The 288,035-nt window shown below is 42.6% G+C and overlaps 1 protein-coding gene across 3 annotated transcripts; it reads left to right on the top strand.

Annotated features, from left to right (window-relative positions):
- Positions 1–44,457: 44,457 nt before the first annotated feature.
- Positions 44,458–174,034, top strand: MID1 (midline 1; the record flags this gene model as incomplete). 3 transcript variants are annotated; one of them, XM_079727031.1, is made up of 9 exons in its annotated part: positions 44,458–45,003; positions 86,270–86,365; positions 116,390–116,497; positions 124,871–125,019; positions 133,351–133,478; positions 140,934–141,077; positions 161,263–161,424; positions 165,149–165,356; positions 172,756–174,034. In XM_079727031.1, 9 exons carry the CDS (start codon positions 44,458–44,460, stop codon positions 173,102–173,104), a joined length of 1,890 nt encoding a protein of 629 aa, XP_079583157.1. In that variant the 3' UTR covers positions 173,105–174,034. The 3 variants fall into 3 exon arrangements, with proteins under 3 accessions (XP_079583157.1, XP_079583155.1, XP_079583156.1); XM_079727029.1 differs by having other exon boundaries at positions 44,458–45,117; XM_079727030.1 differs by lacking the exon at positions 116,390–116,497 and having other exon boundaries at positions 44,458–45,117.
- Positions 174,035–288,035: the final 114,001 nt, after the last annotated feature.

The raw sequence follows: 288,035 nt of genomic DNA, 5'->3' as shown, positions 1-288,035 counted from the left end.
ACTGGGATGTCTCTCCCAGGCCTATCCTAATACACAGTGAATTGAGTTCCCATAATTTCCCATCTTCCCACCCTCCCCCCTCCCACCTTCAAACCACACTCCTGTTTCTTCTAGACAATAGTCTCAACCCGATGTTGGGAGAGAAGCAATTATGAATGCGCTAAAACTCATGACTCAGCCCTTTAACCCTCAGGACGAACCTTTAATTGGGGAAATAGCAGCCACTAGAGCCTGGAGCTGCAGGAATCACGAATGCCCTTTCAGGGACAATATTTGTGGGCAGGGTTGTGCCTTTGGCAGACAGGACTTGCTGGTGTGTCTGCCAGTGGGTTGAACCTCTTCGCTTGTTCTTTTCTCAGCATCCTGACCGAACTTCTGGACTCCCTGGGGTCTTTGTGAGTGACAGCCAGGGAACCACAGGGGACCAAGTGAGGGGAGTTGGTGGCATTTGTGGGTTTGGGTTGCTTGTAAGTACAGTCTTTGTACGCTGAGCACTGTCTGTTTGGATCACAATAAATGGAAAGGATGTAGCTGGAACTTCCTCTTATCCACAGAAGTATCCTAAATGGTGGATATATTTCCCGTTACGCGTTTGTCTGCCTGTCTCCGGACTCAGTTACTCAAGAACAAGAGTTACGTCTTAATTACCTTGAAAACCTCAAGTCCAAGCACAGTGCCTTGACACCCAATAATAATCAATCAATATTTTTTGCCATTTGCAGCAACATGGATGGACGTAGAGATTATCATACTAAGTGAAGTCAGCCAGACAAAGACAAATAGCATATACCACTTATATGTGGAATCTAAGAAAAATGATACAGATGAAATTATATACAAAACAGACCCACAGACATAGAAAACAAACTTATAGTTATCAAAGGGGAAGCGGGGGAGAGGAATAAATTAGGAGTTTGGGATTAACATAAACACACTAGTATATATAAAATAGATAACCAACAAGATCCTACTGTATAGCACAGGAAACTATACTCGATATTTTGTAATAACCTATAAGGGAAAAGAATCTGAAAAAAATAGAGATGTGTATATGTATAACAATCACTTTGTTGTACAGCTGAAACTAACACAACATTGTAAATCAACGATCCTGCAATGAAAAATAAATAAAAAATTAAAGAAGAATCAAATATTTTTCAGGTGGTTGCTGGTTGAATTTTGGCAGGAAAGAGAATGGAAAATGCGCTTTAAGCTCAGAGGAGTATGAGGAAGAAAGGGCATTAGAAAGGTTGGGGAAAGAGCAAGGACTGAATAGATTGACATTAGAGAAAAATTAGATGGCGGTTGCTTAGCCATCTCGTCCTCTCAGTTGTGTTCTGGGTGAGGCCACAACCCAGAGCTCGGTAGGCAGCTTGTCTTATACACTCCTTGATGGGAGTACAGAAATGGTTAAGAAATGGGACATGTTGTCCAACAGCTCAAAGCCTAAAAACAAAGATGAATCTGCTGCTTGTTCTCACTGAGCCCAACCTGATGTTTTAGCCTTTGGTCCATGTGCAGTGGGTTTATTTTGCCAGATGAGTGGCGTGCCCAAGGTCACTCAGCAACTGAGAGTCTGTTTCTGGAAGGACACTGAAGTCTTACGCTCTGCCCCGTGCAGATGGTGGCCACATTTTCTGCAGTGAAAATCAAGTCATGTGCCGGACAAAGCATTTTCACTGCTTCTGGGTGTGACAGACCATCTGAGAGTTACGGTGAAAATGATGAAATAGAAATTTCTGAGACATTGAGTGGTTTATGGAGACACCAGGACTAATACATTTTCAAAGCGTCCATGAGGTAGACTATCTTATTTGTTATATGTCCAGTTGTGAAGTGTGGCTTCAGTTGCATGTATTTTGAAGTGATCTTCCCTAAGCAATTAAGAGCAAAGGGGCTGTTTGTGGGCACCTGGAATTCGTTGAGTGCCCTGCTGAGTTACCAGTAACTAGATGGATGGCCAGATAACGCGAAATATAAATGGAAGGCATCACCAAATATTAGAAATCTACACAGGATCAAGTCTCCTATAGGAGCTGTGTTAGGAATTCAGACAAAAAGTTCTGGTTAAAAGTTGAGCGTTTGTGGGTTGAAAATGTTAGCACAGGGGAATGCTTTACCTTCCGTCAGGGAGCAGTTTACATTTAGAACCTGGGTCGTCTTCTAGATTCCTGATCTTATTCTCTTTTGACTGTACTGCATGCCTTCTAGTAAGGTGTAATTTGGATGTTTTGGGGTCACGTACTAATTTAATGTGCTAATAAATCCCAGCACAATTTTCAAATAGGTTGATGGTTTAGAATGAATCAAGAATCAGGAAAGACTGTATCACTTAGGAGAAAATACTATCCAAAAAAACCAAATAGTCTTAGACTTGATTCTGTGCTACTTTGTCGAGTAAAAACTAGGAGGATTATGTTTACACAGAAGAAAGCTTAAGGAGTGAGATGAGTCCTTTTTTCTACGAATTCCTCAGCTGGGCTTGGTGGAGACAGGGCAGAAAAGTGAAATGGAACAAATAGAAGGGAGAAGGAAGTGTGAGTTATTTCAGTCAACCTATGGGGAAAGCAGAGTAGAAAAATTGGCTATCCAGTGAGTGACACGGTTTTTTTCCTTGGTCAGTGTTTAAAGTGGATTTCTAAGGAGATATTGATGCGGCTGCCCTTTTCATATGGCTGTGAGTGAAAGAAGAAAACAAAGTCCTAATAATTGATCGAGAGAGGTATGACTTTCTGCGTAGAGAAAAACACGATAGGAGACTATTAAATAATGAATATTTATTGCTTAATGCTTCTTAGCCTGGAGGAGACACTTTCTGAATATTTTTAACATTTCCCCTTTGTAACATTTCAGCTGTCAGAATTGAATAGTTCACATGTAAACTACATTGTTTTGGTTTAGCTAACGAAGAGTGATAAGATATGAATAGTTTGTGACAGCCCCCGAACATTGATAACAGAAGACATTAATGCCTGCAGACACAACCTACATGGTAAAATTCTGGGAGCAAAAATGCTTATTATGTTAGGCCAACGTGCTTTGACCTAGTTTTGCTTTTCTGCTTGGAAATTATGTCAGGATTCGTTACATCATTCCTGTGGATGAACAATTTCACATTCTTGTTTATTTCAGCATCATTTTACTCATTTTGTGTATTTAGTTCTGACCTCCAGGAAGCCAAACTAATCCTCATGGACTTGCCTTTTCCTTTTGAAATGAGTCTTCTGCATGCTAAAGAGAGAGGATTTTATGTATTAACAAAACAATCTAAGATGCAGTCTTCAAAGACATTCATTTCTCCTTGATCCGGAGCCACTGCCCTCTTAAAGGCTCCAAGAGGCTGGCCAGTTTTCTGCTGATCTGAAGTAGTGTTCCTTTCTTTGTCTTACGGGGATGGAACAGATTACTGTGGCATAGTTGAATAACAAAAAAATTAAATAAGACGGGGAGGTTGATGGGATACTTCTTAGCCCGTCATCCTTAAGTTTGTCCATTGCATATTTCTGGTTTATTCATCCAGTCAAAACTGGCCCAACATATTTTTCCTATTTAACATTTTTATTGAATAATTTTCAAAATGAATTATTTCCTCAGTTGATTTCAAGCACATTTTTTCCCTGCCGTTTAATACTTTCTATCACTAGAGGAAAAAAACGTTTAATTCTTTCATACGTTTATGAATTCAAATCTTCAAAGAGTGTGAGTTCTTCCTGTGATCATCTGACATCAAATTTACAAGTATAATTTGCTGCCAAAAGACCTTGAACGGTTTTTGGTGCACACGTTTTGGCCTTATTAACAAATGTAATCAGGCAAGAGCCCACAAGAATCTGTATTCGTGGTTCCTCTTCAGAAATCCACCGTTTGCTCTTGTTTTCTGATTAAATCCCTTTGTTGTTAGCTCCTTTGCAAATCCTCTGTCCGCAGGCAGAAAACCTAAGAAGGGAGCGTCCCCTTCAAAGCACTCCCAAACTGAATTTTAACCAGGTAAATTGCTGATTAGCTGTGGATCATTTAAAGAAACAGTATGAAAGTAATTGGGATAGACACAAGCCCTAACTGTGATCCCGGGGGGCTTCAAAAGTTGATTGAAACAGTCAACTCAGAGGATTGTTTTCCATGTCTGATCCTTACGCTAATTTGAATGCTAGCATCTTGAAGAAAAACTTCTTCAGAAGATTTCTGGAATCCCTAATTGGTATACAAACACTGTCACTTCTAAGCTACCCGAAGTGGTGAAATATACTCTGTGGCTCCTATGATGATATTTCTTTCTAGGTGTTGATGGCAGACTCCCAGCAATTTTTTCTGATTGTCATAGGCAGATAACAAATATAGTTCCCTCATCTTACATAAATAGTGGCATTCGGTATACCCTATTTTTTTTCACATTACAATTTTTCCTGGAGATCTTTTCATAATAGTGCACGAAGAGCTTCCCTCCGTCCTTTTTTTTTTTTTTTTTTAACAACTGCATAGCATTCCATAGTGACAATATAACCATAATTTACTTGATCCTTTCCCTACTGGTCGCATTGGTTGTGTCCAATCTTTTGCCATTAAAACAATGTACATAGAAGAGCCTTGTGCATTCGCCAGTTTGTGTGGAGGATGTGTGTCTGAATTGTAAATCCCCAGGAGTGAGATTGCTGGGTCAAAGGGTGTATTGCAGTTTCTAATTTTGATGAATAACTAAATTTGCCTACCCAGGGTGTGTGAGCACTTCCCCAGAGCCTCCCCAAGACAGGGCATTGTCCACCGTGTACATCTTTGTCTACCTGATACATGAAAAGAGGTATCGCTGTGTACATTTCTCTTGTGAGTGATGTTGAGCAACTTTGAGTATATTAAGGGCCATTTGCTTTTCTTGTGCAATGTCTGTTTACATCTTCCATTTCACATTGTTCTTGACATTCATTTTTCAGTCTACCTACCTTTCTAATCATTCACCGAAGAGATACAGCTTGTTGCCTTTCCCCAAGTATGTTCGAAATAGTGCAAAAGGGGCTCCTGTAGTAATGTAGCTAATTGTAAAGATTTTATGTGAATGGAAGTGGGGCTGCTTCACAGCATACATTCCTGTGAGAGTCTGGATTTCTAGGCCTGTTTATCACTTTCTCTTCTACTCTCTAGCCAGTGAATGTCAAGAGGCTGAGCTTTATAAAGTAAAGATAACCTCCAAAGTGTTGAAAGCCTGCTATCGAGGGTCTAATTTGGGGAGGATGCTTATGTTGTTAGTACTCAGTATGTTGTAATTGTGACCATTTTCCAAGGAAGTAAGAGCTTCCACTTGAAATACTCAAGATCCTGGAAAGTCTTTAAGGAAATAGTTTCCACTTTTCCTCCCAGATTGCAAAATGTCAAGATGCATCATTGATAAAATGATTTAATATTTCTGCACGGTGTAGTGGTTCTCTATCACCCTTATTGAAGACTGGAGCTTTATGTTCAAGACCAACAGGAGGAGAACGGTTGCATGGATCTGAGGTTTCAGTGTATGTTTTTTCATGTAATAAGGAAGATCATTGAGTGCTTATAAATATGCACAGCAAGTCCTTATCATTTTATGGAAATGATCCAACTACTCAATCGTGTGTGATTACAGTTACCTCCCCTGTAAAATGGAAATAAAATGCAAATAATAATCATAGTACCCATACTGTAAGGTTGTTATAAAGATTAAGTGAGTTACTGTTCGTCTACCACTTAGAACAGCACGTGATACAGAGTAAGCACTATATAAGTGTGTGTTGACTAAGTTATAAAATGGTGGTTGTCAAGAACGGTGAAGTGTCTGAGACTTTATCCCAGTTGCACACCAGCAACTTAGCCTGCCACTGTTTCTTGGATGCTGGCAGTAGACATGAGACTCCTGGGTCCGAGACAAAGGGCTGTATTACTCATGGCACTGCAAGTGGCATGAGCTTCATGTTCACATTTGTTCCCCTTGCCTCCCAGGTTCCCCCAGGACAACACAGAGGACCCCAGGTAGATGTTGTGCGGGCGGGAGAATTGCCTCCCAGGTGTGGATCCTGAGCTGAGAGACTCTGCATCTCTTGTCATTGATAGTAAGCACACACCTGCCCATTGCTCTGGAGGGAGACATTATCTCTACCTCCCAAGGTGGTTCTCTAGATAAAAGGCCTTGAAAAGATCATCAGGAACAAGGGCCACCAGTGCCTGTGCTCCTAAGATGTGCACAATGCAAGGCATCCATGGAGAATTTTCTCCCAGGGGTAGCCCAGTGAAGTATCTTGACCTTTGCTTCTCAGAGCCCTAAGACTTCTGCAGAGCTGCCCAGGGCAGGAGGAGAACGATGTTGCCCAGACATAGGAAGAGGGAAGACGTGCAAGAGTAAGAACCATCCTCTAGTTCCCTGCCTTTCCAGCAAGAAGAGCTTGGATGTGTTCTGCTTTTCTCCTCTTCCAAAATGTTGGGCTTCTGGTTAAAATTTCTTGGGAACAAAGGGATCTTTCTTTAAAAGAAAAGAAAAAAAGAAAATGCCAGGTCTAGGACAGTGGTGTTTGACATTTTGACAGCGATAAAATTGTTGAGAGTATCACTCCAGGCAGTAGATTTGGAAGCACAGTATCAGAGATCCTCCAGTGAGGCCCCTAATGTGCCACTTCCTAGCGCTGTGACCTTGGGTTGATTCCTTAAGCCTCCCAAGTTTCCTTACCTATAAAATGGAAATGCTATTACCAACTCGTAGGGTTTATGTAATAACTAAATGAAGAATGATATATTAAAAATGAAGTATAAAGCACTTAGAGTATTGGTTACATATCAGGCATTTCAGAAATGTTAGATTACCTTCTCTTTTGGTGGAAACAAACTAAAGGTTTCAGAGAAGTCTTGGTTTTATGTATATTTCCATCTGTTAGCCTTGGAATGAATACATACCTACCCACCCAGAGGCATGCATGTGTGGACACATGTACACACAGTGGAGTAACGTATTATATGGATGTAATGCTCTAAGGGCATCTATCTCTTCAGGCAGATATCTGTGTGTGTGCATGTATATATAAAAATATCCCTGTAATGTGTGAGGAAACTAATTTGTTGCTGAAAAATATACCTTTGTAGGACAAATTCTCCTAATATGCTAAAATAGTACCAAATCTCATTGATGAGCATGATCAATCATCATTAGTTTTCATATGTTAAAATTATTCTTTTTTCTTTAAAATATTTTTACGTACTCTCTTTCATTGTTTTTTTTTTTTTAATTTCTTTAATTTCTTTTATTTTTGGCCGTGTTGGGTCTTTGTTGCTGTGTGCGGGCTTTCTCTAGTTGCGGCGAGCGGGGGCTACTGTTGGTTGCGGTGCGCGGGCTTCTCATTGCGGTGGCTTCTCTTGTTGCGGAGCACGGGCTCTAGGCGCGTGGGTTTCAGCAGCTGTGGCACATGGGCTCAGTCGTTGTGGCTTGTGGGGTCTAGAGTGCAGGCCCAGTAGTTGTGGCGCACGGGCTTAGTTTCTCCCCCGCATGTGGGATCTTCCTGGACCAGGGCTCGAACCCGTGTCCCCTGCATTGGCAGGCAGATTCTTAACCACTGCATCACCAGGGAAGCCCAAGAAAATTATTCTGACACTTGTTAGAACAGTAAGGAAGACTTTATTCAGGACTATTGCAGTAGCCGTAGGGGAGGGAGGTTGGACTCAACTCTGAATACAACAGAGACAGCTGGGAATTTATAGCCAAGGAGCAGCGCAAGGGGATCAGTGGATGGAAAATAACTAAGAGGAGACATCAAGGGTAGGGGGATTCTTGCTAAACCAACCTAACAGGATTCTTACTGAAGACAGGCTGCAGTGATCAGATATCAAGGGTGGAGGATTACCTCTACACTGACTTAGCACAGGATTCTTGCTAACATTGGGCTGTGCAGGCACAGCCAGGACAGAGGCCAAGGTTGAGGCCTAGTCAAGAGGAGAGCTCAGAGGAGCCTGACTAAAGTTTGGTCAAGGAAAGTCTTTGTCACATAGCATCATCCAAGAAAGCTTTTCCTCTTCATCTATTTTATTCTTTAGAATGATTAAAATCTTGTACATATTACATACCTTATATTTAAAACTATCTCAGAAATGAAATTACATTTATACTCATGTTTATGTATTTAGGTCCTTAAAGCAAAAATGAAATACTAAGCAGAACAGTAAATACTACAAAAGGTAGAAATGGAAAAGAATGTGTTTTACAGGGCATGGTGCCTAGAATTGCCACGACTGAGAGCTGAGACCATAAAACTGACCAACCCTACAACTGTGAACGTGGCTATTTGGATGCTCTTGTTTCCCAGGGCTCTGCTGATATAGGAATATGGTTTAAAATTTTTTTTTCTATTTTAGAATAATTCTAGAGCCATAGGAAATTGCAAAACAATGTACAAGGAGGTGCTATGCACTCTTCACCCACCCCATCCCTCATCTTTAACCCCTGGCAACCAATAATCTGATCTCCATCTCTATAATTTTGACCCTTCAAGAATATTATATAAATGTAATCATATATAAGATTGGGGTTTTTTTTCCCACTCAGCATATTTCTCTGGAGGTTCATCCAAGTTGTTGTATCTATCAGTAGTTTGATCCTTTTCATTACTGAGTAGTATTCCATGGTATGGATGTACCACAGTTGAACCATTCACCCTGTTGAAGGATATTTGGGTTGTTTCTAGTTTGGGGCTATTACAAATAAAACTGCTATGAGCATTTGTGTACAGAATTTTGTGTTACCATAAATTTCCATTTCTTTGGAATAAGTGACCATGGAGTGTAATTGCTGGGTCACATGGTAAATACATATTTCGTTTTGTAATAAACTGCCAAACAGTTTTCCAGAGTGGCTGAATCATTGTACATACCTACCAGCACAGTATCAGTGATCCAGGGTTTCTGCATCCTCCCCAGCTTTAGTTGTTGACCCTATTTTTATTTTAGCCATTCTAGTAGGTGTATAATGGTATCTCATTTGTATTGGTTTTTAAAAGGTGAAGAAATGCTTCATAATCCCATGTAGGTGTGTTCATATCTCCCAGGTAAAATTCTCACACCCAAATGGGCCTGTATCCCAGGTTTGGGTGCCCATCTGGGCACTGGTGATAACTACTAATCTCTTCAAATTTGTTTTTCCACATTATGGCTGAAGCTTAGTGGTTAATGGAGAAATATAACAGCCCTTGTTTCTTAAATAACTTATACTCAGTACTTTAAAATACGAATTGAACACACAAAATTAAAATAAGACTTCATGCAAGTGTGGTTTTGTTTTACTTTGTATTGATGTTTTATCACTTACACTGGATATCATGATTATCTTAACAGATATAAAATTGGATAGATAATAAAATATCTTTTTAAAAAAATTAATTTATTTATTTGGTTGTGCCAGGTCTTAGTTGCAGCAGGCGGACTCCTTAGTTCTGACAGGCAGGCTCCTTAGTTGCGGCTCACTGGCTCCTTAGTTGTGGCATGCAAACTCTTAGTTGCGGCATGCATGCGAGATCTAGTTCCCTGACCAGGGATCAAACCTGGGCCCCCTGCATTGGGAGCGCAGAGTCCTATCCACGGGGCCACCAGGGAAGTCCCAATAAAATAGCTTTATAAAATGAGTTATATCTGTATGTGCATAGAAAATTTTATTGAGAAATTAGCACAATACTGGATCTTCCTCTGACTTGTTTCTCTTAATTCTCCATTGGTAGAGGTTTTAAGGCATTTAAAAACTTTAAAACAGGCAAGAGAAAATGCAGTCTGTTTTTAAAATTTAAATTATATGGTGAAAACAATTTATTATTTATAATACTATTTTTTCCTTTAAATTATATTTACAGGGTAAAAGTCTACTTTGTTTATTATATCTTAATATATTACATAAATATATTTTTCTATTTTAGAATTAAAAGATAGTAAAAAATAATTACTGTATGAAATACTATTAGTGGTAGGTTCTTATCAGTATTAGAATTACAATATATATTTTATATATAGATATAAATTACAAAGTGCCTGAGGAAAGGATAAACTATAACCTCGTGAAAATTAAATATTCCTGTATCAGTTATACGATTTAAATTCCACTTTATTTTTCACCCTTCCCTCATTTCGTTAGTAACAGAATGTAAGTTGTTACAGTGTGCGCAAGGATTTGGATAATAGTTACCATTAATTCACAGCTATTATGGCTGTGCCTGTAAAGTATGCCATTGAGCTGTATTATAATACAATTCCCCCAGGAATGCTGAAGCCTTCCTTTCTCAGGAATAGAGATTTATAAACTGCCTGGAGATATCGCTATTTCTAGGTGAAGGTGTGTCCTGAAGTGTTCTTGTTCTTTTCTGTGCACTTATGTTCCCCACAGACTAAACTCAAGTGATGCTTAAATACAGCAACGGCTCTTGGGAGTGTATGAGTTTTAATAAGAAAATTTACCAAGAAAAATACACTGGAAAGCAGATTGACTCCCCCAAATAATAGAATACATTTGCAAATGTATTTGTTTCATAGTATGACAAATAATACTCAAAAATATTTGAAAATGCTTGACTTTATTTAAAAAGTGCCCGAAGGGCTTTGTAGATGATGTTGAGAGAAGACTTTAGAGGAAGAAATATTATATCCATATGAGCCATATATCTCTGTATAAAGAGGAAGCATTTATCATTCATATTTATATATATGAATATATTTTTTCTTTTTAATTCCCAATTCCTCCTTTGTTTATGGAATTATATAGAGGAATTTTTACTTCTAAAGTGAGAATACAAATTACTATATAGGCTAAAATCGCCCTTCTTGTAGGAAATGATACCAGTGTTCTTCATGTAGTATTCTTTCAGAAAGCCTCAGTGAAGTTATAATATTATAACTTCAGGCATCCTTCATTTAACTTCATTTAAGATCTATGTTATGGTGACTTTATGCACGCTTCCGTTTCCTACGCAATCCTTATGAGCAGAGCAAGAGGTTCATTTATTTTTGGAGTTAACGTAGCAAAGCGTTGCTGGATCCAAAATAACATCTCTCTAATTTCCATTATTGCTTGACAAGCTCTATTTTAAAGGTGCAATGTCATGGGATAAACCTAATAATGTGACCTTGGTCCCCAATCGTGCTCTTATTTGCCTTCCCTTCTTCCTTTATATACAAGGCATGTATAAGGTGACCTTTTAGGGGTATAGTATCTTCTTACAAATCGTGATCGATATGCTGAGGTTATCACAGCAGCTGAACATTCACTCAAATCCATAAAATGTCGGTAAAGAAAAAAAAGCCTTTAATTTTTTGGCATTTCTTTTAAACACCCCTTTTTAAAAAAATTTATTTATTTCATTTACTTTTGGCTGCATTGGGTCTTCGTTGCTGCACGCGGGCTTTCTCTAGTTGCGGCGAGCGGGGGCTACTCTTTGTTGCGGTGCGCAAGCTTCTCATTATGGTGGCTTCTCTTGTTGCGGAGCACGGGCTCTAGGCGTGCAGGCTTCAGTAGTTGTGGGGCACGGGCTCAGTAGTTGTGGCTCGCGGGCTCTAGAGCTCAGGCTCAGTAGTCGTGGCGCATGGCGTTAGTTGCTCCGCGGCATGTGGGACCTTCCCGGAGCAGGGCTCGAACCCGTGTCCCCTACATTGGCAGGCGGATTCTTAACCACTGCGCCACCAGGGAAGCTCCTAAACACCTCTTTGAACCTGTACAATGGAATTTTCCCCAATGCCTAGCACAAAGCGTATTTATCTACCTGTTGAATGGATGGATTTCTGAATTAATGAATGGAAAATGAATTTTTTAAATGGAACTTACTGGTTATTTGGGATAAAATGGCCCATCCATGTAATGGAACATCATCACTGCAGCTGTGGGGATTTTCAAATACTCTAGCTGGTACGAAATCTCATTGGAGCCCCTCAAGTTATAACAGGATAAGAAAGTAATATTTAATATAAGAAAAAAATTGTCAGTCTTAAACTTGTATATAGCAGAAGCAATTCATTTTTTTTCCCTGATAACAAAGCCTTCTAAAAGCATTTTATTGTACTAGTGTACAAGAGTTTCGAGGTTTTTAATTTTGAACCAAGGGTAGAAAATGTAATATCAAGAAATGAAGAATACTTCGGATTAGTTCCAGCCGAAGGCAATGGCGTGCCACTAGATTTTAAATTATTGTGTTCTTCATAATTAATGTCAAGGTAGATTCTTCCCTATGGCTCCTAATTTTCTTGTTAAAAATACCTACTGCCTTATGTTTTTAAATTTCAAGTTTTCTCATGGAGCTCTTGTCTACTGATCATTTTAAGAATCTCTGTATAAAGAGTAAGCATTTATCATTCATATTTATATATATGAATATATTTTTTCTTTTTAATTCCCAAAGACTACTTTTGGCCTTTGCCCAAATATCTTTTCTGTTTGTTTGTTTTTTGTTCTGTTTTGTTTTAAATTTTTTATTTTATGTTGGAGTATGGTTGATTTGCAATGTTGTGTTAATTTCAGTTGTACAGCAAAGTGATTTAGTTATACATATACCTCTTCTTTTTCAGATTCTTTTCCCACATAGGTTATTTCAGAGTATTTAGTAGAGTTCCCTGTGCTATACAGTAGGTCCTTGTTGATATTCTATTTTATATATAGGAGTGTGTGTGTATGTTCATCCCAAACTCCTAATTTATCCCTCCCTCACCTTTCCCCTTTGGTAACCATAAGTCTGTTTTCTAAGTCTGTGAGTCTGTTTCTGTTTTGTAAATAAGTTCAGTTGTATCATTTTTTAAGATTCCACATATAAGTGATATCATATGATATTTGTTTAAGAAAGAATATAATACTCACTATCTGGACAGGTTAAAAATCTCCAACATTGACCTATAAGTGTTATCTAACGCTGTCCTTTTCATTTGCTAAATTGCTGCCTAAATCGTTTAAAGATTATGTTTCCATTGATATTGAGACCTCATCATTATCACTTTCGAAAACATACCCCGATCTTTGGGGTTGAACCATCATAGCTGCTTTAAGCTAAAAATCTCTCCGCATGGGTGCCTGATCACAGCCTCGCCAGAGAATCTACATCCCTGCGAGTAAAAGGTCTGGTCCACCTCTTCAAACTTTATGCAGTTTGAATTCCTATAATATTACCAGCATCTAAGGGCCCCAGGAATGCTCACACGGCAGGGGGTTCTGCCGAGGTCCATTCCAATTTGGGACAGCATTTGCAGGTATAGTATGTCCATAGGTGAAATCTGTGTGTGTCTCCCCTGATTGCTTTTACACACATTTGGCCCTTCTACACAGCACAGAACACATGCAGTTACTCTGTTCTCTGACAGCACTTCAAAGACAAAGCTAACAAGACCTTCTGGGGGCATTTTTCCAGGTTAAATATGCCCAGATGTGTTTGATTTGGACTGTATCCTTTAGGATCAAGCAATGTTCATAAGTACAAATGTCCGACAGTTAAATGATCTGTCCATGGGAAAGTCTCACCTGATTGGAGGAAAGAGGTACCATTTGGCTTCCAATACCCAGTGACCTTAAGACCAGTATTTGCACTTCTCGCTGTCTGGATTATAGGGACTTGGCCTGGCTTACTTCTGGAATGGAAATTCTGAGTCTTTACTAGTGAGCGAGCACTAACATGATGGCCGGCATTTAGGTACGAAGAAAAAAATCAGTCATGGGCAAGGTTTGAATTTTATTCCTTTGCTTGTCTGATACTCTGTGGACATGTTGCAATATCGTGTTGATGTGTATTACAGGAGTGAAAATATTAATCAAATAAAGGAGTCCTAAGATGGAAGAGAAGAAAGTAGGGGGCTGATGAGTAGGAAAAGAAGCGTGTGTGAGGGTATCAGGAGCTTTCTTCAGCTCTTTGGCCAGTTGAAGGCCAAATTTTATTTTGAGCACCTTAAGAGATCACATCATTTTTATATAAAAGACTAAAACTCTGGAAAATACACACAGTGTGTTGGCAGTACACTATGTAAGGGTTGACAGATCAAGCCAGTATCTAATGAAAAGTAAGGTTGTGAAGACATAGATCTGAAACTCGGGGACATGTCTTTGTTCCCCATCTAGCACAGTACTCAACATATACCAGACGCTCTACAAATATTTATTGGGTAAATGGTAGGATGAGCGTATGGAGGCTGACTGATGCCCTGAATGGCGTTGCTGAGACTCATGGGCGTCCCTTTGGCCTGTAAGAAAAGTTTGTGGGCTATTTTCCTCATTTCAAAAGACTCAAAGGATGGGCTTCCCTGGTGGCGCAGTGGTTGAGAGTCCGCCTGCCGATGAAGGGGACACGGGTTCGTGCCCCGGTCCGGGAAGATCCCACGTGCCGCGGAGCGGCTGGGCCCGTGAGCCATGGCCGCTGAGCCTGCGCGTCCGGAGCCTGTGCTCCGCAACGGGAGAGGCCACGACAGTGAGAGGCCCGCGTACCGCAAAAAAAAAAACCCCCCAAAAAAACCTCAAAGGAAATTGGATAGTCATTACTTAAAAGTGATTATTTTCATCAGATACTTCTAAGCCAGGGGATTTGTGAAGTTAAAAGTGAAGAGGTTTTTAAATATATTATGCTAAGTGAGAGAAGCCAGCCATAAAGGGCCACATATTGAATGACGTATTTATAGGAGATGTACAGAATAAGCAAATTTTATAGAAACGGAAAGTAGGTTAGTGGTTGTCAGCAGCTGGGAGGAGGGGAGAATGGGGCGTGACTGCTACTGGGTGGGGCGTTTCTTTTTGGGGTGATGCCGCTGTTCTGGAATTAGTGGTCATGGTTGCATATCTCTGAAGACACTAAAACCCGCTGAATTGTACACGTTAAGTGGTTGAGTTTGTGATATGTGAATTATATTTCAGTGAAGCTGTTTTTAACAAAGATGACCACTACCCCCCCCCGCCGTAAACAAGGGAGGGGGGATAGTAGTGGTTAAAAGGTCAGGAACCACTTGCTAATTGTTTGGTAGATTTTCTCACGGATTTTAAAATACTCCTATTCTGTCTGTCTAAAGGGTATAAGCAGAATATTCCCACAACCATAGAGACCGGAGGTTGACCCTGCTATTGGTTACTTTCTTCCTTCCTCATTCCCCCCAAATTTAGAAAAAGTGTGTGTGTGTGTGTGTGTGTGTGTGTGTGTGTGTGTTTAAGTGTAATAAGGGCGGTAGTGCTCGGAGCTAGGTCATGAGACTTCCAGGATCTATGGACAGACCCGAACTCCTAGGGGGGCAAAGTTTTGAGCTGTTTGCACCATTCTCATACCACATAAATCTAGGCCAGGGTTCCGCAAACTTATTTGTAAAGGTCAGGTAGTAAATATTCTGGGCTTTGAGGGCCATGCCGTCTCTGTCAGAACTACTCAACTCAGCCATAAACAGTCGGTAAGCAGTTGGAGGTGATTATGCTCCAAAAAAGCTTTTTGTCGACTCTGAAATTTGAATTTCATGTCATTTGCCTGGGTCACAAAATATTATTCTTTTGATTTTTTTTTTAACCACCTAAGAACGTAAAGACCACTTGTAGCTTGTAGGCCACAGAAAACAAGCAGAAGGCTAGACTTGGCCTCGGCCGAAGTTGGCAGACTCCAGGGTAATGGCTTAGAAAGGTACTAGGATTAATCAGCACTTAGTTGTGAAGCATGTTACATTCCTTAAGCCAGTGTACACGTTAAAGCAGCAAATAATGCCACCTGTTTGAAGGCCGAGCTATTGAGAGACTTCATTGCCTTGTTAGCAAATAAAGAAAAATCAGCAAATAGTGCCTTTTCTAAAGTGTGTTTAGGCTATAATAATGCTACCTTGTGTGGTTTTGAGATTTTTAAGTCAGGGAAGCTATGGATATCTTGAACACAGGCCATTGAGAAGTCTGCCAAGGCCGTGAATTTAAAGTCCTGGGAGTTTTTCATTGCCCCTGGCTGCTGAATTCAAAGTTATTCATTAAGTTCACATTTTTAAAAAGAAACTATCAACAATGCTTTATACTTTATCTGCATTTCATACACTTCCAGAAGAATGATCTTTAATTTGGCTCATGAGTGCATCCATTATTATTTTAATGACAAGTGATTTACAGAAAGAATAGCTCTTCTGCAAGTGTCCTTAAATCTGGATGTAAAAGTCCCCATGTTCCAGTCCGTGAAGGAGCAGTTGGTATGAGATGGCTCCTACAGGATGTGGCCATTAGAGATACACTGGAAGTACTTCCTGGGTGATGGGCTGGATATGCAAAAGGAAGAAAACAGTTTGAAATATGTCAGCCATCTTATATCACAGTTTTTGAGTTTATTTTCCGATTTGAGCACAAGTCAGAAGCTGAAGACCATGGAGACTTGGGGGAGGTCTGGCCGACTTCCTGCACCCCCCGCCCCCAAATAACCCTCCTTGGTTCTGTCATAGAAGTATTGAGATCTATTAATTTGAAGGAAAGTGAAACCCATATTGACTAAGATCGTAAATAAGAAAATTCAGGAAAAAAATCAATTTTTGAGCTCACCACAGTTTTCTGCTTAAATTTCAGTCTTTTTTTTTTTTTTGCGGTACGCGGGCCTCACTGCTGTGGCCTCTCCCGTTGCGGAGCACAGGCTCCGGACGCGCAGGCTCAGCGGCCATGGCTCACGGGCCCAGCCGCTCCGCGGCATGTGGGATCTTCCCGGACCGGGGCACGAACCCGTGTCCCCTGCATCGGCAGGCGGACTCTCAACCACTGCGCCACCAGGGAAGCCCAAATTTCACTCTTTTACCTGATTTCTTTTGGTGCATAAATAAATCAAGTGCCTGCTGAGGCGGCCATAGTTCTCAGCAGACCTTGTAGATGTGCAAGATGAATTGAACATGGGCACCATCCTCAGGGGGCTTGTGGTTTACTGAACTTCACAGGAGAACAGACAGAAATATACTAACAAATATAACAACTGCAGAACTTTCTTCCTGATCCTAAAACTCTTTTGTTGTTATTGGTCAGAGTAATGAATGCGGCATCCTAAGGTCAAATGTAATGATTTCCACATCATACCATAGTCTATTGTCAAGGCTAAAGTCTGCCTTAAAGCAGGTTAACTGTGACTTTGTTCTTGTGATAATAGAAGAGATAAAGAGATCATTTACAAAGCTACCTCCTGAAAAATTGAAAGTATTTTATGCAAGCTATTACCCAAGTTGATTTCATGGTGATATGTAACTTTTTGCATAATCCAGTTTCTGTTATATGGGCCCTCACTGTTTTTTTCCTCCTTGCAGCTTTATGAGTTAAATATTACTATTACTCTTTTACAAACGAGGAAAATGAGGCCTAGAAAGATTTAAAACATGCAGCAGGTACAAGAGGTGGTGAAATACTGTCGGCATCCACTCGTCCATCATCTGTGGGTTCAGCCAACTGCAGGTGGAAAATATTCTGAAAAAAGAAAATTCCGGAAAGTTCCAAAAAGCAAAACTTGAATGTGCCTTGCAGGCAACTATTTATGTAGCATTTACATTGTATTTGCCACTACTTACGTAGCATTTGCATTGTATTCGGTATTATATGTAATCTAGAGATGACTGAAAGTATACGGAGGTTGTGCAGTAAGTTATACGCAAAAAATGGGCCATTTTATATAAGGAACTTGAGCATTTGTGGATTTTGCTACAGGGTCCTGGAACCAACCCCCCTTGGATACCGAGGGATGACTGTACTGAGAAAACTTCAAGTTCAGCCACGTCTGTTGCCTAATCCCCTTCTTACTCTTTGTCCCTTGGCATACGACTTAACAATCACTGCTTCTAGTTTTCCTACGGAAGATGAAGGCGTGGAAGAGTATTCTGACTTAATCCTTTGAGCAACCCATTATAGGAAAATGAAGTCATTGGGGACTTAGTGAAGTAGATGAAACATTCTAGGTGTAGGAAAAAAGTTCTAAGCAGTTAAAAGACAATTCAAGTGAAATACATCAGATGGATGCATGAGCTGGAGAAGATGCTAACTAAGCACTCAGTAAACCAGGTGGTGGAGGGTGGGAAGGCGGGTGAGCACCGAGAACTTGACACTTGATCATTAAGTGGAAGGTGATAAAAGTTTTCCTAAGGGACAGTTGATCAGGGCAGGGATCAACTGTCCCTTGCCTAAGGGACAGTTGATCCCTTAGGCAGGATTGACAATAGATTCTCAAAGGGTTGAGACGGTCAGTGAGAGTCCCAAGATTGGAAACTTTATTTGAACTGATGTCACTGACCAGGGTCTGTGACCTAGGAGACAGATATTGCCAGGATGCCACCCATTGGTATGATTGTAGAGTAGACGAAGGGAAGGTGTATTAGCTTACTATGGCTGCGTAACAAATTACCACACCCATTTGTTAGCTCATGGTTCTGTAGGTCACAAGTCTGGGTGGCCCGCTGTGTTCTCTGCTCAGGGTCTCATGAAGCTGAAATCAAGGTGTTGGCCATGCTAGGCTCTGATCTGGAGTCCCTGGGGGAGAATCTCCTGCCGAGCTCGCTCCAGTTGTTGGCAAAATTCATTTTCTTGCAGTTGGAGAAATGAACTCTCCATTTGCTTGACAGCTGTCTAACTGGGGTCCACTCTTTCTTCCTAGGGGTCACCTACGTTCCTTCTCACGTGGTCATCCATTCTCAAAGCAGCAATGGCACATTGAGTCTTTCGCACATGTAGGATCTCTCTAAATTCTTCTGCTGTCGAGTGGAAAAAGCTTTCAGCTTTTAAGGGCCCGTGTGGTCAGGTCAGGCCCATCTGAATCATCTTCCCCTAATGTCAACTGTGCTGTATAACACAACACAGTCAGGGCAGTGATATCTCACGTTCATAGGTTCTGGGGATTAAGGCAGAATGCCACCGTTTTTTGGCATTCTGTCTCCCACAGAAAGTGATGAAGATTTTCAGCTTGGAAACGCTATGGCTTTTCCTTCCTCCCCGACACACTTGCTTTTTCCTGCAAGGAAATCTGTGTCTTTGGGCGTTCTCTCTGTGACCTCCTCCTGGGTGCGGGTGCCGTGAAACACTGGAGGACGGACAGATGGTCCATCAATTTGGGGCATCTTAAGGTTTCTGGGAAAAGACGTGTTGGAGGCCCAGACAGCACAAGAGGGCAGCACAGAGCAAGAGCTCATAAGTGTTGAAATGCAGACTCTGCCCGCCTCCACCGCCCCCACCCCCACCCTCACCCCCCGTCCTAGGCCTTTCAGAGATGATCTGTTCATCTGTCTTCAAAGCATCTTCTCACCCAACATGTGCCTCCTAATCCAGACCCCACTGAGTCTTTAGTCAGAACATGGCAGATGTAACATGAGCTGACCGTAGGCGTATCACAGAAAGTCAACTCTGTAAAGATCTGCTTCTTGGAACCTTGGTTTCTCCACCTCGGAAATGGGCTGGAATTCATTCCACGGTGAGACATTTAAAGTGGAAAAATTCATCTTTTGAATTCCAGCAATGTAAAGGCCCCTATTTACAAGTCTGTTGCTGTAGTACAGTGTTTCACCACCTCTTTTCGTTACTGATCCCCCATCGAGCCTTTTAAAACATTTTTCTCCTAATTGCCCCCTCCCAGAAATTTTAATAGTACAACTATATCGTATATCTATTTACGTATATCTGTGCTTTGTCCATCAAAAGAGGAAGACTTTTTGCCACCAAGAACTAATTTTCTTTCCCCAGGGGCAATATCTCCCTCGCTTACAATGCACGTTGTAATGGGAAGAAAGAAATTGCTCATATTTTAATATTGTTAAATCTTCAGTTTACATGGTCTGTTTGATTTGGCAAGTGGCAGTAATACTTCAGTTGTACTAAAAGGTACTTAAGATTAGTGTTGAGGAATCAGAAGGGTCTGTGAACATGAAAAATCACCCAATATTTTATATTTAATGTACTAACTTGCAAAATCAAATGTGAAGTCTGATCCCATTTTTGCGGGTAAGATGTATAGAAAAATGGCTGGGAAGATTGATCTACCAAATGTTGCTTCTTAGTGGTTAGATTCTCTTCCAGGCATTTTGCTTTGGGGAAATTTTATAAATGAATCCATGTTATAATTGTGTCAAGAAAAGTACTATTAGAAGGGTAATCCATTCTCTTTTTTTGGCCTTCAACATTTAGGATGAATAGGCAGTGTAAACGCAATCATTCACATGTAGCAGAAGGAGAAATTTTTTGCATGGTCCATTCATGACTCCTTTAGATCTCAAGAGGGCCTCATGCCTCCAAGTTTATTGTTGCATTCTTCTTAATTCTGCTTGAATGCATGTATATTATTTTCTGCAAAGAAATACCACCTACTAGAGAGTGTTTCTTCTCTTCTCGTGAGGTTTTGGTGTCCCCAGAGCCCCCTTAGTCCTGTTTATTTTGGATATTTCAGGACTTACTGTAGGATTTAACTGTGGTGAGTTTTTAAGCCCTCTTTTTAAATTCATCAACTGCCTCTAATCTTAGAAAAATGTCAGGTTCCACTTTTGAGAGGTTTGGGAACTTGACATTTTGTAGCCCGGTTGGGGTATACACTGCTTCCATTCTGAGCACCTTGTTCCAATTTACGTCAGAGGGAATTATGTACAGGTCAGGGCTGAGAGCAGGTTATAATGAATGGGATGGACAAGTGGATTTTTAGTGTTTCATAAAATAAAATGGAAATCACATGTGCTTAGAACAGTTGTGTGTTTTTAAATATTTACACTTATTCTAGTAAACATTAATTATAACTGATATATTTCTCCTGTGAACTTGCTAACTGGGAGGTCACAGCCAGTGTTCACTGAGTAGGAAGGGTGGATGACAAGCTGGTTATATATTAAAAAAGAAAGTACTTGGGGAGATACTGGTGCGTGAACTCGTGGAAGTAATTCAGTGTTAGGTTTTTGTCCTAATTTTCTCTCATGTTTAAAGCACCGACTTGCCAATATGATCCAGATGTCAGTCCTTCTAAGGGAGACTGGGGAGTGCCTAGCTTGTGAAATTCCTGACTGGCTCCTGGTGAAGACGCATGACCATTGCTTAAGTATTAGTCGTCTTTTATTAAAGTTCAGAAGTAGTTGAAGCCCTACCCGAATTTACAGCATCCAAATTTTCTTTACATTTGTACATCAGAAACTTCCGACTCCAGCCGTGTGGTCTGGGGCAAGATGCCTTATTTCTGAGCCTCAGTTTCACCATCTGCAGAATGGGGGAAATGATACCGACTATTTAGGGATCAGGTAGGGATTAGAGACAATTTATATAAAGTATTCCACAAATTGCTGGTATTTAAAAAAGAATGTCAGCAATGGGTATATGAAGGAATGGTTGAAAAGAGGAAACTCAAAGGAAACCTCACGGAAATTGCATTACCTGTCAACCCTTTGGGTGTTAGGTATATTAATGCATTCTTTATTATTGTCTGGAAGTCTCCAGCTCCCCCAAGTAAATATTATTTCCATTAAGTTAATTCCTTTTACAGATATTCTTTGTTTTGTGCAGGGAAGAATCAATACAAGGACCCTGTCTATTAGGGTATAGTAGTTAACTTAGTAATGCCGCATGAGACCTTTTTGCCCCTTTCTAAGGAAGCCGTTTAAGTATTTAATGAAAGAGCAGCTTCGCATCGAGTTAGTGGGTAGCAGTCTACAGGACTTCCTGACGCTGCTTCTAAAAATGAGCTGGTGTGTTTGGCGGTCCTCAGTGCGATGGGGCTACGTGCCCAGACCCTTGGACGTCATATCAACCCAGTCAACGTGGAAATCTCTGTGGTGACAGATGTTGGAGCCGAATTGCCCTCGGGTCCCTTAACACTGCTTTTGAGTCTCCCAGTTTAGAAAGTCTCTGCAGAACTCTCCAAGGTTTTAGGTCTATTGTATCCCTTGAGGGGCCTTTAGGAAAAAAAAGTGCCTATGTTTTGGGTGTTGTTACCCTTCTTGAAGGCAAGACTTTGTGAAAAGATACTGAGAGAAGACAGTATACATAGAAGGCAAAATGAGCAAGAAGAAAACTCCATTGATCATGGGCAAGGTCTCCACTGAGTTTTAGCTTAAGATCTATTGATAAAATATATATACTCAGTACACATATCCTCAGTATATACTCAATATATTTGTGCCAAAGATATATTAGTTGGTAAAATTAATACATAAATGGGTATATTTATGCCTTACAATAAATTTCTATTTTTCGGGTATAACGACTGTACCATTTTCAAAATTCTGCCACTAAATTTTGGCATCATTGTTCCATCAATAGCTATAAGGAGATGTTTTGTAGGTCCATAAGTGAGATATGGCTGATCCCTTCAGCTTCATTCAGTCCTCTATGGAAATCTTCATAAAAATCCTTCTGTGTGCCCAGTAGCTAACAGAGTTCCTGACAAATAATAGGATGTCAGTATACTTTAGATTTTGCCTAGTGCTGCTTTGAGGATGAGTGCATGGCAACACCCCTCCCTTCCCCCCCAAAAAAGCGGTGTGAGGGGAGGGGTAGGGAGGAAGCGGGGAGGGACAGGAGCCCCGGTCTTATCTTCCCACACACACTGGAAGGTATTTGGAATTGGAAATGATCTTAGCTGACAGTTTCCAATCTCCTACCCGATGCAGGAATTCCTTCTATGGTAATCTTCACCAAAGGGCAGCAAGCCTGATGTAAGAGTAGAGGTCTCTTTCTGTTGGGCAGTGATTTGGTTCAATATGGTGTCATTATTTGTAGCTTGAGGTGGCACAGTGTAAAGTTCTGAGGGAAATTGGACCGTGCAGCCTAAGTGAGGCCTGGACTGGTGGTGACCACATTGTGGAAGGCCATTTGGGACCAGTTTTGAGCCGCCATTATGTTCCATTATGAAACCTAAATCCTACAGCTTTCTCAGTGAGGTTAAATATATACATCAAAGGAATTTACATGGCCTTTAATTTGTGTTAATAAAATTGATTGCAAGTACTATATTAAAATTATTTTTTAAAATATTTATCTCTTTGGCCACTCTGGGTCTCAGTTGCGGCATGCAGGATCTTTTAGTTGCAGCATGCGGGATCTTTAGCTGTGGCATGCGGGATCTAGTTCCCTGACCAGGGATCAAACCCGGGCCCCCTGCATTGGGAGTGTGGAGTCTTAACCACTGGACCACCAGGGAGGTCCCTAAAATTATTTTTTTAAAGAAGAGTGGATATGTGTGTATGTATAACTGATTCACTTTGCTGTACACTTTAACACAACATTGTAAATCAACTATATTCCAATAAAATTTTTTTAAAAATTAAAAAAATATATTTTTTATACTTATTGGACATCAGGTAGAGAAGGAGTTTTTGTCAGTTTCCTTTAGCACGAAATCATGCAAAAACCTCAAGTTACCTGAATTTTGCCAAAATAATTAAATCTGTCTATTAACCACAGTTTTCTATGTTATACTTTTCCAAGAGATCCAAGGGGAAAAGGTGATATTTTGGATTAATGTGAAAATCGATTGTCATGGATACAAATATACATTCAACTCAATCTCTTAAATCTTCTCTATTTATGATTAAAGGGAAAAAAAGGTCTTTTTATAATGATGATCTCAAGGAACAATAAAACTTGGAATTACCTAAGAATCTTTCAATTAGATCTAGTATATGGTTGGTAGTTATGCAACTAAAGTGGACTCAAGCATTTTAGGAATGCTTCAACAGGGATTTATTTTAAAAAAAGGTTTCTATTTGGAGTTCAGTTAACCAGAAAATTAAATTAACCAGAACTCTTCTATTTCCAGAGAATTTCAATTAATTGAAGTTTGACTGTACTTTTATTGTAGTTTTAGTTCCCACGCACAAGTGAATTCCATTTTCTTTTTCTTTTAATTTATTTCATTGAAGTATAGTTGATTTACAATGTTGTGTTAATTTCTGCTGTACAACAATTGTTATACATGTATATATACATTCTTTTTCATATTCTTTTCCATTATGGTTTATCACATGATACTGAATATAGTTCCCAGTGCTATACAGTAGGACCTTGTTGTTTATCCATTGTATATATAATAGTTTGCATCTTCCATTTTCTGACTTATTTCTTGAAGAGTGCTTAAGGACAGTGAACACCTGAAATGAGCAGGGCAGTGGTGGCTTTTTGGTTTTGGTTTATTACTATATATCGATCTACATTGATACATAACTATACATCTATACATCTATAGAGAAATAGAGCTCCCTGGCAGTGCCATTTATGTTTAAAGAAATATGAGTAGATAATGCTTTCACTATGATGTGACTTCCATCTTTCTCTCTCAAGTATACTTTTCCCTGTTCAAACCTGCCATTTAGCACTGAGGAGTGTTTTCCTAGAGATAGAACAATGTTTTCTTCTCTGTTTCTTAAAGTAGTGCACAGAAGGAAACGGCATCGTGGTAAAAAGAATTTATAAGTGAAATTATAATGTTCTGCTAAAGATAACCAGGAAGTGAGAAGCAAAAACCCTCAAGTAGCAGAGAGGCCAGATGGTCTTTTTTTTTTTTTTTTTTTTAATGCAGTCACTAAGCAGGAAATTCTGCTTGATTAAGAAGACGCTGGTCTTGATTTTCATTCACTAGTTTTGAGGTCTTTTTTTTTTTTTTAATGGGTATACGTATACACATACAAAACACACAGTTTTCATTCAGCCAGTTGATCGTTTGTGCCATTGTCAACAAGATTCCGCTGATGAGAATGCGAAGTCTTAATGATAAAGAAGGGAAATGGGTTCCCAAGCCTCAGCTCTGAAAGAACTTGGAATCGGCCCACTCCGCCCCAAACGCTTCCCAAACGCTTCATCGTTACCATCTCCATCAAATTGTTGTAGGGTCTGGTGTTTTGTTTTGTTTTCTTTTACTAACCCAGAATGACAAAAGCTGTGTAACACAGTGGCTAAGTAGGGTTTTGTGAGTTACAGGGTAGACTCGGGAGAAAATAGAGGTTTTGGAGTTCAACACTCCAGGGGGCTAATGTGCATCAAGGAGCCGAGTTTAATCCTCGGAGCTGCCAGTCAGGATCTTGATGAAGAAGCACCCATGCAAAGAATGCTTCTGGATGCTGATAGGCTGGGGCGGGCACGGGGCGCCGAGCACCCCTCTTTGGACCGTGATGTTTTGGCCGTTGATGTTGGGCGGAGGTTGCCTGGCAGTGGCTCAGACACAAAGCTCCCTTCTGGGAAGTCACACTACCCTTGTCTTACACCTTTTGCCCAGCACCCCGGGAGTGAGCGATTTCCCAGTCTGTATTCTAAAGAAGAAAATGAATAGAGTTGTGAAACGGAATATTTGCATCCATGTATGAGGGAGAGTCACTTGGAGGAATTTGTAATGGAAACAATAGATGTAGACAACGGGCAGAATTGTTTGGAGCCAAGCCCTGAGTCTAGTGGATGTTGATTTAAGTAAGGACAAGCTAAAGAAACTACGTGACAAGGGATAACCCAGCAGTCCTTACCGTAAAGATGATAAATCAGACATTAAAACTTGGTTTTGATTTATTATCAAAATAAATATATTTCCACTTGAAGACAGCTTAGCTACCTGGAAAGGTCACTGTTCTCAAAGCTGGACATTTTTTTTTCAGAAGTGAATTTTTAAGCCCTAGATTGCATCTCAAGTACTGAGTCCTTTGAATGTCGCCTTTTCTTATATTCAAAAAGCCAGCTTCTTACAGAATTTGATCCAATGAAAGGATGAAATGTACAAGATGAAATGCACACTTATTAGCTTACAATGAACTTTTTTTCTTTAAGATTCACATAATCCTATACCACAAACAAACAAGACCCTAAGATCATACCATTTGACATTAATTCCAAGGTAATATTCTGATTTCCTGTTTTATAAATTACACTTATATTTACATTTATAATACCTCTCAAAAATATAACAAGGACACATTTTGATAATGCAAGAAGAATCTCAGAGTTTAGCCTGCCTTGAGAGAATTTTTTTTTAAGTCATTAGAAGAAGGCTTATAGCATTTATGGGACTTGTTTTCATATGGATCACAAATATGTATATGTGTTACATATTTCTTTTTGTAGAATTATCAGGACTTCAAAGAAACAGTTTAAAGCTCGGCTTTTAGGCCAGAAAGCCTTTGGCTTGGGGATACGTCACTCTCTGAGAATTGTTTGCTTTGTAACTCGCCACTCCATCCTCACCTTCTTGTATGTTTCGGTGTGGAGTGGTTGACAGCCTCCACTCAGACTTCCCCAGACCCTTGCCTTGGCCTCTGCTGTAGCTACAGTAGCAACTCTTTATTCTCGCATGACAGTTCCCTCTGTGGTGTCTCTAGCCTTCTAGCCTCTTCTTGAAGAGATGGGGTCTAACGATCACGATCTGGCAGCTCTTCCAGTTCTACCTAGCCAGTGAATTGCTTTCTGTTGAGATACCTTTTGTTAATGCTCTTATTGGCAGTAAGACCCCAACAGGGCTCTCAGGCATTGGGACCTTCTAGTATTACCTCATCTTTGATCCTCCAGTCATGAAGCCCTGGCTGTTCCTTTCCCCTGTGCTGTTTCCTCACTTCTTTCCCTTTCTTTTCTGAAATGTCTTCTCCTAGAGAGACAAAAACAGGTAAGTCCAGAGAAAAGCAATGACTCTTGAAGTGCCTCACTTAATTTCCTTCACACCCTTCCCTGTAACCTTAACTGCATGTCCATGGTTCCTTTCAACTTGGTTTAACTTCCTGCCACGAAACACCCAGACATTCAGGGAATTCTAATTACCATACATAATGCCTATTTTCTTGGGTCCACTGTGTGACTGTGGCTTTTCTCTCTCCAACTGCATTGATCAAGTAAACAGAGAGGTCACTGATTTCCAATAATTCTTCACTTTGTGTTTTCATGTTAGAAATAGTCCAAGTTGGATTTTAATGTCCTTGAAAAAGAAATCATTCCTTAAGGAAATCCGAAACTAAATATTTAACAACTTGGGAAATTAAATCACAAGTCTCTGCTCAAACGCTGGAAAGTTTTATCCTGAAATTAAGATGTTCTCTGCTCGTTTATGGGCAGGGGAAAAAGCCAAAATAGCAGCAAAGCCTACACAGGTCAGAGTAGAAATATCTTCCTAGCTAGAGCAGACCTGCAGTCACCCCTCTGCCTTCTACCAAGTCATCCTTTCTGTTTCTTTCATTTTATGTATGGTTCTTTGAAATTATCATATTTTCTCGCCCATTTTCTGGTCCATTTTATGTTTCTCTCGTTAAAATGTAAGCTCTCTCAGGGCAGACCTTTGCTGTCATATTCACCAGTGCATTCCTGAGGTCTCCATCAGTGCCTGGCACACAGCAAAACCTCAGAAATACCCATTGAATGAAAAAATAATCAGAGAAGTGACTTTCTCTCTGGTTATACTCCAAAAGTCATTCTAAAAGAATTTTGTAATGCTTAAAGAAAGCCAAAGTAATGTACGTATAGGATTTCTAATGTCATAAAAGTAACAAAACTGGCTTCTTCTTCCAAACTCTTAAAATGAGTTTAGGTTAAGAGTAGCGAGAAAAGTTGAAGTTCCAGACCAGATACAGGCTGATTTGGGACGAATAAGGAAGTTATTAAGGGCTCTGTATTTGGGCAAAACCTATGGGTGGGGCGTACCTGCTCTCTGCCGATTTTCCTGGTGCATCGTCAGCTGACCTTAGAGGATCTTAGTTCCCCAACCAGGGATTGAACCCGGGCCCTCGGCAGTAAGAGCGCCGAGTCCTAACCACTGGACCGCCAGGGAATTCCCTGGAACACTTTCTTATGAGCCCCCTTACCTGTGGTCTTCCATGGTGCAGAGGTCATTCATGTCGAGTTAGCTGCCTCTGCCATCAGTGCTAGAAAGCCCAGTGGTGATCTGAATTCTAGGGACCCCTACGGGCCAGCTCTCCAGGAGGGGACGGGAGCTGTGTCTTGAGGAATGATTCTCCGTGGATCTCTCACGTTTCTGTACCCCTGGTCAGCTGAGGTACTGACTGCCTTTGTTCCAGACTGTCTTTTCAAGGATGTTTGTACGGCGAACAGCCTTGGAAGATACAGAGCATCTCCCTCCAGGGCAGAAAGCAGGTTTGTTGTCCATTATGATAAAGACCATGATTCTCTCTAGGGCAATTGTTGGGCTTGTTTGCTTGCAGTCCATCCTCAAAGATTCAGGTTTCCTAAGCTTGGGGCTGCTCAGCTGATGCAAACCTCTGTGTGTGCGGCATGCACCCGGGACATTTGCTCCATGGGACCTGGGGACAAGGGGAACCGACATGAACAGGAAACGCGCGCTGCTTGCTGTGCCCTGACTCAAAACGTTCTTTGTCTCTGATTCAGGAGTCTCGTGTCTCCTGCCAGCACCCCTGAAACCAGGAGGCTAACTGATTAGCTTGCAAGTAGGAGAAATCTGAAACCCTTCACTGTTCTTGATGGTCTAACATGCCCCACCCCATGCCAGGGTCCCTGAATTACCGCAAAATCAAAAATTCTGGCAAAGGATGCCTATGGGAAAGGGGCGACCTTCACTGGGGAGCGGAGAACTGAAGCCTCAAGATCATGATAGGCGATCCAGTGGTAATGAATAGAGGTATATCCAAGTCTAGGAAATCGATGCGATTGCCTTTGTGAAGACCATTCTTAAAGACTAATTAACATTAATAATAGGAATTATTACTCATACTCTTCCTTCACATAAGACACTCGGTGAACGTTATTGAACGAATAAATGGATTTGTAGCCTTCCTGCTTCCGAACGTGGTTTGAAGAGATTTCCAATTTAAAAAATTACAGATAATGAATTTATTGAAAGCAGAGGGGGAAGAGGTGATCCAGGACAAGAGGGGAGGAAGGATGTGAGTGCTACAGTTTCAGGCAATTTTAAGACTTTGCTTCACAACTGAATCCTCAAAGGACCCTTCAAGATGGCTCTCATTGTCACAGCTTACAGAGAAGGAAGCTGTAGAAGATAGGAAGCGGATCTGTGAGTGTAAGATACATTGCGTGGCTGGCTCCTGCCCGCCTGTGCTAGCAAATGGCAGAGCCAGGGTTTGAACTCAGGTTTATCTGGTTTTGAGGTACACGCTTCTTTGCACGACACCGCACCGATGGCCTCACCCCAAAACTAGACCGAGGACGGTTGGGGCCAACTGAGCTCAGGGCTTAACCCTGAGTTTTCTGACAACACGTCGAAGAGAAAGGCGGATGAAATGCATGATCTGAAAGACGAAAGCCTATCGGTTCATCTCTCATCTCACAGTAGAAAGAAAGGATGGGGAAAGGAAAAAAGAAGAGTAATAGAACATAGAGAAGAGGGAAAAAGCTTGCAATTTTAGATGCAATGCAAGATAGGGTATATTATTTACTGTTCTAAACCCCTTTAGCTTAGAGACTGCAGATAATAATAATAATAATAATAATAATAATTCTTATTGGGTGGTAAGTCCAATAAACTAGATAAACTCTGATGATCTTCTTAAGTCCATCGTCCTACTAGCAGCTTTAGCAGAATTTGCGTCAGAAGAAAAGTATAAGATGATAAAAGCATGACTTGACAAAACCTGGCTGTTATGTTAATGTTAGCAAGTTAGTTAGTTGCAGCGATTGTTTCTCAAAGTAGAACCCATTCCTTAGCTTCTCTGGGAGTTCTGGAAAGCTCTATGTAAAGGTTATCTTTAAAATGTAAGTTAGAGTATGCTACTCAAAAAATTTGATTTCCTTAGGAATACATACTAAGTTAGCTCAGTTATCTAACAAAAAAGAGTATTTTATTTTAGATGGGGCAAAACAGAGATCTAGAATTTTCAAGAAGTGGATCACAAGTTGAAAAGTGGGTGATTTCGTGTGATTTGAAAGCAGTTTTAATTTTATACTTTGTGTGTGTGTGTGTGTGTTCATGATAACCTAATTTCACTGCCCCAGACTTAAAGATCTCTTGCTGCCAGGAAAACGAGTTCATCCATTAGCATTGAAATCAGTTCAAGGTATTTTTGCTCAAATTTCTCCCAAGAAGCCTCCTGCCTTTGTTCTGTTGGGACACCCAGTTCCGCCACTGTTCTTAATATCCTGTTTTCGTTTGTCAGCACTCTTGTCCTTTTCATTGCCCTGTTCCCATGTTCCCCATCCCTTGTGTGGTGCTTTACAATAACAACTCAGAACAAAAGAGTCCCTCCTCTTTCTGTTGCCTTAAAAAAAAAAAAAAGACTGCATCCCCTGACTGTAGGGCTTGAGTGATCACGGGAAATGTTTCAAACGTGTTCCTCATAAAAGTTAACCAGGAGTTGTGAAGCAGCGTTACTTTATTTTTTAAGATCGCAAAGTAGCTTCAGGGTCTTGTGAGCACTAGGGTTTTGTGTGTGGCTAGCTTGGAAACGGAGAGGAAAAGTGATTTCCTTTGAGAAAAGGAGCTATCCTATTTGAGAGAATTTCCCAATCTTGTAGTTCTTCCCAAGAAGAACTACTTCTTCTTACAATAAGAAGTAGTTGCTATGTAACATTGTCATTACCTGATTGCATAGTTGTGCACGTCGTTTCATTGAACTTAAGAGAAAAATTGTGCAGTGCCGCACTGGCCATCAGCAGCAGCTATTTTACTGATACGTTTTCCTCCTGGTTATAAGAAGTGGGAAGGGGAGAATGTGCATTTTCTCCGCCTTCTAGAGGAGCGTCGGAGGAATGAAGTAAGAAAACATTTCCCCAAGAGGCAAGCAGTGTTCCAGGTGGGATTTTCTTGCTGTCAGAATCCAGCTCCACTGGTCTTGTCCTTCAGAGACTAGACCTCTTGTGTGGTTTTGCTGATTTCCAGGTCACCCTTTTCAAATATGAGTGGCAGATTTTTTTTGGTCATTTGTTTGTTTGGTTTTTCATATATAAATTATTTACAGGTTTCTGTTTTTGCACAGAGGAAGGCAAGTTTTTCTCATGCAGGAGGGATGCTATAACCCAGAGGTTTGTGAAGAGTGAATACTAGCAAGTCCCAAGGAATTTTGCAAAGGTGCTTTTGTACATGTGTGTGTGTGGGTGTGTACAGATGTATCCACATGCATGTTTATATACGGCTCCAAGAACTAATAACACTGTAGACATACATAGGATTTTATAGAGACATGGAAATAGTTCTGTTAATGTATGTGGAAGTGCCTACTGAACTATGAATGTACACTTGGAAAAGCATTCAGGGAAGGCAGTGTTGGAGCACTTTGCCTCTGTGGTTGGTTTCATAGGACTCAGTGGCCTCCATTTCTGCCACCACCATGCTGTTGGGCCTGCTCTTCCAGAAGGGTCGATTTAGATTTTTGTCAGGGGACTAGATGTGACACATTCTCACTCCCTTCTCTTTCAAGTCTGCTCTCACGGCCTTCAGAACCAAATTCTTGCCTGACACCCGTACAGCATAGACCTGGAAAACATCCGTCATTTTCAATTTAGTGTAAAATAGGTTCCATTTGTCTTTAAAACCGGATGCTTTCTTTCTTAACATAAACTCTAAAAGCTACGAAATGTCGGAGACCCCCTGTCAGTGGGAAATTTCCTGTTGAGGTGGTCAGATTATGCTCTCTAGAAGATGATAGAGTTTGTTGTTGTTTATCATTTTCTTTGGTTTTTGAGGGGCACAGTAAATGTTTCCTGATGTTTCAGGCTAATTTTTCCACAACAACGCCAAAATGTCTTGGAGAAATCTTGACAATTTTAATGTTGTTTTAACAAAAGCGGTGCTTTCAGATCTCTTGATGAACAGTTCTTTTGTTCTATTGGATGATGTACGTGTGTCCCTTCCATGGACAGTGAGGACTTCTTAGGGCAGTCATCTGTAGGTGAAATTGAGTAACCCCTTTTTTTACTGTTAAAAGACAGATGAAATTATGATTAGTAGAGACACAAGTCAAGAAAATGTATGTTTGCATTTTTATGTCCAAACATGAGAGGCGTGCTTTGGTTTACCATGAGGGGTTGCAGTGGCATGAAAGTAGGTGTCACAACGTGCGAACCAGGTGACACGGGGAAGCTGTTCTTGCCTCCCGCTGGCCCTGTATCAAGAATGTTCTTTAAAGTTAAAAAAAAAATGTTCTTTAAACACCTTTGGTGGAGTCCAAATGTCTGGTTTACAGATTGAGTTGTGCAGGTTTGCAAGCAGTGTGGGTTTTTTAATGTTTTTGGTTTTTTGGTTTTTTTACGCTTTTCTGATGATTTACTTTAGTTGCAATTTTTTGCCTTGTGCGGTGTGATAAGCAACATACTTGAAAGAACTGCAGTGCAGGGCAGGTTTTTTTTTTTTTTTTTTGCTTTGAGGAAGACTACTTCCCTTTCTTCCTTCAGACAATCGGTTTTTAAAAGATTACTTTGCATTCTCGATTCACTCTTTCTTTGCCATTCTGGAGACTGAAATTTGGGACACCCATCACAGATTTGCCTTGTGTGTTTGTGTGTGTGTTTATGCTTGTATTATATGTACATATATACATATGATATGTCTATATATGTGTATGTAATATCTACATATATGTAGTGTATACCTGTAAAGCTTGCTTGTGGGTGTATAGACATACGTGTATATTTCATATGTATATTTTCAGTTGTTTCTCAGGATGATAGATTGCAATTTAGATCTCCCTTTCTCAAAGAAACAATGACTCTGCTTTATTGTGTCTCTACAAGAGATCACGCTTCCTGACGGAGCGTTAAAAAAAACTTCTCCTAGATGGTATATTTTAATTCGGAAGATAGATGCAAAATAAGAAGTATATTATTAAAAAAAAAAAAAAAAAAGCAGCGTCCAGAGCATAATGTGATCATGTGCTCAGGAAGAGGCCGAAAGGATCAAAATGCAAGGGAAGCCAGTGCCCGTTGGTGACCCCGGGAGCTGGCGTGGGACGGCTCCCGTTGGCAGTGTGGAAAGCTGGCATCCGGCGCTCGGCTGTAGGACACTGACCCACTCCTGGTCCCTGTGAGCAGTGAGGGTACAGGTCCTGGTGCCAAGTCATGATTTCGGGGAGGGGGAGACGGGGCAGTGGGTGTTGACCTGACCCGAGCTGCCTTTTCATTTAGTTCAGATGAGCACTGAGTGGGCCAGGGCCCAGGGAAGCCACGGCAGGGTCTGAGGAAAAGGCAGTTAGAAAGCCAGAGGGAGTTCTGATTCTTCAACTCAGCAGCCCTGGCGGGCTGGATGACGCGGAGCTGGCCTTCCTGGAATTGTCGCGTCGACTTTCCTGTTGTGTTTCACCGTTGACGCTCGCACAGACACACAGGACCGCTCCAGCCCTGCCTGCCACCCACCACCTGGTCTCGGTGGCCTGTCTGTCATTTCGTGGGTCCCCATCCTCTGCCTACGGCGATGTTTCTTCAAAAAGAACTAGGGTGCAGTCCATTGGTGGGTATTCAAGGCAATCTTTTGGTACGAATCTGGAGAGGTGCTAAAAGAACTCGTAAGGACGAATGTTCTATTTCCTGTTTTGAACCTGTTGATCCGTCTTTCAGTAGAACAAATTGCGTTTCTGAGACTGTTGACGGGGTTGCTTCACTGTTAAGACAGGGCAGACTCGGGCAGTTGTTCCTCCAGAAATCAGGATTGCTTTTTTCCGTCGCCATTTGTGTCTTTTTGCTTGTCTGCCGGTATAAATGCGCTCCAGAAGGTGTATTTAAGCATTCTGTTAAGTAAATTCGGAAGACTGGCTTTCAATTAAAATAACCAGACAGTGTGACCTAGCTCCCACTTCTCCTTAATTTTTATCATTAAAGGCTTCATGTCCCTAAAGACATCTGCCAGGCTTCCAAGTGATTCTTTTCAGGAATGTTCATTCGTTATTAATCAGGTTGCATGGGCAAGAGAGTATGTGATTATTTTAAACAATGTCCTAGAGATCCAATTATTTAAAAACGAGCGTGTTCTAGACAGACGTGGAAGGACAGAAAGGGTTTGTGAACAGTTTAATTCAATTTGCATGAACTCCACCAGGTGGGTGTGGGGTGAAATTAAAAGTCTTCCCTGGTTCTCAGTTCAGCTGTCAGGTAAAACATTTGAACTTCAGCACTCCTTAGAATACAGATGAAATGACAAGCGATTCAAAATATCTCTTGTACTCATGAGTTATTTTAAAACTTGAGGCTAGGGCCTCTGTGCTTATCTTCTTGTCCCTTTTCTTCCCCATCAGTCCCTCTGGTCTCCTACAGCTTGGTTGGCAGAAATTTTTTACTAGTCTCTCATAATGAAGTCAATGAATTTGAGTGTGCTGACGGTCGGAGGTCAACAACAGTGATATTTCAGAGGCATTACCTATAGAATGTTACGGGATCACTTGTTTCTTCACCTGTTCCTATTCCATGTATTATTTAGACTGTTGCTTTAAGAGCCCTTTTGCATTTTGACTGTTCTCTGCCGTACTTTGGGGTGGGATGTAGCCTACGTGGTGGTTTCAATTTCTAGTCTTTCAGAACGCCGTTAAACTCAACTGAAGCTCCCTTACCCCTCTTTCCCTCGTCCCGTGGCTCTGTTTTCTTGTGCATTTACTGACTCACCTGCTTCTCAAATCAGCCAGGATACTAATCAGTAAAGTAGCATTCTGGTAGTATTTTTTTTTTTTTTTTTTTTTTTTTTTTTTTTTTGCGGTACGCGGGCCTCTCACTGTTGTGGCCTCTCCCGTCGCGGAGCACAGGCTCCGGACGCGCAGGCCCAGCGGCCATGGCTCACGGGCCCAGCCGCTCCGCGGCATGTGGGATCTTCCCGGACCGGGGCACGAACCTGTGTCCCCTGCATTGGCAGGCGGACTCCCAACCACTGCGCCACCAGGGAAGCCCTCTGGTAGTATTTTTATTGTGTGGTTTTTATAACTCGAAGTTAAATACTAAACCAGGATTGAATGTGCAGACATTGAGTGCTTGTATTATGTTGTTTTTTTTAAAATAACTTTATTTATTTGTTTTTGTTTTTGGCTGTGTTGGGTCTTCGTTGCTGCGCACGGGCTTTCGGTAGTTGAGGCGAGCGGGGACTACTCTTCGTTGCAGTGCGCGGACTTCTCATTGTCGTGGCTTCTCTTGTTGCGGAGCACGGGCTCCAGGCGCACGGGCTTCAGTAGTTGTGGCACATGGGCTCAGTAGTTATGGCTCGCAGGCTCTAGAGTGCAGGCTCAGTAGTTATGGTGCACTGGCTTAGTTGCTCCACAGCATGTGGGATCTTCCCTGGCCAGGGCTCGAACCCGTGTCCCCTGTATTGGCAGGCGGATTCTTAGCCACTGTGCCACCAGGGAAGCCCTATTTTGTTTTTTTAAAATACTCGATTTCTGGTGAATTCATCTGGGGTGTAGCACCCAGTTTTTACTGAGTTTCTGTTAGGTCATGTTTGCGGTTTGGAGATTATATTTATCTGAGATGAGACCACGTCCTTTCTGAGTTTAGTCTCTGTTGCAAACCCTGCCTCACCAGCTGAGGTTCAATTCCAATGTTTCCCAATTCCCAAGTATTTAGTCCTCTGACAGTCTGTATTTCTGCTGATCCAAGATAAAAACATCGTTCCACAGTCCTTAAAAAAAAAATACTCCACCTGTGGCTCTGTAATAGAGAGAATCGCATAGCAAAAATCCAGATGGCAGTAAGTCAACTCAACCTTAATTACTCAGGAGAGAGGATAGGAAATTGACTTGATCCTGTTTCTGAAATTTAAAAGAATTCTTTTAATTCTTAAAGAATTAAATTTATGCATAGCATTTCTGGCACTGTCTCTTTTTCACAACACTTTTAGGAATTTCTTTTACCAAACCATTTTTATGTGGCTTGGTGTAACGTGCAGTTTTGACGGTGTTTGCAACCTCAGTTATGTTTTGGTAAAACATATGTTTTGGTTAACATCAAGCTTAGTTTCCATACTCCAGAGGATATCTGGGGGGAGAAAAATGGAGGAAGACCTTGGGAATCATCTAGGCAGTGGCTGAGAGCCACCTGATATTAACAGTTGACCACAGGCCACCCAATGTTGGTATCCAAGTTTATTCCTTGGTCCAGTGACACATTAATTTCCCTCCTAGTGATGGTTTTCAGAGCTTACAAAGTGAGGGACTGAAAGTAAAATTATAGGTGGCTAGAATGCATGTTCTTTTTCATATACTCCAGATTAGAAAAATTATTATTGTTGATGGAGTATGCAGACATGACATAGACTACATTGTAGGGAAGCACTGAGAGATGGATTTACCTTATGATTAAAACATCAATGTCTCCATTAAGAGAAATTTGGAATAAAAAACTCAGGGACGACCTGCTGACAATTGAATATCTCCTTATTCTAGTGGGTGATTGAATTCATAGAATGCACTTGGTCTGGAGATTTGTAATCCTTGGTCACTTCTTGATTATATGGGTAAAATTTCCATACTACTGGGCTTTTGAACTGGAAAGTCTGCTCATTGGCTTTGACCATGGATTAAACCTTGCAATGCATGCCATCCTCACAGGGGTCCTAGCTGTTTCTTCAAGATGCAGGTTATCTTCATTAAGTCATAGCAGAAGTCAGGAGAGACTCCAAGCAATAAAGCTGTGCAATTCTAAAATGAGCTGCCGAGCAGGATGGTGGCAAGGGTTGTGACAGCATAGGCAGGGGGTTAAATGTTTTCTCTGCATTGACTTGTCAGGTGAGTAGTTTTACCTTTTACTTCAAAGGAGGGGGCAAAAAAGATGAATCCAAGAGATGTGAACACAGATAGGAACCCTCTTAACTTGCATCTGTCTGGCCTATCACAGTGATCCGTGAGGGCACCCATCCTGAGTTCAGCCATCTCCCTTCTCTAGCCTAAACCCTGCATCTGAACTCTTTAAGTCCCAATGTCCTTCCTTTTCCACTGGGAACTTTCTCCTCCAATTTGTTTCCTTCCGTATCCTGTACCTTGGACCAAAGAAAGCCCTTCTCCCTCCGGGAAAGTCCTCCTCCTGGGGTGAGTGCTAGCTCAGGATGATGGTACCTAGAGCCCAGAGGGAGCAAGGGGGCATCTGCCCAGGCAGCTGGATCAGCCAGATCATCTTCACCATCACCTGGGTGCCAAGGTGCTGTCACCCCTACAGCCCTCACCGCTAGCTCTTCTGCAGTCTTTCTGTTGGTCTCAAGTTTTGACTATGAATGTTACCTCCATATGAGATTGCTGTTTGTGCTCACTCATGCCTGCCTGTATCGGTCCCAGAGCTAATCTGATTCTATTGAATGAATGATGAAAGAAGATAACTCATATAACTTTAAACCTGAGTCTTATCACTGATCACTCTGAGGTGTACTAGGAAATACTATTTTCAAATAAATATTTTAGTTATTTTGTGAATAGGGTAGTTATTTTGTTTCGTGTTTTTTCAGCTAAAAGCTTTACTTGGCTACTTGTAAACATGTCAGACATGTCACACTATTTAGAGCCATCTTTTCAAACATTTCTTCTTTGTTCAGTATGAAATCCCCAAATACAATAGTGGCCAGGGCTCTTTGGGCTTCTAGGAGGTTCGGCTGTCATTTTAAAAAAACCAGAAAACAAAAACAAGAAAATGAACATGAAACCAAAAAAAAAAAAAAAAAAAACCTCACAAGGGTGAAAATGATTTGTGCTAGGGAGAAAAGCAAGGGCAATTGCTAAGAGCAGAAATGGTCCCGTTTCCTGGGTCTCTGGTACAGGAGGTGAGTGATAGGGAGTAAGGTGAAAGAAGCAGTTTGGGGGCTTCCCTGGTGGCGCAAGTGGTTGAGAGTCTGCCTGCCGATGCAGGGGACGCGGGTTCGTGCCCTGGTCCGGGAGGATCCCACATGCCGCGGAGCGGCTGGGCCCGTGAGCCATGGCCGCTGAGCCTGCGCGTCCGGAGCCTGTGCTCCGCAGCGGGAGAGGCCACAACAGTGAGAGGCCCGCGTACCGCAAAAAAAAAAAAAAAAAAAAAAAAAGCAGTTTGGGAGAAAGTTGGGCAAGGCTTTGAAAAAGGAGATCAGATGTCAGGACTCATACTTTGGGCAGCAGGGAGCTGCTCAGTGTTTTGAGCCTTTAAGAGAAGTGACCAGAAAAAGTTATGATGCCGGAAGCATGTTGCAAAGATGAAACTGAAAGACAAAAGATTGGAGGTAATAAATCAAATTAGGAGATATTTTTGTGGGGGTTTTTTTTTTGGTTTTTGTTTGTTCGTTTGTTTTTGGCGATAGTCTTGGAATGCAGTAAAGATCTAGATCAACACGGAGGCGGTGAGAATAGAGAAACCAATCAAAGAACTACTAAGGTTTGACATTTATGTGTCTTGGCTAATGGTTTGGATTTGGGGGAAGGAGAGTGTACCGTTTCCTATTGATTCTGTAACAAATTACCACAAACTTGATGGCTTTAAACAACACTGGGGGTCATCAGTCTGACACTGGTCTCACTGGGCTATCATCAAGGTATCTGCAGGGCTGTATTCCTTTTGGAGGCTCTAGAGGATAATCTGTTTGTCTACCTTCTCTAGCTTCTGGAGGCTTCTCACATCCCTTGGCTTGTGGCCTCCTTCTATATTCAAAGCCACCAATAGCTTGTCAAGTCTCTTTCACATGGCGTCATCTGACTCTACTCTGTTGCCTCCCATTTCCACATTTAAAGACCTTCGTGATTACACTGAGTCCACCTGGATGATCCAGGCTAATCCCCTTGTCTCAAGGTTAGCTCCTTGACAACCTTAAATCCACCTGCAACCTGAACTCCCCTTTGCCTGGGAACGTAAAACACCCACAGGTGTCAGGTATTAGGATGTGGTCAGCCTTGGGGCGGTGCGTTACTCTGCCTGCCCCAGAAAGGGAGGAGTAGAAACTGAGGCGGGTCTCTGACTTGTGCTGATCAGGAGAATGGGAGCGCCGTAAGGAGACAGCAGGAGGCCCGGGAGGCAGATGGGTTTGTGAGGGAAGCTGATGAGTCCCACGAGATGCACGCTCCGAGTTGAAGCGCTTACAGTAAATGAAGCAAAGTACTGTCAGTGCTGAACTGAGATTCTGAAAAGAGATGGAGCTGCAAGACATGAGCCTCGGTGTCAGAGAAGGCAGTACGTGGATCAACCTGGATGGCTATTGGATGGAAGGCTGGCTGGCCCTTTGGAAATCACCTAGGCTTTGCTTAGCTGGAGGAGAGAGAGGAAAATCAGAAAAGCCCGATCTCAGTGCTACACAGGATGAGGGGTGGGAGTGGAGGTAAGGGAGCAAGGGGAGAGGTGTGGAAAATAAATATCCATTTACTCAGTTTCCATTTTAAAGCAGTGCTTTCCTTCGACGTCTTGAATCTATAAGAAAGTTTCTTGAAAAGATGTCTGGTGCCCAGTGCTTCCCAGCATCCAGAGCTTGACTGCATCCGGTGACCAAAGACTTGGCTGCTGAGGGATGTGAGTGAATGGGAGGGAACATCTGTGGACACTCACCCAGGGACACACAGCTAATAGCAGAGCTGCAGATCATCCCGCATTCTCTGGCCACCCACGCAACTCTCTCCTTTCATTCACTGTTCTGTGCCCTGTTCTGAAACAGAAACGGTGGACGAGTGGAGGTGTGAGCTGTGAATTGTTTCCGTCCCCAGTTTGTTGCGAGGCTTCCCATGATGACCGACATCCTCCTCTGAATGAGAACCAATCAGCCCATTCAGAAAAATGTTGAGCTATAGCATTTCCTGACAATGATATGCACGTGTGATTTCCTTCCATTGTAGTGAAAGCTAAGAATCTCTCTCCCTCCCCCCTCCCTCTCCCTCTCCCCCTCCCCCTCCCTCTCTCTCTCTCTCCCTCCCTCTCCCCCTCCCCTCTCTCTCCCTCTCCCTCCCTCTCCCCTCCCTCTCCCTCCTTCTCTTTCCCTCTCTTTCCCTCTCCCTCTCTCTCTCTCCCTCCCTCCCTCTCCCTCCCTCTCCCTCCCTCTCCCTCCCTCTCCCTCCCTCTCCCTCTCTCTCTCCCTCCCTCTCTCCCTCTCTCCCTCCCTCCCTCCCCCTCCCCTCTCCCTCCCTCTCCCCTCCCCCCCTCTCTCTCCCTCTCTCCCTCCCTCTCCCTCCCTCTCCCTCCCTCTCCCTCCTTCTCTTTCCCTCTCTTTCCCTCTCTCTCCCTCTCCCTCTCTCTCCCTCCCTCCCTCTCTCTCTCCCTCTCTCCCTCCCTCTGTCCCTCCCTCTCCCTCTCTCCCTCCCTCTCTCTCCCTCTGTCCCTCCCTCTCCCCCTCCCCCTCCCGCTCCCCCTCCCCCTCTCTCTCCCTCCCTCCCTCCCCCTCCCCTCTCTCTCCCTCTCCCCTCCCCCCCCTCTCTCTCCCCCTCTCTCTCTCCCTCTCCCTCCCTCTCCCTCCCTCTCCCTCCCTCTCCCTCCTTCTCTTTCCCTCTCTTTCCCTCTCTCCCCCTCTCTCTCCCCCTTCCCCTCCCTCTCCCCCTCCCCCTCCCTCTCCCCCCCCAACATTTGGCACACAATCTGCCCCTACTCTCACACCTCTATGTGCTCGGTGAAACCCCTGTTCATCTTGAAAACCCACTTGGATGTTGCCCTCCTTCAGGAAGCTTCCCCGTTCTCTTCTCCCCCACTCTTTGGCGCGTGTCTTCTGTCATGCTGGAAAACCATTTGTTTGTATGTTCTCTCCCCTGATAGACCAGAAGATCGCTGTCCCAGGACAGCTTGTCCCAGGACTCAGCACCTAGAGGGACTTCAGTATTTGGTGAAGGAATGAATGGCATTTTCATTTCTCAAAAAAAGATTTTAAAGAAAGCTAGAAAATAAACCATGCTGTTTTTTATTTTAAGGTGGGAGAATGGCATGCATGCTTCGTAGTAATTTATTGTTGAGTAGTTTAACAAGACTATCGCTACCATGGCAAAATCTGGATAAAAGTCGTAAAAATGAGATCCGCTGTAGATATCAAATCAAAATCCCTTCCTTTCTGGCAGCACAGAGGCCAAAGGTTCAGAAAATTGGCTGAACCTCACTTTGCATCTACATATTTTGTCATCACTTAATATAATTAACCAACATTTACAGCGTAGAGACTTGCATAAAGTGCCACGCCAAGTGCTAGGGCAATAAAAGAAAAAAGGTCCAGTTCTGAGCAGCTGCTATTAAATCATTCTTACGTAAATTGCCCCTGAGCACTTGACTCACATCGTGTCCATTGATGTCAGGGTGAAATCCCATCGCGTGGCATTTCCCGTTAGCACTCGAAACTTGTACATGCTTGTCGAAGTCTTACTCTCCCAGTGTGGCCCTTGTTGCCGGCGCAGCATTTTATTCATACTTCTTTGAGAGTGCTTTTCATTTCTCTTTTGGCTGGCTGGACATGTTTCTGTCTTCTGAAACATGGGTCAGCAGAATAAGATCCGCACGCCAAATCCAGCTTCCTACCTGCTTTTGTAAATATAATTCCATTGGACAGCCATGATCTTTCACTTCTGTAGTGTGTATGGCTGCTTTTGCGTGCTACAGTGGCAAAATTGAGTAGTTGCAACAGAGAGTGTCTGGCCTGCAATGCCAAAAATATTTACTGTCTTGGCCTTGGTAGAAAAAGTTTGCTGACCTCTGTTCTCATATTTTTGAGAGATTCTTGAAAGCAAGGGTTATGTTTTATTCTTTTTGGTTTCGTCCGCAACATCAGTACTTTGTATTAACTCAAGCAACGAATGTCCGAGTCTTACTGTGTGCGAGGCGCTGTTCCCGGTGCTGGCTGTACACCCCTCAAAGAGCAAAGCAAAGTCTCTGCTCGCTTAGAGCTGATATTCTAATGCTGGGGCCATGGGGAGAGATGAAGCAGTAAACAAACTAATACACTATGTCGGCGATGAATGTCATAGAGGAAAACAAACCGAGATGGGAGAAGAAGGGTTGCCGCGATGGGTGGGTGGTCGTGGTGGTCTTAGGGGAATTGCTTTCATGTGGGTTCACAGAGAGGGTGACATCGGAGCGGAGAGTCACTCCAACGATCTTGCCAAGGGGAGACAGGACGTGCGTGGCGTGCTTGAGGAATCACAAGGAGACCATGTGCCCAGAGCAGAACAAGGGGTAGCGTGGGAGGAAATGAGGTCACTGTCTGAGTCTGTGTTTTCTGGGGCTGCTTTTATTCTGGTGAATTTCTCCCTGAGTGAGATGGGACACCCCTGGAGGGTAGAGCAGAGGCAAGGCAGGCTCTGTCGTGTTTTAACAGGTTCTGGCTTCTGAATGGAGGATAGACTATGGGCGGGGTGGGGGGGGTGGGAGGGGCAAGAGTGAGCAGAAGCCAGGAGACCATCTAGAAAAAATACTGTGATCATCCAGGTAGGAGAGGATGTTTGTTGGCTTGGTCCATGATCATAGAAAGGGGATGAGGAGGAGGCCAGAATCTGGCTTCTCGAGCCAGCTCAGTGCCTGGCATTCGGTAAATGTCTCTTGAATAAAATGTCAGCATTTCCATCGGGGTCGGCAGTGTGATCACCTCTAGAAATTCTGATTGCACTGCTCCCGGATGGAATTCTGGCACCTGCCTAAAAATACAATCGTCAAAACTCTCCAGACATAGTTGACGCTCAGCCCCCTGTTGAGATCCATCGGTAGGTGGTGTTGTTTCACCTGAGAACGAAGCAGACCAAAGGGGCTACCTTTTTCCTTTACGTGCTTCTGATGGGACGTGACAAGAAATTTGATGTAGAGGGAATTCTGTTTTTCCATGATGAACCAAAATGATGATTAATAGGTAAAACCTTTCCATTCCTTCCAAGCTATCTGTAGGAAGGGTTGGCCGGGGCCAAGCGGGGATGGTAGGTTTCTCACCACAGCAGCCCTGGGGTTTCCACTGTAGGTTGTGGAAAGATGAGAAACCTTTAATATTTCAAATCTCAGCTGCCCATTTATCCTTTCTTATGTAGTTAACATTAGCGGATGGCTGGAGAGGTCTTTACGATGAAGCCAGCAGCTCTTTAAGTTTTAACAAGCTTAGCACACACTTTACACTTTTAATGATCAGTTACCATTGAGTTGTTAGCAAGATGAGCATTAGTTTAACTAAAGCACCCCATGGTATTTCTGAGGGATGCTATTTCAGAGAGGGTCAGGGCATTCTAGAAATTGCGAATTTTGTAAATAAATGGAGGTGTGAATACAAAAAGGCTGATTGTCAGAATCACTAAACATAGCTTTGGATGTGAAGCCTTCCTATGACTCAGGCTGAGAGAACCCCCCCCGGAGTGTGATTTGAACCTTGCATCTACTGGGTGAACTGCACGATTCTCCCACAGCCCGCAGTGGGCTGCATCTAATATGCCCGTCACTGTTGCGCAGACCTCTGCTAATGGCCTTGAAAGAGAGACGGTTCAAAGAGGCTTGGTTCCCAGGCTTGCTAATGAGCACGGGGCCTCTTCCCTGTTAATGAGCAGGGGTTCATGTGGGTTTCTTTGCCCTCCCGTTTTGGAAGGGGAGGCAGGCGAGAGTTCACAAAAGCAGCAAGCCTTCCCGGCAAGGGGAGCGTGCAGCTGGGCCACCCGAAGGCCGCCTGGAGGGGAGCAACAAAGCTGCCGGAGGTCGTGCCCGGGCCAGCGTGGCTCTGAGTGTGAGGCTGGACCTCCTGCTAGCCCGGCCTGTCGCTGGCGACAGTGACAAGCCCTTGATGGGAGATTTCAGGCCGGGAGGGCTGTGCAGGGTCGGTCTGCAGCCCTTGTAAATCTCCTCGGAGGAGTGCGACTACCTTCAACTGCTTTCTCAGCTGTAATCGTGCCCACTGTTACAACTTAGCAAATGACTATTGTAGCCACGAAAATCCTTGTTCTAATGAACTATGTCGTTATTAGTCATTGGTCCCCAAGCTCACGGCAGCCGCTGAAAAGGCCCCCAGATATTTTTCTTTGCTTCCCTCTGCCCACCCACATCCCACCGCTGGATGAAACAATAGAATTATTCAGAAGAGTAACAAACGCACGCCAGAAACGTTGCCTCTATCGCAGTCATCTTTGTGAAAGTCACTGTTTTTTCTCGGGAATGTATTTTTGGAAACTGACATGCCTGCTGAAGCATTATCATTACCCTGAAATCACGCGTTTGATTTCATACACATTTCATGCCCATTTCTACAATAAGTGCCTTTCTCCTTCTCTGAAGCCTGGTTCGGTATCGCAGAGTAGAAGCCCTTAAAACACACATACTTAACATGTAAGTTCATAAATTCAAAGTTACGAAAGACTCCATAGTTCATTCATTAATGTTTCTACATTTTCATTTTCAACACAAGGAAAACTTGGCCATGACACAGTAAGATTATTGTGATTAGATATGGAAATTACAGTTTTAAGAACTTGCCAGTTTGGAGTGAGAACCTTTAAAGATCAAAATCGGAAAAAAAAAAAAATGCCGCTTTCAGTGACGGGAACCTTGAGGAAACGTTAGCTGGTCTGCTGCCTTGGGGTGTTTCCCCACACCCCCCATTTCCCCAGTGAATAGAGAGAGGATTATTTGGAATGTACACACATTTACCCTTCTGTGACCTGTGTTGGGAATTATTCTGAGATGTATTCAAAGCCGACAGCCCCGCGTGGCTGACCCCGTCGCGCCTAATCACATCTTACGTTCTGTTTCCAGATAGCTGATCAGCTTCCTTGGATTTTGCTGATGACCCAGGAGAGCTTTGCCTGAAGATGGAAACACTGGAGTCGGAGCTGACCTGCCCTATTTGTCTGGAGCTTTTTGAGGACCCCCTTCTGCTGCCCTGCGCACACAGCCTCTGCTTCAACTGCGCCCACCGCATCCTGGTGTCACACTGCGCCACCAACGAGTCTGTGGAGTCCATCACCGCCTTCCAGTGCCCCACCTGCCGACATGTCATCACGCTCAGCCAGCGAGGTCTAGACGGGCTCAAGCGCAACGTCACCCTGCAGAATATCATCGACAGGTTCCAGAAAGCCTCGGTGAGCGGGCCCAATTCCCCCAGCGAGACCCGCCGGGAGCGGCCGTTCGACGCCAACAGCATGACTTCGGCCGAGAAAGTCCTCTGCCAGTTCTGTGACCAGGATCCTGCCCAAGACGCCGTGAAGACCTGTGTCACTTGTGAAGTGTCCTACTGTGACGAGTGCCTGAAAGCCACTCACCCGAACAAGAAGCCCTTTACAGGCCACCGTCTGATTGAGCCCATCCCGGACTCGCACATCCGGGGGCTGATGTGCCTGGAGCACGAGGATGAGAAGGTGAATATGTACTGCGTGACCGATGACCAGTTAATCTGTGCCTTGTGTAAACTGGTCGGGCGGCACCGAGATCATCAGGTGGCAGCTTTGAGTGAGCGCTATGACAAATTGAAGGTTAGTCCGATCCGCCTTAAGCCAAACCCCTTTCTGCCAGCAAATGTCATGGAAAGAAAAAGTATATTCACTGCTAGCTACGTGGCAGGTGAAGGTTTTCTCTTCGCCTTTGTTACCTGATTCGTTATAGCACGTCTTTTTGGCAGCCTAGCCGTGTTACACAATAAGGGTGTCTTGTAAAAGTTGACTGCTGCTTGTAATGTTAGCGTTGTCAAGGTGAGGGCGAATTCTGAAAAATCTGGATCGTTTTCAATCCTTGCGGTTGAGAGAGGGCGAGAGAGAACGAGAGCGTGCGCGCGTGACAAGGAATGGCAGATGAAATCTGGGTTTGGGCATTTTGGGGGCGTTTATTTTCCTTACTCATCAGGGAAAACTCATTTCACTTGCATCTGTACCTGTATCTAGTTACTGCCCAAACAGAAGAATAGAAGGAGGAATGCCTGTAGCAAATGTGGGATTTTAGAGGACATGTGACCTTTTATTCCTTGCGTAAATGATATCCAGCGTCTTGGTGAACTAGGGTGTCCCGATCGTCTCGGGTTTCACGAAAGAATTCCTTTTCGTGGAGGCTTTTTATGCCATAAGGTTACGGGCAAGAATGTTTGAACTTCACTTTTAACATGAATTAGGAAACAAACTCCACCTCAGGGAATGACAATTAATATGACTATATGTCAGATTTTAAAAATCACTCTCTAAATATGGAGAGAAGGCACCAGGGAAGAAATAAGCCAGGCCTCCAGGTGTCTGTTCATCTGCGGGCGACGGTGGGTCTAATTATTGCAAACTCAGCCGAGAGAGTTTGCTCTGATCATGAGACGCCCTGTCTACTCTGTTCACCAGCTAATTTTAGATAACAAGCTGCCAATTAAAAGGAAAGGAAGTATAAATTAAGAGCTTTGCGTAAATATATATTGAAGTCCTTCCTCTCAGGACAAACACACACTGTGTTGAGCAAACAAAATGAATCACGTGATCAAAAGTATTACCGCTCAGAGCTCATCATCACGTCTCACAAATGGTTCCTGTCACTTCTCCTTGGCGCTGATGGGGGCTTGTGTTTACCAGGACCACGTAGTTTATTTGGGGGATGCTGGGATGAATGGACCACATCTGTGATTTGGTGGCTATTTCTTGGTATGCTGAGGGAGTTTGGCATACCGAAGGGAATCCTTGCTTCCAGACGTCACTTGGGGAACAAAAGCATCACCTGGGCAGCATGCCTCACTCAAAGTGAGGTGGCTAGTATAAAACCATCTTTAGGAAGCTGAGCCAGAGGATCGAGGTGATACAGACAAGGGAAGACAGACGCTGACTGGTTTTCTAGCGTCGTGCACGAAGGTAGCCGAAAAGCCACCTCCAAAATTCTTAATAGCAAAGGCAGTGCGTGTGTGAATTGTGCTGCTGAAACAAATTCTTCAAAGATTGCTGTGGCTATCAAATTTTAGAAACCAAGGTGATCCCTCCACCCTTTTTTGGTGGGGGACAGAATGTTTAGGATGATTGCACATAGGTGTTTTTTTTCCTTTTTTTAAAAATTGAAGTATAGTTGATTTACAGTGTTGTGTTAGTTTCAGATGTACAGCAGAGTGATTCAGTTATATAAATTCTTTTTCAGATTCTTCTCCCTTTTAGGTTATTACAGAATATTGAGTAGAGTTCCCTGTGCTCTACAGTACGTGCTTGTTGGTTACCTATTTTATATATAGTGGTGTGTGTATGTTAATCCCAAACTCCTAATTTATCACCCCCCCACACACCGTGACCACCTTTCCCCTTTGGTAACCATAAGTTGGTTTTCAAGGACCTAGGTGTTTTTGCTTTCTGAAACGTAAAGCTGCCAGATCGGTTTTTTTTATTCAAAAAATGTTCCTTTAATTGGCTTGACACTACCTTTAATGACCACTTGTCAAAGCACCACAATGGGGTTCCATATTCAGCAGCTCCCAGACTTGATATTTAAACCTGATCCTCGAGTTCTTCTCATGACTTGTGTACCATCACAGAGGAGTTCTTAGTTATTTCATCTCCAAATTTAAGAGGAGACACTTTTAGTGCCCTTTCTGTGATGAAAATGAAACTCTTCAGTTAAGAGCCCTGCACACTTGTCTCATCAAGCCAGTGGGTTAGCGGTCATTTATACTGTTACCGGGAGGGCCTGAGAATTAATGATCTAGTGGATTTTATCTTCTAATTACAGAAATAGAAGCATATAAACAGCACCCAGTGCACCAAAACACATTTATAGCTGCTCAACAAAATATGCTTATAAGCATTTATTTACAGCCATTTCACAAAATGTGCTTATGAGCATTTAAACAAATAACATGCTAGCATAGCCTGTTTGTTCTAAAACATGCCACTTAGGTCAGAATTTTAAAAAAATCATAGAATAGATGACATTTGGGTGCCTATGGCACTTCAAAACCTAAGTACAATATAAACATTGAATCTTTGAAGAAAGTAATAGCACACTGAAAGGACCAAAACCAAGAAAGGGTATTTTTGTTAATTACTTTGATCTGAAAAAGTAAATGTTTTTTTTTTCTTTTGGTTTATTAACCATTTTTTTAATGTCTTTTTTGGAGTACAATTGCTTTACAATGGTGTGTTAGTTTCTGCTGTATAACGGAGTGAATCAGCTCTACGTATACATATATCCCCATATCTCCTCCCTCTTGAGACTCCCTCCCACCCTCCCTATCCCACCCCTCTAGGTGGTCACAGAGCACCGAGCTGATCTCCCTGTGCTGTGCAGCTGCTTCCCACTAGCTATCTGTTTTACGTTTGGTAGTGTATATATGTCCATGCCACTCTCTCACTTCGTCCCAGCTTACCCTTCCCCCTCCCTGTGTCCTCAGGTCCATTCTCTTCGTCTGCGTCTTTATTCCTGTCCTGCCCCTAGGTTCATCAGGTAAATGTGTTCTTTTAGTGTATTTTCCTGAGGCTTTAGCATCTCGTACAGAAATGGATTTGTGATGATATGGAAACACAAAGCATGTAGGAATTTGAGGATGCTTTCATTGATAACGTGATAGGTTTGTTTTACTTATTTGAATATGTAAGGATTCAGGTGTCTGCTGTTTGAAAATGTCTTTTTTTTTTACTTCTGTTAGTAAAAGTCTATTATTTGAAGAGGGGGAATTCTGCAGTGATTATGAAGAATAATTATTTCTTGCAATAACACTCAACTTTGAGGGACATTTTTTACTCACATGAGCTCTCAGTATACGTGTGTTGATATAGAGGATTGGAATATACTTTTGTACATTACACCTTTTTTTCTAGACACAAAAGGGAAAAAACATTTAAAAATTCCAGCATGTAGAATTCATGCAAGCAAAAACTTTCACATCATTTGAAATAGCATCAGGAATCTAATGCTTTCAGAGACTGTGCATAGGGAAGTACTTTTAAAATATTGAAGCAAAGAGAAAATTAAACCAGCATTTCCTGAACTCTGTTTTAAGATAAAAAGAGAAAAGTCTTCCTGACAAATGCATAAGTCTCTAAATGGAGCATATCATAATGTGCACCTTTTTACATCATTTTGATTGAATTTTAAGAAGCCTCTCAGTCCTCCAAACTTGGATCAAAAATTTGATTTGTGGGCTTCCCTGGTGGCGCAGTGGTTGAGAGTCTGCCTGCCGATGCAGGGGACGCGGGTTCGTGCCCCAGTCCGGGAAGGTCCCACATGCCGCGGAGCTGATGGGCCCGTGAGCCATGCATGGCTGCTGAGCCTGCGCGTCCAGAGCCTGTGCTCCACAGCGGGAGAGGCCACAACAGTGAGAGGCCCGTGTACCGCAAAAAAAAAAAAAAAAAAGTTTGATTTGTGAACCACATAACATGTAAGAGAATTTAATAGAACGCATTCCGGAGTTTTCAAGGAATTACAATGCAGTAATTTCTTTTCCTCTGTTCCAGCATACAGTGTTGGAGCTCTTGTTTCTTTCCTCTAGTTACACCTATAAAAATACACAAACCAAGAAAAATGGACCTTTCCTTGCCCTTCAATTTCAGCATAGTCCGACTTAAGTAAGCTGAAGCTGAAGTTCCAAATCACTGTTTTGCTTTTCTGACTCTAATTGGCCTTCTGTTGGCCGAGGGATGTTTATTTGTAAAAAACCCCTTTCAATGGATCATCCCATTATAATTTTATAATAGTTTGATAAAGGTTCCAATTAAATCTCAGCCTTCCTGTGTAGCCCTTCTCATCTGGAGGTGAAGACATGGGATTTCACTCTTCAGCTTCATTTATAGATCATAAGGGTCTATATTTTTTAAAGTCTTGTACTTTATTTGCCATTGCGGAAGTTGTAAGTAGATACTGAGCTAGACTTTTTCCTTTTTCCTTAGAGTTTCTATAGCTTGTTTCTTCTCTGAAAATAGTAGCTGGTCTAGTGCAGGTTCCAGTGAAAGGGTGTGTGTGTGTGTGTGTGTGTGTGTGTGTGTGTGTTGCGTACATATGTGGATAGAGGCCAGGGATGCTGCTACATCCTACAGGGTGCAGGATGGGCACTCCCACATAGGGCTGTCTGGTCCCAAATCTCAATAGTGCCCAGGTTGAGAAACCTTCATCTGTGAGAATTTAGTGTTTGTCACCGTATGAATCTGCCACGACTGCCACAACAAGGGACCACAAACTAGGTGGCCTAAAGGAAAGAAATGTATTGTCTTACAGTTCTGGGGTCCAGAGGTGCTAAATCAAGGTGTCAGCATAGTTGATTCCTTTTGAGGGCTGTGAGGGAAGAATGGATTCCAGGCGTCTCTCCTTGGGTTGTAGGTGGCTGTCTTCTCCCTGTGTCTCTTCACATGGCATTCTCCCGCTGTGCTTGTCTTTGTGTTCAGATTTCCCCGTCTTGGCATAATTTTTTTTTTTTCTGGCCATGCCACGAGGCATGCGGGGTCTTAGTTCCCCGACCAGGGATCGAACCCAGGCCCCCTGCAGTGGAAGCGCAGAGTCTTAACCACTGGACCGCCAGGGAAGCCCCAGATTTCCCCTTCTTAAAAGAACACCAGTCATATTGGACTAAGGGCCCACTTTACTACAGTATGATCTCATCACAGCCAATTAGAGCTGCAATGACCTTATTCCTAAATAAGGTCCCATTCTGAAGTATTCAGGATTAGGACTTCAACATATGAAATTTTAGGGGCCACAATCCAACCCATAACAATCACTCCAGTGTATACCTAGTTATCCAGTCAGTTGAACACACACTATGTCCCCCTCAAAAATTTAATCACCCTAAGTTAGGCAGAGACCTTTGGCCCTCACTGTGCCATCACCCACCTAAGACTGACCACAGGGTCTTGCAGATAATGAATTCCCAAGAAATACTTGTCAACTGCTTCACTGATGATCAACTGTTAACACTACATGAAAACTTAAATTCCATTCCTAATAATATTGCAGATATTCATCCGTAAACATGATAAAGAATTCTATAAGATAATTTCTAAATAAGAGCACAGTCAGATATTACATTATATTTTATCCAGCTGGATGTGAATCATTATTTTGGTCTGTATTGCATTTCATTGGTTTAAATGTAATGGTGTGAATTTTGATAAACTAGATCTCAAATACTTGTAGAACAACTCACCTTTGTTTTATGCTCCTATGTGATGGACACTTGATAGATCCATTATACCTACCATTTCCTTTATCCTCCCATTAACCGTATCTGACATATGGGTTTTTATTTATTTTATTTATTTACTTTTGGCTGCGTTGGGTGTTCGTTGCTGCGCGCGGGCTTTCTCTAGTTGCGGCGAGTGGGGGCTGCTCTTCGTTGCGGTGCGTGGGCTTCTCATTGCAGTGACTTCTCTTGTTGCGGAGCGTGGGCTCTAGGTGCGCGGGCTTCAGTAGTTGTGGCACGCGGGCTCAGTAGCTGTGGCTCGCTGGCTCTAGAGCGCAGGCTCAGTAGTTGTGGCACACGGGCTTAGTTGCTCCGCGGCATGTGGGATCTTCCCGGACCAGGGCTTGAACCCGTGTCCCCTGCATTGGCAGGTGGATTCTTAACCACTGCGCCACCAGGGAAGCCCTGACATATGGGGTTTTTTGAGAGGTCACGCAAAAGTATGTTAATGTATGCTGCATAAATGAAGGCAATATGAACAGAAACAGTCTCTCTCCTTCACGGAGCTTAAAGTTTAGCAGAGAGTGCCGGTGGGTAAACATTTCCTCTGGTGGTGGTGGAAGGAGGCACGCTGCCCAAAGCAGGGACGACACCAACCCCAGACCTGAGAGCTGGAGAAAGGCTTCCTGGAATAAGGGCCATTTCATCTACCATTACCAAGCTGTTTATTAGAAAACAATGTTGAATTTACTAGATGTCCGTAGATTGTTTGGTATCATTCTTTTTTTATTTTTCCCACTTACCACATCCCTTGTGCAACCCCTGTATCTTTTTTCAGACTAGTTCACAATAATTCTAGGCTAGATTTTAATCTAACATGTAGATATACCTTATGACATTTTGTCACACGATGCCACTGGGGATTTGTGAACGTCAGACCACGTGTCTTCCAAAAAGGTTTGGTTATACGATGTCTCACCAGTTCCAACTGGCCCCTTCAAATTGTGATTCTGCTTGTACTTATTTCATGGGAACATTTCTTTAGTCTGCAATATATTTTTTAAAACTTCCCATGTGACGAAATACAGTTTCCAAATATTTGTCAAATATGTTAAACCTAATTTTCTTAGTTGGGTACAGAAACTATTTATGATATATGGAGTAAAAGAAAACATCTCTAGGGATATGTTCTTAACAGTAAGTTTAAGGCTCCATCTTTCTCCTCTCGCCCTTCTCATCTGCCTGTTCCCCCTGAGGAGTCTCCTGTCTCTCCTTCACCTGCGGATAGGAATGTCTTATTGCCTGATGATTTATTGTTACTGGAATCATTTTTGAGAAGCTCAGAGAGTTCTGGGATATGCACAGACAAGTACGCAAGGCACCTTTTAGTCACATGGCTGTGGAAACAAATGTAGTTTTTGAACATGTTGCTTAGCTTAAGTTCCTCTGTAAAACAGGGCTAATCATGTACTTACTTGCGTAGAATCATGGAAAAACAAGATAAAATGTTTCACATAAACCCTCAGCCTTGCGCCTGGCAATATATTATAACGTAAAAATACTGTAAGAAACCAGGGGGTTAGAATGGCATGATGGTTAAGGTGTGCAATTTGGAGGCAGACCACCTGCCAATTATTTTTTGCTTTTTTCTTTCTTAATTTTTCTTTATTTATTTTTGGCTGCGTTGGGTCTTTGTTGCTGTGCGCGGGCTTTCTCTAGTGGTGGCGAGCGGGAGCTACTCTTCGTTGTGGTGCACGGGCTTCTCACTGCAGTGGCTTCTCGTTGCAGAGCACGGGCTCAGTAGTTGTGGCATGCGGGCTCAGTAGTTGTGGCACACACGCTCAGTCGTTGTGGCGTGCGGACTTAGTTGCTCCGCGGCATGTGGGATCTTCGAGGACCAGGGCTCGAACTCGTGTCCCCTGCATGGGCAGGCGGACTCTTAACCACTGTGCCACCAGGGAAGCCCCTGCCAATTATTTTTTAACCAGTGCTTGTCTTATTTGCGTGTGAGGTAAGAGTCCACGTTGTTGCTTTCATGGGCTTTGTAGTTCTGTGTCTCAAGCACCTGGCGAAGGGCGGGGGCATGACAGTGAATAAATGCTTGTTGATGGACAGGTGTGGGATTGATGGGTTAGAGGCGTGTTTCGGGATTCGGAGGAGGAAGAGCCAGCTCTGGGTTTGAGCAGACCAGAAACCGTGCTTCAAGGTGGTGGGCTTTAAGCTGCCTTGACAGATGGGTGGATTATGCATCAAAGAAGAAGAGCGAGGCGTTCCTCAGGAGGGAGGCCAGCAGAGACCTGTTGGCAGGAATCCGCAAGACAGCTTAGGGATTCTAGACAATGCTGGCTAGAGCCCAGGGTGCCGATGGAGCAGCCAGGAGGGAGGATGTCGGGAGAGTCTTGTTGGGGGAAGAGTTTGAGTCTTTGAGTGCCAGGTTAAGGGTTTGGGGCATTTTCCCTCTTCTTTATAGCATAACGCTGAAGGAGTTTTGTTTTTGTGAGACAGGCTGATGTCATGTAGATTTTCTGAAGGCAAGGTCAGATGAGGATATCAGAAAGATGAGGGTCATTGTGTCCACAGAAGAAACAGAAGGGGGAAAAGATGTTCACACCACTTTAGATTTTGTGGTCTCTTTTTTAATATGCAAAGCGAAGTAGTGTCATGGGTCAAAACCTCCCACACTCAACAGAAACATGCAAATAGGTAAGAGTCAGTATCTTGTCCTTGAAGACCAAGATAAATAGGAGTGATCATTGATGAGTGGCTCTTGGGTCCAGGTATAAATGTGATTCTTTTCCTGCTTCCCTAGTGCAGCGACGTACTGGTGACCACGTGTGCTTATTTCTTCTGGCTTTTTTTTTTTTTTAAATATTGACATATGTCATGAATTTTTTTTAAATTAATTAATTTATTTATTTTGGCTGTGTTGGGTCTTCGTTTCTGTGCGAGGGCTTTCTCCAGTTTCGGCGAGCGGGGGCCCCTCTCCATCGCGGTGCGCGGGCCTCTCACTGTCGCGGCCTCTCCCGTTGCGGAGCACAGGCTCCAGACGCGCAGGCTCAGTAATTGTGGCTCACGGGCCCAGTTGCTCTGCAGCATGTGGGATCTTCCCAGACCAGGGCTCGAACCCGTGTCCCCTGCATCGGCAGGCAGACTCTCAACCACTGCGCCACAGGGAAGCCCTCTTCTGGGATTTTGATCCACTTATAAGGAGGTTGCTGTTCAAGCCTCTGAATGCCTACCACAGACTTCAGGGATGTTTTAGAGCCAGATGCAACACTGAAGGTCGTGTTCTTTCATCCCCATTGTGCAGATGAGGAAATTGGGGCTGACAGTGGTAAGAGGGGTGACCCCACATCACCTGGGGAGAGGACTTTGAACTAGGACTAGAAAACAGTTCCCCTGCTGCCCAGTTGTTCTGTGTCTCTTTGGCTACTTCTTCTCCAGCTAACAGTGCATTGCCTTTCAAGTGGTTCCGTCATTTCCGAGGTTTCCTTTGAGGTTTGGAGACTTAACTCAGTGATTTTACACACACAGCTGGCCGGGCTGTAGGCCACCATCATGGCTGGTGAATGATGCCTCTAGGGCCACCAAAAAAGCTGCCTTAAGATATCTCCATGCTAACATTTTCTCCAGTTGAGCCAGCGTAGACTGGGTTGTCTTGAAGGGCCAGATCTCATGCCAGGAGCTGAGTTCACACAGATGGCCCCCAGATGACCTTGGGGACACCTCAGAGGAAAGGAGATACTCGTGTGGAAACTAATGAATTGTCCTTGCAGCTTCCATGGGCTCACCGATTTCCCTCATAGGGTAATTTTTTCCCTGAATGTCTTAATATATAGTTAACTGCTTAATTTTATTTAAATATATAAAGTGGGTAAATGTTAAGTGAGGAATATCTATTTGTGCATGGTATTTGAATTTAAGTTGAAAAGTTTTGAAAGAACACAATTTGTCTTGATCAGTTACAAAGTTAAAGCTAGCAGGATTTGCTGAAATTACATTAACTAAATATTTCATTTTTTAAGGCTGTGATATCCAGAATTCTCTTTCATTCTCTATCATTGACAAATCATAAATTGGGTTCTTCTTAGAAAGGCTGGCACATTTTTTGACACTGGATAGGTAAAATAATAAAGAGAACACAAGTGGCCTGAGGAAGTGAATGTAGCTAAAGATTGGATATATTCTCAGTATGTGACATTCTGGAAAAATCTGATAAAACTATCAATACACTTAGAAAATCCACTTAAAACTTAATTCACTTTATGTTTTAGACTTTTGGGCACGATACTTAAGGACTTTGCCTACCCATGAGGATAGCTTTTAAGCTGACAGAGGAGAATACATTTTGCATTTCTCATCAAAAAAGAAAGTGCTTGTAAAGTGCCTAGCCTTGTGATTGGCACATAGTAAGCGTTCCATGAACATGAGGTATTATTATATCTGGGCATTTACTGTTACAATAAAGGCTTCATTGGTGTAATCCAATCGTGGATTTCCTGACAGTATCATAAATTACTCAGTGGTTATAGGGTCTATTTGTGTTTCTGGCTGACATGGGAAATTTTGAACAACCCTCTGGGGAATTATAATTGGGTGGAAACTTTGATTTGTCCTCCTTTTTAAACCAAGCTAAGTAGTAAAATGGACTTTTAAGAAGCAGTGAGCGGTGGACTGAAAGAAATGGCTTTAAAAACAAGCACCATTTTGAAGTCCGGGGGACGAGCTAGTCTTTCATGTGCCTGGTTTATCCGATGGAATCAGCACCCCAGGTGTTGACAGAGGACCTCCAGCTGTTTCCGAGGAAAGAGAAGCTGGCATTCGGGTTTATGCCATGACTGTCACATTTCGACACAGATAAGACAGATGAGACAAATATAGGTGACATGACAGGCGGGCAGCCTGGACCAATCACAAGCTCAGTTGGCCAGCTTTCCTTTTTGTTGTAGATTGCCTTGGTGTGTGGACGAAGGATGCAGCAAGGCGGCCCTGGGCTCTGCGATAGCGGCTGCCTCCCTTAGAATAGGAAGAAGGAGGGGTTTCAGTATTGGATGGGCTGGGGGAGGAGGAAAGCTTTGAAGCGAAGGAGCTTGTGGATGGAGGGGAAGCCTGCAGCCCCTCCACTGTAGCGGCCCTGGGTGTTCTGTGCCACTGCGACAGAATGGATAGACCATCGTGGTCATCATCTCCCTCCTCCCTTGTATCTCCTTCACTGCTTGCTGGGGAGAACTATCAGGCAAATAACAGGTTTTATCCACGGGGATAGATTGGGTTCTTATTACTGAAACGATATGGAAAGCCTGAGAATCTTCTACCCACTTTGTGTCTTTATAAATGATCTTCTTCCCCATCCGCTTTGTCAAATCCTGCTTTGAAAGAAAGAAAGAGAGAGAGAGAGAGAGAGGAGAGGAGAGAAGAAAAGAAAAAAGAAAAGAAAAGAAAAGAGGGGCTTCCCTGATGGCGCAGTGGTTAAGAGTCCGCCTGCCAATGCAGGGGACACGAGTTCGAGCCATGGTCCGGGAAGATCCCACATGCTGCAGAGCAACTAAGCCTGTGCGCCACAACTACTGAGCCTGCGCTCTAAAGCCCATGAGCCACAGCTACTGAGTCCGCGTGCTACGACTACTGAAGCCCACGTGCCTAGAGCCCGTGCTCCGCAACAAGAGAAGCCACCACAATGAGAAGCCCGCACACGGCAATGAAGAGTGACCCCCGCTCGCCGCAACTATAGAAAACCCGCGCACAGCAATGAAGACCCAACACAGACAAAAATAAATATAAATAAATAAATAAATTTATAAAAAGAAAAGAAGAGGACCCATATTTATTCACCTAAAGGATATTTGTGTTTAGCTAATGAGATAAGCCCTGGATAAGCTCTGGGAATTCAGAAATGAGTCACAAAGACGCGTGGTTGCTCTCATGGTCTAGACATAATTATAACATGTGATAAGAGTATAGAAAAGGGCTATGAAAAGAGTCCATGAAACTCAATCCATGAGATAGTTTTTAATGTGACTTATAGTCCAAAATTGCTGACTTAGGTGTTGCTCTCTGGAAATTGCCTAATTCCAAAAGCCGAGGGGAAAACACATGTCAAGGAAAAGCAGTGTTCAGAGAGGCCAGCAGTGACATTCGCACCGTGCATCCCTTTGGAGCGGCAGTCAGGGCAACATAGGAGGACTCCAGTCCGTGAAAAACTCTGGGCCAGACCCTTTCTTATTAAAGGTCCACCGGTCACGGGCTGAACTGCTCGCGGGTCTCACGTGCTTTCCTCAGAGGTCTCCGTTTCCTTCCTGACCGGGCCTCATAGGTCGGGTCCATATCCAGGCAAGGGAGCAGCTTATGTCATTTCCACTGTGGAAGGACCCATCTCTAGGAAGACGCTGTGAGAGGCCACTGGAGGAAAAGCTGTTGTGTGACCAAGCCAGCTGGGGAGCTGGCTCTATCTGTTAGGGAATTTTTACGAACTTAGGTGTGAGGATGAACATCCTGGCCTGGTAGAGAGGTTTACTTCTCGGTCCTTTGACCCTTTATGTGGCTGTCCAGAGCTCAGCTGCTCTTCGCTGGTGGCGTCAGATTTAAGGCTGAGAGGAGTGAAACGGGCAGGCTTTCCGACTCATGCTCAGTATGGCCTATCGCTTCTGGAAGATCGAGGAGACCCAAGGTCCCCATACAAACTCCATCCAGGAGGGAAGTGCTTTTCTTGCCCCTGGATTGCTGAATAAAGCACCGGAGGGTCCCGGCCGACAAGGATCTCACCCATTTATAGTGTTCAGCTCGTCAAATAAAGTGGTTCCAGTTTCTCTTTTATTCTAGAAATTCATCTGGAAACGTATGAGGCAAGGCCATCACGCTGCCTTTGTACCTCTAGAAAACAGTCCTGTAGATCAGGGCTGTGGGGTGGTAAGGGAGGGAGATTCTCTTTCAAGATGCTGCTTGAAGTTGTTTTCAGATGTGGTTCAAGGGTATTTGTTTATTCAACACTGAGAACCAGCTATTACCAAGAGGAATAACTAGCATTTGTAAATCTCCAGATTGACAGTTTGATCAGTATTATTTGATACTTGGAACAGCCATGTATCCCCTGCAAAAATATGGGAATGATAATACCTGCTCGTTAGGGATCTTGGGAGGATTAAATGAGATAATATGGGTCTAAGTGTCTAGCTCACTGTCTAGTGGGTGGGGGAAACTGGGTAAATAGGAACCTCCTTAATCACTTGGAACGTGAGGTCATGGAAATTAAATAGCATTAACTATGGTTAGAGAAATCCGAGTTTGGGGGCTAAGACCCAGGGACCCCATCCTGCCCCGAACTAATCATCACCTGTGATTAAGGCAGAAAGAACTATGGCCCAAACATGCCACACTTCAAAAAAGTAATGAGAAGGAAAAAGAGCTTGGGTGATGGAGAGACAAAGTGCTTTTGCCTTAACTTCTGACACAAGGGCTCCCTGGACTAAGCAAAGAAATTTCCTTTAAAGTGGTAACTAGATTGAAGCTGATCTATTTTCCATTCTAATATAAATAATGGAGTAAAAATACAAAAATGAAATATGGAAATCCATGTGGAATAATTTTTATTTACTTACAGTAATGTTGAATTATTCAGTATTCACTGGCTACTCTATACGTTAGTGTTAAATGAAGGAATGAATGAATATCTGATGATCCCTAAATTCATTCCATCACTCGAAATGTGATGATTTATTTGCCGTGGTTAAAAATGTAAATTTAGCATCTTGGTCTATGAGTTTGACATTTCAGATCTCTTAAGAGACCTAAATGAATTCTTATTCATATTTAGTTATTTTTGGCAAAGCATGTACACAAGTGAAAATGGTCACCACGTGTTAGTCAATAAAAGGGTTTGGGGTCTGTTATCCATTCCTCTCTCTAGGATTGCTTATCAGTCAGAATTGTAGGTTTAAATTAGTTTCTTAGACTAGAACGTCTCAAATATAAATGTACACAGGAAGTACTTGGGGGTCTTATTAAAATGCAGGTTCTGATTCAGCAGGTCTGAGACAGGCTTGGAGTCTGATTTCAACTTGTGCCCTGGCCTTGCCATTTTAAATTTGTGTGAACTTAGGTTAAGGAAAAAAAAAACCACAACTAACTTCTCCAAAACTCAGGTGTTCATTGGTGCAACAGAGGTATAATTGAGGATTAAACCAGGTAATGCTTGACCCTTGGGAAGCCCAAGGTTCCTCTCTCCATTGCTCTTCTGCCCTGAAGGCTTCCACCCCACCCCCCAACTTATTCGCAAATTTTAAGCCTTCTCTGTAGTTATAAAAACATTCTAGATTCTTCTAGGAAGTTAGACAATGTAAAGTTGATATAAATCAAAGTGGATAGTCTTCCTCCTCAAGCCTTCTACCTGTTCCTCTACTAACTCCAGCTGATTCTTAAAGGACTAACTCTAGGCTCACCGAGGACTACTCTAGGTTAGCTTTTCATAAAATTCTCTAACCTCAGACATGCCATGTTGTCTTTACTACCCTGTCAGAATTACACTGCATTCCGTATTAGTTTATAAACATTTCTGGGTTCAAGCCTTCCTGCCCCAACCACTTGTTCATTTCTCAAGCTCAGCGCCTGTATCTCATAGTTCTTTGGTGTCTGATTATTCAGTTTTCGGTGACTAGAGCATTTCTAAAAGCTACAGGGTGTTTTATCAGTAGTAAATACTTGTAGAAACAAATAGGGCTTCCCTGGTGGCGCAGTGGTTGAGAGTCCGCCTGCCGATGCAGGGGACACGGGTTCGTGCCCCGGTCTGGGAGGATCCCACATGCCGCGGAGCGGCTGGGCCCATGAGCCATGGCCATTGAGCCTGCGTGTCCGGAGCCTGTGCTCCGCAACGGGAGAGGCCACAACAGTGAGAGGCCCACATACCGCAAAAAAACAAACAAAAAAAAACAAATGGAACATCCCGTAATAATTTAATCAGATGATACAGTACAATTTGCCCATCAGGTAAAAATGGAAAATCGTAGCCCACCAGCCATTCTTTTGAACTTTGAATACATAAGCAAGCAAAATATTGCCTTTTAGGTCTCTGCATTCATTTCTGAATCGACAAATTGCTCCCCAGTGATTTCTTTTGAGAAAGTATTATAGAGAGACCATTCGGTTTTTAAAGACTTTAGTTCAGACCGAGGTGATGAAATATTTGTCATTCACAAGGGGCAGGATAAAATAATACTATATACATATATGTATATATGTATATAGTATGCATGTTTTTTATGTATATTAGTTTGTTCCCTTCTGCCTCAGAACAGTTATCTTTAATTCCCCTTTGAGGCAGGATGATAAGAAATCATGAAGACCTTAGCGGGTAAACTTAGCAGCACACAATTGCCTTACTATGACAACTTGAAGGGCGAAGGGTATCTAGTGGATCAAGGCCGGGGATGCCGCTCAACATCCTGAATACACAAGACAAGCCCCCATGGCAGAGAATCATGCGGCTCCAGATGTCAGTGGTGCCAAGGCTGGGATACCTGTCATTAACCAAAGCATCTTTGCCGGCAGTGCAAAGGGGAAAGCTCAGCTTCACTCTCAGAGGCGTTGACTTGTTTGTGTGACCTCCAAAACCAAATCTGTTTTGAGACTAGAAAGCTCAGCCCTTGCAGAATCCCCTCCCACCATCTGTGGACGCCCTGAATGGCAGGCTGGCGGCCGCCCCAAGGCTGTGCACGGCAGGCTTCCTCCACCCCAGGCCCCCGCCCTGTCTTGAGCAGTCTGGGCCCGCCCATGCTGTCCTCCAGGCTGTTTCAGCAATATTTCAACCTCCAAAGGCTTATTAAATATTCTTTAATCCCTTCCCCAAATGTGATTTAGGTGCACTTGATATTATCTCCTATCCCCCAGATTTCCTAGTTGTGGCAGTTCACGTTCAGGACTACCTTCCAGGGGTAGCTGTCTTCCAAAGGAACTGTTTATATGTGTATAGCTCTGCCTGTGTATCTTTGCAAAGCTGTAGATTCTTAGCTCCTCAAGTCGGAGACTTGGAATGGTATAAATCAAATGTGAGTCTTCAGTGCTGAGGCTGAAGTTATTTACGCATCGTTTCCAAGTGTTCGTTCCTGTCGGCAGATACTATTTATTTCACAAGAAGTACGCGTCTTGGAAGCCCCAAGCTGGAAGGGCCTTTGTTGTTGTCTAGTCCAGTGGTTCTCGCCCTGGCTGCACAGAGATCACCTTGAACCGGGGCCAAGCCGGATGGAACAAGATCCTCTGGGGTGCAGCTCAGGCCCTGAGATTTTCCCCAAACTCCCCCCAAGTGAATCATTCATTCATTCATTCATTTATATTGAAGTATAGTTGATGTACAATGTTGTGTTTCAGGTGTACAGCAAAGTGATTCAGTTATTCTAAGGTGCAAACTTGGTTGAAAAACGTCAGTCTTGCCCAGCCTCTCAATCACAAATGGGGAGACTGAGGCCCAGATGAGTTTCTAAAGGCAGGAGTCAGCAAACATTGTAGGAGCCAGCTACTAAATATTGTCCTATGGTTTCAGTCGGGACCGTTCTGAAAGCAGCCCTAGACAGTAGTAGACAGGATGTAAACAAATGGGCGTGGCTGTGTGCCAGTGAAACTGTATAAAAACAGGTGGCTGGCCAATTTGACTCAAGGGCTATAGTTTGCCAACCCCGGGTTTAGGCCTCACAACTGGTTAGTGAAAACCCATATATACCTGACCACGAATATACCAACCTTCAATAAATGTTGTTGCACTTGATGTAGTCTTTCTGTTTGAGGCAGTGTCTACAACATACCCAGTTTCTGTAGAGGTTGAATAAATACCTTTATGTAAGTTAAAACAAGTATCTTAACGTAGATGCTTTTAGTCTAGAGCACAGAAATTTTCATTATCTGTGTTCTTATGAGAGGTCTTCATTCTGAGGATACCTATCAAATTTAAGCTGATAATAATAATCATCACAATGTCTCTGTTCTACTGAAGTAATAAGCCAGTCAGTAGTATTTCTGTCCAAGGGATTTTTTGCAACTGGAAAGGCAGAAAATAAGACAATATGATCAGACCATCAATGCAAGAAGAAAAAAAATTCTGCTAAGGAAAACGGGTTGTGATTTTTCTTTTCAACCAGTGAAGAAATCAGTTGTAAATCTCTAATTCTTTATCATTGTTCTGATGATCTGTGAGGGGATTTTTTTTTTTTTTTTGCGGGGGTTGCTGAGTTGGGACGTCGTTGCTGTGCGCGGGCTTTTCTCTAGTTGCGGCGAGCAGGGGCCACTCTTCGCTGCGGTGCGCGGGCTTCTCACTGCGGTGGCCTCTCTTGCTGCAGAGCACGGGCTTCCAGGCGCGTGGGCTTCAGTAGTCATGGCACGTGGATTCTAGAGCGCAGCCTCAGTAGTTATGGTGCACGGGCTTAGTTGCTCTGCGGCATGTCGGATCTTCGGGGACCAGGGCTCGAACCCGTGTCCCCTGTGTTGGCAGGAGGATTCTTAACCACTTCGCCACCAGGGAAGTCCCGAGGAGATATTTTATTCAGATTTCTTTTGAATAAATCTGAGCAAACTTGAATATTATATCTGAGAGCTAGAGATGCCTCCCAGGAGTCCTCAGGAGTGACCATGGAATAAGGCCACGGGGGTGGGAATGAAGCCATCACAATTAATCTGGAGAGTTTTGTGTTCGGTTCTTAATGACAATTTTGGTCTTTTTCACTGTGTAGCCCTTCCTCCAAAATGCACTCATAAAACAGGTTTCTTGGAAGGTTCAAAAGCCATTGAATCTGGTCATTTTCCTTGGAAATTGATTTACTTCTATTTGGTAGTTACTTACATACCTGTATTTTTCAGCACAAGTGACTCGGATCTCTTCCATTTTCTGTCTAAACAATATGCTCAGTAAAAGTGCTCCTGTCCTGAAAAAAATCAACATCATATTTACAATGAGAAATTGACTTTCTGGCAAAGATTTCTCTGAATGGATAAACACTAGAGATGGTGAAACAAAATCAAATTTGTTTCCCACAGGAAGTATCCCTCATCCATCTCTCTGATCGCCCTGTTTTGGATGCCCTCCCCGCGCCATGTCCCCCTCTTTGACGCCCCACAGATGTGAGGATGGCTCTAAGTTTGCTTTCTTCACTGTGCTCACTCCATCATAGTGAAGCTTCACTGCTGCCTTAATCTTTGATTCTGGAGGCTGAAGGAGAGGCATTTTCCCCCTGCAGTTGAGAGTTATATAGCCCTAGGTGATTTTATGAAACAAAGTGTTCCAAAGGAGTGTTCTAGAAGATCAGTGATAGGAGTTAATACCAAGCATGTCTTCGGACAAGAAAGTGTTAGGTGCTAAGACACCTGCTGATGGTTCCCTGATCCTTCCCAGGTAAGCTCTGCAGTTGAGGTTGTCTTTGTAGGATGGACAAGAGGCATGGAAAATGTTCGAAAAAATAAGTTCTATTTGTTTCACACTGTCATTGCGAAAACAGCTCTAAAGGAGACAGAGCGTGGTCATTAAATACCACTGAACCCTTGACAAATAATTTTCATGAAACAAAACCAAAACATTTCAGAACTTTTTTCCCCCCAAATTGAGACAAAATTGTTCTTCCTTTCACTCTTTCTAAATATTGGTTTGTTTGGGGGTTTTATTGTTACTGTTTAAAGAATAATTATTACCTTAAAGTATTTAAAATTTTTTTTCCTAAGTCATAAATTCCATGCAATAAGACAATAAGCAGAGAGCATCATGCCAGAACATTCCAGGCGTGCCTGAAACTCCACAGCAGGATGGATCCAGGAAGCAGCCTCATGGAGCCTGGCCATTTATCTTGTAAAGTCTCAAACTACCATGCGAAGCCCCTAGAGGACATGCTGTTGTTTGGGAGTTCCATTTAAAATACATTAGCAATATTCAATATTTTTCTAAAGTTCTGGAAATCTACACTATAAGCTCATTCAGATGTATTATTTGTTTCTTCCAGCAGCCAGCGCTGCCAAACAGAACTAAAGAAGGAAAAAATAAAGATAATATAAATGTGAGAATCATGACTAGTATAAACTGATAAACAAAAGTTTTTAAGAGCAACAGATCAAGCACACAGTCTTGTTTGGGGGCTTTAAAGTAGCATTATTTGGGATGGGTTTCTTTCTCCCAATCCCCGCCCCCCTTCCTCCGTCATTCAGAAATAATCATCTTATCACGACAGGGATACATCTCATTTTGAAGACATTTACCTGGGGCCTTTTCTTCTCCTTTAATTTTGTGACCTGAATATTGGTGTGACTTTCATCCTTGGGCAAGTACAGGGATTACTAGATGTACTGAAGGAAGATAAGAGCCTTTCCATGATTGGAGACTGAGCAAAGGGTGGAGAACAATATTTGTTTTCTTACTTCACAACAGACCCAGGCTCCCAAAATTACCTTCTGAGTTTGTCAGATGGTATCATGATAGCCTACTAGGTGTTGAATATTTCATTCATCTGGGCTAGAAATTCCACATTTTTCAAGAAGGGCTGGAACTTTCCTTAATGTTCTCTACCTTAGGTTTCACAAACACGCTTACACCCAGATATTTTTTCTTGTGAAAATCCTGAAGTAAGTCAAGGTGTACATACGTAATGATCTAAAATTTATCTTTGAAAGGAGATAGCCTATATTTTCACAAATCAGAGTTTATAATTATGTTGCATTTTTACTCTATGGGACGGCACCATTTTTTACCTAGTCTGAATTCATCTATTAGCCTTTCCGTACAAATTTGAACCCAAACTTTCATCAGGCTGAATATTGATAGATCTCCCTCTAATTGATACAGATCTAAATAAGAATGAAGTCCTAATAAAAGTTTGGGAGAGGGACTTCCCTGGTGGCGCAGTAGTTAAGTATCCGCCTGCCAATGCAGGGGACACAGGTTCGATCCCTGGTCTGGGAAGATCCCACATGCCGTGGAGCAACTAAGCCCGTGCGCCGCCACTGCTGAGCCCACACGCCGCAACTACTGAAGCTCACGCTCCGCAACAAGAGAAGCCGCCACAATGAGAAGCCCGTGCACCACAACGAAGAGTAGCCCCCGCTCGCCGCAACTAGAGAAAGCCCACGTGCAGCAGCAAAGACCCAACGCAGCCAAAAATAAATAAATAATAAATTAATTAATTAAAAAAAAAGTTTGGGAGAAACCTGTGGTGTTAAAGAAGGAATGATGACATGGAATACTATATATATTTCTGTGCTTAAGTTGGATTCAGTCCTGTTATTGTTTATGAAATGCTAAATTGGGTCAATGACCCAGAGTTCGTTTTATTTAGAGTGAGTTGGATATGGAAATGCAACAATATTTCCCTTCTTCTGAAAAGTCTTCTGGTAAAGATTTCAGTTCATGGTAGAAAAGCTTTTCCCAAACTAAGGTCTTTTCATTAAGTCCTGGTAAGCAGTTCTAAGCATGCCTTTTCCCAGAAGAAGTCTTTCCACATGGTGCAGCTAATGTTGATGAGATTTCAAATCCTCTTGGTTCTAACCAGTGTCACTTAGATGAGGAACCTTGCTTATTGGCTCCTTCCCCCTTAAGTGTAACCTTGGAAATCCCTACCTTCCCTTTGAAGTACCGACTCTTCCTTTGGCATCTCAATTTATAAAGCCAGTGCAACACGTGCTCATAACAGGCATTTTCCTGTTACAAGGAGGCCAATGTTACAAGAGGTTACAAGGGAGCAAGAACAACAACAAAAAAGAATGAAGTAAATTGACTTTTTAGAGAATGATGCCGTAAGGATCAAGACATAAATCTACTCCAGAAGTTGGATGGTGTAGGAGGAGAACAGGCTTTGGAGTCAAATGGAACTGGGCTCAGAGGTCCAGCTCCAGCGTTCACTAGCTGTGTGAACTTGGGAAAGTAAGTCTCTCTGAGTATGTTTCTCCATCAATAAAGATCAGGGTAATAATACATTCCTTATAGCATTATTAAGGGGACTAGGGATAAAATATGCAAAATACTTGGCACATAGTATATGTTCAATAAATGGTAGCTGCTATTATCCTTGCTACTACTAGTACTACTACTCCTATTGCTGCTATTAGGGCTGTTGCTACTACTAATCTACTACTATTATTATTGTTACTATTACGACTCCTATTGCATGTGGAAAGAGGAATTACCTCCTCTAGTTCCAAACAAATCAGTCATTACCTCATCCTAGCCCACCTTTCTACTGTGATGGGAGAATGACCAAGTGCTTTGGAATCAGATAAACTCAAGAGTAACTTATGAAGAGTGATAGGACCATAGAGGCTTTGAGAACTTGAGTACGTTCCTAATGCTGTTTGTGTGGCTGTGAACATTGTTTTTCTGAAATCAAATATTGTCAGAGGTGTTGAGATTTATCTCATGGTCAATATTTGGTCTTTCAAAGCTCATCAATACATAACATACTTCGAACTGGATTAGAAGTTTGTAGGCTTTGTTGTGTGGGTTTTATCATGAGCATTTATAGACCAGTGAGTGTGTCATATAGGGAGGATTATTATATGTTTGGTACATGTTAGTTGAACTAAGACTTTGACTTAATGACCTGGAATTGAGTTGCCCTAAAAACTGCTCAAGAAAAGTAAACTCAAATGTAATTCTGGTGGCTCCTACCAATGTGACATGGTTGGAGTCTCTTTGAAATCTTTTGCATTTGAAATAGAATGGAATGGAGTACTTCAGTTACTCCCAGCACCAAGGTCCATTTATGTTCCATTGCAATTTAGATATTTATTGATCTTAGTGTTCAGAGGGGAAGACACTAAGATTAGCACAAAGGTACTTTTGTCATTAAGGATGTTACTGTCTAGTAAACCTGGCTGCTATGTTTAATCTATGATCATTTAAAAATTTTTTAGTTTTCATTAGAAGGTCATATTAGTTGAAGGAAAGAATGTATTTAGAGCAGCAAGGGTTCAGTTCAACCCTTTTATTCTTCAGTGTTTGGTTTAGACACTATTTCTTTCTTTAAAAAATATTTTATTTATTTATTTTTGGCTGGGTTGGGTCTTTGTTGTTGCGTGAGGGCTTTCTCTAGTTGTGGTGAATGGGGGCTACTCTTCGTTGCGGTTCACAGGCTTCTCATTGCGGTGGCTTCTCTTGTTGCAGAGCACGGGCTCAGTAGTTGCAGCACGCGGGCTCAGTAGTTGTGGCTCGTGGGCTCTAGAGTGCAGGCTCAGTAGTTGTGGCACATGGGCTTAGTTGCTCCACAGCATGTGGGATCTCCCCGGACCAGGGCTCAAACCCGTGTCCCTTGCATTGGCAGGCAGATTCTTAACCACTGTGCCACCAGGGAAGTCCTAGATACTATTTCTGATGTTAATTACCACATTAAGTCTTAAATTTCCCGCCCCAGAAGCCCTCATCGTAGCCCTTTCATTTCTTAAAACCGGCAGACATTGGTAAATAATGGGCTACAACATTTTTTTTAAGGTCTTGAGCACTTATTCTAAGAGCACAAAGTACCCTATGGAGACATTGTATACACTAGTAGCAAGGAGAAAGTGTTCCTTTTATTTTTATAATTGTTTTGGAAAAAACATATGATTGCCAAAGACAGCATGCACATGGTCAATTTGGATTCATCCCAACTTAAAAAAAAATCTGCAAAACACATTAATGGTTGTAATGTATACAGTTGAGATTTTTTTTGAACCTGCCTTCCAGCTGTACATTTGCAATGTTTAATTTAGGTGAAAATTCTATGAAGGCTTTAATTGATATGATCCAGAAGTGTGTTAACCATGTCAAATGGCCATTGATTTTGCCAAATTCCATCTTATGCCATAAGAACATAATCCACACTAGGTTCCATTAGTGGTGAAAAACTCCCCAGATAGATTTGACTCTTAAGTCAAATGGTAAAATGGCTGCCTGGAAATAAACAAACCAGAGTCCTAGGGAGTCTGATTAGGCCTGGAAAATCCAGTGGAAATACCTAGCTCTGGAAGGTTCCAGAAGTTTTTGAAGTAAGGTTTTCTCCCTTACAGCCCCTACCCTCCCACATTCCTCTATCCATCCCTCCTTAACTTGCCTACCTGTGCTCAGAAAATTTGCCCTTGGGGTTTTTATTTTGTGATTTGAACTCATTTCTGCAATTTCCTCTTACGCTTCTTGGAAACTTCTTGTAACAGACACTAAACTACAATTTCAGGCTGATGTGTTGAGGAGACACTTGGCTATACTACAAAATGCAAATCATGTAAAACGACTTTCGTGTCCTCGTTTTTAAACCCTTGTTGTACTTTAGGGCTAAAGGAAGGAAAATGTTTGTCAAGTGACAACTTCTTCCTGTTTTTCCATCTCGATGCATGTAATTGGTTATCAAAAGGGATGGCCTGCACGTAGCCTGCTGCAGAGTACCTTGAGGAATATTTTCTTCAGATTCAAGTTTTAAAGTTAGTGATTTTAGATATTGAGAAGTTGGAATAACCAGCTCTGAATGACTGGAGGGAAAACCTGTTACTAGCACCTGAACTCCATGTTTTCTGTTTGTCTGTAATCCCCAAACTAGTGTCTGCTGGTTTTCATCTGCTAAGTTCCAATAGCAACTTTCTAGGCAAAGAAGAGGAGATGGAGCCCTGGGGGTGAGGCCTTTCTTTTCAGCACAAGTACAGGAAAGAATTAAGGTTTTTGACAGAGAAGGAGACAGGCCTACTGCCTTTGGTATCTTCCATAGAATGTCAGAATGAATCCTTCCAGAAAGCTCTCAATAGAATCAGAAGTGCCCATTTGAGGGAACTGGAAAAACTTCCAGCTTCCAGGCAGCACCAGCGTAGCTCTGTCATTGGAGAACTTTCTGTACCCCCTAAATTCATTCTCAGGATTTGGGACTAATGTGTTGAAATATTTTCCCAAACTCTGTAGGAACCCTCCTCCACCTACCCTGCCATCTCTCTGCCCACTCAACCACCCATCCACCCATTTTGTTAAGCAAATATTTGTTGAGAATCTACTATGCAACGAACAAAGTACCTAATCTACTATGCGTTAGGTACTTTGAATCCAGTGGGGAAAAAGAGAGACAGGAGTCCTGTCCTAATGATGCTTTCCTTCAAGGGAGTTTACACCTTTTCCAGTTGAAGTCCTCTAACTATAAGAAGAGGCAGGGAGAGTCTCAGTATGTGCTACTGGAGGACGTTGGCCCTGGTAGATTTAATGTTCACCAAGTCGACTATTTGGGTGGAATTCTCATTACCCGCACCATATATTCAACTTAGTGGCGTATGACTCCAAGGATAAGATACTCTTGTCTCAGATGATCAAGGACAAACTGACTCTCATACCTTGAAGCAATGCATCAGATCCTATCACTGAGCTAGTTTCTTTCTGAACCTCTTTCTGTGACCCACTGAGCATTCTGCAGACAACAGCTAGAACCATTGGTGTGGAATACTAACAGCGCAGGAAACAGACTGAGATCACAGGCAGAACTCTCTGGACTGATTTCATGAGTCCTTGGTGCTCTGAAGGATCTGGGAATCTCCCAAATCTTGGAACCTTGCAAAGGCCCTCTAAAGAGGTCTACTTTCTCAAGTTCTGCAGGCAGCATGCATGGGTCTGCCTCTATCCGAGCTTCCATTCCCATCTCATAAAGCACTTGTACAGTGGTGGTGAACATAGGCCCAATCACTCTGTTGTCCATGTATCAGGAGCGTAATAGACCCACTTCTGGTGTTGCATGTCCAATAACCGACCACTGGCCCTGATTTCCTCTCTAAAGTCTCAGGAACTAAATGGTCATTAAGATTCATGCCAACAAATCTAGATTCCACGAGGAGCCAGGAACCCACTTACCTGCTATCTTTCAGCCTCCCTCTGATCCCAAGGGCTGGCTGTAGCCAGAATCAAATCTCTCTCTCTCTTTTTTTTAATACTCTTTTTTTTTTTTTTAGTTTCTGCTTTATAACAAAGTGAATCAGTCATACATATACATCTGTTCCCACATCCCTTCCCTCATGCATCTCCCTCCCTCCCACCCTCCCCATCCCACCCCTCCAGGCGGTCACAAAGCACCGAGCTGATCTCCCTGTGCTCTGCGGCTGCTTCCCACTATCTATCTACCTTACGTTTGGTAGTGTATATATGTCCATTCCTCTCTCTTGCTTTGTCACAGCTTACCCTTCCCCCTCCCCATATCCTCAAGTCCATTCTCAAGTAGGTCTGTGTCTTTATTCCCGTTTTACCCCTAGGTTCTTCATGACATTTTTTTTTTAATTCCATATATATGTGTTAGCATAGGGTATTTGTCTTTCTCTTTCTGACTTACTTCACTCTGTATGACAGACTCTAGGTCTATCCACCTCATTACAAATAGCTCAGTTTCGTTTCTTTTTATGGCTGAGTAATATTCCATTGTATATATGTGCCACATCTTCTTTATCCATTCATCGGATGATGGACACTTAGGTTGTTTCCAGCTCCGGGCTATTGTGAATAGAGCTGCAATGAACATTTTGGTACATGTCTCTTTTTGAATTATGGTTTTCTCAGGGTATATGCCTAGTAGTGGGATTGCTGGGTCATATGGTAGTTCTATTTTTAGTTTTTTAAGGAACCTCCATACTGTTCTCCATAGTGGCTGTACCAATTCACATTCCCACCAGCAGTGCAAGAGTGTTCCCTTTTCTCCACACCCTCTCCAGCATTTATTGTTTCTAGATTTTTTTTTTTTTTTTTTTTTTTTTTTTTTTTTTTTTTTTTTTTTTTTTGTGGTATGCGGGCCTCTCACTGTTGTGGCCTCTCCCGTTGCGGAGCACAGGCTCCGGATGCGCAGGCTCAGCAGCCATGGCTCACGGGCCCAGCCGCTCCGCGGCATATGGGATCCTCCCAGACCGGGGCACGAACCCGTATCCCCTGCATCGGCAGGCGGACTCTCAACCACTGCGCCACCAGGGAGGCCCTGTTTCTAGATTTTTTGATGATGGCCATTCTGACTGGTGTGAGATGATATCTCATTGTAGTTTTGATTTGCATTTCTCTAATGAGAATCAAATCTCTTTGGCATACCATCCTAGAGTGGGCTCCTAAGGGGCCCTGTTTTCTAGATCTAGGATTTTTGTGTAGGGCTAGAATACACTTGGGGAGCTAGAGACCAATAGCAGGACTATCAGATTCTCTAGCAATATCATTCCATCCTGACAACACAAAACATGCCTTTCTGATTGGTCCACCTCCAAGCTCTTCTGCATATATGCTGTTGCATAATCACATCAATCCCTCCCATGATGCTCCGGTTTACCTTTGTATCCTGAGCACCAAAGATGCCACGTTTCATTAAACCTACATGAAGTTCCCCTTAGATACATTAAAAAAATTTTTTTTCTAGTTTTGTACCAGCTTACTTTTATTTTTTTAATTTATTTTTATTGAAGTATAGTTGATCTACAGTGTTATGTTAATTTCAGGTGTACAGCAAAGTGATTCCATTATACATACATAAATATTTTTTTCACATTCTGTTCCCTTACAGATTATTACAAAATATTGAGTATAGTTCCCTGTGCTATACAGTAGGACCTTGTTGTTTATCTTTTATATATAATAGTCTGTATCTATTAATCCCAAACTCCTAATTTATCCTTTCCCCGCCCTTCATTTTTAAAAAAAATTTAAAATGTCTGATTGTTTGGTTGTTGGGGAAACTATAGCTGTAAATAGTATTAATTTTCAAGAAAACTGATTAAATGTTAAAATTCAGGAAACCACTGTAATCAACTTTAATCAGGAAGAGAAAGTTAAATATGCAGCTAAGTTTCTTTAGTTGTCATTATATAAAATAGAATAATATTGCAAAGAAAAATTGGATAAAAGAATAAAAATCACAGTGGTAACATGTGGTTGAAGAAGTATTGGAGGTTACTGGTAGTGTAAATTCTCTGATTATTACCAGACAGAGATGAGCTTTATTTGACGGAGATGGATCATTATTAAGTCATCCGTCTGATCTCCAGCCAGCAGCACGATCTAATGATTTCATTCCTGGATTATTTTTAATGCATAGAATTAGAGCTGTATGGGAAGCGTTTGCTATTATTTTAATAGTACAGTTTCCTCCTAAATTGCTTTTGTTAAGTAAAATCATGTTGCGTTGGAAGAGAGTATGTATTTTCTTAGTAATGCTTCACAATTCCTTGTCTTACAATTCAATAAATCATCTTACACCTGTCAGCACACAGAGTCTAAGATTTATTGCCTGATCCATTGTGTAGTAGATAGTTCCTTGGCCGGAGAGCAATTTCTGAAACTAATTTAATCAAAGTGTTTTTATGATTTAGTGAACTCTGGCTTGATGTCTCAAATATGTATTGATGTCTTCAGAAAGGTATGATTTAATCCTATCCAATTTTGAAATAGAATTAAGATTTGGCTTGATGTGATTTCTGTTACAGCTAGAAGAATATCTTTAGTTGCATGAATATTACTCATGTCCTCCTTTATTGAATAAGCATTTATTGGTGCCTCTAGCCCTCTGCCAGATTCTGAGATGCCATGGGGGGAATGAAAAATTCTATATTGGTGGAAAGATGTAGCCAAGGGCTCAGAAGGAACAACGGATGTTGCAGTTCTTGACCAATAAGGAATCCATTGTAACTGAAGTTGAATGTTCATTGTGCAGGGCGGTGGTAGTTATAGCTGGCTTCTACTGGGGAAATTCTAAACCTACTACAGTTTTTCTTTTAATTTTTTATTTTATATTGGAGTATAGTTGATTTACAGTTGTAATCCGAAACTCCTAATTTATCCCTCCCCACCACATTTCCCCTTTAGTAACCATAAGTTTGCTTTCGAAGTCTGTGAGTCTGTTTCTGTTTTGTAGATAAGTTCATTTGCATCTTTGTTTTTTGGGGGTTTTTTTAGGTTCCACATGTAAGTGGTATCATATGGTATTTGTCTTTCTCTGTCTGACTTCTCTTTAGTATGATAATCTCTAGGTCCATTCATGTTGCTGCAAATGGCATTATTTCATTCTTTTTTATGGCTGAGTAATATTCCACTGTATAAATATACTACATATTCTTTATCCATTCATCTGTCGATGGACATTTAGGTTTGCTTCCATGTCTTGGCTATTGTGAATAGTGCTGCAGTGAACATTGGGGTGCATGTATCTTTTAGAATTATTAAACCCACTATTGTTTTGAGGACTTTGCATCCCAACTCGGGAGTTTGAGCTTAATCCTTTAAGAATGGACAGCTTTTTGAACTTTTGAGAATGTGATGGTGCAGTAAAATACAGGCTTACTGGGATGATGACTTTGGTGGCCATGCATGGACCCGACTGGCTGGGCAAAAGTTAGAGGAATGAAAACCAGCAATTTATGGAAGAAGATGGTTAGAGTAGTAACCTTGGAAGAAAAGTTAAGGCTGAAGCCAAAGGGTCTTTTAATGAGCAACCAAACAGCCTTAGAGAGTGATTAAGAGAAGGCACGAATGAGAAGTCTGAGTCTCAGGTGATGTTCCGGTGCTCACCTGGGGAATGGTAATATCCTTTATATCCTCTGTAAAGGCTAGAAAGTAGAAAGTAGGAAGAAATTTCAAAGGGGCACGTGATGCAGTTAAGAATGGTGAGTTAAAAATAACAAGGGGGCTTCCCTGGTGGCTCACTGGTTGAGAGTCCGCCTGCCGAGGCAGGGGACACGGGTTCGTGCCCCGGTCTGGGAAGATCCCACATGCCGTGGAGCGGCTGGGCCCGTGAGCCATGGCCGCTGAGCCTGCGCGTCCGGAGCCTGTGCTCCGCAGCGGGAGAGGCCACAACAGTGAGAGGCCCGCGTACCGCAAAAAATAAAAAAAAAAAAAGTTATTAAAATAACAAGGGATCATCATAGGTAAGAGTCGGTCAGATTTGAGATCTGAGATCAGAATTTGAATATTATCAGGACAGAGGAGAGAATCGAAGCTGTAAAAGAGAATGCATTTACTGAGGGAATGTGTATATTTGAAGTCACTGCTGTGTCATAATTGTTTGGACATGGAAAGAACATGTTCTGGTGAAAGACTTGCTTGCAGTCAAAAATACACAGTGTGAAAGTCTGCCTTTATAGTAAATGCCTTTGATTCGAAAATGTATTCGTTAGCCATATTAAGTGACGCTTCATTCAAATAAAAGAAAGACGTTGGAGGAAGGCAGTGGTTAGGGGAAGGCCACTACGTGTGATTTACTACCGCCACTTAATTATTGAGCAGTCTCTGATGTCGTACGTCCTATCACAGTGGTTGACCAAGTCACAGACATTTGAAAATCAAATGACAAAGGTCACACTAAAAAATCCTGAGGGCGAAGTTTAACATGTTGGCTTTCAGCTTTATACATTTCGTGTCAAACGAAATCTTCAAGAGGTGCACTTACTCCAGCCAGTGGCGGGGGGCATTGTATTTCGTCAAAAACAAATGAGTTTGGGTCCTCTGCTGGCTGACTACCCTCTCCCCCTTTAAACACCACTCAAAAAAAATTGTTTTTAAACAGCGTTTGTAAGTAATCGAGAATACACTAGGGCAGCTTCACCAAGACTGTTGTTGTTGTTTTGCTTTTTTCTGGCACATTCTGAACATCTGAGTTCTGTGTATGTTTTTATTAGAAAAAGCAATTTGGAATGGCTAATGGTAAAGGGGTAAAAAGCATGGGTGAGTGAGGTGCACATCCATTCCCAAACCTTCCCCCTGCCATGACGTTGGGTCATCTTCCCCCACCTCCAAAATTCTCCAGCCCTCCTTTGTCCCTATGTCTTGGCTGGCACTCTCTTCCATTATGCTTCCTGTTCCCCAGTGGAGACCAAGGAACCAGGGGAAAGCCCAAGAATAGGGCCTGATGACAGAGACTTGAGTAATAAGATCCAAAGGTGTCCATGAGAAAGGCAAGGTGGAAAGAGCAGTATGGGGATCACTTAACCTGTAGCTTTTCCTGTCTTTAAAGTGTTTAACCACGTCCCCGCCCAGACACACACACTGAAGGATGTTACAACATTCGTGTAAGTGGTTCTCAAACATTAGCACTCACAGAATCCCCTGAAGGGTTTATTAAACCACAGGTTGCTGGACCCCCCGCCTCTAGAGTTTCTGATTCAGCAGGTCTAAGAATTTGCCTTTCCAACCAGCTCCCTGGGGAAGCTGTTGCTGTTGATCCAGGAATTCCTAGTCTCTGTTCTAGACTCTACAGATAGGACAAGATGAGACTTTGTAATTCATGATTCTTATAACCGGCAAGTCTCCTCCAAGTTCTCTGAATATTGGACCGTTTTCTCCCACTGGGTTAAAAGCAACTGACTTTAAAAACATTTTTTAAGTGACATTCATTCTTTGTCTTTCCTTTTAGCAAAACACTGTATATGTAAATTAAAATATATTCCAGGGAAATGAGAGTTAGTTCACTTTTTAAATACAGTGACCCTTAAATTGTCTTTAGTCGTGTGTATACAAACCAACTCTGGGAAAATGGCTTAATAATTTGCTGTAAAGCACTGCAAATTAAATAATTAACTCTCCAGATTGTTTTTGTTGTTGTTGTTTTAACTAGCAGACAGGTGGCCATCCATCAAAGAAACAATACTAAAGCCAAGATGGAAGGAATTAAATGGTATCCCTGTGGTTTCCATCATTTCAGACATTTGCATTTTACCTTTTAAACCACGGAGGAGTTTCTAGTCCTCAGGGCAGTTGTATTGCCTCTGTTGACCTTTAAAAGAATCTGGGTAGGGGAATGAATCTATTCTTTTGTCATCAGAGTCCTTAAATTTTTTTCCCTAAATCTTTAATTTACCATATAAAAAATCTTGTTTAATTATAAACATCTACAATCTGCTTCTCTTATATTTCTGGGGAAGTAATGACTGTTAAAATCAACAAACCAAATTTGTATGCTACTAATACTGTTCAAAGTATAAACTGAGATAACCACTCAGGAATTATTTTTAGACATTAGGAATACTTGAATGATTCAACAAAGCATTCCCCTATACTTTCAAGTCAAAAGAGCCCTCTAAGTTTCTTTTTAAACTTTTATTTATTTATTTAATTTATTTTTGGCTGCATGGGTCTTTGTTGCTCTGTGCAGGCTTCTCTCTAGTTGCGGAGAGCGGGGGCTACTCTTCATTGCAGTGCGCGGGCTTCTCATTGCGGTGGCTTCTCTTGTTGCAGAGCACGGGCTCTAGGCGCGCGGCTCCAGTAGTTGTGGCACACGGGCTCAGTAGTTGTGGCTCGTGGGCTCTAGAGCGCAGGCTCAGTAGTTGTGGCGCACGGGCTTAGTTGCTCCGCGGCATGTGGGATCTTCCCGGACCAGGGCTCGAACCTGTGTCCCCTGCATTGGCAGGCGGATTCTTAACCACTGTACCACCAGGGAAGTCCCCCTCTAAATTTCTTAACAGTAATAGTCAGTGTTCCCTGCAGAGCACTGTTTCAGTAAAGTTCCTGGGATTTCCTATGATACATTCACATCAATTCACAGTTCTAGTGTAGCTATATATAATTTTATTCCTGCACTTATTACGTACATATGCTACATTACAAAAATATTCCTTTTATTCTGAATAACTCTTAAAGTGTAAAACTAGTAAATTGAGTACATGATTAATTTTTGTACACCGTATCACAATCCAGCTACTTGGCAACCTGGTTTTGAGCAAGAGTTCTCACACTTGGTTGCACGTTAGAATCTCCTGAGGAGTTTTAAAGATCCCAATCCCTGGACCTCACCCCAATCTAAGTAATTCATACTCTCTGTTTGGGAAGAGGGTGTAGACCAAGCATGGTATTTGTGTAGCCCCCCAAGTGAGTGCAGAGTGCAGACCAGGGTGGGAACCACTCACCCAGTGGATGGTTGTCATCTTGCTTCCTTCCTTCCTTCCATAACTTTCATGTTGCTTTAATTTGGACTCAGTCAACTCACTTTGATTGGACAAAGACAGCCTCAGTCCTACTAAAAGCAGAGGAAATGGCTAAGTAAAGGTGGTGAAGTCAGGGATGAAGGATGCAATGAATTCAAGGAATTTGAGATTCAAACGCCTGAAACCCAAGGAAGGTTCTGTCTTTGAAGGTTACACAGGACTGAGAAACAATGCCATGCTTTCATATTCTTCTTTGATTCTCTAGGCTGTCCCAAATGGGGAATTCTCTTACACAACATTGATTTTGTAAATTCTTAACAGACCAGACCCACTTTGGATGGAATGGAATTTTAATCTATATATTTTTTTAGTCGAAGATTGTAACCTCCCTTGACTTTAATACTTTTTCCACTACCCAGATGGGGATATGACTTTTGTGAACATCATGAACCCTTTTGGGGAATGCCACAAATTCAGGAGCAAAGCTGACCACGTACTGAATTTTAATTCATTTTCAGCAGCGGGTCCAGAAAAGGCATATTCCTCTAAAACTTAAAATTATTTTTTATATCTTTATTGGAGTATAATTGCTCTACAATGGTGTGTTAGTTTCTGCTGTATAACGAAGTGAATCAGCTATATGTATACATATATCCCCATATCCCCTCCCTCTTGAACCTCCCTCCCACCCTCCCAACCCACCCCTCTAGGTGGTCACAAAGCACCGAGCTGATCTCCCTGTGCTATATAGCAGCTTCCCACTAGCTATCTATTTTACATTTGGTAGTGTGTATATGTCAGTGCTACTCTCTCACTTCATCCCAGCTTCCCCCCACCCACCACCCTCCACCGGGTCCTCAAGTCCGTTCTCCATGTCTGAATCTTTACTCCTGCCCTGCCACTAGGTTCATCAGTACCATTTTTTTAGATTCCATATATGTGCGTTAGCATACGGTATTTGTTTTTCTCTTTCTGACTTCACTCTGTATGACAGACTCTAGGTCCATCCACCTCACTACAGATAATTCAATTTTGTTTCTTTTTATGGCTGAGTAATATTCCATTGTGTATATGTGCCACATCTTCTTTATCCATTCATCTGTCGATGGACATTTAGGTTGCTTTCATGTCCTGGCTATTGTAAATAGTGCTGCAATGAACATTGCGGTACTTGTATCTTTTTGAATTATAGAAAAACCTAAAAATTTGAGGAAATAAAAATTGCTGTAGAAACAAAGCAAATCATAGTTACCTATGCAAAATTATTAGATCAAAGACTTAACTGTTTTAGCCTGAAATACATTCGATATATTCACTTCAGTCAACATGAAGTATAGGTATTGGCTTAGAAAAAGATTTCATCTTCCCACAGTATCTTAAGAATAAAAATGTAAAAAAAAATGTTTCCATTCATCGAAGGTTAAGTAAGCATCCACCATGAGACATTCAGGTCTGGTAAAAATGTTTGATGGTATCAGTTAAAACCCTATTTAAGTAGAAAGGCCAGAACATGTTTGTTAATGAGTATCTGGCCATGTCATCATCTACTTAAGGCAGAGAAAAGGGGATAAAGTCAAAATTATTCAATCTCTGAGTGATGGAGGAAGTAAAGCTTGAAGTGACATATACAAACAACGTGTATGACATCCATCAATAGCAGGAGATTTTAAAGACATTAATTATCCAGTGCTCTGAGGTCTCCTTTGAGGTATATTTTATGATTAAGAAAAAAGATACTGAGGAAAAGAAAACTGATGGAAACAGCAGTCGATGAGTAATTCCACAATGGAGGTGTACTCACAACCCAACACTTGATACTTATTTGCAGAATGGAAAGAACTGACTAATCCTTGTGCTGTGCCTTTTTTTTTTAAATTGAAGTATAGTCAGTTTACAATGTTGTGTTAGTTTCTGGTGTACAGCACAGTGATTGTTATATATATGTGGGGGGGGTGTCTGTATTCTTTTTCATATTCTTTTCCATTATAGTTTATTACAAGATATTGAATATAGTTCCCTGTGCTATAGAGTAGGTCCTTGTTGTTTATCTGTTTTATACACAGTAGCTTGCATCTGCCAATCCCAAACTCCTAATTAATCCCCCCCACCATGTTCCCCTTTGGTAATCATAAGTTTGTTTTCTGTGTCTGTGAATCTGTTTCTGTTTGTAAATAAGTTCATTTGTATCATATTTTAGATGCCACATATAAGTGATATCATATGATATTTGTCTTTCTCTATCTGGCTTACTTCACTTAGTATGCTAACCTCTAGGTCTGTCCATGTTGCTGCAAATGGCATTATTTCATTCCTTTTTATGGCTGAGTAATATTCCATTGTATATATGTACCACATCTTCTTTATCCATTCATCTGTCGATGGACATCTAAGTTGTTTCCACTTCTTGGCTATTGTGAGTAGCACTGCCATGAACATTGGGGTGCGTGTATCCTTTCAAATTAGAGTTTTCTCCAGATATATGCCCATTGTCTTCTTTACTCACTTTTGACCATGTTCTCGCTGTAGCAACCTTGATCCAACTTAAGATTCTTTCCTACTTTTTCCTTGTCTGAATCTTCTGCTCCTCTGAACAAAGGTTGCAGAGGAATTTATTCAGACATTGCATTTTACCGGTGATTTAATGCTATTTTTTTTCTTTTGTGAGTTAAAAATTATTTGGGTATCCAACAGAAGATCTTCTCCTTTAGAATTTTGAGTACCTGAATGATTGAAATTTTAGCCATACTCCTACACTCTCATGTTAAGCAAATTGAGTTACATTGAAATTTTTAAGTGGTTTGGACCAATAGAGAAAATACTCTGTATTAATTAATAAGAAGGCCATAGATTATTTTTTTAAGATTTTTTTTTTCAAGGAGACAGCAATTTTCTGTAAAGGGCCAGGACTCAGTTTTTGTCACTGTAGCACAAAAGCAGAGAGAAACCATCAACGAATGGGAGTATCTGTGTTCCCATGAAGTTTTGTGGACAAAGAAATTTGAATTTCCTATATTTCTCATGTGTCCCACAATTTTATCCTTCTTCTGATTTAAAAAGATCATTTAAAAACGTAAAAACCATTTCTACCTGGCAAGCCATAGAAAAATAGACAGCAGGCAAGATTTGGCCTGTGGGCTGTAGTCTGCTGACCCCTGGTTTACGAGATTAAGTATTTCCCCAACTTGAAAGCTCTCACGTGATCAAAATAACTAACTACTATTAGTCTGTTTTCCAGTAGCCCCATAATCTTTTCACCATCTAATTCTTGACTGACAAATTGGTCACCTCTCTTGAGACAACCCCATGGATCTGCTATGGCATCCCAGAGTGCTGGGTTGAGGAGGATTCGAGAACCTGACTGGGGACAGTGACCAGAGAAGACAGCAGGACACCTGCCATATTGGACCTTCATGGCTCTTACCCCTATGCTGTCATCTTACAAAATGCTCCCCATAGGTTCCAATGATAGAAGTCATAGTCACTTTCTCTAAAACATTTCTCTCAGGAGATCAATTTATTTTTTTAATAATCGAGATATTCCTTTTTTATTGAATGAAAGATTCTTTAAATTCTATAGTGCTTTACAGTTTTCAAAAGTTTCACACACATGATTTCATGTAATCCCATAATAACCCTTTCCCCCCCCACCCCTATATTGTCCTTCTCCCCTTCCCTCTCCCCTCTGGTAACCACTAGTTTGTAGGAGATCATTATTTTGAAGTTCAGAGACTTTCAAAGCTTCCTAGGAGTCCAGCTCCCTTCACTCAATATTGATTCTCAAAACTGACAAATGTGTTATTGGTCAGTTGCTCAGCTCTCTTACTACAGGCAGAAATAGGGCCGAGGGATGAGGAATGAACAAGAAAGGCCACTCACATCTCTAACACCTGGAAGGAAGTAGTCATCGTGGGATCTGCTAAAATTACAACTAAATGAATATAATTATACTAAGAGATTGACTTATCTCCGTTAACATCTGAAAGTTCTTCTAGGCCGTAAGCGGTATTTAAAAATTGTTCTCTGTATATTATTGACTACCGGATTACAGTAATAAACATGGAACTCCTGACGATGGAATTTATAAATATATGGTGCAGATTCCGTGGTGTTAATATAGAAATATCAAATAAAACCTGACAGGGTAAATACAGTATTGCATATCAAAATGGCTTAAATTGTCGTCCATGGAACACTAGACTTAAATTTGTATGCAGATTGGGTTTTATTAGGTTTTTGAAGCTCCCTGGGCGACCTGTCTTGCCAGGGCATTTGGAAATGTTAACTATCATAACCAATGAAAAAAGGCATTAAAAAATCAAACCAGCATAAATCACACAGATTTGCGGTCTGTCATGAGTTGAACCTGAAGATAGCCTTCAATTCCTGCAACGTAATTAAAACATCTTAAGAGTTTAGTTACATGTTAAGAATTTATGCTTTTATGCAGGTGGCATGTGTTAATACGGGTGTGTTTTTATATTAAGGATTGTGATTAAAGTTTGTTAGAAAAAATATACGGATGGTGGCACTCGACGTGTTCATATCCTGGTTGTGCTGGGGGGGCGGTGTTGGGTGTCAGGGCTATGAACACGGTTCCCGAGTGTCACTCTGAATATTATGGAATGGAACAAGCCAGATCTGTGTTTGCCTTGAAAGGTATCCAGACTTAATATTATACTTGAAAGACATTCTGAAGCGTTGACTTCAGAATAAGAGCAAACATTCTTTAGGCCTGGACAAACCCGAAAGGAATTACTGAAATCTCCTGTTTCAGGCATACATTTTCATAGTAGTGCTCAATGACAAGTCATTGATTCCCTGTAATCTGACCCTTAGGTACAGGTCTCCAAAGGCTAAAATGAGGGGTATTTTTGTCTGCTTACCTTGCTATTTGATTGGGTCTCAGTGTATGTAGAAGTACAAAGCTCATCTGTTAAGTTGGATTTAATACTCTCAGCTGGTGTCCATAAACATGCCTAAAGACTTGTATTGAGATGGGTTGTACAATCAGCTATCCTGCCATGATTGTTCAGTGATCAACTCAGGAGGCTGAGTGTGGCTCCATGAAAATGCATTAGAAGTGTATGTGTTAAAACAATAATTACAGGAAAAATTAGTCATCCTTTCGGGAGAAAGTATGCAGGGGAGCCTCATTCTTGAAGCAACACATGTTTTACAATGTTGTCTTTCACAAGTTTGACTTGTACCCAACCTTTTGCTTAATATGAAGAAACGAAATCTGACTCATTGCATCTTTACCTTTAGAAGGACCATTTGGAATTATTTATATTCCTCTTCTTTTGGTGGTGATGGCATGGCGGGAGGGGGCGTGTTGAATTACAGCAAATAGTCGCACACTTACAAAAGCCTCATCTTTCTCAACAAAGGCTTCCTTTCCCTTCCTAAAGTAAAAGGAGTACTATAAAAAAAAATACCTGGGAGAGAGATAATGAATTAAGGCTAGGAACAACTTGATTTTAGGTAGAATTTGAAATAGATGTGTCAGTGATAATTGCTAGACTGTCTAGTCACGTAAACGCTTGTTTGTTCAACAGTATAGTATTTGCCTTCCCTGAGACCTTGTGATCTAATGGAGTGGTATAGCATCCCTTCAGAATGCTTCTAAACTGTCAAGTCTCTCTTCTTGGGTTCAGACTCAACACTACCAATGAGAAAAGCCTTAAAGGGTAGAAGTCGTTGTTTTAACAATCTATAGTAGTTGCTAAATGAACTTACTAGTTAGTTGATTTACTACATTCAATTTCAGAAGTGTTCTCCAATGAATATTCAGTTTTCCATGGTAATTGTTCCCACAGTGAATGTTTGAGGATTTATAATGGGAACGGACTAAGCCATGATGGGTATACAGCAGGTACTCAGTATATATACTGTGGTTTTGTTATGCTCTCTCCTTGGTAGTAGAATTATTTCCTGCCATGCAGATGCACTCCAGAGGGAAGAGCATGTGCCCGGGCCCAGGAAGGAGCTTGGCCTATGGGCCAAATCTCCCTCACCACCTGTTTTGTTTGTTTGTTTGTTTGTTTTGTGGTACACGGGCCTCTCACTGTTGTGGCCTCTCCCGTTGCGGAGCACAGGCTTCAGACACGCAGGCTCAGCGGCCATGGCTCACGGGCCCAGCCGCTCCATGGCATTTGGGATCTTCCCGGACCGGGGCACGAACCCGTGTCCCCTACATCGGCAGGCGGACTCTCAACCACCGTGCCACCAGGGAAGCCCTCACCACCTGTTTTTGTAAATAAAGTTTTATTGGCACACAGCCCTGCCCACTTGTTTACATATTGTCTATGGCCACTTTCTTACTAAAACAGGAGAATCGAGTAGCTGCGACAGAGAGCATATGGCCAACAAAGCCTAAACTATTTACTACCTGGCCCTTTGCAGAAAAGGTTTGTTGACCCTTCTTCTAGACTCTGATGCTCTGCTGTCCAGTAATGTAGCCACAAGCCACATGTGGCAGCTGAGTGTTTGAAATGTGGCCGTTGTGAATCAAGATAAGTTATATGTATAAAACACACACCAGATGCCAAAGACTTAGTAAAAAGAAAGAAAAAGAATGTAAAAGAGCTCATCAGTTTTAAAATATTGATTATGTGTTGAAATAATAATATTTTGGAAATTAAGTCAAATATATTGTTAAAATTAATTTTACCTGTTTCTTTTTAATTTTTTTAAAAAAATATGACCATTAGAAAATTTTAGATGTGACTCCCATTGGTGGCTCACATGGTATTTCTAATGACACTGCTGGTTTAGAACCTGGAATTTGGAGGCTGTGATCTGTACAAAAGGTTAGAAAGAGGGAAGGGAAAACAAACCCTTGTATTAGCAAATATCTTTCAAAAGCAATACAATCTTCTGTTAATTTGGCTATTCCTCATAAGAAGGAATACTCAAAACTAACAGATTAGGACGTCTATGGAAAAAGTTTTAGTTGAATTCTCCCAGAAGACCCTAACTCAGAATTCGAATTGGGAGGTGATCCCAGAAGCATCTGGAAGGGAAAGGGGAGGTGGAACAGAGAAGGAGAGGAAGCGGAAAGAGGGCATGGTCAGGAGCAGGTGATGGCTGTGGGCATCGGGCTCCTGCCCGTGCGGGCGCTCGGGAGATTTTCTGAAACACGACTCAGAGTGATCCCACGTGGAGGTGGGGGAGCTGGGCAGTTCATCCACCGACTGCCAGTAGTTGCTGGATGAGGGCTGCTCCTAGGGGCATCAACCTCCCTTCTCCCACCCAGCACCCCCGTCTGCCCTGCCTGGGGCCAGAAAAAGCCCTGGAGCCTAAAGGAACAGGTACTTGCAGCAAAAAGCCACCAGCAAGCTTGAGAACGGTGACTGCCTGAGGCATGGGGTTGGCCGCCCCGTAGTGTCTGGTACTGACACCAAACAATGTTTCACGCTACAATTCATGATTTCTTCAACAAGCATTTGTATAGTTCCTGGTGTGTTTTCATTTTCTCCTCTGAACTGAACAATAGCCTAAATGGGTGCATTTATTGTTTCTACACATCATGGATGGGAAAACTGAGCCCAAGCGTCATTTGTCCAGGAGAATTCAGCTGGGGTCGTAGCCCCAGGCCCCTCACTCTACGTGTGTGGCCGCTCATGCCTGACTCCTTGGACTTCTACAAAGTTCAGCTCCATAAGGAGATGGAAATGTATTGATGTTTTCGAGGTGAGAACAGGAAACTAGAACTTTTTTGGGGGGTACTCTGTAGAATTCCTTAGATATCCATAGGGAAGTAGATACTTATATCCACTTTAGTCCCAAGACTCTGATGCCAAAAAATGTTATCTCTCGTTTGCACAAGGCACAGTCAAAATCAAGGGGTTATAAGACCCGCCGATCACCACACAGGATGTTAGTGATACAGTTAAATTCGAGAAAACTCCACAGAAGTCCCCGTAGTGGAAGCTTATGGATGCATGGCTCATTGAGGACTGGATTTGGTTACCTGCCCATTACCCGGGCTCTCTTGAAAAGTGTTGTCAGTCCCTTTGGTACCTCTTGGAAACAAGTCTCTCTCTCAGCTTCATTTCCCTTTATTATACTTCTAAGTGACTCGGTAATTCTTTGCGGACTTCAGTAACACTTGTACTATTTAAATTTGAATAACCCCAAAGGATCTAGATAGGTCAATGTGTTTAAACCACAGGCTTTAGTCTGCATATTAGTTGATTAAAAACAGATTTTATACATGATGTATCCTTAATAAAGGGAGGGAAAAGCAAGCAGATGTTTGTAAAGTCTAAATGTGTTAGATTATATTTATTTGGATCTCTTGCTGACTAGCTTAAGAAGTCATACCTATGACAGTTGAACTTTAAACAGTTTCATGATGTATTTCCCTGGTAATTTCCTGCTCTGAAGGGTCAGCCAAAAAGAAAAGTAAAAGGATTCCCTAAGACGAACATACCAAAAGAAGTTGACAAATATACCATAAAGTGGTCATATCCAAGTCAAAGACGCTGAATAATGGAAGGCGTTGAAATTATTCTCTAGTCTCGGACCATAAAGTGGTTGCACTTTGTTTAGTTCAAACAGTAGAAAAACATTTGGCTTTTGTGCTGGTGGTAAAGAGCTTTGAAAGCAAGTTTTTCATTGATGCAAACATGAGGTCATTAAGTTACAACTAAATCATTCTGTCTGGTTCATTCTCTGACTTTTTGTGGTATCCCACCCTTCAAGGGAGAAACGAGTCTTTTTCTCCCTTAAAATATTTATATTTGAGACCCTTTGAGGGTCTCAAAGTCGAAATGGAAGATTTCCTGTTGATCTTCCAGTCCAGATAAAATAATGCCCCAAACCTCCCTCTGAATTCTGAACACATGAGAATTACAGAAAAAATATTTAAAAATGGATTTTAAAGAATAATAACCAAGCTTAAACATAAGTGGAAAGTCTCCGAGGATCAGAAATGAAAGGAAATGCAGACGTGAGAGGGGGGAAGTGCGAGGAGGCAGTGGGGACCCGAGGGGGAACATGGTGGAGTACGTCCCACACGTGGCAGCAGAAATTAACACAACATTGTAAATCAACTATACTTCAATAAACTAAATTTCAAAAAATTTTGATGTTCTAAAGGAACAGGGAATAGTTCTAGATTCTTAAGGAGGACAGTGATAGGAAAAATGTAGCATTCAAGGAAATTTGATCTGGCATTGATAGGTTGATAGGCAAAGAATAGAAGCATGTACAGTGAAACGTACTATGAGTAAACGTGTATGATGAGGACTTCTTATCAATGCCTATAAATGACCATAGTGTCATCAATAGCTGGACAGTTCAGACCTTCTTCCAACGGATTGACCTCAGCCTGCCCATAAGATGGTAAATTCTAAAAATCCAACAGTAGTTGATTTGATGTGGGAATATATTCTTTCTATTATTGCCATTTCTGATTCAGGTAAAGGAATTAGAAATCCAATTACCTCTTTCTCCCTCGTTCACAACCTGGAAATAACCTATGACTAATTATTCAGTGAAATATGCCCGAGTTCGTACAGGAAGCAGGGACAAAAAGAGTGAGATCTGAACATTTTGAAAATAATCTTTTATACTGTTGACTTTTCAAAATCCAGTTTAAATCTATAAGTACTTGAAACTGCGTAGATTTCATTGAGATTTCTTTAAAACTGTATCCATTTTCCTGAGTATGAGTAATTTTGTATATACTAAAGTATTAAAAGTATGCAGAATAATATTTTCCTCTCTTTTTTTTTGAACAGCAAAACTTAGAGAGTAACCTCACCAACCTTATTAAGAGGAACACGGAACTGGAGACGCTCTTGGCTAAACTCATACAAACATGTCAACATGTGGAGGTGAGTATCTCTGTGCTATTTTTCATATGAAAACTGCTTGATCACGGTTTTTATACCCTCACCCTTTATATTTCTCCAATGGGAATCTTCTTAAAGTCAGAGTTTTTGCAGAAGCTAGATATCCAACATGGATGAAATTAGAAGGAACTAGAACCTTCGAGACTCTCTCCCCATCCACTGCTTTGCTCTGCCCCCGCTCCTATCACAGCTCTCCCTGATCCAACTTTCCTTAGCGTTCCTAATCTTGTAGATTTGAATCACTCTTACGAAGAACAGCCCCCAAAAGCACAATTTAAAAGGTGTTGTATTAGTTTCTCAGGGCTGCTGTAACCAATCACCACAAACTTGGATGGCATAAAACACAGACATTGATTCTCTTGCCATTCTGAAGGCCGGAAGTCCAAAATCAAGGTGTTGGCAAGGCCTTGCTCGTTCTGAAGGCCCTTGGGGAGTGACCTTTCATGCCTCTTCCCACCTCCTAGTGGATGCAGGCAGTCCTTGGCGTTCCTTGGCTTGTGGCTGCATCACTCTAATCTCGGCCTCTGTCGTCACGTGGCCTCCTCCCTGTGTGTCTCTGTGTCTGTGTCCAAATCTCCTTCTTACAAGGACGCCTGTCATTGGATTAGGCTCCACCTTACTCTAGTATGAACTCACTTTAAATTGATTCCATCTGCAAAGACCCCATTTCCAAATAAGGTCATATTTACAGATACCAGGGGTTAGGACTTGGACATGCCTCTTCTTGGGGGGGGCGGATACAATTCATCCCACTACAGGTGTGTATTAAATACATCTTGGTTGTCAGATATGTTTCCATGAAATTGACCACAACTGCAGCATGTTGGGATTAAGTCAAGAGCATGCAGGCAGCACTGACAGGAAGGGCGAGTTGCAGAGCCCAGATCTTTCCAACCCTCTGCTTAGAACAGATTCGCTTTTGGCAGTGATCTTTCGATGGAGCATTTGGAGCCTTGCTGATTTAACAACATTGTAAATAATAGTGAACAAGCATAATGTTTTCATTATAGGGTGAAGTGAGTATGTATTATAGAATTAAATGGATGAACAAAAAAATGATCCATGTGCTATATTCATTTTTATGACGTGATAGCATTTGATGTTTAGGACCATAAGAAAGAATTATTTCTCTTCAGTTAAAAAAAAAAGAAAGAAAAGAAAAAATTACCTGTGTTGTATGGCAAAATCTTACAAATGCATTATGGATTAGGTGATTATTGCATTCAGTTTCAACTAGTTACTTCTTAAAGCATTAGTGTCTGGTTTCTATTATGGCCTTTAGTGATTTCAGAACAACTGTCTTGCTCCTAATGCAATATTCGTATGGCTTGAACTTACAAAAATGCTGTTCATCCTAACATGTAAAATTACATTCTGTAATGTTCAGTAATTTCATATGATAGATAGATGTGTCATTCACAAAATTTACAAGCAGATTCTATTTTTATTTCAAAAGATTAGGTATTTAGTTGACATACAGGCTTTTAAAATAAAGCTATTACTGAATTGATCGCAGCAGACTTTCAAATAGACACATACATGCCATTAGAAGTTATTCTAGACGGAGTAAAGAATACTCATTCCATTCACTGTTTTTATTTCTGTATAAATGCTTTGGAATGGAAAGAAATGTGTGTGGGTGAATAAATTTGGTATTTAGGAAGTTGATTCTAGGTAAAAATCAAAGAAAATTATAAGTAGAAAAATAATGATACCAGCAGTACCTATTTTTACGTGTCCCCTTATTCATAGTTATTCATATTCTCAAAGTATACTTTTTAAAAATTGAGCATCTAAATCTCATATAATAATCAAATGAGTCTGCCTCGAAATTTATTTAATCTTTGATCAAGGAATAAGCAAGATGATAAAGCTGACTTAAAGGAGGATTCGTATCAGAAACTGATACGTACAAACATGGGGGTTGGGAGGTAAAAGAATGCTAGAGTAAGATAGCTAAATTCAATGCAAAACTGGTTGGTGACCTAAGGGGCAATAAAATCATTACATTTGAGCAAAATAAGGTGCATACCATCCGTTTTCTCTAAGTTAACATTTAACTTTGCAGAGACTAAGCCCTCATCAATAGTAAATAGAAAGTCAAACTCCGTTACATCCCAGCCTGGAGAGTCAGATGACCCTTCCTTAGGCTGGCTTCATGGAGTCTGCTCTAGTATGACACCAGAAGGACTCAGTCTTCTTTTTTGCCTTATTTCCAAGATGTGGATAATTTAGCTTAACCTGACTTTCTGCTCTTCCTGTTCTGGACACTGTTGATCTCTGAGCTGTGTTCACTGAACACATATTTCTGGGTGAGGGTGTCAACTTTTGCCTGAGGTCAGTTACTTTGGTTTGGTAAGTGGTCACACTAGTTCATTCCATTAGTGCGTGGGGAGTGTCCTCCGTGTGTGTGTTGCCCTGTGCTAGGTGGAAAGGACCCTGCCCACACGGAGCTTACTATCTCAACTAAGATGAGAAGAGCAATACCAAATAGAAAAACGAATTGCCATGAGAGAGGTGGGGATTATATACTTTGGAATTTCAGAGAAGTGAGAAATTTCTTTCAGCTGGGAGAGGTCGTACACGGTGTGAGGCTGCCTTCAAGGGTACGTAACATTCGGGCCCGTGGAGACACGGGAGAGGCACTGCTTGCAGGGCAAACCAAGGCATGGGGATGGGAAACTGAAGAGTGTATGTACACAAAGCCAGCAGTTCATTCTATAGGAATAGAAAGTGTTTGAGGGTGGATAAGTAGGAACTGGCTTTGGAGACATGAGGGTCCAATGGACTTTTAACATTGCATCTGAGTTTGAACTTTATTTGGTTTTGAAGGTTTAGTGAGGGCTTGAGGAACGCTGTGTAAATTTCACAATTGCAATTAGCATCCCTAACTCTTTTCAGGAAATGATATTTTTGGTTATTGGGAAAATAGTATGGATATCTTGATGCAAAACGATCACACATCCAAGGGAAAATGTCCCAGCACTAGTAAACTCCAAAAAAGGTGGTGGGATTTATTAGGCACCAGCATGACAGTCTTTTAAATCAGTGCAGTGGAAAAGAATTTCCTGGTTCACATCCTAGGTTCCTAGACCTTATTTCTTCCTTTTCCTCTTCCTGAAGGTGTTCTTGTGTTCGGGTATGAGCATTCCAGGGGAAAATAATCCCTGTGCCAGCTGGAGCTAAAAACACTCAAAGCCCAGAGGCAACTCTCAATTGTTGTAAATGAAATCAATGAATTCCCACCAAATCCTGAGGAAATGCCACATCCTTATAAGTCCACACCTCCTTCCTGGGATTCACTTCTGCTTTTCTTTAGAATGAAAAGAGCTTGAAGGTCTCCCACCCCCATCCCCATTGTTTTCATAGCTTGTTTTTAAACAAGCAAGTGAAATAGCTTTTTGATAGTAAGTACCAAATTTTTTTTTTAAAACTAGAGGACAGAGGGTATGAGGCCAAGGCAGTCTAGGACTCAGAGATAGAGGCATTGAAAAAGCAACCAAAGGCAACATCAGGTCAACTCCCACGAAATGTTTGTGTAATTTGGTAGGATTCTAAAAATCAGTAGGTTTTAGCCAGAGTTTTGTTTTCTGCAAGAGAAGAATGCAATAGAAAATTGCCTTGGGTTGAGCTTAGAGTTAGTTATGGGGTGTAGAACGAGTCCATGAAAAGTGGTCAAAATTTGGATCAGCTGCAGCACTTCACATTTTTAGATCATATATGGACTATTTCTCTTCATCATCTCGTCTTCCTCCCCATTTTCTTTTAAAAATCAGAGGACCTAGTTTATTAGCTAAGCAAATACTTAGAATCAATGACGGATATCATATTCTCCACACATTCTGAGAATCAAGTTCTTTCACAGGGAATACAATACCCGGATATGCAGTAGATACTCATTTTGGGAATTACAGGTAACCAGTGACTAAATCCACAGTGAGATGGTAGAGAAAAGCTATGAAAGGATGTCTAATTGCCATAGCATTTTGGAGAAGATAAAGGCTCAGCTGACCTCACCGTCCTTGCCCAAGCTCATCCTAGCAGGCCGTTCTCTAAGCCGGCATCCCGTCAAAGTCCTGGCTTTTTAGCTCCTTTGGCTTGTCTTGCCTTGTTTATAATCACTTTTTTGTGTCCTTTTGCCGTTGATTTTCACACCAAGTCTTTACATTATTTGTTTTATTTTATTTTAATAAAATAGCTTAAGAAATGGTAAAAACTGATCTGGGAAAACAGATGAGGGTCTGTAAAAGAATTTTTCAGCCATTCACCAAGCTCTAAAAAGCATTCAGATGTAAACTTTGAAATAAGGAAAAAATTGTTGGGTTAAAAGAAAGATGAACCTTTATGTTTAAATTCATTTTGTTGTGTAGTTTGTTTTTTTTTTGCGGTACGCAGGCCTCTCACTGTTGTGGCCTCTTCCATTGCGGAGCACAGGCTCCGGACGTGCAGGCTCAGTGGCCATGGCTCACGGGCCCAGCCACTCCGCGGCACGTGGGATCTTCCCGGACTGGGGCACGAACCCATGTCCCCCACATCAGCAGGCAGACTCTCAACCACTGCGCCACCAGGGAAGCCCTGTTGTGTAGTTTTATGTCAAAGCATTCTCTGTCTATGGAAACCTTGGCAGTTGCTCCATCTAGAGCCACTGGATTAAGACCACCATCCGAACGCCAAAGGTGCTGTTTGTATCTTGTGGACCGGTGTCTGATCTTGGATGACGTGTATCCTGCTAGGGGCCAACTTGAACGTCCAAAGTCGTGATCCACTGTCACTTGCAGATAAGGGTTAGATTCCCACCCCACATGAGCCCTTGTGAGAATGTTCTCAAGGTATATTTAGAGTCAGATTCTGGAACCACATCAGACAACCCACAGTCATTCATGGCTCTTCGTTAAACAGCTCTGGAATAAGGATAATGTGATACTGCAAATATGGTGGCATTCAGAAACTGGATTATGAGAAGCCACTGTGGTAAAGATTGGTCTCTTAAGTTTAAGTCTTAGGATTCTCAGGCCAAAGGAGGAAAGGAACTCTTGGACTACAGAGAACTTCTTCTCTGGAGAGGATTCTTTTTTTTTTTAATTCAAGTATCATTGATTTACAATGTTGTGTTAATTGCTGCTGTACAGCAAAGTGATTCGGTTATGCATATATATACACATTCTTTTTTTAAACATATTCTTTGCCATTATGGTTTATCACAGGTTACTGAATATAGTTCTCTGTGCTATACAGTAGGACCTTGTTGTTTATCCATCCTATATATAAAAGCTCACATTTGCTAACCCCAACCTCCCACTCCACCCCTCCCCCAACCTCCCCCCCCCCGGCAACCACCAGTCTGTTCTTTATGTCCGTGATTCTGTTTCATAGATAGGTTCATTTGTGACGTATTTTAGATTCCACATATAAGTGATATTGTATGGTGTTTGTCTTTCTCTTTCTGACTGACTTCACTTAGTAGGATTATCTCTAGTTGCATCCATGTTGCTGCAAATGGCATTATCTCATTCTTTTTTATGGCTGAGTAGTATTCCCTTGTATATATCTACCATATCTTCTTTATCCATTCATCTTTTGATGGACATTTAGGTTGTTTCATGTCTTGGCTATTGTGAATAGTGCTGCTATGGACCTGGGGTGCACATATCTTTTTGAATTACAGTTTTGTCCAAATATATACCCAGGAGTGGGATTGCTGGATCATCTGGTAATTCTATTTTCAGTTTTCTGAGGAACCTCCATACTTGCAATGACTTACATTCCCACCAACAGTGTAGGAGGGTTCCCTTTTCTCCGCATCCTCTCCAGCATTTGTTATTTGTAGACTTTTTAATGATGGCCCTTCTGACTGACGTGAGGTGGTACCTCATTGTAGGTTTTTTTTTTTTTTTTTTTTTTTTTGCGGTACGCAGGCCTCTCACTGTTGTGGCCTCTCCTGTTGCAGAGCACAGGCTCTGGACGCGCAGGCTCAGCGGCCATGGCTCACGGGCCCAGCCGCTCTGCGGCTGTGGGATCTTCCTGGACTGGGGCACGAACCCGTGTCCCCTGCATTGGCAGGCGGACTTCCAACCACTGCGCCACCAGGGAAGCCCCTCATTGTAGTTTTGATTTGTGTTTCTCTCATAATTAGCATTGTTGAACATCTTTTCATGAGCCTATTGGCCATCTGTATGTCTTCTTTGGAGAAATGTCTATTTAAGTCTTCTGCCAACTTTTGGATAGTGTTGTTTGTTTTTTTGTTGTTGAGTTATATGAACTGTTGTATATTTTGGAAATTAAGCCCTTGTTGGTCACATCATTTGCAAATATTTTCTCCCATTCTTTTCGTTTTGTTTGTGGTTTCCTTTGCTGTGCAAAAGCTTGTAAGTTTGATTAGGTCCCATTTGTTTATTTTTGTTTTTATTTCTATTGCCTTGGGAAACTGACCTAAGAAAACATTGGTACAATTTATGTCAGAGAATGTTTTGCCTATGTTTTCTAGGAGTTTTATGGTGTCATGTCTTATGTTTAAGTCTTTAAGGCATTTTGAGTTTATTTTTGTATATGGTAAGAGGGTGTGTGTTCTAAGTTCATTGATTTACATGTGGCTGTCCAACTTTCCCAACACCACTTGCTGAAGAGACTGCCTTTTTCCCATTGTATATTCTTGCCTCCTTTGTTGAAGATTAATTGACCGTAGGTGTGTGGGTTTATTTCTGGGTTCTCTATTCTGTTCCATTGATCCATATGTCTGTTTTTGTGCCAATACCATGCTGGGTTTTTTTTTTTTTTTTTTTTTTTTTTTTTTTATGAGTATCTGACCGTTGAAATTGGAACTCTTTTTGTATTTTTATTTATTTATGGCTGTGTTGGGTCTTCGTTTCTGTGCAAGGGCTTTCTCTAGTTGTGGCAAGCGGAGGCCACTCTTCATCGCGGTGCGCGGGCCTCTCCCTATCGCAGCCTCTCTTGTTGCGGTGCACAGGCTCCAAATGCGCAGGCTCAGTAATTGTGGCTCACGGGCCTAGTTGCTCCGCGGCATGTGGGATCTTCCCAGACCAGGGCTCGAACCCGTGTCCCCTGCATTAGCAGGCAGATTCTCAACCACTGCGCCACCAGGGAAGCCCTACCATGCTGTTTTGATTACTGTAGCTTTGTGGTATTATTGTCTGAAGTCTGGGAGGGTTATGCCTCCTACTTTGTTCTTTTTCTTCAGCATTGCTTTGGCGATTCTGGGTCTTTTATAGTTCCATATGAATTTTAGGATTATTTTTTCTAGTCCTGTGAAAAAATGTCATGGGTAATTTGATAGGGATCATATTAAATCTGTAGATTGCTTTGGGTGGTATGGCCATTTTAACAATATTCCTGCAATCCAAGAGCATGGGATATCTTTCCATGTCTTTGAATCATGAGAAGATTCATTTTTGACTACTGCATGTGTTTAATGGCTTTGTATCCAGTTTACTCAACCAAGGTTGCTAAAGTTGACAACTCATGAAGCAAATTTAGCTTTTCTCAGTGGAGATTAAATTTAACTGTTTATTAAGGTAGTATGTAACACATACCTGAATGTCTGTGCTCTTGCCTTAAAAAAATTGATTCATAAAGGGCATTGGATCCTGTTTCCTTCTTAGTTATATTCATGAAGAATAATGAGAAGACATCAGTAGAACGTCTTCCAATATTTTGGAATAAGAGGTTAATCTTATGAATGAATGAATATAAGGCTTAGTTAGTTTGGTATTACTTTCAGAATAACGTTCCCAAATTTCAGCTTTGAAAGTTTTTTTAAAACATGATCCAAACCTTTTATCATCTATAGTCTTTACAATTTGGATGGAATGAACTATTTTGTCAGATTCAGAATCCTACCAGGTGGTTTGTATTGGAGCATGATCACGTGTACCTGCCTCTGAAGACAATCCCTCTTACATATTTGAATTTAGCAATGCAGATTTCCAAGGCTAATACTTAGATATGAAATAATCTGCCTTAATTGGGGAGGCCAAATGGTTGAGCATTAGGAATGAAAAGCGAAGACATGGTTTTACTGACTGACATATCTTAAGGTAGTCTCCCCATAACACAGGAATTCTTTATTATGTCTCCCCTACCCTATTCCACACACAACTTTCTTGCCTTGAAATATTTAGATGCTTGATTAGAGCAGCAGAGTTGTTTCTGGTGTGACATAAAGAATAATAAGAATGGGTCATGACAAATTTTTTAAATTGCCATCATAGTTCTAACTCAGCTTTCACTTGAGATGGTGGTAGTTGGATGGATCCAGGTGAGAGAGTCAGAGGTGTGAAAGGAATGATCCCAGATGAGAAGGTGACTGTCAGGTAGAAAACTGAGTCCCATTATTGCTCCTGTGCCTGCCCTCCAGAGACAAGTGTGGTCCCACCCATCAATCCATCATTTTGTTACTGAACCAGCCTCTTTTGTTTCTGGGTCTTAATATCTAGTTTATAAACCAGCTATACTCCAATAAATTTTTTTAAAAAAGAAGAAAAAAACCCAACAAGGTCCTACTGTATAGCACAGGGAACTATATTCAATATCTTGTAATAAACCATAATGGAAAAGAATATAGATAGATAGATAAAACTGAATTACTTTGCTGTACACCAGAAACTAACACAACATTGTAAATCAACTATACATCAATAAAAGTTTTTAAAAAATATCTAGTTGAAATTATTTTTCTCAATATAAAATTGCTTTTTGTGATAATCAAGCTGAAATTATCTCTGTATATAAGATTATGAGAAAAACACAGGACACATCATCTTTTACCTTTATTCAATTGACTTCTGTTTTTAATTGCTAAATGTTGTAGGGAAAACTGAAAAGCCTTGTTCTAATTTTGAAACTCCCCAGCAAAATAGATGAGTCATGCATATCAAATGTTTGTTAACAAGAGCGCAATTGTAGCACTGGCTATTTTTGTTTGAAACAGAAAGATGAAAATTTAAATTCAGCTATTTAAAAAGCCTGAGGCTACCCCTGAATGTACAAGGCTTTCAGTGAGGACCAATACAAAGATTTTTACAAGCAAGTGAGGTAACTTCCTGGCTTAGGAATTTATGATAGAGCTTTTACTACGCTTTTAAAAGTATTTTCACTAGATATAACAGCAGGTTCATATATATGAGGTGATGAAAACTATCATAGTAGCCTAAGTCTCTGACTTGGCAAGCTTGGCATTAGGCTGTGCTAAGTTCAAGGATACCTTCCATCTATTTACCCAGGTTAGGAAGATGGTGCCTTATCCGTTCTTGCAGGTGTTAGAAAGAGATGATTACTGTTTCGAGTGGGTATAGTTCCACAGCAAGGTGTAGACTGTGGTGTAGGGAAGGCAAAAATGGTAGGACTTATGCAAAAGTATATGAAAACCGATAATGACCACTTGACAAACTCCTACTATAACTTCCTGACTTCAATATCCTAATGGCCCTTTGAGGTAAATGTCACCACAGAAATGTGACTTGAAGCCAGACAGAACAAGAATCAGCCAGTAAAGAAATAGGTTGAAACCAATCAAGTAGTAAAGCAACTGGAGTGGTTACCGGACCTCAGCTACCCAAACCAGGTGGTAGAGTTGAAAGACATGATTAAAAATTCCTAGGGGGAATTCTCATGACCAGAAACATTCCCATCTGCTGGGGAATTGGAAACCCTGTCCAACCCATGATAGCGAGGGCCCAATGGGTATACATCAGTGGTACCAGTAGAACCAGTGAGCCTTCGGGTCTTGTGAATTATTCTCAAATCTTTGACTATTAATCCTTGACCTGGTAACCTCAACTTCTTTGAGATGACCAGTTTACTTCCTTAAGTAAATAAAGTTCTTTTTTCCCTCCCCCCCTGGAAGTTTGAGAATGATGTTAAAACAAAAAACACAAAAAATGAAAACCTAAATAATAGCCATAGAATCAATATTTTGTGTTACAGTTTAGGACTAAAACATACGTTTGTATTTTAAGGGTATGTAGCATTAAAGAGAATATGACATACTACAGAAATTTGACAGGTTAGCTGTGAGATTCTAATCTGAAACGTGTAATTTATTTTAGACCTCTGATTTTAAGGTGAAAGCGTAAAATCGTTTGTTTCAAGCCAATGTTAGAATGTTCACTAGAACTTGAGTTTCACTACATTTGTAAGTTTTTATTAGATTTCTAAGAGCTATGTAAGGACTTGGGAAGGTTTACCTTGTTAGGGTTTTAATTTTGTCCCGTTAAACGTTTAAAGTGGTTATAAAGTAAATTGCATATGTTACATTTATAAACACAACTTAAAACGTTACAGGAATTTGGTGATAAAAATCTGAACAATGATTACCTGAGGGGGTGAACATTGACTGGAAGAGGGGCTTGAGGATACTTCCTGGGGTGATGGAAACATATCTTGATTAAGCTGTTGGTTAGGTTGGTTATCAAAACCCGTTGAATTGTCCCTTAAGATTTATTTATGCATTTCCCTGTATGTAAGTTTTGCCTCAATGCTTAAAATGTGTACTGGAACTTAATCGACTATTATGTAGATGGAAGTGACTGTTTAATGGAGTTGAGTCTGTTCAACTTGAGTTAATCCAACATTGATTCAGGGACCCCTGAGAGTGATTATTCTTGGTTTCATAAAATTTGCGGAATTTATGAATAGAATAATGAGATCCATAATTTCAACTTAAAAGCTTAAGGAGAACTGCAGAGTGATTTGTTGATATAGGTACAGTCCTTGGGCAAGAATCCTCATGACCTTTAAGTGCATGTCTATTCCCTCTCCTAGTTGGTTGCACTCCTTGGGAAGCAGGACAGTATCTTTCTTTTCCTTAGAAAATGACCAGATAGCCACTTGGAATTAAGTGGAGGGAAACACTTTTAAACACCTCCACAGATGTAGTATGGATAGTCAACGTAGGTCTGAAGATGGTGACATTTTCGATATCAGACTCATGATACACACATACACACACACACACACACACACACACACACACACACACACACACACACACACACACACACGGCAGCCTCAAAATCAGCAACTGACAGACGTCTGAATTCCATGGTCTTTCCTCTTCTCTTTCAAACCAGATTAGATTCACTTTTCACTGTCCTTTTGGCAAAGCCCATCCTGAACAGCAGCGGTGCTTCCCAGTTTCCCTCCCATCCCCCCTCTTCCTCACTTCATAACTTTGACTGCCACCACAGTTTCAGAAGAGAACCCTAGGAAAGTAAGTAAGCCTGGCTAGCTCCAGAGAGAGATGGTGCAGACCCGCTAGGTGAAAGATGCAAAGGAAGTCAGTTAGAAGAACATGAGGTCTAGGAAAGACCACACCCCCAACCCCGCCAGAGTTCAGCCTCCCGATTCACTGTTCAGTCGAGATATAATGGGAGCCACATGTGTAATTTTAAATTCCCGAGTAAACACAGTTTTTAATAAGTAAAACCAAATAGTTAAAATTAATTTGACTAGACAATGTATTGGACCTGATATATTCAAAACATCATTTCAACATGTGATCAGTACAAGAGTGATTCATGTCCGTGTTTCATCTCACGGCACATCTCCGTTCACACTAGCCACATGTCAAGTGCTCAGAAACTGCAAGTGGCTAGTGGCTGTCATACTGGACCCCACGGTGCTAGAACTTCTGTAGCCCATGGTTTAGCCGTTAATTATGTGTGCACTTGGCATGTTTGCTGATTGTTTTCTAGTGCAGTCATTTTCTCGAAAAGGCAATGTTCCCTTTCTGGTGTGGTAGGCGCTCAACAAGTCCATAGGATTGCTTCGTGTATTATCACTTGTACAACGGTAACATCCTCCTTTAGGGAGGGTTAAGGGCATGCGCATTTCCTCTTACTTTGGTTCCTTAACTACTGAGACTATTGCAAAGATCTCTGGAGACCAGTAGCTTTCGCCACGTGTACTGTAAAACTCAGAGCTGAGAAGCAGGGACTGCATCAAAGGTTGAGTTTGCTGGCAGAATCAGAAGAATCACTGCATTCAGATCTGTGTGGTTCCCAGTTTTATAAACAGAGTTTGCAAGGGGAGAGCGTCGGCTTGTTTATTTTTGGTGCAAAATGTTCCTTCTTTTAGCATGTGATCTGGAAATGATGATGGCAAGGAGCTGATCTCCTAGAGGAAGGTGATTTCTTTTGTATCTCTGACATAGCCTGTATCTAACCTTAACGAAAGAATGGCTGCCTCAGTGAACAATGGACACAAATGCCCGTAGACAGTGAGTGCACAGACGTGCTAACCTGCAGTCGGGCCCTGACTACTTCAACAAAGGGTTGCTTTAATTTTTGCAGAATAAAGTAGTTTTTTCCTTCTGTTTTTCATGACATGGCCTTAAAGAATTCCTCATATTTGTGGTCTCCAAAAAATGAGAACTATGCTCATGAGGCCTGCCTTTAACTGTTCTATTAAACAATAAGGGGGCTTTGTTCTTGGTAATAAAATTAAAGAAAGCAGCGTTTCCATTACCTGGCAGGATGCCACCTCCTTGCCCGCCCCGATCCTGACAAACATAAACAGAGCCTTCTGTTGCCCAGGTAGGAAGGTGAGAAGGCAACATCTGTCAGGTTTGTGTATAGAAATACAGCTGACCTTTCAGTTAATGGGGCGGGGGGAGAGGGAGAGAGAGAGCGAAGCACTTCTTCATGTGATCCCTAACTCAAGTGTTTACAATTCAGTTTTACTGCAGAAGATTACATATTGAGCCTTAAAGCTGTAAAGCTGGGAATAATTTCACAGGGAGTTGAAATGATGGAAAAGTGACGGGTCTCTAGATAAAGAAATATATGTATTTTAGTCTGACTCATTAGATTTCATGCGTTTTCTTTTCCAGGCAACTCTGTTGCTGGAATTTAGACCCATTGCTCAGATTTAGACCCATTCACGGTCAGTTGCAAATGGAAGTTTGTAGGTGGATTGTGGCCCCAAGGTTAGGACTGATCAAGGTTAGGATAGAAAGTGCTGTCGAACAGAAACTCTGTTTAGCTCTGCAATTAGTCCTGTGTCACTGGAGCTACATATAGGACAGACTGGACGACTGTGACACCAGTGTCCTCTGACCTCCATGACAGCTCTTCTTTAAGGAACATCCAGCTGACGGTCCCCCGTAACGCTCTAGCACTCCTTTCTAACTGTCAGTGCCAGGCCCGTAATGTGCTCACCAGTCCCGTGTCCGCGGGCCTGAGAGCTTCCAGCTGCAAGAGGCTAAGACTCTGCCTGGGGGCTCTTCCCACCCCCCAGCCCAGTTAATTCCAGAGAGGAGTTCATGCCCACCCACCCCCAACAGGCTTCAACCAGCCACTGGTGGGAGATAGTAGATAAATAGCCCTCTTCTTCCTCATCAGCTGGAAACAGTGTTCTGTACTGTTTCCGAAAGTTACCCTTTGGGATTCATCTCCGTTTGACCACAGTGGCCTTGGTACAATCACACTTGACTGGCTGCATACGTTTCCTCCTATCTCACTTCCCCACACCCCTACTGGTATTTCCTGGTGACAACTAGTACTTCAGCCTAGTCTCCTGTTCCGCTCCAAGGGGAACGGAGCCACAGACCTCCTCTCAAACGGGATGATGGCACCGAATCCATTTGCCCCGTTGTGACCGTAGCTCAGTTGTCCGTTTTCTCTAAACTCTCCCTTTCACTGTATTTGAATAAATATGAATATTAAACACTGGGCATCAAAAATATTTAGAAATCAACCTACCAGCTTCTGCTGGGATTCTAGAGTGACAACAGCCAGGCGAGATGGTTCCTAGAGCGTGCTTGTGGATCCATCAGAAAGCCAGAGCAAAGCTTGACATTTTCCAGTTATACTTCCAAGGGCAAGTCTAATCAGTGACATAATCAAGTCTATTTCACTCCCTGTGAGGAAGACCGAAGAGCCGGCCTCCAACCCTTGTTCTCCATAACTCTGCAGGAAAGCAGATGGCATCCACCCTTGAGTAACTCAAGCCTGAATAGGAGTCCAGCTTTGTATTTTTCCAGTCCATTGCTATTCAGGAATCATGGCACGACAACTAAAAAGAATGCCACTTAATGAGAAATGACATGTAAGATTGAACATGAGTAATGGAAGGTCATGGGATAAAAGCTTCCTCTTACCATCAGAAATGACTTCCCTTCCCTGAAACATACCACCTCCATCCTCCCCGGCATTCAACCATCCTCTTCCAGAAGTTACTTTTTTTTAGCTCTGACCACGACATCTAAAAGGTGATTTTTGCCAAATACATTGGTTCAGAATCACTTCATAGAAAGTAGCACTTTCCAGAAACTTTATGAAAAGACTCAATAGAGACAACTGCCCATGACAGATGAACAGGTTTTTTTTTCCATTCTGTGTGCCCAACCCAAACGGAAGGGTGTACAGCACTTGTGTTATAAAGTGTGTAATTAATAAGAGAGAGGAAGGGAGGAGTTGATTGTTTTTGAATGAATTATGAGCAACACCTTCCATTCTGCTTCTGCATTTTGGAACAGCTCTGAACAGAGTTACCATTAGACACAAAAAGAGAAGTCAGTGGCATTCATGCCAAGAATGTAAGATTGAAGTTCCTTGAGTGTAGTCCGAGAAACACCTCGGGGGCAGGGCAGCATTTGGTATAACTGGGACAGAGGTCGGCAGGACATGGTGGGCAAAGTAAAAACCATACTGCAAGTATGTTTTCATTTTCCAGTTGAAATCCTATGAATTCCGTCTTTGGATCTGTTCATGCCCTGAAGGAAGTGAAGTATTATTTATCAAGCACCTATTAAGTGCCAGAGAGTTTACAGATATTTTCATTGAAAGTATGCAAATGAGAAAACATTCTCACAGAAATTCAACACACTTTTCACACCTGCAGGTCTTTCACTCCAAAGCCCAAAGGCTCCAAACTCCATAGACTCTTTTCCTCTGTGCTAGAGGTTGGCAAACTATGCCCCTAGGGCCAAATCTGATTTGTCACCTGTGTCTGTAAGTAAAGTTTTATTGGGACACGGCCACACCCATTTGGTTCCATATCATCAGTGGCTGCTTGCATATGACAACGGGGGCATCGAGTAGGTACAACAGAGACCTTCTGGTCCACAGAGCTAAAATATTTACGGTCTAGCCCTTTACAGCAAAGTTTCCCAACTCTTGCTCCACATCATGGAAGACTCATCTCCAACCCTCACCTCCCACTGCATCAAGAAGAATAAGAAATACATTCGGGATTTGAAAGTAACTCGAAAATTCCAGAATCAGTCCTCATGTTATAGCTTCCAAAGCTATTGTTTTGGTGAAAGATGATGAAGGATACAAGTTTTGATTCATGCTAGAAAGTCCCCAGGTAACTGGCACAGGCCAAATGGCCCTAGAACATAAAGTGTTGATTCTATATGGACATTCCAAATAAACAGAGCTTCTTAACCACAGTGGTAGTTAACATTTATTGAGTAATTACAATGTGCCAAGCATTTCTCAGTGGCCTTCCATGTACTAATTCATTTAGTTCTCACCACAGTCCACCCCTGGGGTTTCTACCACGACACTGGTGACATCTGAGGCTTGGATAATTCTCTTTTCTAGTGGGGGCTGTCCTCAGCATCGTAGGATGTGTAATTAGCAGCAACTCTGACCTCTACCCTCTAGCCAGTAGCACTCACACACCCTCTCCCCGGCCCCCAGTTTTGACAACGGAAAATGTCTCCAGACATTGCCATTGTCCCCTGGGGGAACATCTGGTCAACCAGGTAGAAGTTGGTATTTTCTACATTATGCAGATGAGGAACTTGAGAAATGGGTAGTTGAAGCAAGTGGCCGAGAACATACAACTAGTAAGGAAGCAAGACCTGGTGTTCAATCCCAGCAAGACTTCCTCAGGACCCTGAGTTCTGAACTCCTGCCTGCTCTAGCCCTTGTTCACTCTAAATCATTTCACCTCGGGACTTCCCTGGTGGCGCAGTGGTTAAGAATCTGCTGCCAATGAGGGGGACACGGGTTGGAGCCCTGGTCCGGGAAGATCCCACATGTGGCAGAGCAACTAAGCCCATGAGCCACAACTACTGAAGCCCACGAGCCACAACTACTGAAGCCCGTGTGCCTAGAGCCCGTGCTCTGCAACAAGAGAAGCCACCGCAATGAGAAGTCTGCGCACCGCGACGAAGAGGAGCCCCCTCTCGCCACAACTAGAGAAAGCCCGTGCGCAACGAAGACCCAACGCAGCCAAAAATAGATAAATAAAATAAATTTAAACAAACAAATAAATAAATAATTTCACCTCGTTAGATGATTTTGCTTTACTGCAGAATGACCAACGTCAACAACATGTTGGATGGTCTTGTTGCGTGTGCTGCTCTTGGGAGAAAAATTCTTTTGTGGTGACGTTTCCAAGTTTTAGGCATTAGCAGTGGCATTCTTGCCGGACAGTTTTAATGTATCGTTATCATTATGTTTCATTTATAGGAAGGCTTTCATTGCTTAGCTCACCACAGTGTGTTGCTGTTTTTAATGGCATCTCGATTCGTTATCCAGCGTTCAAGCTTCATAATTTTAGAAACCTCAAGAAAAGAGGATTTATCATGAGGTTCCTGGGAGCTTTTTTTTTGATCCCATAGTGGAAATAAAACAAAATCCCATCTGGATAGTTAATCAGTATGTATAGTTGGTCTCCTCTGGGCCAAATCGTTTTCCACCACGTCACTCTACAGTAAAGGTTGGATTACATGTGGCTTTTATCCATGCCGTCACTACTTCTCACCAAAAGCACTTGATGAAGGAATTCCATTTTTTTTTTCTTTTGAAAAGCCTTTCTTGGACTTTTAAAAGTCTTAGTGAAAAGTGTTCAATATTAAGTTAACATGCTAAATATTATATTTAAAAAGGTTATCCTGTACTCTAGTTTCTCCTCCAAAGACAGGGACCCTGGGAACGTGGCCAATTTTTCCTCTCTCTCATCTCCTTCAGCTCAGTCCACAAATATTTGACTTCGGTGTGAGAGAATTTTAGGATGGAGATTACATATAAACATATTATTGATAGATGAATTACAGTAATACAGTCTGCTCTTTTCTCAGCTCTTCTTGGCTCAGTTTTATATACAAACTCAAATATTAGAATCCCTTTCATTGTTCCTTCTGGCAGCTCTGTCTAACTCCTGCCCCAGGCTCTGGAATGTTCATTACAGCTGCCTTGGACAATAAAACCCAAAGCACCCTCAGATCCTCACATTTTTCTTTGCACCTGGTCAGCAGTCTGCAGTGGGACGTAGAGCCTACTTGCACACAGATTTTCCGGTACCCTCGTCTTCCCGGCCACATCATCAGCTCATCTGCTGCTCAGTGGTGCTTTAGTTGCTCCAGCCCTGGGCATATGGGAATTCACTCCTCCGGTGTTTTTCTTTTTGAATGAGACAGGTTTGTTAGGGACATTGTGACATATAACAGTGTGAAATAATAGTGTTATTAAGATACAATAACACTAATCCCTTTAAGTTTGGATGCAGACTCAAAATTCCATATTCTTAGTAGTAGAGAAAAGTGCTATTGAGTTTAAACAATAGCAGCAATATCAACATAGCAGCAAACCATAAAGGGTTTTTTAAAAATTTATTTTTTGGGGGGCCTCCCTGGTGGCGCAGTGGTTGAGAGTCCGCCTGCCGATGCAGGGGATACGGGTTCGTGCCCTGGTCTGGGAGGATCCCATATGCCGCGGAGCGGCTGGGCCCGTGAGCCGTGGCGGCTGGGCCTGCGCGTCCGGAGCCTGTGCTCCGCAGCGGGAGAGGCCACAACAGTGAGAGGCCCGCGTACCGCAAAAAAAAAAAAAAAAAAAAAAAAAAAAAAAAAATTATTTTTTTGAAGTATAGTTGACTTACAATGTTGTGTTAATTTCTGCTGCACAGCAAAGTAATTCAGTTATACATATCTATACATTCTTGTTCATATTCTTTTCCATTATGGTTTATCACAGGATATTGAATATAGTCCCCTGTGCTCTACAGTAGGACCTTGTTTATCCATTCTTTGTATACTAGTTTGCATCTGCTAACTGCAAACTCCCAATCCATCCCTCCCCCTTGGTGACAACAAACCTGTTCTCTAGGTCTGTGAGTCTGTTTCTGTTTTGTAGATAAGTTCGTTTGTGTCATATTTTAGATTCCACATATAAGTGACATCATATGGTATTTGTCTTCTTCTTTCTTATTTAACTTAATATGATAATCTCTAGGTCCATCCATGTTGCTGCAAACGGTATTATTTCATTCTTTTTTATGGCTGAGTAATATTCCATTATATGTATATACCACATCTTTTTAAAAAAGATTTATTTTATTTTTGGCTGCCTCGGGTCTTAGTTGTGGCATGCAGGATCTTTGTTGAGGCATGCAGGATCTTCATTGTGGCGTGTGGGTTTTCTCTTCTCTAGTTGTGGCGCAGGCTCCAGGGCACGTGGGCTCTGTAGTTGTGGCGTGCAGGTTCCAGAGCACGTGGGCTCTGTAGATTGTGGCACGCAGGCTCTAGTTGAGGTGCACAAGCTCAGCAGTTGTGGCACGCGGGCTTAGTTGCCCTGCGGCATGTGGGATCTTAGTTCCCCGACCAGGGATCGAACCCGCGTCCCCTGCATTGCAAGGTGGATTCTTTACCACTGGACCACCAGGCAAGTCCCTATACCACATCTTCTTTATCCATTCATCTGTTGATGGACATTTAGGTTGTTTCCATGTATTGGCTATTATAAATACTGCTGCTGTGAACATAGGGGTGCATGTACCTTTTTGAATTATAGTTCTGTATGTATATATGCCCAGGAGTGGGATTACTGGATAATATGGCAACTCTATTTTTAGTTTTTTAAGGAACCTCCATACTGTTCTCCACAGCGGCTGCACCAAGTTACATTCCCACCAGCAGTGTAGGAGGGCTCCCTTTTCTCCACACCCTCTCCAGTATTTCTTATTTGTTGATTTTTTTAATGATGGCCCCTCTGACTGGTGTGAGGTGATATCTCATTGTAGTTTCGATTTGCATTTCTCTAATAATTAGCAATGTTGAGCATCCAAAAAAGAGTTTTGACCTTTCTCAAGGTCACCATCATTTGAATCATGGTACAGCTTTGCTTTTGCCAGGAGGACCAATTCTAGGCAAATTTGTAAAGTAGACATTTGTCTTTTAAACCCCCAATCTCGTTGGTAGTGATTTCAGGGGATCAGGTTTAGAGTCTTAAGCCAAAGGGGTACAATATCAAGAGTACACTAACGGTGGGCCAGCGTGGTAGGGGGCTCTCCTGGGCTGCACAGGTTGGCGGGGGCACCAGTCTCGTGCTTTCAAAGTGAATGGTGGGGACTTCCCTGGCGGTTCAGTGGTTAAGACTTCGCCCTCCAATGCAGGGGGTGCGGGTTCGATACCTGGTCAGGGAGCTAAGATCCCACATGCCTCGTGGCCAAAAAACCAAAACATAAAACCGAAGCAATATTGTGACAAGTTCAATAAAGACTTTAAAAATGGTCCACATCAAAAAAAAAAAAAATCTTAAAACAAACCCAAAGTGAATGGTGGCCTGTGGAATTGTGCAGTGCCAGCACCCTTCTTCCCTCAACACCCTGAAAGAAAGTTTCCTTTCCCTAGCACGTCGGGGTCATCCTCTCCTAGGCTTACTTCATTGTTTGCACTGGGTATGAATAGGAAGTGATCTATCAAGTCAGCATATCCTTTTCACAGGAGGAATTTAAAGGTTTTACTTTGAAAATCTAGAGGTTTTTCACATGCATATTAGTCCAATTCCACCTGTGCGAAGTGGCCAGATATTTTTCCCCGTTGATAGAAGAGTTCCATAAAATATTTCTAAAGATGTGAAGGCCACACATATCTGAAATCTGATGACGTTATACCCTGCACTGAACATCTCAGTGGAATACAAGTCAAATTAAAAGAGCAGGGACGGGCTTCCCTGGTGGCGCAGTGGTTGAGAGTCCGCCTGCCGATGCAGGGGATGTGGGTTCGTGCCCCGGTCTGGGAAGATCCCACATGCCGCGGAGCGGCTGGGTCCGTGCGCCATGGCCGCTGAGCCTGCGCATCCAGGAGCCTGTGCTCCGCAATGGGAGAGGCCACAGCAGTGAGAAGCCCGCGTAACGCAAAAAAAAAAAAAAAAAAAAAAAAAAGAGCAGGGACTTCCCTGGTGTCACAGTGGTTAAGAATCCACCTGCCAGTGCAGGGGGCACGGGTTCGAACCCTGGTCCGGGAAGATCCCACATGCCGCGGAGCAACTAAGCCCGTGCGCCACAACTACTGAGCCTGTGCTCTAGAGCCCGCAAGCCAAAACTACTGAGCCCATGTGGCACAACTCCTGAAGCCCGCGTGCCTAGAGTCCGTGCTCTGCAACAAGAGAAGCCACCGCAGTGAGAAGCCCGCACACAGCAACAACGAGCCATTGCAGCCAAAACTAAATAAATATATTTTTTAAAAAAATTAAAAGAGCAAGTTTTTAGAAATACTTAGAAACTTTACAGACTTCTAAGGAACATTTCACAGACACGTAGTCCAATTTTTAGTGTGTGGATGTAATTAAATCCCTTTAATGTTCATATACATATGACAAGAACAAAGTAATAAATTGTCCATTTCACGCCACCCCTTCTGTGAAATACTGTAACACTATTACACCATAAAATTTAGCGGGGGGACTTTTTACTGGGCCTGGCTAACCAAGTGCTCTGGAGAAAACAGCCAACCCATTTATGTGATCATTAACTAATCTGGGGAATGTGTACATGTAACTGCATTTCTAAAAAAGGCAGATAAACTGTGCACCCAGGGGCAACTTACATGGGACTGTGGCTGATTCTTGGTAGCTGATCCAAGCGTGAATGCGGCCGGTGGCCCTGTGCTGAATTAGCTCTCAGGGCTACTACTAGGGTGAGACGGGAGCAATGGCCTCACATCATTATTCAACTTGCCAGTTTGTCTTCCACTGGGCTATCATGGATCAGAAAGTCAGAGTCTGTCCAAGAGAAGCTGCAAAATTACCCTAGGAATAGGAGACAGTGGATTAGCAACTCCGTACAAGCAGGACTCTCTTCTTCTGTATCTTACACATTTCCCTTCCCATTTTACCCTTCCTGCCCCCAAAAAAGTTAGTTTAGGACAACTGTGGACACCCTAGATAGAAGATAAATACAATCCATTCCGTTATTCACAGTAATTACACTCTGTGAAGTCACCAGGAGCACTGGCTAATCATGAACCATTGCTCGTCAGGGAAATACACACACACATACATACACACCCCACACATAGATTATAATCTTAAATCCTAAAAACAAGTCATCCTGGTTGATTGTATTTTCTTTATTTTATAAACAAGAAAAGGAGGTTTCGAAGTGTTAAGTGATTTGGCTGAGGTCGCCCCACTAACAAATGCTAGAGCGGGGACTCAGACCCAGGCTAACTGGCTGCAGAGCCGACGCTTCTTGCTCAGTGCTGTGCCACTTCTGTTGTCCCCATCCTATGGTTCTATGAGAGCTGGAGCAAGAAGGCAGAACGTGTCTTGTTCAACCGCAGCTGGCTGCTGGCTCATTTTTTTCACGCTCTGAGCCTGTCTGCAAATGGATGTGAAAAGGCCCCAAGTATTGATGTGGAGGTCAGAAACGAGTTTTTAAATGTTTGCAAGGAGGTCTGTTAAATCCATCATACTCCAATAAAGATGTTTAAAAAAATAAAATAAAAAGACATTGCTAAATACAAAAACAAAAAAGCAGCATCAGGAGTGCCTGCAGACACCCTTTCCACATCTTTTGGCTGGTTCCTTTTCATCCCTCGAGAGACTTGTCAGAGAATTCTTGTCTGATCGTGACCACTATTAAAAAAGACCCTTAGGCCTCCCTGGTGGCGCAGTGGTTGAGAGTCTGCCTGCCGATGCAGGGGACACGGGTTTCTGCCCCGGTCCGGGAAGATCCCACGTGCCGCGGAGCGGCTGGGCCCGTGAGCCATGGCCGCTGAGCCTGCGCGTCCGCAGCCTGTGCTCCGCAACGGGAGAGGCCACGACAGTGAGAGGCCCACGTACCGCAAAAAAAAAAAAAAAAAAAAAGACCCTCCTCTCAGCCGTGTTCGATCCCATTACCCTCTGTGATTTCCTTTACACACATCACGATCTGAAATTTTTATTTATTTCTTGGCTTGTTCAGCCTGTTGCCCTTTGCTTACATGTAAACTCTGTGATAATGGGAACTTTGTCTCTCTTGGGTCACAATGTATGCCCAGCACTTGGAATGCTGGCTGATACACTGTGGGAACCCAGTTGCTGTTATTTGAATGAATAAGTGAATGGAAAGGTGAATGGGTCAACAGTGGTATGTAGCTCTTTCAAGGTGAAGGCTGCAAGTGTATTCTGAGAGCAGTCATGGCTTGAGCTTGTGTTACATCGGCTATGGTACTTCCAGTCTCCGAAAAGGTGTTCGTTAGGGCCTTAAAAAAAATAGTGTGATAACTCCGGAAAGAAGAAATAAGTTCTGAAAGAATTGGGATTAGATCTCACTTTAGAAGACTTTAATTTAGAGTATTTTGCAAAGAGACAAAGTTAGTACTAAAGACTAGGAGACAACGGTGGGGAGGAGGACGCATTTCGCGGCAAGAAAGGAAGCTGTAGGGACTTCCCTGGTGGTCCAGTGGTTAGGACTCCATGCTGTCACTGCCCAGGGCCCGGGTTTGATCCCTGGTCGGGGAACTAAGATCCCACAAGCCGCATGGCACAGCCAAAAAAGAAAAGAAAGGAAGCTGTAACTCCAGATGTAGAGAAGATACATGGTGAGCACATGGCTGAGGCCAACACAGAGATGAGGTGAGAGGGACCGAATTTCTCCTCTTGAGGGGCTGATGTGATATTTACTCATGAGTGCAATGAAGGTGAGAAAAAAAAGTAGCAGGGAGGAGCCTGAAATGGGAAGAGGGCTCAGTTTTAAGCTCTATTTTGTCCTGCGATGTGAAGGGCTCTATAGGAGAAGCACCCTATTTCCATGTGGTCCAGAGGTGGTATACAGCAGTTGCTACCACTGGTCATCGTTCCTAATTCTCTCCACTCGCCTTGTGTTTAGGTTAAGGACCAAGAAGGAGACTTATGACACAAAGGTAGAAGTGGAGGTCTGTAAAAGAGGGTTTGGGGGTTGTTTCTTGAACCCTTAGATTGGCCCTACTCAAAGCACTTCCATCAGCCTTCGTGGTTTCTGAATCAAAAGATGTGAATCAGAAATAAAAGCTAAAATCATAACCAGGAGCTGCCAGCTTCCAAACCAAAACTGGGAGCTGGAAACACCTGAACACACTGCAAGTAACCAATAAACCCTGCCATATTTTAATGAATAGCTTGTATAAGAAATGAAGTCCAATGAAATCATTAACTTTTTTTTTAAGTGACAAATGAAACAGCACAACTGGAAAACTTCTTTGTACTGGAAGGATTTTAGAAATATAGGATAGCATTCAACTCATTTTATTGTACCTTTTGGAATATAAGAATGGTAGGGTTACACATATTTGGAAGCTTCATCAAAGTTGGAAAAGAGATTAAACTTTCCCAGTTTCAAAGGAAGGTCACATCTGTATTCTTTGAAAGATCTAAGGATAGGGCTTCCCTGGTGGCGCAGTGGTTGAGAGTCCGCCTGCCGATGCAAGGGACGCGGGTTCGTGACCCGGTCCAGGAAGATCCCACATGCCGCAGAGCGGCTGGGCCCGTGAACCATGGCCGCTGAGCCTGCGTGTCCGGAGCCTGTGCGCTCCGCAACGGGAGAGGCCACAACAGTGAGAGGCCCGCATACCGGAAAAAAAAAAAAAAAAAAAGATCTAAGGATAATACTTGGCCTAAAATGATCAGATGATATTCCCCAATTTCTTGGAATTTATATTTTGGGACGATGGTGGTTGCAGTATCAGCTTTCTCAAAACATATTTGGCTCAACAAAGTAGATTTCAGTCCACTTTGTTGGTAAAACAAACCTAATTATCGTAAATATCGATTAGTCAGAATTTGGATTAAATTGAACCCCACATTATGATGGTGACTGAGACACTTTTCCTACCATAGAGTAACCCAAATTGCAATGATTTTGAGAGTGAAATAGATCCCAAACTAAATCATAGTCTCTTAACAAAATGACTTCCTAATACAGACAATACTACCTCAGATTTGTCTATGGCTTCATAATGTAAGTCATTTCCCCATATATTATTCCTCATATATTGTGGTATTGTATTTACCACAAAAATCCCACTTGAGGGCTTCCCTGGTGGTGCAGTGGTTGAGAGTCCACCTGCCGATGCAGGGGACACAGGTGCGCTCCTCGGTCCAGGAAGATCCCACATGCCACAGAGCGGCTGGGCCCATGAGCCATGGCCGCTGAGCCTGCGCGTCCGGAGCCTGTGCTCCGCAATGGGAGAGGCCACAGCAGTGAGAGGCCCGCGTACCGCAGGGGGAAAAAAATCCCACTTGACTGAGAGAACAGATAATATTCACCTCATTTTACAAAATAGGACAACTTAGAAATGGACATACTCGACTTTCTCAGTATCATCCTATGAGCAGAGTTCGTACTCCATACCACATTTCATGGCACCTACTTTAGAGTTACTAGCAGGGTCTTACTAGGTTCAGTCAAAACCAGAATATCTTCTTTTTGGCGGGGGGAGTACAGTTGTTTTACAATGTTGTGTTAGTTTCTACCGTACAGTGAAGTGGGGTTCCCTGTGCTATACAGCAGGTTCTTGTTAGTTATCCATTTTATACATATTAGTTAGTATATATATGTCAATCCCAATCTCCCAATTTATCCCACCTCCCCTTTCCCCCCTTGGTGTCCATACGTTTGTTCTCTACATCTCTGTCTCTATTTCTGCCTTGCAAACTGGTTCATCTGTACCATTTTTCTAGATTCCACATATACGTGTTAACATATGATATTTGTTTTTCTCTTTCTGACTTGCTTCACTCTGTATGACAGTCTCTAGGTCCATCCACGTCTCTGCAAATGACCCAATTTTGTTCCTTTTTATGGCTGAGTAATATTCCATTGTATATATGTACCACATCTTCTTTATCCATTTGTCTGTCGATGGGCATTTAGGTTGCTTCCACGACCTGGCTATTGTAAATAGTGCTGCGATGAACATTGGGGTGCATGTGTCTTTTTGAGTTATGAAAACCAGAATATCTTTAACCAGAGAATATGTTAGCAGCCACATCAAAACCTAAGGACCTCACAATATGGTCAATTGAGTTTTGACCAAGTGCTAAGACACTTCAATGGAGGAAAGAATAGTCTTTTCAATAAATGGTGCTTAGGCAACTGGATATCCATAAATATAAGGATGAAGTTGGACCCCTACTTCTCATAATAATACACAAAACCTAATTTAAAATGGTTTGTAGACATAAGTGTAGGAGATAAAACTTCTAGAGGAAAACTGAGGTATAAATCTTCATGACCTTGGATTAGGTTTCTTAGCTACAACACCAAAAGCACAAGTGACAGTAGAACAATAGATAAATTAGACTCCATCAAAATTTAAAACTTCTGGCTTCAAAAGTCACCATCAAGAAAATGAAAAGACAAACCACAGAATGGGAGAAAAGATTTGCAAATCACATAGCTAATAAGGGACTTGTATCCAGAATATATAAAGAAATCATACAATTCAACTATATAAGACAAATGACCCAATTACACAATGAGCAAAGGATCTGAATAGTCTTATCTCTAAATTAGGTACACATATGGCCAAGAAGCACATGAAAAGATGCTCGACATCATTAACCATCAGGGAAATGCAAATCAAAACCACAATGAGATGCCACTCCACACCCACTAGGATGGACAAAACAAAAAAGACAGACAGTATCAAGTGTTGACAAGGATGTGGAGAAATTGGAAGCCTCACATACTTCTTGTTGGAATATCAAATGATGCAACCCCTTTGGAAAACAGTTTGGCAGTTCCTCAAAAAGTTCAACACAGAATTAACATGTGACCCAGCAATTCTACTCCTGTACTCAATAAGAATGAATACATATGTGCACACACAAATTTATACATGAATGTTCATAGCAATATTGTTTATAGTAACTAAAGAGTAGAAGCAACCCGCATGTCCATCTACTAGAGAATGGATAAACAAAATGTGGTATATTGCTTAAAGGGATGAAGTACTGACACATGCTATGACTTGGAGGAATCTTGAAAACATTATGCTAAGTGAAATAAGCCAGACAAAAAGGATCGCATATTGTTTGATTCCATTTTTATAATGTCCAGAACAGGCAAATCCATAAAGAGACAGAACATAGATTAGTGGTTACCTAAGCCTTGAAATGGGGTGGGTAGCAAGACTGTGGAGTTACTGCAAATGGGTATGGGAATTCTTTAGGGGATATTGAAAGTTTTCTAAAATTAGATTGTGATGATGATAATAGAACTCTGAGAACACTCAAACCCACAAACCGTACACTTTAAATGGGTGAATTTTATGATATGTGAAGTATATTTCAATAAGGCTGTAAAAAAAAAAGAAAATCAACACCCTCCCCCCTTAAAAAAAAAACTTAAGACATATTTTTGTGTCTATACAGTCCTAGAAAACCAATAAATCCAATACCTGCGTATTGAGTGCTTGTAATATATCATGATAGCTACTTGCTTCATTACATTTTACCTTGTCTCTTGTTGGAAGATCATTTTCACTGTCTGTTCATTCAACAAATAGTTTTTGAATGCCTATTCTGTGCCAAATATGGTGCCAGATGCTTGGGATAGATGCCTCATTTCATACAACAGCCAAAGATCCCTCCCTTTATGGAGCTTGCATCCAATTGGATTTACCTTGATTGTATGTTCAAGTACAACTTAGCTCTGAGGGCTCATTCTAGGAGATACTTTTCAAGTGTAAGGTGCTATTTTCCAGAAATTTCACTTTCTCCATTATAATGGGCCCATGGTTTCAATATGATCCCACCCTTTTCACAGCTCAGTTGTAGTCAGTTATTAAATTCAGGTTGAAGTCAAAAGAAATGACAAGAAATTTCTTGAGAGTAGTGGGGTTTCAAGTAAATATTTCCATAGATAGCTCAACTTATTTGAGAAGCCTCAAGGGGAACTAGAAATGATGACAGAAAAGTAATGGTAAGAGAAATTGAGCCCAGTGATTAACTTCCTTGAAATATTAGCCTGAGTTCCACGTTCTGTGCTTGTCCATCAATGCATTCTTAATTCTTTCTTTTGTTTATGAAACATTTAGCAAATATGTCTGTGTGCTAATCTGACATAGGACATGATCTCATAGTTCGCTGCAAATGGCCAGTGACCATCATCTCCTCAATAAGGCAGTATCTTGAGTTGTCTCTCTGCCCTGTCTTACAGTGAACAGGAATAAAACTCAAGGAATCCTGGTCTCTGGAAACAGGACATGATTTCTCTGAACAGCCATCAGTGAATTTTTATTCTGAACTCCTGACCCCACTTCCGGTTTGTGTCATTCATAGAGATTGAAATTACTCCAGTTAAAGAAAGTATCCCTAATCAAAAGGGCTTAATGACTGGGCCATGTCTCCTCCCTGAGTTATACTGGAGTAATCAGTGCTATTGTCCTTCTTTGTAACACTGCAGCTTCTCCTGCGCTGTGTTAAAATCATAAAACTCATGCATGCTATCTCCATTTCCCACAGCTGTGATTTCTGGGTCTCTGTCTGTGAATAAGCATTTCAGAATTGTCATGAGATGGAGGAAATAGCACGTGCAGAGTATTTCCCAAGCCCAGTTGCCAAGAATGAGCTAATTTTAACCCTCCCTTGCATACAATGAGCCTTAAAAACTACAAATACAAGCCATTCTACAATGATCTACCTTGCCAGGACAATGGCAGGCTTTCATTGTAGAACCCCGGCCTTCCTGAAGTATACCAGAAGTAAGATTTTAAATTATGCCATAAGATTAATAAGATATTCAACCATCCTCTTCCTTTTTGATGTTTTTATAGTGATTAAATACAAAGTTTATGTCTGTATATAAAAGAAAAGTTAAATAAATGTAATGTAACCTTGCTATCTTACTTTTGGAAAATTTGTTCAAAAGATATTGATCATAATCTATCCTCCATAAAAGAATAATATTAGCTTTTTCTAACTTTTTATGTTTAACAGGCTAAAATTGCACTTTCCTTCAAAATATAAAAGCAGGAATTGCAAATATATTTCAAGCGTCAATTTTCAATCAGTTGGTAATAGCTACATACGTGGTGTGTTAAGAAAGATCCTGAGGGACTTCCCAGGTGGTCCAGTGGTTAAGACTCCGTACTCCCAGTGCAGGGGGCCTGGGTTCGACCCCTGGTCAGGTAGCTAGATCCTGCATGCTGCAACTAACAGATCCCGCACGTGGTAACAAAGATCCCGCATGCTGCAACTAAGACCCAGCGTGGCCAAATAAATTTTTTTTTTTTTTTTAAAAAGAAAGATCCTGAGGTTCAGTATGGCTTAGCAAAAAAGACTGCTATCATTGGATAATAAATATTTTCCAGGGGTGCAAGAAGATAGGGAGTGGACATGTAAGTCCTATATTTGCCATCCCTGCATAATTGGAAGAAGAGTTAACATTTAAAATATCTTTTCATAGGAAACACTCTTGCACTGTTGGTAGGAATGAAAATTGATACAGCCACTATGGAGGACAGTATGGAGGTTCCTTATAAAACTAAAAATAGAACTACCATATGACCCAGCAATCCCACTACTGGGCATATACCCTGAGAAAACCATAACTCAGAAAGAGACATGTACCACAATGTTCACTGCAGCACTATTTACAGTAGCCAGGACATGGAAGCAACCTAAGTGTCCATCAACAGATGACTGGATAAAGAAGATGTGGCACATATATACAATGGAATATTACTCAGCCATAAAAAGAAACGAAATTGAGTTATTTGTAGTGAGGTGGATGGACCTAGAGTCTGTCATACAGAGTGAAGTCAGAAAGAGAAAAATAAATATGGTATGCTAACACATATATATGGAATCTAAAAAAAAAAAAAAGGTTCTGAAGAACCCAGGGGCAGGACAGGAATAAAGATGCAGACATAGGGCTTCCCTGGTGGCTCAGTGGTTGAGAGTCCGCCTGCCGATGCAGGGGACACGGGTTCGTGCCCCGGTCCAGGAAGATCCCACATGCCGCGGAGCGGCTGGGCCCGTGAGCCATGGCCGCTGAGCCTGCGAGTCTGGAGCCTGTGCTCCGCAACAGGAGAGGCCACACAGTGAGAGGCCCGCATACCGCAAAAAGATGCAGACATAGAGAATGGACTTGAGGACAGGGGGAGGGGGAAGGGTAAGCTGGGACAAAGAGAGTGGCATGGACATATATACACTACCAAACGTAAAACAGATAGCTAGTGGGAAGCAGCCGCATAGCACAGGGAGATCAGCTCCTTGCTTTGTGCCCACCTAGACGGGTGGGATAGGGAGGGTGGGCGGGAGACACAAGAAGGAGGGGACGTGGGGATATATGTGTACGTACAGCTGATTCACTTTGTTGAACAGCAGAAACTAACATGTAAAGCAATTATAATTATACTCCAATAAAGATGTTTAAAAAAAGAAAAAAGTAGACAAATAAAAAAATAAACTATCTTTTCATGACAGATATAGAGAACAAACTAGTGGTTACCAGTGGGGAGAGGGAAGGGGGGAGGGGCAAGATAGGGGTAGGGGATTAAGAACTACAAACTACTATGTATAAAATAGATAAGCTACAAGGATATATTGTACAACACAGGGAACATAGCCAATATTTAATAATAACTATAAATGGAATATAACCTTTAAAAATTGTGAATCACTATATTGTACACCTGAAACATATAATATTGTATAGCAACTATACCTCAATAAATTCTTTAATAAAATATTTTTTCAGCAATTACCAGAAATATACTAGTCTACATTAAAAAAAGAGCATTTAACTAAAACAAATGCCAAATTAATGCTCACCATTTTATCTATCCCATAGGTCAATGCATCACGTCAAGAAGCCAAATTGATGGAGGAGTGTGATCTTCTTATTGAGATCATTCAGCAAAGACGACAGATTATTGGAACCAAGATCAAAGAAGGGAAGGTACGATTTCTAGGGCCGAAGGTTTTGTATTCTCCACCTAGAGAAAATATACTCCCATGCACTTCAATAGCTTAGGAAATATTGAATGACCCCTTTTTCTATATTGTGTATAATCTCGTCCTAGGTCTTTAAGACGTACTTCAAAGCCTCTTGGTTGGCCATTTTTTCCTCCATCCTTTCTTTGTGTTATGGTCTCCTATGCATACCTGTAATACAAAGGCTGCTCCATTACCCAGCTCCAGGGCACAGCATGGAGCTCTGGTCTATTGTAGCCACTGTTTTCCATCTCTCTTCTCTATGAGAAGGTGGGTTCCATAGAGGAAAAGTTCATTTCATATTTATTGGTATATCCTAGCAATCAAAACAGTATTAAATAAATGTTTAAATGAATCAGACTTTATATACAGAAATTATGAAGTGCTTTCTCGTGCTCTTGAGGGAATTTAGACAGGTGTCATTTCATCGTGGCAAAACTCCTGTAGTTTCACTATATCTTATACCCCTTTGTGGATATACAATATTAATAGTACTTCTTTGCTAATGTTTGTATGTTTAAAATTCCTATGGTTTTATAGTAAACTATATTCAAAAAGCAATTCACAAATTTAGGTTATATTCTTTATGGCCATCTTCTTATTTATTCAAAATTCATTCAGAAATGTTGATAACTTAAGAATCCATCACTTTATTCTATTTTTAAATTAGTCATATTTTTATTGAAATACTTATGATCTACTTTATTTTCCCCATTTCTCTGCCACCCTCACAAGACAATTTTGTAAATATCTAAAAATAGAAACATTCATCCCAGATCCAGTCAGTTCATGAATTTCTATTATTACTGCTCATAACTATAATGACACGTATAATTAAATCCAGTTGGCAAGTATTAAGTAGTACACAGATTACAACAGCTAATGTATGTGCTTTTCTCTGTTTTCTTCAAACTTTTAAAGGTGCTTCTAATATTGTAGAATGTTTTAGACTGCTTTGTCTGTATAGATTGAAAAAGATTTATACATGTACATTGTGATGGTGATCAGAAGAGTTGAAGTCAAATCCAATAGTTCTGGAAGCTGTTCCAGTAGATTATCAAATTAATACACAATTATTCCCTGGCCAGGGACGGACTCAGATGTGTTGAACAGCTACTTTCCCCCACATACAACTTACTCTGAGTGTCAGCCTGGAATCTGTACAGGATCTACTTCCTCTTCTGTCATCATGCACCATGTGTATTTCTCTTAATACCTGACGTCTTCCAGGTTCGCAGGCACATGAGAGCCTGAAAACAACTGTAATTAATTATTAACATACTTGTGGAAGGTAATTTGTTGCCTTTACGTGGTCATGTGCAGGGATCAGCTCTCAATATGCATATTACTTCCTTATTGCTGCTGGAACAGATTCCCACAAACTTGGTGGCTTAAAACAACACAGATTTATTGATACCTGACCTTTTGGAGGTCAGAAGTCTAAAAGCAGTCACAACTGGGCTAAAGTCAAGATTTCAGCAGTGCTGTTTCTTTCTGGAGGCTCTAGGGCAGAATCCATTTCTTTTCTGGCTTTTAGAAGCCACCCACATTCCTTGGCTTGTGGTATCTTCATACCACTCTGAGCATTGCACCCATCCTCAAATCTCTTTCTCTGGCACAGACTCTCCTGGTTCTCCCTCATAAGATTATCAACCAGATAATCTAGGATATCCCCCATCCTGCACTTAATCATATCTGCGAAGTCCCTTTTGTCATGTAAGGTATCATATTTTTAAAACTCCTGGGAATAGGATGTGGGCATCTTTGGGGGCCCTTATTCAGCCTGCAGTGACTCTCCGCCCCAACTTCCTGGCCAGCAGGTCTTCCTTTCCCTTACGTAACTTCCCAGCATGAGGGTTCCTCTCATGAGCTAGAGCAAAGTAGCGAAGGGGTGTGTGTCCCCAGTTCCAGCCATGGTGATGCATGGGCTTCATGCTCTGGTGCACCCACTCTACCCTGGGCACATGTCTGTGATAAGGAACATAGTAAAATAGAAAAGCAAAGAGACACATAGCTGGGCCCCAAACCAGATAAATATCTCCATGGGCCAGAAATAGAAAAAAACTACAAAGCCATGATGGTGGCTTTTTAAGACACAGGCTCCTGGGACTTGGTCTGGAAGAGACTAAAGCAGCAACACCTTCAACTCCTGTGGCTAAATAGTTTTGGAAATGTTGGGGTAAAAGGGCTAGAAGTGCTCCAGATGGTATGGGAAAGTGAAATCAGGCATTTTGGTTAATGCCATGGGCTGTGTAAGGCTTCTTAGTTCATTCAAAGGGACCGAAAACAGATTATTGCCAGCCTTCACCTAGGGTCGTAGCTGTTAGCAAACTTCAGGCCTGGGAGTCTAGAGTAAGTCAGCTGGGTTGGAGGCTGGCTCTGCACTGTTTCTCATACCTACACAAAACGGGAGCCTCAGAAATGCAGAGATAATACAAGATTCTGGAATGAGGACCCCCAAGGATGGGGTGAAGGAGACTGTAAAACAGCCAGGATAGGCTAAGCAAGGTGGGTGAGGGAGAAAAACATTATGAATGACTTCAGCCCTTGAAAACAGAAACTCAAACCACAATTCCAAAGCAAATAAAGAGATCTTGAATTTCTAAAAATACAGCCAACAAAATCAAAGACATTTTCTCACCTCAGTTGAAATTAATTTTATGTGAAAATGTTAAGATGTTCAAAGAGATACATGAAGGAATAACTTCTATCTTAAAAGAGCAAAAAATTGTGAAGCCACAAAAGAAGGATGTGAAATACGAAAAAAAAAAAAAGATATAAAAGTAACAAATTAGAAGTTTCAGAGGGAAAAATGTATGCACTGAAATGGCAAAGAAAACTCAGTGGGAAGGGAATTTTGGAAGCTGAGTTTTAGCCTCCACATAGGGGAGGCTGTCTACACATAAGAATAGGAAACTGGATCCGTACTTGACACCACATACAAAAATTAAATGTCAATAGATCATATACCTAAATGTAAAAGGTAAAAACTCTGAAAATTCTAGAAGAAAGAAAACATGGGAGGAAATCTTGGTGAACTTTGGTTGGCCAAAGATTATATGCACTGGCAGAAACATAAAAGAAATATTTACAAACTATAGAGATAATTATATATTGTATTTCACCAAAAGTAATAACTTCTCCTCAAAAGGCACTCTTAAGAGAATGTAAAGACAAGCCACATATTAGGAGAAAATACTTATAAATTATTTATTTAATAAAGTAATTGTATCCAGAATATATAACAAATTCTCAAAACTCATTAATAAGGAAATAGATGACCCCTTCACCAAAATGGATAAAAGATTTGAATAGATACTTTACCAAAGAAGGTATAAGGATGGCAAGTAAGCACATGAAAAGATGTTCAAAGTCATTAATAATTAAGGAAATGCAAATTAAAACCTCAGTGAGATACCACTACTTACCTACTGGGATAGTTAAATTAAAAAGCTGGACCATGCCAAGTGTTGGTGAGACTGTGGAGGAACTATAGCTCACACACTGTTTCTAAGAATGGAGACGGTATATTTCAGAAAACTGTTTGGCAGGTTCTTAAGTAGTTAAACATACACTTACCATTCGATCCAGCCATTCTAGGTGTTTACCAAGAAAAATGAAAGCGGATGTTTATATAAAACTTGTATGTGAATTTTCACGTTAATATTAAGGGTAATATTAAGGGTAATTTCCTGACTGGAAATGACCCAAAGTCTATCAACAGATGAATAGATGAACGGTTTGTGGCATTTCCGCACAATGCAGTACTATCCAGCAGGGAGTGAACTCTTGACACATGCAACAGCATGAATCTCAATATAATTATGGTGAGTGAAAGAAGCCAGACAGAAAAGAGTATATACTGCATGAGTGTATTCATACAAAATTCTAGACATAACACTTTCTAATAATCTACAGTGACGGAAAACAAATCAATGGATGCTGAGCGATGAGTGACAGGGGTGGGTGGGATGAATTACAAAGGGACAGGAGGAGAATAGGGGGGTGATATATATGCTCATTATCTTGAATATGAGGACTGTTTCATGGGTTTACACGTATTTGAAAACTAATCAGATTTGTACTTGAAACGTGCAGTTTCTTATACATTAATTATATCTCAGTAAAGCTGTTTATAAGACAAGTAAATTGCACATTTATACAATGCAACAGTCTTCAGAAATTAGAAGTACCGAACTAGGGTGATACGTATTCATCTGGACAAACCACAAAAAGAGAAGCAAGTTTTATGATGACTCTTAGGGAATGAGAAGTATTATATAAAATGTGATGAACTACAAAAAAATCCCATATAATGTTTAGGCATATATACATCAGCATGCTTGGGAGTCATCAAGAGGGTGTTCTCCTCTGGAGAGGGACATGAATGAAATTAGGGAGGGACACACCAAGGCTTCAGTGCCATCGGTAATATTTTACTTCCTTTTGAAAAATCAGATGCTACTGTGATGAAAACACTGAGATTTGCTAAAGCCGGTACTGTGTACGGGACAGTTGATCATATGACCTTAAAAACGGTCCGTATGTTTGAGATGTGTCACTTTTTTAAAGTGCCCGTTTGCTCAGGGATATAATCTCAGAAGGCAGTGTTACTTGGGAAAGATGAAGAGATGAAGGCCCCGTTCAGCTTTCCACTGAATTACTACTGTGGTACACGACCGAGGACTGGTTCATCCCAGACCCGGGAATTCACAGTGACTAAGTCCCTGGCCAGGGCATTGGGTGTCAGAGATACAGAAAAGAAGAAGATCATGGGTGCCAACGCCCTGGAAATCAGAGAGGCTGGGCAGGGAGGGCACGTATGGACCTGGTGCCCAGTGAGGGTGCCCAGGCTGGTGGTTGGGAAGTCTGAAGACACTCAATCCAGAGAAGGGCTAGTGACTTTGCCCTCATCTGTCTCTGGTGCCAATCACAATGCCCTTCGATCTGGAGGAAACAAACCCACCGCAAATCCTCCAACTGGGGAGGTTGCCAATCAGGCGGTGTTAAGCATTAGCACATGCTGGTAATTCCTGCACTCAGACCATTGCACCGTCTTTGAAATAAATAGCTCAGCAGCCTTTATACTTAGACTGATTGGAGAGTCTCAAGCTCTGAGAGTCCCCGGGAAAGAACTGGCTTATTTCTTCAGTAGTAGGGGGTAAATTTCACGCCAACACAGGAAAAGCTGACAGCAAACTCCAGATTAAGCCAATTATGTGTTTATGTTCAGACACATACCTATTGTAGAAGGCTGCAGCTAAAGAGAAAAAGGGTCCCTTCTCGTCACTGCTTTTATGTACTCTGAATCTCCAAAATGTAAGATAATTACCCTGGACTACATGTCAGGGCTTTTGTATAGCCTGATAGAAACACTGAGGACAGTCCTTGTTGATTCAGATGCTTGTTTTAACTGAGGATCAATGGTTTGGACCAAACAATTTTGGGATGGGAACCCTACGTATATATAAAAGCATTTAAAATACATTTAAAGAAAAATAAAGGGCCACTTTTCAAAAGCATTTGTCAGGTAAAATAAACAGCAAATAAATTGATTTAAATAGGCCTATGTCCCCAAAAGGAGGCAGGGTATTTATTTCCATGATGAGTGTGGAGTGAATTCCACAAATGACAATGTGCAGTCGCACTTCCCAAAGGAAAAAAAGAAGAACAGTGCCAACGTGGAAAAAATTTTAAGTAATATACTAAAGAAGTGTTTTCTAATGAAGAAATTCGAATATTGCTAAATACTCAGTGTGTGATTCTGAAGTGTGGTACCACATAGGACAGCGTTTCACAGAGTGTGTTCAAATCCAGGGCCATCTGATCAGAATCATTTAAGTCAGCAAACTTTTTCTGTAAAGGGCCAGATAATGAATATTTTAGGTTTTTCCCTTTGGTCTCTATCGTAACAGCTCACTGCTGCCCAATGGTGTAGTGTGAAGGCAGCCATAGATGATTCATAAACAGATGCATGTGGCAGTGTGCCATTAAAACTATTTCCACAAACAGGTTGTGTGCTGGATATGGTCCACAGACCATAGTTTGTGAACTAACTTAGAAAAGTTTTTCTTTTCTTTTTTCTTTTTACTGAAACCCACAGTAAAAAAATACATATAACATCAAACCCAGCACTGACACACACACACGTAAACAACACACACACACACAGAGAAATAAGTTTTACAAAACTATCTTGCCCTTTCTACCAGGAATGCTTTCTGCTACCTTTTTTCCTCCTCTCCTCTTTCATTTAGTTTTTTAAATGCTAATCCTGTCCATACTGACGATTCATCACCTGCAGATCAGAAAGCATTCATTGCTTGTTAAAATGCAGATTCCTGCCACCCTGCCAATTACAACCCCTCACCTAGGATATGCGAGTGCGGGGCCCAAACATCTACAGTTTTTCTTTAACAAAGGTCCCCAGCTGATTCTTGCGCACACCAGGTTTGAAAAGCTCCAATCTGGTATATCAGATGGAATTGTACACTGAACTAAAATTAAAATTGCGCCAACAGTTTTTTGTAAAAAATTCCTATATTTTCAAAGGAGGCTCTCATTTTGGCTTGCTTCAACTTATGCATGATTTAGGGCTTTTTTTTTCTTCTTCCTTTTCCTCTTATGTCGCTTTTAATTTCCAGTATCAGGATAGAAATTTTTTTAAAAAGAAGAAAATTGGAGTTCAAGCATTTTTCCATCTGTCATCTGTGGGGTCACTATTATTAGGTATACCGAAAGGACATGAAGTTATTCAAAAGGAATATTTGGCCCTTATGTTGTTGTTGTTGTTAGAATTGTATTAAATATTTCTTCCTCTGACAATTTCTGATGGATGCGTTCTAATATCTTGAATTGGACTCTGTGCCTTTCTTAGCTTTACCTCTGGATATAATGATGTTAGCAGCTGAATTCTATTTGGTGTAAAACAAGTGTTATTTTATTCAACTAATGAACACAGTTAATCTGCGGTGATGGTCACTATAATTATATACAATGAGGTAAATCTTTTACCGGGCTTAAGATAACATACTCTTTGCCCCGGAGTTTTGACACTTCATTTCTCTAAGCCTTTACTTTCAAGAATCTTTCTCACTTTTGCCTGCAGTCTTGTGGCTGATGCCTCACGATTCAGCATTCATTTCCTTTGTTTGCTGTAGTAAGACAGAGCTGAAATTGGACAGTCCTCAGAGACCTCAAGTCCTGACATCTCCTTCCTTCCTTTTCTTCTATTAGACTTGCGCGGGGATGATAATGATGACTTGGAGAAAGGAGGAATTTCTTGGAGTTAGCAGGAATTCTGGAGGGAGCCTGAGCCTCCCTACCCTTTCACCCAGGGCTGTTTTCCGTTTCGGAATGATCATAAAGCCGGCCAAGACCTGTCCCAGGCTGTGTGCACCAGGGCACCAGGCGCACGGCAATTCCAATTAGCCGTCTCATTTGAACTTGGCTTCTGGCCAGAGGGCTTCATCTCTGAGCACATTGCAAACACCAGAGCAAATGGTCAAGTGGGTTACCGTGGACTTATCTTGGCCTGCCCTAGAGGTTATGGTCAATTACGTTTGAGGGTCGTTTGCAAGCAAGACGGAATCAGGAGTTGGAATGGAGGCTGGAACCAAACGTGCGTTTTTATCCCGACTGGGAAATGCTTATCAAAATAGTTTTAGTTATCAAGTAAGCACAAAGTGCCTGGAAATGACGTTCCCGGTGAGGGGAAATGGGCCAGCTGTGCTTTTTTTGGCTTTCTCTCATCTGTTCAACAGGAAAAATATTAATCAATGGAAAAAAATGCTCCCTTTCTGTTAATTTAACACAGGAGTTGGAGATAGTGTGGGAAATAGTGATGCCTAATGTTTTTACATCGCGATTTTATTACATGGATGGCAGAGAACTTTTTAGAAAATGGTTTTGACTTAAGGCACACATTTGCACCTATAGAGGTGTTTTATTTCCTTAGTGGCCCAGCTGAAACATGGAACTAGAGAACGTTTCAGGCTTCCCTGCGATCTTACGGTCATGAAGGTGTGAGGGAAGGGGTCCGGTGACCCTCTGTAACTCACACTGGGCAACACCTTTTTCCCCCATCAACAGGGAAGCAATTCGCAATTCAGGGTTTCCTCTTCAAACAAATTAGCGACACTTCTCCAAGGAGATAAAGCATAGCTAAGACAAGAGTGCCGTAGCTGGGGTTTCCGTCTTTCTCTGCCTCCTTTTTGAAGGTTTACTGAAGGATGACTCGCATACAATAAAACGCGCGCACCGGGAGGGTCCAGCCCGACACATTTTCGCTACGCGAGCCCACCCGTGTAACCATCTTCGTGCCTCTCTTTTGTTCAAGGTGATGAGGCTTCGCAAACTGGCTCAGCAGATCGCAAACTGCAAACAGTGCATTGAGCGGTCGGCATCCCTGATCTCCCAAGCGGAACACTCTCTGAAGGAGAATGATCACGCGCGTTTCCTACAGACGGCGAAGAATATCACGGAGAGGTGAGTGCGGGGGGTTGCTGGGAAATTCTCGGGCGCCTGGGCTCCTGTGTCTGGGGTGTGATTGGTTGGCCTTGCCCTGCCTTGCCTTTGTTTGCATTTTCAAGGCCGAGTACCGCAGAGAATAGAGGCTTTGAGGTGCTTTGTTCCAGTTAAAGATGCTTCCCTTTGACGTGTCAAAGCCTTTTCAGTATCAGCCTAGAGTTCAAGGCCTTTGAAACAAGAGTCCGCCAGTTAGAAAGAATAAAATCAGCCTGCTTTTAGTGGGGGAAGAAAGCTTATAATGGCACAAAACGGCATTTACTGTGACTCTCAGACCTGACCTTATCGTATACTTGATAACAAAGCATCAAAATGAAGACCAAAACATAAAAGGGAATCTTTTCTTCCATCTCAGGGCTTATCTAGTTTTAAAAATCACCCAGGTGTTATTCTCTGTTAGGCCTGTTTTTATTTGGTTGAGAAGCTTTGCCTCTCCTGAAAGGTCAAGGCCGACTCATGTGGGAGAGAAAGAAAGGACAAAACTGTCAACTTCATACCTCCTTCTTTTAAAATATTCCTTATTCTATGGTAGGGGGACATAAAAATGACATGATTTGAATGGGCAGGTCAGCAGTGAAACTGACGGGTCAGTATGCCTTCAGTACTCGTACTGGATGGGCATAAAAGTACTCACCTTCAGTGATGCAAACGCCTATAGCAATTCTTGTGGAGCCCCGGAAGAGCACCTAATGCCACCTAAATGACATCTCCAACCAATGCCAGTGGCCTTGACCCTTCATTCGTTCAAAGTTTCAGAGCCAACTGATCCTCTTCCAAAGCCATGATAGAAGACTATCCCTAGAAGACCCCCAGACAGCTCCTTCATGCTGGTCTATCATCCTAGAGCAGGAGTCTGCAAACTTTGCCTGTAAAGGACCAGAGAGTAAATATTTTCAGCTTTGCAGGTTATCAGGTCCCCATCACAACAACTCAACTCTGGGTAGGTCTCCAGCAGCCTAGCGTAGATGGAAATGAATGGGCAAGGGTGTGTTCCAATAAGACCATTGACAAAAACAGGCCAGATTTGGCCCTCAGGCGGTACTTTGCCAACCTTTGGCCTAGGGCAAAAAATACCATCTTCCGACTTGAATTTCTTCGAGGAAGGAGAGAGAAAACTAATGCTTCTGGAGGGCTTGCTTGTGTTGCACACTGTGCTAATTCTCAAAATACCGCACAGAGGTAGGCAGTGGTATTTCCGTTTTCACTGTTCCTTCAATGGGAGGAGGGTAGAGTATCTTTACAACTTCTTTGTGTTACTTCTTCTATTTGAGAAAATCTCCTCTGAGACTGGTTAGATACTTATCTCTTCCAAAGCACGTGGATAACAGCTGGTTATCATCCCTTTTATATCCTTAAAATGATCTCCTCCCTTCTCCAAGAGCGGCCAGCTTCTTTGCTCATGACTCGTAGGTTCCAAGTATTTAATTGTCTTCGCTGCTCTCAACTGCCTCCAGTTGCCTGAAATATTCATGCTAAAGTTAAAAACTGCGAACGGCACTAATACTCCAGTGTACCCAGGACACTCTACTAGACAGCGTTTACACTTACGTCATGGTTTCCAACTGGGATCCAATAGTGCTTTTCTCCAGCTGTAAATTGTGAGATGTCCAGATGAAATGGCGAGTGTGAGCTGCACGTCTCAGCAATCCCTAAAAATCCGATACAGTCTAACACGAATAAATCCTCACCTAGCAGGGGGGAGAATGTGGCCCCGTAACAGTTAAGAGAGAACTTAACTGGAAGTTAAGACCTGCATTTGAAGTCTAGCACGAGCGCGTGGATGCCCACACGTGATCTCCCTCCGACCCAGCAGGTCATACCTGGATCTGTTCAGCTCTACTCTCACAAGCCCATCTCATCAAGAACAGAAACGTGACCGATTGCTCTTTCTACAAATGAGTTGTATCATATACTGTATTCTCAAGCCTCACTAATATATAGTTCTTCGTGTGATTGTATGTACACTTTTCTAAAATGATGTTAAATTAGCAAAACTCTTCACTAAGTCCAGGCATAAGAAAGTTGGCCCACTGCTTACGAGAAGTCTCAACGTCCATCAAATGTGAATACGTAGTGCCTGTAAAATTTTGCTAGGAGCGCTTGGCCCTCTGTTTCTGCATCCTATCTCTTTCTGTCTCTATTTGTCAATCCTCTTGGTCAATTCCTGAGCCCTTTTCCCTTTCCAGCAATTAGAATATAGTAAAAAGGCACTGGGCTTGGACTTGGAATTTGGAATCCTGGATTCAAATCCTAGAACTGTCACTTTTTGACTGTGGTTCTTTGGGTTTCTCCAAGAGCTTTTTTTTTAAAAAAAAAAAAAAACATTTCTTTTTTTCAAATTTATTTTTGGCTGCATCGGGTCTTAGTTGCAGCAAGCGGGATCTTTTTTTTTTTTTTTTTTGCGGTACGCGGGCCTCTCACTGTTGTGGCCTCTCCTGTTACGGAGCACAGGCTCCGGACGCGCAGGCTCAGCGGCCATGGCTTACGGGCCCAGCCGCTCCGCGGCATATGGGATCCTCCCGGACCGGGGCACGAACCCGTGTCCCCTGCATCGGCAGGCGGACTCTCAACCACTGCGCCACCAGGGAAGCCCCCTATATATATATATATATATATATATATATATATATAAATTTATATATATATTATTTATCTTTGGCTGCATTGGGTCTTTTGTTGCTGCAAGCGGGGGCTACTCTTCGTTGTGGTGTGCAGGCTTCTCATTGCGGTGGCTTCTCTTGTGGAGCATGGGTCTAGGCACACGGGCTTCAGTAGTTGTGGCATGCAGGCTCAGTAGTTGTGGCTCGCAGGCTCAGTAGTTGTGGTGCACGGGCTTAGTTGTTCCGCGGCATGTGTGATCTTCCCTGACCAGGGCTTGAACCCGTGTCCCCTGCGTAGGCAGGTGGATTCTTAACCACCACGCCACCAGGGAAGTCCCACGCAGGATCTTTCGTTGTGATGCGTGGGCTCTTCATTGCAGCACGCAGGCTTCTCTCTAGTTGTGGCGTATGGGCTCCAGAATGCGGGCTCTGTAGTTGTGGCATGCAGGCTTAGTTGCCCCGAGGCATGTGGGATCTTAGTTCCCCGACCAGGGATTGAACCGGTGTCCCCTGAATTTCAAGACGGATTCTTAACTACTGGACCACCAGGGAAGTCCCCAAGGGCTATTTTTGACTTAGAAAACTGGACTCATACTAGCTACCTCTATCAGTAGTTGCGATAACATTGCTGGCGACTCCTATAAACAGGCCTTAAGTGTTATAGATAGTCCATAATGTTTGTTGGATTTATGGTTTCATATTACTTAACATTCTTCTCTAGAACGTGACTTCATAGTTGTGTTTACTACTGTGTCTGCCTTGGGCTTTGGCGCCTGTGTATTTCTAAGCCATCTTTATTCTTCTATTCAAGGGTAGAATGCCCAGAAGAAACTTTTAATCATGCAGGCCTTCCTAAAGTGAGAGTTGGATGTGATTTTTCTGCATCGTTAAACCACTTAAAGTGGATATGTTCGCCTACAAGCTGAATCAGACCACAACAAGTTTTTCAATTCAGAAACATCAGAAAACCCCAAGCGGAGAGAGAGCCTCAAGTTGTACATTGTAGGAGATGCATATGCTTTGGAATCAAGCGCTTGGCTCTGTGCTAATTGCTCAGGAGTAATTACGGGTAGCACTGGGGCTGCTCCCTAATCCTTGTCAGTCTCCTTTTGCTCATGTGCTCCCAGCGGGCAGGACCCCTAGCCATCTTGTTTCCACCATTATGGCCCCAGCACATAGCAAACTGCCTGATCTGAATGAATGTGTGAACAAATCTATAAAACAGGGCCAATTATTCCTACCTGATATGGTTGCTGTAGGGATAAAATGAAATCATGTAGTAAAGATATTAGCTGAGTTCCCGTCTCAAGGTGAACTTACAATAAATGCTAATTTCCTTCCTTCCCACTCACTAAATGGATGCAAATGGATTGTATAACATACTATATTCTCAAGCCTCGCTAATATATAGTTCTTGGTGTGATTCTATGTGCACTTTTCTAAAATGGTGTTAAATAAGCAAAACTCTTCACTCAATCCAAGTATAAGAAAGTTGGTCTACTGCTTATGAGACATCTAAAATGAAAATCATTTTTAGCAGCAAATTATCTGTATCAAGAGGATGCTAAGAAGAAAATTCCCTCTGAACAGTACCCATTTTTCAGAGCTCCTAGGAGGGCCTCAGACTCCACTGGATGACTCCTCTGTCCCTCACTGCCATAGGCAATTCAGGGATCCAACAGACTTCCCCAGAATACAAAACCGAGAACTCCAGTTATCAGCTGGAAAGGTGGCACTTGATTATAAGAATTAGAGTGCCTCTGATGAGTGGTTTTTGAAATGTGTTCTACAGGGTGTTAATTGGAGTTAAAACAACAAGGTTCCAGGGTCAAACACGTTTGGGAATTCCTGAGCTGAGTAAAGTAAACCACATTTTGTTACTGTGTGAACTCACCGGGTTTTACCATGGTGATGTGCGTCATAGCCCACCTGCCTGAGAGAGACCCATTTAAGTGCCATTGGCAGGTGGTCGGGCATGGGGGAATATTAAGTGGGAAGGGTAGAGCATCTTCCTCTGGTGTTGGCTGTTTGGCAGGAATCTTGGAAACACTCTAGCTCTAGACATGTCTTCCTTCCAGAAAACTGGCCCCATGTGGCTGCTAGCAACTGAGTGTCATGGAGATTAGGGGCATCGAAGTCAAAATAGAAAGGGGAAGTAGCGTGCAGCCCACCCTATTAAGTGTCAGAGTAGGACACGAGGCCCTTATTGGCTGCAGTATGTTAAGAGCTTGACACACACACAGCCACAAGCATGTGCACACATATTCCGGTACACACACACACACACACGACTCTAAAAGCACAGAATTGAGAAAGCGGCATGTGCTGATGGCCCTGGTGGATTTTGGCAATTTATCTGAAAGGCCAAGAGATGGGCAACAAGGATTTGGGGAAGAAAAACATAGCCTAAAATGTTGAATTTGGCAGATCTCTGCTTGCCTGTCAGTCCAATTAAGAATTTGAAATTGTAGCCAAAGATAAATATCTTTCCTTCTATCAGAAAAAATGTGTAGGTGTTAAAAGCTGCAATCATCTGCAAAGAGTCTTGCTGGCAGTCTTTGCCTCCCAGGCTTAGGAACTTTCAGCCTCTCTGTTCCCACTCTCCAAAGTTCCCACCATCAAGATGTCAGGCATTGTCAACAGTGTCCCTTGACTAAAGCATGGTTTAGTTAATTGTTTGTGGGCCACAGAACCAGGAGAAACTTGGGAATGAAATCTATTTTGGATGAACCTGAATAGAAGCTTGTGCAACTGGACAGGGGAAGTACCAGCTTGAGATTATCTGTTCAGAGCATTTGAGATCTCCTAACCTGGTGAGCACAAGGTCTATGCCATGCGGGAACAGCAGAGAAACACAATAGAAAGTTCGGTGCTTGTTTCATGATAGCTTGGTGCAGTTCTCCCTGTTGGACATCATGAAACAGAAATAACTGGGGTTTCATTTTGAAATTTTTATTCAAGGAGATCAGATGGCACTGTAGCATTTCTTTGAACCTTTCTGCATTGATGCAAATATTTTGGGCTCTTCAGTAAATGACATATTTGAAGGGCTTAGTCAGTATTCGTTGAATATTTGGTGACGAATCCTAAGACCTCTCTGAGTTTGAAGGAGTATGTGTGATTATAGGTCATAAGGAAAGCGGTTTTTTTTTGTTTTTTTTTTTTTTTGCTGTACGTGGGCCTCTCACTGTTGTGGCCTCTCCCGTTGCGGAGCACAGGCTCCGGACGCGCAGGCTCAATGGCCATGGCTCACGGGCCCAGCCGCTCCGCGGCATGTGGGATCTTCCCGGACCGGGGCACGAACCCGTGTCCCCTGCATCGGCAGGCGGACTCTCAACCACTGCGCCACCAGGGAAGCCCAGGAAAGCGTTTTTTAAGTCCACTTTGACCGTCTGTGAAAATTGCCTAGCAACCATCCCTTTATCCATCAGTCTGAATTAGCAGTTGTTTGTCATAATTAGTCCAATTCTCTTGGGTGCAGTAATTAGCTAATAAAATCACACAACTCTGCTTGTCACTGTTTCCTGGTGTAAGGATCAGGTGGTGAATTTAGATTCTCTGCCCTCATTCAAACACTAGAAACTTTTCTTTCCAGAGTTTATTCCTCTTCAAACTTTCATGTATGGATCTCAGTATCATTCCAATTATTACATTGTTGATTATCTTCTCTACTTCCCTCCCTGTATAGCACTGAATATGCAGCAGAAGTACAATTACAGAAACTTTAAGGATTTCGAGTATTTCATAGGTGTAACTTTTTTATTGAAGTGAAATTTGCATAACATAAAATTAACCATTTTAAAGTGACCAGTTCATTGGCATTTAGTACATTCACAGTGTTGTACAATTCCTGCCTCTATCGAGTTCCAAATTATTTTCATCACCCCAAAAGAAAACCCCACACCCATTATGTAATCACTCCCCATTGTCCCCTGCCCCCAGCCCCCGGCAACCACTGACCTACCTTCTGTCTCTATGGATTTGCCTATTCTGGACATTTCATACAAGTGCATCATACAATATGTGGCCTTTTGTGTCTGGCTTCTTTCACTTATCATAATACGTTCAGGGTTCATCCATGTCATAGCATATATCAGTATTTCATTCCTTTTTATGGCTGAAAAATATTCCATTGTATACATGTGCCCACAGATGTAATTTTTATAGCCAAGATATATTTCTTTATAAAATCCGAAACTTTAAGAGCCATTAAGAGATGCAAGAGGAGATCTATCTTTTAGTGTAACCAGGTTGAAATTTTTCTAAATTAAGTGGAAGAGTACAGACCTAGAATTCTCTTCCTGGCTGCGGCCAGCTAGCTCTATGGTCTTGTGTAAATGAGCATCAATACCCTTCATTAGAAAATAAGTAACTAGGTTATGGCTAAATCATTTAAAGGTGGTTTCTTTGCTCAAAAATTCCCAGTACCCTACACAGTATCCTGCACATAGTAGGTCCTTGGTGGGGTTTATTGAACTTCCTAAAATATCAAAATCAAGATTATGAGTCTAGCATAGTTTGATGTGCTCAGAAGTGGTTTACATCATCCCATAATTTTCTTGTTCTTAGAAGAATCACTTGCATTGTTAATTAGTCAAAATGTTCTGCTATTAATAATAACCTTCCCAATCAACGTGAGAGTCCAGTGCAGGAGACCGATACATACCAATAGCTTGCATTATAGATTATAAACGAGAAGTCTACCTAGCAACCTTAATGAAGAGGAGAAATGGTGGACCCATCAGGGGAATTTGTGAGAAAACTCATGTATATTTTCCATGGCATCTGCTGGGAATATGGTGCAAGAACATGAAGACAAGGAGAATGAAAACGAGCCTGACAAAAACTCCTTTTTTAATGTTTATTTTAGAGAGAGGCTAGTCATTGATTAAACTAATCCAATATCTGGAAACATTCTTTTTTAATCTTCACTTTGCCTTTTATGCAGCTTGAAATTTGGAAGACTCTTCTTTGAAGTGGAGCAGGGTTGAGTCTGAAAAGAACAAACAGTTTCCCAGACAGATGTGTGAAGAGATGCCTGGAGCTCTGTGCTTCTCTCGGGGGGTTAGATGTGCGGGGACCAGAGAGTTACATATACAGCAATGTGAAATACGAATATTCTTTCGCCTCCGTGGGGAATTGTTTCCCCGATAGTAAAAAGGAAGGCAGGAAGCCATTCTGCTGTTTTCCCAGTTCCTCTGCCTTCTCTCGTAGCTTATACTCATTTGCATTGTGTTGCCTGTTGTGCCATTCCGAGATTTTTCTTAAGGCTCACGTGTAAAAACAGCACTGGTGGGCTTCCCTGGTGGCGCAGTAGTTGAGAGTCCGCCTGCTGATGCAGGGGACACGGGTTTGTGCCCCGGTCCGGGAGGATCCCACATGCTGCGGAGCGGCTGGGCCCGTGGGCCATGGCCGCTGAGCCTGCGCGTCCGGGGCCTGTGCTCCGCAACGGGAGAGGCCACAACAGTGTGAGGCCCGCGTGCCACAAAAAAAAAAAAGCAAAAAAGCACTGGTTTTATTTTTTGACATTTTTTTAATTGAAGACCCAACACAGCCAAAAATAAATTAATTAATTTTTTTAAAAAGCATGATTTTTTAATGATATTTCTTTTCCTTTTATTTTTTCACTCCTATGCAGTGATGGTAAAAGCCAGCTTGACATTTCTAAAAAGTTGTTTTGTTTCAATTCTAGAGTCTCCATGGCAACGGCATCATCCCAGGTGCTAATTCCTGAAATCAACCTCAACGACACATTTGACACCTTTGCCTTAGATTTTTCCCGAGAGAAGAAATTGCTAGAATGTCTGGATTACCTTACAGGTACTGTCTTTTGTGTTTTCTTTAATACTGGGTACGTTCAGTGATACAAACTTTGCCACTTGATCAGTGTCCTAAAATGAGGTGTGGGCTTCTGATTTAGGAATGAAGTCTAATATTCCCGTAAAACATTTTTGGTATTCCTTTGTTGTTGTTTTTTTTTTCAAGTAAAATAATACAGTCCAAGACTAAACTGGGGACAGAGGCAAAAAGAGAATCTCGGTCATTGAAAGTATATTTACCACCATTTCCCACACTCTTGGCGTGTGGGTAGCACACGATACCTCTGTTGGCCATCAGAGAGGTACACGAGGCAGCGTGGCTGTTTTCCATTTCATGTCAGCAAGGCAGATGACTCTCACAGTGCCTTGGCAGAGAAAAACTTAGCAGCTAACTCTCATGGGGAATCTACCCTGCTCTGACTCTTTGCGTTTGTTTAATCTTCCCAACATCGAATTGAGGTAAAGTATTATAATCCTCATTTTGCAAATGACAGAGGTCATCCATCTTGCTGGAGGTCAGATAGCTAGGGAGAGGCAGAATTAGGATTTAGCTCAGGTCTGTACAGACTCCAAAGACCTCCATACTTTCTAGTAAAAGACTGAATGTCATCTTGGCAAAGGTCACCATGGCAGATGTCCCAAAAATCACACTTGTATTCCTGGTGCCACGTTGCACTTCTGTGCTTTCTGATAGGCACTTTTCTGGGGGTGGGGGGGTGAGGTCAAGCTTAAAAAACAAAAGCAGCCAAAATAGAAGAAACCTCTGGCTACTCCTCCTATTCCTAACCACGCTTCCAAATTTTTCTTAGCCGTCGACCGCTAAGGCAAGATCTGACCACATTCGCTCATAGAATGTGGACTGTTTAGATGACTGTATTTGTGTTATCCAAAGCCACGGGTGCCGCGGGGAATTCAGTGAAGCTCCGCGTATACAGTGAAGCCAGCTGTGCACTGAATTGAGGATGTGCCACCTTCAAGAGACCACATCCCTAACTTAGCGCGGCACCAGTGTCTCCACTCGCATTGTGTATGTGTGTTTGTGGGGGAGCAGTTGGGAGAGGTGGAGCGTTGGGTGATGTTTATTTTTACCGTCTGTGGCTGGAAAGCAAAGGATTTCTATGTTCGAGGAGCACTGTACCCAGATCAGTATTTTTCTTTGCCTGGACCCGAAGTGCCGGTTTTAGCCTTTGTGCATTTGCAAGGGAGGCGAGTCACCCCAGAAACATCTTCTTATCTTAGGTAATTCTTTCACACCGTACGATGCCTGTGAAGGAAGAAATAAGTTGACTCAAAAAGCACATCAGGAAACCAAACTCGATTTTCAACTATTTATGAATGTAGCTTTTCACTCTGAGATTTACCTCAGCTAACACTATGCCACAGAACTTTCTAGGATGATAGAAACACTCTACACTGTCCAGTAGGGTACCTGCTAGCCACGTGGGGCTGTGTTGAAACTCTGAAATGTGGTTAGTGAGTTTTTACTTTGGTTTCACTTTAAAGTGAAATGTAAAGAGCCACACGGAGCTCGTGGCTACTGTGTTGGACCATGCAGGTGAGCCTTTCTCGGGCTGAGATGCTTTTTATGATGGCATCCTATTAAAAATCTCCTGTTTTCTTATATCATTTGGGAATGAGTGTGGTCACAGCAACAGAAAATCCAGTTAGCAGTGCCTAAACCCATCAGACAGTGTAACTGTCACAGTAACAGGAGAACAGAGGCTTCTGTTGCTGTCCAGGGCTGGGCAGCAGTTCAGTGACGACTTCGGACCGCAGGCTCTTTCTCTTTTTGTGCTCGGCCGTCTTCATTGTCTTGCCACATGACTGCATAACTACTCCACCTCCAAGCGTTATGCCCAAGTTACAGACAAAAAGAGGGACAGATGGGAAAGGATGGCCAAAAGCTCTGTCAGCCAAGTCTGTTTATGAGGAAACCCAAAAGCTTGCTCAGAAGATCCATCTAGCAAACTTCCACTTGTGTCTTGTGGGCTAGATCCATGTCCTAAGGTCACGCCCAAGGGCAGACAAGACTGAAAAATGTTTGGCCGGGCACGTGGCCATTCTGCACAAAATCAGTATCTTATTGTCTGGAATGTCCTTCCCATGTCCCCAAAATTGTTTAATAGTGTTTCCATAACGTATGCCCATTCTCATCTCTATGTGAATGCCAGAGTACTGACTGCAGGGGAAATTGTGAAAGTAGTTTGCACTGACTTGCAGAGTGTACACCATATATCATCCCGATGGCTGTTTATGCTAAACTAAAGACCATATGGGGTACCTGCTCTTACGCCTTCTTAGCTGTCACCCTCCGATACAAATTTGGACCATTTCTAGACATAACATCGATCCTGGCCATAACATACAATGCTTGGCTGATATTGCCAAGCCCAAATAGTTTATCAGACATTCGTAAGCAGGAAATGAAGTGTTTGTGGAGTATTAGCCCACCATTTCTTGTGTCCTGTTTATGACAGGGGCAAGAACGTAACAGTTCTGGTATACCAGTTGCCTGAATATTGAAACTGGCAGCATGCTGCTGTTCCCATTTACTGTAAATTGGATATTGACTTTTCAGGACAAACCCATTGGGTTTATAATCAAAACAGGGTTAGTCTGCCTGGCTGTGAAAACAAGATTTTTTTTTTTCGCCTCTGACATGCCTCTAAATGGTATGTCAAGTGAATAACCCAGAGAGGTGACATTCCCTCCCTCATTACAGCCCCTGCCATGTGTCTCCCAGCTACCTGCCTATTTCAAACACAGTGTTCTTTATATTTAATCATATATTGCAGTGCAGAAAGAACCAAATCTTTCTACGATGGTTGATGGAGAAATAATTTAATGAACTGTTTACATGATGGGAGAATAAATATTTCTCCGCTGATCCATGCAGGGTGATCCCACACTAACAGGGACCACACGGACAGTAATAAGCATGTTTTATGATGCAGCTGGGCCTCCTCCATGGAAGGTGTCTCTCGATCAGTATCACTTATTTATCCAAGTCACAGCACATGGCACTAAATCTTTTTTTTCCACTAATAAATTCTACCATTTTTTCATGTTTAAAAAAATTTCAGCTTTATTGAGGTATAATCGACAAATAAAATTGTAAGATATTTAAAGGATACATCTTAGTGATTTACATTTTGTATTTTTGGATCTTGTTTAAGAAACCTTTCCCCATCCGAAGTCACAAAGATATTCTCCTGCTTCTTCCATTAGCCTCATTGTTTTACTTTTCCATTTATATCTTTAAGCTATCTGAAGCTTACCTTTGTATTTAGTGTAAGGTAGGGATTTAACTGAATTTTTCTTCGTATTGTGAACCAGTTTTATCAACATAATTTCTAAGCAATCTATTCTTTCCTCATGAAGATGGCTTTGCCAGCTTTGTGGTGCTGCCTTTTTTGTACGTCAAGTTCTATGTATCATGGGTCTATTTCCAAGCTTTCTATCTGTTCTTTTTAACATCTTTATTGGAGTATAATTGCTTTACAATGTTGTGTTAGCTTCTGCTGTATAACAAAGTGAATCAGCTACACGTATACATATATTCCCATATCTCCTCCCTCTTGGGTCTCCCTCCCTCCCTATCCCATCCCTCTAGGTGGTCACAAAGCACTGAGCTGATCTCCTTGTGCTTTGCGGCTGCTTCCCACTAGCTATCTATTTTACGTTTGGTAGTGTATATATGTCCATGCCACTCTCTCACTTCGTCCCAGTTTACCCTTCCCCCTCCCCCATCCTCAAGTGCATTCTCTATGTCTGCATCTTTATTCCTGTCCTGCCCCTAGGTTTTTCAGAACGTTTTTTTTTTCTTAGATTCCATATATATATGTTAGCATACGGTATTTGTTTTTCTCTTTTGGACTTACTTCACTCTGTATGACAGACTCCAGGTCCATCCACCTCACTACAAATAACTCAATTTCATTTCTTTTTATGGCTGAGTAATATTCCATTGTGTATATGTGCCACATCTTCTTTATCCATTCATCTGTTGATGGACACTTAGGTTTCTTCCATGTCCTGGCTATTGTAAATAGAGCTGCAATGAACATTGTTGTACATAACTCTTTTTGAATTATGGTTTTCTCTGGGTATATGCCCAGTAGTGGGATTGCTGGGTCGTATGGTAATTCTATTTTTAGTTCTTTAAGGAACCTCCCATACTGTTCTCCACAGTGGCTGTATCAATTTACATTCCCACCAACAGTGCAAGAGGGTTCCCTTTTCTCCACACCCTCTCCAGCATTTATTGTTTGTAAATTTTTTGATGATGGCCATTCTGACTGGTGTGAGGTGATACCTCATTGTAGTTTTGATTTGCATTTCCCTAATGATTAGCGATGCTGAGCATCCTTTCATGTGTTTGTTGGCAATCTGTATATCTTCTTTGGAGAAATGTCTGTTTAGGTCTTCTGCCCATTTTTGGATTGGGTTGTTTGGTTTTTTTTTTGATATTGAGCTGCATGAGCTGCTTGTATATTTTGGAGATTAATCCTTTGTCAGTTGCTTCGTTTGAAAATATTTTCTCCCATTCTGAGGGTTGTCTTTTGGTCTTGTTTATGGTTTCCTTTGCTGTGCAAAAGCTTTGAAGTTTCATTAGGTCCCATTTGTTTATCTTTGTTTTTATTTCCATTTCTCTAGGAGGTGGGTCCAAAAGGATCTTGCTGTGATTTATGTCACAGAGTGTTCTGCCTACGTTTTCCTCTAAGAGTTTTATAGTGTCTGGCCTTATATTTAGGTCTTTAATCCATTTTGAGTTTATTTTTATGTATGGTGTTAGGGAGTGTTCTAATTTCATTCTTTTACATGTACCTGTCCAGTTTTCTCAGCACCACTTATTGAAGAGGCTGTCCTTTCTCCACTGTCCATTCCTGCCTCCTTTATCAAAGATAAGGTGACCATATATGCGTGGGTTTATCTCTGGGCTTTCTATCCTGTTCCATTGATCTATATTTCTGTTTTTGATGACACTAAATCGTGCATGTGGATACTTCAGGAGACAGATGTATAAAGTCATATTCCAGAAAGAATGCTTTAAGGGCTCTGTAGAGCCCTTCTATCTTAATGCACAACTTTCTTTTTCAAGTTATCCCTTTTTTTAAATTTACTTTGTTGAAGTATAGGCGATTTACAATTTTGCGGTAGTTTCAGGTGTACAGCAAAGCGATTCAGGTATACATATATATAGTGTACACAAGCTTACGGCAAAACCCGAACAAACTTTTTGGCCAACCCAATATACTCTTTTTCGTATTCTTTCCCATGATGGTTTATCACAGGATATTGAATATGTTCCCTGTACTATACAGTAGGACCTTGTTGTTTATCCATTCTATATATAATAGTTTGCATCTGCTAGTCCCAAACTCCGAATTCCTCCCTCCCCCACCCTCCTTCCCCCTGGTAACCACAAGTCTGTTCTCTATGTCTGTGAGTCTGTTTCTGTTTCAGAGATATCTGTGCCATATTTTAGATTCTGCATGTAAGTGATATCATATGGTATTTGTCTTTCTCTGCCTGCCTTACTTCGCTTAATGTGATAATCTCTAAGTCCACGGCACATGGCATTATTTCATTTTATGGCTGAGTAGGATCCCTTATTGCACACTGTAATGCAGCGCCTGCCACAATAATGTCTGTGGAATTCAATAATCAATAGACTAAGCTGGGCTAACTGACTTTATGCCACAGATATAAAAGTTACTTGCTTAGTACGATATTTGTCCTACATGTATCGTCAAGTGGCAAAGTGCAGAGTACTAAAACAAGTGAAGTTTTAAATTTTACCATTTTCATAAGCTTTCCTCCCTCTTCGGGTTTCTTTAGGACTCATCCATCCTAATCAAAGTTTCAAGCAGGAAAGAATTCTCTAATAGTGTAAGCAAATGTCGCTCCTCATCTGTCGGATGCAGATATATTTCTCCTTTTGAAGTTAGGTTCTGGTGTACAGAAGAATGGAAAAAAAGGCCTGGATCGACGCTTTAAACCAGGGCTCGGCAAACTCTGACTGTAAAGGGCCAGATGGTAAATATTTTAGTCTTTGCAGGACATATGGTTGCAACTACTCAATTCTGCTATTGCACAAAGGCAGCCAGAGACAGTCCATAAATGAATGAGCCTGGCTGTGTTCCAATAAAACTTTATTTACAAAAACAGGCAGTGGGCCAGATTTGGCCCATAGCCATAGCTTGCCAGCTCCTGCTCTAAAATATTATTGCCAGTGCAAAGCACTCACTGCCTAGGCTTTTTCTTGCTCACAAACTCGTCTCATAAAACCAGTTATTGAAATCAATCCAGTAGAAGTCAACTGAAAATCATCATTTGGGTAGGATTTAGACTTCTCTGCTCCAGAATACGTTCAAGACATAAAACAGCAGCCTTCCCCAACGATAAGTTAATCAAGTGCCAAGGAATCCTGTTTTTCTTTTTTTCTTTTTTTTTTTTTTGCGGTACACGGGCCTCTCACTGTTGTGGCCTCTCCCATTGCGGAGCACAGGCTCTGGACGCGCAGGCTCAGCAGACATGGCTCACGGGCCCAGCCGTTCTGCGGCATGTGGGATCCTCCCGGACTGGGGCACGAACCCGTGTCCCCTGCATCGGCAGGCGGACTCTCAACCACTGCGCCACCAGGGAAGCCCCCTGTTTTTCTTGAGGAAGGAAAACGAATTTCTTACATATGATTGATTGGCAATCATGTTCTTAATTTGAAATATCACCTATCAACTGAAAAATGAGAAGAGAACAGAATCACACTAATACATTTTTATAAGGTATCAAAACATGTAATGAAAGAAAATTTTCAAACAGTTATCTGACTGATATGTTATGGGATAACAAACATCAGTATTTTTTCATTTGGGCGCCTGAATATAAAAATACGTGCATCTTGTAGCTCAGAGGTTGGCTAACTTTGGCTCTCATGCCAAATCTGGTCCTCACTTGATTTTGTAAATAAAGTTCTCCTGGAACCTGGCCAGGTCTATTTGAGTACAGTTTGGCCGCTTTCATGGTACAAAGGCAGAGTTGAGTAGTTGCAACAGAGACCAGATGACCCACAAAGCCTAAAATATTCACCATCTAGCTCTTTACCAAAAAAGTTTGCCATCCCAACAATGGGGATGAAATGACAAGAGTTCATCTTGTTTACTTTTTGTTTAACATGTTTTCTTTCAGGAATAAGAGAGTCTTGTTTGCTTACCCTTCTAAACATGCTTTCATGATAAATACAGATAAGACACTGGCTGGCTGAGGTCACAGTACCTGGGAAAAATTACAGTGATAACCAGCCAACCAAATATTCTTTGGATTGGGATCACCATCTCTAGGATAGTAGTTCTGATGGGTATATTTTGAAAGGCCTGCTTTGACTGTCAAACATCTCCTTTGAAATGTACCCCAGAGGTGTCTGCTTCTCTGCTGATGACCGTCTTTCTCCCCACAGCTCCCAACCCTCCCACAATTAGAGAAGAGCTCTGCACGGCTTCCTATGACACCATCACCGTTCACTGGACCTCCGATGACGAATTCAGTGTGGTTTCCTACGAGCTCCAGTACACCATATTCACCGGACAAGCCAATGTTGTGAGTGAGTATCGCACGCCCTATTGACTTCTCTGTTTGGTGACTGTTTTCAGATCGATTGCATTTCTGAGTTTAAATTTCGAGGAAAGAGTACACAATATTTATTGGCTTGTCTTTCGTAACCAAGAAGATGGTAGCACTCACTCGTACTGTGCTAGGAAAAATAACAGGCCAAATAGCATTGAAAATTATTGATCTCTAGCAAACCACATGGACGACTCTTACAAACATAAAGGAATCAGGAAACAAAAGGATGAATGCACTATGAGTCTATTTGTACATAAGTTAAAGATAAAAAGCTCTTGTGTTTAGAGATGTATACATAGGTGTAAAAACTATAAATAAAAGTCAGGATGATGGTTCCCTCTTGGATGGGAGGGGAGTAGCACCACTGGAAAAACATGGGGAGATCGTGGGGTTAACAGCACTTTCTGGGTGGGAGTTATATGGTTTAGTCATTATATCATACATTTAGTTTTCTTTTCTGAGTGTTACTTCAGAATTTTTTTTGTTATTAACCTTGGGTCTATGTCACTTTATTTTTATTTTAGTTTTTATTTTATATTAGAGTACACTTGATTTACAGTGTTGTGTTAGTTTCAGGTGTATAGCAAAGTGATTCAGGTATACAGATACGTATATCCATTACTTTACAGATTCTTTTCTCATAAAGGTTATTAGAGAATAGTGACTAGAGTTCCCTGTGCTGTACAGTAGGTCCTTGTTGGTTATCTATTGTATATATAGTAGTGTGTAGATGTTAATCCCAAACTCCTAATCTATCCCTCCCCCAACCTCTCCCCTTTGGTAACCATAAGTTTGTTTTTGAAGTCTGTGAGCCTGTTTCTGTTTTGTACACAAGTTCATTTGTATCATTTTTTTAGATTCCACATAGAAGTGATATCACATGGTACTTGTCTTTCTGACTTACGTCACTTAGTATGATAATCTCTAGGTCCATCCATGTTGCTGCAAATGGCATTATTTCGTTCTTTTTTATGAGTAGTTATTACAGGATAGTGAATACAGTTCCCTGTGCTATACAATGGGCCCTTGTTGTTTATCCATTCTGTATGTACTAGTTTGCATCTGCTAGTCCTAAACTCCCACTCCATCCCTACCCTGCCCCCACCCCCACTTGGCAACCACAAGTCTGCTCTCTATGTGAGTCTGTTTCTGATTCTTAGAGAAGTTCATTTGTGTCATATTTTAGATTCCACATAGAAGTGATATCACATGGTATTTGTCTTTCTCTTTCTGACTTACTTTGCTTAGTATGATCATCTCGAGGTCCATGCGTATTGCTGCCAATGGCATTATTTCATTCTTTTTTATGTCTGAGTACTATTCCATTGTGTATATGTACCAAATCTTCATTATTCACTCCTCTGTCGATGGACATATTTAGGTTGCTTCCACGCCCTGGCTATTGTAAATGAACACTGGGGTGCATGTATCTTTTCAAATTATGGTTTTCTCTGGATATATGCCCAGGAGTGGGATTGCTGGATCATATGGTATAGTTCTATTTTTAGTTCTTTTCAGGAACCTCCATACTGTTCTCCATAATGGTTGTACCAATTTACATTCCCACCAACAGCATAGGAGGGTTCCCTTCTCTCCACACCCTCTCCAGCATTTATGGTTTGTAGACTTTTTAATGATGGCCATTCTGAGCCGTGTGAGCTGATACCTCATGGTAGTTTTGATTTGCATTTCTCTAATAATTAGTGATGTTGAGCATCTTTTCATGTGCTTTTTGGCCATCTGTATGTCTTCTTTGGAGCAATGTCTCTTTACATCTCCTGCCCATTTGTTCACTGGGTTGTTTGTTTTTTTGATATTGAGCTGCATGAGCTGCTTGTATATTTTGGAGATTAATCCTTTGTCAGTTGCTTTGTTTGCACATATTTTCTCCCATTTTGTGGGTTGTCCTTTTGTTTATGGTTTGCTTTGCTGTGTAAAAGCTTTTAAGTTTCATTAGGTCCCATTTGTTTATTTTTGTTTTTATTTTCATTACTCCAGGAGGTGGATCCAAAAAGATATTGCTGCAATTTATGCAAAGATTGTTCTGCCTATATTTTCCTCTAAGAGTTTTATAGTATCTGGTCTTACATTTAGGTGTTTAATCCATTTTGAGTTTATTTTTGTGTATGGTGTTAGAGAATGTTCTCGTTTCATTCTTCAACATGTAGCTGTCCAGTTTTTCCTGCAACACTTATTGAAGAGGCTGTCTTTTCTCCATTGTATATTCCCGCCTCCTTTGACATAGATTAGTTGACCATAGGTGTGTGGGTTTATTTCTGGACTTTCTATCCTGTCCCACTGATCTATATTTCTGTTTCTCTGCCAATACCATACTGTTTTGACGACTGTAGCTTTGTAGTCAAGGAGCCTTATTCCTCCAGCTCTGTTTTCCTTTCTCAGGATTGCTTTGGCTATTCAGGGTTTTTTGTGTTTCCATACAAATTAAAAAATTTTTTGTTCTAGTTCTGTGAAAAATGCCATTGGTAATTTAATAGGGATTGCATTGAATCTGTAGATTGCCTTAGGTAGTATACTCATTTTGACAATATTGATTTTTCCAATTCCTTTCCATCTGTGTGTGTCATCTTCAGTTTCTTTCATCAGCATCTTATAGTTTTCAAGTACAGGTATTTTGGCTCCTTAGGTAGGTTTATTCTTAGGAATTTTATTCTTTTTGATGTGATGGTAAATGGGATCATTTCCTTAATTTCTCTTTCTGGTCTGTCATCATTAACATATAGAAATGCAAGAGATTTCTGTGTATTAATTCTGTAAGCTGCAACTTTACCAAATTCATTGATGAGCTCGAGTAGTTTTCTGGTAGCATCTTTAGGATTTTCTATGTATAGTATCATGTCCTCTGTAAACAGTGGCAGTTTTACTTCTTTTCCAATTGGGATTCCTTTTATTTCTTTTTCTTCTCTGATGGCTGTGGCTAGGACTTCCAAAACTATGTTGAATAAAAGCGGTGGGAGTGGGCCTCCTTGTCTGGTTCCTGATCTTAGAGGAAATGCTTTCAGCTTTTCACTGTTGAGTATCATATTAGCTGTGGGTTTGTCATATATGGTCTTTATTATGTTGAGGCTCTGTGCCCACTTTCTGGAGAGTTTTTATCATAAATGAATGTTGAATTTTGTCAGAAGCTTTTTCTGCATCTATTGAGATGGTCATATGGTTTTTATTCTTCAATTTGTTAATGTGGTGTCTCACATTGGTTGATTTGCGGATATTGAAGAATCCTTGCATCCCTGGGATGAATCCCACTTGATCATGGTGTATGATCCTTTTACTGTATTGTCGGGTTCGGTTTGCTAGTATTATGTTGAGGAATTTTGCATCTATATTCATCAGTGATATTGGCCTGTAATTTTCTTTTTTTGCGCTATCTTTGGTTTTGGTATCAGGGTGATGGTGGCCTCGTAGAATGAGTTTGGGGGTGTTCACTCCTCTGCGATTTTTTTGGAATAGTTTCAGAATGATAGGTGTTAACTCTTCTCTAAATGCTTGGTAGAATTCGCCTGTGAAGCCATCTGCTCTTGGACTTTTCTTGGCAGTTTTTTTTTTTTTTTTTTTTTTTTTTTGCATTACGTGGGCTTCTCACTGCTGTGGCCTCTCCCGTTGCGGAGCACAGGCTCCGGACGCGCAGGCCCAGCAGCCATGGCTCACGGGCCCAGCCGCTCCGCGGCACGCGGGATCCTCCCAGACCGGGGCACGAACCCGTGTCCCCTGCATCGGCAGGCAGACTCTCAACCACTGCGCCACCAGGGAAGCCCTTCTTGGCAGTTTTTTAATCACATTTTCAATTTCAGTACTTGTGATTGGTCTGTTCACATTTTCTATTTCTGCTTGGTTCAGTCTTGGGAGATTGTACCTTTCTACGAATTTGTCCATTTCTTCTAGATTGTCCATTTTATTGGCATAGAGTTGCTTGTAGTAGTCTCTTATGATCCTTTGTATTTCTGTGGTGCCTATTGTAACTTCAACTTTTTCATTTCTAATTTTATGGATTAGAGCCTTCTCCCTTTTTTTCTTGATGAGTCTGGTTAAAGGTTTATCAATTTTGTTTATGTATTCTTTGTCTCTATTTCATTTATTTCTGCTCTGATCTTTATGGTTTCTTTCCTTCTACAAACTTTGGGTTTTGTCTCTTCTTCTTTCTCTTGTTGCTTTAGGCATAAGGTTAAGTTGTTTATCTGAGATTTTTCTTGTTTCCTGAGGTAAGATAGTATTGCTATAAACTTCCCTCTTACAATTGCTTTTGCTGTGTCCCGTAGGTCTTGGATCATCAGGCTTTTGTGTTCGTTTGTCTCTAGATATTTTTTCATTTCTTCTTTGATTTCTTCAGTGATCCATTGGTTGGTTGGTAGCATATTGTTTCACCTCCACGTGTTTGTGTTTTTTACAGTTTTTTTTTGTAGTTGATTTCTAATCTAATAGCGTTGTAGTCAGAGAAGATCCTTAATATGAGTTCAATTTTCTTAAATTTACCGAGGCACCGAGGCTTGCTTTGTGGCTCAGCATTGTGATCTCTCCTGGAGAATGTTAGATGTGCCTTTGAGAAGAACGTGTATTCTGCTGCTTTCAGATGGAATGTTCTATAAATATCAATTAAGTTCATCTGGTCTAATGTGTCATTTAAGGCCTGTGTTTCCTTATTGATCTTCTGTCTGGATGATCTGTCCATTGATGTAAGTGGGGTGTTTAAGTCCCCCACTATTACTGTGTTACTGTTGTTTTCTCCTTTTATGGCTGTTAGCATTTGCCTTATATACTGAGGTGCTCCTTTGTTGGGCACATATACATTTACAATTGTTTTATCCTCTTCATGGCTTGATCCTTTGATCATTGTATATATATAGTGTCGTCCTTTGTCTCTTGTAACAGTCTTGATTTTAAAGTCTATTTTGTCTGACATGAGTATTGCTACTACAGCTTTCTTTTGATTTCCATTTCATAGAATACCTTTTTCCATCTTCTCACTTTCGGTCTGTATGTGTCCCTAGATCTGAAGTGGGGCTCTTGTAGACAGCATATATACGGGATTTATTTTTGTATCCATTCAGCCAGTTTATGTCTTTTGGTTGGAGTATTTAATCCTTTTACATTTCAGGTAATTATCAATATGTATGTTCTTATTGCCATCTTGTTCACTGTTTTGGATTTGTTTTTGTAGGTCTTTTTTCTTCCCTTCCTCTTTTGTTCGCTTCTCTTGTGATTTGATGACTGTCTTTAGTGTTGTGTTTGCATTGCTTTTTCTTTTTTAATTCATTACTCTGAATTCTTTTTCAGGTAGATTACCTATCTCCACTTCACTTAGTTGTTCTTCTGGGGTTTTATCTTGTTCCTTTGTCTGGAATATATTTCTCTGCCGTCTCATTTTGTGTAACTGTCTGTGTTTGTGGTCTCTGTTTCTCAGGCTGCACGTTTGTAGTTCCTCTTTCTTCTGATGTCTGCACCCTGGTGGGGTGAGATTGGTCCAGAGGCTTGTGCAGGCTTCCTGGTGGGAGGGACTGTTGCCTGCCCCCTGGTGGGCAGGGCCATGTCAAGAGGTGCATTTAGAGGAGACTTTGTGCTCAGGATGACTTTAGGCAGACTGTCTGCTGATGGGTGGGGCTGTGTTCCCACGCTGTTCACTGTTTGGCCTGAGGTGTACCAGCACTGGAACCAGGCAGTGGGGGGGGCAAGGTCTTGGTGCCAAAATGGTGATCTCCGGGAGCGCTCACGCTGATGAATATTTCCTGGGGCCTCTGGCCCTTGCCCCTACGGTGAGCCCCAGCCAACCCCCAACTCCCTAGGAGGCCCTCCAAGACCCACAGGTAGGTCTGACCCAGGCTCCTGTGGAGTCACTGCTTTGCCCTGGGTCCCAGTTCACAGGAAACCTTCTGTGCGCCCTCCAAGAGTGGAGTCTCTGTTTCCACCTGTCCTGTGGAGCCCCTGCACCCAAGCCCTGCTGGTCTTCAAAGCCAAATGCTCTGGGGGCTCCTCCTCCTGATGCCAGACACCCAGGCTGGGGAGCCTGAAGTGGGGCTCCGAACTCTTACTGCAGTAAGAGAACCTCTGCAATATAATTATTTTCCATTTTGTGGGTCACCCATCTGGCGGGCATGGGATTTGATTATATGGCAAAAGCACCCCTCCTACTGTCTTGTTGTGGCTTCTTCTGTCTTTGGATGTAGAATATCTTTTTTGGTAGGTCCTAGTCTTTTTTGTCTCTGGTTGTTCAGCAGTTTCGATTTGGGTGCTTTCATGAGAGGAGGTGAGCTCATGTTCTTCTACTCTGCCATCTTGTCTCCAGAATATATTTCACATTTTTTAAAGGATTTAATAAAATGAATAGCTGAAGAATACCAAAGGAAGAATTTTAGACCTTATTTGAAACACAGAGAAACCCCTCTCTCACTGGGGCCCATGAGATATTCAGTATCGGAGACCATGTGATGATCTAGAATAGCAGCAAGTAGCTGGTCAGAGAGATGATAATAGAGGAAGCACTCCCTCTTGCCCCGCAGTTGTTTAAACTGAATTAAGTACATGGCAAAGGACAAGAAGAAATGTATTTTTAGGGGAGCAAATTTGAAAGCTTCTTTAGCAAATAAAAATAGAATATGTCGGGGCTTCCCTGGTGGCGCAGTGGTTGAGAGTCCACCTGCCGATGCAGGGGACGCGGGTTCGTGCCCCGGTGCGGGAGGATCCCACATGCCGCGGAGCGGCTGGGCCCGTGAGCCATGGCCGCTGAGCCTGAGCGTCCGGAGCCTGTGCTCCGCAACGGGAGAGGCCGCAACAGTGTGAGGCCCGCCTACCGCAAAAAAAAAAAAAAAAAAAAAAATAGAATATGTCAAGGTAGAATAGGATAGAATAGCAGTCATTTTTGAACAAAGATATGTTTTGAATAAATCCATACCAACCTTGCTTTCATTATATAAACCTTTTTGTAACCTCACTGTTCTTTCCTAGCACAAGTACTTCTGAGGCACATGATGCTTAAAATAGAAATTTGATTTAGGAGTAATTAAAAGAGTGATGCAGAAAGACCCACACTTGTAAGGGGCTAAAGTATAAGCGCCTCATACCAACAACTGGTCCCCCTCCCTATATCCCCCTTTCCCAGCTTCCCCTCCTGACCCCTCTGACCTTTCACTCCTTAATCAGCCAGCCTTGGAAGCTTTTCTTAAAATCTTACTTAGCTTTTATTAAAATCTTCTAAGAATGTGTAATTTTGGAGTGAAAGGGAAAGCCATGAAATGTTGAGAACAGCTTTGGCAAGCTGCCTGAGTAGGTAGAGAGCATAGAGAGGGCAGAAATGGTACAACCAAAAGGTCTTGGGGCAAGTGATCACTAAGTCCTGAAAGAGACTGGGTACCTATCAGTACAGTAAAGGCATACCAGACAGCCACGTTAAGCACACCTATAGAGACAGAAGGTGGCAGGGTGCAGTGGGAGATCTCGTCTAATTAAGCCTGGCTAGAGAGTTGAGTGAGGAAGGGGAGACAGTGAGAAGTGAAGATAGAGAAGCCGAACCAGGACTCATCCCCATACAGGTCTAGTTCTTACTGTTTGTGCATCTGGAGTCAGCTGGGGGGTCAGCTAACCTGCTGATCTTGGTTAGGCTCCCTCGCAGCTCAGGCTGGTAACTGGGGCATCTCCGCTGCTGGACAGCTTTCTCCTGCAGTCTAGCTCCAGCATGTTCTCCAGGGGATTGCAGAGGTGAAGGCAGAAGGGTGGGCCCAGTTGCCCACATGCTTTTCAAGCCTCTGTCTTTGTCACGTTAGCTGACATGCCATTGGCCAAACCCATTCCCACGAGTGAGCCTGGAGTCACAATGAGAGGCCTGCAAGGTTATATAGCAAACGAAATGCGTGGATACAGCAAGAAGGAAGGGACTGGAGCCAGAGGACCATCTATTGTAGAACCTTAGCTCCATACCAGCACTTCACTCCATCCCCAAAATGAAAGGAAGATACCTGTTGCTTGAAACGTAGGGTTTCCCAGGTGACTAAACTGTGACTAACTTGACTTCCATGCTGTTGGCATGGAAAAGAATACCAAAATAAGACACAAGAATGTAACAGATGAGAAAAGGCCACACCTGTAGAAATCCAACAACAACAATACTACTGAAATTAGAGCTTTATGTTGGGTGATTCCAGAGAAGGGGATTTGTTCCCAGAAAGCAGTTGCCACAAGAAAATAAATGCACGTGGCTTAACGAAGATTACAGAGCTGCCTTTTGTTGTTGTTGTTCTTATAACTTTTTTTATTGAAGTGTAGTTGATTTGCAATATTGTGCTAGTTGCAGGTGTACAGCAAAGTTTCAGTTATTTTTTCAGATTATCTTGTAAGAACCTATAATGGAAAATAATTAATATAGTTCCCTGTGCTATACAGTAGGTCCTTGTTTATCTAGTATTTTTAATTTTTATTTTATATTGGAGTATAGTTGATCTACAATGTTGTGTTAGTTTCAGGTGTACTGCAAAGTGATTCAGTTATACATATATCCATTCTTTTTCAGATTCTTTTCCCATATAGGTTGTTACAGAATACTGAGTAGAGTTCTCTGCTATCCACAGAGAACTATATCTGTGCTATATCTGCCTTATTTAAAACGTAGATGCTGAAAAGGCCTGTTCTCCCAGGACAGATGGAAACCAGTGAAACTGCAGTTGTTCATCTCACTGGGGTACTCTAGTCAGCTTGTTAGTATCAGCATTTGTTTGTCTCTTAATGTCTATTAAAGCAGTAGAGTGAAGTCCCAAGGCCTACAGGATCAAATTGCAACAATGCAAGAATAAATTCAGATTAAAGGTAACTGAGATGTAAACATTCTCAGATTATTTTTTCTTTTCTTTTGTAATTTAATCTTTATTTTATATTGGAGTATAGCTGATTTACAATGCAGCGTTAGTTTTAGGTGTACAGCAAAGTGATTCAGTTATACAGATACATATATCCATTACTTTACCGATTCTTTTCTCATATAGGTTTTTAGAAAATAGTGACTAGAGTTCCCTGTGCTGTACAGTAGGTCCTTGAGGGTTGTGTGTTGTATATATAGTAGTGTGTAGATGTTAATCCCAAACTCCTAATCCACCCGTCTCCTGACCTCTCCCCTTCAGTAACCACAAGTTTGTTTCTGAAGTCTGTGAGTCTGTTTCTGTTTTGTACGTAAGTTCATTTGTATCATTTTTTTTAGATTCCACATAGAAATGATATCATATGGTACTTGTCTTTCTCTATGATTTACTTCACTTAGTATGATAATCTCTAGGTCCATCCATGTTGCTACAAATGGCATTATTTCATTCTTTTTTTATGCTTGAGTACTATTCCATTGTATAGATGTACCACATCTTTATTCATTCCTCTGTTGATGGACATTTAGGTTGATTCCATGTCTGTGCTATTGTAAATAGTGCTGCAATGAACGTTGGGGTGCATGTTTTTTTCAAGTTATGATTTTCTCCTGATCTATGCCCAGGAGTGGGATGGCTGGGTCATATGGTAGTTCTATTTTTAGTTTTTTAAGGAACCGCCATACTGTTCTCCATAGTGGCTGTATCAATTTACATTCCCACCAACAGTGTAGGAGGGTTCCCTTTCCTCCACACCCTCTCCAGCATTTGTTATTTGTAGATTTTTTGATGATGGCCATTCTGATCAGTGTGAGGTGACACCTCATTGTAGTTTTGATTTGCATTTCTCTAATAATTAGCGATGTTGAGCATCTTTTCATGTGCTCTTTGCCCATAGATAATTTTTTTCTTAACTATTACGCAGAGTTGTAGTGATTGAGGGAGATCTGGATTTGAATCCCAGCTTTGGACCTCACTAGCTCTATAATTTGGGGCAAATCATTGAACATCCTCTGTTTCTTCATCTGTAAGAAGAGGTAATGTTTTAACTTCACATGGCTGAGACATTAAAAGTAAAGGTCTTAGCCCTGTGTTTGCCAGTGTTAGCACATAGCTATTCAAAGTTACTGTTCCTACAAAAATATAGCCTAGACTCACCCGTCGTTATATTTTTTGTCGTATCATAAAGGTCAATCATGCAATCTGCCAGGATCATCTGCATGATGGCATTTTACACAGTCTTCGTGTGAAAGGCCTTCCTTGCATGTTGTTTGTTCTTCTATCCTACCATTTGAAAGGACTATCCTTTGCAGATGTTCTCTTGAATGATAAGATCTAAGAGTACAAACTCTACTGGAAAGAAGGAGAAAGAATGCTCCAAAGCTGGCTGTAGCTCCATGTGCCACTAGGCAGTCTTTTAGTGTCCCTAGGTCACAGTTCCTTCACTTGTCATAATAAATTCTGGATAATTGCCCTCAAGTGACTTTAGTGAAGGAGAATTCGATACTATCTATGGAGCTTTTTAATCTTGTAAAAAGACTATCTCTAATCAAATTCATACACTCAAATGCAAAATTAATGACAGTTAACTTTTTATCTTATGACTACAGATGTTAACGAGTTGCTTATTGAGAGATAGATATGTATTCAATTTTACAGTTTTTGCCAAAACTACTTTTAATGCATCATTGAAAATCTTCAATTGGAGCCTTCTCCCAGCAGCCTATTATTTTTATTATTGGCAAAAGTCAAAAGATCCGTGTCTTCAAGCCTTCATGGCAAAGCAGTTATCTGTATTTAATTTGTTTTAGTCATTTTGAAAACATTCATGAAAGTTATGAAACATATACTATGTGGATTGAGAAGAAGGCAAAGAATGTTCACTTATGTCCAATCTGTTCAAAGAAACAAAGGGTGTTAGAAGCTGGTGTGCAGCCTCTCTGAGGGGTGTCCGTGTTGCATAATGCTTTGTACATAGTGTTTTACTGTAAGATGACAGGCAGTTGCTGTACAAGGCTCTGAAGTCCCGAACGTAATTAGGATCTTGTAAGGAGCGGCATTATGTAGGGAGATGCTTCTGACCCATTGTGGATGAGAGAGAAAAGCACAAAACTCAATTATTGTATTATGAACTCACCATCTTCCAAGTTCCGTTGTTGTTTGAATACTTCAAGCTGAATTGGAGAAGGTGAATGTTGGCATCCCCTCAAAGATGACTGGAAACGAATTTAGAGAAAAATAGAAGTTTCAGTCAGGACAGTTATATGGATGTTTCATAAAGTGATGAATAAAACCTGGTCAACGGTCTCAACACAGTGGGGTATCAAGGCAGAGAAGTCTGGTGCTTGGCACCATATGCAAGAAGTTAAGTGGTGCTGGCACTAGACCAACACTAGCAATGCAATAATGGTATACTCCGAGCCATCCCACTGACCGCAGCCCCCGAAAGAGAACGGTCGATGTTGCTTTCTTGGCATTTGTAATCAACCTCTCAGTTATGACCTTGGCCATAATAATAATATAAAGGTAAGCCTAAATAGTTAGCGTTAGCAGTCATCAAAGCAGATTGTCCCAGGGTAAAGTTATCCAATCAAATTGTACTACTCCATAAACATTTTGTTCTTTTAATATCCAAGTAAAATAATTAGTGACCTGTTCAACAACTAATCAGGATGGTCAGGGTCTCTCTTCTGGTTTGGAAAAGTTTTCTGAAACATTAAATCTTTTTTTGTTGGGTTAAGACTTCGGATTGTAAGCCAAGTTGGACTTTGCAGCAGTTTCAGACATCTGCTTTATGATGCTGCTGAAAGCATTCCGCCACCGCATTAAACCCAGCTTTGGGCTTGTACAGTGATGTAAAGTTTATTGAAACATTTTTACATTTGCTTTCTTTGACCACAATACTCATTTCGCTGTAACATATGCAATTAAATAGGAACAGTGTAAACACAGTGACATTGATAGGATTCTCATTTGATTCTGCTGAATGCTGTTACTGTTGGCATTTGTGCCAGACTGCTGTTGACAAAGGTCTAGGAATATGAGTGGATTGTCCTAGGCAATGGAAAAGCTCATCGTTTTGTTCTGTTTTTTAATTAATTTTTTATTGGAGTATAGTTGATTTACAATGTTGTGTTAGTTTCAGATGTACACGGCACAGTGATGCAGTTTCACATATATATATTTTTTCAGATTCTTTTCCCTTATAGGTTATCACAGAATATTGAGTAGAGTTCCCTGTGCTATAGAGTAGAAGCTTGTTGAGTATCTGTTTTATATAGAGTAGTGTGCATATGTTAATCCCAAACTCCTAATTTGTCCCTTCCCCTTTGGTAACTCTAAGTTTGTTTTCTGTGTCTGTTGTTTTATTACCAGTGTAATGCTCTTATTAAATATCTAAAGTGAGTTACACGTCCTGCCAGGGCTTCTGCTTTGGGACTAGAAGGGCCAGCTTCCGTGCAACAGGAGTTCAGTCTCCCTAGTACTCGCTAGGATTTGGGCTTCAGGAGAACCTGGGGCTACGTCCATGCTGACGGGACCTGGGTTTGCTCAGGATCCGCCCAGGGAGGCACTGCTGGGAGTAAAAGTTCCCTGACCAGGGATCGAACCCACGCCCCCTGCGGTAGAAGCACGGAGTCTTAACCACTGGACAGACAGGCAATTAAGAAGAGGCTTCACTTGGGGGGGGGTCAGTGACAAGGAGGGTAAGAAAAACCATGCTTTAATGAGGCTGTAGACGAGAGGATTCTGCATGGGAGTGAGCACACCATACTGCACAGAGAAGGTCAACACCAGAGGGGTTCCTAAAGTTGGCATGAGGTAGCAGAGAAACCCTGAGTCAAAGAAGAAGCTCACTGCAGTGAGTGGAGAATCTACAGCTTAGAAGTGGGAGAAGAAAAAGATGTCAGAGAGACATGCAAGGCCCCTTGTCTCAATTTCGAGTGCTTAGAGTGGGACAAAGAGCAGAAGAGTGGAACACCGTCTGGCCCCCTGTAGCTCCCCGAAGCACAGGTCAAGCCGATGCTGGGGAAAGGGCAACAGGTGCAATGTGCATTGAGTTTGAAAGTAACTGGGAAGTTGTGAAATAAGTCTGAGGGATCATTAAGGGATGGAAAAAGAATATTGGATAAAGAAAGTGGGAAAACAGAAACTGGAAAAAAATTAAGTTTGGGGTTAAGATTTGCTTGACAACATATATATCCCACCCACTCCATCCATACAAAGCTTGTTTTAAAAACATTTGGATTTGGTGAGAAGATGGCAGAGTGGAAGGACATGCACTCACTCCCTCTTGCGAGAGCACCTGAATCACAACTAACTGCTGGACAGTCAGCAACAGGAAGACACTGGCACTCACCAAAAAAGATACCCCACATCCAAAGACAAAGGAGAAGCCACAATGAGATGGTACAAGGGGCGCAACCACAGTAAAATCAAATCCCATAACGGCTGGGTGGGTGACTCACAGACTGGAGAACACTTATACCACAGAAGTCCACCCACTGGAGTGAAGGTTCTGAGCCCCACGTCAGGCTTCCCAACCTAGGGGTCTGACAATGGGAGGAGGAATCCCAGAGAATCAGACTTTGAAGGCTAGCTGTATTTGATTGCAGGACTGGGGAAAACAGAGACTCCACTCTTGGAAGGCACACACGGTAGTGTGCGCATCCGGACCCAGGGGGAGGGAGCAGTGACCCCATAGGTGACTGAACCAGACCTACCTGCTGGTGTTGCAGGGGCTCCTGCAGAGGCGGGGAGGAGCTGTGGCTCACTGCAGGGACCCTGGCAGCAGAGGTTCGGGGAAGTGCTCCTCGGCATAAGCCCTCCCAGAGTCCGCCATTAGCCCCACCGAAGAGCCTGTGGCCTCCAGTGCTGGATGGCCTCAGGCCAAACAACAAACAGGGAGTGAACTCAGCCCCACCCATCAGCAGTCAAGCAGATTAAAGTTTTACTGCCCACCAGAGCAACACCCAGCTCTACCCACCACCAGTCCCTCCCATCAGGAAGCCTGCACAAGCCTCTTAGATAGCCTCACCCACCAGAGGGCAGACAGCAGAAGCAGGAAGAACTACAGTCCTGCAGCCTGTGGAACAAAAACCACATTCACAGAAAGATAGACAAGATGAAAAGGCAGAGGGCTATGTACCAGAGGAAGGAACAAGATAAAACCCCAGAAAAACAACTAAATGAAGTGGAGATAGGCAACCTTCCAGAAAAAGAATGGAGTCAAAGATAGTGAAGATGCAAGAAATGTTTCACAAAGACCTAGAAGAATTAAAGGACAAACAAACAGAGATGAACAATACAATAACTGAAATGAAAACTACACTAGAAGGAATCAATAGAATAACTGAGGCAGAAGAACAGATAAGTGATCTGGAAGACAGAATGGTGGAATTCACTGCCGCAGAACAGAATAAAGAAAAAAGAATGAAAAGAAATGAAGACAGCCTAAGAGACCTCTGGGACAACATTACACGCACCAACATTCACATTAGAGGGGTCCCAGAAGGAGAAGAGAGAGAGAAGGGGCTAGAGAAAATATTTGAAGAGATTATACTCGAAAACTTCCCTAACATGGGAAAGGAAATAGCCGCCCAAGTCCAGGAAGCGCAGAGAATCCCAGGCAGGATAAACCCAAGGAGAAACACGCCAAGACACATAGTAATCAAATTGGCAAAAACTAAAGGCAAAGAAAAATTATTGAAAGCAGCAAGGGAAAAACAACAAATAAATACAAGGGAACTCCCATAAGGTTAACAGCTGATTTCTCAGCAGAAACTCTGCAAGCCAGAAGGGAGTGGCGTGATATATTTAAAGTGATGAAAGGGAAGAACTTAGAACCAAGGTTACTCTACCCGGCAAGGATCTCATTCAGATTCAGTGGAGAAATCAAAAGCTTTACAGACAAGCAAAAGCTAAGAGAATTCAGCTCCACCAAACCAGCTCTACAACAAATGCTAAAGGAACTTCTCTAAGTGGGAAACACAAGAGAAAAAAAGGACCCGCAGACACAAAACAATTAAGAAAATGGTCATCGGAACATACATGTCGATAATTACATTCAACATGGATGGATTAAATGCTCCAACCAAAAGACACAGGCTCACTGAATGGATACAAAAACAAGACCCATATTTATATGTGCTGCCTACAAGAGACCCACTTCAGACCTAGGGACACATGCAGACAAAGTGAGGGGATGGAAAAAGATATTCCATGCAAATGGAAATCAAAAGAAAGCTGGAGTAGCAATACTCATATCAGATAAAATAGACTTTAAAAGAAAGAATGTTACAAGAGACAAGAAAGGATACTACATAATGATCAAGGGATCAATCCAAGAAGATGTAACAGTTATAAATATATATGCACCCAACATAGCAGCACCTCAATACGTAAGGCAAATGCTAACAGCTATAAAAGAGGAAATCGACAGTAACACAGTAATAGTGGGGGACCCTTAACACCTCACTTACACCAAGAGACAGATCATCCAGACAGAAAATTAACAAGGAAACACAAGCTCTAAATGACACAATAGACCAGCTAGATTTAATTGATATTTTTAGAACATTTCACCCAAAAGTGGCAGAATACACTTTATTCTGAAGTACACATGGAACATTCTCCAGGACAGATCACATCTTGGGTCACAAACCAAGCCTTGGTAAATTTCAGAAAATTGAAATCATATCAAGCATCTTTTCCAACCACAACACTATGAGATTAGAAATAAATTACAGGGGAAAAAACATAAAAACCACAGACACATGGAGGCTAAACACTACGTTACTAAATAACCAAGAGATCACTGAAGAGATCAAAGAGAACAAGACAAGTCTGTCCACTCTCATCACTCTTATTCAACATAGTTTTGGAAGTTTTAGTCCCAGCAATCAGAGAAGAAAAAGAAATAAACGGAATCCAAATCAGAAAAGAAGAAGTAAAACTGTCTCTGTTTGCAGGTGACATGATATTATACATAGACAGTCCTAAAGATGCCACCAGAAAACTACTAGAACTAATGAATGAATTTCGTATGGTTGCAGGATACAAAATTAATGCACAGAAATCTCTGCCATTCCTATACACCAAAAACGAAAGATCAGAAAGAGAAATTAAGGAAACAATCCCATTCACCCCTGCAACAAAAACAATTAAATACCTAGGAAGAAACCTACCAAAGGAGGTAAAAGACCTGTACTCAGAAAACTATAGGACACTGATGAAAGAAATCAAAGATGACACAAACAGATGGAGACATATACCATCTGCTCTTGGATTGGAAGAATCAATATTGTGAAAATGACTATACTTCCCAAAGCAATCTACAGATTCAGTGAAATCCCTGTCAAATTACCAATGGCTTTTTTTTTTTTTTTTTTTTAACAGAACTAGGACAAAAAATCTTAAAATTTGTATGGAGACACCAAAGACCCCAAATAGCCAAAGCAATTTTGAGGGAAAAAACAGAGCTCAAACAACCAGGCTCCCTGACTTCAGACTATGCTACAGAGCTATAGTAATCAAGACAGTATGATACTGGCACAAAAACAGAAATATAGATCAATGCAACAGGATAGAAAGCCCAGAGATAAACCCACACACATATGGTCACCTTATCTTTGATAAAGGAGGCAAGGATATACAATGGAGAAAAGACAGCCTCCTCAATAAGTGATGCTGGGAAAACTAGACAGCTACATGTAAAAGAATGAAATTAGAACACTCCCTAACACCATACACAAAGCAAACTCAAAAAGGATTTAAGACCTAAATATAAGACCAGACACAATAAAACTCTTAGAGGAAAGCACAGGCAGAACACTCTATGACATAAATCACAGCAAGATCCTTTTTGACCCACCTCCTAGAGAAATAGAAATACAAACAAAAATAAACAAATGGGACCTAATGAAACTTTTGCACAGCAAAGGAAACTATAAACAAGACAAAAAGACAACCCTCAGAATGGGAGAAAATATTTGCAGACGAATCAACGGACAAAGGATTAATCTCTAAAACATATATAAACAGCTCCTTCAGCTCAGTGTCAAAAAAACCAAACAACCCAATCAAAAAATGGGCAGAAGACCTACATAGAACTTATTTTCCAAAGACACACAGATGCCCAGGAGGCACATGAAAAGCAGCTCAACATCACTAATTATTAAAGACATGCAAATCAAAACTACAATGAGGTATCAGCTGACACCAGTTAGAATGGGCATCATCAGAAAATCTACAAACAACAAATGCTGGAGAGGGTGTGGAGAAAAGGGAACCCTCTTGCACTGTTGGTGGGAATGTAAATTGATACAGCCACTATGGAGAACAGTATGGAGGTTCCTTAAAAAACTAAAAATAGAATTACCATATGGTCCAGCAGTCCCACTACTGGGCATATACCCAGAGAAAACCATAATTCAAAAAGACACATGCACCCCAGTGTTCACTGCAGCACTATTTATAATAGCCACGTCCTGGAAGCAACCTAAATGCCCATCGACAGACGAATGGATAAAGAAGTTGTGGTACGTATATACAATATACAATACAATATTACTCAGTCATAAAAAGAAACAAAACTGTGTCATTTGCAGAGACATGGATGGACCTAGAGACTGTCATACAGAGTGAAGTAAGTCAGAAAGAGAAAAACAAAAATCATATATTAACACTTACATGTGGCATCTAGAAAAATGGTACAGGTGAACTGGTTTGCAGGGCAGAAACAGAGACAGAGGTGTAGAGAACCAAGGTATGGACACCAAGGGGGGAAAGCACGGGAGGTGGTTGGGGGGGAATGAATTGGGAGATTGGGATTGACATGGATACACTAATACGTATGAAATAGATAACTAATAAGAACCTGCTGTATAAAAAGTAAAATTCAAAAAAAAAAAATAATAAAGTGAGTTACAGTCTTCTTGGGGCCCAGAGCTGGGATCCAATTTTGGGTGGATCAAAATCTACTATTTGGTTGTGGCACTGTCTGGAAGCATTGAGTTTGTCACTGCTGTGTTCAAGAAAAAGGGAACGTGAGAAAGTATCAAGAGATATGTAATTGGGAGAGTGCCACGTTACTAAGCTATTTGTGGATGTTCACCTGGGTCTAATACAAGTGAGAACTGGTCGGAGAATTAGGGGGAAATTGGGGCTGGGGGGATGGTGCCTTTGTTGCTCTGTTATGTCTCCGAAAACAAGCACACCACACCCAACCCCTTCTGTGAGTCTCACATCATTTCCTTGCTTTATGGCGGCTCTGTCAAGTCTTGCAGTCCTCCTGGTTTAAATGTTTACAGATGGAAGTGAAAAGAGGTGAAAGCCAATTCACAGGCTTTTTCACGTATGTGACTATATATATGTTTGCTTATTTTAAGACTCACTGAAGTGCACCTGCAAATACTGTGCACCCAAGATACAAATCGTAGGAGGTGAATTTTCACAGTTAACAAAATATTTTCACGTTCGTCTCAACTGTGAGACTACCATGAACAATGTTGAACTAAAAAGTCGGAGACGGTATTTAGTAGGATTCAGAAACAGCTGTCACGGGGCCGTGAACATCTTGAAATGCTATGCAGGTGTTTGTGGGTTAGTAGGGATATGCGTTTGTGAGTTTCTTTCTACAGAAATGTTTTATTAGAGTCTCAAAGAGGTAAGACCGAAGAAAGATGAAGGGACTGCTTCTTGGCCGTATGGTTAAGGTGTAAGTTGCCTCAAGATCAAAAGAACTAACCCTTTGACTTGCAAATCCCCTGAAAGGGAAGGAGGGAAGGCACGTTGAGCGCCCCTCAGGAAGTGGAGGGGCCCAGCCCTCTAGGGAGAGAATAGGTGAAGGAAATTCACCAGAGTCAGGAAACGCCATGACAGCCCAGTCACCAGGGGGCTGGGAAAAGGTTCGATTAGCATGGAGATGGATGGGCGGGGCGGAGCGGAGAGTCGGGCCCAGGACCAAAGAAACGTTTTCAGCAGCAGCCAGCTGAAAAGCAGGACGGCGTCCTCTTTCGTACATGTTCTTCCAAAGCCTCCTAAATCCGCTCAAACCACGTCCTGCAGAATGCAGCCAGGGGAGCAGCCCTGCTCGTCTCTGGAACGAGCCATGCTAGGGATGCAGCTGGTCACAGTCCCTGTTGATGCTTGTCTCAGAGCCACCCTGGGCCCTGAGCTGCCCTCAGGTGCTGCCACGCCAGGGTTCTCTTAGGGACACATGTCCTGAAGTACGACCAGGAAAGTACTGGGTCACAGACAACCCCAACGAGCATTCGCTTCGGCCCCGTGTCAGAAGTTGCCCTGCTGCTGGCCAGTCTCTGCTGGTCTCGCTCCCAAATCGGCTGGGCAGTCGATGAGACGAGCAGGTTATCGGGCACTTTCTCCCTATGGCAGTCCCTGTGGCAGTGGCACGAGGGGGCAACAAACCCTCAAGGCCGTGTAATGCCTCCTCTGGCCACTGGTGCATTATCATTTCAGCCTCATTCTAGTGGCCAGAGCAGGTCACGTGGCCAAATCCAAAGCTGTGAGGTAAGAGAATCTACCCCATGTCTTTAGAAGGAGCAACTGCAAAGTCGCCTAGACATGGATCCAGGGCAGGGTGAAGGAGAGGCGAAAAAACGCAACCTACGGCATCTGCGTTAGTGAAGTCAGTTTCTCATACGTGACCCGGGTCTCTCACCTTCTGTGAGTCTCAAAATTGATGAGATCAAAAACTGAACGATCGGGCTTCCCTGGTGGCGCAGTGGTTGAGAGTCCGCCTGCCGATGCAGGGGACACGGGTTCGTGCCTTGGTCCGGGAAGATCCCGCATGCCGCGGAGCGGCTGGGCCCGTGAGCCATGGCCGCTGAGCCTGCGCATCCAGAGCCTGTGCTCCGCAACGGGAGAGGCCACAGTGGTGAGAGGCCCGCGTACCGCAAAAAAAAAACAAAAAACTGAACGATCATCATGAGAACTGGGGAAGGGATCCATCCCACGGCACCTAGTCACACACCGTGCACCTAGACGGTGCTTAAGATCCTGGACAGAACAGTCCTTGCTGCTCCTAGCCGCACGGCACAGGATCTGCAATATAATCAGCTTAGTTGGTCTTTCCACTGAGAGCACACAGCAGGAATATATAATAATAAATACAGGTTGCCATCCTAGTTATAGGCAGGACACTGAGCACTCGAGTTGATTGCTGGTCTCCCTACGAAGTGACAAAGCTCTCCACTTGCGGTTCAAAGAACCGAAAATCCTGCGACCTTAACGTGATGCAGATCTACCCCATGCGTGCACCAAACAACCCATCACGTCTGCTTGGCTTTGCAGGTCTGTGTAACTCGGCCGATAGCTGGATGATCGTGCCCAACATCAAGCAGAACCACTACACCGTCCACGGTCTGCAGAGCGGCACCAAGTACATCTTCATTGTCAAGGCCATCAACCAGGCGGGCAGCCGCAGCAGTGAGCCTGGGAAGTTGAAGACAAACAGTAGGTGCCGCCAGCTCAGCAGAGCTGTCGTCTCTCATCCGCTCTCCTTTCAGCTGCCTCTAGCGCCGCTTCTTTTCCTTTTCTCTGTCGCAGGTATCGCTGACAGCCTCAGAAAGCAAGCAAAGAGCCAGTGCGCAATCGTGGGTTTTGCATCAGATTCCTCTCGGTTCCAAGCCTGACACAGAGTCGGGGCGCTGTAACTGGCAGACAGCATTCTTTTCCATAGCAGAATAGCAAATTACTAACTGTTTTCTTCAGGAATTCTCTTACTCCAGATGGCTGTCCAGGTCTGTGGTTCTCAATCAGGTGATTCTGGTCCCCCGAGGGACACTGAGCCATGTCTGGAGTCATTTTTGGTTGTCCCAGCTGGGATGGATGTTACTGGTGTCTAGTGGTTAGAGGCCAGGGATGACGGGAGACGTCCCACAATCCTCAGGATGGCCCCTACAACACAGGGCGAGCCAGGCGGTACGTGCATCTTGTAACACTGCCATCTCCCCCTCTCTCTGTCCACCTGTGTTTTATTTTATGCTCATCTATCTTTACATGTTTTTGAGCTAGAAATATTATGCTGTACAATATGGTGTTTCTTTGCATAAGACCTCCCAAGAGAGAGTCACTTGGAGTGTGTCAATATCACAGCACGTTCTAGGGTTGCCAGCCAGTCAACAGGAACTACTTTTTAAGAGAAACCCTCATGTAACCCAAATCCTTGATTTCAGTAGTCAAGTAACTTTATTCCAGGTATACGTGTTTAAGATACCTATCTCTTAAACATAAGCTAATTTCTCCTCTCCATGTTTCTGCTGGTAAAGAAGGAAACGTCCTCAGAGAGTAACTAAGAAAAAAAATGAATATATACATACACTGAGGTTAATTCTATAGAGTAGATCTAAGAGACATCTTGTTTGTGCTTCACCGGTTTGACCAAAGATAATGTATTCATTTCATATAGACAGGTAATGTCATCTTCTACGTCTAGACATGCAGTCATTGACCAGATGTTATTAACTTACGTACAAGAGGTTGGTAAACTTTTTCTGTAATGTGCCAAATAGTAACTATTTGGGGCTGTGCGGGTCAGATGGTCTTGGTCACAGGTATTCAACTCTGTCGTGCAAAAAGCACGGCATGGCCATGCTTCATCAAAACTTTATTGACAGACACAGGCAGTGGGCTGAATCTGGCCTGCGGGCTGTAGTTTGTCAAACTCTTAGGTGTACAAGTCCTACAGTGCATTGAATTCTTTAGCCAAGTCAATGATTAATTTGTTCCCTGTGCTAATTTGCCCTCATCAAAGCAAAAGCCTTGAACCTAGACAGAGCAGGTCATAGTTTCCTTGAGAAACACATCCGAGGCGCAAGTGGAATTTGTTCTGAGAAGGCAGGGGGTTGGGCCTGACATCAGATGGCATGACCCTGCTCCATGCATGTGTCGGTGAGGCTGGGAGCTGAAGCAAACACGATGTAGTTCACTGTTATAAGTACAGTCTTTTCAATGGCTCTAACGTTCTGATCTTCCTCACTGGAAGAAGAGCAAGCAGAACACAGCCTTCACGGTCAATGATGGGTGCGCGCCTTTATGGAATGCCTTCCTAATCCGCCGATTAGGGTCCAATTTTTTTTCTTTTTTTTTTTGTGGTATGCAGGCCTCTCACCACTGCGGCCTCTCCCGTTGAGGCGCACAGGCTCCGGACACACAGGCTCAGCAGCCATGGCTCACGGGCCCAGCCGCTCCGCGGCATGTGGGATCTTCCCAGACCGGGGCACAAACCTGTGTCCCCTGCATGGGCAGGCGGACTCTCAACCACTGTGCCACCAGGGAAACCCGGGTCCAATTATTTTTATGCACGTTCTATCTTCCACCTTTTTTTTTCTTTTTTTCCAATTTTATTGAAGTATAGTTGATTTACAATGTTGTGTTAATTTCTGCTGTACAGCAAAGTGATTCAGTTATATATACATTCTTTTTCATGTCCTTTTCCATTATGGTTTATCACACCTTTTAAGCCAGACTATCTTCAGACTCCTCTTGTCTTAGTTCATACTTTATCCCTAACAGTTGCTGGTGTGATCATTCCTGAGGACAAATTTTTTTTTTTTTTTTAAACAAGCCAAGCCAAAATTTAAACTACACATGGAATCCAGCCGGTCTTACAGCCTTTGAGAATACCCACTGCCTGCTGAGCACTTGAGGATTTTCTCAGCTCCCCTTTAAGCTTTTCTTTGATATGAACAGAAATCTAAAATGGGTCAGCCAACTACAGCCCGTGGGCCAGATTCAGCCGCCTGTTTTTGTAAATAAACTTTTAGTGGCACAGAGCCACGCCCATCTGTCTACCTATGTCTCTGGCTGTCTCCACGCGAGGACTGCAGTGTTAAATGGCCCCAGAAGAAACCACATGGCCAACCTAGCTGAAAATATTTCCTATCTGGCCTCTTGCAGAAAAAGTATGCTGGTCCCCGATCTAAAAGAAAGGATTTTAGAAGTGCTGATGTCATGTCTGTATCCAAGCAGCGACTAGAAATCCTTTGGCCTACCCGCATGCGATGTCACACACACTGCTCCAGGCTCGCTGCCTCAGTTTCTCAGCCATCGTGTATTGCCACAGGCAGATTTACCAGACTTTTTCCTGTGATTGTCTGAGACCCGTGCACTGCGCGGAAGCAGCCTCCCAGCTGCACCAGTGGCTGTGGAGTTTGAACATCATGGTGTTTGCATCACGTTGTAACTCATTTCCTGCCTTTAAGTGCCTTGTACCGACGTCGTTTTGAATGACAGGGTGGCCTCCACACCAATGGTGAATTCTCAGAGAAGTAACAGTTAACAGCAAGATGTTCAGGTGCGATTCTCCCAAGATTTTATAACAGTTCAATTTTCAAAACACAAATGTGAAAGAGAGAGGACCTTCTTATATATACAAATGAACTCACAAGGCAAAACCCAGGTGTCACCATCGCATTGTTTGCCTGATCTTGTGGGCTGAAAAATTGACAACTTTATAGTCATTGTAAGCTCATGAGAGGAATGCTTTAATTTGGAACAATCTCAAAGTAATATAAGCCTGTAGAATATTCTGTACATGAAAACCTGCAGTCTTGATTTGTTTGGTTTCTGGTCTGAAGTCTACTGAGCATGAACCCATTTTAAGCTGATTGAACATGGGAATGGTTGAAAATGAAGCCTTCATCTTCTCCTCCCTTCCCGGATGCTGTTCAGCCGGTATATACCTGTGCTGCTGGTGTACGGCTGGGATTCCCCCAGGATAGCTTACACCACATGTTCTGGTTGATCCTTGCCCGTGCTGTTGTCGAATTGTGAGCGTAGCACCCCTGCATCCGCATCTTAGAAATGACTGACTGCCAGCTCATGATGGCAGGGACATGCTTGTTACTCTTTTCCTGTACTTTTTTTTTTTTTTTTTTTTTTGCATTACGTGGGCTTCTCACTGCTGTGGCCTCTCCCGTTGCGGAGCACAGGCTCTGGACGCGCAGGCCCAGCAGCCATGGCTCACGGGCCTAGCCGCTCCGCGGCATGTGGGATCTTCCCAGACCGGGGCACGAACCCGTGTCCCCTGCATCGGCAGGCGGACTCTCAACCACTGCGCCACCAGGGAAGCCCTTTTCCTGTACTTTTTAAAGCTGATTCTGAAAATACGTTCTTGCTCATGTTGAAATCAACAGTTCTTTTCATCTTCCGCTTTCTGTTTTGTACCCGTTTCCAGGCCAACCATTTAAACTGGACCCCAAATCTGCACATCGCAAGCTAAAGGTGTCCCACGATAACTTGACAGTAGAACGTGATGAGTCATCATCCAAAAAGAGCCACACACCTGAACGCTTCACCAGCCAAGGCAGCTACGGCGTAGCTGGAAACGTGTTCATTGACAGTGGCCGGCATTACTGGGAAGTGGTCATAAGCGGAAGCACATGGTAGGCAATTTTATCTAAATATATTCTTTCACATTCTCCTCCATCCCAGATTATTACAAGGTATTGAACATAGCTCCCTGCGCCACACAGCAGGACCTTGTCCCCCATCTCTTGGACACATAGTAGTTTGTGTCTGCTAATCCCAAACTCTTAATTTATCCCTCTCCCCCGCTTTCCCCTTTGGTAACCGAAAGTTTGTTTTCTATGTCTGTGAGTCTGTTTCTGTTTTGTAGATAAGTTCATTTGTCTCATATTTTAGATTCCACATATAAGTGATATCATATGATATTTGTCTTTGTTTGACTTGCTTCACTTAGTATGACCATCTCTAGGTCCATCCATGCTGCTGCAAATGGCATTATTTCATTCTTTTTTATGGCTGAGTAGTATTCCATTCTGTGTGTGTGTGTGTGTGTGTGTATGGATATACACACACACACACCACATCTTCTTTATCCATTCATCTGTTGATGGATGTTGTCCTACAGTTATAAAAAGGCACATCTTATTCTGGACTTTGTCAGAGCATCAACACATACCAGGGTCCATCTTGAATAATAATATGCAGAAAATCTTGATCAGTCAGCTGTTGCTACAGTAATGCTGCATAACAAACACCCCAAAATTCAGTGGCTTCAACCAACAATAATTTACTCTTGCTCACCGACACCCACATCTGTGGGTTAGCTGCTCAAGGCTAATCTTAACTGGGCCTTGCTTTAAGCTGGAGGTTGGATCTAGGTCTGTTCTATGGGTTTCTTCATCCTCTTTGGACATGTGGGCTACCCAGGCCATGTCCTTCTCAAGGAGCCCAAGAGCGCAAGCCCAACTAGGCAAGCACATTTCAAAGCACTGCTTGCATCATGTCTGCTACCTTCTTATTGGCCAAAGCCAGTCACATGGCCAAGCCCAAGGCTACTGGTGCAGGGAAGTATATTTTCTTCGCATGGAGTTGAGAGGAGGGAGTGGAGATATACCAAGCAATCATCTAATCTACCATTCGGCCAATAAGAAAAATTACTCATTTTAACTCCATCCATTTTTTATTTACAGCAAGAATTGAGCCCTGGTCCCAGGGAGAGCTAGCTACTATGCTAACACTGCTCTTTCATGCCTTAAAGCATGGGTCAGCGGACTACAGCCCACTGTCTGTTTTTGTAAATAAACTATTTATGGGAACACAGCCAGGCTCATTCCTTTCCACAGTGTCTATGGCTGCCTTTGAGCCACACAGCAGAGTTGAGGAGGTAAAACAGAATCCTGTGGTCCATGAAGCCAACATTATTAGCTCTCTGGCCCTTTACAGAATAAGTTCTCCAATTCCTACTCTAAATTCCTGCTCTTCATCACTTAAACTAATTTCTGTTGCCTTGTACATTTTGTGATTCTAGACTGGGCCCATCAGTACAAATAGCTGAGAGCTATTTGGGGGCTGGGGGTGAAGCAGTGATCCTTGGCCAGGACTCATTTCAGAGGGTCCATTAGATCCAGCCCAGTGTTTTGAGCCCATTGAGTTCTCTGAGCCTAAGGGGTGGAGGTCAGGGCAGTCTACGTGGGAATTAGTTAACCCTACCCAGTTCACCTTACAAAGCTGACCTTGCCTATTCCACAGCCATAAACTGCACCTCTCACCCTGGCCATCTGTCTCACAAATGCCCACTTAACGAGCTCCCTTTCTGAGCAATTATGATTTTTATTTAGCCAGCCCTTATCTAGCACAGCTATGTGTCAGGCAGTGGTCTAAGCATTTTACGAATGGTAACTCATTTATTCATCCTGACAGCCCCACAAAGGTAGGTGCTAATATCCCATTTTACAGATGAGATGACCGAGGCCCAAGGGCACAAAGCTCATAGTGACAGAGTTGGGGAGTCTGTAATCAGGGTACAAGCTGTTAACCAAGGGTCTACAAACGTTGTCTGTAAAGGGCCAGAGAGCCAGTATTTCTAGGTTTGCAGGCCAGATGATTTTGTCTCAACTGCTCACCTCTACTGTGGTGGTGGGAAAGCAGCCATAGACCACACATCCATGCATGGGTGTGTGGCTGGGTGCCAATACAACTTCACTTATGAAAACAAGCAGAGGGCCAGATTTGGCCCATGGCTTGTAGTTTGCTAACCCCCGCTCTTAACCACCATGCTGTATTTTTGAAACATTATAATTATGCTTTAGGCAGGAGGCATAGTCCTCCCAGACTTCAGACAATACTACTACAAAGCTACTACTTTAATTACTACTACAGTAATCAAAACAGCATGGTATTGGCACAAAAACAGACATATGGATCAATGGAACAGGACAGAGAACCCCAAAATTAACCCACACACCTACGGTCAATTAATCTTCGACAAATGAGGCAAGAATATACAATGGGAAAAAGGCAGTCTCTTCAGCAAGTGGTGTTGGGAAAGTTGGACAGCCACATGTAAATCGATGAAGTTTGAACACACCCTCTCACCATACACAAAAATAAACTCAAGATGGCTTAAGGACTTAAACATAATGCATGACACCCTAAAACTCCTAGAAGATTACATAGGCAAAACGTTCTCTGACACAAATCGTACCAATGGTTTCTTAGGTCAGTCTACCAAAGCAATAGGAATCCAAAGCAATAGAAATAAAAGCAAAAATAAACAAATGGGACCTAATCAAACTTACAAGCTTTTGCACAACAAAGGAAACCATAAACAAAACAAAAAGATAACCTACGGACGGGGAGAAAATATTCACAAATGATGTGACCTACAAGGGCTTAATTTCCAAAATATACAAACAGCTCATACAACTCAACAACAACAAAAACAAACAACCCAATCAAAAAATGGACAAAAGACCTAAATAGACTTTTTCCGAAGAAGACATGCAGGTGGCCAAGAGGCACATGTAAAGATGATCAGCATCACTAATTATTGGAGAAACGCAAATCAAAACTACAATGAGGTACCACCTCACACCGGTCAGACTGGCCATCATCAAAAAGTCTACAAATCCTGGAGAGGGTGTGGAGAAAAGGCAACCCTCCTACACCATTGGTGGGAATGTAAACTGGTGCAGCCACTATGGAGAACAGTATGGAAGTTCCTCCAAAAACTAAAAATAGAGCTACCATATGATCCTGCAATCCCACTCCTGGGCATATAACCAGACAAAACTAATTCGAAAAGATACATGCACCTCTGTGTTCACAACAGCACTATTTACAATAGCCAAGACATGGAAGCAGCCTAAATGTACATGGACAGAGGAATGGATAAAGAAGATGTGGTACATCTATACAATGGAATATTACTCAGCCATAGAAAGAATGAAATAATGCCATTTGCAGCAACATGGATGGACCTTGAGATGATCATACTAAGTGAAGTAGGTCAGACAAAGAAATACCATATGATGTCACTTATATGTGGAATCTAAAATATGACACAAATGAAATTCTCTAAGAAGCAGAAACAGACTCACGTAGAGGACAGACTTGTGGTTGCCAAGTGGGGGCAGGGGCGGGGTAGGGATGGAGCGGGAGTTTGGGACTAGCAGATGCAAACTAGTACATACAGAATGGATAAACAACAAGGGCCTATTGTATAGCACAGGGAACTGTATTCACTATCCTGTAATAACTACTCAGTCATAAAAAAGAACGAAATAATGCCATTTGCAGCAACATGGATGGACCTAGAGATGATCATACTAAGTGAAGTAAGTCAGACAGAGAAAGACAAATACCATGTGATATCACTTCTATGTGGAATCTAAAAAAATGATACAAGTGAACTTACAAAACAGAAATAGAGTCACAGATGTAGAAAACTTATGGTTACGGGGTAGGGGGAGGAAAAGATTGGGATTGACAGATACACACTACTATATAAAACAGATAACTAGTAAGGACCTGCTGTATAGCACAGGGAACTCTACTCAATGCTCTGTAATGACCTATATGGGAAAAGAATCTAAAAAATAGTGGATATATGTATATGTATAACTGATTGACTTTGCTGTACACTTGAAACTAACACAACACTGTAAATCAACTATGCTCCAAGAAAATTTTTAAAAATATGTACCCTGTAATAAACCATAAAGGAAATGAAAAAAATACGCTTTAGGGCTAACTGTGGTGTACTTAATGAGTAATAGTTTAATCTGTGCCTAAAAAAAAAAAACTGCCTAACTTGAAGATGATGAGTATTATAACAGTGTTACTTTTGAGATCAGGATGCTAAAACAAACACTTCTTACTTATTAAAAACAAAAACAAAAAAACAGACTTTCAATTCCAATCTTTGCAGACAATGCAGCGTGTCTAACTCCTTTACAGTGTTGGTACAAGTCGTGCAAAATCCAAGAAGTCAAATCATAAACTTGGGTGTCTTATTTCTCCCAATAATGGTCCCTATATTAGCCAAGCAAGTAGCCAAACATTCCTGTTCCAACATCCCACTGGAGGGTGGAGGACAAATCCTTCCCCCACTCTGGGCCAGACTGGCATTTATAATTTGTAGCTGCACTGGGGCAAGATAAAAGCCCAAAGGAAAATACAGTGAATTTTGGCAGGTGCAAAAGAGCAAACATTTCCAGTTAATTAACAGGCTCTGTTAATCTGGGAAGGAATCCAGTGTCTAAATAATTACAATCCCATTAATAATTACTTATGATAAATGATACCTGATCATTATGATCTCATTCCCATTGACGAATGGTGTGGGGAATTCCACCAGACCACTTCAGTTATACAAACATAGATCAGCACTACCTTGAAAACCCCAGATGTCAAAACCAACTCACGAGGAGGGGAAAAGTTTCTCAAATTAATGGCCACACTTTCGGATCTTTACAAACTTGTGTCCGTTGCAGAAAATTCTCAGGTAGAAAGTAGTTGAACATTTCCTGGGAGGAAAGGGTGACGCTTATAATCAAATGCCTGTAATACCTTGATTTGCAACAGCTAATGACAGATACTTTCTAGTGACATATAGTCCTGACTTGAAATTAACATGTACGTTATGATCCATGCCCTGGGGCACGTTAACACTGCTGAGAAACATCATTTTTATACTTTCTGAATTCTCCGAGTCTCACTGCGCACCTTAATGGAACACTGCCTTCTGCCTGCACCTTTCAAGCTCGGTGGAAAGATGTACATAGTTTTACAGATTAACGATAATATAATGGGGTTTTCCTTTGCTTAATGGACTCTACATGGAGTTATTTTCTTCCTCTAAGGCTGTTAACGTGCTCTTGGTGTTTTAGGAGATGGTGCTAATGTGGGTTCACGCAAAGATTACTGGGCCCCGAGTTAAGCGAGTCTGGACTTCGCCCCTCATTTTAACCTCTTGGTTTTCCCACTTGCTGCATGAAGTCAGTCATACCTGTCACAGCTGCTTCGTAGGGGGTTCAGTGAAGGTTCATATGGAAAAGAAACGTCAAAGTTCTTTAACAAAAAATGAAAACAGTGTGTAGCAACAAGAAGGAAACAGTACAGACACGCAGCTATTTTGTGATGCAAAGGCAAGTTCCAAATTATCTGACAAGGGAAATGGCATCTGCCAGGACAGAGAGAACGTCTGGAGGGAGGATACTTAAAATTGCAAAACGAAAACCTTTCCCAAGTGTCTGTTAGGGTTCTGAGAAAAACAGAAGTCATTCTAGGTACACCAAGGAGAAGGAGAGCCAGAGGCTTCCAAGGGCCCTAGAAGGGCTGGGAGCGCAGGTCAGGGAGCCCACTGCTCCAGTCCATGAAGCTGGAAAGCTCCCCACAGCCCAGAGACAACTAATACCCAGGAGTTTGCCTGGAAGCTTCCACAGACCTCACCTCTGCTGTCTACTGTCTGGAAAACAGGGTTTCCCCTCCTGTTAGAACTTCTGGATCTTGTGCAAGGGTGTCAGTGGCTGAATCTGACGCAGACTCTTATTGGAAGGAGGACTCTGGGAAATGCAGCCCCAGGATTGTCCCTGAGATGCAGAGCAGGATTGACAAGAGGGGAGAGGAGAGGCCGGTTTGACGGCACACAGGCTGGTACCCTGGGCTGAACAGACGACCAAGTCCATCCTCTTAATTCAGTCATGGTGTGTTATCTTATTTTCTTTTTTAAACACACCACTCTTTTAAGTGACTGTATTTTAAATCCAGCACATGATTTTCGAAAGAATGTCTTTTTTTTATCAAAGACCGATGAAGTTTTTCTCTCTGCAGTGGGTAAGGTACCGTATGTCAGTATCCAGCTAGACTAGTTTCTACTGTAAGAATGGAACTCTGAATCACTCACTGTTTATTAAGAATGATGGGGTTTGCTTATCTCAATAACTGTGAAATACTACAAATATTATGGAGGCAAACTTCAGCAGGGTGAAACAGATTAAGCAGCTTAGAACACTGTAGAAAGAATTCTTTTTTTTTTTTTTTTGAGCAGTGAGAGGACATTTAGAATTAAGTAGAATATCCATCTTCTCAGAGACAGTCAGATTTTTTTAAAATAGAGTAGGAAATAAAACCAAAGGGGCTCTTCTGGTGAGGAAAGGCATTAGAGAGTGTTATTTAAGTTTGTGGCCTTTTGAATCATTCTGCGTTCAAATTCTGATTCTGGTAGTTATTAGTTGTGTGTCACTGGGCAAAACTAATAACAATTAGTGGATATTATATGCCAGGCCTTGTGCCTGGGGTTGTACACGTATTCTTTCCTTAACTCCTCAAAATAGCCCTGAGACACAATGACAGTCATTGTCCCTGTGTTACAGATGAGAAAACCGAGGCTGGGAGATGACGAAGAACTTATCCCCCTAAATGAAAATCATTCTCCATGCTTGCTTGCCTTTTGAAATCATGGAAAATGACAGACAAGTTGTCCGTTGAAAAATTCAAAGAAGGTCAAAAGGAGAAGTCTAGAGTTGTGCTGTCCAATTTGGTAGCTCTTTAAATAGTTTACTTTCATTAAAATTGAATAAATTTCAAATTCAGTTCCTCACTCACACCAGCCACAGTTCAAGTGCCCAATAGCCACCTGCGGCTCGTGGCTACCATACTGAACAGAGCAGAACATGTCCTTCATGGCAGAAAGTTCTACGGGACGGCACTGGTCTAGAGAATTCGTCGCATGGGTCTTCGTGAACGTAAAAAAAAAAAAAAAAAAAAAAAAGACAGCAGAGTTCCAATTCTCTTGTAACGTCTGAACTGAAAACAGGAATGTGGGGCGATACAGTGGCCCCTTTCTGCCCACTCTATGTCCGGAAGGGAAAAAGATGAGGAACGTGGGTCCAGGGTCCATGCCAGCTTTCACTGAGGAAGGAACAGGGACGACAGAGGATCACGTGTTCCTGACCCCTGAGGACCACAGCAAGGATTTCACACGTGTGTGCAACGTGGTTCATGGTTTTTGTCGTTGCTGTTTTGTGTCCGCAGGTACGCCATTGGCCTCGCGTACAAATCGGCCCCGAAGCATGAGTGGATTGGCAAGAACTCTGCTTCGTGGGCGCTGTGCCGCTGCCACAACACCTGGGTGGTGAGACACAACAGCAAGGAGATCCCCATCGAGCCAGCCCCCCACCTCCGGCGCGTCGGCATCCTGCTGGACTACGATAACGGCTCCATCGCGTTCTACGATGCCTTGAACTCCATCCACCTCTACACTTTTGACATCACATTCTCGCAGCCTGTGTGCCCCACCTTCACCGTGTGGAACAAATGTCTGACCATCATAACCGGCCTTCCCATCCCAGACCATCTAGACTGCACAGAGCAGCTACCGTGAGCACATGGTCGCGTGGAGCTGTTTTCCGGGGAATAGAAAGGGTGGTGGCCACCGTTTCGGGGACACAGAAAACACAGGCTTCCAGAATGTGATTAAATCTCACCAAAAAGTATCCAGAAATCAGCTAAGATAGGACTCCAAATGGGCGATTCCTCCCTTTCACTGTGTTTTGTATCAAGTACAGGCTTTAATAATTTCTTCACCTTTTTTTTGTATTTACAGGAAAATTTATAGATTATTTATAAAAGGAACATAACCAGGATTACAACTCTTAGGAATTCTCTGGTTTTGCACATTAGGAGGCCCGTAAGTGTACCAGCCCTTGACCACCTGTATTTCAGCACAGTCTCTGGGCTCGAGAAAAACGTTTTGTGTGCTTATCTACCTTCTCACATCCTATGTCCTACGGGTCCCGTGGGAAGTCCTGTCACCCCAACACTGCGTAACAGTATGCAACTATTTTCAAAATAAAAAATAGTTTTGAATCTAGTAGGGAAGTAAACAGGCTTTCTTACTCTGGTTTATCTTGAAGTGTTCTAACTCTGATGTCAGCAAAATTTATTGGGTCAAGTAGGATGGAGAGAGCAAGAGAGAGAATGGAAAGACTTGACTTGGGAGCTTGGAATCTGCCATAGTGAAATCTGTAATTACCCTCCGATGGCTCGTGGGATGATGCTGGAAAGAAAGGTTCTGAAACCTTCGGCCACACATTGCCCTGTTTTTCCCAGGATTAAGGATGCTGGGAGAACATGAAGAATGAGACTGCAGTTGAAAAAAGTCGCCTTGAATCCTACTGATCATTCAAACATTCAGGCTGATTTGCGTTTCCTCGGAAGTGGGATTCTGTGACGTGATAGAAATCTATTTCCTTTTAAGAGTGTCTTTAGGCCTGTGAAATTTCTTCACTATGTTTAATAGCTGTCCTGTGTCCCCCCCTCCCCTGAATAATTTTTGTCTCTGGGGCTGAGGAAATAAACCTTTTCTGTCACAAATGGCAACACCAGTTTGGATCGATTTTGGTCTCCAGGACATCAACACGTGGTCCCAACTGCCACTACCACATCCAACTGTAAGTCACCCGCAAAACACTTAATATATATGAGTTGGTAATGACAAGGGACATTGCATAAAGTACTGTTCTCCAGTATACGTGCCTCAAAAGTTATTATAAACAGACTTTTATGAAACACATCTTGAAAGATGTAGAAGTCCCTTTATATTCTAGTGTAGTTTACCATAGAGTTGTAAGAAAAAGCAAAAAAAATCAAACTCACTATTCCCACTCCGGAACCTGCTCGTAGAACCTGCTAACGCCATGTCAGATGGGGTGCTTGGCATGCTGACCTGACACGTTGGAGCGGTCCGGGAATTAAGACTTTCCTAAGCCGTCCTTGGACTTGGGCCAGGAATCTGGCATTGGTTCTACCTTGACGAAGGGCGTGACATCTGTCAACCATTTCATTTGCTAAAATATTTATCTGGGCTACGGGGTTGGCCGTTTTGACTGAACAGACTGGGGGATTTAGACATTGTATTTACTGATTTTGTTTTTGAGCAAATCAACCAACTGTTTCTTGGAAATTCGTCCATAGACCCACTGTTGCAGCATCGTGTTATGTGACGACGAGTCTGGACTTCATGGGTGGCTTTCCCGGTGCTCCTGCCTCCTCACTGGCAGATGCGCTCCTTTTTCTTAACGGATAGATTCTATATATTTACTATATTATTTATACCCAGATGAATATTTTGATAGCGACTTAGGACAATTTCACATCTAAAAGATGGACGCCTCAATGGAAAAAAAAACATTAATCATTCTCTGGAAACTTAATGGGATTTTTTTTCTTCTTACAATATAAAAACAATGTGCACTGGCCTTCCCTGAATAAACCAAAAGGGTTGGCTTAGTAATTTTTACATACTTTTTTGGTAGCTGAATAATGGATATTTTCATGCACTTTGTACATTAACAGGTTTTAAATAAAAGGGTCTACAACTCAGCTTCTGAGGTTCTTAAAATCATGGTCTCCAGGTACAAGAAATGCTCCAGTTTGCCTTATGATGTTAATCTAAAGCATTTACGAGGACAATATTTCCATGAATTATAATGCTTTTCAATATGAAGAAGTTACCACTCCAACTTTCACTGAAAGCCATTTAGGTTATGTTTTGGCTATTTTTATAAGGACAAGAGGAATTATGTATCATTTTGTTGTGGAAGTGTCACTCTTTGCTAACTTAAAAACATTGTGGATAATAGCAATTACTGTTTCCATGTTGTCATATTTACAGGAAAATATGTATATGATGAAAGGCCACAGTGTTTACTTTCATTACTGTAATGATGTAGAAAGATTCCCATGTGGATTTTCTTTGAAAGCCAGAAAAATATATGCTATAAACATTTGCTGCAGTACAATTCCTTAAACGGATTGGGGGCACGGCATTTTGTTTTTGAGGTTCTTACTTCACAGGAGGCACCGCAATATAGGGGAGAAAGAGCTGGCAATGCCAATTCCATGAATACACAAAAGTGATGCAGTGGCAACCAAGGCTACCAGGTCCGACGTCATGGGTGTGTGAACAGTGCTAGAACCATCTTGAAGTGCTTAATAATGTTTGGACAAGGGGGCCCTGCGTTTTCATTTTGCTCTGGGCCTTGCAAATTATGTGGCCAGTCCTCATGACAGAACTCAGAAACATGGTACCTCTCTCTTTCTGGTGGATACAAATGAAGAACCCTGGATCCCATGTCACAAGTGGCTGGCCATATAATTCAAGTAGGAATCTAGATGGATGAAGATGAGAGTGGGCTTGGGTGAAGATTTTCTTTCCAGCTTTAAAAGAAAATGACTTCAAAAACTGCACATATTGATGACAGTTTCTGCTGGAGAAGAGGAAAAGGCCTGAGGAGGAAGAGGCATTTTATCATGGTACTGAGATCTAGAGACTTCCTGAGGAACCGAACCAGCGCCCCCCAGTGGACGCGGCATTCCATTTCGGCTCCAGGCACATATGCAGGGCCTGCAGAGTGACCCACATGTCTGGGAGCATACATGTGCTTTCGGTGTTGGGAACCTGATGGTCTGGTTTAAAAAGCATACAGAGACGATAATGGGGGCGGGAGAATGTTTCTAAAATAGCGCTTCTGAACCAAGGGGCGATATGGTAATGCCTGGAGTCGTCTTTGGTTGGCCCAGCTTGGGGGAAGTGCTACTGGCATCTAGTGGGTAGAGACCAGGGCTGCTGCTCCGAGGCTGTGCTACGCTTTGTAAGATGCTACGACAAAGAATTATCCGGCCCAAAATATCAATCGTGCCGCAGATGAGAAACTCTTATTTTGGTTTGGTTTGGTTTTTTAAATCAGAACCCTCACAAATTTTTTTTTTTTCCGTAATTGATTCAATGCCTGGTATATCAGGAAGAAAAGAAAGGGGACACCAAAACCTTCACTGCAGTGGCTCCTTCCCTTTAAAAAAAATATTTACAAAATTGCTTGAAAAATCTGAAAAGCAATCCCAAGGGTGTGTAGATAGAAATCCGCTGATAAGTGTCACAAAGACTTGGATGTGATTTGCTTAGTTTGGAAACGAAAGGTCTCTGTATGCTGCTCCTTGCACCCAAACAGACTCAATCCCTGGTACTTGAGTCATGCTGCCAGGCCCTCAGCCCAGACTCTCCATTGCTGTTGCTTTCTGGTTGAAAATAAAATCATTTTTGTGGTTCCCACACCCTCTGTCTCTGCCTGTCTCTGTTGCCTTTTTTGCCAGTGTGTGTGTGCACATTCACGATTTCCACAAATACTGATTCAACTTCTGCTCATTTTTATGCTACTTCGCAACATATCCATTTTCTTTTATGCTTGAAACTTTCCTGCCTCCACCATCCGGCCTCTCTCTAATCAAAATACAGTTACTTTACAAGACACAAAATAGTCCCCGGAGAATGTAAAGACGCAGTAAGAGAAAACCTGTACAGGAGCGCAGACTGGAAGGAGAATGGCTTGGTTTCCAGGCTTCCGGATGGGGTGGAGGAGAGGAAGACAAACACAATTTGAGCAGATGGGTGGGGGTCTTTACAGCATAGTCTGGAACCATCCCAGCACTTGGTCCATAAATCTATCGCCAGCCCCCTCCCCTGGCTAATAGGACTTGACTTTCATTAAACGTGCAAGACTTTTTGACCTAAGTCAGCGCTCTGCAGACTGCGGTCATGGGTCTGCGGCATGAGTGGCACCTGCACGCTTGTTACACGTGCCAGCGCTCTGGCACGTGTAACCCCAGACCTACTGGGCAGAATCTGCAGGGCTGGGACCCAGCGATCAGAGTTCCAGCCAGCCCTCCGGGGGATTCTGATACTAGCGGACGTGTGTGAAGTGCCGCTCTAGAGGGCATTCTCCAGGCTCATATCCCATATAAACACGTACTTATAGCCTGAAGTGTCTTTTCAAGGTCATGTGCTTTAGAGGCAGCATGATGTAATGCAGTGACTCTTAACCTGGCTGAGCATGAAAATCTTTTTTTTTTTTTTTAAACAAATGCCAATTTCTGGATCCCATCCTGAAAGGTGGGATGAGAAGATCCAGAGTGTGGCCCAGCACCCTGTGCTTTTCTTGGAAGTGATTCTTAAGTGCTGCCAGGATTGACAGCAGCACAGGTCTCGGCCCCTTTTCTGTCAAGGTCAGAGAGGGACTCTTCTAGGGTTTGCAGGCCATACTGTCTGACAACTACTCAGCTCTGCAGCTGGAGAGTGAAAGCGGCCAGAGAGGATGTGTAAACGAATGGGTGTGGCTCTGTTCCAATAAAACTTTATTTACAAAAACAAGCACAGGGCACATTTGTCCCACGCTGTGATTGGCCACAGCAGATACAGTACTGGACCAGCAGCCTGAAAACTCGCTGGGGACTCAGCCATGTCCCCTCATGGCTCTGGGCCTCTGAGCTCACGAGCCTCTGAGCTCACAAGTCCTTTCCAACACTGAATTACATCAATTCTGCAATCACAGAACTCATGGAGAATTCGTCACCGAGTGCTTAAGACAGGGCCACTCAAGGGCTATCAAAAGATTCTTTCGTTCAACAGAGTAGGGTGTGTCTGTTCTAATGATTAGCTTTACCTCCTTCATAATTTTGACTTAAATCAGCCCTTTTCACGAGTGACAGGTGTAAAGTATATTCCCTTTAGTAAGAGTTGTGAAGTACGTTTAATTTGAACTTTTGAAACACGCTGCTGTAATTAATCACCTTTCAAAGTCAACCTGAAGGCCATGTCACACACTCCAGAAAGTAGCCCCCATTCCCCCTCTTTTACAAATTATTATTTTGTAAATTAGAGAAGCAAAATAGGTTGAAGAAGAGAGCTGCCTGTGATTATAATAGGAACATAAAAAGAGACATGTGGAACTTGCAAGACCCCTTTCCCCGGAGTACCATCCTCACTGTGGGATGTACTTTCAAGAGTGTAAAATAAAAATGGGGTCAAGGGCTTATGGAAAAACCTCTCTTGGAGTTGTCCTGTCTTAATATGGGTGATTTATGGAAAGGAATGCAGGTCTCCCTCTGCATCTTTTTCAGCCATGTTCTCTCACAATTATAAAGGCGTGATTAAATAGGAAGCGTGGCAATTAACAAGCAGACCTGTCATGGCCCGAAACCAATTACCAATTAAGGAGCGACATAGAAAAATGATTTCATGAACATTGGTTCTTTAGCACGGTCTATTTACCCTCAAAGCTCAATTTTTGATGATGGTCATTAAAAGTTGTTTAGTAAAATATTTCAGGTAATAAAGCTTATCTCACCCCTTCCCTGTCTTATTCTCCTTCAGCTTCTGCCCTCTCTGTCCCGCCTCTTTTCCGTCAAGCTTCTCAAAGGGCAGTTCAGATGTTCTGCTTCTGTTTCCTCGCTTCTCATCATACCTCCCCCCACTCACTCGCATCAGGCATTCGGTGTCTTCACTCTACCAGTGTTCAGTGATGTCAGCCATGTCATCTGCATCAATACACATTCCCATGAATGTCTGCCCTCATCTCGGCACACAGCAGCTTTTGAGACGTTAACCCACTTCGGTTCTTTTTTAAATCCCTCCCTGGACGACGCCATCCACAGCATCTCCTCCTTCGTCCCTCTGGGCAGATGCCTCCCAAATCTCTATCTCCAGAGCTCATTTCCCTGCTGAGCTCAGCCCCATATATTGACCTGCTTACTTGGTCATCGCTTCTGGATGCCTAAAGGGCACCTCAAATGCACTGTGTCCAAAAAGGCACTCGGGGTCTCTTCCCCCCCCAACCTTGCCGTCTCCAGCCAGTTGCACGAACCAAAAATGAAAGGTTCATGTTTGACGTCTCCCTCACCCTCCGTGTCCAGTCTGTCACCAAGTCCTGTTGATTTTCTCTCTTAAAGAGCTCTAACTGACCTCCCTACATCTGCACAAAAACTCCCAAGCTTTCACATCTCACTCTACAGCTGACATAACCTGCTAAGTGGTCTACCTGTAATCCACACTGCATCTTCTCTTTCAACGCATCCCCCAGAGCAGCCAAGGTAATCTCTAAGTGCGATCACATCACACATACCCCAACATGCTGCTCCCACCATTCTTATCCCCGCTTCTGACCCACACACACTGACTTCAACTTTTTCACAAAGTGTTCCGTCTATTGATACTTTCCATGAAACTCCTCCACAGTGCCTAAGAGATCCTCCATGGCCACCTCCCTGAATATTTCCCGAGCATCATCTTGGATCATTCTCGCCTTATTCCCCGCACTCCGGCTACACTGGCTGCTGTAGCGATGCTCTGCTCTGCCACAGACCCCTCCCGGGACCACCCTTCCCTCACCTCCTTACCTACTGCTAATATTTTTGATTATTTCTCGACCACCATTTCCTGTAAGGTGTTCTCCTCATCTGCCTGAGCCGAGTTCCCCTAGAACTGATTCACAAAGCACACTGTGCCTCTGTTCATAATTACAGCTTAGCATTTCTCTCTGTAAATTTTGTTTACTACTTCTGTTTCTTTGCCACCACTAGACTGTAACATTACTGGAGTCTGAGACCAGGATGGACTTGGCTCAACTCTGTGTGCCACATAGTATGTGCAGAAATATTTAGAGTAGAATTCCAACGTCTCATGAATGTGTTCTACTTGCAACTTTCTCTTAACCATCCCCCCCCGTGACTTCAACTCTTCTCTTTAAAAGACTTGTGTTAAAAATAAATAAATGAATAAGTGCTTCATATTGGCAGAAACCACATATACCTACAGGATGAAAAATACTACCAAAATAAAAGCTAGAAAATCTACCTGCTAGCAAATTCCATCCTGTCTTCATAGTGGCTTCAGGTCATCCAACAGAAAAGAAACCCTCAAAATTGGGCAAGTAAATCTGCCCATCAGCGTCTTTTATCATCCCCCGCCTGGCTCCCACCCCTGAATTCCAAGTCTGAAGTTGTGCTTCTATAATTCTTAATGGCTCAGCTCATCCCACACTCTAAGACAATCCAGGTGCAAATAAAATGAGCTCTAGGGTATCATAGTCAACCTTGGTCTGGGAGAAGCTCCCCTCTGACCTTGGTGTCCCACCTTCGCGGAAGGTCTACTCATTTTCTTAGAAACCAGACTCCCTATTCTTCACCACAGTATCACAGAGTCCCAGCCTCCTTTCTAGTTTTGTTTTGGTTTTTTTTTTTTTTTTTTTGCCCCACCGCTTACCTTGCAAGATCTTAGTTCCCCAACCAGGGATCAAACCCGGGCCCCCGCCACTTCCCCATGCAAGCTCCAAGTCCTAATCACTGGACCGCCAGGGAATTCCCAGCCTCCTTTCTCATTTCTGAGCAGGAGCGCCCAATTGGTGACCTAAGATCAAGGTGAGCAAGCAGGCAACACAGCCATTGGGTGGCATTCCAAGTGGAGAACTTCCACTGCCTGGGAAGTTCAGAGTCCATGTTGAAGGTCAAGTCGGAAGGAGTTCAAGGACAGAGAACCCAGCTACTGTTGAGCTGTGTTGAAGGTCCTCCAGTACAGATGGTAAAAGATAGAGCACACAAGCACTCACCCAAAGAAAGCTGGGGTACCTGTACTAACAGCAGACCAAGTAGACTTCCAAACAAGGAACATTTCCCAGGAGCCAATTCACTTAACAAAGAAAGCATGATTCCCTCTTCTTCCCCTTTTCTTTCACCTCCCCCCCCCCCCCGCCATGAAGAATGAAAGTGGGAGTCAAGACAGGGTTAGTTGAGGAATACAGGGTCTGGAATTGGAAACTTTGGGGCAAACCTATCCAAAGGGAGTTGGTTATGCATGTCGCTTGGGCCTACTGCATTTTGGAGTCTGTTACTCCAAAAGATAAGTTACTGTAGACGATGACAGGGATGACTATTCCTGGTTTAAATCCCTATGTCAGGCCTTGGGGCAAATCCCTGTTGACGAGGCCAGGTTCAGAAGCAGCGAGAGACACAAGAATAAATGTCTAGCCCTCATCGTGGACCAATGAGCCCAGTCAAGGCCTCTGCCCTTGAGCCCCTGGGGACTTGGTACACACAGAGAAAGGAGGAGAGGGCACCCAAACCGCAGCATCTGTTATCGGTTGCCTCTTGCTCTCTCCCCGCATTCCCGACCTGGCACTCAGGACATCCCGAAATGGAGAAGGTCGCTGGTAGGAGGATGTTTGCAACTTTCAAATGATTGACTGGAAGCAGAAGTGCCAGGGCGTGAACCCTCAACCCCAGAGTTCACGGGGCCAACCAGCCTGCAGAGCCCGAGCCCTTGATCCCTGCTGGACAGGCAGTTCTCATTAAGCAATGCCGCTGGACTCGGTGCCAAAAACACAAGGCCAACTGCTCCCTCCTGGACTTCATTTCTAGGCCCTGAAATACATGTGTTTCTAAAATTTCCAAGTCAATCCATCTTTTCTCGGTGGAGGTGCTTGAGCAACGCGAACATTTATTGAGCAAGAGATGAGAGTCCCGTCGTTCTCACCGATGGCCACGGGGAGACATCCCGGGCATGGAGGACAGCCCAGAGAAATGCCACCGGCCTCCCACTCCCTGCAGGGAACCAGGCCAAAGAGACACTCCTGGATCAGCACAGAAGCAGTGCTCTGGGCTGCCGTCTGCACGATTTCAGAGAGTGACCGCACATGCTGGGACAGCTGACCTTTAAAGGCAGCTCACTCTTCCTGAGGTTTTTGCGCTTAAAACCAGGAAGTCCTCGGGGACAGCTCTGACTGGAGGAAAATCAGCACAGCTCAAGACAGCATCCGAGACACAAATGTGAACAATTTCCCTTCATGCTGTCAGAGCCAGCCGTCAAAAACATCCCCAAAGTGCAATGACCAGGCTCCGCGTTGCAGAAAAATTCCACTGCAGGGAGACTGAAATCATGACACCTTTACAGCTCTGGAAGGAAATGAGATGACTGAGTGTTACAATGCCCCAGTGAATTGGGTAAAAATGAGGAAGTTGTTCATTCTGGCTAATTACAGTCTGGGTGTCAAGTTTTCATTTTCAATTTAGGCAGGATATTATGAACTTTGTGTGCGTATGTACTGAGGGTCTAATGAGATTGCCAAGTACGATCTACCCTCATGGACACACAGGATGGGGAAGCCGGTATCTTTTGAGTATATTTCCGGATATACTCTTCCTTCCTCACCTCACTTGTTCCGTGGACGAAGTCATCTTCTTCTTTTTTGGGGGGGCCAAGCAGCATGCGGGATCTTAGTTCCCCAACTAGGGATTCAACCCATGTGCCCTGCAGTGGAAGCTTGAAGTCTTAACCCCTGGACTGCCAGGGAAATCCCTGTGGACAAAGTCTTCTGATGCCCAGTTTCGACTCTGTTCACTCCCTTCTCTAGCTGTCCTGTCTCTAAAGCAGCAGTTCTCTGCCTGGGCACCATGGACATCTGAGATTGAAAAGTTCCTTGTTACGGGGCTCTCCCGTGCACTGTAGGATGTATAGCAACATCCCTGGCCTCTGACCACGAGATACCAAAAGCACCCCCGACCCAGCTGTGACAACCATGTCTCCAGACAACTGCCAAATGTCCCCTGCGGGGTGGAGGATGGGGGCACAGTCACTCCTCTTTGAGGACCAGTGACCTAATGAACACTTCAGTGGTGACATCCATCCTCTATCATGGGGACGTCCCTTCTGTCCACGGAATCTTCTCACATCACCTTCCTACCAATTTTCTATTCCTTCCTCCTCTCCCAGGCTGCTGGGTCACTTGTGAGGGGTCTGTGGATAATGCAGGCATTGTCCAGGTCACTGGCTCAACACCCCCAGGCCCGCCCTGGGTGCCGTAAGTTACACTGGCAGAGAGGGAGGCGGGAATGTCAAAGAATAAACATCTCCCTCTTCTTCCTGGAACTGGAGCCCTCAAAACATGCAAATACAGAAACTGGCCAAGATGGCGGAGTAGAAAGAGCCAAAGCTCACCTCCTCTCATGAGCACACCAAGATCAGAACGATTTGCAGAACAACCACGGACAAAAAAGACTGGAAACTACCAGAAAAGAACTTCTACAAAAAGAAGGAACCACAACAAGATGGCTAGGAGGGGCAGACTCACGATATAACCAAGTCCCATACACCCAGGTGGGTGACCCACAAGCCGGAGACTAATTCTAGTGCAGAGGTTCTCCCACAGGAGAGTTTGTTTATTGGCTGTGTTGGGTCTTGGTTGCTGCGCACAGGCTTTCTCTAGTTGCGGCGAGCGGGGGCTACTCTCCATTGCGGTGTGCGGGCTTCTCATTGCGGTGGCTTCTCTTGTTGTGGAGCACAGGGTCTAGGCGCACGGGCTTCAGTAGTTGTGGCGCACGGGCTTAGTTGCTCCGCGGCATGTGGGATCTTCCCGGACCAGGGCTCGAACCTGTGTCCCCTGCACTGGCAGGCAGATTCTTAACCACTGCGCCACCAGGGCAGTCCCCAGGAGTGAGAGTTCTGAGCCCCATGTCAGGCTCCCCAGCCTGGGGGTCCTGCATCAGGAAGATGAGCCCCCAGAGCATTTGGCCCTGAAGGCCAGCAGGGCTTAATTTCAGGAGTCCCAAATGACTGGAGGAAATAGAGACATCACTCTTAAAGGGGGAACACAAAATCTCAGATGCACCAGGACCCAGGGCAAAAGGACTATTTTGATAAGAGCCTAGGCCAGACCCACCTGCTGGTCTTAGAGAGTCTCCTAGAGAGGCGGGGGGGGGCGGTGCCTGTAGATAACCCTGGGGACAGAGACCCTGGTGGCAGCTGCTCTGGGGAGGTTCTACCACGTGGACACTGGTGTAGGAGGGCGCCATGGTGGGATCCTCCCTCTAGCTCATTAGTGCCAAGACCTGGTACCACCCAACAGCTGGTAGGCACCAGCACTATGACACCTGAGGCCAAGCAACTAACTGAGTAGGGACACAGCCCCACGCATCAGCAGACAGGCTGCCTAAAGACTTTCTGAGCCCACAGCCGCCTCTAGACATAGCCCTTAAACACAGCCCTGCCCACCAGAGGGCCAGGACTCAGCTCCACCCACCAACGGGCAGGCACCAGCTCTGCCCTCTAGGAAGCTTGCATTAGCCTCCAGACCAGCCTCACCCGCCAGGGTGCACGTACCAGATGCAGCAAGACTACAATGCTGCAGCCTACAGACCCAGCCTGCCCACCGTAGGCCAGACCCTGCCCAGGGACCAGCTAAGACCCGTCCCTGCCTACCAGCAGGCCAACATAAGCTTCAGGACACCCTGGACCCTGTACACAACTGTCTCAGGAACCGTCCCCTCACCACCAGTGACCTGATACCAGCTCTGGGATCACCTGGGCCCTGCAGCCAAATTCCAAGACTCAGCTCTGCCTGCAAGTAGTCCAGCAATAACTCTAGGATCTGGCTTCACCCACCAGTGAGCCAGCACTAGCCCTGGAATCCCCTGGGTTTCTACAGTCAGCTTCCTCATGACTCGGCAGCCTCCACACAAGGCAGGGTCTGGCAACCAACTGTATTAGGAGTTAACCAAGCCTAGCAGGTCACCCACATAGCCCACCACAACAGAAGGACTCATCAGCCCTCATAGGGGGAACCCCTAAAGCATATAGCTTGGGTGATGAGAGGGAAGTGCACTACTGGGATACATAGGACATCTCCTAAAGAAGGCCACTTCTCCATTCATCCGAAAGTAGAATACACATTTTTTCAAGTGCACAAGGAACATGCTCCAGGATAGATCATATGCAAGGCCACAAAACAAGCCTCGGTAAATTTAAGAAAACTGAAATCATATCAACCATCTTTTCTGACCAACAATGCTATGAGACTAGAAATCAACTATAAGAAAAAAATGCAAAAAAACACAAACACATTGAAGCTAAACAATATGCTACTAAACAACCAATGTATCACTGAAGAAATCAAAGAAGACATTTAAAAATACCTAGAGACAAATGAAAATGAAAGCATGATGATCCAAAACCTACGGGATGCAGCAATAGCACTTCTAAGAAGGAAGTTTATAGTGATACAAGCCTACCTCAGGAAACAAGAAAAATCTCAAATAAACAATCTAACCTTACATCTAAAGGAACTAGAGAAAGAAGAATAAACAAAACCCAAAGTTACTAGAAGGAAAGAAATCATAAAGATCAGAGCAGAAATAAGTGGAATAGAGACTTAAAAAACAATAGAAAAGATCAATAAAACTAAAAGCTGGTTCTCTGAAAAGATAAACAAAATTGATAAACCTTTAGCCAGAGTCATCAAGAAGAAAAGGGTGATGGACCACATCTATAACATCAGAAATGAAAAAGGACAAGTCACAACTGACCCCACTGAAATACAAAGGACCTTAAGAGACTACTACGAACAACTATATGCCAATAAAATGGACAACCTTGAAGAAATGGACAAATTCTTAGAAAGGTACAACCTCCCAAGACTGAACCAAGAAGAAACAGAAAATATGAACAGACCAACTAATGTGAATGAAACTGAATCAGTGATTTCAAAACTCCCAACAAACAAAAGTGCAGGACCAGATGGCTTCACAGGTGAGTTCCACCAAACATTTAGAGAAGAGTTAACACCTATCCTTCTCAGACTATCCCAAAAAAGTAAAGAGAAAGGAACACTTCTGAACTCATTCTATGAGGCCAGCATCACCCTGATACCAAAACCAGACAAAGGTATCACAAAAAAGGTAATTACAGGCCAATATCACTAATAAACATAGATGTAAAAATCCTCAACAAAATACTAGCAAGCCAAATACAAGACATTAAAGGGATCATACACCATGATCAAATGGGATTTATCCCAGGGAGGTAAGAATTTTCAATATCCATAAATCAATCAATGTGATACACCACATTAACAAATTGAAGAATAAAAACCATATGATCAGCAGAGAAATCAAGATGGCAGAGTAGTAGGAAGTGGGCCTCACCCCTTTCCACATATACATCAAGAATATATCTACAAATGGAACAATTCTCACAGAACACCTACTGAACAAAAGCAGAAGACTTCAAACACCTGAAAGGACAAGAAAGATCTCCACACACCCGGGTGTGAGAAAGGAAAAAAAAAAAAAAAAAAAAGAGGAAGTGGGATGGAATCTGCACCCCTGGGAGGGAGCTAAAGGAGAGGAAAGGTTCCCGCACCCTGGGAAGCCCCCTCACCAGTGGGGAGATCAGCTGGGACAGAAAAGGAGCTTCTGAGGCTTAGGGGAGAGCACAACAACTGGTTTGCAGCAGGCAGGACAGAGACCGACCTACACAGAGGGTCCGGGCCACCATCCTGTGTGCCCCAGCCTGAGATGCGTGTCCTCTGGTATGGGTGGGGGCTGAGTGCTGGAACTTGGGGTTTAGAGGACAGACCTGGGAAAAGGACTGCTGTTGGGTGCACGGAGACAGCCTGAAGGGGCTGGAGTGTGGGGTACCACAGTGGGGAGTGTTCTCAGAAGCAGCCCAGGCCACCATAGAAACGGAGCGCCATTGTTAAGTGGCATGCAAAGGGAGGGGCGGGGCGAACATAGCAGTCTCTTTCCCCGCATGCCAATCCCTGCCTCTGCAGGCTCCAGGAGAGGCTCCTGCCTGGGCAGGCTTTCGTGCCCCGGCCACCTCCTTGGCAGCCCCAGGAGCAGATGCTGGTGGGTTGCCCACATGCAGTCGTGGGGCTGAAATGACAGCTGAGCCCCAGGGGCTGTGCAACTTAGGAAGCGGAGCTGAAATCTCTCCCCAGGGCTGTGTGAACCACTGATTTATACCTCCACTGATGGCTTTGCAAATTCAGCACCTGTGGAACATCCGAATGGACAACAGGTGCTCCTGTGGCTGGGACAGGTCTGACCTTAGCAGCTGTGGGCTTTGTGGGTGCGTACACATGAGGGCTGGGCTGGGCCAGAGTCTGAGCTGCCTCCATAGCTCCCACAGCAGGCCCAGGTGCATGATTACTGCAGTCCTGGGACCTGACTTCAGTGGATCTGTCCTGGTGGCCTGGTGAAAACAGTGCCTGAGAGACACCAGGGCCAACTGCCGGCACACCCACGACTGAGGTGGGGCCGAGGGCACTGCCAACAACAGTGTACTGTGTGAGCCCGCACAATGGGTGAAAAGCGACACAACAGAGCACGCTCACAGGTGAACAGCTCCAGCAGACGAATACTCAGTGGCTCCTCTCCCAGTGGGAGCCCTCCAATCCCACCTGCCTCACACTGCAGATCAGAAATGTAGCTCAGAGGGCTTCCTTGGTGGCGCAGTGGTTGAGAGTCCGCCTGCCGATGCAGGAGACGCGGGTTCGTGCCCCGGTCTGGGAGGATCCCACATGCCGTGGAGCGGCTGGGCCCGTGAGCCATGGCCGCTGGGCCCGCGCGTCCGGAGCCTGTGCTCCACAGCGGGAGAGGCCACGGCAGTGGGAGGCCCGCGTACCACACACAAAAAAAAAAAAAAAAAAAAAAAGAAATGTAGCTCAGAAACAGACCTGGGGGCTTCCACTCCAACAACGAGGGAGCAGACCCTGCCCCTGACAGGGCAGTGACAACCACAGAGCAAAGAGGAGGCCCCACTCAATATCCATAACACCAGTCACACCTCCTATCAAGAGGTTACTGGCCAGCACACACTGAGGAAAGAGGTGGCAGGCATCCATACTAAAAACAGCCCTCGCACCAAAAAATATTAAATCCACGCAGGCTACACAGGGACATTCCCACATAAAAATAGCCCTCCAAGACCACAGTATATAATTATTTCTAAACTCATAGAGCAAGAGAAATATAAGTAAAATGCAGAAGCAGAGGAACCACGTCCAATAAAAGATCAAGAGAATTCCCCTGAAAGAACAAACAATGAAACAGACCTCTTCAGTCTAATAGGCACCGAGTTCAAAAAGGAGATAATGAAAATACTGAAGGAATTAGGAAAGGCTATTGACATAAATGCAGACTACTGTAAAAAGAACTAGAAACTATAAGGAGGAGCCAAGAAAAAATAGCGAATTCATTTGAAGAGAAGAAAGCTGAAATAAAGGCTATGAATAGGGACTTCCCTGGTGATCCAATGGTTAAGACTCCACGCTCCCAAGGCAGGGGGCCCGGGTTCAATCCCTGGTCAGGGAACTAGATTCCACATGCCACAACTAAAGATTCCACATGCCACAACTAAAGATTCCACATGCCGCAACTAAAGATTCTGCATGCCACAACTAAAGATCCAGCACATGGCAATGAAGATCCCGCACGTGGCAACGAAGATCCTGTGTGCCACAACTGAGACCCAGCACAGCCAAATAAATAAATATTTTTAAAATAAAAAATAAAGGCTATGAATAGCAGAATGAATAAGTGATCTGGAAGATAAAATAATGGAAATCACCCAATTAGAATAACAGCAGAAACCCAAGTGAAAAAAAAATGAAAGCAATATAAGAGACCTATGGGATAATATAAAGTGTGCCAATGTATGCATAATAGGGGTTCCAAAAGGAAAAGAAAGAGAAAAGAGGATTGAAAATGTATTTGAAGAAATTATGGCTGAAAACTTCCCAAACCTAAAGAAGGAAACACATATCCAGATACAGGAAGCACAGAGGGTTCTGAACAAGACAAACCCAAACAGACCTACACCAAGACATATTATAATAAAAAATGGCAAAAGTTAAAGATAAAGAGAGGATTCTAAAGGCAGCAAGAGAAAAACAAAGAGTTAATTACAAGGGAGCCCCCATAAGTCTATCAGCTGATTTCTCTACACAAACGTTGCAGGCCAGAAGGGAGTGGCAAGAGATATTCAAAGTCCTGAAAGGGAAAAAATCTGCAACCTAGGATACTCTACCCAGAAAGATTATCATTTAGAATGAAAGGAGAGACAAAGAATTTCTCAGACAAGCAAAAACTAAAAGAATACATCAGTACTAAACCTATCCTAAAGGAAATATTAAAAGGTCTTCTCTAAATAGAAAAGAAGTAAGAATATAGAGGAAAGGGAAGATCACAATTGGAAAGTAAATCACTTAAATAAGCCAGTACACAGATTTTTTTTAAAAAATCAAATTTCTGTGAAAGCAATGATAACCACAATGAATAGCAGAAGGATGAACATGAAGATGCAAAAGAAGACATCAAAATCATAAAATGTAAAAAAAAAATCATAAAATGTCAGGGAGGAGAGTAAGAAAAGGTAGACATTTTTTTCTAGAATGTGTTTGAGCCTATATGACTACCAGTCTAAAGCAAGTAGATATAGAGGGGTTAACATACTTAAAAAATAGGGCAACCATAAATCAAAAACGTACAATAGATTCACAAAAAAACAAAAAGAAGAGAACAAAAGCATAATACAAAAAAAATCATCAAGCCACAAAAGGAAAAACAGAAAGGGACAAAGAAGAAATATAAGATCAATGGGAAAACAAGGTTTAAAATGTCAATAAATAGATATCTATCAATAATTACCTTAAATGTCAAGGGACTAAAGGCTCCAATCAAAAGACACAGAGTGGCAGATTGAATAAAAAAAAACGAGAGCCTACAATATGCTGCCTACAAGAGACCCACTTTAGGGTGAGGGACACACATAAAGTGAAGAGATGGAAAAAAGATATTTCATGCAAAGGGAAATGACAAGAAAGCAGGGGTCACAATACTCATATCAGACAAAATAGACTTCAAAACAAAGGTTATAAAGAAAGATAAAGAAGGACAGTATATAATGATAAAAGGATCAATACAAGGAGAGGATATTATACTCATTAACATATATGTACCCAATATAGGAGCACCCACATACATAAAACAAATACTAACAGACATAAAAGGAGAAATTGACAGGAATACAATAATTGTAGGAGACTTTAACACCCCACTCACATCAATGGACATATCTTTGAGACAGAAAATCAATAAGGCAACAGAGATCCTAAATAATACAATAGAACAGTTATACTTAACAGTTACACTTAATCTTCAGGACATTATATCCAAAAAAAGCAGAATACACATATCAAGTGCACATGGAATATTCTCTACGACTGATGACATACTAGGGTCTAAAACAAGCCTCACCGAATTTAAGAGTATAGAAATTACTTCAGGCATCTTTTCTGACCACAATGGCATGAAACTAGAAATAAACCACAGAAAAAGAAATGAGAAAAAAAACAATTACATCTAAACAACATGCTACTAAAAAACCAATGGGTCAATGATGAAACCAAAGAAATTTAAAAATACCTAGAGGCAAATGACAATAAAAACACAACCATACAAAATCTATGAGATGCAGCAAGAGCAGTTCTTAGAGGGAAGTTCATAGTGATACAGGCCTTCTTCTGGAAATAAGAAAAACCTCAAACAAAACCTAAAGTCAGCAGAAGGAAGGAGATAATAACCATCAGAGGAAATAAATAAAACAGAGATTTAAACAACAATAGAAAAAAAATCAGTAAAACCAAGAGCTTGTTCTTTGAAAGGGTAAACAAAATTGACAAACCTCTGACCGGCTCACCAAGAAGAAGAGAGAAGACCCAAATAAACAAAATAAGAAATGAAAGAGGAGAAATCACAACTGATACCACAGAAATATGTACTCAAATTGATGGGAAGAGGTAAAATTGTCATTATACACAGATGACATAATATTATATGTAGAAAACCCTAAAGACTCCACACAAAAACTACTAGAACTGATCAACGAATTCAGCAAGGTAGCAGGATACAAGATTAATGTACAGAAATCAGTTGCATTTCTTTACACTAATAATGAAATATCAGAAAGGGAATGTGAACAAACAATTCCTTTTAAAATGACATCAAGGGAGTTCCCTGGTGGTCTAGTGGTTAGGATTCAGCACTTTCAGTGCTGTGGCCTGGGTTCAACCCCTGGTGGGGGAACTGAGATCCCACAAGCTGCACAGTGCAGCCAAATAAATAAATAAATAAAAATAAAACCATATCAAAAAATAAAATACTTAGGAATAAACCTCACCAAGGAGGTAAAAGACTTATATGCTGAGAACTACAAAACATTAATAAAGGAAATTAAAGATGATTCAAAGAAATGGAAAGATATCCCATGCTCTTGGATTGCAAGAATTAATATTGTTAAAATGACCATACCACCCAAAGCAATCTATGGATTTAATATAATCCCTATCAAATTACCCATGACATTTTTTTTACATAACTAGAACAAATAATCCTAAACTTTATATGAAGCCATAGAAGACCCAGAATAGCCAAAGCAATCCTAAGGAAAAAGAACAAAGCAAGAGGCATAACCCTCCCAGACTTCAGACAATACAACAAAGCTACAGTAATCAAAACAGTGTGGTATTGGCACAAAAACAGACATACGGATCAATGGAACAGAATAGAGTGCAGAAATAAACCCACACACCTACAGTCAATTAATGTTCGACAAAGGAGGCAAGAATATACAATGGGAAAAAGTCTCTTCAGCAAGTGGTGCTGGGAAAGTTGGACAGCCACATGTAAATCAATGAAGTTAGAACACACCCTCACACCATGCACAACAATAAACTCAAAATGGCTTAAAGACTTAAACATAAGATATGACACCATAAAACTCCTAGAAGAGATCATAGACAAAACATTCGCTGACATAAATTGTACCAATGTTTTCTTAGGTCAGTCTCTTAAGGCAATAGAAATAAAAACAAAAATAAACAAATGGGACCTAATCAAATTTACACGCTTTTGCACAGCAAAGGAAACCATAAACAAAATGAAAACACAACCCATGGAATGGAAGCAAATATTTGCAAATATTTGCAAATAACGCAACTTAAGGCATTAATTTCCAAATATTTGCAAATAATGCGACTTAAGGCATTAATTTCCAAAGTATACAAACAGCTCATACAACTCAACAACAAAAAAACAAACACCCCCAAAAATGGGCAAAAGACCTAAATAGACATTTCTCCAAAGGAGACATACAGATGGCCAATAGGCACATGAAAAGATGCTTAACATTGCTAATTATTAGAGAAATGCAAATCAAGACTACAAGGAGGTACCACCTCACACCAGTCAGAATGGCCATCATTAAAAAGTCTACAAACAGTGCGGGAGAGGGTGTGGAGAAAAGGAAGCCCTTTTACACTGTTGGCAGGAATGTAAATTGGTACAGCCACTGTGAAAAACAGTATGTAGGCTTCTCAAAAAACTAAAAATACAATTGCCATATGATCCAGCAATCCCACTCCTGGGCATAAATTTGGACAAAACTATAATTCAAAAGGTACATGCACCCCTATGTTCACAGCAGCACTATTCACAATAGCCAAGACATGGAAACAACCTAAATATCCATTGAAAGAAGAATGGATAAAGAAGATGTGGTGTGTATAAACACACACACACACACACACACACACACACAATGGAATATGACTCAGCTATCAAAAACAATGAAATTTTGCCATTTGCAGCAACATGAATGGACCTAGAGATTATCATACTAAAGAGAAGTCAGAAAGAGAAGACAAATACCATATGGTATCACTTATTTGTAGAATCTAAAATACAACACAAATCAACATATCTATGAAACAAAAACAGACTCAGATATAGAGAAGAGACTTGTGGTTGCCAAGGGGGTTGGGGGAGGGGAGGGGAGGAATGGGAGCTTGGGATTAGCAGAGGCAAACTATTATACATAGGATGGATAGACAACAAGGTCCTACTGTATAGCACAGGGAACTATATTCAAGGTCCTGTGGCAAACCATAATGGAAAAGTATATGAAAAAGAATATATATATATAACACTGAATTTCTGTGCTGTACAGAAGAAATTAACACAACACTGTAAATTAACTATACTTCAATAAAATCTAAAAAAATATATGATCATCTCAATAGATGCAGAAGAAGCTTCTGACAAAGTTCAACATTCATTTATGATAAAACCTCTCCAGAAAGGGGGCATAGAGGGAACATACCACAACATAAGAAAGGCCGTAAATGACAAGCCCACAGCTAACATCATACTGAACAGTGAAAAGCTGAAAGCATTTCCTCTAAGATCAGGAACAAGACTATGATGCCCACTCTCACCACTTTTATTCAACATAGTACTGGAAGTCCTAGCCATAGCAATCAGAGAAGAAAAAGAAATAAAAAGAATACAAACTGAAAAGGAAGAAGTAAAACTGTCACTGTTTGCAGATGACAGGATGTTATACATAGAAAACCCTAAAGTTGCCACCAGAAAACCACTAGAGCTCATCAATGAATTTGGTAAAGTTGCAGGATAGAGAATTAATATACAGAAATCTGTTGCATTTCTATACAATAATAATGAACTATCAAGAAAGAGAAATTAAGGAAATGATCCAACTTACCATCACATCAAAAAGAATAAAATACCTAAGAATAAACCTACCTAAGGAGGCAAAAGACCTATACTCCAAAAAGTATGAGACACTGATGAAAGAAATTGAAGATGACACACACAGATGGAAAGATATACCGTGTTCTTGGACTGGAAGAATATTGTTAAAACGGCCATACTACCCAAGGCAATCTACAGATTCAATGCCATCCCTATCAAACTACAAATAGCATTTTTCACAGAACTAGAACAAGCATTTTTTAAAATTTGTATGGAAACATAAAAGACCCTAAATAGTCAAAGCAAACTTGAGAAAGAATAGAGCTGGAGGAAACACATGCCCTGTCTTCAGACTAAACTACAAAGCTACAGTCATCAAAGCAGCATGGTACTGGCACAAAAACAGACTCATAGATCAATGGAATAGAGCGTCCAGAAGTAAACTCACACACTTACGGTCAATTAATCTATGACAAAGGAGGCAAAGATATACAATGGAGAAAAGACAGTCTTCAATAAGTGGTGCTGGGAAAACTGGACAGCTACATGTAAAAGAATGAAACTAGAATATCCTCTAACACCATATACAAAAATAAACTCAGGGCTTCCCTGGTAGCGCAGTGGTTAAGAATCCGCCTGCCAATGCAGAGGACACAGGTTCAAGCCCTGGTCCGGGAAGATCCCACATGTCGTGGAGCAATTAAGCCCTTGAGCCACAACTACTGAGCCTGCGCTCTAGAGCCCACGAGCCACAACTACTGAGCCTGTGTGCCACAACTACTGAAGCCTGTGCACCTAGAGCCTCTGGTCTGCAACAAGAGAAGCCACCACAATGAGAAGCCCGCGCACCGCAACGAAGAGTAGCCCCTGCTCGCTGCAACTAGAGAAAGACCACGTGCAGCAACAAAGATCCATGCAGCCAAAAATAAATAAATAAAATAAATTCATAAAAAATAAATAAACTCAAAATGGATCAAAGACCCAAACATAAGACGAGAAACGATAAAACTCCCAGAGGAAAACATAAGCAGAACACTCTTTGACATAAATCATAGCAATATCTTTTTGGATCCATCTCCTAAAGCAAAGGAGATAAAAACAAAAAGAAACAAATGGGACATAAACCTGGAGACATATTCTGCATAGAATAATAATTCTATGAGACTGCTTTTGGAAAGGATACGGTTGCTCCAAAGTATAGCTATTATATACTTTGGAAAAGAGGGAGGAGGGATAAATTAGGAGTTTGGGACTAACATCTACACACTACTATATATAAAATAGATAAACAATAAGGACCTACTGTATAGCACAGGGAGCTATACTCAATATTTTGTAATAACCTATAAAGGAAAATAATTTGAAAAGGAATAAATATAGACATATATTATAACAATCGCTTTGCTGTACACCTGAAACTAACACAACACTGTAAATCAACTGTACTTCAGTTTTAAAAAAGTATAGCTATCTTTCCTTTCTGTCCTTCCTTCCTTCCACAGCTCAGAAGAATCCATAAATTTCTGATTTCCCCTGAGGGATTTTTTCCTCACCCCTCCCCCTCCCTTTTTTCCCCCTCCAAAGGATTTTTTCCTCTGTTGGAGTGTAAGCTCCCTGAAGGGAGGGGTTGCACTTCATCATTACTTTTTAATATCTCTGGTACCTAACACGGTTTAGGATATTTACTTAAAAAAAAGGGGGGGGGAAGGAAGGAAGGAGGAAGGAAAGGGAGAGAAGAAGGGAGAGAGAAGGAGATCAGGGGGAGAAAAGGGGAGAGAGAGGGAGAAAGGGAAATAAGTGAAGGAAAAAAGAAAAGGAGGACATCAATGTTAGATTCATGCAGTACACAATTCAAATTTGTTACGCGTGCTAAAGAATTTATTCAAGTGATGGTTGGCCTAACTCGCTCTCACTTGTTGCCATAAAACACAGAGCTTGGGCTTCCCTGGTGGTGCAGTGGTTGGGAGTCCGCCTGCCGATGCAGGGGACACGGGTTCGGCCCCGGTCTGGGAGGATCCCACGTGCCGTGGAGCGGCTGGGCCCGTGAGCCATGGCCGCTGAGCCTGCGCGTCCGGAGCCTGTGCTCCGCAACGGGAGAGGCCACAACAGTGAGAGGCCCGCGTACCGCAAAAAAAAAAAAAGAAAAACAAGCAAAAAGGTCCCCCAATCCATCACCCCACCTTCAAGCAAAGCCAAAAAAAAATTTTTTTTCCCTTTCTACAGATGTTTGAAGGAAACTCCACTTCTTGAAAGGTCCCCTTTATATCACATCAAGTTGTCGACTCTGAAATTTAGTCTGTTTTCTCCAGTCTAGTAATATATATTTATTAACGAAATTTTTGAAAAATAAAAAAGGACACAAAAAAAGCAAAGCAAAATAAACATCCATATGCTTCTGGGAGTCATGTAATCAATGAAAATTTTCATTTCTGAAAAACCTCGTTTCTGCTACACATTATTATATGAATCATTCTGCCTTTACATCCTGATTCAAGACCTAATTCTTTATCGGCCATTAATGAGAAGTGTTGTATATTTTTGAAGTGTGTTTAAAAAGTCTTATTTTAGGACATGGGCCAACAGGCAAGGTTCTCCAACTCATTAACCTACTCCATAAACTTTAAACCACTGTTTCCTACGGGAGAAAAACATACCTGGGAATAGTTACTTTTTAATTCTTTCCTTCTATTTCAAGACTGGTTTACCCCCATTTCATCTGAATGAAAATTACTTGAGAACGTTTCCTCCCTTGTGCAATAAGGGACTTAACGACTTAATTCTGGTTAAGAAATCCAATTGCTTCCATCAGTCAAAGAACCAGAAGCTAAACAAAAATTCAGAACCAAAGGAAATCTGTCATGATGGTGTAGGGAGCCCCATGGACAGTGCTGCCAGTCAGAGGGACTGGCAGACAGAACCTTCTGACCTTGTTAACTCTGAACTGAGTTTCCTCAAGCTTCTGCCAGAAGAAGGAAGGAAGGAGTGTGGCCCTGTGTACTGTTTGTCCACAACCATCTCCCAACTATTTCCTTTCCAACGGAGAAAGGGAATTGTTGGGTTCAGTTTGTATGAATGCCATTTGTTTTTCAACTTCAGGATTATGTTCTTTGGCTGGGAATTGGGGAATTCTGCTTCTGCAGGCCCCAGCCTGAAAGCCATCACTTCTCCAACTTCTACAGGCCGGAGCTGGCGTCTGGGCCACTCAGGAGGCTTCTCGGCTTCCAGGGGGCCCACGGCCAGGGCTTCCTGCTCTGTCAGGGGCAGCCTGCTCCTGAGCCTGGAAGGGGGCTGCTTTCTGGGACCCGGGGCTGGGTCCGTGCCCACATTTTAATGACAGGCTGGAGCCAAGTGCCTCTGTGATTGGGAAAGCTATATGCTTGCTTGGGGCTTTTTAGTCATAAAAAGCTTTTGCAGGCATTGTTCCCAGGCTGTTTCCACCTTGGCCTTGGGATTCTGAGCCAAAGAGTCCACACACTGTTATCAATGGTCAACATACCCTGCCAACATATTAGGGCTCTCCAGTGTGGTCTGGCCTTGTACAGAATCAGTAAAAGACATAACCTCTGTCTCGAAGACCTTGTGCCCCTAAAGCCTGGTAAGCATATGTAGATATGAATGCTGACAATCAATCATTGACAAACATCTGAAACATAGTAAAACCTTGTTAATCCACTGTTGCTGATCCCAAATAGCATGTAATTCAAAGCAACTGCTGTTCCTGTCCTCCATTGTACTTTAATGAAAATATTCAATAACTCGAAACTGGCGGTGGGATGTTTATTTTTCCAGGTCCCTGGCACTTCTAATTTTCAGGACATTGCTCTAATTTTATTTTCATGATTAAGTAATAGATATTATTTTCCTAGATCTGCCAGTCAAGCTCTCCGTAAGAAGTTTCACCGTTGCAGCTACAATGGCATTAGTGTTCTGATCAGAAAGCTAAGTCTCACATTGTCCAAAGAAATTGTTAACCTCCGCTAGAAATCTAAGCATGGATTAGTGACTTCAGTTTTTAAAGGAATTTTTATCTGACTTTTGAAAAATGATATATGTTTATTGCAGGACGTTATGAAAATAAAGAATAGCACAAAGGAAACCAACAAATACGCTCATGACCCCACAAGCAGAGAAAACACTGGTTTATTTACCTCAGGCTCAAGGTGATGAAGATGTCGATCAAGAAGAGATGGGGGAGGGGGAGGCAAGAGTCACTCCTTTATATTCTGCTCTCTTCACCTGAAGAAACCGATACCTTCTTCATACTAATTTGGATCCAGAGATCCCGAGTAGAGAATTCAGCCACTGTTGCCAACATGGTAATAAACTCTATTTTCCATGAAACAGAATTCATGATAAATTAGACACAGCTCCCATTTCAATTCCTCAAGTAAAGAGAAACTCATCACAAGATGGTCTCATGCAGGAAGTGAAAATACAGGCTGAACCCCAAGGACAATTTTAGATGCTTGATGCTACGTCAGGGAGATGGAGTTAAACCAGTGGTTCTCATTTTGGAGTGATTTTATCCCCCAGAGGATATTCGCAGTGTCTGGAGACGTTTTTGGCTGTCGCATCTTGGGGAGGGGATGATACTGGCATCTAGTGGGTAGAGATCAGAGATGCTGCTAAACAGCCTACAATGCACAGAACAACAAAGAATGTTCCCACGGCAACAAAGAATGATCCAGCCCCAGGTGTCAATGGTACTGAGGCTGAGGAACTCCGAATTAAACTCATCCCATCCTTATCCACAGAAAATCACAATCTAAGAGGCCACAAGGATGCAGAGAGAAGAGACCAGATGGGCTGCCTTTCTGATGACTTGGTGGGTGGGCGGATATTCTGACAGCATAGCATAATGTTTAAAAGCACTGGTGTGAGGGACTTCCCTGGCGGTCCAGTGGTTAAGACTCTGTCCTTCCACTGCAGGGGGCACAGGTTCATCCTCTGGTGGGGGAACTAAGATCCCACATGCCATGCAGTGCAGCCAAAAAAAAAAAAGCACTGGTGTGAAATATCACTAATTATTAGACGCAAACTACAATGCAGGGGGCCTCAGTTCAATCCCTGGTCAGGGAACTAGATGCCACATGCCACAACTAAGAGTTCACCTGCCACAACTAAACATTCTGCGTGCCGCAACAAAGATCTCGCACGTGGCAAATGAAGAGCCTGCATGCCGCAACTAAGACCCGGCACAGCCAAATAAATAAATATCTTAAAAGATAAAATAAAAAATTAAAATTTAAGATAAAATAGTAACACACACACACACACCCCAAAAAAAAACAACAAAAAACAATAAATGCTGGAGAGTATGTGGAGAAAAGGGAACCCTCCTGCACTGTTGGTGGAAATGTAAATTGGTACAGCCACTATGGAGAACAGTATGGAGGTTCCTTAAAAAACTTACAATAGAACTACCGTATGACCCAGCAATCCCACTACTGGGCATATACCCAGAGAAAACCATAACTCAAAAAGAGACATGCACCCTGATGTTCACCGCAGCACAATTTACAATAGCCAAGACATGGAAGCAACCTAAATGTCCATCGACAGGTGAATGGATAAAGAAGATGTGGTGCATATATACAATGGAATACTACTCAGCCATAAAAAAAGAATGAAATAATGCCATTTGCAGCAACATGGATGCAAATAGCGATTATCATACTAAGTGAAGTAAGTCAGAGAAATACAAATATCATGATATCGCTTATATGTGGAATCTAAAAAAAATGATACAAATGAACTTATTTACAAAACAGAAACAGACTCACAGACATAGAAAGCAAACTTATGGTTACCAAAGGGGAAAGGGAGGGATAAATTAGGAGTTTGGGATTAACAGATACACACGACTATATATAAAATAGATAACCAACAGGGGCCTACTGTATAGCCCAGGGAACTCTATTCAATATTCTGTGATAACCTATATGAGAAAAGAATCTGAAAAAGAATGAATACACGTATATATATAACTAAATCACTTTGCTATATACCTGAAACTAACACAACATTGCAAATCAACTCCAATATGAAATAAAAATGTTTTTAAGAAAGCACTGGTGTGAAGACAAAACGAGTGTAAAATAGTTTAATGCCTTGCATATTGTACGTGGCTCTATCAATGGTCACCATTATCATCGTGGGCTAAGTCCAGTAACTTTTGATACTTGGCTTCCAAACTGAGACGCACAGTGGAGATGTCATCTATGAACAAGTCAATAAAGGGCTCTCAGAAAAACTGGAATCATCTCTTTAAGAATTCACTTGAGTTCTAAACAAGAGCCACGCATCAGGCGCATGGAAGCCTTTTTTGGGTTACCTTTGTTCTGTAATCATGGTATAATCCAATGGTCTCAGAAATCCTTCTGGCTACAGATTGCTTCCCTGATGCTAAGAACCTTCTAATGACAAATGCTAAATGAATTTGTGGTAAATGTTGTAACGATATTCTATCGAGCAGTTTTCTAGCCAAGTAAATCCTTGGCTTTAGAATTCTAGACAGCTATCATCTGGCCGTCCTTCCCAGCATTAACTAATCACCAGTAAAAAATACAAATGTCATTCACAAATCATATCAAGGATGGGAACAGCTGGAATCAAATTCAAGAGACTGCATCATTTTATCATCTTGACATTAATCATTCTACATGGACAGCACGGGCAATCTGGAGCAAACAATAATTTATGTTGCAATATAAATGTTAACCATTTAGGCCTGGGAGGCGCCCCTAGAGACTCAAGTCCAAAGATTACATGAAAATGTTTTATGAAACATTATTTATAAAGTAGCCTTGAGAGCTGGAAAAAAAATCCCAATATATACAAGGCTGAATTGTCTAACCATCTAGGTTAGGGGTCAGCAAACTACAGCCCGCAAGCCAAATCCAGCCCAGTGCCTGTATTTCTATGACCTGTGCACTCAGAATGATTTTTATATTTTTATTTTATTTATTTATTTAAAAAAATTTTTTGGCTGTGCCACATGGCTCGTGGGATCTTAGTTCCCCAACCAGGGATTGAACCTGAGCCCTCGGCAGTGAAAGCAGGGAGTCCTCACCACTGGACCTCCAGGGAATTCCCAACTTTTACATTTACATAGTTGGGAAAAATCTAAAGAATAATATTTGGTGACATATGAAAATTAGACAAAATTCAAATTTCAGTGTCTATAAAGAAAGCTTTATTGCAACACAGCCACGCCCACTTGCTTACATATTATCTGTGGCTACTCTCGTGCTTCAAGGGCAGAGATGAGTAGTTTCAGCAGAAACCACATGGTTCACAAGTCCTAAAGTATAATCTAGCCTTTTATAGAAAAATGTTTGCCCATTCTGATCAAGGGATCTAGGGACTCAACACTGTATTTTTTCCTATGCAATAATTACAAACTTCATTAAATATCTGTTGGGTTTACCTGCTTTACTGCAAACCCCCAATAGGATAGCACTCCAGTATCTTGATGGGCAATTACCTCTCCCCCATTGTGAGTGGTCTTGGTGGGAAAGCAATTCCCAACTCACCCAGTCAGGATGTCTGCTATTCTACTGGAGTTTTCCTAGATCTACATCTATACTTCAAGGGGACCTCCTTACAATGAATTCTTCATGTATTCATTTGCCAAATACCTATGGAGCGCTGTGTTGGCTATTTCCCAGGCACTGTGCTAGGGTCTGCACAAGGTGAACCAAGTCTTAGCACCTGTGGAGGGTACATACCTAGGATAGATGATAAACAGCCAAACAAGTAAATGGACGAGTAACTTCAGAGAGTGATGTGTTACAAAGACAAGGGGTGAGAGAGGTTGGCTAATGTCAATTAGTAGTCAGGAGTGGCATCAATGAGTCATGTGAAATGTGGACTGCCCGTTGACATGGACTTGGAAATGTCTAGTGGACAGTCTGTAGCTCAGAGACATTAAAGCTAGGGGTAGAAAATTGGAAGTCATAAGTCTATAAGGAGAAATTGAAATCGCTGCTCATCTCAGGAAAGAGCATGGAGAATGAGGGAAATGTGATACCCAAGGAAACCAAAGGAAGCAATGGTTTAAGAACAAGGAAGTGATTCTGATGAGGGAAAGTTCAGAGGCAGGTCTATAAGGTGCCAGCACTAGCTTGATTCAGATTTCAGAGTATGACAGTTCCCATTGCAGGTGGTCCAGAGAGACAGTGGAGAAAATAAATCCCCTCAATATACAGTCAAGCAAGACATCTCATTTCCCTCTTTGCCCAGGATGGGAAGACAGAAGACCTCAATTAATTTCAATACTGAATCATGGGCCGTAACTAAAGATCTGGTTGGCTGGTTCATGGGTCGAAGAAGCAAGAATGAAGGGACTGGTGATAAGGGTGGGAAGCAACAGGCCTTGTTGAAGAGGTCTAGAACATTAAACCTTTCATGTCATATCGGAACGCTAATCTGCCTAACCCATTGCAAAGCGTTCAATTTCCTAGAAACAGTAGAGCGGAAAACGTTGCTACCCACCAAAATTTCTTACGCTCTCTCCTTAGTATAGAGTTGTCAGTAGGAAATGGCCGCTCAGCTAGAGGCGGCTGTTCCCAGATTCCCTTGCAGTGAGGTGTGACCAGGTGACTGAGATCTGGCCCATGAAACGTGAGCAGAAGCATTCCCCAATCCTAGGCCTGGCTTATACATCTTCTACGTGGAATTCTTCCATGTGCTCTTGCCCTTCCAGGGGCTAGAATCATGATGACCCCCATACCCAGAGCAACGATGGAAGTTTTGTGTTAAAAGTGGTGGAGTTTCCACCACCCTGGGCCCCAGATGACTGTGGGGGGGGAGGGAGGGACAGTCTGCCAAACTCTTCACTTACCCAGTACTGTTTCATGATCAAGAAATGGACTTCTAAGTCAGACAAATGGACTTCTAAGTCAGACAAAGACAAATATCATACGATATCACTTATATGTGGAATCTAAACAAATGATACAAAGGAACTCATTTACAAAGCAGAAACAGACTCACAGACATAGAAAACAAACTTATGGTTACCAAAGGGGAAAGGTAGAGGGCGGGTTAAATTAGGAGTTTGGGATTAGCATATACACACTACTATATAAAACAGATAACTAGTAAGGACCTGCTGTAGAGCACAGGGAACTCTACTCAACACTCTGTAATAACCTATATGGGAAAGAATCTAAAAAAGAGTCGATATATGTATACGTATAACTGATTCACTTTGCTGTACACCTGAAACTAACACAACATTGTAAAGCAACTGTACTCCAACATAAAATAAAAATTAAATTAATAAAAAAGAAATGGACTTCTGTTGCATGAAAGCCAATACACATTTTGTCACTTTTTATTAACAGCAGTTCATCTACCTTAATACAAACCTGAACCCCTCATGAGATAACGTACTCTAGGGTAACCTGGTGGGTCACACCAACATTTATTGGCCACCCCTAGCTGGCTGGCAAGTTGCAGGTGACAATATCAGAGACATGACTTCCCATCACCTTTGCCATATTTTATTGGTTAGAAGTAAGTCACCAGGGCAGCCCACACTCAAGAGAAAGGAATTGCACAGGGCATGAGTATAACAAAGTGAGGGTCACTGGGCGGTGTATTAGAGACAGCCTGCCACACTAAGTAACACAAAGTAGTTGCAATAATGAACTATAAATCCCTCTCTCCCCCTTTATGATATACTGATTACCTTGAGGTAGAGGAACGAGCAGAGAGCAACCTTGAACAAGACATTGGGGGGTGCGGGGAGTACTACCAAAGGACAGGGTCCCAGCGAAAGGCTGGGACTGCCACAGTGCACAAATCTCTTGTTCAGATCAACAAGATCTTCTTTGGTTGAAACTTGAGATTCAACGTGACCTTCCCGATGTTTCTCCCCTTTCCCTTCCCCAGATGGCCTCGTAAAACAAGCAAGATAGTGAGGCTCCAGATGGAACCATGTCACGGTCAACATGGGTCATTAAGTTGGGATGTCTGTGTGTTTTTCACAATTAAACAATTAAATAATTTTCAGGAACTTAATCAAATGAATGTCCAAATCCTGAGAATCGTCTCCTTTGGAGCCAAAGGCAGGAGATCTGGAGGATCTGGCACCATTACTTTATTCATGATTCTAACAACAATTGACCTCTTTTGGTTGTTTATTTTAGTTCTTGGTGTTAAAAAGGTCTATCTAGGCTAAACCATGAGAAGGAGATGGAAAACTGAAATGAGCTTTCTGCAAATTATTTAGAGATGCCCAGAAGCTATTCTGTAACACCAGTATTTTTGAGGACCAAGTGACGTGAATATCAACACTGAAGTGCTATGCTGACTTACAAAAGGTCCCCAGATGAAAGCTTGCAAGGGAGGCTGATCTTCTATTGATATAAAACAGATAAACCTGGATACATCTGATTAAAATTTAGGTGGAGCACGGAGAACTCCATCTGCCACAGTCCCTTTACTTCCCTCCAGTGGGCACTAAAGATGTCCCACAGAGCGGATTCAAAAACCATGGGGCTACCCAGCTGGATGGCACTGTTCCTTTATATTTGGGGGCATTTACTCTCCAAGGTAAATTTGGTCTGCTTCTTTATCCTGGAAATCCTGGCAGGCAGGTGCTTGTCAAGTAACACCTAGAAACTGCATTTGGAGAAGGGGATTCTGGAAGAGGCTGGATGTTTTGGAGCTAAGAGGTCGCCCCCTTCTGAGACCCAAACAAATTTGGAGCAGGGACTTCCTCAGCCTTGAAGAGGGCTGAGCTGGGAGAAGGATGAGGTGGAGAAAGAAACACTTTAAGGGAGATTCTGGAAAGCACCATTCAAAATCACTTCTGACCCAGCTTTGGAAGTACTTGTCTCTAGTTTCTTGAGAGCCACTCTCAGAACCTAAAAAAGCAAATTAAATTTAAAAATTTAAGAAACTATAGGAGGCTACTCTGGATTTTTATAATGGTGTGTCAGCACGGCCTCCGTCAATCCAAATTTTTCCTTTTCTTTGAATTCACTGCTAATTTAAATTTATATACATTTAAAAATTCGGGAAGACTTCATATAATCATTGTAGCTTATTCATGTGCCCCAACCTTAGAGTAAACCATTTGGACAACAAATTCATGGAATCCTTATATACAGTCTTTGCTTATTTGTCATACATTTTTTTGCTGCATTAATGGTAATGACTATAAATTCTTGACAATGTCAAATTAAGCATTATTCAATACAAGAACTTTTCCAAAGAAAAGAACTTTCATAGCAGAGTTGAACTCAAACATTCATCTGCTTTTTTTCCAGTTAATGATATTGACATTTTACTGTATTAGTTCATTAGAGCATGAAACTTCCCGTCTTATTTTTGAAAAGCTATTTTAGTACTTCGTATAAAAGTAACTCTATACCACTGGGACACAGCAAATGCAATGAAACCATCAACCACTCAGTGGGAAAGAAACCATTGCACGCCACTAATCATTATTTTAAATGGAGCACATTCTAGACCTCTCACCTCATAGAGGCAGTCTGTACTTTTTAATCACAATAGGTTCCTCAAAATGTCTCTAAACACTAGGGTGGTGAAAAGTAGATCTTTTTTAAACTCTCGCCCATGCCCTGCAAACTCACTATGTTACCTAGAACCCATTCTTGAACTAGCTGGTTTACAAGCGGTCTCCCTCTGCTCAACTGTCAACTTCTGGAATGCAAAAGCCACCTCTGCAATGATTCCACATCGCTGGTACCCACACAGTGGTTAAGGCATTTGGGGAGCCTGATAGATATTTGAGGATTGATAGAATGACATCATCATGTCACTAAATTGACAACCAAATGGAAAGTCAGTCCCCATTACTACTGCTGCACCACAAACCATCCCAAACCTACTGCCAAAAAGAACCATTTCATTATGTTCACAACTCTGTGGGCCAGGAATCTGGAAAGGGCAGAGGAATGGCTTATCCCTGCTCTACAATGTCTAGGGCCTCAGATGGGGGCAACCCAACAGCAGGGGCTGGAATCATTTGGAGGCTCATTCACTCACACACCTGGCAGTTGATTCTGGAGAGCTGGGAATACTACGTATGGTCTCTCTGTGGCTGCTTGGGCTTACTCACAGCATGGTGTCTGGGTTCCGAGAGTAAAAATCCCCAAAATAACCAGGTGTGGAAGTCACCACAGTCACAAGCTCAATGAGGTTCACACCATGACGGGCCTCGGATACATGACAGTAGACACCCCAGGGTACACATGCAAGGGCCATCTGGACATTCTGCCAACAGCAGCCCCTTGGACAGCTTTCAGGCCTGGGCATGTGCCCAGCAACACTGCCCTCAGACACAGGAGGGACATTGGGAAGCATCCATGCAGGCTTAGAAGCAGCCTTGGGCATTTGGGCAGGGAATTCCTAGGTCTTGGGTACAAGGCATGTGGTCCAGAAGGGGTCACCACATCCACTTAGCCCAGGGGAATCCTGGGCTTGAGGAGAAGTGTAGACAGAGGAGGACTCTTATGACTTGAGGTCCAGGACTGGTGTCCAGGGGAGACACACTGAGGAGTACAAAGTGGAAGTGTTATTCTAACTCAGCCACTTAGAAAAGGCATCAAGGGCTAGAGGACATCTGTACTGCCTTTTCAAAGATGCATTTGTGTCTGCAAGTATGGCTGTTGGCATTGATACAGATTTTGCTATCGGTATTATTCAGGTTAAATGGTAGACAGAAAACCAGTTAGTGGACTAAATATTTTCCTTTTACATTGGTTTTGGTGCAATGTAGGCATCACAACTTCAAACACAAATGGTCATCACATGGGGCCTGGCTTTGAATTGTAAACCTGAGCTCTCTTCTGGGCTCCCACTACCATCCACATGTGCAACTTTATGAAGGCAAATTAACCTCTTTGAGTCTGGAAAAAGAGCTTATGAGCCTTGTACCAGATGTGTAAATCTATAAGCAAACAGACTTAAAATTCTTGAGCAGAAGGTATCATATAAATGGACTGAAAAACCGCCAATTGCTCACTGCTCAAAAGGAAATGAGCACCATAAAATAAAGTGAAATGAAATGAAATACAGAATAAAAGCTTAGACTTTATTAACTGTCCTTAACGTTAAGGTGTGGCATCAGCAGACATTTTCTGTAGAGTGACAAAGAGAAATGTTTTTGGCTTTGCCAGCCATATAGTCTCTGTCACAACTACTCAATGCTGCCATTGTAGTGCATAAGTAGCCCTAGACAATATGTAAACAGATGAGCATGGTAGTGTTCCAATAAAACTTTAATGACAAATACAAGCAGAGGGCCAGATCTGGCCTAAAGGCTGTAGTCTGCCAACTCCTGCTCTATGTTAAGAAATAATATCTGGGGTCATTGCATTCTGTTAAGCAGTGTGAACACCTCAGTCATTATATTAAAAATAAAACTAAGCAGTATGACTCTAATCTTGACTACGACCTCCAGAATGTGCTGGAAGTAATCAGCAATGTTAATGGACACCTTTGCCTTTTTTTGTAAGCTGGTTTGCTTTTAACTGAAACACAGCTACCATCAGCAGCAGACACAGCCCAGGCTACTGGGATTCTGTGCTCAATGAGTTCGTCATATAGGATCAATGTAAAAGAGCAACGTAAAAAGGAACTTTTTTCTAAAAATAAAAGGCTTTTTTTACTTATGAGATTATTTACTTTTCTTTGGAATGTTGTTTTTCCTAGATCCATTTCCAAAGTAAGAACTATTGAAACTGTTTTAGATTTTTTTTTAATTAAAACTATGTATGTGCAAGATACATAAAGTCATTGATCTCAACCAATAAGAGAGATCAAATAAGAATGAAAAGTACCATGATACAAGACCAAGCAAAGCAAGCAAACGTAGAGCCATGGCTTTTCAAGGCAGGAAGAGCTCTTAAAATCCATCTGGTGCAGCCCCTGCCCTATTGGATTGCATGACTGCATCCCTGAAAAGGAGAGTTCTTAGTTCTTTGCACGAGTACCATGTCCCAGGGACCCCACTCAGTCAGGAAGATGCGGTTCTTGGCAGGGAAACCAGGCACCTGCCAGGCACGTGTGCTGTGCTACCAGAGCTGGGACACACGAGTCACGATGTGTGAATGGCCCAGCCCTGGCAATGCAGAACCCAGGTCAAGGAAAGCAAAACCAGTTCCAGATCACACCACCAGTGGACTTGAGATTGAGGAGAAAGACACTCTCAGTCCTGCTTAGGACTGGCCCAGAAATTACTCGGGAAAGAACATACACAGTAGCAGGCCCAACAGCAGGCTGGGGAGGGCAGGCAGGGCTGACAATGAGTGACAGTGACCTGCCGGTATTGGATCAGCCAGCTTAGTCAATTCTTAAGACCCCTTGAGTGGCTGCTTGGTATGGATTAGTAGTTTGCCTTGAGAAGGTTCCTGTTCTGTGGCACCTAAAATATCTAAAATCTGAAATTCCCTGAGTATTACCAACTGTGCAGAGACTAGGAAGCAATCATATTTCACACAACTTAAGGTTAAAATGTGCTCCGCCAATAGCATCTTCTGCCCTATCTAGTCTCATTTGCATCGTGCTCTTCTGACTTGCTATGTGATTTTGAGCAGGTTATTTAATTTCTCTGTTCTTTAGTCTTCTCACCTTACAAAAATAGGGGGAAAGCAATTTCTACTCACTTCACAGGACTGTTGAGACAATGAACTCATGCCTGTAAGGTGCTGCTGTGGGAAGCTATTGTTCCGCTGCCCAAACTTCACCTACTTGTATGAATTATGTGTTTATTTTCTGTATTTCATGATGCTTTGACATTTGGGGGTGGTTCATCCTAGAAAGACCTTCCATCCCAAAGCTAATTCCTAGAGACAGCAAACCAATCAATCTACAGCCCATACCTGCCGGCTGCCTCCTTGAGAGAGCTCTCTCAGATGGAGCCGCTATCCCTGTCATGATCTGCATGTTTGTGCACTCCCTCCAAATTCATATGTTGAAATGAAATCCTAACCCCCAACATGATAGGAGGTGTGGCCCTTGGGAGGTGATTAGGTCATGAGAGTGGGGCCCTCATGGATGGGATTAGTGCCCTTATAAAAGAGACCCCAAAGAGATCTCTAGTTCCTTCCACCATGGGAGTATGCAACCCAGAAGAGGGCCTTAACCGGAATCTGACTGTATTGGAAAATCTGATCTTCGACTTCCAGCTTCCAGAACTGTGAGAAATAAATTTCTGTTGTTTATAAGCCACCCAGTCTACTGGATCCTGTTATAGCAGCCAAAATCAACTAAGACAACCCCCCTGCCCTAGTGTCACCCCAGGGCCAGCTACTCGGCAACTAGGGGCAGTCCCTACATACTGAAATTATTCAAACTAGCCAATCCCAAGTATGTATATCCTTCCTTGCCCCTTCCTAGCTGTGAAAACCACAGTAAAGGCTTTTGCCCATGATTTTCCTCAGCCCTCCACTTCCTAACCAGCTCTAGGTCCCTTCCTGGTGTGGCCCTGTGTGGTGTGTCATGACTCCCGTTTCTAGAGATCTGTATGAACTTTTTCCCTAGTGATAATCATTTCTGTGTCTGTGTATGTTACCACACCTGATTAAAACAAATCCCAAGTACATTTTAACACACTGCCCTTCTCCAGCATCTGTATCCCCAATCCCTCTGGTACAATGTATTGGTTATCTATTGCTGCATTACAAGTTACCACAAAGTTGGCAGCAGAAAACAAACATTGACTATTACAGTTTCTTTGAGTCAGGACCTTAGCTGGGTCCTCTGCTTCATGGTCATCACAAGTTGGCAATTGAGTGGCTGGCCAAGGCTGGGGTATCATCTGAACACTTGACTGGGGAAGGATCTGCTTCCAAGTTCACATGTTTGAGGGCAGGATTCAGTTCCTAGAGGGTAGGTAGACTAACGGCCTCTATTCTTCAATGGCTATTGGCTGGAAGTTGCCCTCAGTTTTTTGCCATATGGGCTCCTCTAACATGGCAGCTCGCTTTCATCAAAGTATGCAAGCTCAGAAGCCAATAAAGAGAGTCTGAGAGCAAGGAAGAAGTCACTACCTTAGGTAATATAATCACAGAAAGGACATACCATCACCTTTGCTGTATTCCACTGGTTAGAAGCAAGTGACTAGACCTAGCCTTGAGTCAAGGGGACAGGAATACACAAAAGCATAAATATCAGGCGGCAGGGATATCTGGGAGCCATATTAGAAACTGCCTACTACAGGGATCATCCATCCTTATTTTTGGCCCGTAAGTTTCGGGTAGGACTCCCCTGATTCAGGAGTGGGGCATGTGATTAGGCCTTAGCCAGTCAGACTGCCACATTTCCCTAGGCTTTGTGATTACCGATTAGTTTCAGGATAGGCACATCACCCATTCAGCATCAGTAAGATTCTGAAAAGGAACCTCTCACCTCCACGGGTTTGAACCTAAGAGGATGCAAAAGTCTAGACCTACTGCTGCCATCTTGCTATCACATGAAGTTTGAGGTTGAACCAATATAAAGTAGATGGAGCCAAGAGATAGAAGGTTAGAAAAAGAGGTGGCAAAAGAGACTGTTGGAAAGCTAAATAATTTAATGTGGCTAGGAACATTAATCTCACATTGCTGAGGCCAAAGGATGTATCTACAAACATGTACCTTGCCATCCTCAGCCCTTTTTAAAAGCTGAGCTGAACACAAGAGGCCTCTGATTTTTGATGAAAAAAGCACCAAATCTCCTAACAAATAAAAAAGCAATGTGCATTCCTTGGCCAAAGTAGACACAGAGTTTAAGACATTTTAATTTCTAAAAATAAAGTCACATACAATCCTCGGAGGTGTTCTCCAGTTAATATTTATGACTGAGGATTTAAAAATAATCAGCATCCATGAAGAGCCATCTCTCCCCTTTTTTCTTAATGCTTTTTTGACGGAAAGTGTTTCATAGACTGAACTCTCTAATGAGGGAATATTTATATGACATACCAAAGCAGATGTGAGTCTCATTTTATGAAATCCAAACCCAGATGGTCTTTTCTTTCCATTGTCTTAGGTAATTTATATGAAAGCGGAACATGAAAAAAATTCAAATGTAATTTCTTTTCCACCATTTATACTTAATGGCCCTGTAATCACTTTCATGGCCTCAGTTTCTCTGCCGAGTCTCCAGAGGGTCTGTGGATTAGTTCATGTCACAGAGGTGCTCTCCAGCAATTGGAAATGCCCAGCAAGAGTGGAAATGTCTGTTATCATGAAACATGCATTTTCAATTTAGGTTATTCCACCATGTGTCCTCCGTAGAGAGTCCAAAATACTCTCCTAATTTGAATCAGCCCAGAGGGTATAGACTAAAAGAAAGACCCGTGGGCAGAAAAAAATAAAATAAAATAAAAGACTGACCCTGAACTCAACTTCTTTAAATGAGTTTTCTTCGGGAACTTTCTGTTTCATTTGGTCATCTATGGGGAAATGGAAAAGACGGTTGAAGGATAAAAGGGAAGAGAATACAAAAGGGCTCCGAGAGGTGTTCAGGAATTTCCTTTTGCTTGAGAATTCCTGGAATATGACGGAGTCAGGGTTGAATTTTTCCACTTGGCTTAGTGACAGTTTCTGCCACCTTCCCAGACATTACCTTGACAACCCATTCAGGCTACGTTCTTGAGAATTCGTTCGCAGGCTCCAAACAGAATAATCACACTCATTTAGTTATCCTCTACTTAAAATTGTATTTGTAAATGTTGGCTTCAGACACTCTAAAGGGCGTTTGGAGCTCCACGGATTGCATGAAATTGGACTGTGTAATGTAGTATATTTTCCAGCACCTCATAAATTGTACCATATTCATATATTCACAGCATAGAGATATCTCGGATTCTCTCTGAAATTAAAAATTATTTTCGTCTCATTTCTCCTTGAATCCAATTCTCCACATTCCCAAGCATGTGAGTAATGGAGTGAACAGAGGACAGGGTTCCCCCATCCAATGGTGACCAGATACCTGCAGAGCTTTGGGAGCCTGAACGGATAGAGGCAGGTGCAGAGAGGGAGGTCTGAGCAGCCAAAAGAAAAGTAGAATCAGGGACCTGGACACCTGGGGTCTAGACATTTCCACAAGCCAAGGAGAGCTGGCATTTGGATTTTTTTTTCTGAGCACAAAATTCTCTGTGCATTTAACTCAGGGCGTTCAGTGCTCTTTATTTTCCTCTTTGTGCTTCTAAAACTAAATTTTTTAAAAAAGAAGGGCTTCCCTGGTGGCGCAGTGGTTGAGAGTCCGCCTGCCGATGCAGGGGACACGGGTTCGTGCCCCGGTCCGGGAAGATCCCACATGCTGCAGAGCGGCTAGGCCCGTGAGCCATGGCCGCTGAGCCTGCGCGTCCGGAGCCTGTGCTCCGCAACGGGAGAGGCCACAACAGTGAGAAGCCCACGTACCGCAAAAATAAAAAAAAGAAAAAAGAAAAAAGCTTTACCACATTTGCGGGCAGCAGCTAAGAAGCAACAAGAGAGTTTTTAAAAAATTGACACACCATCACATTTCGGGTCCCTCCTAACACGGGGAGCTTTTAGGGCCGATGCTGAAAAGATCTGCCTCCTCAACCGTGTTTGGAGGCTCGGGTCAGGCCCTCCGTCATTTCACTTTCTTTTAAGTTGATTTTTTTCGGGAGATGGGCCTTAAAACGTCTTGTATTTCCCACTCACCAGGTCTGTCCTTCCGACAGCACCTTGATTCCCCAGAGAGCATCCTGTCAGCAAATATCAGTCAGTGGAAGCCAGTCTACCCTGCAGTCCCGCGACTGCCTCCACCTCCAAGCTATCCCCGCCTCAGACACGCCTATGAACTCGGAGTCCCAAAGAAAACTGATGTGGAAGAAAAGTACAAAATCCAAACTGCTGAGCGTACCCAGCGTGCGGCTGCCTTTCCCGCGCGCTGGTGGGGCAACAGCCCGGGTCGCGGGGGCCTCGAGTCCACAGAAAGCGCACGAGGCAGCCAAGGTCACCGAGTGGACTCTTGCGCTCTGTCACCTCAATGAATTCGAAGCAAAATCTTCATGTCGTTGGTGCAATGTCCATCCAAGGGGTCAGAAGTCCCTGCCCAACTGCGATTTAACCATGCACAACGAATAGCCCGCTTTTTCTATATACTGAGCTGCCACTGCGCGCTACTGTTTCCATCTGGATGTCCCGATGTCACCACGGCGCCACAGCCCACTCAACAGCCCCGTTAGACAGAAACTTACCTCTCCTAATCAAAGAAGAAACGAGGACGTTTGGTGGTCGAATGATTTATATCTCAGACGCAGCTTCACATATTTTTAGAGTTATATCAGCGACTAAAACCACACAGTAAATACCTCCAGATTCAGAGAACTCTTAATTTTTTTCTTTTTTAAACACAAACCTTCAAATCTAAGCAACAGTTTGGTCATTTCCATAAAACACAATTGATTTGAAGAACTAAATTACCACAATGAGAGCCTTAATTGGTACCACCCCTCCCCCTAAATGGAAATGGGTCTGACTTTTCAGATGTTACGAACAGAAGGGTATATTATTTGAGGATTTTCTATGCAGATAATGTCTCATCTATTTCAGCAGCCTACCATTTCCTTAGCAAAGGCATTTGGGGAGTGAAACCATATTTCCCCCATTAGAAATTTTGTTTTAAATGAAGCCTCGCCCATAAAAGAGAAGATAAGCATCTAATTTGAGAACCCTGGGAGTTTCAAGTGAGAATTTTGATCATGCAGCTTACTGCCGTCTCTGGCTGAAACCGTCTGGCTATCCGCACACAAAAGCACACTGCTCTCTGCTTGTCATGCTTTTAACTTTAATCTCTGCTATAAAAAGAAAAAAAAAAATGGCATTGTTGGGCCCTTGAAAAGCTTCAACTGTCAGTAGGAAATATAATAACCTTTGCTGCATAGAGGCCAGGTGTCCTGCAGTAACAAGCCTGGTGAAAGAGGGGAGAGCTGTCTCTGGCAGCTATGCATTGGTGATCTTGCTGGGCTGCAGTCAGATGCTGAGAACTCTGGGCTGACGGACGGCTAGGCAAACCACACCGTCGCACACAATGGAGCCGGGCTTTGGGCGGGGGAGGGGAGGGTTACTGCTGGGAGACTTGGGAAATACAATAAGCTTGATCTCTCATGTGGGAAAATCCATGGTGTTTAATAGCTTCATAAAATGGCGTGCCTTTGTCTCTGTATATAAAGTCCCCAGTAAATTCTTACATTACCACCATTATAAAGCACAGCAACGGAAACGCTAAGCTGTGCTATGTGATCCCCCATGGCAAAGGTGAGGAGGACCCAAAATTCATAAGGACTTCCAAGAAAATACCACTAGGGTGTAATTTAAGCAGGCTTTGTGGCCATCGTTTTCAGCGCGACGCACAACGTGCTTTCGTGACATACACCACCCCACCGTAATGGTAATGCTTCCCAAAGAAAATCGACAAGACTAAAAAAGATGAAAGGTCAGGAGGGAAATGAGGAGTGCAATCATGGCGACAACTGGCTCTGAGCGCGAGTCCAGAAGCGACCACATGTTGCTCGATACGATTCCGTGATAGCGTGGAAGGGGCTGCTCTGCCTTCTGCAAAGACCCCGCTTTCTGCAGAACTGTAATTTCAGTGTATACCTCGAGCCTGTGATTTGAGGCTGAGATGGGCATTTCCACTGAATCCTCATGGCTTTCGCTCACACAGTGGACATTTAGCTTCACAGGGAGCCCTGCCTGTCACTCAGACTTAGGTGAAAGTGGTCAACTGGATTTTCCCCAGAAACTGTCTTCAATTCCTGAGCGTGTATTAACTTCTGGTGGGGATCTTTAGGGAGGAAGGGAGCACAAACTCTAAGGACACTGGCATGAGAAACTCATGGAGAAAATCCTCGGCTACCCACTAATTTGGGTCGTGCGGTGTTAGGATTATTTAACTACCCAACCTAATATAGGATTAGCCTAAATGCATCAATTTTCTGTGAAGTGAAAGACTATGATGTATATTTAATATGCAATTAACAATTCCATAAGCTCCACAAATTTAGAAAACGCATTTTATTTGACAGTCTAGAACAGGGAGTTGACAAACTTTGTCTATAAAAGGGCAAATCATAAACATTTTAGGCTTTGAAGGCCATATGATCTGTCTCACCTACTTAACTCTGCTGTTGGACAATAGGGAAGCAAATGGCATGGCTGTGTTCCAATAAAACTATTTACACCAACAGGCAGTGAGCTGAATTTCATCAGTGGGCCATGGTTTGCAGACACTACGTCTAGAACAGCCCTGCCCAATAGAAACATAACACTACATAGGTACTGTTAAATTTTTAGTAGCTACCTTTAGAAACATTAAAAAGAAATGGGGGGCTACCCTGGTGGCGCAGTCGTTGAGAGTCCGCCTGCCGATGCAGGGGACACGGGTTCGTGCCCCGGTCCGGGAAGATCCCACATGCCGCGGAGCGGCTGGGCCCGTGAGCCATGGCCGCTGAGCCTGCACGTCCGGAGCCTGTGCTCTGCAACGGGAGAAGCCACAACAGTGAGAGGCCCCCGTACCGCAAAAAAAAAAAAAAAAAAAAGAAAAGAGAAATGGGTAGGGCTTCCCCGGTGGCACAGTGGTTAAGAATCCACCTGGCAATGCAGGGGACATGGGTTCGAGCCCTGGTCCAGGAAGATCCCACATGCCGCAGAGCAACTAAGCCCATGAGCCACAACTACTGAGCCTGCGCTCTAGAGCCCGCGAGTCACAATGACTGAAGCCTGTGTGCCTAGAGCCCGTGCTCCACAACAAGAGAAGCCACCACAATGAGAAGCCCACGCACCACAACAAAGAGTAGTCCCCACTCGCTACAAGTAGAGGAAGCCCGCGCACAGCAACAAAGACCCAAGGCAGCCAAAAATAAACAAATAAATTAATTAAAAACAACAACAGCTGTCACTTGAAAACCTTCTTGTAAAAAAAAAAAAGAAATTGGTAAAATTCATTTCAATAATATATTTTATTTACCCCACTATATCAAAAATATTATAGCAATACTTGTCAGAGTGGCTATCATCAAAAAGAACACAAACAATGTGTTGGCGAGGATGTGGAGAAAAGGGAACCCTCATACACTGTTGGTGGGAACATAAATTGGTGCACCCACTGTGGAAAACAGTATGGCAGTTCCTCAAAAAACTAACAAAACAGAGCTACCATAAGACCCAGCAATTCCGCTCCTGGGTATATATATGAAGAAAACAAACACTAATTTGGAAAGATACATGCACCCCAATGTTCATAGCAGAATTATTTACAATAGCCAAGATATGGAAGCAACCTAAGTGCAACAGATAAATAAAGATGTGATACATAGATATATAGATATACATACACACACACACACACATATGATGGAATACTACTCAACCATAAAAAAGAATGGAATTTTGCCATTTTCAGCAACATGGATGGACTTGAAGGGTATTATGCTAAGTGAAATAAGTCAGAGAAAGACAAATACTGTATGATATCACTTATATGTACAATCTAAAAAATACAAACTAGTGAACAAGAAGCAGACTCACAGATACAGAGAACAGACTAGTGGTTACCAGTGGGGAGAGGGAAGGGGAGAGGGGCAATATAGAAAAAGGTACAAACTATTATGTAAAAAATAAGCTACAAGGATGTATTGTACAACATGAGGAAGATAGCCAATATTTTAAAATAACTATAAATGGAGTATAACCTTTAAAAATTGTCATTCACTATACCGTACATCTGCAATTTACATAGTACTGTACATCAACTATACTTCAATAAAAAAATTATCAAAAAATATTATCACAAATGTAGTCAATATAGAAATTATTAATGAGATGTTTTATATTCTGGATTTTATTGTCTTCAGAATCCAGTGTCTGTTTTACCAACACAGCACATTTCAATGCAGACTAGTCACATGTCAAGGGCTCAAGAGCCATAAGCACCAGGGGCTCCTGTTTTGGACAGGACAAATTGAGAAGCTCCATCACAACTGTCACCAGGTTCCCTAATATTAAGACGTTGCCCTCCACAACTGCTGACTGATGAAATTAGAATGACTGGTGTGAAGTACTGCATGGGATTCCTTCTCTGGAACCAGCAGTTAGAACTCACGGCAGAGAAAAGGCACTGGGTGTCCATATCCTAAGCTCAGGGGACCACCAATTTCTGGCAGCCACCTCTCCCCCGGCCCAGAGGATGCACTGAGACGGGCCCTGTCAGCACAACAAGCCCCACTTCAGATGTCAAACAGGCCATGATGAGGGATGCAGGTTTGAAGATAAGATGAACTCCCCTCCAGGAAGCAGCAGAGCTCCTAGACCCAATTCCCTCCCAAACAAGAGGAGAGAGCTCCCTGAAAACCCTCTCACAATCACCTGCAGAAGAGCATCCCATTTCACGGCAGAACACTTCCTGAGCGACTGCACCTGCAGCCCTGCCCCACTGCTCAGACGTGGAAAGAGGAGCCCTGGGGAGAGGTGGAATATTCAAGTGAACAAAGGGAAGAGGCAGCTCGTGATGGGTTTGGAAGACACATCCCACCTGTGCCTGGCAGCCCAGAGCTGGTGCTGCTGGAAAGTGGTTGGCATTGGGGTTTCAGGCGTACCCAGAGCAAAGGGCAAAGAGGTGTGCCTGTCAGAGGGCCAGATGCCTGTGGAGCTGCAGGATGGAGTCAGAAAGCACTGGGTCTTAATCCCACTCCTGGGCATATAGCCAGAAAAAAAACCATAATTCGATAGGATGTATACACCCTGATGTTCACTGCAGCACTATTTATTCAATACAATAGCCAGGACATGGAAGCAACCTAAATGTCCATCAACAGTGGAACGGATAAAGAAGATTTCATATATACAATGGAATATTACTCAGCCGTAAAAAGGAATGAAATAGTGCCAATTGTAGAGACGTGAATGGACCTAGAGATTGTCATACAGAGCGAAGTAAGTCAGAAAGAGAAAAACAAATATCGTATAATATTGCTTAAATGTAGAATCTAGAAAAATGGTACAGATGAACTTATTGGCAAAGCAGAAATAGAGTCACAGATGTAGAGAACTTACAGTGGGCTTCCCTGGTGGCACAGCAGTTAAGAATCCGCCTGCCAATGCAGGGCACACGGGTTCAAACTCTGGTCCGGGAAGATCGCACATGCCGTGGAGCAACTAAGCCCGTGCGCCACAACTACTGAGCCTGTGCTCTAGAGCCCGCAAGCCACAACTACTGAGGCCCGTGCACCTAGAGCCCGTGCTCCGCAACAAGAGAAGACACTGTGATGAGAAGCCCACACACCGCAACGAAGAGTAGACCCCACTCGCCGCAACTAGAGAAAGCCCGCACGCAGCAACGAACACCCAATGCAGCCAACAATAAAATACATAAATAAAAATTAATTAATTAAAAATAATTTTAATGGAGAGAAGACCTAAATAGACATTAAAAAAAAAAGAACTTACAGTTACCAAGGGGGTAAGTGGGGGTGGGATGAATTGGAAGATTGGGATTGACATATATACATATATACATGTATGGATAACTAATGAGAACCAACTGTAGAGCACAGAGAACTCTACTCAATGATCTGTGGTGACCTAAATGGGAAGAGAATTAGAGTGGATATATGTACACGTATAGGTGATTCACTTTGCTGTACACCTGAAACACAACACTGTAAAGCAACTATGCTCCAATAATAATTTAAAAAAAAATAGTGCTGGGTCTTGCAAGTAGCTGCCTGCAGAGATGACTAGAGCCACAGCTGTAGCCTTGGGCTTCAGGAAAAGGGAGCTGTGAATGGCCTTGGGCAGTGCTGCCTTAAAATGCACAGGACTGTATCCCCAACACAAGACTGTTGAAATAAGTGCCAGTGACCAAAGGCATGAAATTAGATGTAGCTGCACGTTAGGAGAGCCTGCTGTCCGGGGGGAAGCAGTACGCTGGTGAGCAGTTATTACAAGGTGCAAGGTCATTTGATCTGCAGCCTATGGGTCGAGACTCTTCCAGGGTCGTGGTCAGTAGGATTTTCACTCAATGGACACAGGAAATTAGAGACCTGTTATAATTATCAAGGCCTAAACCATTATGGAGACATTTTTCCGTATAAACGAAAGCTGTGGCCTCACAGACGAGACAATTTCAGATTGAATTACTGTTGAGAAAAAGAAAAGGAGCCCCTGTGACCGGGATGCATCAAGACAAAACCAAAAGTCCTCTGCAGTCATGTCTGAACACAGACAAAACACCAACATCGCCCAAGCCACAAACGACAAAATGTCCCTCTCTCCTGGCTCATATAAATGACTGCTGCTTCTGTATCAATTACAGCTTTGGCCTTGTTCTCACCTTCCCTCCTCCTACATGAGGGTTATCACGTTACCCAGTCCCAGAAGGACCCCTGCTTCCCGAGATCGTGCCATCCAGAGCGAAGTCCCGCTTCCTTACACCCACCCCAGAGTCACCTACCTTGAGTTCAAATCCCGTAGTAAGTGTGTCAGGGATCCCCAAGATGGAGTACAGTGAAAAGATACAAAGCAAAAATCAGCCAAGGGAAAAGGTACATGAGTCAAGCCCAGAGAAAACCAGGCTCCAGCTTCCAGAGTCCTCTCCCGGTGGCCCTCACAGGACATGCTTAATTCCTCCAGGATCGATCAAGCTGTGACTACGCCTGTGACATGCCATCACCGGGGAACCTCATTAGAGGTTCAGTGGCCCATGTTTTTATTGGGGGCTGATTACACAGGCACTTCCTGCCTAGCATGTACCAACGTTTCAGACTCCCAGAAGAAAAACAGGTGCTCAGCATCACCTCACTGCTTGCACAGACAGCTGAAGCTCCGTGAGCCACTCTTGTCAGTTTGGAAATGCTGGGAACATTCCCAAAGTCTGGATTCGCAGATGAAGGCCAAAGGCCAGGCTTGCAAACGGGCCTTTGAAAGAATCGCAGCCTCATGCCTGCTTCGCTACCTGTTTTCTGCACAAGTCTTTTCTCTGACTCACATGTCCCGCTTGGCCCCCAGGTGTGCATTCTCGCTCTGTGAGTAAGGAACCTAATTTGTTCACCTCCAACTATCTTCCTAGGGGTCTGTGGCTGGAGGCCATTAACACTGTCCAGTGCCCGTTTGCAAGGATTTTCGAGGGGAACCCTGAAATCAGTCCTCATCTGTCCAGTGTTACCCCTAGAAGCCCCTCCAGGAGGGAGGCTGCAAATCTGACCAGTCAGCAAGACCATGGAGGACAGGCAGCACAACGCTAACGAAGTAAAGCAAGACGAGGCCACCCTGCGGCTGCAAATATGCCTCCCAAGCACTCACTCACTCTACGTGTATATGACGAGCACCTACTGCAGACAGCCCACCCTCCAGGGACTGGGGGAGGTGAGGCCTTTTCCCTGCAGCGAGGGAAACAATGCACCGCTACCTAAGAGGCTAAAGGATTGAAATGACCATATCCAAAGTAGACATGGCAATGACTCAATTACTGCATCTAGAGTAGGGGGCACAGGGGAGGTGGGTAACCAGTACTGAGCTGTATGCCTAGTAGATATTCTCTGTCTTGATCCTCATAGCAATTTCCCGAGGCAGACTTTGGGCCCGATTCATTCTGGGTAACTGGGTGTCAGGAAGGAGAAATCCCTCGCCCAAGATCCAACAGTAGGTGGCAGCGCTAAAATTCGAACCCAGGGGGCTTCCCTGGTGGCGCAGTGGTTGAGAGTCCGCCTGCCGATGCAGGGGACACGGGTTCGTGCCCCGGTCCGGGAGGATCCCACGTGCCGCGGAGCGGCTGGGCCCGTGAGCCATGGCCGCTGAGCCTGCGCGTCCGGAGCCTGTGCTCCGCAACGGGAGAGGCCACAGCAGTGAGAGGCCCGCGTACCGCGAAAAAAAGACCATTATTAAAATTCGAACCCAGGGTCAACTGGCGGGCAATCCCTCGCTCTGGGAGTTTTCAGCGGCTCTTAGATTATGTGACTCCCATTATCACCCCACATTACACAAGAAGTATGGTGATGGGGGCAAAGGCGTGAAGGGGACAAAAAGCCAGTTATCTGTGGAACAAAGTCCCAGGCAGGGTGCTTGGTTTTAAAACTGTGGGTAATCATTAGTCAAATCCATTGCACCCGCCTTCACTAATCAAGGTCGTTTGAAGACTTGCACGTCCTCCAAGCTGCAAGTAGCCTAAACAAAAGATGTTTGCCTGAATTTTCCAGGAACTTGGAGTCACCCGTGTCTACTCTGACCCGAGCTGCTTACGACTGGATAGGACCACCGACCCTCCAACTGGGCACGTGCGAGTGTCCATACCTTGATATCAGAGGGCCGAAAGCCCCACCCTTAAATCATGCTAAGCACCTCCATTTTTTCACGTGCAGAGGCCTGTGGCTTAGACACGCCTGCGCAGAATGACAATTACTCCACCTGTTTCCTAATCACCCCTCCCCGCACTCCCCCGCCCCCTCAGACCGCCCCGCTTCTTTATTCATCATCCCATAAATATCCCTCGCCCCTCGAGTTCAGGGTAAACCCTCTCTTTGCTGCAAACCTCAGGGTCTCGGCGTTTTGGCTTGCTGCGTGGCAAGCAAAATGAATGTGGTTCCGTAAGAGTTTCAAGCAAGGGAAACTCAACTCTGCGGATCTTAAAGTGAAGAGGAATTTATCTGGAAGTTGAAAGTGCAGCTCATAGACTCAGTGGGACAGCCGTAGAAATGGGCCCAGAAAACCTGGGGCCGGGGGGTTAGGGAACAAGAGGGGCCTGGTGACAGAGCCAAGCCTGGTACTTACACCCTGGTCTTTCCCATAACCCTCGACGTATGCTCATCCTTTTGTCAGTGAAGGCCCCTCAGCTCAGGAAGCAGGGCTCCAGGGGCTCTGCTGGCAACGGAGTGCAGTCACTACCCTTGAGGGCATTATAAACTAACAGGGGAGCAATAATCAGGTAAAAATGCTACTGGAAGGGCTTCCCTGGTGGCACAGTGGTTGAGAATCTGCCTGCTAATGCAGGGGACACGGGTTCGAGCCCTGGTCTGGGAGGATGCCACATGCCGCGGAGCAGCTGGGCCCGTGAGCCACAACTACTGAGCCTGCGTGTCTGGAGCCTGTGCTCCGCAACAAGAGAGGCCGCGATAGTGAGAGGCCTGCACACCGCAATGAGGAGTGGCCCCCACTTGCCACAACTAGAGAAAGCCCTCACACAGAAACGAAGGCACAGCACAGCAAAAATAAATTAATTAATTAATAAACTCCTACCCACAACATCTCCTTTAAAAAAAAAAAAAATGCTACTGGAAGTAGCCAAAAGGGAGCCATTAGTCCCACAAGGCGGGGCACAGGAAAGCTTTATAGGAGTGTCTCTATGGCCTGACAAATGTTCTATTTCCTCACCTTTTTGTGCCTCAATTCCCTAACCAAAAATGGAAGCTATTCAAACATAGGGAGGGTAACTTCTCACCACTTCACAGCAAAGAACCCTTAGCATGGTGTGGGAATTTGAGCCGGCGTCTAGGGCAGACATCCTTAATTTGGTTATAGTCCTCTCTCCCTGGGCAAGGGTGCATCTCACCATCCTTCCCAACGCAGTTACGGCCATCAACTGCATTTGATCCAAAAGTGTATTCTTCATGGCTAGTTTAGGCACAGTGCAGAAAAAATAATTTTGCTTTGAATCACTGGCGTTTCATCCACTTTTTTTAAAATTCCCCAATTAATAAAACACAAAATACCTCTCTTTAAGTTAACTCTTTTCATTGACAGTACTAATCTCTTTTAGTAGTTCATCTCAATTTGGTGGAATTGTTTTATCTACACCCAGACACTAGGGACTTTGTGTGTAGCTTGTAAGATGACTGAATTTTCCACTTTCATCACTTAAATCACAATGTCTCATTTTAGATTCCTTAAGTTTGTATGAAAAGTTCCAAAGTTCTGGTTCTGGAAACCAGATACTTTGTGCTGTGCCGTTTCATGGAGTATTATTTCCACTGTTGCAAAAGGTGATACCCTTGCAATTAAGTTGGTGAGAAGTGTCATTCTTGACAGGGATAATTACAGTCAGCCCCTCCCAAGTAGGAGGGGGGCAGAAACACTGGGTGGGGCTTTCAGCTGGTACATATCTCCCCAGAAAGTTCTAATTTCCCTGCTTCCAATGGGGTCCCTTACCCGAGTAAATTCTTTATAAACATAAATTCTTTATGGTATATGGCTATTCCCCCAAAGAAAGGTGGGAGCCCTTGGTTTAGGGAGAGAGGCTAGCTTGCAGCTTAGACCGAATACCCAGGTGTGCAAACCTTGATGGCGTGCCTGCAACAAGGTCCAGTTCATGACCTTACCTGCAGCAAGATCTCTGAGGGATGGTGAAAAGAAAACATTACCTCCCCCTAGCTGCACTGATGTACAGCCAAAATCCTTACATTTTAAAATAGAAAGTCTCCACGTAGCCCATCCTTCTGTTCTGGCAACATCAACCTGGCTTGACCACCATAAATTTTTTTTTTTTGACTTGAAAAATACGGGATTTATTTTATTTTTTTTTAACATCTTTATTGGAGTATAATTGCTTTACAATGGTGTGTTAGTTTCTGCTGTATAACAAAGTGAATCAGCTATACCATAAAATCTTTTAATTTCAGTTTTCTTGATGAGGGTAGGGGGATCCCCAAGCATTTCGGTAGCTTATTTACCAACACCCTTGAAAGTCAATACTCCCTTTAGGGAATATAATATAGAACAGAATATTTGCCATGCTTGTCATCTTTCATTTTTATTATGGTTTCCTTTTGGCTACTTTATGTTAATTGTTCTTTTCAGTATTCATCATGGACTCAGGCTTCCACAAACTCACCTTTTTGGTAAAGTATTTCATACCCACCTTGTTTATCCCTCCAGCAAAATATAAAATCCAATACTCACAAAATGCTCTTTTATTGGAAAGCAGAATTAAGAGCCCAAATCTGGGCAGTCAGGGTGCATAGTAAGGACTTCTACCTATGTACTAGCAGTTTGTTTCCAGGTCACTGTAGTAATAGAGCTAGAATGATTTTTCTATTTAAGGTCGTGACTTCACATGGTTACTTCTATTATAATGCTAATACTAGTAAATCCCTTTTAAAACTTTTGCTTGCATCTAAGTGTTTAATCCTTATATTCTGTACAACATAACTTACACTTTTAACTCCTTTCCCAAGTTGTAATCATATCCCTTCTCTCTCGAATTCTCCACATGTCTTTTTGACCACTATTTTGTAATCACTTTTGGCCTGTATATGTCTACTGGGAATTATAATATCTACCTCACTGGGTTGTTTTAAACACTCAGTGAGATAAGTGAAACTTTTTTGGTAAATTGGCTTTTTCTGATTAGCATACTAATGTACACCAATAAAATAGCTTTCACAAAAGTAAAACTGAGAAAAAGACATATTTCTAATTGAAGTGGAATAGTTTTGAATCTACTCACAGCTAGTCCCAGATAATCACTTTTCTGTTTTTATGTATGTACCAAGCCTTAAACACATAATGAAATAAGAAACCTGAACTGTTGAAATATACTTCAATAATTTTTTTTTTTTTTTTTGCAGTACACAGGCCTCTCACTGTTGTGGCCTCTCCCGTTGCGGAGCACAGGCTCCGGACGCACAGGCCCAGCGGCCATGGCTCACGGGCCCAGCCGCTCCACGGCATGTGGGATCTTCCCAGACCAGGACACGAACCCTTGTCCCCTGCATCGGCGGGCGGACTCTCAACCACTGCGCCACCAGGGAAGCCCCAATAACATTTTTTAAAAAGCAAGCTCTGTGTCCTTGTGACAAAATAAACTCTGAAGTCATTTTAAGTTCTAACCATCTATGCTTCTAGGGTTGTATTTTTCTTAAGAAGTAAGTATTTCTATACTTGAGGATATTTTCATGAGGAGACCACAAGGAAAGTGAGGAGCAAAAGATCGAAGCCTAGGAAATCAAGGGGACTTCTCAGAAGGAAAAGTGGAGAGGCCTATGTGCACAGATAGCAACGAGACAACACATCAATGCTTCCTTTAGCCTGGACTTTATTTGAAAATATTTTTAATGCTACATTTTAAAAAGATATGGAGAAAACTACTAGAGCTAATCAATGAATTTGGTAAGGTAGCAGGATACAAAATTAATGCACAGAAATCTCTTGCATTCCTATACACTAATGATGAAAAATCTGAAAGAGAAATTAAGGAAACACTCCCACTTACCACTGCAACAAAAAGAATAAGATACCTAGGAACAAACCTACCTAAGGAGACAAAAGTCCTGTATGCAGAAAACTATAAGACACTGATGAAAGAAATTAAAGATGATACAAACAGATGGAGAGATATACCATGTTCTTGGATTGGAAGAATCAACATTGTGAAAATGACTATACTACCCAAAGCAATCCACAGATTCACTGCAATCCTGATCAAACTACCAATGGTATTTGTCACAGAACTAGAACAAAAAATTTCACCATTTGTATGGAAACACAAAAGACCCTGAATAGCCAAAGCAGTCTTGAGAAAGAAAAACAGAGCTGGAGGAATCAGACTCCCTGACTTCAGACGATACTACAAAGCTACAGTAATCAAGACAGTATGGTACTGGCACCAAAACAGAAATATAGATCACTGGAACAGGATAGAAAGCCCAGAGATAAACCCACACACATATGGTCACCTTATTTTTGATAAAGGAGGCAAAAATATACAATGGAGAAAAGACAGCCTCTTCAATAAGTGATGCTGGGAAAACTGGACAGCTACATGTAAAAGAATGAAATTAGAACACTCCCTAACACCATACACAAAAATAAACTCAAAATGGATTAAAGACCTAAATGTAAGGCCAGACACTATCAAACTCTTAGAGGAAAACATAGGCAGAACACTCTATGACATAAATCACAGCAAGATCCTTTTTGACCCACCTCCTAGAGAAATGGAAATATAAATAAAAATAAACAAACAGGACCTAATGAAACTTCAAAGCTTTTGCACAGCAAAGGAAACCATAAACAAGACGAAAAGACAACCCTCAGAATGGGAGAAAATATTTGCAAATGAAGCAACTAACAAAGGATTAATCTCCAAAATATACAAGCAGCTCATGCAGCTCAATATCAAAAAAACAAGCAACCCAATCCAAAACTGGGCGGAAGGTCAAAATAGACATTTCTCCAAAGAGGACATACACATGGTTTAAAAGCACATGAAAAGATGCTCAACATCACTAATTATTAGAGAAATGCAAATCAAAACTACCATGAGGTATCACCTCACACCAGTTAGAATGGGCATCATCAGAAAATCTACAAACAACAAATGCTGGAGAAGGTGTGGAGAAAAGGGAACCCTCTTGCACTGTTGGTGGGAATGTCAATTGATACAGCCACTATGGAGAACAGTATGGAGGTTCCTTAAAAAACTAAAAATAGAACTACCATATGATCCAGTAATCCCACTACTGGGCATATACCCTGAGAAAACCATAATTCAAAAAGAGTCATGTACCAAAATGTTCATTGCAGCTCTATTTACAATAGCCAGGACATGGAAGCTACCTAAATGTCCATTGACAGATAAATGGATAAAGAAGACGTGGCACATGTATACAATGGAATATTACTCAGCCATAAAAAGAAACAAAATTGAGTTATCTATAGTGAGGTGGATGGACCTAGAGCCTGTCATACAGAGTGAAGTAAGTCAGAAAGAGAAAAACAAATACAGTATGCTAACACATATATATGGAATCTAAAAAAAAAAATTGGTTCTGAAGAACTGAGGGGCAGGACAGGAATAAAGACGCAGACGTAGAGAATGGACTTGAGGACACAGGGAGGGGGAAGGGTAAGCTGGGACGGAGTGAGAGAGTGGCATAGACTTATATATACTACCAAATGTAAAATAGATAGCTAGTGGGAAGCAGCCACATAGCACAGGGAGATCAGCTCGGTGCTTTGTGACCACCTAGAGGGGTGGGATAGGGAGGGTGGGAGGGAGGCTCAAGAGGGAGAAGATATGGGGATATATGTATATGTGTAGCTGATTCACTTTGTTATACAGCAAAAACTAACACACCATTGTAAAGCAATTATACTCCAATAAAGATGTTAAAAAAAGATATAGAATCAATGTAATATACCACATTAAAGAATGAAATAAAATCACATCATCATCTCAATTGATGCAGAATGAGCTTTGAAAAACTTCACACTTTTATGATCAAAATGCTAAAAAAGAAAACAACTAGGAATAGAAGGAAAAATTTTCAACGTAATAAAGGCCGTATATTAAAAACTCACAGCCAATGTTATAGACAATGGTGAAAGGTGGTAAAGATTTCCTCTAAGATCAGAAACAAGGTAAGGATGCTCACTTTTACCACTTCAATTCTATTCATAGAACTGAAACTTCTAGCCAAAGCAATTAGGCAAGAAAAAGCAACACAGGACACCCAAGTTGAAAAGGAAGAACATTACCTCTGTTCACATATGACATGATCTTATATATGGAAAACCCTAAATATTCCCCCCAAAATCGTTTAGACTACTAAACAAATTCAGCAAAGTTGTCCAACATGAGATCAGCATGCAAAAATGAGTTTTTTCTATACACAATGTACAATCCAAAGAGGAAATTGAAAAAATAATTCCGTTTATAATACCAAAAAGTATTAAATACTTAGGATTAAACTGAAGCAAGAAGGTTAAAGACTTATACTGAAAACTATAGGACAATGAAGAAATTAAAGAACACACAAATAAAGATATCCTGTATTCATGGACTGGAAGACTTAATATTGTTAAGAGGTCCATACTACCCATACATATCTACAGATTCAATGCAATCCCTATCAAAATCCCACCAATTTTTTGTAGCAATTACAAAATTTCCTTTGTAGAAAGGAAAATCTATTCTAAAATTAATATAAAATCTCAAGGGACCTCAACAGACAAAACAATCTTCAGAAAGAACAAGTTTGCAAGTCCCACACCTCCTGATTTCAAAATTTATTAAAGTTACAGTCATCAAAACAGTGTGGCACTGGCATAAAGACAAATGTATATACTAATGGATAGAATAGACAGCCCAGAAATAAACCCTTCAATATACTGCCAAGTGAATTTCGAAGAGTGCCAAGGCCATTCAATGGGGAAAGGACAGGTTTTTCAACAAATGGTGTTAGAAAAACTGGATATCCATATGCAAGAGAATGAAGTTGAACCCTTATCTTACATCATATACAAAAGTTAACTCAGAATGGATCAGAGACTTAAATATAAGAGCTAAAACCATAAAGCTCTTGGAAGAAAACATGGGAGGAAACTTTGTGACTTTAGATTTGGAAATCATTTCTTGGATATGACACCAAAAAAAGAAAATAAATTTGACTACATCAAAATTCAAAACTGTGCAAAGGACACTATCACAGTGAAAAGGCAACCCAGGGGAGAGAATATTTGAAAATCATTTATCTGTTAAAGTGTTAATATCCAGAATATATGAAGAACTCCTACAACTCAACAATGAAAAACCCAAATTAAAAAATGAGCAAAGGACTTCTGCAAAGATATATAAATGGCCAATAACCACATGCAATGACGCTCAATATCACTAAGCATTAAGGGAAAGCAAATCAAAACCACGATGAGATACCACGTCACGCCCTTTAGGATGGCTATTATCAAAAAACAGAAAGTAACTGTTGACAGGCACATGGAGAAACCCTCTTACCCTGCTGGTGGGAAAGTGAAATGGTGCAGCTGCTATGGAAAGCAGTGTGGCAGTTCCTCAAAAAATTTAAAAATAGAATTACCACATGTTCCATCAAGTCCACTTCCGGATATATATTGAAAAGAATTGAAAGCAAGTGCTTGGATATTTGCACACCCATGTTCACAGCAGCATTATTCGCAACAGCTAGAAGGTGGAAGCAACTGAAGTGTCCATCAACGGAGGCACGGATAAACAAAATGTGGTCTATATACTCAATGGAATATTATCCAGCCTTAAAAAGGAAGTTCTGACACAGGCTACAACATGGGTGAACCTTGAAGGCATTATGCTAAGTGAAATAAGCCAGTCACAATAGGACAAATACCGTATAATTCCACATGATTCCGTATGTTTTCTATTTTCTACCTACATTAAAAAAAAAGATGGAATTAAAGAATTCTACCATTTGAGATGCTCTTGAAATATTAACCAATATGAAAAACTATTAAATATAGTGTCCCTATTTCACACATATCTCAACCCAATAAAGAAATACACACGTTTTCAAGAGGCCAAATTCATTCTGGATATATTTGGAGAACTATTTGACCAGGATTTGTTAAGCTGAGGTTCAGGTAGGCCTTAAAACTCCTGCAATTTGATGTACATATGAAGTGTGTAGATGTGATTTTTTTCCTGGAGTCCATGGTTTAATTCAGATTTTCAAAGGACTAGGACACCCTAACATTTGAGGATGCTTGAAAGCATTGTGACCTTTAGCTTGGACTAAAAGATCATGCTGATGGAGATGAGGAATCATGTGAACTGGAGAAGATGAAAGCAGACCCAGGGCAGGACAAGCTACTGTAGTATCTCCCGGTTCCTGTACTACTATTCAGTCCTGTTCTCAAAGTTCTGCTTTATATGGAAATGCAAGCACACAACCCTGCCTTCATACTGAACCCGCAGGTGTGTGATTACGGTAACATTCACTGGGCAAAGACCTCCGTTGCTTTAATCTTTATTTCATTTGCCTGATTATAATTAGTTTTAGCTTATTATTTAGTGGTTATGGACTGGACTTTTTCCCACTGCTGCTGGATAAAAAGAAAGCCTAAAACTCTTGTCGCGAAAACTTCTCGATATTACTTTGGGAGCCTTTAGTAATGGTTTTCAAACTGTCTTCTGGTAAGATTGTGAGAAGGTGTTTCAGGAGTACACAGGGAGGGAAGGAGGGGCCAAGCTGGGTCTCCAGACTCCCAACCCAGGTTCAGACAAAGCAGTTTTGTTTGTATCTGTCTAACACACACACACAGACACATTTCACTGGAAGATACTATGAACACTTCTGAATTATACAAACTCCATCAACTGTCAAGTTTCTATCAAACTCCATCAAGTATCAAGTTTGTGTCAGTCAGTAGAGACTAGATTATACTACAGTAACAAACAGCTCCCAAGTCTTAGTGCTTCACTCAACAAAAACCTCATTCTTTCTTGTATTATATGTATCACAGCAGTTTGCACAGGTTTACGCTCAATGCAATCACTTGGGGAGCAACGTTGATGGAAACTCCATCTGGATATTCTTCCATAATAAACAAGCTAGGCAGAAAGTAAATGCTAAGTTACATACTGACTCTTAAAGCATCTCCTCCCTTTTTTTTTTTTTTAAAACCAATCCAAGTTATCTGGTCATGCCTACCTTCAGAACAATCAGAGGACTGACATCCTATGGCATGCCAGGAAAGAGAAGACAATTAGAGTATTTGTGACAGCACTAAAAACCTCTATATTGTTTGTATTACTTAAGCTACAACCAAGTGAGGACTGTTTTATAAAATGATTAATAGTTTCAAGTTCTGTTTGGGATTATCTAATCTTAGAGGAGGAAAGTGTGTATCAGGAATTTTCCCACAAAATGTTATTCTGTATTTTTATTTTTGGAAGAATAAAGGTTAACAAGTCAAACTAATCCTATTTATGATTCAGGCAGTGGCTATATATTGGCATCAAGTGTATTCCATGCCAGTGGTAACTTTGGTACCAGTTGGTATTACTCTAATTTAGGGAGACAAATTCAGCAAGTCATAGCAGTCTTCTGACTAGGTACCAGTTGGTATAACCTAGTCAGAAGACTGCTGGGACTTGCTGAATCTGTCTCCCTAAATTAGATAAAGCAGCTGAGCCACAGTAAATAGACTCACCCTTCCACCCCGACTCCTCTGACTAGGCCTGAAGAGAAAGTAAACCAATGAGAGGACAGAATCTGGAGCTCTGGAAGGGAAGGGCCAGTGAAGAACCACCGTACCTTTCCTATAATTGACAAGAGTGGGGGTAGGGCATGGAGAGCAGGCTAAGGCCTAAAGCTAAGGCCACTGGAATCGAGGTGTTCCAGCCACCATGTTCACATTTCCCAGAGACTCAATTCTCCTTGTTCACATTTCCCAGAGACTCAATTCTCCTTCTCTCCTTTTCTCACACAGGAAAGATGACGACAGACTCTCATGACCCAAACATGGCACATGAGGGAATTAATACCACACCAGTGCATCCTCAAGGAAAGAGCAAATCGTCCATCAAGGAATACTGTCATGGAGCCAAGGTAGGAGCCAAGTACGGAGTAGGCTTCTTCCCCACGTCCACCTCCCTTTTAAGTGCTTTGTGTACCCACGGCATAATTTGGTGGAAACATGCTATTTTGGTTGCTCTCTGGAGTACTGAAATAGGCCAACTTTAAACTACTCAAGCTACTACAAAAATATGATGCAAAATATCCAGTATTCATTCAACATATATCCACTGAGCAGGCACTTGTGCTTAAACATGGCAGATTAAATGCACCTATTAGCCACTGCTCCTTCCTGCAGTTCTCATAAGACAGCTCCCTACGTGTGCCCCCTCCCCAAAAATTACAGGTAACATTTCTACAACCTGAAAAGGGTTGATTCAGCTTCCTGTTAATACACACCTGTACCTCCTCCCCTTCCTCTAATCCTTTCCTTAACTCTCATGACTGTTAGACACATTCACGAAAGGCAGAAACCTGGGACAACGAAGAAAACGAGAGAATAGGAACAAAACTTCAGCAGCTGGTGATGTTAGTTGATTTATTAGGCCCAAGAAAATGGGACCCTAAATCAGCAGTGGGGAAAGCCAAGGGAAAACCAGTATTAAGGAACCTCCAAAGGCTCAGGAATTGATTGGCCCAGACACTCCAGCAAAAAAGTACAAATGTAGAGCTAATGATAGAAGGGTTAGTAGAATGTTTATTTAAGCAACAGTTCAACTCTGAGATCCTCTCAACAACTAAGGTTCTAATGTCCACTAAACCCAGAACAAAAATGAGCGTTTATTCTTAGAAAAGAGACAAACAGGGAGTCTCTGCCTGGGAAAGGGCTTCTCAACTTGGGGCGATCTGGCAACGTGTGGAGATATCTTTGTCCCAACTGGGGGGATGGATGCTACTGGCATGTAATGGGTAGAGACCAGGATGCTGTTCAAGATCCTACACCACACAGAGCGGCCCCCACCACAAAGAATCATCCCGCCCCAAATGGCAATACTGCCAAGGCTGAGAAACTCTAGGTTAGGGCAAGGATTCCACATTGGAGAGAATGGAATTAATCAACATATATATTCTAAATACTGAGACACCAACACTACAACTTCTCCAGGCTTCCCATACTCAGCTCCCACAATGCTGATAGCTCTGCATATGCTCCAGTGCGCAGGTAGGCGTGTAGGAGTCCCCTCAGAGCACTCTTATCAGCTTCAGAAAGACTTGTCTGAAGAAACTGACCTCAGAAGCTTCCTGATCCAACAGTCCAGTTGCCTTAGAACTAAGCCTGTAGTAAACAGCTTCCCCCATGTGCTCAGAGCTTCCTGTCAGTCTTAGCGCCCCACTCTTCCACATCAATGGTCAAGGATCGCCAAACAGTTGGGGGAAGTGGTGTATAATGCAAAAGGAAGAAATTTGGAGCGGTAAGAGAAGGAGAAAGAAGGAGAAGGAAAGGAGGAGAAGGAAAATTCAAGGAGAAGGAAAATCCAAGGAAATTAATATCCTTGGAGAGGAACAGAAAATATCACATGCATGAAATAAGGACAAATGTCATGAAAAAAGGAACACTCAGAATAAAAGTGACAGCAATTAGAATTTTAGAGTATAATAGCAGAAATCAAATACTTTAAGGACTGGAAGGAAAGTTGAGAAAATCTGCCACAAAATCACCTTAAAAGACAAAGAAAAATGGGAGAAGAAAAATTAAGGAGGGGGAGGTGACATAAAATGTCCAGAAACACAAAATTCAAAAACAATTGGGGTTACAAAGTAGAGAACGGTGAAAACAGGGAGTTGGAAATTATCACGTAATCCAAGAACATTTCCCAGAAACAAGAGGCTTGATTTTGCAATTTGCAAAGTTTACCCACAGTGCATCCAGGGCAGTGCTTAACAACAGACTCACACCAGGTTGTCTCATCATGAAATCTAAGACCACTAAGCACCAAGAGAAGATGGTCAAAGTGTCTACAGAGAGGGAGGAAAAAGCAACAGTTTTCACACAAAGGATCAGGAATCAGAGTGGCATTGAAATTCTCGACAGCAACAGCGGATCGAAGCTGAAAGAAACTAAAGCAATGCCTTCCAACTGCTGAGGGAAAATGACATTTGGCATGGAACTCCATAGCCAGATAAAGCTATCAATAAAGTGTCAAGAATATTACTCAGCCATAAAAAGAAACGAAATTGAGCTATTTGTAATGAGGTGGATAGACCTAGAGTCTGTCATACAGAGTGAAGTAAGTCAGAAAGAGAAAGACAAATACCGTATGCTAACACATATATATGGAATTTAAGGGGAAAAAATGTCATGAAGAACCTAGGGGTAAAACGGGAATAAAGACACAGACCTACTTGAGAATGGACTTGAGGATATGGGGAGGGGGAAGGGTAAGCTGTGACAAAGCAAGAGAGAGGCATGGACATATATACACTACCAAACGTAAGGTAGATAGATAGTGGGAAGCAGCTGCATAGGACAGGGAGATCAGCTCGGTGCTTTGTGACCGCCTGGAGGGGTGGGATAGGGAGGGTGGGAGGGAGACGCAAGAGGGAAGGGATATGCGAACAGATGTATATGTATAACTGATTCACTTTGTTATAAAGCAGAAACTAATAAAAAAAAATAAAGGGTCAAGACATTTGCAGCCATGCAATGTCTCAAATGTATGTCCCACACACCCATCCTCAGGAATCAACCAAGGGGTACACTCCACCACAGAAAGGAGTGTGTGAATGCACGGAGGAGAGATATAAAACCAAGGTAAGCCTTGAGAATGCATCCGATACATGCCTAGAAAACTAAGCCAACCAGAAAAACTAAAAGCCTATTTCTACTTCCAGAGGGAGCCCACAAGAGCAGCTGGGACGGCTCCGTTCTCAACAGCATTACGGTGTCACGATCATGCCAACTCTGAATCTTGATCTAAACAAAGTTATAGAATGACTATTTCCAGGATGGGAGGATAGGAGCTGTGCATGTGGTGGCGGGGGGCAAAGAGGTGGTGACAAACAAACCAACAAACAAAGAGACTCAATCCTCAACCTCCAAAATGGGAAGCCAGTGGGTGATGCGAAAGTGAAAAATTAAGAAGCGGTGATATAAGCTTGTAACCTACAGGCATCGTGAGCAGCTTCCAAACAGCCAGTTGAGGTTGCGGGAAGTATGCAGTAAGAAGTTACTAGAGGGGGCAAGCCTACGGAACTACGTCACTTTTGGACCTGCGTGCGTGCGTAACTTGCAGAATAATAATGACTAGACGGCAGGAGAAAGGCTACCGAGTGTGTATCTTGTGCCAGCCCCTGTGCTAAGCTGTTCGGGGGATCCAATGATAAATAAGACATAATCTTAAAACTCAAGGAGTTTACATCCCAGGGGAGGGAAGACACGCAAGTGAACAGCCCCAAGTCCAGGTGTCAAGAACCATAGCGGAAGAAAGGACTACTTCCTGTACTTCCCACTTGGGATGGAAGGTTGAAAGGAGGGCTACCAGTGGCAACTGTGTGGAGGAGGTGGCAGGATAAGGTGGATTTTCTCCAGCTGTGATTAGGACACAGTGAAAGGCACGTGGGCCTGGGGAGGACATGTGATAAGAGCACTCGGACTTGGTCACGAGATGCATGTCCTCACTCCTCAATACTACACGGACCCGCCCCTCTCAAGGTCATGATGACCAACTTGGCTTGTCATCTACATGCTTTCAGTAATGGCAACAGGAACTGAGTTTGTGGTTTGAGGACTGAGTTCACGATTGTCAAACTGGACACCAGGAAACCAAGAAATAAGTCAACAAACTTCCCAGTTGAAACCTTGACCTCTGCCAATCAGAGGTGAAGGCACATCAGGCTCCTGGCGGCTGCATTATATACACACAGAAGATTCCAATCCCGAGGTCCTGCCAATCACAGAACCAACACCAACACTAGGTTCACCCAAACACACTCAGGGCTTTTTCTCCCGAAACAACTTTGTTTAGATAAATCATTTTCCCCAAGAGTTATATTTTATCGAACTCACCGTTGTCTTTTTCACATGCTAGAGATGATGGATCCCAGGTAAGAAAACTTGCCCAAATTCCAAGGGCTGGTTTCTGCTCTCGTTCTCCCGGCTGAGCTGAAATCAGAATGGAAAGATCATAGTAACCAAAGCTAAAACCAAACATCCCTATTTTCTGTATTTGGTCAAAATGTGCCTGATTCCTTTTTATGAAAGTAAACTTTCAGACTTCCCTGGTGGTGCTCTGGTTAAGAATCTGCCTGTCAATGCAGAGGACACGGGTTCGAGCCCTGGCCTGGGAAGATCCCACATGCCGCGGAGCAACTAAGCCCGTGCACCACAACTACTGAGCCTGCGCTCTAGAGCCCGCAAGCCGCAACTACTGAGCCTGTACCCTAGAGCCCGCAAGCCACAACTACTGAAGCTCATGTGCCACAACTACTGAAGCCCGCACATCTAGAGCCCGTGCTCCACAACAAGAGAGGCCACCACAATGAGAAGCCCTCTCACCAGAGCGAAGAGTAACCCCCACTTGCCGCAACTAGAGAAAGCCTGCACACAGCTACAAAGACCCAACGCAGCCAAAAAAATAAATTAAAAAGTAAATTTCCAACACTAAGAAGGGTATCATCCAGGTGGACACATAGGAGAGCTCCCAACCGACCCCCTGGAGACCGACAAGAACAGCAACACGTGACACCATTCCCAGTACTTTTACATGCGAGTATGTTTTTAAAACAGAACTGCAATCACTTAATGTATTTTATTTAGAGACCTACTTTTTTCACAGAGTAAACGTTTTTCCCTGTCAATTCACCCCCAGTTTCTCAAAGAACATGTGTAAAAAGCAGGATTTTCTTTACTGAATTTTTAAAGTCTCCTCTTATTTATCTGATGGCTGGACCTTCTGCTCCCCCCACAAAATGGTTCTTTGCTGGAAATCCAACAACTTCACTTTTTTTTGTTGTTTTTTTTGCGGTACGCGGGCCTCTCACTGTTGTGGCCTCTCTCGTTGCGGAGCACAGGCTCCGGACGCGCAGGCTCAGCGGCCATGGCTCACGGGCCCAGCCGCTCCGCGGCATGTGGGATCCTCCCGGACCGGGGCACGAACCCGCGTCCCCTGCATCGGCAGGCGGACTCTCAACCACTGCGCCACCAGGGAAGCCCCAACAACTTCACTTTTACCTCTGGGTTCATTTGCTTCTATGTAAAATGAGGGATTGGAAGAAAGGGTCTGTAAGGTAAGCTTTGGGAGAAGGAGAGCCGGGCCTTGGCATCAGAGCTGTGGATCGTCGGCTCTCCCTGAAATAGCTGAGGGACCCTGGGACAGTCACTCAGCATCACTAAGTGCCACTACCGCGTTCTGTGTGAAGAGGCTGGAATTAACACGCTTAAACGGCCTACCGCGGGGGCGCGTCCCTGCCTGTAGCCTGAAGCTAAAGACAATAGATGATGTAAGTCTGTCCATGAAGGATTCGCTACATGGCTCCAGACTGTCCCTATGACTCTTACTCACTGCCCACCACCTGCCTGCCCACGAGAGAAGCCCAGGCACCAAGAGAAGGGAGCTGCGTGTGGAAAGGGGAGGGTTACAGGTCGGCTCTCGTGCCCTTTGGATAGAAGCCAGTCTCAGGGACAGTGGTCTTCCCCGTGTCCCAGCGTTTGCACAGTGGACGTTGGCACCTGACTCCGCTCTTGCTGGGCAAGTTTAAAGATGAAGGGAGGGACCTCCCTGGTGGCGCGGTGGTTAAGAATCCGCCTGCCAACGCAGGGGACATGGGGTCTGAGCCCTGGTCCGAGAAGATCCCACGTGCCGCGGAGCAACTAAGCCCGTGAGCCGCAACTACGGAGCCTGTGCTCTAGAGCCCGCGAGCCACAACTACTGAGCCCGCGAGCCACAACTGCTGAAGCCCGCACGCCTAGAGCCTGTGCTCTGCAACAAGAGAAGCCACTGCAGTGAGAAGCCCACGCACCACAACGAAGAGTAGCCCCTGCTCGCCACAATTAGAGAAAGACTGCGTGCAGCAACGAAGACCCAACGCAGCCAAAAATAAATAAATACATTTATTTTTCTAAAAAGATGAGGGGAGAAGACAGAGGCTGAGGCTGGCACAGCCTCCACGTCCAAAGCTGGGAGGGGCTGAGTCTTCCTAAGGCCCAGAGAGTGATGCTGAAGGTAGCTGGGCCAGAGTGACCCGCCCCAGGACACGACTGTCATAACACGGTGGGGAAACTAGGAAGAGTCCCAGGACCCATAGGAGTAGGTACCCCCCCCACCCGATGGCAGTACCGCATGTGAGAAAGAGCACGCTATGGGATGGCTGCCCAAACAGGACCCCAATACCCGACGGTGAGAGCGTCACCAGCGGAAGGCTTCACTCCCTCATCTCCCTCCCTCCTCCTGGACACCGTCGGGGAAGGAGGGCCACGCTCAAGACGGGCATGAGGAAGAGACCCTGTGCCTTTTCTTCACTAAGGTTTCCCAGCTGGCCAGGCTGCCTAAGGGGAAAGCCAAGAACCTTTGAATTGCTTTTGCTAAGAAAGTATCCATTTAGATTGGCCCAGACTTGTTAAAAGCTATACATAAGACTGTTCTAATGCCCAGAAGAGGCCAAAAAACCTAGCCTGAGATATGATCTAGTGGGACAGGGGTGGGGAAAATGGACGTGCCCCAGTAGATTTCAGGAGCAAGAGAGGAAAATCAAATCATTCCTTTAAGGAACCTACACCCTTCGGCTCATTGCTGCTCACCTGGGTCTTGTTAAAAGGCAGATTCTGACTCAGGAGGTCTGCGACCAGGATTCTGAACTGCTAAGAAACTCCCAGGCGAGGCTGGTCATGCTGCCTACAGAACACACTTTAAGTAGCAGGAGTCTAGTCCAAAGGCCTGCAAACTTCGGCCCCAGAGCCAAATTTGGCCTGCTACCTATTTTTGTAAATAAAACTTTATCGGAACACAGCCTCGCTCATTCTTGTACGCATCATCCACGGCTGCTCTCACACTACAAGGCAGAGTTGAATAGTCACGATGGAGATTATAGCCCACACAGCTGAAAACATTTACCATCTGGCCCTTTAGAGAAAAGGTTGATAGACTCAGTTATATGCTCATGCTAGGCTGTGGAGCATCTGTTGTGGTGAGGGTGTGGAAGCGTTTTGAAATCCATAAAGAACCTCGCACACGTTGCATGGTTAGGTTCTGCCGTCCCAAACATGTTTTTAAAAAGATTTGACAAAAGGAAAGGTGATAAGGCCAGAGGAGGAATATAAGGAAAAAAATGGTTAAATACAGATCAATCATCTGCTAAAACAGCCCCTTCGCCTCTACTAGAGAACAAGGGAATTTTTTGTTGTTTTGCCATAAATGATATATTTCTTCTACAAGAATTCTGAGTTCTTAGTGACCCAACCAAGATGGTGACCCAACAGGGGAGTCCTCTGCCTGTCTTCTTACAAATACCCTGTCTTCTTAGGTTCCACTGTAACCTGACCATTTGGGGAAAAAAAAGCCTCCTTTACTGCCGTGGGGAGATTTGGATGTGTTGGGCTGCACTCCGCAGGCTTGCAGACCCTGCACTTGCCCAGACTCAAAACGGAATAAAGAACCCGGAATCAGTGACGGGGACTATTCATGTCTTAATAGGTGGGGGAATCTTACACACCTGAACAGAGGTCCTGGAGCAACAGCCCACCGTGTCCGACAGACGCGAGACAAGCCACAACAGAACTCTTCACTACCCAAGGGCTGAAGGAGACGACCATTTATAGCAGGAGCTGACGTCAGAGAGGCTCATTAGTTACCAGCAGCTGAGGCACGCCCCTCCCAGCCCCTCCCAGCCCCTCAGGTTAACGAGCATCAGCAGGGCAGGCGTTTCCCTTTAATAAACCACCAGGTGGCGCTGTTCTGTCCTGAGGGGCAGGGGGCAAGCAAGACTGTGTGAGGAGGTGGACATGAAGCAGGGGATGTACCAAGAGCAAGAGAACAGCCACCTTGAGTGGCCTGGCCCTACAGATGGGTCTCGTCTTTTCCACTGAGCTCAGTGTAACACACATCAGGCGCCCGTGCCATCAGCTCCTGCACCCAAGGTCGCTCTGAGAGCTGCTCATGTTCTTGAGGAAACGGTGCCCTTTATTTCTTGATTTCAGGATGCAAGTCTCCTCACAAACACCAGACCCCTAACCGGGAAGTCCCCCAGGAGTCTGTCCACATCATTTCTCTGCCTTAGAGTCTCCCTTCCTCCACCCAAGGACCAGAGCAGAGACCCTGCTGAAGCTCCTGGCTTGTCTTCTTGGGTCCTTAAGTGATTCCGAAACAAGATCCTCTGAAGGTCACACATCTTTCACGTCACTACCTGCCACCAAATAGCTACATCTCTGGCCCAACACTGCCTTCAAGTCACCGTCCTTTCAACAAATATTTTTGGAGCACTGCTGTATTCTGGGCACTGTCCTAGGCGCTGGGATTTCTGCTGTGAACAGGACAAAATGCCCAGCCCTGCCTTCATTGACCTTCCATCTCTAGCTCTATTTAATACCCTCTGGGTCCCCTGGGGCTCCAACAGCTGTCTCCATAAGATCTTGAGATGGAAGCATCTTTTTTTTTTTTTTTTGCGTTACGCGGGCCTCTCACTGTTGTGGCTCCTCCCACTGCGGAGCACAGGCTCCGGACGCGCAGGCTCAGCGGCCATGGCTCACGGGCCCAGCCGCTCCACGGCGTGTGGGATCCTCCCGGACCGGGGCACGAACCCGTGTCCCCTGCATCGGCAGGCGGACTCTCAACCACTGCGCCACCAGGGAAGCCCGCCCTTGCTCTCTTTACTAGTTCCTTGTTTAGCCTCCAACGTATACGTGAAAGCAAATATACATTTTTAACTCTCCTCTCTTTACACAACTGGTATTTAATATGGTATTCTTAAACTTTAAAAATTATTATAGAGTAAATATAAAAGATGCTTCCAGGCATATGATTTGGGGAGACATATGACTTTGAGAGTCTACAACAGAATGTGCCAAATTTGGGATGAATTATGATGCTAACAAGGGGGATTTAGGCCTAACCAAGAGCTAGGAGATAGGAATTCCAATATGAATCCCAGAGAAGCCAAGTATTTGTCGACCATTGCTTTGGAATGGCAACTCTCCCAAAATGCAAGGGGCCCCTCTCGGTGAAATGTGACCAGTTCTGTCTGTGGTTGACACCCCCCTCATCATTATATCCAATAGACAGGTCCTTCCTGGTCATTGGAAAATCCTCCAGGGGCTTAACGTTTTATAGGGTGAATTTCAAAGACCTCTTGCAGGTGTCAACCACAGGCTCCACTGATTTTCAAGGCTTGAGTTTGATCAAAGCCAGGTGGGTATGATTTCAACAGGAGTTTTCCAAAAGATACCCCAGTGTCCATATACCTGGATATGGGATATGGACTACATGGCATATGTATGCATATATATACCACACACCCACACACACACCATATGTACCACTTGATTCTACAGATAAGAAGGTGGTTCCTTCTAGACGCGGAACATTCCGGCATCAATAAGTAACAGGCTGGAAGGTTCTGCTCCTTCTGCCAGTCTGCCCCTGCTGAGACCCAGAGGGACTCCTGACTGTCCTGATGCTAATGGCATTACCACGCACACCTTCTGGCCATTCTGTTAAGCATCCTCATTTTCAGGTCCTCCACCCGCCTCTTTTATTTGGCAGGGTTTGAGGGTGCTACGAATGTGCTCATAATCCTGTTTTATAGTAGTTGGAAATAAGAGACAGAACTCCAGTGACTTGCTCTCAGACAGACATCAAAGCAGATCCTCAATCAGAATGCAGGTCTACAGGGTGTTTTGTTAAACTCTTCCCTTTATTAAATGTTACACATAATAAATTTCCAAGGCAACGCCATTCCTGGAATGTACAGTATACATTACCCAGGGCCCAGCGGAGTTAACTTTGCCACAGATGCCTCAAGACTCATTTCTGTGTTTGTTTCTCTGTTGGTGGGTTTTTAGAAGAAACATTAAGCTTTTCACCCACATAAGACAGAGAACACCATTTCCCAAAAACGACCTTTGAATGGGCCTGCTACTTTTCCCAGTTCACCATCTTAGAGATGATTCTTTTCCAGAGAGTTGGGCAGCCCACTGGAAACAGCAGAATAAATTATCCAAATATAGAGACCATTTTTCTAAATAAGAGGTTACTTTTCCCCCAAAGCCTATGGCTTTCTATGGGCCATTTTAGTAAATAATGAAAACAGATGAAGCTTATTTAGTGTGTACTCTTTGACAAGCTGCATGCTACGCACGTTACACGAATTTATTTTCACTTCAAAACCACCATTCAAAAATACTATCATCATCATCATCCACATTTTACAAATAAGAAGCTGAGGTTTTGAGGGGGTAAGTAATTACCCAAGGTGATGGGGTCAGAATTTGAACCCATGAGTCAACCCCAGGCAGCCTGGCAGCAAACCTGAGGCTCTCAGCCACCTCTGTATCTTATTCCTCTGGTTACCACCAAATCTGCAAGTTAAAGTCGCTTTCATGGGCCTCCCTGGTGGCGCAGTGGTTGAGAGTCCGCCTGCCGATGCAGGGGATACGGGTTCATGCCCCGGTCTGGGAGGATCCCATATGCCGCGGAGCGGCTGGGCCCGTGAGCCATGGCTGCTGAGCCTGCGCATCCGGAGCCTGTGCTCCGCAACGGGAGAGGCCACAACAGTGAGAGGCCCGCGTACCACAAAAAAAAAAATAAATAAATAAAGTCGCTTTCAGGGTCTGCTCTAATTATTTATTACTGCACAACAAACCACCCAACACTTACTGGCTTTTAAAACATGTATTATTATCTCTGTGATTCTGTGGGTGGATTAGGCTCAGCTGATGGTTCTTGCTAGAAGTCTCTTGTCAGGTGGTAGCTGTCAGATGGAGGTTGGAGCTGAGATCATCTGAAGGGTTTGCACTCACACGAATGGTGCCTGGGATGGCTGGGATGGCTGGGATGGCTGGGATGGCTGGAGCTGGTCAGTCATCTCCCTCTCCGTGCGGCTTCTCCACACAGCTAGCCTGGACTTCCTCATAGTATGGTGGCAGGCTTCCCCCAGGGCAAGCATCCCAAGAGAACTTGGCAAGGCTTCTTACGCCCTAGCCTTGGAAATTTCAGAATGTCAATTGTACCCTATTAATTAGAAATGTTCTTTTGACTATTGTTTCCTTCTGTTTTGAGGAAAAAAAGTTTTTCTAATAACTTCTTTTCTTTTTAATGGAAATAAAATCGAATCCAATTCTGAAAAGAGATTAGTTAAGTTTTAAAAGATGACTGGTTTCACTTTTATTACTCTTCGTAGATTTCCATTCTCTCTTCTTAATCTTCCTAGTCTACTCTTGAGCAAGTTGAAGACATTTATCCAAACAGAGCTCTACATTTCATTTCATCCCCAAAAACACCACGGCCAACAGTGAAACAAACAGAGGTCTAAATTGAGCCCGGCGCAAAAAGAATTTGACACCAGCTTGGACTTTATTGTGTATAGAATCATTTGTCTCTGATTCCTCAGCTGCATCCCGGCCTCCAGCTCAGCACAGGGGTCTTGGCCATCTAAAGGCCACTCTGTCACCTATCCCAGACAATGACCCTTCGCAACTGAACATTTCAAACAGCAATGGAAGTGTAAGAACCAGGGAACTTCGCTTCCCTCAGCTTTTCCCAAAAAAGTAGGTGAGGGACTCTCAGCCAAAATTCAAATCCTTTGGTGACAATTAGGGTGACATCACCTTTTTTCACTCTAGACACTTTGTGGTAGTTGAGATCTGCCTCTACCTTTGTTTTATCTTTGTTTCATGAAGTGGGTTTTCTCTAGAGGAACCCAGAGGGTAAATCTGAGAACAGAGATGCTTTTAAACCAAAAAGCTTGTCTCTATGGAAACACCTGTGACAAGAGACTTCAGGCTGTAATTCGTGGCCATGTCGTTGTATAAACGGTGTTCCTTTGTCTCTAGCTGAGAATGGTGGGAGAGGAGGGATCCATCTGGTCTTGAAAAAGCACCTATTGAATGAAATGCATCTGAAGGATAAAATATCCTTTTCATAAAAAAACTAAACTTTCAGAGAGGTGAACTTGACTGAAAGAGGGACTTTGTTTGTTTGCTTGTTTTAATGAGACTTCAAAATGTTGTTGACCTAGTTGGGAACTAAGACTTGGCCCAACAATCAACATTACTAACCTCAATGGATGCATCAGCCATGCTCACCTTTTTCCAGGTGTTTGGGATAAAGTCCTTAGTGACTTATTTTCTCAAGAGTGCAAGAGCGAGGCTTCCCTCGCGGCGCAGTGGTTGAGAGTCCGCCTGCCGATGCAGGGGACGCGGGTTCGTGCCCCAGTCCGGGAAGATCCCACATGCCGCGGAGCGGCTGGGCCCGTGAGCCATGGCCGCTGAGCCTGCGCGTCCGGAGCCTGTGCTCCGCAACGGGAGAGGCCACAGCAGTGAGAGGCCCGAGTACCGCAAAAAAAAAAAAAAAAAAAAAAAAAGAGTGCAAGAGCGGACATTCTCTTCCTGGTTTGTTGTCTTACTGTTGACTAAACAAAAGTGGCAGTGGCTTATACCAAAACCAACCGCTCCTGGCTTGCTGGAAGAGTGGAAGCTACTAAGAAGCTGAAATGTAAGACTTGATTTCATTAAAGTAAATTGAATCATTGTGCTGAATTTAACTCTAATTGTTGAAACAGCTGCCATTAACGAGGCAATTCTGCCTCATCTAGGTTTCCCTAAAGCCCATATCATCTTCTCTCTCATCTTATCTGGGACTGATTTGAAAAAGTCATTTGTTTTTAAGAAATTGTTTTTTCAGTGAGTGTCAAACATTCCAACCCAGCCATGGAAATCTGTGTTTACGTGACAGGAGCATAACAATGCCTAGGGGATGGAGCCCAGAGTCTTAGCCTTGGGATCTATTCACAATCTGCCTTTGTATTTTACCCTTGAATGTTCTCTTGCCTAAAGCTTCCATCACGTTTTGCCTGGATCGCAGCCGCATCTTTGTCCCTTTGCACATGTGACTTTCTCCATCCAAATAATCCTTCCTTCTTCCTAGCCATCCTTCCAGGCTCAGCTCTAGTTCAGAATCTTCCATGACGTCACGCTTGACAATTCCAGGCCCCACTCATCTCTTTTTAGTCTCAACTGCTATGACTCATCGCCCATAAAAGACACATCAGTACCCTATATACGTTTAATTTATTGTCGAAATGAGGATGTTTTTGAGAGTTAGAGTGCTATTAATAATTCCACTGGGACAAAAGGCATAAACTGGGACACTATGGGACATATGGTCCTTCCTCCTAAGTGGCAAATTATATTGATCTGATGTTCTCCAATGGTACTTAAAATACAAAGAGATTGTGGAGAATAACTGAGAAATGCTAACTGCATTGATAAATGCTTAGATTAAACATATATATGATTAATTACAGCATTCCTGTAATTAGCTTTGCCCATTGCCAGTCACTCTTGTTCAACAAATATTTACTGAGCTGCTAGGATGTGCCTGGCCCTCTTCTAGGCCCTGAAAATGTAGACAGAGACAAGTAAATAACCCTGTAAATATATATTCAATAAAAAAGTAAGCACAAAAATATTGAACAGTATCAATGAATACAGTGAATAAATGGATAAAATAAACGGAATAGAAACACTGATGAATGCTATAAAAAATTAAGCATGGTGACTGACAAGGGAGTAATCTCCAAAATATACAAACAGCTCACACAGCTCAATATAAAAAAAAAACACAAACAACCCAATCAAAAAATGGGCAGAAGATCTAAAAAGACATTTCTCCAAAGAAGACATACAGATGGCCAAAAGACACATGAAAAGATGCTCAACATCACTAATTATTAGAGAAATGCAAATCAAAACTACAGTGAGTATCACCTCACACTAGTCAGAATAGCCAACATCAAAAAGTCTACAAATAATAAATGCTGGAGAGGTTGTGGAGAAAAGGAAACACTCCTACACTGCTGGTGGGAATGTAACTTGGTGCAGCCACTATGGAGAAAAGTATGGAGGTTCCTTAAAAAACTAAAAATAGAGCTATCATATGATCCAGCAATCCCACTCCTGGGAACACATATGGAGAAAACGATAATTCGAAGAGATACATGCACCCCTATGTTCATCAGCACTATTTACAATAGCCAAGACATGGAAGCAAACTAAATGTCCATCAAGAGATGAATGGATAAAGAAGATGTGGTACATCTGTACAATGGAATACTACTCAGCCATAGAAAGAATGAAATAATGCCATTTGCAGCAACGTGGATGGACCTAGAGATTATCATACTAAGTGAAGTAAGTCAGACAGAGAACAACAAATACCATATGATATCACTTTTATGTGGAATCTAAAAAAATGATACAAATAAACTTATTTACAAAACAGGAATAGACTTACAGACATAGAAAACAAACTTATGGTTACCAAAGGGGAGGGAGAAAGGATACATTAGGAGTTTGGGATTAAAATACACACACTACTATATATAAAATAGATAAACAACAAGGACCTACTGTGTAGCACAAGGAACTCTACTCAAAATTCTGTAATAAGCTACGACGGAAGAGGATCTAAAAAAAGAATATATATATATGAATCACTTCATTGTACGCCTGAAACTAACACAACATTGTAAATCAACTGTATGTCAATAAAAATTTTTAAAAATTTAAGCACGGTAAGGGACAAATGTGTAAGTTGTGCAAGGGACTGCTAATTGGTCAGGTAAAACTGGTGGAAAATTCAAGGAGGTCATATTTAAGCAGAGACCTTGCAGAGAGTATCCTCGGTAGGGGGAACAGCATGGACAAAGGCCCTGGGGTGGGACCAGCAAGCAGATCAGTGTGGCTAGAGAGTAGTGATCAAGGTGGCCATCTGGGCAGCATGAAGGTGGGGAAGGAGAGAGGGGCCAGAACACGTAGGTCCTGGCAAGTCATGGGAAGGAGGTGGGGTTTAGCCTGAGTGTAAGGGGGAGCCGCCACCGAGTCTTATGAAGGGTGTCATGAGGTCCAATTTCTGTTTTTTCAAAGACCACCCTGACAGTTATGTGGAGAGGAGACTGCAGGGGGCGCAAGCGGAGGCAGGAAGATTAGTTAGAGGCAACAGTGGTTTATTTCTCCCAATAATAATAGTCCTCTCTTCATTCTTTTTTCTTGCGGTACGCGGGCCCCTCACTGCTGTGGCCTCTCCCGTTGCGGAGCACAGGCTCCGGACGCGCAGGCTCAGCGGCCATGGCTCACGGGCCCAGCCGCTCCACGGCACGTGGGATCTTCCCGGACCGGGGCACGAACCCGCGTCCCCTGCATCGGCAGGCGGACTCTCAACCACTGCGCCACCAGGGAAGCCCAACAGTCCTCTCTTAAAGCTTCCCCCTGTGCCGTTGGAGATGCTCTGGGTTGGGCTTGCATTTCTCAGGGGCTTTGCAGGCCGTGAGGGTGGGCGGCAGGTGGATAGGTGGGGGGGGCGGTGCTTCCTGAGCAAATAACCCAATGCTGAACTTCTGCTATGATTATGAGACTTTGTTCCCCTGCTGCAGATCCTTGCCTGCCCCGTTTGTTTCTCAGGTACATTTTCCCATTCAGTTCCTGCTCTCCATTCCTTGGCTTCTCTCTCCATAGGACAGAGACCCCATCTGAGGTGATGTTGCCCACCAGGGGACATTTATCAATGGCCGGAGACATTTTTGGCTGTCGAACAAGAGGAGGGGAGTGCGACTGGCATCTAGTGAGTACAGGCAGCAGGGATGCTGCGCAACATCCTACAGCACACAGGACAGCCGCCCTCCCATGACAATTATCTGGTCAAACATGTTAATAGTGCCGAGGTTGCAAAAATCTGCCATAGGGTACCCATCCAGTGCCCCCATCCTCCCCCAGGCATCTCCCAGGGGAGGCCACTTCCTGCCACTTCCTGACTCTGGGCTCTGACCGTGGGGACTCATTCTCAGCTCACCCCATCCCTTCCGCGTGTTCCAGCCCCTTCGGCCTGGACGAGGGTCGGGGCTCTTCACCCCCCACTGGAAAATCATCCATTGGACTACTATATGACCCAGCAATCCCACTACTGGTCACATACCCTGAGAAAACCATAATTCAAAAAGAGTCATATACCAAAATGTTCATTGCAGCTCTATTTACAATAGCCCAGAGATGGAAACAACCTAAGTGTCCATCATCGGATGAATGGATAAAGAAGATGTGGCACATATATACAATAGAATATTACTCAGCCATAAGAAGAAACGAAATTGAGCTATTTGTAATGAGATGGATGGACCTAGAGTCTGTCATACAGAGTGAAGTAAGTCAGAAAGAGAAAGACAAATACCGTATGCTAACACATATATATGGAATTTAAGAAAAAAAATGTCATGAAGAACCTAAGGGCAAGACGGGAATAAAGACGCAGACCTACTAGAGAATGGACTTGAGGATATGGGGAGGGGGAAGGGTAATCTGGGACAAAGTGAGAGAGCGGCATGGACATATATACACTAACAAACGTAAAATAGATAGCTAGTGGGAAGCAGCCACATAGCACAGGGAGATCAGCTCGGTGCTTTGTGACCACTTAGAGGGGTGGGATAGGGAGGGTGGGAGGGAGGGAGACGCAAGAGGGAAGAGATATGGGAACATATGTATATGTATAACTGATTCACTTTGTTATAAAGCAGAAACTAACACACCATTGTAAAGCAATTATACTCCAATAAAGATGTAAAAAAAATAATAATAATCATCCATTGGGTTGTAAAGAACTGGCCTCCAGACAGGGCCACCAACAAGACTGTCCCTTCTGGAAAACTAAACAATCATTTCTTTCCATGGTGCTTCTTGATTCTTTATTTAACACCCTCCTTAGCCCAGGAGTGGAGGACAGGATCACATCTGAGTTATACTTAACCCTCTGTTCTAGCTCACAATGTCTAAGAGAAATGGGCCTTTGGATGCCCTGTTTCCAGACAGAAAGCCAATTATGAACACACTCAAAGGATTTCAGAAACGTTTCTTCACATTTTCAGAGTGGCTTTTTGTTAGAGTCACCAGATAAAATAGACTGCCATGTAAAGTTGAATTTCAGATCAACAGCGAAGTTTTTTCATATAAGTACATCCCAGGCAATGGTAGGATCTCAGCAATGTCGTAAGGCCGTATTTGAGACATATTTATGCTAAGAAATTATTGGTTGTTTATTGAAATTCAAATTTAACTGGGTATCCTGTTTTTTGTTATTGTTGGTTTTTTTTTTAATTTTTGGTCTTTTCTGATTGTTTCTTGCCCAAATCTGGCAACTCTATTTTCTGTATATTCAGGGCAGGGTCAAGTATGAGTCTCTCAGTTCTTTCTCCTTCTGGTGGCTTCTTCCCACTTTTCTCTTCCCTTCCTTTGACTTCCCAACTCCTCCTCCTAAGATGGGTGCCAACACCCTCCCTGAAGCACTCTAAACCACGATCCTGAGTAACTGTGACACATTTTTAATACCCCTTTCCACCAAAAGTGGATCAAGTTGAGGAGATGCTGAGGGGTAGGCATGAAAAACCTTATTCTGAAAAGCCCAACATTAGGAAAATGAAATGAACTGAAACTGAATGTAAACATGCTACTATTTTCATCAAACCTGGTTTCTTTTAAGTTCTCCTTTACAAAAAAAATGAATAATTAAATGATTGCTTTCCTCATACAATTCCTTTATGTAGAAAATTTCCCTTGGACATTCAACATCTGATTTAATTTACTAATTCAATGAGAGAATTTTTTAAAAATATGGACTCAGAGAATGTTGGGTAAATAAGTATGGAAGAAAAGATGGGAAAAAGAAATCTGGGATAAGTAAAATCTTTTGCAGCATAAAAGAAGACTTGAGCAGTGAATGCTTCAAAGAAAGCTCAGTACTTGAAAGGGATTATTTGTAAGTAGTAGAAAATGAATTTTGAGGAATCTGCAGTCTTTTTTTCCCCAGAGTAATTAAATAGATCATTGTGTCAATAAATGTTTGTTGAACTGAATTAAAGACTTAGGCTCCATCCTCAAGGAGCTCTCAAATATTGAAAAGAAGCAAAAAATGCAAGTGGAGAAATTAAGGTATAAGTCATGCGTGACCTCTGTAGTCAGATAATAAAGTCCTTACAAATGAACAGTAGAAGCTAAGATATGAGCAATTATATGGATACTCTGTTTATAGTGTCTAGAATTCCAGTGGCTTCTACTGCTTGCCCGGTCTCTGGGTTTTGCGCAAAGGGGATACACTATGCTTCATAAATTCATCAACATCCCTGTGATTCATGCAAAGGAAAGGTGAGTCTCAGAAATGATATCATAATGCTAATGGTTCAGAAAATAGACTTAGTAGACTTGTGAAGGCAGGAACCAGATCTGTCATATTTACCCCTTTTCCCCTAGTACCTAGAACAGCACTTAGGCAAAGACAGATGTTTAAAAGAATGATTCCATAAGCACAATCATTATATCAATATTTTGTAAACTTGCCTTTATCTACATGAGGAAGTGAATGATGACAAAGCATTTCTCGTGTAATTAAACAGAGTAGGTGATGGTGTTGAAGGATACGTGGTTGATTCCCCCCACCCCTTCCATCACCACCAAGTCCATTCCATCCTCAAAGGCTACCGTGGGTGAAATTCTCCCATTCGTGATGCCATCTTTTCAGGGAGGGGCAATGTCTACCAAGATTTATTGAGCATCTTTCTGCTCTGGGCCAGGCACTGCAGTAGGCACTAGAATACAAAGTTGGTCTCTTTTAAGAAAGAAGCGTCAGGGGCTTCCCTGGTGGCGCAGTGGTTGAGAGTCTGCCTGCCGATGCAGGGGACACGGGTTCGTGCCCCGGTCCGGGAGGATCCCACATGCCGTGGAGCGGCTGGGCCCGTGAGCCATGGCCGCTGAGCCTGCGCGTCCGGAGCCTGTGCTCCTCAACGGGTGAGGCCACAGCAGTGAGGCCCGCGTACCGCAAAAAAAAAAAAAAAAAAAAAGAAGCGTCAGAAGTAAGATATTAGTTTCAACGCATAATTGAAGAAACTGTGTACCCTTATAGCAAATTAAGGTGCCCCAGAAGTCCACAGAAGGAAGATTCCATAGAGGGGATGATGATTGAGCTGAATCTTGAAGGTCCTAAACGAGATCACTGCAAGAGTCAACACAGGCAAACTGCTGGGACAAACAGCCCCAAATCTCAATGGCTTAACACAAGAGAAGTGTTTGTGCGGACACAAAGCCCAAGGCGGATGTCCCCCATCACACGGCTGTCCTGGGCAGCTCTCTTTCAACCAGGCTCCTTGTATTTGGGGGTTCCACCAACCCCTAGAGCCTCAGAGACCTCCAGAGCCTTGAACGACACTGCCGAATTCTCTCTAACTGGCCAATCCATCAAAGGAGAATGAAGGTGGAGGATACTGCAGGCCTCTCCAAAGGCTGGTCCTGGACAGGGCGAACATCACCCCTGTCCCCAATCCACCATGTAGACATCATCTCATGGCCCGCTCGATGCAAGGAGGAAGTGGAAACAATTTTGTGAACCCTGCATTGATGCCACCACCAAGCACCGGAAATGGAAGAGTACACCAGGCAGAGGAAATTAACTAGTCCTGATAAAATGAAAACAGGGTGAAACCGAGAGGGAAGTTTAAAGTAACAGGCAAACTGAGAGAGACCGAGGGCTCTGATGGAAGTTGACAAGGAATTCTGTGCAGTGTAATATCAGGAGGGAAAGTAACCCTTAAAAATAAAGGCAGAGGGGAAGAAGTGTGTAATGACCAGAGAGACAGGAATGACCCATGGATATTTTCCAGAAAGAGCGATAGAGAAGGCTACTCCCGCCCAACTGCCTCCTAGAGCTCAGCTATGCATTTATTTATTAAACCTTCATAAGATTATAAGAACACAGCCCTGATTTATATAAATCTAAGACTTCTTTATAGTTCTGACTTTCTCCTTTCTGCAAGATATAACAACAAGAAGCTTTGAAAGTGGCTAATAAATATACAGGAATGCAGTCCTTCTGGAAAAGCCACAGGGAAGGGAGCGAGTGTACCTAATATTTATGTAAATGTTAACCACATAATGGGCAACTCGGGAAATAATGATGTGACCTCTGGGACCAATCTCCTGAACTGCAAAAGCGGCTGATTCACGGGGAACGGTGGTGATTATCGTCCCTTGCAGCCCTGCCGCTCTGTCAACAGTGTAGATTTCGCATATAGATCAGTTTTGGTGGGAACTGAAAACAGGAAACCTAAATATTAATGAACTTAGTGATGTTTGGAAGAAAGGTGCAATTTAAAAATGGATGTAGAGCGTGAAGAATTGTTAGTCACACTGAGTTCTACAGTGCCAACATACTAAGAATATGCTATTGAAACATGAAAGAAGGTGACCTTTGCGATGCCAGATTCAATGTTTCCTTTTGCTATTGTGCCCTTATCGTTGCATCAAAGAGTTGAAGAAGTGTATATGAAAATATAAAATTCCTCTCTTGACTGGATCGTTCTTTGAAAAATGAAGAATTCTCTGGGACAGTAAAATGCATGCTTTAATACGTTACACGAGCCTCGAAGGAAAGCAAGCAGAGGGTTCATTTCTTTCCCTCCATTTATTTTCCCATCATTTCCCCCCCACACACTTGTATTTATTTATACCGTTTATATAGTGGTTTTGCATCTGTCTGAACTATGCTTCTAGATTTCAATATTTAAACAGTGCCCCTATGTTTTCCCCCATTCTGTCCAGAACTAAGAATTTATTTGCATCATTATCTCATACTCTTCCATTTTATTCCCATCTTTGACTCTTTGCAAGTGGCTTATAGACTATACATTCCATTTAAAACTTAAATTTTCCTAAGAATCACTTGCATATTCCAAACCACTCCTAGTTCATAATTTTCCGTCTCCTCCAAGGAGGCACATGTATTATTATTTTTTTTTAATTTATTTATTTATTTATTTATTTATTTCTGGCCGCGTTGGGTCTTTGTTGCTGCGCACGGGCTTTCTCTAGTTGCAGCGAGCGGGGGCTACTCTTCGTTGTGGTGTGTGGGCTTCTCATTATGGTGGCTTCTCTTGTTACGGAGCATGGGCTCTAGGCGCACAGGCTTCAGTAGTTGTGGCATGTGGGCCCAGTAATTGTGGCTCGCAGGCTCTAGAGCACAGTCTCAGTAGTTGTGGCGCACGGGCTTAGTTGCTCCGCGACACGTGGGATCTTCCCGGACCAGGGCTCAAACCCGTGTCCCCTGCATTGGCAGGCAGATTCTTACCCACTGCGCCACCAGGGAAGTCCCACATGTATCATTTTAAGAGTAGAGACTGGTAGATACAAGAGTTCTCAGGAGCCCTGGCTCACAATTTGGTGTGTGCCTCTCCCTAGCCAGCTTGATTCCTGCAACGGAAGACGAACCGGAAATAGCAAGTAGCAAAGTACTCCTTGGTGTATTAGCCTGACAATTAGTCAGTCAGTCCCACTTGGTTTGCAAATAGCAATGTGTGTTTCTGCAAAGGAATGTGATCTAAGAGAAAAACCTAAAGTATTTTTCTAATGGTACATTTATGACCACTCCACTGCTCTCGTGACAAATATAAAAGGTCATTAAAACGTAGAAGACTTTTGTCAGATTACTTAGCTCTCAGGACAACAATAAGCATTGCACAGCCGGTGGAAATTAACAACTTGATCCCTTACCAGGAAACACGTCAGTTCCTCTCTATAATTCCTCTTAAACATTACAACTAGTCAAAATCGATTTACACTTGAGAAGGTCACACATATTCCCCCGGGGAAACACTCTCCCGCTCAGCTCCATCCTGAGGCAGACATTAGAAGAACAGTGCCCAGCTGACAGCACATCCGACTTCCCTTTCTCGACCCGGGAACTCGAAGGCACGAGCAACAATGGGAGCTGTCTTTTTTAGTCATTTAAAGCAAAGACAGTTGAATTTGGTTTCGTTTAGAGTTAATTGTACATTCTGAGTGATTTGGTTTTGGCAAAATCCAAAGCATATTTTGCAAATCGCTTTTCCCATTAAATGCTAAAACCCTTTATTTTTAAAAGGAAATGTAATCCATATGCTTGGACTTTGTTTACACTATCATTATAAAATATATATATACATTTTGTATTCATGTTCCAGAAGCTTTCTGCACCATTTTGTACCACTTTCAAAAATCAAGAAATCGTGTACTGCCAAAAACTAATGACAGCGAATCCATAAACGTTAGAAATATTGATTTTATGATTCCTTATGGTCTGACCTTAGAAAAACATGTCTTTGGTTTTCAATCACACGTTGTAGAGAAAAACTTCCTTTCTTTGGAGAAACCTGTATGCCAAAGAGACCTTTTAGGGGTTAGGGGGCTGAGTTTTCTTTGCACAGGAAGGTTTATTTTGCTTACACTTATCAAGCTGCTTGACCAAATTAAATTTTGAAAATGATTTAATTCAGTTTAAAAAAAACCCAAAATCAGAAATTGAGAATTTATGAAATGTTTGCTTATTAAAAACCGTATCCAAAATTGTCAAGTTCAACTCTTGGGGTTCATTAAACATGAGGAGGTTTCACACAGTCAGAAATCTCCCACCTGAAAATAAGGAAGGCCGAGAGGAGATAAAGAGCCTGGATGTTCCTTCATAATAAGGCTGAACATGAAGATGAATTTATATTTGCCTAGCTGCGTGAAACTGTCATTGGCTTAGAGCAGGGATCAGCCAACTGATCCTGAAAAGGACCTGACAGTTAATATTTTAGGCTTTGCACATCAGGTGGTTTCTGTCACAGCTACTCAGATTCTGCCACGGAAGTACAGTCGCAGTCACAGGCAATACACAAATGAATGGATATGATTGTGTACCAGTAAAACTTTATTAACAAAAACAGACGGCAGGAGGAATTTGGCCCAAGGGCCATAGTTTGCTAAGGGCCCTGACGTACAGCTTCTTAACAAAATATACAACTCTATTTGGTATATATCTAAGATCACATTTGAAAAAATTGACTTTGGATGCTGAAAGACAAGAGTCAACTTTTCATCTCTTCTCCTACTTGCATTCTTGAGGCTCTCATTTTGAGACCCAAAGAATTAACTTGTGAAGAGACCAAAACCTTGTCCCTTGTACTCATAAACACTAATCAGATGCCTAAAGTTACCAATGCCAATGTAACCCTCCTAGAGTTGGTGTATCGGTAGCCTACTGTGCACATCTGGACCTTGTATCATGGGCAGCGAATTCCTAATGAACATGACCAACACTGAAATGTTTGAGAAGAGCTAGTTTTTCACTAGCATGATCCTGGTCTGGTTACCCTATTTCCAATGTGCTTTTAAGAGTCTATTTGCTTAATTAATACATTATGTTGACCTGTGGTCAAAGGTTGCAAACCCAAACCTTGGGCCATGCCTTCCGCATAGCTACTGAAAGCACATGCTGTGGAGCCAGGCCATGCCAAATCAAATACCTGATCTGCCACTTCCTAGCTGTGTGACCTTGGAAAGATGTCAATGTCAATGTTGATGCTTCTCTTCCCTCTTATGGTAATAAACTCTCAGTGTTTGTCAGGGCATAGAGCTCTGAAGAAACAATGGAATGAAAACCACATTTTTCAGCTTCTCCTGCAGAGAGTTGTAGCTACATGACCAAGACCTGGACAGTGAGAACAAAAGGGATATGATTTATTAATTCTGTTTTCAGAACTTAGATGTGTTTATGCATGGATTTTTAAAATCCAGCTTGGGATTCAGTGGGCTTCCGTGTATTGACGTCTTTCATCATTTCTCAGAGTTTCTGATCCTTAAGCGTTTCAAAATTCTCTCCCAATTTCTCTCTCTCCCCTCTGCTTCTGAGATGCCAATTAAACAAATATTAAGCTTTACCACTATCTTCTGTCTCTCTTCTCTTCTGAGTTCCATCCTTTGGCTTTCTGTGCTTCATTCTGGACTGTTTCTTTGAGCTTACTCTCAATCTGCTGTTAATCTTATTTTCTACTGTTGTCTTTCTCAGATCTAGAATTTCTATTTGGCTCTTTTACAAAATTGCTATATCACTTTTTATATCTTCCAGTTCCCTGCCAATTAAAAAAATCTTTTTTAATATTATCCAACAAATTGAAGATTTAGGTGACATTTTCTTAGTTCTATTGATCTCTGTTAGGGACCTGGGGCTAGTGCTTGCAGTTTAGTGTCACCTTGATCTAAGTTTTAGATTTGAGATTTTTCTGAGGGAAAATCATATTTTCACAAAACTGTTTCAGATAAGGCAAGGGTTAGTTTACTTCCAGCTTACCTTTACTTCTAGGAGATGATCTTTTGGGGCTTTTTTGGGGCCCAGCCTAAAGAGGATTCAGATCTTTGTCCTAGTCTCTTGGGGTCCCCAAAAGGACAACTAAGCATCCCCTAAGACAAAGGCTTTGCTCATTTTTTTCTGAGTTCTCAGCCTCTCTGCGATGTCAGACCAATAACTGCTCAGTATCGTACTAGCTCTTGAATGCTTCCTAGGTTTTAAGAATAATCCATAGAGCTTTTTCAGTTGTGACAAGATTGATGCCTATTACCTACTTCATATTACCAGAAGTGGAAGTCCTGAGATTTCTACTCATATTCTTAAGGGAAAGGCGAGGCATACTTTTCTCCCCTTCCTGAGAACCGTCTTTGCTTTGGTTGAAGTGACGGCCAGTCTTAGACCGTACACGTGAGCCCACCGCTTGAGGGAAAGGCAGAGAAACCAGAAAAAAGGATCCCAGACGCCTGGAGACCTTGTTGAGCACACCAAACACACAAGCCTGGACTGCCTGTCTTTGCACTAGTAATAATCCACCATTGTTTGGGACCTCTACTACATACAGACTTACCCACGTCCTCACTAAAAGAAAAGTTACTTAACCTCTGTGGTAGATGTTTGCGACGATGGTCCCAGTTCCTCCCCTGACTTCAAGACAGCAGAATGCAAGCAGGCTTCAAAAGTGCTCGTGCATTTCTTCTTGTCCCACTGCTCGCTCATGCACGCCTGCCTCTACCACGGGAAAAAGCCTGAGCTAGCCTGCGGGGGGGACCTGAGGCACGTGGAGGAGGCTCGCCACGTGGTGACGTCAACCCAGCTGAGGCCATCCTAGATCTACTGCCAGGGGACCTGCGGCCGACTGTGGATGACTGAGTGAGCCCAGCCAAGCCCAGCAGAAACACCGGCTGTCCCACACCCTCAAAAGCCATAATAAATGGTGGTTGTTATAAACCACCGAGTTTGGGGAAGCTTTGTCACACAGCATTACGTATGACAAGAGCTAATAATTACATGGAGATGACTATAATACTTAACGTCATAGGTTTATCTTTAGACAAATGAGTTATTTCAAGTATGCCCCCTTACAAGAGTCACTGGTACCTAGTAAGCACTCAAAAAGTATTATCTACTCATATCATAGCTACCGTTATTACTACTATAGCTAATATTGAGACCCACAATTCCTCCCAAGCCAGGAAATTCAGTGACCAGTGGCTATAACTAACTCTAGTGTCTAAATGATCAACATTTTCTAAGGCATCATTATTTCCTTTGTCCTCCTCCCTTTCTCCCTTCTTACAAAATCTCACCTCTCATATTTAGTACCTCAAAGATCATTTGGCTGGCTTCTTTTGAACATCACAGGGATGAAACACACGAGTACTGGGGTGAGTTCTTTGCTACTCATCTCTGATTTGGCGTAGGAAATTGTCTGGGTGGCAGATTGCTGAACCAGGAGTCATGAGGCAGGGGTGTTAGCCCTGTTTTCTCCACTGACTAGTTATAGGACTCAGATCAGTCCCCTCAGATCTCCAGGTGAAGTTTCTTCACACAGGACTGAGATATTTTTTTTAATTTTATTTTATTTATTTTTTATACAGCAGGTTCTTATTAGTTATCTATTTTATGCATATTAGTGTATACGTGTCAATCCCAATCTCCCGATTCATCCCACCACCAACCCCCCCCCGCCACTTTCCTCCCTTGGTCTCCATAGGTTTGTCCTCTACCTCTGTGTCTCTATTTCTGCCCTGCAAACCAGTTCATCTGTACCATTTTTCTAGATCCCACATATATGCATTAATATGCGATATTTGTTTTTCTCTTTCTGACTTACTTCACTCTGTATGACAGACTCTAGATCCATCCACGTCTCTACAAATGACCCAATTTCGCTCAGGACTGAGATACCTGATGGCAGCCTGGATCTTACTTATTGCATCTCCGTGGCTGATACATTCCAGACACTCTGTTGATTTAAATGAATAGAATTGAACCAAACTGAGTGAACGGAGCTAAGGAAATTGGCTAAACCTCAGAAAGTTCCTTTTCAGCTTAGTCTTTCTACCACTTTACCACATTTTTTTCTTGTAATTCTCCTCTTTTAAACAATACCTCTCTATTACAAAGGAATGAAATAAAATCAAGCTGGCTTCCGGTAGAAATCACTTTCATCCTTCCTGCCCAATGGATGTTTTTAGGAAAAGATGCTAATATTAGCCGCTTTCTGTGTATCCATAGACTTTGTCTTCCTGAAGTGATGGGCTAATTCTCTTCCCCTATCTCCTCAACCTTGCACCAGTGACCATGCTGTGGGAACAAGATGGGCAGGACCCCAGTATCAAGAAAAAGGTTTTACCTTTTCTATTACATTTGTAATGCAATAATAAACTGTAATAGTTACGGAGAAATCATGAAATGTGAAAGCATGAGGGCCATCAGTTTCCCACCTTGAAACTTCACACCACAGGAAGCAAGCCTGCAATTTGAATCTTAAACTGGCCTTCTTCAGAATATTTCCCTTCAATATGTTGACTTAAGCTTTTCGGTATGTGTTTCCTATTCATTGTTTTGTCTGAATTAAAAATAAAAAAACAGGGGCTTCCCTGGTGGCGCAGTGGTTAAAAATCCGCCTGCCAATGCAGGAGACACGGGCTCAAGCCCTGGTCCGGGAAGATCCCACATGCCACGGAGCAACTAAGCCCGTGCGCCACAACTACAGAGCCTGCGCTCTAGAGCCCGTGAGCCACAACTACTGAGTCCACGAGCGACAACTACTGAAACCTGCGTGCCTAGAGCCTGTGCTCTGCAACAAGAGAAGCCACCGCAATGAGAAGCCCGCGCACCGCAATGAAGAGTAGCCCCCACTCGCCGCAACTAGAGAAAACCCGCATGCAGCAACGAAGACCCAACGCAGCCAGAAATAAATAAATAAAATAAATAAATTTATTTTAAAAAACCAGTTTATTGGAAATATGTCTGTCTGTATGTTACTTTGGCAAATAAAATGGAATTTTCTCTTACTACAAAAACTAAGATATACTATCTTAAGGTTGTCAGGAAAGAGGGCACGAAGTTAATGGGGTGACTTAACAGTATAATCAGTATTAAGATGGCAGCTTTGGTTTTGAGTGGGGAGGAATTCAGTACAGCTCTGTTTCTGTTTGTATTTCCTGCTACCAACACTGGGAAGTGCCAGATCTGAATTGTCTGAATTGTCAAAATGTCAGATCTGATTGTTTTGGAGAGTTTTCAAGACTAACCTGATGAGGCTTTGAAGTAATATAAGCAAGATGCATCAGGCAAGAAATGAGATGGTGATTCCTCAGTGCTATAGCACCATGCCACTTACAGGAGGAGAACAAAGATTGTGTTCCATCCACCAGAGGGAAAACTATAGATAGCTAGGGTGGACAACGTGCTGTATCTTATTCCTGGGCATATAGGAAGATGACATTTCCCATCTTCCCTTCCAGTTAAATCAGGCCACGTGACTAAGCTCCAGCCAACAGAATGTGATAGGAAGTGACGTAAGCCATTTTCTTCCCTAGTCCTTGAAAACATCTCACAAAACACTTTAGCCTTCAGACGAGGATCAGATGTTCTTTAGAGACAAAAAAAAAAAAAAGTTCAGGCTCAGGGGTAAATGATGCACAAAGACCACAAAGGTAGGATTAGCAGGGCTGACACTGAAGTCTGGATCTTCTACCCTTTATTTCAGCAGACTCATTACCCTTGCATAGGAAAATCTTGGGTCATTCGCTGTGCTTGACGTAGGTCAGGCATCAACAGGGAAAGATATTACCCTAGGAACTAACATTCCTTGGAGAAGAAACAGTAGCTTAACTAGGGCTCTGCTGGGAAAACACAAATAAGAAGTCTGGTTGTGACAGCACTGACCCCAAGGGAAATGGGATATATTGAGTGTCTGTCTGTCTGTCTGCCCTCAAGGCTGATAGATTCAAAACCTAAAAGCTGGCTGGGGTGTCACCAAAGAGAAAGGCCAAGTCTAACACTAGCTAGGGAAGGTGCTTCAGGCATGAAGAGCCCGTGAAGAGAAAGGAAGCTTCTGCAAGATCAGTTCCAGAGCCTACAAAGCACAACGGAAGACATCTTAGAACAGATGTGGTTCCTCCTTCCAAGCTTGGAGAGCCAGAACCAGGCCAGGACTCAAGACAGTACATGGAGCTGTAGAGGTGAAATGAGGGGGACTGTCCAGAGTTGGACAACGTAGCTATGATGTCTGCTCACAGAGAAGACCTGGAAACAGTTTCCAGGCAGAGTTAGAGTCTATCGTCTATCAACGTGGGGTCTAAATGGGGTACAGCAGGTCCTAGCAAAATATGGCCCTGGGGCCAAATCCAGCAGCTGCCTGCTTTGGGGGGGGGCTTGTTTTTAACTTTTTTAATTGAGTTATAATTCCAAATCCACATAACATAAAACGAACCATTTTAAAGCGAACAATTCCACGGCATTTAGCATATTCACACTGTTGTACAGACACCACCTCTACTGCGTTCCAAAACACTTTTATCACTTCAAAATAAAATCCTGGGCTTCCCTGGTGGCGCAGTGGTTAAGAATCCGCCTGCCAATGCAGGGGACACGGGTTCAAGCCCTGGTCTGGGAAGATCCCACATGCCACGGAGCAGCTAAGCCCGTGCGCCACAGCTACTAAGCCTGCGCTCTGGAGCCCGCGAGCCACAACTACTGAGGCCACACGCCTAGAGCCCATGCTCCTCAACGAGAAGCCACCGCAATGAGAAGCCCACACACTGTGACGAAGCCCGCGCGCAGCAACCAAGACCTGACACAGCCAATAAATAAATAAGTAAAATAAATTTAAAAAAAATAAAAAATAAAAAAAAATAAATAAATAAAATCCTGTCCACATGAAGCTGTTACACCCCGTTCCCCCTTCCCCCAGCCCCTGGCAACCATCTATCTGCTTCCTGTTTCTATAGATTGACCTATTCTGGATATTTCATATGAATGGGATCATACAGAACATGCCCTTTTGTGTCTGTTCCTTTCACTTAAGCATGACGATTTTGAGGTTCATTCACACTGAAGCATGGATCAGTAATTCATTCCTTTTTATGGCTAAATACTATTTCATTGTATGGATAGACCACAGTTTGTTTATGCGTTCATTCACTGATAAGCCTTTAGGTTGCTTCCACTTTTTGGTTATTGTGAATTGTGCTGCCATGAGCATTCGCGTGCAAGGATTTGAGTACCTGTTTCCAATTCTTTTTGGTATATACCCCCAAGTGGAAGAGCTGCCTGTTTTTGAAAATAAATTCTATTGGAGCACAGCCACGCCCATTCATTCATACATTGTCTATGGCTTCTTTCACGCTACAGTGGCAGAGTTGAATAGTTACAACAGAGAAAATATGGCCGCAAAGCCACAAATATTTACTATCTAGCCCCTGATAGAACAAGTGTGCCGACCCCTGGGATAGAGGAAGCGTCACCCCCATCCTTCAGACCTTGATATGGCGCATACCTTAAGCTACTTTTCTCCTGGTCGTCGGTGAAAGGAACTGGAGATTTCCTTGAATTTGTGACAGCCAAGGCTCGATGGGCCAGTTCTGAGGTGAAATAAGAAATACGTGCTGGTGACCGTTCCTCTCATTCTCTCTGCCTCCCTCTCTTCCCTCTTCCCCTCCCTTTGAGAAATGCCAATATTTGCTCAGTAAACAGAGAGAGAAGAGACGTTCTGCACCTGTCAGGACAGGTGAGGGAATCGGTGTTCTGCTCATTGCCAAGTGCAGCGGGGGCAGCAAGATCCACTTTGCCTGGAAGTCAGGAAATGGGCCGCACAGCTGGGGCCGACGTAAGATGGAAACCTGGTGTTGTCCCGTGTGACTTTTATCCACACTTTAATGGGCAAGCAAATCACCTGGGACCGTGTTAAAAAGTAGATTCTGATTCAGCAGGTCCGGGGCTGCGCTTGAGACTCTGCATTTCTAGAGAACTCCCAGGAAATGGCAATACTGAAGAGCAAGGTGAGCACTGGTTCCCACACAAAGCTGCGCTTTGCAATCCCCTGGGGGAATTGTCCCCCCAAAATCCTAATGCCTGACTGAGTCTTGCTGCCAGAGACTCTGATGAACTTGGTCTGGTGTGTGGCCTGGGCATCTGGGTATACAAAGTTCCCCAGTAGCTTCTCATACGTGGTGAAATTTCAGAGACAGTGTTCTTGAGTTCAGGAGGTGAGGACTGGGGTTGGATCAGCAAGAACTGTTTTCAAAAGAGATTATGGGTAAATATGAATAAGGATAAATTAATGCAAAAATCAAATTGACCATCTACCCAACATCACTGATCAAGTGATTCCTATAAACTCTCTTCCATTATATAACTAATTTGGCCTATCAGGGGAATCCATGTAATTCAAAGCTGGATACGTTTTACAAATAAGTGATCTGATTTCATTACTCTTGTTCCTGGGAATTGTGCCTGGCCAAGCTGGGATCAGCTTCCTGCCTCTCATTGTATCAATAAATACGTCAGCATCAGGCCACTGGGACCTCATCTACACCGAGAGCAGAATGTGCAAGACGATCTAACAGTTAATGTTTTAGACTTGTCTCTTCCCATTTCCAAATTACACACTTATTGTATACAGGCAAAATCTACATGGGGCCTGCAGATGTTTGAAAACTTCCAGATGATTCCTAAAGTTGTTCGTTTTTCATCCTGATGGAAAGATGCCTACATTCATGGTCTTTATTGGATATTTTCTTAAAGTGTTTCAAGAAACCCAAGTGTTCTAGTCTTATCTTCCATGTCTCCAGACTGGGAGCAAAAACACACAAATGTTTATTAACAAGATGAAAATGCGAGTTGCTGTATCACCACCCCCAATCTGGCCTCTTAATGCCTAGGTCTACCTGGGCTACTCCCCAGAGGTTATTGTCTTCAGCGCCTTGTATGCCAGTCCTTCGGGGATCAAAATCCATTTTTAAGATGAGTCCCCCTGGCAACACCAATACTACTCATATCCTCTTCCTTGCGGTCTATTTTCTCTGGGTCATGATCCTGTTCCCAGCTTCTATCACATCCCCCCAAAATGGCTACATCTGAAGAACTGAACCATTTCTATCTGTGCAGCACAATCTGCCAAATACGGTCAATCCAGTTCACATTCACGGCTTTACATCAGTGGTTCTCAAAGTGGGTCCTGGACCAGGAGCAGCAGCACCAAGAAGCTTGATACAAATGCAAATCCTTGGGCCCCAACCCAGACCAAGTGCCTCAGGCTCTCTGGGGGTGGCCCTAGTAATCTGTGTCTCTCAAGCCCTCCACGTGACTCTGGTGTGAGCTCGAGTCTGAGATGTGCCGCAGTAGAGGAACTGCAGTTATGCTGTAGCTTTTGTGCTCTATCACCAGGTGTGTTAGATTAGCTATGAAATACAAGCCCAGCAAATCTCCAGGGCACCCGACTCCAATCAGTTCTTTCTCCCTCGTCGCTTGCTCCCCGCTCCTGCAGGCTGGCTGTGGAGCTCTGCTTCAGAGGGCAGGCTGGGTGCAGACGTGCTCCATGCATCTTGTTCTGGGGCTCTGGTGGAGGGGTGGCCACAACTTGGGCATCTAATTCTCCTGGCAGAAGTCAGAAACTCCCAGAGAGTCGATCTTCTTAAGGCCTCATCTCAGAACTGAGACATCACCTCTCCTGCCCTCGTTTCATGGACCCAAACTGGTCACATAGCACAGCTCAGTGGGGGAGAGAAATATACACCCATGCAGGTGATCGCATGGCTAGGTGAGCGAAGTGAATATGTGCTGAACAAAAATCTAATAGACCGCACCGGGACAATGGGTAAATAAACCCATTGGTAGACCTTGCCAGCTCTCAAATGCCATTAAATTTTATGAGGTTAACAATGGTAATCCAGTGAGAACAACGGATATGTCAAGAGAGTGGCAGTCAGCCTATAGACAGTTTTTTGTCATTCTTTCATGTTCATGTGATAAACCCTGGACAAAGAATTTCCATCCAGATTTCCTTTCTGGTTCTACTTCTAAAGAACCATTGCAGGATGAACTTACAAAAAAAAAAAATCAAGGGAAATACCTGCTGCAGCATTTCCCCCCGTGGTTATTTCCACTTTGAAAAGCTGACGGAATATTTCTACTGTGTTTTTTAAAAGAAAACTCTCTTAAATTCCCATCATTGACTCTACCACATTTAGCTGGCAGGAGCCAAAAAGGAAAATATCTTCCCTGAAGATACAGCGAAGTCTGCCCCAACTAACAGAATTAATCATGTGCCAGACGTGCAATCATTACGGGACTGTTGGCAACACCATTGTACCCTGGGAAGATGAGAAGGCAACTTAAAAGTCCCTTGATGACCAGGCTGAGAGAGCCTTCATTTCCTGAGTTCAGTCACTGGGACATTGGGCTCAATAAATATTTGTTGAAGTGAAAAACATGGATTCTGCTCAAGATGCCAAGTAACTGGCGATGTCCTGCTGAAAGGGGAGCAAGGGACTTCCCTGGTGGTCCAGTGGGTAAGACTCCGTGCTCCCAATGCAGGGGGCCCGGGTTCCATCCCTGGTCAGGCAACTAGACCTCATATGCATGCCACAACTAAGATCCCGCATGCCGTGACTAAGACCCAGTGCAGCCAAATAAATAAATAAATATTAAAAATAATAACAACAAAGTAAAATAAATAAATAAATAAAAACAAAGGGGAGCAAAAAGAAGCCAGTTCCAGAAAGATCACTGTCTACCCAGCGGCCATGAGCCAGACACTCAAAGGTGAATGCATCACCATGTAATGGGCATGTAGAAGGGAGCAGGGGGACTCCATCCTAGGGGACAGTGCAGGTTCCCAAACATATTTGTGTGCGTGTGTGTGTGTGTGTGTGTGTGTGTATTAGGGTTAGTTGAAGAATTTCTAACAGGGTGAGAGATCTTAACACCTATAGAGGGAACTCCCAGGGCAGGCTGCATGTGTGATCCTGATTTATCTGGAGAAGAGCTCTGGGAAGGGCAGATATTAAAAAAACAAACAAAGAAAGAAAAAAACAGCTCTAAAAAAAATAAAATAAGACTTTTGGGGAAAAGTGGGACATTGTGTTCAAATTCCTGGTCTTCGGTTGCAACCCTGGCCCTGTTTCTTACACTGTTAGGCACTAGGCAAGTTATGTAAACCTTTTCAGCCTCGGTTTCCTCATCTGTAGAATCATGATAATATGCCTGGGTGGCTCTGTAGCTCAGTTGCATTTGAATGTGAAATGGTCCACTGATATGTAGAACATTCTTACCAGGAATAATACTGACACTGGGGAGAATTGGGTGATGGACCCTTTTCCCTCAGAGGGACTGGCTGGAATAGACATTGTGGTCTATGCAAATGGCACCCCTAGGGTTGTACAGTGCACAACCTCTACAACTGTATGCTGAGCTGCCTCTCTTCCCAGACCTTGGCTGTGGTGGCATTTAAAGGCCACAATGATGAGATTTTCAAAGATGGTACAAATATACCAAGACTCACCCCCATACTCTCTGAGTGAGTTCTTGATTGAGGTCAGTAGAAAAGGTGTCGTGTGTCAACTTTAATAATAATAATTTTCAAAAATCCTTCAGACACTAATAGAATGATTCCCTAATCACTGAGTTGATGAAAGCTGTGGAGTTGGCATCTTTCTTGTGACTTTGAAGTTTTCTTATAATTTTATAGATATTGTCATTTTCCAGGGTTTTATTTGGGGGGCAGCATGGAAAATATCTTCCCTTTAACTCCCTTGGTGTTTGCCTCCAGCATACTTCTCACAGAGGGGAGCAAAAGGGGGCCCATTCCAGAAGGATCACTGTCCCTCAGTTCATTCCACACCTGCTATGAGACAGGCACTCAATGGTAAATGAGGTACCGTGTGGAATGAAGCAGAAGTACTCAAACAAAAACAGTACTTCAGTGCCCCAGATTTTGCCCCATTTCTCACTATTTGTGGTAGACACATCCTAAGGTGACCCCAAAGGAGTCATTCTGTTGTATTATTCCCTCCTTTTGCATGTGAGTGGAAGCTGTGATTTGTTTCTAACCAATAGAATATGGCAAAGGTGACAGGATGTCACTCTCATGGTTGCATTATAGAAGACTCCATCTTAGCAGACTAGAGAGAGAGACACTTTCCCACTGGCCTTGCAGAAACACACACTCATGTTGTGAACTACCTGTGAAAATAGTCACACGGCAGAACACTGCTGGCAGCCTCTAGGACCTTACAGCAGCCTCCAGCCAACAGCCAGGAAGATGCAGGCACCTCAGTCCTACAACTACAAGGAAGCAAAGTCTACCAATGGCCTGAGACAGCATGGAAGCAGAACCTTCCCCAGTCAAGCCTCTGATGAGAAGGCAACCTGGTTGGCACCTTGCCTGCAGCTTTGTGAAGCCTCTAAATTTGTGGTAAGTTGTTACACAGCAATAGGAAACTAATACATAGAATACTACATATATAAAATATTACATTGGATTCTATTATTACTATAATTAATCATCAGTTTAATTTTCTCTCATAGATCAGAATCTGGGGTATGCCCTATTCAGAGAGAGAAACCCACTGTGGGCTTTTAACATTGAGTGGAAAAGAGAAACTGGACTTTTCCACCTTACAGCTCTTTTCCTATAAATAACATGTACATTGCTCAGAGGTCACCTCAGCAGAGTGGGAAATCCAAGAAGCCCACTGATTTTCTGGATTACATAAATCCACACAGACTCCTTTATGATGATGCAATTTAATTATTATTGCACTAAAGTTACCCTCAAGCACACATTCACCTCTCAACGCTCATGGCATTCAAGGAGTTTATACTTAGAAAATACTCTCCTTTTCCCAGGTAAGAGAGAGACTCTAAAGGTATGAATTTTAAAGAATTGTAGCCTTCAGCATGTTTGGTGGCATTTGACTTGTTTTTCAACATAGATTCCAGCTTCCTTGGTTTGGTTTTTAATAGCTTACTGAAAATAGAAATGTTGCATATGGTTTTATAAATTGGTCCTTTAGAATAAATTGCACATAGGCACAAAAGATTTATAGTAGCTCTGATATAAAATGATTCTTTTATTCCTAAACTCAAATCACATTTTTATATCATGGGTAGCAATTTCTATTGTAAATCTCATGAGCTGATCTTAGTCAAACTTTTAATCTGGCCTGGAAATTCTAAAACGGTAGTAAGATCAATTCTTTTGACCACATTGAGAACTGATCTGATCTATAAATATCTTCAAATACCCTGTTCTCCCTCTCTGCTCTACTATCACAGGGTCATGGACTCCTTAAATAAATGGCTGCTGAGTATTATCAAACTACAAGGAAGTCTTCTATGAAATGTCAAGCTGGGTCCTAATACAAAACCATTCATTCTATTCCATGTTTTATCCTTAACGTGGTGTGTGACTATGGAGGATATTTTCACCTCTGACGTTCAACAAACCCATAAAAGTTTCCAGCATCTCCCAAGTCCCACGGTAAACTCTCCATCAATTCTAGTTTTCTTCCTCTCCAGGATCTTAAAGTCTGAACTTAACACATTATTGACTGGGGGATTTTTGCAGAAACTAATGCCTGTGGCCCTAATATGTCTCCAGTCAAAAATGTGTTAAATGGTCATAATTGGTCATCTAAATCTACTGTGTTTTTTTGTAATATTTAACTGTTTTCAGAGACTGTCCATATATGAAGAAAAATATACAAGCCTGTGATACAAATCCACATTACAAGAAAGACGGGGACACTTTGATTTCCACTTGATTCTGGCCTTGGGTTTACCACCAACCGTGGCGTGACCAATGAAACACAGTCTCCACGGCCATGCTGGGGACCCATGGACCAGCAGCGTGAGCGTCACTGGGAGCCTGATAGAAATGCAGAACCTCAGTCCCCACCCAAGACCTGCTGAGTCCGAATCTACATCTGAACAAGAGCCTCTTGTGTGTGATAACGCTGGAGAAGCTCCATTTCCTGGCGGACTGTAACTCCAGGTGGATTGGACATCTAGCCTTTACTGCCAGCTCTCCTCATTTCCCCAGTATCTGTAAACTAGATGCTAAAATGCTGAGCTTACATTGGTAATGGGCCTACCTCCAACAAACTGTATCCTTGGGTGGCTCCTTGGGTTGTAGCTATGATCTTCACACACCACCCAAGGACACTGGTTTAATGAGAAACAGCAAGGCCAGAATGAGGTCTACACTGAGCAAAGTCCACTGGCAGCAGAGGCTTCCACATCAAAATATATACCAAGGGGCTTCCCTGGTGGCGCAGTGGTTGAGAATCTGCCTGCTAATGCAGGGGACATGGGTTTGAGCCCTGGTCTGGGAAGATCCCACATGCCGTGGAGCAACTAGGCCCGTGAGCCACAACTACTGAGCCTGTGCGTCTGGAGCCTGTGCTCCGCAACAAGAGAGGCCACGACAGTGAGAGGCCCACGCACCGCGATGAAGAGTGGCCCCCGCTTGCCACAACTAGAGAAAGCCCTTGCACAGAAACGAAGACCCAACACAGCCAAAAATAAAAATAAATTAAAAGAAGCCTCAACATTAAAAAAAAAAAAATCCAAATGCCCTCTGTTTATTTATGAGAAGCTGCTCTCAGGGTACTGATAGTATGTGATATTTCAAGGTCCAACATTTCTTTATAATTTAGGTGTCACGGAAAATAAACAGCAATGCCGTGATTATGTAAGATATTAACATTAGGGGCAGCCGGGTGAAGGGTATGCGGGAACTCTCTGTACTATCTTTGCAACTTTTCTATAAATAGGAAATTATTCCAAAATTAAAAGCTTATTTTTAAAAGTACAAAATTTGGCTTGCAATTTAGGAAAATGAGTACCCCCCCAGAAACTTTTCAAATGACATTATTTAAAGAGCTAAATACATTAGAAGTGGGGAAAAAATAGAGCAACGGGGATAAACAAACACCCTTCTTGCGTATTCACCATATTTTTTCACCCTATGTTATAATAGCATATACCTATTGCTTAGCAAACCCAATGGGGCACAAGGGTATGAAAAAGCCAGAAAAAGGAACAAAAGAAAATGAGTGATTATAACTACGGTGCCAGAGATTTGACAAATATACGTTAAGAATATGAAATTATGGCAGAATCTCCCTTAAGCAATTTGTTTCACCTCTCCCTTCAAATATCTACCAAAAACAATTTTTAGTGGGAAAAAAGTGAAAAAATATATACTTAAAAAAGAGCTATATCCATCATCACATATATGAAGTACTCAAATTTTATTTTATTGGTCAGGATTCTGACTAGTAAACAATGGAATCTATTCTCTGGTGAGTTTAAGCAGGAAAAGGGCTTATTGAAAGATATTCAGTAGCTCCGGAATCATTGGGAGGGCTGAAGAAACAAATCCAAGGCGTAGCTTCCAGGAAAAATGCCAAAACCATGCTGCAAATTAGCCTGATTTGGGGGGAGACGCCACTGCCGCTTTACTGTTGCCACCACCAAGCGCCTAGTGCCAGGACTTCAGCTTGATTGCAAATGATAGAGCTTCAAGCCTCTGGCCCCTGCGCATCAGGACCTCAATCTTGCAGCCACTGCCCCCGCCCCTGAAAGTCAGCCAGCGGGGAGCATCATCCCTGCCAGCAAGACGGAAGCTCGCTGCAAGTTCGTTTCCTTCCTAGCTCAGGTCTGAATCCAGGTCTTTGGTGTTTTTCAGTTCTAAATGGCACAGCCTTGGTTATATGCCACATCCTAGCCCCAAGAGAGCCTGGGAATTTGAGCTCTGATTCTACATCTGGGAGATAAGACCCAGGGTGACCAATTAATCCCAACTTGGGAAGGAATTTTCTGGTTTTGCAGTTAAAGGAACTGCATCCCAGGAAACCCCTCAGTCTCAGGCAAACCAGCACAAGTGGTTACTAGACTGAGAACCCATAACCCGTGCATTTCCCCGAGTATAGAAAGGCTTTGAAAAAGATGATGGGGAGCCACAACGATGATGCATATCCCCTACAATAATCAATACACATTGATGAAAATGTAAATTGTGGCAATTCATATGATCCAGCAATCCCACTCCTGGGTATATATCTGAACAAAACTATAATTCAAAACGATACATGCACCCCTATGTTCATAGCAGCACTATTCACAATAGCCAAGACATGGAAACAACCTAAATGTCCATCGACAGATGAATGGATAAAGAAGATATGGTACATGTATGCAATGGAATATTACTCAGCCATAAAAAGAATGAAATAATGCCATTTGCCGCAATATGGACGGACCTAGAGATTATCATACTACTTACTAAGTGAAGTAAGAAAGACAAATACCATATATCACTTATATGTGGAATCTAAAAACCGATACAAATGAACTTATTTATAAAACAGAAACAGACTCACAGACATAGAAAACAAACTTATGGTTACCAAAGGGGAAGGGGGGAGGGGCGATAATTTAGGAGCTTGGAATTAACATGTACACACGACTATATATAAAATAGATAATCGACAAGGACCTACTGTATAGCCCAGGAACTCTACTCAATACTTTGTAAAAACCAAATGAGAAAAGGATACATATATGTATAACTAAATCACTTTGCTGTACACCTGAAACTAACACAGCATTGTAAATCAACTCTACTCCAATATAAAATAAAAATTAAAAAACCAAATGTTTACAGCACCATTACTCATAGTGGCCAAACAACAGGAAAACACGCAAACGTCCATCACTGGATGAAAGGATTAATGAAATGTGGTATACCTGTATAGTGGAATATTATCAGCCATAAAAAAAAGAATGAAGTACTAATATATTCTACAACATGGATGAACCTGGAGGATATTACACTAATTGAAAGACGCCAGACACTAAAATCCAGATATCAGATGATTACGTATATATGAAATGTGCAGAATAGGCAACTCCATAGAGACAGAAACTAGATTAGTGGTTCCCAGGGGATGAGGGAGAAGGGAACCAGGAGCGACTGCTAAGAGGTACAGATTTTGTTTTGGAATGATGGAAATGTTCTGGAATTATGTAATGGTGATAGTTGCCCAACATTACAAATATACTTTAAAAACCCACACACTTTAAAATTGTATACTTTAAAATAATGAATTTTATCTCAATACAAAAACATGTTTTGAAAAAGAAAGATGTGATATACGATGTATGTGTATACGCACGCACGCACGCACGCACACACACACACACACACACACACACACAGAGTGGAATACTACTCAGCCATAAAAAGAATGAAGTAATGCCATTTGCAGCAACATGATGGGCCTAGAGATGATCATACTAAGTGAAATAAGACAGAGAAAGACAAGTATCATATGGTAACACTTACATGTGGAATCTAAAATATGACACAAATGAACTAATCAAGAAACAGACTCACAGATACAGAGAACAGACTTGTGGTTGCCAAGGGGCAGGAGGGGTTCGGGGAGGGGGTGTTTAGGGAGGGATGGATTGGGAGTCTGGGGTTAGCAGATGAAAACTAGTATGTATAGAATGGAAAAACAACAAGGTCCTACTGCAGAGCACAGGGAACTATACTCAACATCCTGTGATAAACCATAATGGAAAAGAATATAAAAAAGTATATATATGTATAACTGACTCACTTTGCTGTACAGCAGAAATAAACACAACATTGTAAATCAAGTATACTTCATTAACTAATTAATTAATATGCAGCAATTGCATATGTAGCCCAATTGGTCGCTAGGCCAACTGACCCATATTTGTGCTGAACTGACTCATCTCCCGTTCTCCTCACTCCTCCCCAGCTCACACGTCATAGTTTGTTCCTGCTCACACATAGTTATCGGTATAAAGTGCAAATAGTTTTCCTGCGCACCGTTTGTACCTGACAATTACTAAATTGGATTTAAAGTAGCTTTTCCATTTTAAACAGAATAATAAAGGGGGACGAGCCCTATAACGTATTAAAACACATTATAAGGACTTCCCTGGTGGCGCAGTGGTTAAGAATCTGCCTGCCAACGCAGGGGACACGGGTTCGAGCCCTGGTCTGGGAAGATCCCACATGCCGCGGAGCAACTAAGCCCACGTGCCACAACTACTGAGCCTGCGCTTTAGAGCCCACGAGCCACAACTACTGAGCCCTCGTGCCACAACTACTGAAGCCCACGCGCCTAGAGCCCATGCTCTACAACAGAGAAGCCACCGCAATAAGAAGCCCGCGCACCACAACGAAGAGTAGCCCCCACTCTCTGCAACTAGAGAAAGCCCCCGTGCAGCAACAAAGACCCGATGCAGCCAAAAATAAATCATAAAATAAAAAAAATAAAACCCATTATAAAACCATTACACCTTAAATAGGGCTTAGCATGGAAATACAAAACGATCATTGAGTCAGAATAGAAAGCCTAGAAACAGACCCAAATACATCCAAGAATTTCAGTATCTGTTAAAATTGACATCTCAAGTCAATGAAAAAAGATAGATTCATCGATGTATTGGGCATGGTATCAGATTAAAAACTGGGGGAAAAAATACAAAAAGTTCTATAATTCACCCATCATATAAGGATAAATATCAGATAAATAAATGAAATATATATACTTTTATGTTTATGTATATATAATATACAAACATATGTATACACATAAATACATAAATATATACATACACGTGTGCGTGTATATATATATACACACACACACACACACACACTAGAAGAAAACACATGGCAATTGGTGATGTCTCAGAGTGTCAAAGACTTTTCAAAGCATCTATCGATATGATCATGTAATTGTTCTTCTTTAGCCTGTTGATGTGATGGATTACATTAGTTGATTTTCAAATGTTGAACCAGCCTTGCATACCTGGGATAAATCCCACTTGGTTGTTGTGTGGTATATAATTCAATTTATATATTGTTGAATTAGATTTACTAATATTTTGTTAAGGATTTTTGCATCTATGTTCATGAGAGTCCTGGTCTATAGTTTTCTTCTAATGTCTTTGTCTGGGTTTGGTGTTAGAGTAGCCTCATATGTTTGATTTTTGTAACATTTCCTTTTCTCTTCTACTAGCTTAGAAGCTAAAGCCTTGAAAATTTATCGCCTACACTTAACACAGTATAAAACTGATCAATATTTTAACTCTTTCCCAACAAACTGAAAGACCTTAGAACACTTAACTATAATAATTCCTTCCCACCTGACCCACTACTTTTCTGAAGAATTTTAGATAACATTTTCATACTGTTATTTATAAAGATAACGTTCATTTCCATTTCCATATGCTTTTATAAATGTACATGATCACCATTTGTTTTGCATCTCAAATGTTTATTCTGAATTTATTTTCCTTCATCCTAAAATAAATCCCTTAGAAACTCCTATAATTTACCCTTGTTCCTGAAGTATAGTTTTGCTAAGAATACAATGCTTGGTTGAGGGCTATTTTCTGCCCACGTTTAAAAGATATTCCCCATTATTTGGCTCATCCCTTTGAAGATGAAAACGTTTTTTCTCCATGGCTGCAGTTTTATAACTACATGTTTAGGAGATTTCTTTTTATTTACCATTCTTGGTATACATGGTGTTTCTTCCATCTGTGAATTCATAATTTTCATCAGTTCTGGCAAATCTCAGTCATTATTTCTTTTTTTTTTTTTTTTTTTTTTTTCGGTACACGGGCCTCTCACTGTTGTGGCCTCTCCCGTTGCGGAGCACAGGCTCCGGACGCGCAGGCTCAGCAGCCATGGCTCACGGGCCCAGCCGCTCCGCGGCATGTGGGATCCTCCCGGACCGGGGCACGAACCCGTGTCCCCTGCATCGGCAGGTGGACTCTCAACCACTGCGCCACCAGGGAAGCCCTCAGTCATTATTTCTTTAAATATCTCCTCACCCTCGCTGTAGCTGTTCTCTCTTTATGGAACTCCGATTAGATCTATATTAGCCCTTCTCTCTTCCATGTCTCTTCACTCTTGTATTTTCCAGTCCTTTATTACTCACTGCTTCATTCTGGGTAATTTCTTCAAATTTTTATTCAATTTCACTAGATCTTTCTTCATCTATGTCTAATCTGCTGTTTAAACATACATAGTCTAATCACTTTTATTGTGAAATACCACACATGTACAGAAAAGTGTGTGTCTTAGTCCATTTGGGTTGCTACAACAAAAATACCATAGACCGGGTGCCTCATACACAACAGAAAAGTATTTCTCACAGTTCTGGAGGCTGGGAAGTCCAAGATCAAGGGGCTGGCAGATTAAGTGTCTGGTGAGAGCCCACTTCCTAGTTCAGAGATGGCTGTTTTTTTGCTGTGTCCTCACATGGCAGAAGGGGCAAATCACCTCCCCAAAGGTCATACCCTTTAATACCTTCACATTGTGCATTAGATTTCAATATACGAATTTTGAGGGAACACTAACATTCAGTCTATAGCGGTGTGTAAAACACAAAATTCAGCAAATTATATAACCATAAGTCAAACATCTGTGTAACTCCCACCCAGGTAAAGAATTAAGACATTGTGAGCACTCCAGAAATCTCCACACATGACTACTCAATCACACTGCTGCTCCTTCCGCACTACAGGATATACTTTCCTGCCATATCCTGCAACCTGTTCCCCACTTTTCTTTATAGTTTTACTACCTATGCAGGCACATAACCAGAGTTTCTAATTACAAGGATTTTTCTTTTCATTTCCAAAAGTTCAACTTGGCTCTTTTGAAAATCTGCCTGGATATTTGTCATTGTTTCCTGCTCCTTGCTCATTGTTACTCTGTCTGCAAACATTTCATAGACATATAGTCATTGCATAGTCTTTATCTGACAATCCTAATGTCTTAAGTCCTGATAGTCAACATCTTCTAGTTGTTTTTGCTGATTCACTTGTACTGGCTTCTTTCCTCATTTGTTTAGTAAGTTTTTTATGGTGAGCTCATATTTATTGTTGTTTCCTCTAGCAAAGATTTGTGTTGACTTCTGATGGACTCCAGGAGCTACCTATCTGGAACTACTTTAATGTATCCACATTCAGGACTAGTATAAATCTGAACATCAGAACATAAGTGATATCAGGTCTGTGGCTGCAGGTTACCAAAGGAAGACCTTGTTATAGCCATCATCATCATTATTCTTCTTAATATCTTCATGATGTTATTCTTCACCCAGAGCCCCCTCCCAGGGTCCTGGCTCAGTGCAGGAGTTTCAGGGCCAGCAGTCCCATTTTCCAGAAGCCCTAGATTAAGTACCCAATTTTCTCCCCCCATTCAACCCTGCCTGCCATAATAGTAGCATTTGTGCCCAGGGCAACTCTAAAATTTCTGTTTGCTTCCTGCCCACTTTCCTGGTCTGATCATGCTTGTTGTTTTTATTATTATTATCACCATCTTTCCTTTATAATTTTCCTTCCCTTTATTGGATACTCAGAAAAAAATATGTTGTTAATTTCTCCAGAATCTGGATGTGTTATATCATCAGAGCTTTGTAGAGCTTCTAGTACCCTAGAAAGCAAATTTCCCATGTTGAAGATAACTTTTCACAAGTGAAAAGGTAATAAAAGAGACGCAAATTAAATGTGCATTGAGATACCATTTCTCTTGTATTAATTCAGCAAATATAAGTTTAACAGACTGTTGGTGACAATTTGGGAAATGAGTATTCCTGTACATTGCTGATGGGAGGAGAAAACTGGTACCACTTTTAGGGACAGCAATCTAGCCATTTCTGTCATAATTACAAATACATATACCTTTTGACCCAGAAATTCTACTTTCAGGAATTTATTCTACACGTAATAGTGCATGTGAAGCTTATTCATTGCACCATTACTTGTAATAACCTAACATTTGAAAGAACTTATATGCCTATTAAGAGGGAACTATTTTGATAAATTATGTACATCCATACAATAGAATATTATGTTATTTTTACAAATGAAAATATTTTAATACACTTATATGAGGCAATATCCAAGATACATGTTCAGTGGAAAGTGTAAGGTGTAGAACTGTGTACATCTTATGCTTTTTTTTTAAAAAAAGTACATATTCACATGTTTGTTTGTAGAGCCATAAAATATTATTGGAAGGGTACATAAAACATTCTGTCAGTGTTGGCTGCCTCCAGGTTGGGGACCCAGGTACCTAGAGAAGGAAGGTAAGAGGGAGACTTATCATTGTAAACCCTTTTGTACTTTTTGCATTTTTTTTTTTTTTTTTTTTTTTTTTTTGCAGTATGCGGACCTCCCACTGTTGTGGCCTCTCCCGTTGCAGAGCACAGGCTCCGGACGCGCAGGCTCAGCGGCCATGGCTCACGGGCCCAGCCGCTCCGCGGCACGTGGGATCCTCCCGGACCGGGGCATGAACCCGCGTCCCCTGCGTCGGCAGGCGGACTCTCAACCACTGCGCCACCAGGGAAGCCCCACTTTTTGCATTTTAAACCGTGTGAACATATTATCAATTTTTAAAAGGGTTTGTCTTCTTGTGGTTGGCCTTACACGGAAGTGCCAAAGAGGTTTTTTTTTTTTTTCTCGGTTTTGCCTAAGGCTGTTCTCAGCCCAGGCAGAGAAGGAGGGCGGAAAAATCTGGAAGCCAGGTTGTCCAAGAAAGACTGGGTGAGCCAGTGCTGATTCATCGTCCTTGAAATCTGCCTCCTGACCTCATCAGGTAACTAGTAACAAACCCCCCGGCTCTTTCTTTTATTGCTTTTCACCCAGAAATTTGGAATGTCACAGATGGTTGTGTTTTGACAGGAATTTAATGCACACTCAAATGTACAAAATTCCAGAATCTAAGTCTTTAAAAGCAGCAAGTCCTTCTCTTTCTCTTGCTTAGGGCCTGTGTTTTATGTTCGGTGCTCCTGACGGACAGCTTGGACTTGTGATGTACTACCAGATCATCTTTAAGGACATCTCACTGCAGGAGTTCCATTTCTCGGTCCCAAAACTTGGGAAGGGAAAGGAAATAATTAGGTTTCTTAAGTGAGTACCATCACACAGTAGGCCCGGCTTTGGAAATCAAAATGAGAACTAGAAAATTCAAAATTAAAACTATAAAGTTCAAACTGCAAACCAGAAGGTTCAAAATACAAACTGAAACTCCACCGTAGGAAAAAATCAAAATTCCACCACTCTATTGTACAATTTTGTTTCCCCCAAAATGGCAAAAATACAAATTCCGCAAGAAAAACTTCATCTTTTCTTTTTCTTGTTTTTACTTTGTTTTCTCTCATAGTCTGAAATGTTTCAGGTATACAAAAAAATAGAGAGGATATTCTAAAGAACATCCATGTACCTACTAGGAAACTTTGTTAAATCTTAAACGTTTGCCATATTTGCTTCAGATAATTCTTTTTTTTAATAATTGTTTGTTTGTTTGTTTGTTTATGGCTGTGTTGGGTCTTCGTTTCTGTGCAAGGGCTCTCTCTAGTTGTGGCAAGCGGGGGCCACTCTTCATTGCGGTGCGCGGGCCTCTCACTATCGCGGCCTCTCTTGTTGCGGAGCACAGGCTCCAGACACGCAGGCTCAGTAACTGTGGCTCATGGGCCCAGTTGCTCCGTGGCATGTGGGATCCTCCCAGACCAGGGATCAAACCCGTGGCCCCTGCATTGGCAGGCAGACTCTCAACCACTGCACCACCAAGGAAGCCCCTTCAGATAATTCTTAAAAAACAAATAATTTTGCACGTGATTCAAGGCTCCTGTGTCCCTCTTCCCTTATCCCACCTGCTTCTCCTCCTCTCAAGAACTGCCAATGAATTTGGTGTTTCTCATTCCCATGCATGCCTTATGCTTTTCCAGCATGGGTAGGTATTCATAAACAATATAAAAAGCTGTTTTTCAAGCTTGAAACAGTACATACATGACATTCTGGATCTGTCATTCAACAATTTCCTTTTTGCATTCAGCTTTCCTGTTGAAGGACATATGGGTTATTTCCAGTTTTTTCCCTTTACCAAAATTGCCGCAATAGAAATTTTGTACCTTTCTCTCTTTTCACATGCGAGGCTCTTTCTCTGAACTAGGAAACAATTGATGGGAAATAGGATACACCTCTCCTCATCATTTCTAGATAACAAACTACTCTCAAATGTGGTCATACCACTTCACCCTCTTTGAAATAGCCCTCAAGTGTTCTAGGTATGCTTCCTAGCTTCACAGAACCGCAGGAGAAAAGACATTTTGGGTCCAAGTACTAATCTGGCAAATGAGTCTGTAGCAGATGCCATCGGCACCCTACCCGTATCCCCTCACTCTTAGCACTTCGATGAATACCAGCCAACTCCCAACTGCCAGGACCTGCATTACTTTTTGCCTGAGAATGTTCTCTGGCTGCCAGACATAATATTGCTGTTGGGACAGCAAGAGCAATTAGGACAAACTGGGGAATTTACCTCCCTCAGAGTTGCCTCAACCAATGACTGACGGGACTTGGTGTATCAATACCTCAAGTGGGACAACTCTGAGGCACGTGTTTTATCCCGATTTTTGGAGTGCCCAGCACGATTAAGCCACAGTTGCCCACAGGGGTGATCTGCTTGATATCAAACCTGATATTCAACAATTCTCTGTCTTACTTCCCTTCTCTCCCTCTCCCACCACAGTGTCCTGAGACCACCTCCCAAATAAACTACTGATGCTCAAACCCTGGGCTCAGAGTCTGTTTCTGGGGGAACCCAACTGGATTCCAACTAGTTCTCACATGAATGCATTCAGATGCTAGTAATGCTCATAGGTTTGGGGGAAAATGTCACTGGTTGTAGAATTTGCCCATAAGCCCACCACAAAAAAAGATGAAGAAAGAGTTTACTTGTTAATCAGAGAGAAGATACAATAAAGACTTTGCAGCTTGGTTCTTGGAGATTAGACAATTCCACAGATGAAGTGTGTTCAGAGCTGCTACACCCAGAGGCTTTCCTTTAAAAGCCACACCTTTCATTTCCATTCTAAGTATCTTCCAGGGCAAAAGGGTAGGGATTTGTGTACAAAAATCATCTTATTTGCCTGAGTTTGAAGAAGACGTCTTTTTAGAGGCCAGGTTTTGTGTAGCTTTTTGTGGCATTTTCCTCTTTGTTGTTCTATTCTCTAAAATTGCACAAACAACAGCAGCTCCATGCACGAACATTCGGCAGCAGTTTTATAATGTCTTCAAACACTGCACCTTGATCTTCATTTGGGGGAATATCAAAACTGATGATTTTTCTAAACCTTTATCTTTGGCAACTTTTAAATAAAAGAGCATTTGTTACAATGGGCTGTGCAGAGATGCATAGTGTTGGGTTTTTGGTTTTTAGGGTTTTTTAGCTACAAATTGTGAAATGAGGTAAATCATGTAGTCGTGTGAAGGCCAAGGCTACTGCTGTACACTGAATGTTTGTGTCCCCCCCAAGTTCATATGCTGAAATCCTAATTCCCACTGTGATGGTATCTGGAGTCTTTGGGAGGTGATTAGATAATGAGGGTGGAGCCCTCATGAATGGGATTAGTGCCTAAAAGAGACCCCCAGGGAGCTCTCTCACTCCTTCCAGCCACGTCAGGTGACAGCAAAAAGACAGCCATCTATGAACTAGGAAGTGGGCTCTCACCAGTCATGGAATCTGCCACCACCTTGATCTTGCACTTCTCAGTCTCCAGAACTTTGAGAGATATATTTCTGTTGTTTAAGCCACCCAGTCTTTGGTATTTTTATTATAGGAGCCCAAGCTACGATAGCTAAATTTTGCCAGCCTGGGAAGGTCAATAGGACCAAAACATAAGACCTTTGATCCATCACTACTACAAACTGAACTGTATCCCCGCTCCTGCCCCAAATTCTTATGTTGAAGCTCTCACCCCTGATGTGACTTTATTTGGACACGGAGCCTGTGAGGAGGTAATTAAAGTTAAATGAGGTCATAAGAGTGGGGCCCTAATCCACTAGGATTAGTGGCCTTGAAAGAAGAGGAAGAGATCTCTCTCTCTCCCCCCCCACCCCCCACATGCACAAAGAAGAGGTCATGTGAGCACACAGCAAGAAGATGGCTACCTACAAGCCAAGAGAAGGTCTCAGAATGAAACCTACCTAGGTGGCACCTTGATATCAGACTTCCAGCCTCAAGAACTGTGAGAAATAAATGTCTGTTGTTGAAGCCCCCTGGTCTACAGTATTTTGTTATGGTAGTTCTTGCAAACTAAGACAATCCTGGAGTATGAACCACCCTATACTGAGTAAGAGACAACCAAAAGTTCACGTCCCACTTTTCATATTGATGGAAACAGCTTTAGGCTGCAGGCAGAACTGCGTGTCTCACTGTAGTTCTGGATTAACTGACTTGTGAAGACCTGTCTTCAAATTCAAGGGCTTGTTTCCACGGTTAGTGTTCTTTCACTGCATTCATTAAGACACATCCACGTTGACAGGTATTAGAAAGTTCATACTTAAATGCTCACTTTCTAAAGTGAGTGTGAATTGAGTATTGTATACCTACCTGGCTTTGTAGACCCAGCTCAGAGTTCCAACTTGGCCACTTTTTTTTTCGTATGTGTGATAGGAAAGTTACTTCTCTAAATTTAGCATCCTCATGTGTAAAATAAGGATAATCATAGTACCTACGTCCTTGAGTTGTTGGGACAGTAAATGGTGTTCCCATAGAATTCTGTACTTTACCCCTCGAGAAAGGGCAAGAGACTGCTGTAATTTGTGAATCTTATAACCAAAAGCAAAGAGGCAAAGTTGAGCCTTGAAAGAATTTTTTTTCTAACTCCCTTAACTCACATTAATGTAAAAAAAATAACTAAATAAACTGTGGAATATACAAGTATAAAAAATAAAAATGAATCATTCTGGGGCTTCCCTGGTGGCGCAGTGGTCGAGAGTCCGCCTGCCGATGCAGGGGGACGCGGGTTCGTGCCCCGGTCCGGGAAGATCCCACATGCCGTGGAGCGGCTGGGCCCGTGAGCCGTGGCCGCTGAGCCTGTGCGTCCGGAGTCTGTGCTCAACGGGAGAGGCCACAACAGTGAGAGGCCCGCGTACCGCAAAAAAAAAAAAGAATCATTCTCCTATCACCTAGAGGGAAGCACCAGTCATCACTTATCTATGCATATGCTGTGCTCCCCAAGTTTTACACAAAAATTGTCTTGGAAACGTGTTTGTTTATGTGACTAACTGCCAATACTTCTAAGGAAGGTACATGATTTATTTAACCAATTTAGCCAATTTCCTAGGCCTTTGGATTTGTCTTTTCCCAATGTTCAATGCTTCAGTGGCATTCTTTGATGATATGCCTTTATGAATGTACATCTCTGTTTCCTCGGCCTGAATTCCTAGAGGAGTAATCAGTCATTTAAACAAAACAATAAGAACACTTTTAAAACTCCTAATACCTGTGCCAAATGGTCCTCCTGAAAGGTTGTCCCAGTTTGCACAGTGATTCATGGTGCAACGGGGTGTTTGAAGACATGAAATATTTTATCACATGACAAGAGTTACCACAGATGCCCTGAGAGAACAGAGGCCCACAGGCCTGATCACACATCCCAGCCTTATTTTCAGTTTGGTTTAAATTTTCATTTCAGCAGTGTTATTTACAACAGGCAAGACATGGAAGCAACCTAAATGCCCATCAACAGATGAATGGATAAAGAAGATGTGATGTGTGTGTGTGTGTGTGTGTATATAATGGAATACTACTCAGCCATAAAAAAGAATGAAATAATGCCATTTACAGCAACATGGATGAACCTAGAGATTATCACACTAAGTGAAGTCAGTCAGACAAAGGAAGACAAATATCATATGATATAGCTTATATATGGAATCGAAAAGAAAAAGATACAAATAAACTTATTTCCAAAACAGAAAGAGACTCACAGACATAGAAAACAAACTTATGGTTACCAAAGGGGAAAGTGGGGGGGTGGGGAGGGACAAACTAGGAGACTGGGATTAACAGATACACACTACTATATATAAAATAGATAGGGAATCCTCTGGCGGTCCAGTGGTTAGGGCTCTGCACTCTCACTGCCAAGGGCCTGGGTTCAGTCCCCGGTCAGGGAATTAAAAATCCCACAAGCCACACAGCACAGTCAAAACATAAAATAACTTCAAAAAAAATAAAATAAACTCTCAATTTAAAATAAAATAAAACAGACAAACAAGGACCTACTGTATAGACAGGGAACTATACTCGATATTTTGTAATAACCTATAAGGGAAAAGTTATATATATAACTGAATTGCTGTGCTGTACACCTGAAACTAACACGATACTGTAAATCAACTATACTTCAAGTTTTTAAATATTTTTAAAAATAAATTTGCACTTCAACACACTTAGAAATTCCAATATGTCTTGGTTCTGTGGAGGCTAATAGACAAAACGAGAAGGCTAAGTAACGAATACCAAGCTTTGCCCTGCCATTATTTTTAAAATCAGTGATGACTGCTAGGTTCTAGAGGGCACAAGCCACCCTGATTTGTCTCTTCCTCTTGAGGACCTGCCCCCCAGCCAGCTGGTGTGTCTTCTATCCTGGCTTCGATGAATGAACCCCCCCACACATAGCACTCCTGGGTCGAGCTGGTCGTGAGACAGGGTCCAAGGTGCTCAGTTAATCCTCAAGAAGATATTCATGGATAACAAGGCACTTTCCTTCATTCGACACTTCATAGCCACCTATTCTGTGCCAAAGAACTCTGCAAGGAACAAAGGTGCAAAGTGCAGAGACCTTCGCAATGAAGATAACTGTTACACTGCTTGAAAATGAGGACTTGCAATGTTTAACTCAAAAACTGTCGTATCACAAAGGAACAAATACGAATGGCCAAAGAAAAAAAAAAGGGCAAGAGGCTGTTTCTGACACTAAAGCTTTGGCTGCTCGAGTGCGAACGTTTCACAGTATCTGACAAGAGGGCCTGCCTGCAGTTGCCTGGGCAGCAGAAGCCCTTCAGTTTCCTGCAAGAGGATGGATGTGTCGTCTGCTTTCCTGCTGCCATCTCCACCGCCCCTCCCCAGCACCCCAGTCTCCTGCAGCTCACTCGCCCTCGGGGTCTCGGCCAGGACACTTCCGACAATCCTGCACTTCTGTCCTTTGCACAGTCTGGCTGCCACATCCGTGTCTATTCCCACCCCTTCGCCATTCTCTGCCACCAGCCTTTCACACTACTTCCGCTTGCCTGTGCTGAGCCACATTTTTCTCTTCTTCTAACCCATAAAAGTACCTAGAGAAAAATCCACAGAGAAGATATGAATTGCTCTGTTTCAGGAAGACCTCAAATAGAGATGATAGTTGTTGCATATGTAAATCTTAAAGGGGCTTCAAAAAAAAAATCACAGACATGTTATCCTACATAATGACCTTATTTTTCAGCTCAGGTGCATGTGATGTGAAGATTCCTTGCCACTGATTTTGAGGCCATACTTGCTTGAGGCCATTCTCAGCTCCAGAGAGGCTAGAGGTCATGAGCCTGAGGCTTTGGCCGTGTTCTCTCCCTGTCCCTCCAGAAGCCGCTTCTTGGAGCAACTGACTGCTTTCATTTCCATGGAGGAGGGGGAACTGTCAGGTCCATAATTTGATGATTTTTCTTTGTTTTCTACAAATTATAAAATGCCTCTCCAATCTGCTCCTTCCCATATTTCTCTTCTCGCCCCCGACCAGCACATATACTTGTATTTTCTACCGAATAAGTTGACTGAAATGAAAGGGTCCATTTATTCATATTGTTAACGTCAGGAAAAGAAAATAACTGCTTCTACGTTATGCTAGAAACCACCAGCAAAATCGTGCGATCTACACTGGGGTTTACCGGTCCCAGCACCGCTGACATTTTGAGCTGGACGATTCTTTGTTGGGGGAGATTGACCTGTACATTGAAAGATGTTTATTAGCAGCATCCTTGGCCTCTATCCACTACATGCCACTGGTACCTCCCCAACAGTCATGACAATTAAAAATTTCTCTACAGGGCTTCCCTGGTGGCGCAGTGGTTGAGAGTCCACCTGCCGATGCAGGGGACACGGGTTCGTGCCCCGGTCCGGGAGGATCCCACATGCCGCGGAGCGGCTGGGCCCGTGAGCCATGGCCACTGAGCCTGCACATCCGGAGCCTGTGCTCCACAACGGGAGAGGCCGCAGCAGTGAGAGGCCCGCGTACCACAAAACAAAACAAAACAAAACAAACGGAATGACAGGACAAGTTAGAAATAGTACACAGAGGTGGATGTCATCGCCTATCTGGGTGTTTGAACTCATACGACCTATGTAGGTCCAGAGGAAAAAAGGAAGATTGATCAGTGAATTGGGCCAGGATAGGCTACATAGGTTGGCCATAGAGGTCAGCATGCTGGCACCAGGTAAAGACATTCAAGGGAATTAGATTAATGTTGACATATCAGGTTCCCTCAGGCTCCTGTCCAAAAGTGGACGGGGGACATTTTGGTACACATGGAGACAGCAGTGAGGAGGCCACTGGAGTAGTCTGGATAAGGGACAATGGTGCCCTGGGCCAGAGTGCTCTCAGTATCCAGCATGTCCTAACGGGAGTAGCTAAAAAAAATCGGAACACACAGGTGAGCATGAGCTCTAGGATTACTTAGCTGTACAGTCACTTGGGGTAAGACACTTCATCTCTCTAAGGCGTGGGTCTACGGCTTTATCAGCTTAAGGGGCTTAGCATCATACTGTCTGCGGGCCTTTCTAACCCTCCTCCCTCCCCCCAAAAGCTGTGGGTTCAAAAATAGGCCAGTGCAGGTGACTGAAGGACTAATCACTGCTCGTCATCCACAGTGTCTCATAGAAGAATAAGAAGTGTGAATGCGAGGCAACCTCAACATACACTGGCAAGTCACCCCAGGTCCGAGCAGCTAGCAGGAGAAAAGCCAACAGAGCACCTTCCTGCCTGCTTTGGAACCACAAGCGGGAGGCCAGTGTTTCTGAGGCCGATGAAGCTGTGAAAGAAGGTTCTGATCCTCTCTAACAGCCACTTCCAGAGCACGTGGGCAAACATACTCCCGGACACACTGACGGCTCACTGACACCAGACAAATTCTCTCCCTGGATGATCAGCAGAACTCTTCAGCTGCATTCTGATGGGACAATGTCTGAATCCATCTCTGTGGTTAGGAAATGCCCCGATCTCACTGGCTGAGACATGAGTTCCCTAAACCAATGATAGAGGCCAGGGGGTTGAGATTGGTTTCCTCTAATTGGAGCTCCATACTGAAGGAAGCTTGGAGTGGAATCACTGCTGCACACTGATAGCTCCCACCCGATGGAGTAAAGGTGGAATGGATATTGGGGGGCCCACCACAATGCTCCCTATACAGTGTACAGAAATGTCTAAAATACAGAGTAAAAGAGAAGACTGTCATAAGAGATAGCATAGTAAAGTATTTAGGGCTGACCCAGAAGATATATTTTATTTACTTTTCAATCCAATTTTTTCAATTGAAGTATAGTTGATTTACAGCGTTGTGTTAATTTCTGCTGTACAGCAAAGTGATTCGGTTATACATATATATACTTTTTAAAAATATTCTTTTCCATTAGGGTTTCCCATAGAAGGTACATTTTAAATTTGAATCCAGTATTCCTTCCACTGTACTAACTAGTGCGGCTCAAGTTGTGTACATGCAGTGAGTCTCCAAATGGAATCAATGTATGTACTATGAGCTCACAACACCCACCACTCTGATATCAACAGACACATGATTTATTTCACCTCCACAGACAGTACAAACACCACTATAATGTTAGCACCAAACCCAAACAAATGCCTCTGAGTTTGTCTGAGGCCACGCCTCTCAGGCAGAACCTCACTGGATTACAATTTTTTTTACTTACATGCTGATCTCATCCATTGCCTGTGAAGGTCTCATACTTTTATAACCAGGGGGTGTTCTTATCATTGAATAAATCACAGTGTTCCATGAAGCCAACAGCAATTTTGAGACTATTTTATACTTCTATATTGTCTGTCCTATCGAAAAAGGCTATTTGACACTTTAAAAAAGCCATCTTCTAAAACCCCCAGGTCTCCTAATTATTTAACTATTTGACTATGTAAGAATAAAACATGCACGAAATCTGCTTTTTCAGATGACTGCAGAACTGACAACGCTCACTGCAACGGCCTGACACAGGCTTTTCTCATGTAAGTCTGTGTTTTCCAATCTTGCTTACTCATCATACTTACTAGAGAACTTTAGAAAATACAGTTCCTCAGGTGCCATCCTGAAATTCTTTCTTAATAGACCTGAAGTCGGTCAAGGAATTTGCAGCACCTTTAACCTGGGCCACGTGACTCACCCTGGCCAGTGAAACTGAGCACTGGTGGCAAGAGCCAGCTGACACTTGGCCAGGCTCTCTTTTCTCTCCGCCATGACAACCAGTAGTATTCCAGCTAGAGGCTACTCTGTGACCTTGATGTCCCAGTGAACACAGGAGGGCACAGAGCCACGGGTGACCCACAATGAATACACGTTGCGAGTGAGAACTAAGTCTTCACTGTAGTGAGCCGTGAGATTTGGGGACCATTTGTTACAGCAGTAGACCAGTTCTATTAGGACGCAATCATTCCCAGAAGTGATTCTGATACACAACCATGATTGAGAATCACAGGTGTAAATGTACTCAAACACCACATACATATACATGTTTGTATGGGCAACGTTCGTAAGACAAAACATGTGCGTCCTGGGATGGTGATTTTCCTCCAGGCTTGGAGACTGCTGGGCGATACATGCAGTTCTCATGAATGAACTTTCTATGGAAAACTACTCATCACGGCTAGTTACCTCTCCCTACCCCACCACTCCAAAAGATCTGTGAAAACACAACGGCTTCCTCTGAGGCTTTGTTCAGTTCTCTCTGAATATGAATTAATTCCTTATGGTTTTAAAAGGAATTTAAGAATGAATGGAACCAATTATTCCCTGCATTTTCTCCATCATATCCCTGCAGAAATGGGCCTTTCTAGACTCCAAATTGCCCTGGAAGAGGGAGACAGGAGAATCCGGCCTCATTTTGACCAATATGTTGGTTGTAGAACCAGGCTGAAAGGTATTTTTAAAGGCTAACCTCCTTCAGTTATCTAATAACTGTATTTCAATAAATGAAGGATTCATTAAAGTCACTGAAGAGCTGGCCTGGGCAAAATCACAAACAGACTCATATCTCTTTGGCAGAAGAAAAGCACTTTGCCTTCACCATAGCTTTGGACAGTGACAACTGTATTGATTAAACATCATCAGCACGCTTGGAAACGCATGAACTTAGGTCGTCTCTCTCTGGGCCAGCACACTGGGCAGGGCGTCAGGTTGAGGCAGTACCAGAGGGCAAAGGAATAACGATGCTGCCAGCAAAAACACAAGCTGGGTCAGCGTGAGTCATGCTATCCCACCAGCTTCCTTCCTCCATCTTCTCTCCCCACCAGTGACCCTGACTCTGTTACTTCCCTATTTTGCTCTGTGAGAGTTCCCGGACACACTCAGCCTACAACCAATAGCTTTGGCCGTTGATGTTTACAGGTGTCCCTGGAATGATTCTGCTTCTTGACAGCTAAACGGAAGGGCGGGCTGAGGCTGCAGTGCGGTGAGAAGCTGGGGGGACCAGTGGAGCCCAAGAGCTGATTAATTCTGGGCTGCAGAGAAGGGTCCCCAGTGGAATACTTGATCCTGGCTAATCCTAAAAAAGGCACCAAATGACCGATCAGACATAGGTTTTATATAGCAAATAACGCAGCAGAGGATTTCTACAGCAACTGAAACAACTTTTACCTTTTCTCATAGAACCAGTACTCCCCTTACATGTATAGATTTTCACCCTAAAAGATGGAGCCAGATGCACCTATTCTTAGAAAACAAACTTGGAAGTGGCCATTTTGGGGCACGATAGACATAAAACCAGCCACATGCATCCGTCTCATCAATTCCAGAACCTTTTGTGCTGTGCGGTCCAAACTATATTTCATGGCAACCTACTACACCAAATTCTGAATCTCATTCATTTCACTGAAAACATCTGAGAATTCTTTATGGATTTTGTGTATCATTCAGCCTGAAAACAACTCTTATTTGTTCCAATTTCAGCAACTCCCTGCCTCATTCTCACCCTAATCTGGGTTGGACGAATCAACCCTGACATGCTTGAGATAAAATCAAACATAAATTGGCTGACTGGGCCTCTGGCTTGCACTTCATCTAACACAGCAAAAAACGATTCCACCCTTGCAAAGGTCAGAGATTCTCCGAGCAGAGAGAGGATCATCATAAATTCATTATTTGGAGCTTTTATTGACAAATGCATGTTTCTAGCTTCATTTAGGCACAATTTAAATATTAAAGGGGGAAAAGGAAGTGGGAAAAGAAAAAGGGGTGATCTGTCACTTGTGTGGAAAAAAACCAAGCAACTCTGAGAAATTCCAAAAGAAATTCTCAAAATAGCCAGAAAAGACAGAATTACTTTTATTCACATTTCTACCTATTATCTCTAAAATGGTATTTGATGCTGTATCTCTTTGCTGTTC

This window comes from Hyperoodon ampullatus (genome assembly GCF_949752795.1).
Source record: "Hyperoodon ampullatus genome assembly, chromosome: X".
NCBI classification, from domain to species: Eukaryota; Metazoa; Chordata; class Mammalia; order Artiodactyla; family Ziphiidae; genus Hyperoodon; species Hyperoodon ampullatus.
This window is presented reverse-complemented; position numbering and strand designations above follow the sequence as displayed.